The 205,831-nt window shown below is 41.6% G+C and overlaps 2 protein-coding genes and 1 pseudogene across 5 annotated transcripts; 2 read left to right on the top strand and 1 right to left on the bottom strand.

Annotated features, from left to right (window-relative positions):
* The first annotated feature begins 3,767 nt into the window (after nucleotides 1-3,767).
* LOC140847676 (leucine zipper transcription factor-like protein 1 pseudogene) lies at nucleotides 3,768-7,982 on the top strand (annotated as a pseudogene).
* A 125-nt stretch (nucleotides 7,983-8,107) lies between these two features.
* Nucleotides 8,108-202,493, bottom strand: MOB3B (MOB kinase activator 3B). Of its 4 annotated transcripts, none has more exons than XM_017663659.3 (4): nucleotides 201,855-202,477; nucleotides 130,776-131,398; nucleotides 38,562-38,764; nucleotides 8,108-12,750 (listed from the first exon to the last, which is right to left on the bottom strand). In XM_017663659.3, exons 2-4 carry the CDS (start codon nucleotides 131,191-131,193, stop codon nucleotides 12,721-12,723), a joined length of 651 nt encoding a protein of 216 aa, XP_017519148.1. In that variant the 5' UTR covers nucleotides 131,194-131,398; nucleotides 201,855-202,477; the 3' UTR covers nucleotides 8,108-12,720. The 4 variants fall into 4 exon arrangements, with proteins under 4 accessions (XP_017519148.1, XP_073084509.1, XP_036876557.1 ...); XM_037020662.2 differs by lacking the exon at nucleotides 8,108-12,750 and adding an exon at nucleotides 22,269-22,358 and having other exon boundaries at nucleotides 201,855-202,485; XM_073228407.1 differs by lacking the exon at nucleotides 8,108-12,750 and adding an exon at nucleotides 22,366-34,842 and having other exon boundaries at nucleotides 201,855-202,485.
* IFNK (interferon kappa) lies at nucleotides 195,845-201,848 on the top strand. The gene has a single exon (XM_073228409.1). The coding sequence runs from the start codon at nucleotides 196,532-196,534 to the stop codon at nucleotides 197,156-197,158; it is 627 nt and encodes a 208-aa protein (XP_073084510.1). The 5' UTR covers nucleotides 195,845-196,531; the 3' UTR covers nucleotides 197,159-201,848.
* Nucleotides 202,494-205,831: the final 3,338 nt, after the last annotated feature.

Genomic DNA, 205,831 nt, shown 5'->3' with positions numbered 1-205,831 from the left:
TAAGAATGTGGGCTCTGGAGCACACCTGTGTGGCTTTAAATCTTGGTTCCATCACTTTCTTGCTTATGACTTTAGGAATATTACTTAGGTAACGTTGACTATAAAATGGGGATGGCCATAGAAAACCAACCTCATGGGGTTGTGACTAGCATTAAATGAAAGTATCCATGTAAAATGCTTGGAGTATAATTAGTCTATAGTATGCACTCAATAAATGATAAATGTATACTTTTAGCATTAGTATTATCAACATTATATATTGCTTCTCACGAAACTCGATTGGACCCTAATCAGGCACCTATCAGTCATGAGAATTCATGCATTCATTCATCAAGGGTTTATTGAGTATCTACTATGTGCCAGACACTCTTCTAGGTGCCAGGGGTACATCAACAAACAAAAACAGAGATCCCTGATGTCATGGAATTCATATTCTTGTGGCAGAAGACATAAACCTAACCTAGGGGCAATAAATCTAACCAATAAATAAGTAATTTAATATAAATACTGTGGGAAGAAGAAGCACTGTTGAGTCCTGGTGGTGCATTGATCTGCAGAGGCCCCAGTGAGCTGGAGACATTTGAGCAAAGACCTGAAGAGGGAAGAGTTAGCCATGACGCTTTCTGGGAAAAGATCCCCTGGGCGGGGGAGCAGCTGTTGCCGAGGCCATAAGTGTGAATTTGCCCAGCATGTGTGAGGCCAATAAGGAAGCCAGGGGGGCTGGAATGGAAGGAGAAATGGGGAGCTGAGGCTTTTAATCTGAGTGTAAAGGGGAGGCTTGCAGGGTTTTGAGCAGAGAGGGACTATGTTCTCATCCATAGAAAGGACAGGGGAGGGCAGCCCAGTTCCTCATTTCCAGACAATTCTTCTCCCACTGACCTTCATCTGGGCTGAGGGCCTCAGCATCTTTACCAAGGTTTTGTCTTAACCACATGTCTCTAGGCTGAATGTCTCTGTTGCACCTTCACGTGATTATACTTCTGATTAAGATAAGTCCGAAGTGAAATAATCAGCCCTCAGACAAAAAAAAAACAAGTCATGATTTATGGATTTTTAAGTGCTGCTGCCTCTTGTGGATGTCAGCTTGAAATTTTTAGTAATACCAAATACATCATTATAGGTACATATATACACAGTCAAGAATAGTTATCCATAATATTGTTTCTGAGTTAATAAACATAAGATTCTATTAATACCTTTTTCTCTCTATGTTCTATGTGTTTCTCAAAAATGCTTAAACTCTTATCCTTTGCTGATTTGATAATATGTGAGCTTATGTCTCAGTTGCATATGATTTCCTCTGAAGCAGATAATCAACTTAATTTGGTGTACAGTAATATAGTTATAAATTCAATCATAGTTTAATTAGACAGAATTGGATTTCCTCATTTAGTTTTTAGTTTATTAAATACTGGAAATTTTTGCTTGTTTTTGGTCTTCATGAAAACTCAGTTAGATGGTGAATGCTGCATTAAAACAATGAGAAGTTTCCATTGAAATAATGTGCACTCCTAAAATCTACTTCATAGTGGAAAAGACAAAAATCAGATAAAATATACAATTGTTGTAAATGATACTACCATTGCTTTTCAATGGCATTTTTTATCATTGTGGTCAATGTAGCAATGAAGTTTGCTTGGAAGCAGGATCAGGTTTAAGATAATTGAAAAACTGGATAGATTAATGATGAGCTTAACTTCTACAAGAAGTAAACTTCTTATGGGAGTATCGATTTTTGTCACTGCTAGGTGAAGGGACTGAAGGCATCTGGTTTGAATTTGTTGTCTTTTAGGATGATTTTCCATTTATTATCATTAACAAAATGTAGGTTTTTAGAAAGAATAATATAGCAGATATTCTATGTGTATAGGGATAAATTTGAAAATTAAAATAATGGTTTCCTCAGTGGCCTCTCTAGACATGGGATAGCAGGGGCCAAAATCTGAAATGCCTTTAGAAGAGTGACAAGAAATGTAATTGACCCTATTTACATCAATGGACAGATCATCCAAACAGAAAATCAGTAGGAAAACAGTGGCTTTAAATGACACATTAGACCAAATGGACCTAATAGATAAATATAGACCAGCACATCCCCAAACAGCAGAATACTCATTCTTTTCAAGTGCACACAGAACATTCTCCATGATAAATCACATGATAGGCCACAAATCAAGTCTAATAAATTTAGGAAAACTGAAATCATAATAAGCATTTTTTTTTCCTGATCACAATAGTATGGAACTGGAAATCAATTACAGGAAAAAACTGGAAAAAACACAAACATGTGGGGCTAAACAGCATGCTATTAAACAACCAATGGATCAATAAAAAATTAAAGAAGAAATAAAAAAAACCTTGGAGGAAAATGAAAATAGAAACACAGCAATGAAAAATCTTTGGGATGCAGCAAAAGCAGTTCCAAGAGGGAATTTTATAGCATTATAGGCCTACATCATGAAACAAGAAAAATCTCAAATAAACAATGTACCCTAAACCTAAACTAACTAGAAAAATAACAAAGCCTAAAGTTAGTAGAAGGAAGGAAATAATGATAATAAAAGAAGAAATAAATGAAATAGGGACTAAAAAAAAAACCCCGACAATATAATCAATGAAATAAGAGCTTGTTCTTTGAAAAAATAAACAAAATTAATAAACCTTTAGCTAGACTCATCAAGAAAAAGAGAGGACTCAGATAAATAAAATCAGAAATGAAAGAGAAGTTACAACTGACACCACAGAAATCCAAACAATAATGAGATTACTATGAAAATTATATGTCAACAAATCGGACAACACAGAAGAAATGGATACATTGCTAGAAACATGCTATCTTTCAAGACTGAACTGTGAAGAGATAGAATCTGAACAGACCAATTACTAGTGATGAAATTGAAGCAGTAATCTAAAAACACCCAACAAGCAAAAATTTAGGACCAGATGACTTCACAGGAGAATTCTATGAAACATTTAAAGAAGAGTTGATAACTATTCTTCTCAAGCTATTCCAAAATAATTGAAAAGGAAGGAAAGCTTCCAAATTCATTTTATCAGGGCAGCATCACCCTGTTACCAAAATCAGACAAGGACACCACAAAAAAGAAAATTATAGACCAATATCCCTGATGAACTAGATGCAAAAATCCTCAACAAAATATTAGCAAACCAAATCCAAAAATACATCAAAAAGATCATCCATCATGACCAAGTGGGATTTATTCCAGGGATACAAGGATGGTACAATATTCAAAATCAATCAGTATCCTATACCATATTAATAAAAGACGGATAAAAACGACACAATCATCTCAATAGGTGCTTAAAAGGCATTTGACAAAATTCAACGTGCATTCATGATAAAAACTCTAAACAAAATAGGTATAGAGGGCAAGTGCTTCAACAGAATAAAGGCCATATATGACAAACCCATAGCTAACATCATACTCAATGGTGAAAAGCTAAAAGCTTTTCCTCTAAGATCAGAAACAAACAAGGATGTTCACTCTCATCTCTTTTATTCAGCATAGTGCTAGAGGTCCTAGCCATAGCAATCAGACAACACAGAGATAAAAGGTATCCAAATTGTTAAGGAAGAGGTAAAATTATTTGCAGATGACATGATACTATATATAGAAACCCTAAAGAGTCCACCAACAAAATATTGGAACTAATAACTGAATTCAGCAGTTGCAGGATACAAAATTAATACACAGAAATATGTTGTGTTCTGACATATTAACAAAGAATTAGCAGAATGAGAGATCAGGAAAAGAATTCTATTTACAATGCATCAAAAAAAAAAATACCTAGGAATCAACCTAACCAAGGAGGTGAAAGACCTGTACTCTGAAAAAGAATGTCTCTTATAAGACATTCATGAGAGAAATTAATGAAGACACAAACAAATGGAAATCTATCTCATGCTCATGTATAGGAAGAATTAATATTGTTAAGATGGCCATACTGTCTAAAGCAATCTGTAGATTCAATGCAATCACTATCAAAATACCAATGGCATTCTTTACTAAACTAGAACAAAAATCCTAAAATTTGTATGGAACCACAAAAAACCAACCAAACAAAAAAAACCCAAATAGACCAACCAATCTTGAGAAAGAAAAACCAAGCTAGGAGTATTATATGCCCTTATTTCAAACTATACTCCAAAGCTACAGTAATCAAAACAATATAGTACTGGCACAGAATTGATACATAGACCAATGGAACAGACTAGAGAACCCAGAAATAAACCCATGCCTATATGGCCAATTAATCTATGATAAAGGAAGCAAGAGTATACAGTGGAGGACAGACAGCCTCTTCAATAAATGGTGTTGAGAAAACTGGACAGATACATGCAAAATAATGGAATTGGATCAATGTCTCACACCATACACACACAAAAAACTCAAAATGGATTAAAGACCATATATATTGAAGACCTGAAACCATAAAACTCCTAGAAGAAAACATAGGCAGCATTAGTAACTTTTTTCTGGACATGTCTCCCTAGGTAATGGGAACAAAAGCAATAATAAATAGGTGGGACCACATTGAACTATGAAGTTTCTGCACAGCAAAAGAAACCATCAACAAAATGAAAAGGCAATCTACTGTGTGGGAGCATATATTTGCAAATGATAAATCCAATAAGGGGCTGATATCTCAAACACAAAGAAATCACATAACTTAACATCAAAGAAAAATCTGATTAAAAAATGAGCAGGGTAGTCACCCTTGTCTTTCCCCACTTGAGGAGGCTCCGCCAGACCTCTCCTGCTCCTCTAGACTGCTAACTCCCACCCACCGCCAGGGCAGAGTTGGGCCTAAATGAGCACCATCAAAATGAAATTATTAATTATATGCTTTTTGCTCATTCAAAAAGAGGCTTGAGACTCAAAACTGTAGATTCCTGCTTCCAAGACCTCAAGAAGAGCAGGCTGGTAGAGGAGACCTTCACCGTAGATGAAGTCTCTGAAGTCCTGACTGGGTTACAGACTGTGGTGCACAGTGAGGTGGAGACTGAGCTCATCAACATGGCCTACACTAATGTGCTACTCCTGCGGCAGCTTTTCTCACAAGCTGAGAAGTGGTACCTCAAACTACAAACAGATATCTCTGAACTCGAAAACAGAGAATTGTTATAACAAGTTGCAGAATACGAAAAAGCAGAATTCATATTTTCAAGTAAAAAGCCCATCATAGATACTGTAAAGCCAAAACTTGCTCCACTTAATGAAGGTAGAACAGCAGAACTCCTCAACAAGGAAATCTTAAGACTTTGAAGAGAATGAGAAATTGAAGTCAAGGCTGAAAACCACGGAAATACAGACAACAAAGGCTTTGGATGAGAAATCAAAACTAGAGAGAGCACTTCAGGATTTACAGCTTGATCAAGGAAATCAAAAGGATTTTGTAAGGCCCACGACTTGAGTGACATAGAAAACACAGTTGCTGCTTTAAAGAGTGAGTTTCAGAAGACACTTAACGACCAGACAGAAAACCAGAAGTCCCTGGAGGAAAGTCTAGTGACAGCCAAGCATGACCTACTCAGGGTTCAGGAGCAGCTGAGCATGGCTGAAAAGGAATTAGAGAAGAAATTCCAGCAAACAGCAGCTTATCGAAACATGAGAGATTCTTAGCAAGAAGAATGACCAAATCAAAGAACTGAGGAAAAGACTGGCCAACTATGAACTTGAAGATTAAAAAATGAAGAAGATTTCATTTGGAAGCTGCCACCACATGAAAGTACAAGCTTGCATGTATTTTGAAGCAATTTGTTACATTCTTTCTGTTTTTCTAATATTTAGACTTTGCTTCTAATACTTAGAACTAGAGTTCCTATTTCAGTTACTCAATTGAGAAAGAGAAAACTTACGAATTCTGGCCAGTCATCCCAAACTCCTCTCACCCAAATGCTCCAGCGTCCTAGCTCAAATGTAGAGAGAATTCTTTATGGTAAGAAAAGATTTTTTGAATAGGAAAAGAGTTTTGTCCTTTTGCATTAGTGTAATGACTGTATTTTTTAAATAAATGTGAAAGCTAGTATTGTCTATACTTGTGTATTCTCCAGGGTAAAAGTAAAGTTATTAAAATACTACAGATAAACCTTATTTAAAAAAAAAATGAGCAGGGACCTGAATAGGTATTTTTTCCAAAGAAGACATACAGATGGCCAACAGACACATGAAAAGATGCTCAATAGCACTAATCATTAGGGAAATGTAAATCAAAACCACAGTGAAATATCACCTCACACTAGTCATAATGGCTAATATCAACAAGATCAGAAATAACAAGTGTTGCAAAGATGTGGAGAAAAGGGAACCCTTGTACACTGCTGGTGGGATAGCAAACTGGTGCGGTCACCACGGAAAACAGTATGAAGGTTCCTTAAAAAACTAAAAACAGCAATACCATATGACCCAGCAATTCCACTCTGGGGATTTACCTGAAGAAAACAAAAGCACTAATCCAAAAAGATACATGCAATTCTATGTTTATCACAGCATTATTTACAATGGCCCAAATATGGAAATAACCTAAGTGTCCATTAGTAGATAAGTGGATAAATAGATGTGGTATGTATATACAATGGACTATTACTCAGCCATAAAAAGGAATGAAATCTTGAATTTGCAAAAACATGGATGGACCTATAGGGCATTATGCTAAATGAAATAAGTTAGACAGAGAAAGACAAACACCATATGATTTCACTTACATGTGGAATCAAAAAATACAAAACAAATGAACAAACAAAATTGAAATAGACTCATAAACGTAGAGAACAGATTGGTAGTTACCATAGAGGAAGGGAGTGGAGGGGATATGTCAAACAGGTGAAAAGAAAAAATTAGTGAGAATATTTATCATCTTGATCTGGGTGATGGTTAGATGAGTGTATACATGTCAAAATTCATCAGGCTATACATTTGATTTGTGTAGTTTATTATATGTACCTCAACATAAAAAATTTTTAAATGAAAAAAAGTAAATGAGTGAAGCATCCAGTATAAGGGAACAATGGTAACTGATAATCAGCCACATCTTGGAGGCAAAAGGGATTGGTGAGGACAGTGGTGTATTGCAGAGCACATACCCCATTTAAATGGGTCAGTCACTTCTCAGACAGTTCCTACCACATGGATACAAAAGCCTGCTACTGCTAGACCTGGTTTTCTAAGAGAAGCCAGAAATTCTAATTCTTGTATCATATTTCCCAATATGTAAATGTTAAAACTTTTTTGAAATAAAAAAAAAGTAGTTAAATAAACAAAACTGTGTCAGTCCAACAAAACATGCCTGTAAGCCAAATTCAGCCCACAGTTTGCCTCTTTGTCACATTTTGGTGTACACTTCAGACAATGGAACTGAGAAGCAGAGGGACCCTTTATATTTGTGGGTTCCAGGAGTCTCATTCCTCAATGTCCTGTGTCTAGGAATCGCCTTATCACAAATAGCTTTTGTCAGATATAGTACTGTATTATTGCTCTTAGCAACAGTGGCTGTTATTGGAGTCACAATTATTATACAGTGACTGTAAATGTACTAGTAATAAGTGAATATATAGCATGTATATATTTGTTTTTCCAAATATGTTAATATTCTTACTTTGTCTTTTTCCAAAAATAATTATAACTTACATAAGAACAAATCTACAAGTCTAGTTGCAGTCAGAAATCTGAGGCACAAGAACAATGAAATTTCCTACCCCCAGTCACACAGTAAGGTAGCAGCAAAGCTGAGATTAAAACTCAGTTGTATTTACTCTGGTTGATGAGCTTTTTCTATAATCTAGACTTATTAAATTGATATGCAAGATTCTTACCAAATTTAATATTGAATCCTACTGCAAGAAAAAGAATGTACAACATTAATCAGTTGAAGAACTAAACTATATGCATGATACTCTCCTGGGAAAATCTGTAATAGGATAAAGGAACTTCTGCTAAAACATAAATATATGCATGTGTGTTCTAAAATAAATTTGAATTATTTTTTGTAGAATTAATGATTTTTGTTTACATATTACAGGACCATCGTAAGATGAAGAATGTGTTTGTTGAAGAAATAAATTGAGCACAAAGAAAGGACAAAACAGTTGATAATTATGTGATTTTTATTTGTGACATTTGAATTCCTAAGCTCACAAAGAACTGATTCATAAATATCCTTTAGTTTTATCTTGCTTTTCTAATTGATTTGTGTTAGTTCTTCTTACAGCCAAACCCTTAATTTAATGACAAATGGAACTAAAAATATAGAACTTCTTTCTGATGCAATTAGAAAAGATACTGGAAAACTTTGAAATTAGAACAATAAAAGCTAGTAAAACAGCTTGTCAGATTAGAAATGGACTCTTCCTCTAAAAGTTACAAAAATTCTTATTCATTGAAAACTTACCCAGAATTAATCTGCCCAGAGGGAAACAGCCTGTTACAAAAGTGCTTTTGTTGATACATTTCTTTAACGCAAGAAAATAAGCACAGTATTTCCAAAACACATTGTTTGGCTAATTCTAGCAGACAATCACCTATTTTATCAAGGACCAAAATGATCAAAGGACAAATAACAGCAGTATTATCCAAGAGGCACATCTGGCTCCATTTAGTGATTCTGCCTTTGTACACATTTCTTGAAGATGTGGCCATGATATTTCTTCCCTATGATATTTCTTTTTCTCACAGTGTGATACCCATGGGTGTGGAAGTGATGAAAGGTCAGACACCATAGGAAGTGATATATTTCTATCAATGACCAGAATGATGGATTGGCATAAATCACTGCAAAAAGATGAGCAGAACTCTATCCAAGTCCCTTAATGCTTTGCCAATTAAAGAAGTGATTAAACAAAACAGTGTACATTTATGAGGAATGTTAAAAGGTGGGAAGGAAGGAAACTGGGGATAACAAACCAGAATGGTTGAATATAAATAGATAAGGATTTAGTGTGGGTAAATAAAGTAGAAAAGAAAACTTATAAACATATAAAAAGCAAGTCAGGACTAAGCAAAGTCACAAAATAGTTCAGAAAAATCATGAGATAATTTCTTACATGTTCACTGTTGGTTATATCCAGGTTGCACAGTGACAGGAAAAGCTTTGGGAAGGCCGAGCTGAGGTTTGGAAATGTTAGCAACTGAGCAATGAAACTTCCCCTGGGAGAATGCTAAGGATAGGCCTGAAGGCCATTTGGCAACAATTTTCAAATATTTACTGGATATACAGGGAAAGCTCTCATTTATTATTATTTTTAATGATCCTATATAGTCTTTGGATCTTTCTTTATGTGGGACACTAGAAAAGGTGTGCTGAAACACCAAGATAATAGTTGACTCAAGTTGAACGCAAGGGTTTCAGATGTTGTGACGTATTGAGGGGGTTATACCAAAGGATGCTGCAGAATTTCTGTGCCTTAAGATCTTTGAGAGGAGAATTGGGTTTTCACCTGTAATGTTGCTGTTATGGCCTGGGAGGTTAGAGGAAAGGATTAAGAAATCACTCAAAGTTGCTTCTACTCATCCTGGCCCTCAAAAATTAGAAAATACCACAGAAAGAGAAAATTAACAACTTAAGAAACATAAACTGGCTCTAAATGACTATTTCTTAACCTATTTTTTTCATTATCATCTTCCTAAGGAGCCTTTAGAGACATTTGATTCCTTACCTTCCTTATTAATTTTAATGCCACATACTTATATGCATTTATGTTATTTGTGTCTTTGAAAGACCACAACCCACTGTAATATCTAAAATTTCCTCCCGCTAAAAGAAAAAAAGATTTTTTGCACCATTGGACAATCACCTTCAATGAGAATACATAGTCTCTAAAATAAACCAGGGACCTGAATGGGAGGTCGCTGAGGATGGGAGCAAAAAACCCCCAAAAAGTTATATATGTTTCCACTCTGACTCACAGGGACTATACAAATTTTCATTAGCCAGCAATATGCATGTATTTTCCTCAGGGAATCTTCTTACTCCCCTTTCCCTTTGTTAAATGGGAATATATGAATCCTTGGTGATGACAGATCATCTAACAGCACTGGTTGTTATCTTTTCGAGATCTTGGATTTGAAAAAAAACAAGCCATAAACATTTTTGGGGCAACTAATAAAGTATTTCAAAGTTTTATGATATCTATCATATTTCAAAATGGTTCAACAATGAGAATGTATATTTACAGAGAGAAAGAAAATATGGAAAATGTTAATTAAAGAAATATTGACAACTGATAAACATAAATGAAGGGCATACATATGTTCAATGCAATCTTCCCTTTGTGAAGTTTCTTAAAAAAAAAAGTGGTTATATGTATTGCCAACTAAAAAAAGAAAATGAGGGCAAGCCAGCCAGACTAGGAGGAAGTTGCAGGGTGTTGGTCTCAGATCCAGAGAGCTAGAGATGCTTAGAAGGCTCCCAGGAGCTTAGATTCCCTTCTGTAAAGATATGTACTTAGAATGTGGTCAAGCCAAAGAGACAAAAACTGTAATGATTTTCTTCAGAATTTGCCAAAGTTCTGTGGGAATAGGAACACTGTGTAATTAAAAAATAACAGATAGGATAGGACAAGTTTGAAATAGGGTAAGTTTGCCAGAACTTATCTTAGAAGAGTTGATTAGTATGATTAGTAGTATAACCAGGAGGAAATTGTTCCAAGAAGTTTTAAAAATACTTTGATTTTTAAATTGAGTGGAAATTTCATAGGCACAAACAGTTAATAGACAATAGCCTTAAAAAGAATTAATAACAAATGTCTTCAGAGTCCAGCATCCTACTTGATTAGGCATTACCGAAATGCAGTAACATAGGCAACTGTCTAATGCAAAAGTCCTGTGGTTTTCCATGGTGCAGAGCTTCAGAGTTCCTCCTAGGGCACAGATTCCATGCCGTAATTTCTCTGCCCAATATGGTAGTTACTGCAGATTGTGTAGGGTGGGAATAGGGGCTCTTATTTCTCTGTTGTCTGGATCCTTAGGACAGTCAATATTCTTTCAGCTATAAGTGATGCTGAGAAGATAGATGTTTTGTCTATCTTGTCCTTGTCCCCTCAAAGTAACAGAAAAAAAAGTGGGGTACATTGTTGTTGACTACAGCACAACAACATGGAGAGAGGTAGCAATGTTTGGATTCTATGAGACAACTTGGAGCTGTGAAGCAAGGGTTGATTTGCTGGGTTAGTTAATGCAGAATACCACTGTGCCTGGACAGTCAGCCCTTTCTTAGTTTGTACAAAGAAAGATAACATGCTGTCTCGGCTCTTGCAGTGGCCACAGATGGCTTTAACACATTATTGTAGAATGAAATGAAATCAGAGTTGTTTATTCTCTAATTGGTATGACATTAAAATGCACAAATACATTCTTGTCTACTTCCCTCCACCAACTGCTATTTTGTCAAATTCAAGTAATCACTCTAAGTGTTATTACCCCCTAGTCACAGGCTCTCAGGACCATCAGAGTTTTGTGAATGAATGAGAGAAGGCAACATTTTTTCAACTAAAATTCATTTAGGTTTCAAAGGCAGGATGTAACACAGAATGAGTCACTCTGTCCACTGGAATAGAAAAAAATTGGGGAAGATAGAAGAAGGAAGTTCCAGCTCCACTGTTACCTTGGCAACTGTGGGACAATCACAGAGGCAGAAATTTTGTGCCATAATGTGATGTGGCATAGGAGAGGAAAGTGTGGAAGAAAAGGAAACATTGATTGGATTTAGAAGCTCAGAAGGCCTGTTCAGAAGGGCAGAAGTCAACGAGCCAGGCGTTTGAGCCACTTGCACCAAATAACCAACCGTACTTTGGGTTTGTTTTATTACTGAAATTTTAGTATTATGTAGAGACAGCCACTATTCCCTACCCTTTAATAAAGAACAAATACTGCACTACTCTGGCTCAGGGCATCTGCTGATCATTCTTGGTCATTTATAACTCCCTTTTATTCCCTCTTCTGGGAAACAGGAAGGAATATCTTGAATGGCAGAGACAAGGAATGGTGTAGTTACAAAAAACACATTCTGTTCAGGGTGAACTGGTAACTCTAGCTGTATGCTAGCTACCAGTCTCTTCCCTGCAAAGCGGGCAGACCCTGTCTGGGGCAGAGACAAGCCACGCCATGAAGTGATCCCTGATAAAACTGTCGATTAGGGAAATTGTGTCCATGCTGCAGGGCAGGCCTCAGGTCTCAGGGCTCCCTGGCACTGGTCCACATTACACCACAGGACCAGGGTGCAAGCTGTCAGAGACCTGAGAAGAAGGCTGGTTATAGAAGAGCTTGCTGCACATCCAGAATTCCAAGATTCTCTGGGTACTTAAAAACACGTTACAGAAAAGTTGGACAGCTGACAAGACAGGAAAAGTACAAGTAAGTATCGGTCTTTAAACCTGAATTCTAGTAAAGCTTAAGCGGCAGGTCACAGGCAGAACTGCGAGGAGCTCGTAAGTGCAGAGGCCTCCTCCAGAGCCCAGAGGGTTGAGGGCGTGGTCCTTCTCTCACGCTGTGGTTGGCCAGGTCCACAGGTCCAGCTAGCAGCACTCAGAGGGTTAAGAGCACACGGAGTGAGGGGGGAACGTCTCTTGGGAGTTGCGGCTTGTCTCCACTTTGCCTGCTCCCAGCAGTAGGTACGCTGTTTCAGCCAGGGAGGTCTCCTGCCTGCCCACTGGGGACTCCAGAAGGAAACAGTTTTCCTCTTCCTTCCAAAGGGTAAGATGAGGCGTTAGTGACACATCCTGCTCGTCATCTCTTTCTGGAAAGCAGAGGGAGAAGGATGGTTAGGAGTAACGATAAGCAGAGCAATGACTCGTTGAAGAATTCTGAAAATAGCCTTGCAACCTCTGGAGGTTTTAAACAAAAGACTGCAAGCTCTGCCCATGAATAAAATTTAGTGTGCACATGTGGCCCATTTGGTCTGCAGGTTTTGGATTTTTAAAAATCAAAACAATGTTTAAAAACTTGGCTAAATTGTCAAAAATCCAGTTTTCTCACTTTTTATGAAAAATTGCAAGATAGAGTGCCACTAGGCAGCTGGAGTTGAAGAATGGCTGCTCTTCAGATGGAGAATATGCTCTCAAGTTTGCCCTAGTCCTCACCACTCCCAGTTGTATCCCCAATAGGAGCTAAGTGTCACTTAGTGATTGATGTGGTGATTGGATTTAACAGCTGTTTTTCTTAGAGTAGAGAACAATTTCTCCTTAATTTCAATAAAAAATGAAAGAAGAATAGCTTATGTGGATATAAGTAAAGAAAAGTTGGAAAGAGGACATTTCTTAGGGGGAATGAAAAAAATACCAGTGTGTTTGACATGCAACCACTTGGACTTTCACCCATCTACATCACCCTTGCCTGCAGACTGCTCCTACCATATCCTGCCCTCCTTAGTTGGCTAATTGCCATCATTTTCCTAACTCAGACAAGGTGACTTTCACTCTTGCCCCAGCCGCTGTGGAGTCAGCCACTCACTCCACCTGTGCGCACCTGGAGTCTTGCATGTGAAGAGATGGCTTGTACACCTGTGTATGCATGGATGATGGCCATGTCTGTTGGCCCTCCTCCACTGTGAGCTATGAGTGTCAGGAAAAAGGAACACTCAGTGGATCACCACATGTGCTTTCACCTTGTATCCCCCACCCAGCCCAGTGCCTGGCACAGGGAAGCTGTTACACTTTCATCTCCACGAATGGCCTAGATAGCAAGCTGGTAACAAGCCCTGTGCCATGAAGCATTTGGAAGGACAGGTTTAGTGTCATTTTAGTTTCAGCATCCCAAATTGTTCTACAGATATTACATCAGGTAATCCTCACAATAACCCTGTGGTGATACTTGCCATCCCTGTTGTACTGATGAGCTAACGACTCAGGCAGAGAGTAACTTATCAAAGTCACACAGAAAGTGGCAGGGGTGGGATTCTAACTCGGGTCCATCTGAGTGCAAAAGCCAGCTCTTTCCACTACATGATGCAATTGTGGTTTGGAGCCTTTGAAACATTCTTATGAATGTGCATTCAGATGACACTGACTTCTATATTAATTGACATATATTAGTTACAGATGGTTACAGTCATTCCTGAATTTTTAAAATGCCAAAGAGATATTATTTCTTTACCTAAACCAATGTCACTTTGAATTACAGGTGCAATAGGTAAATACTAAAGTAGTTATGCTACTAAGATATTATGGACACTTGAAATATGGAAGTGTTGTAAAAAAAAACCAGAAAGGGGAACAATTTGAAAGAGGATATCAGACTTTTCCAAAACCATTGAGTTAGTCTGTGAAAAACCAAGACCTGTGCTTTCCTCACTATGCAGCCTCAAAATACAGAATAAAAACTGTTTATTGGGATGTCTCCTAACATTCTTACACAGAAGGAATGGTTGAAATAGCAGATGAGAAATCAGAGGAAGGACAGCTCAGTTGTAATCCCCCTTCAAATGCCTTCAAAGCAGTATTCTAGTGTTTACCCGCTGGGTGGTGCAAATGAGCTGGTTAAGAAACAACCGGTCTATGGAAAAAAAACCTAAACCCCCTAAACAGCCATTCCTGGGTTCCATAGCTTTCCTCATCAGAGCCCTCCCACAGGCACCCAGCAAGGCCAAACACATTCCTTCCTATTGTGGAGAGTGGCCTAAACAACCTCTACCCAGGTTGCTCTTTAAGGATGACTATGCCCTTGCCGGATTCATCTGACTGCAAAATGTTGTAAGGCAAACCACTCCAAGATCCCAAAAGGCTCTTAAAAGGCTTCTGTAGAGGTGATGGGAGTTTTCTGGGACATGTTCATAAAGACTGTATTTGGTTTGTATCTGAAGATATTTTTAAGCACCTGGATTTTTGAAAATCCATCCTTCATAAAAGAGCAAAGCTGGGTTTTGGTTATGCTCACTCAATATCACTTGCTTTAATGTAAGGCAGTAATTGATTCTGTGAAGTCCCTTGTTCCCCACTGGCAACAGAACAAATTCCATACTCCACAGCCTGGCAAACAAAGGTGTTCATAACCAGGACCCACACACTCTGCTCACTTCCTCTTGAACCCCCATGCATGCACCACACCTGCCAGGAAAACTAGGTGCCTCTCTGGTCTGCCATGGGCCATGGTCTATCAAAGGTTCTAGGAGTTTCTCTAAGTCTGTTTCTCCTGTCTGGGAAATGCTTTCTGCTCTTCGATGCCAGACAAATTTCAACATTCTTCAAGATCCAACCATCACCTCCCAGAGAGGGTTAATCAGCTTTCTTCTTAGGTTTATCTACTGCTTTGCACACACTCATATGTCACATCATTTCCTACCAGCATTGGAAGTCATTTCATTTTTGCCTGAATCTGAGAAGACCTTTAACATTTGCTGTAGGACCCTTAAGGTAATGTAGGATGAGGGATATTTTGGTCAATTCATTTAACAGTATATATGGTTTGATACAATTATTTTAGGGGAAAACGTGAACAAAATAGAAACAAAACAAAAATATGAGAAATATGAACAAAATATCATATTTGGGAGGATAATTCACCTCAATTATCTCTGGGTGAATGAAAGATGTTTTCTATTTCTGATATTTGTCCTTTGCTTATTCTCTAGATTTTCAGGTATTTTTAATATACCTGAAATATTTTAATAACTTTTTTCTAAGAAAATAAGCTTCAGTGACTTAAAAAAATAACAAAAATAGAAGTAGATTGAATATGCTCCCATATGCTCCAAATTAAAATCATACTTAGTTTTAGAAATAAATTAAAATGACAGTTGCTAGTTTTTGTGGGGAATGGTGGTGGTGGATGAAATCAGCCTACCTCTTGCATAAAATAACCTCTTTTGTTGTGATCTAGGTACTCTTAAATTGAAAAATTGATATTTTCTAGTCATTGCAAGATATTTTGATTTTCTAGTACAGAGAACAAAATTGCACGAATTCTAATAGTCAAATCTTACTCTTATCTCTCAGTTAGGCTATTTTTTGAATTGGTAATGGAGGGCAGGAAATACGTGGTTCAGCAACAAATGACTTATTCCAGGTCACACAACCTAGCCAAGACTACAAAGGGATCAGCTGACACTGAGCTTACCATACCATACCATCACACATTTTGGTAATCTAATTTTTACATGAGATTGATTTTTTTAAATTGATGTCTACTAGCATGATGTCTATCATCACACTCACATAGCAATTGTAGTAAGTTAACATTAGGAATTATAAAACGAGCTCCAAAAAACAGCGACATAATTGCAGATTCAGAGGTTACTACTGAAGCTGGAAGGACACTTGCATTAATTACCTAGTCCAAGACCTTCATTTCAGAAATCGAAAACTCAGATTGGGAGAGAGTAAGTGACTTGCCTGATGAGGCACAAATCGTTAGTGGCAGAACTAGGTCTCCTAGCCTGCGGACCCTCTGCACCTCAGGTTGATTCGAGAGACAATTTGTGTAAACAAGGATGTGAGCTGGCTCCGTGTGCTTCAGGTGAAATCCCTCATGTTATTGGCTCTCCTTAACCTAAACTCCTTTAATGGCTCCCCATAGTTTTCAAACTGAATCCCATCCCCAGCGTACAATGCTCTTCTCCATCTCAGCTCTTCTCAACCACTCAGCCTCATACCCCTTCATGGCTCACTCTTCTCCTGTCCTGGAGGACACACAGCAGTTCCCATAGGCCTGCTTCCATTTGTTTCTCTCTTCCCAGAGCACCTTTTCCCCAACTGCAGCATCCTTCATGGCTCCTGTTCAGTGTTACCTCTTCAGGGCCCCCTTCTCCTCAAGGACACCCTCTCCCCACCCTGTCCCCAAGAAGTCTTAGGTCTCCTCTTATGGTTTCCCTTACCACATTATTCTGTGCTAGTTTATTATTTTCCTGGTTCCAGCATGAGGTTGCTCTTGAAGAAATGAAATCTATTTGGTTTCTGTTTGGATCCTGGTGCACAAGAGCTGGCACATATAGGTACTTAAAAAAAATTGTTAATTAGACTAAAATCCAATGAAGAAGGACCATTAATTAGGTCTATAGACCCAGTAAAATGAGAGCTGGAAGGAAATACACAGTGCGTATACCTACTCTGGTGGAGGCACTTCCATTCATTTTGTGTACTTCTTTATCAAAACTCTGAAGTACGCATTGCTGTTCCTAATTTACAGATGAGGAAACATGCTCAGAGAATTGAACTAATGTGCCAGGTTCACATAGCTAGCAAATGGAAGAATTAGGATTTGCACCCAGATTTGGTTGCTTCAAGAACAAAAGCAAGTAAACAAAAAGCATACTGCTTCCATTACTCTGCAGGGGGAGGGAGGGAGGGAGGAAAAAGAGTGAGGCTTTTGTTTTTCTAGTGTTTTATCGCGTTATTATTAGGATGAGAGGAGCTACAACAACATTTTAAAACCGATTTCTCTTTTTAAATTCACCAGCATTCTGCTAATTCTGAGGACCAAGAAGGAGAAATGGGAGGAAGAAATATTGGATATAAATGATTGAGAAAGAATGGGAGCACAGAGACGAAAGGAGAGTGGGCATAGAGGCACAGCAACGTGGTCTGGCAAATGTGAACACTGCTGAAAACTTCGTGAAACTGACCTTGATATAAATGGACACCTCCCCCATGAGCTACCATCAAAACCCACATGCTGAAGACAAGTTGTCTGAAGTACACAACAGGATGTTAGATTTGGCTCCAAGAGGGCAGTAAATTGCCTCTCGGCTAACACAGCACCCATACACACATGCACACACAAGCACACACATGCTTGCCTGGATGATGGAGCTTCATCAACACATTTTAAAGGTGTGGATAAAATGAAAGCTCCTGTGGCCAGGATTCTCACTGGCCCTAGCTGGCTAGCTCACTACACACGTGGGCTATACGTTGCTACTGACTCTATATAAAGAGCTCTGCCAGTGCTCTGGGAGACACGGTGACACCGCTGCAAGGCTGCAGGAGAGCAGAGGCTGGAGTGGTGGCAGTGCTGAGGACAGAGGCCCAAAGGCCAGCTGTGTGGGATGACTGTGCAGGCAGAGAGGCCCAGAGGCAGAGACCAGCTTGCTACATGCAGACTTGCTCTGAGTGAACAAGATTTTAGTGATTGACCTGCCACCGTGGAAATAAAGTTGGGTATAACCCTTTCACCCCAAGAACGTTTTACTGTCATTTCCTTTGTCATTTCCTTTGGTCACATTGAACCCACAGCCAGCTTGCCCAGGGCTGAAACCCATTGGCAAGACAAAAGTTGAAATGTTAAGGTCATGGCTGCCAAAAAGACAGGAAAGAAAAATGGTGCACCCACCAGAAAAGGCTGTGAGGGGCTGGTGCTCGTGCTGTAGAGCTTCGTTGCCCACGATCAGCAGTGCCACCTCAGCGCTCCCCCGCCATCACGGACAGTCCCCCGTCAACTCTTACACAGACCTGGAGACATGGGTTTGCAATGCAGCATGAAGCACAGGGATAATATTTCCGGCTGGGCTGGAGGGTGAGGGTGTGGGTAACACTGAAGCCTTATAATCAGGAAGAATTTCATTGCCAGCAGCAAGTTTAGGCCACCTGGGGGTAGCAGCCAGGTCAGAAAAAATGCTTTCTGTAATGCTTTTCATCCTCTAAATCCCGTTTCTTAGAAACTTAAAAAGCTCCACGTTGTATCCATATCATCTATGTGTTCCTTCTGTTACTGGCTATTTTTGTTTTCCCTAAAAGTGTGTATTTTAAAATTTTAACCATCTTGAAAATGCCATTTCTCTCATGGGTTTTCCCACTACTCTCCCCCACTATAAACAACTGCGCTGGTGGTGTCTATGCAGGGTGTCCCCAGGACCACCCCCAACTCAGCTGCCCTGCCAGGATCTTCAGCTTCTGCCCGCAGGCATCTCCTTCAGGCCATGTTTCTCCACTGGAAGTCAAGTGGATATTTCCTCAGCTCGAGATTTGACCCACTGGTAGCAAAAGCAAGTCCCTTTGGAACCAGCGGTTTCCTGGAGGAAGCAAGGAGGGTGAAAACCAAAAGAAATGCAAGCTGTTCTCGGCCAGGGATGCTGGGATAGTCTGCGGAGCCACGTGGGTCAGGGCCAGGCAATTTCTGAGGACAGACGGGCAGGGACGGGGTGAGGCTTCCTCTAGCATCATGGCGGTGTGAGCCGCGTGGCATGCTGGCGTCAAAGACTCCAGGAATGGGCAGGTGCGGCCTTAGCATGGTAGATTCAGAAGAGGAAATGGTATTAGGCTAAGCCATTTGATATTACCAATAAAAAAAATCAGGTGTTGTCTCTGAGTCAGGCAGTTTGAAGGACTCAGAGTTCCCGGTGATACCACCCTGCCCTGGGATTCCATTGTGTGCCGAGGTCAGAGGTCAAGGTGCACACGCTCTAATCCTGCTGGCATCAAGGGCACTGCCAAAAATCCAGAGCATCAAACTTGTTCCCACTCATCTCCATCTCCTACCAGATAAAGTCCCAGCAAGTTAAAGTGACCCCAAGGATTTCAGGATCTCCCTCCCTCTCCTCTCCAGCCTTGCACACACCTTGCTTCTGTCTATATTCACACGCTAGTTTCTTCCGCAAGGAGAGCCCCACGTTTGCCTGCTCTGAACACTCCTGTCACCCTCTCATGCTCTGCTTACATGTCAGTGAGGATTACAGCTGCCTAGATGGGAGACAGAGCGACTCAGAGAGAGGGAACAGGGCTCGGCAGGGAGGAAAGGGGGAGACTATCCCAGTGGCCCCAGAGCTGGCTGCTCATAATGCGGCCTGGCCGCTGGCTCTTCCTCTGACCAGGGTGCAGTTCTGCTTGGAAGGGCAGGGTCTCACTTCAAGGGGACACCCAGGAAAAACAGCAGGCTGCCTGCAGCAGGGAAATCCCCAGATCAAGATAGAAGAAAAGAAACAGAAGCAAAAACAAAACATCCTATCTCCTCTCCAGCCCGTTCTCTGCGGGGAAGCTAGAAACACCAGGGGACCTCAGCTCTCAGGACCACAGCTGTTGGCCTGCCTTGGCCTCCCTCTGGGCACACGTTCCTGCCCTCAGGGCCTTTGAAGCCTGGAGGCTGGGCTCTGAGCCACAGCCCTGTGGGCAGGTCTCCGGGGCTGGGAGCTTCTTGGCAAATTGAAGAAAGAAGGGAGTAAGGAGCAGGTGCCTTGGGCAAGGATCAAGCCTGGGGGCCTAAACTTACTTTAAAAACTTCTTTCTTAATATAGTTATATATTTAATGAGAACTGGGAGAAAGAATTCTGGTGTGAGACCGACACCAGCCACCTTAAATTATTTTTGAAACACGGTTTTATTCATTTAAATAACTTGAGGAATACATGAAATAGTGTCAGTTTCTCAAAGACAGATGAACAAGGCGGAGCAGTGGCGGGAAGGGCCTTCATTAATCAGTAAGAGTGCACAGGGCTCCTAATGGAGTAGCAGCCATCGCTGATGCTCCTGCTGCATGCCGGGCGCTGTGCTCAATGCCTGACACGCACGATGTCATTCATTTCTTACTACAGTCCTGTATGGTGAGTGTGAGGAATGGGGGTAAGCACCTTGGTCAGAGTCACATAACTAGTAATCAGCGTAGCCAAGGCCAAAGCTTGAAAAGCTGTCTTCCCCACCAGTCCACTCTGCCCCAAGGCATTGTGCTGAATAGACCTGTGCTCCTATCTGCTTGTAGTTTGGGAGAAATCTGAGTCCGTAGCCCTACAAAGCTGACAGTGGCCATGGGAGCAGGGACACGGCCAGTAGAAACACTCATTAGAGCCCACTGTCAGTACTGCTTTTTCCTTGCTAGCCCCTCAAAAGTCTGAATTCTTGAAAGGCAGGCAGGCAACCAGACTACAGAATTTTTTAAATCCAACCAGCACACAGGAATTAAAAATGTTCCGTTCACTTTCTTTTAGGAATGTGGGTGGCAAATAAGCCAAAAGAAATAAAAATAGAAACATGGCAGGCCAGACCTCCCAAACAGGAAAGAATAATATTTATTTGATTAATTCTATTCCTAAACAGCAGCCTGCATTACTGACACAGGGGGCGTTCCCCGGTAGAGGGGTGTGTGCATGTGAATGTGTGCACACATATGCACTCTCCCGAGTACATGTATACATATATATGCACAGATAAACACAGACTTGCGACCCACAGAGAATATTTGTTCATATGATACAAGAATCAAACTGCTCTTTTTTTCCCAAATCCTGCAAACATTAAAAATAAGTCACTTTATATAAACATATTCATTTTCTTGATTTAGATTGGTCCTTACAAAGGCAAGGCTGCACATTTTTGAAATTCTATTTAATCCCAGGAGATGGGCTATGGATGCATGGCAGACTGCCTCCCATGCATCATGAAAGCAAGAGTATGGATCAAAATGTTCCATCATCACTGCGTTTCTCAAAATCTTACCAAACCCCATGCTTTTTTCACATCCTAACTTCCTCTGCAGCCCTCCTGCATCCTGCCCTTCTCATGAGTGCATTACTAGCTTCTGACTGGGCCAGTGTGGGGCTCCAACCTGATTTCTGCTCGAAGTGATCCTGTTTATAACCCAACAGGCACAGTCTCAGTCCTCTCTGGCTGGTCGGCTGCTCCTCCCTCATCCTTCAGACTCTGCCTGCCCACTTGCTCCACAGCTGGGCTTGAGGTCCACAAAGCTATTAGGGGTCTGACCTCCCAACACCTTGCATCTGTCAGCACAGCTGGGCTGGTTTCTGGCAGACGTTCCTTAGGATCCTTGTTTGGGGATGAGCAAAGGGTGGCTGAATGCACCCATCCCTTAGAGGGAGGTAACAGAATTCAATATGGTCCAGTGCCCGCCTGTCCTGTTGTCCAGCTCTTTAAAGACTGGATGGGGGAGGGCAGGGTAAGGAATTCCCCCATTTGCTCTGTCACTTGGCCCTTTCACCAGGAAGGGGAGGAAAAGCACTGGCTGGGCAAGCTGCACTCCAGGCCAGGCTGCGGGCACAGACTTCTATTTATTCTGAGAAGCTTGATGGGTACAACTCCTTATGACATTCAAGAAACCCTGAAGAAATATGGTTTGTCATTTTGGGTGTGTCCTGAACTTTCAGGGCATAGGTCCTAAGAGGAAGAATTTACCTCCCCCAGGGAAACAAAGATGTCATAGAAGCTGGTCAGCCTGGCTGAATTCACCACAGGACAGAGCTTGCCATCACTTAATAAGACCTCTATTGTGTGTCTGATGAACACATAGAGATTTTTCTTCCTCGGAGAGCCTGTAATTTAGGAAGTTTGTAGTTTCTCATTCCTTTAGTAGAAACACAGTATTATGTTAATAGAGTAAATAGACAGGAAACAAACTGAATTTTCATTTTAATAAAATAAGATTGTTTGCTAGGAGTATGACTATCACCAAATGAACCATCTTCTCAAGCTCCTGTAGAGAGAAAATTAGAAAAAAGCTGAAACATTGTTTTAAAAAAGCTTCTTGGAGCTTTAGGGGCTGATCACCATGTTGTGTCCTACTTCGTCACTGATGCTAACTCTAGGGGGTGGCCATCAGGCTTCCCTGGCAGAGAAACTGAAACTTGGAGAGGCTGGTGACTTGCCCAGGCTTATACAGTTAATACTTGGCAGAGAAAGAATTTGAACCAAGATCTGTCATTTAGATGTTGTCAGTGGGTCTTGGAATCCTGCTTTTACTCTATATTAGGGACCTGGAAATAGAGCCCGTGGGTCAAATCCAGTGCACACCTGTTTTGTATGGCCCATAAGCTAACAGTGGTTTTCACATTTTTAAATAGTTGAAAAAAAAAACAAAAGAAGAATAATATTTCATGACATGCAAACATTATATGAAATTCAAGTTTCAATGTCCATAAATAAAGTTGTATTCGAACACGGTCCTGCCCATTTGTTCACTCATTGTCTACGACTGCTTTCCCAGGGGAGTTTGAGTAGCTGTGACAGTGACTGTTTATGGCCCACAAGCCACAACATTTAGTATCTCGACCTTTTCAGAAAAAGTTTGCCAACCCTGCCCTGTACCCTGCAGATACCCTGACCAGAGTGACTCTAAAGTTTTAAAGCCCATGTAATCACAAAGGGGTCCCCAAGCTGCCTTTCCAAAGTCGACCTGATCATAAATAGTCCAATATTTTCCTATCTTGGGTGGCAATGCTGCTACAACAGTAACAAGACACATGTACAACAAGAAAGGAGAAAACTCTGTTTGTGCCTACAGACCCTTAGCACTAAGTTTCTAGGCTTTCAGAGTGTGAGAGGAAGCAAGCCCTTTCCTTTCCTTACTCTCAGATACCCAATAATGAACCACGAAAACACCAGGCACTCTACATACAGGGAATGTGCTTCAGAGGGCTAGAGCCACTTTCACCTTCCTCCCTTGTTCTTCTGATATTTGCTTATGAAGCTGCAGTTTTAGACTTCTAGCAGATAATAGAGGTCATTAGCTGCTATAGTCATAGTCTGCTTTGCTCTCAATGTGGGAGGAGCATTGTCTAATGCACTGAAAGTTGGTAGCAGCACTGCCTCATGAAGGGAAACAAAAGCAGGTATCCTTTCCCTTTGCCTATTTTTTGTTCCCCTTTCTGGCCTCAACTGCACATCCTGAAGACCTGGCTCATATGTGAAAATGAAATAAACTAAAAACCATACCTGTCAAGATGTAGAGCTCAGGAGACAAGGGGTGGTGATGGTTACACAATAGTGTGAGTGTAGGTAATGCCACCAAACTATCCATGAATAATAGTTAAGATGGTAAATTTCATGTTATGTTTATTTTACCAAAATTTAAAACAGAACAACAAAAGCCCATAGGTATCAACTTTAGAAAAAACAGTTTCAAAAGCTTCAAGGAAGATTTGTATATACAATTCCATTACAAAATGGAAAAAAAAAATCCCTAGAGAGGGGGATTTGAAAGCTCTGATGCTTTATCAGAAAAAAAGCATTAGTGTGTTTGTGTGTGTACTCATGGGCATGGTGTGTGCAAGCGTGTGCACATACTGTGCTTGTGCTTTTAAGAACTTTCAAGAATTAAATGCCCTCTGTTATTGTTGTTAATATTGGAAACAAAAATGTTGACAAGATTTCCTCCATGTAGAATAATCTCTATTAATGTGAAATGCCAAGCACCCTTACACCAGTAGCAGAAACCCAAATAAACAGAACTTTCTGGGAACTGCTTACAATGCTAGCATTTTACACTCATTAAACCAAAGGGAAAAACACACACCCTGTGAGCAGCTACTAAGATTTCTCTGTAGTATACGTGCAAAGGCTGCTGTTACCATCAAGGAAAGAGTGAGTTCCAAATACAGAAAACCACCATAGACACTTTCTATTAAAAATGGAATCCAGATATAAGCACAAGCACCAACCTTAATGACAAGTCTTCCTCTTCAATCATTAGGCCATAAAACTAAAACCAGCATATGCTGGAGGTGGCCACACATCTATTTGACTCCTGTCCATTTGCCAATGTTTGTCAAAGATGAGCAAGATACAATGCTGTGAGTGTGGACTGTGAGTACCCTGGTGCTTTCTGCCCGGAGAAGAGGTGGTGCGTGGCAGGGCTTCTGAAGGCTCTACTGTTTGGAGCAAGCATGCACAATAACAACAGCTGCTTACAGTGTGGGCCTGGCAGTGACGGGGTCAACGTTTTGAGTGCCAACTGGCGATGACACTGGTTGCGTCAACTGAAGCCAGACAAAGGCCCAGATGTGCTCTGTGTTGCTTGGTGCCTGCAGCAATACAGTCCTGCAGACCAGCCTCGGTGACAGAGCACTGAGCAGCGTGGTGTGACACTAACATTGACTCAATAAAATGACCACTGTGTCATCTGTGTCACCCAAACCCTGTGCACCCTCAACACGTACCAGCTTCCCTTTATATCCTTGGAAGTTCTGGGCTTTCAAGTCAAGGAGAGATTCTAAAAGCAAGAAGTAAATGTAGGCCCTGTGGATGTGATGCCAGGCTGTGAGCCAAACACTCCCCTGCCCACCACAGGCTCTGTACACGGCAGAAGTGCTGAACAGTGGCTCCAAGGCACACTGCGCTCCTGCAAAACATGTGTTAAGCCTGCACGTTTAAAAATGAAATAAAATAGAACACTAAAACTGCTCTAATCAGTTGCTACCATTTAAAATTTTACAGAGTTCATCTACAGTGTTGGAGCTCCAATTTCTTTTGATTTGGAAATTTTTGGTCCCAATTCCCCCAAAACCATTAGCTGGATGTGCATGGCTGCTTCCTATTCTCACTACCACTTGCTAACTATGTTTGCTGCCTGCCTGGCCTCTGTAAGCTTTGGGTTTGAGTCTTCTGATCTACAGACATTAAATTTCTTGAGGCATGGGGCATGTCTTTTCAGCTGTCCTAGCACTTAGCACCAGCTCTTGACATACTGTCATCTCAGTTGAGTCATTCAACAATGCACGTTCCATGGGCTCAGATAACTGACACGACTTAGCCATAGCCTCACAGCCAGGTGCTGTTGAGATAGAACCTTTGAAATCATCCAGAGGCTGCAAATCCTTAGAAACCGTCTGAGTGAGTGTGACCCTGAGCAAAAGTCCACCTCCGATGAGTTTCCTCAGCAGAGGCCATCTCTGGGTTTGGGAGTCAGGCTGCAAGTGCTCAGTCCTGGTTCCACGTGGCTGTGTGACATTGGAGAAGTTACTTTACCTCCTTGTCTGATTTCCTCCAGTCTAACATGGAGATGAAAACAGTATTTATCTCATGGAATTGTGTGCAGACTAAATAAGGTAATACATTTCCTATAGCACCTGGTCCATAGTTTTACTCACAAAATTTCCCTACTATTTTACCTTCAGAAGCTAAACATAACTTTTGAAAGTACAGAGTTATTACAGGGCATTTAAAGTTCTTCTATGCTGAAATACTTTAATTTTACATAGACATAAATTTATATCAGAAATGTCTGTTTTGAAATAATTATACTATTAGCAATAAATGGAGTAAAAGCACAGAAAGTGACAATCCATGTCATTCTAAATCCACAATGTGCCAGAACTAGAATGAAATCAAAACCTTCCCTAATCCAGTGGATTTACAACTTATACTAGTGGCAGAAACCATTTGTTCTAATGCAGTCTTACACGGAAGTCATTAATGAGAGAAATGTGGCAGCTCTGGCTGAAGAGGAGCTGATGGCCCATAACTGGGCTCTGGCTTCACCCAGCATAGTCACAAAACCTGTTGCTAAGGACCACTGATCTTGTGTATGCCCTCTCATTCTACCAGTGGGAAAATTAAGGCCATTCCTATTCCAATACAGATAAGAAGGCTCATGTCAAGGATCAAGACTGACCTGTCACTCTATCTCCAGCATCTAGCCATGTGCCTGGACCACGGGGCCCTAGTACCGCCAAGGTTTGTGGGCTGGGGACTCTAACACAGGTGGGTGCCATGCTGAAGAGTGAAGAGGTGAGGTCTGCCGGGGCACGCGGGGGCGGGGCCTGTTGTGGGGAAGGGGCATCTAGAATATAGTGATGATTGCTGCCAGCAGGGGGTGGCAAAAACAACGTTATAGTCTAGACAGGATATTGGGTATAGGGTTGATTCTGGGGGAAGGAGAAAGTAAGCCTCCTCTTGAGCCAATAAAAGTAGTGGGGCTGCATGCCATCTAAGAAAGCAAGATGAAGGGGCCACTCTTTGGCTCAGGCATCCTGTTGAACTCCAATTCTGTCCAGAAATTTGGGAATAGAGGAAGCAGTTTCAAAGTGTGTTGCCTTACATCAGAATTAACCAAGAAGTTATTAAAAATACAGATTCATGAGCCCCATCCCAGAACTATTGAGTCTGAATTCCCAGTAGTAGAATCCATGCATTTCTGTGTCTTCTGCAAGTTGCCCAGATGCTTTTGTGTGGGAGAAGGCTGAGAAGCACCACACTCAGATTCAGTGGGGCTCACCCGAGAACCGTCTGCAGAGCTTGGCTTGGCCTGAGCCCTCCCCTTGGGAACTCTGACGTAATAGGTCTGGGATGGGGATGGAGAACTGAGAACTTCCTGAAATCTCTGCAGGTGACACGCAACAGAATGGTTTAGAACCATTCATGACTGACTGCCAGAGAGAAGGGAGAGCCACCTGTCTCTGTGATATGAATTATTTTTATTATAACCAACCAAAAATGCATGTGTTTTAATTGGCCCTTAGGGATAGTTGCTACTTTTCCTTTCAGTTTGTCCTATTAACTACCAGGCAGTAGGAAGATAAGAGTTTTCAGCAAAGACCTGTCAAAACGTTGTTCTTAGGAATACTGAAATTGTTTTTAAAATATTTTGGATGCATTTACCGGGGATACTTAAAAATAATGCTTATTGAGATATATTTGGTCTTTGATAAAATGATTCTATCTAAATGTGCAGTTTGATGAGTTTTGATAGATATGTGCTCCTGGGTAACCACCACAATTAAGATATGGAACATCTCTATCACTTCCAAAAATTCCTTCTTGCTCCTTTGCAGTCAACCCCTTATGCCCACGCTGGGCCCCAGACAACCACTGATCTGCTTTCTGACACCGTGTATTAGTTTAGACTGTTCTAGAATTTGATATAAATGGGATCAAGCAGTATGTACTTTTCCATGTCTGGTTTCTGTTGCTCTGCACATTTTTAAGATTTATCCATAACATGAATTATTAGTGAATTACATTATTCATTGTTTATTCTCTGTTTTAAAAGTAAGGGTACAGGGCTCCCTGCAGGAGAAATAGCAGGTTTCTGAAATGACCGAGGGCAGATGACTGAATTGAAGGGGAAGTGGCAAAGTGGAGACAGTGGCTAGACTGCCTTCTTCAAGGAAACTGGCTGGGAAGGCGAAGAGGAAGCGGCCACACTGAGGTGACAGCAGTCCTCACTGGGGCAGGTGATTTCTGGAGGAAGAGCCCTTTAAGGAGGCGGCAGACTTAAGGCACAGGATGCAGGAAGTGAAAGAAGAAAGGGAAATGCAGGGGCCAAAGACAAACATCACCCATTAAAAAGTTTTGGTCTCTGGGGTAGTTTAAAAATATATTTAAAAATTCTTTGACATTCTTCTTTTCAAGAGACAGAACTAGTTCCCTACCCCTTAGTGGGCTGGACTTGGTGACTTACTCCTGGGAAATAGAAAATGGTGGAAGGGGTAGTTTATCACTTCTGACACTAGTCCTCAAAGATATTGTGCTTTCCATCTTGGTGCCATCAGGGAGCTCCAGGGGGAGTCAGCAGGGACTTAACATGGTGCAGAGTGAAGGGAGGGCATCTCTGAGGAAAGGACAGTTAAGCAAAGGCTTGCAGGATAAGCAAGATTTAGGAAGACATGGAAACTGCCCTATGGCCTGGAGGTGAGAGGACATGGCCTATTCCAGGCACTCTAGGAAGTTCCCTTTGGAGTTGTCTGAATTTATCCTTCTTCATCCAGATCTGCCTGCATGCATTTAGCTTTATTTATTGGTCCAGTTGTACTTAGATTCACACAACACAATAGGAATCTATTAGCACTATCATTGTGGGACTAATATTGTTAGTACTATGTTCCAGTGCTACGTTATGGCTTAAATAGCTTCACTGGTGACTCGTATATATGATCTTTATGCATAAAATTATTTCATGGAAAGAGGTATTCTTAAGACCACGTAAGTGTCCACACAAGTCCATATGATAGGGACTGCCTATAATCTTACCCTCATGCTTTTATTGTGGTGGGACAGATGGATGGTGAAAGAACAGATACTGTTATATTTTAGTAAGTAAAACTGTCTCACATTCAAATCCCAAATTAATACTCATTTGACATCTTTTGGAGCCAAAGAATCCACTCTTATCTGGCCAGGAAATTTGAACTAGTCAGACCACACATAATAGCCAAACGTTGGCAGGCTTATATATGGGCATCAAGCCATACTGACTATTCACATTTTCATATAAATGCTTATGAAGATGAATTAATTCCTGCTGAGATGACACTCTTAGTAGTTTCCAACACTGCAAACACAGTAAAGTGCAAATATAATTTGGTGCCCCAGAGACCAGCAGCGTTGCTGAGGTATCGAGCTGCTCCCTGACATAAAGATTCTGACATGAGACCTAAGGAGGAACGCTGGGCAGATGGTTTTAACTATTATCTGTTCTTCACCTGTATACTGGGAGAGAAGTGGCCTAGCACAGAGGAGCTTATAGAGCTAAATGCCAATGACTCACTGAGGCAGCATGGTGACAGTTTTGAACACATCTGGTAACCACTGGCGGTGGGTATTAGTAGTGTATCATAGAAAGTAACTCTTGAGGACAGACCCTCTAATTCAGAGGAGCCCAACAGAATGTTCCACGATGATGGAGATATTCACTATCTGTTCTATGCAATACAATAGCCCCAAGACACATGTGGCTTTTGAGCACTTGAAATGCAGCTAGTAAGATTAAGAAACTATTTATTTTTATGTATTTATCAATAATTCACATTTAAGTAGCACAGTGGCCAGCGGCTACAGCATTGGACAGCACATCTCTAAGTAATGGGTTGGAGGGTATGTTTTTTTAAAGTTGTGAGCTTTTTAAAGAATGGAGATGTACTTTGAATGTCACTCTGGCACTTAGCAGTGTCTAAGGTACAGTAGGTTTTCAATAAACGTTATTAATAGACACTCAGCAGCCAGAAACGGACTGACTTTATAATATAGAAGGTAGATTGCATAAGACCACGTTGTTAGTATTTCCCAAGTGTATTTCAAAGCCTTTAGACCCACAAAATGTTCGGTAGAGAAAGGATTCCCTGATCAAATCTGCACATTCTATGCCTTGTTTGGAGAATTAGGATGGGCTATAAAGAAAATGCAATACCACTGTTTCACATAGTTATTTGACTGTGGAACCCCCCTTTTTTACATAATGTTTTTGACATCCCTTAGAACTAGAAGACTTTTGGAAAAATACTTTGGGTGATGCTGCAGCAATGACAGGCAAGAGAAAAACTTCTAATGAATTCCTTGACAGTAGGGACCCTGAATGTCAGCACATGTTTGGCAAGAAATATGTTTACTGACTGTTCTAGAAAGCACTCTTTTCCAGTCAAATTCAGAAGCCATCTATAAACTATTCCCAGTCAGCAAAGCTAAAGAGAGGAGGCAGTGTGTGACTTGTAAGTCTAGGCACTCCTGGGCTGCTATAGTGAGCTTCCCTGCAGCACTAGATGATAACCTGACATGTAAGCATCAGACACAAGTATGCAATAGCAAACTGGAAAAGAAGTCATAAGAGTTATGGAAATATATTAATAGTTTTTTAAGACTCTGTACTTTAAAATTTGAACCACAACTGGAAATTCATTGTGATTAGAATATCAACCCCCATACAAATGAATGATCAATCCAGAAGTATTCAGTGGTGTGAAACAGGATAGGGCACGGGTTCTAAGGAACAGAAGAGAACAGGTCTGTCTGAGAAAAACAAAGTGATAAAACTGGAATCTGATTGAGACTAGGGTTCTTCATCTGTTACTGCTGGTTAGGGGTTTTGCTAATATCTTAGTAAGAAGGAATTGGAATCAACTCTAGACTCATGCTATAGTTTCAGATAAAAATTATTTGTAGTTATTGTGCAGATGGTTATGCTTAAAAACTTTATATATACTGTATATAAACCATTCCATGATATTGATTAATCTCTTTCAACAAATCCCTTTTGTTCTCTTTTAAAACTTGAAGTTAGAAAAAAAACCAAAAATCTTTTCAGATCTAATTAAGTAGAGGAATTTGGACAGAAAAACCTCCAACCAAGCCTTCAGTCAAGACCATGGTGCCCCTTTGCAGTGAGGTGCCGGGATGAAGCCTGAGCAGACAAAGCCTGTCCCTGCAGGGCTGGGCATGTTATGGGTAGGTAATCCGCACACCTCATGCTTTAGAACCACTGAGATCTGCCCAATTAAAATGGGCTTCAAAATGAAAACTGAATACATATTATAAAGATAATGTCACCTCAGTGTTTACAAAGATGCTTAACTCCCCATTCCAGGAGGGACCACCCCATATCCAGAGTAAGCCTACATGTTTAGTCCAAGATTGTGCATGTCTACCTTCAACGACAGTCACAAAGTCACCGGCTTGCTCCGAGGAGCATCTCTGTCACCTGCAGGTGGGCCCAGTCCTCTGTGCATCTCTGTCCCCTCAGCTCTGCGAAGGGTGGGAGCAGAGGGCGTGGCCAGAGAGAGGAGAGAGCACACTCGGAGCCTTTGGCCCTGGGCACACAGGCCGCTTATCAAGAGAAGCCTTGGTCTTTGTTGATAAGGCCATTTAAAACATACGGTTTGATTCTTCTGGTTATTATTAAAGTGATACACATTTGTGATAGAAAAGTTGGAAAGCCCAAATGGGCGTATATAGAAAGAAAATTGCCCATAATTCCACTGAGAGACCCATACTCAACACTTTTTGCCATATTTCCTTTCTCATCTATGATTAGATGATTCTAATAGAAATATTAATAGATAGACATATGAGTAGAGTGATTTTTCAGTACAGCCTGAAGCTTGTTTTTAATTACTTAATATTATGTGCTGACAATTTTCCCATGGGCATTGTCTTCAACTCTGATATTTTATTTTAGGCCCTGAAATAAACTAGACCACACTTCATGCTTGACCCAACTAAAAACACAAAACAACCCAACCACCTACCATCCTACAAACCAGAAGCAAAAACTCTTTGGACATCAGCAAAGGATGAAAAAACAGGACTGACAAAGGCTTGTGACTGATTCTGCCATATTCCCAGTAACTCAGCATAATGCAGTTCATTGAAAATAATCCCACATTTCTTTGCTATTTTTCAAATTGACACTTATAGAATGTTTGCCAAACCTCCTAAAATGGTCTCTGGAAAGTTCTCCCTCTCAGCTGTGGGCATTTGGGTTGCCCTGAACAACCACTACAAGCTGATGTCACAATGGATACACACACACACACACACACACTCTCTCTCTCTCTCACTCACTCACATACCATCTAAGCTGACAAAGTCCCATGAATGCAAACTCCAGCTACTCTCTCTCAGTATACTCCTCTGCTAGCATGGTATACCTTTAATTCATGAATGCTCTCTAAGCAAAAAGAGACGGTCAGCTTGGGTCAAAGATGACAAAGCTGGTAACACACCATGTCGAGGATCATGATCTCAATACATCAGGCTGGGGGGATTCTTGATATGATCTCTTTCACATATGGGAAAACTGATCAGATAATTAGTGTGGTAACATAATAGTGGGCACATCATTGTAAAGGCCAAACTGCCAGACTCACAGGCTGAAGTGCTTTCTTCCTCCACACTTGTGTCTGGCTGGAAGTCATGGAACCTGCCTAACAAGAAGCAGCCCAGGGGCCACTGCACAGATGATGTTTCAAAAGAAAAAGTCCTTTCAAAAGCCCGCAGTGACTCTTCATTGCTGGCTATTTAGGGGTGCGGCTCTGGCTCATGGGAGAGGTTCTGCCTCTTTTCACAGTCCTGAACTGATCCTGCCATTGCAGGCCAGTCATGGCTACTGCACTCACCCAAGCATCTCCAAGGGAAGTGCAGGTGTGACTGGGCCACCCCTTAGGGGAACACAAGGCAGGTACACACTTGGGCCTAGATAAGTGTGGCTTTCCAAATCTTTGGTCTTCAAACTGCTGTTCTTCCATCTGGTCCTCAAGTACCCATTAAAAGCAGTGGTTTTTGATGCTAAAGCCTAAAATAATTTGGTGCATGACCCTTAGCCAAGAGGCTCTGCCTACAAACTGGGGGAGAAGGGGAAGATTTGGTGTGACACAATGGCAGTAATGAGAGTGATGAGGGACCAGAAGGAATGGTTTGGATGTGGAGAAACTGCTCACCATACCTGTTTTAAGTAAATGTAACACAGGTGAGGAATGTAAGCAGTAATACATGTAAATCACTTAATGAAAAATCTGGAGCTCCAGAAATGGAGCTATTGTTTATTTCCTGAAAAGGCCTGTGTGCCATGCATATGGTAATAATAACACAGGGGTGGAATGTCATACATACTGTGGGGAAAATGGAAGTTCCTATGGCCAGGATCCTCACCTGACCCTGAACTACTTGATGGTGTAATTGGCCTACTGCTAGGCTACTGCTTCCACACCCTCGAGCAATAAGCTATTACTGACTGAATCACTATATAAAGAGCTACACCCAGTGCTCTGGGCAGAGGTAGAGATAGATGTGGATTACGGACTGGCAGGCTACAGGATGCAGACATGATTTCTAGTGCTCAGCCTACTGCAGTGAGAATAAAGCTGGGTATAAACCCTTTTACCCCAAGAAAGTTCCATTGTCATTTTGCATTCTCACTGAATCCATAGCGAACTTTTCTGGGGCTGAAACCCTCAGTCAAGGTCCACATCATCATGTGGGAGGACTGAACATTAAGGAAGAACAGGGCTGGGGTCTTCTTTTCTGTGAAACCCTCCCATAGGAAGGGTTTCCATTTCTGACCATCTTCCTCTGTTAGTCCCCTCTCCTTCCCTCCCATGCAAAAGGGGGTGGTGTGTGTGTGGCTGGGGCCTGGGTAGAAGCAGGGAGGGAAAACCCAAAATCAAGAGACACATCAGAAGGATTAACAGTGCTGCCCAAAGCGTGTCCCAGGGATCAGGATCTCTATGAGCTATTAATGAGTGATAACAAGAGATTATCAGTGATTCTGATTCGGTGGGTCTGTGGTGCGGCCCAGGTATGCACATCTTAAAGTACCACCTCCAGGGAATTCTGATGCAGCTGCTATGTGGACACTTTTGAGAAACACTTCTTTATTTAAAGATGTCTATGGCCCAAGGGTGCTCGATAAAGTAACAGGACAGCCCTGCACTAACATTTGGCTTCATAGCAACACCTCTACAAGGTAGGTAATGATATAATCATCTTCATAACCAGAAATAGGAAGTGGAACCCTGGAGAGAGAAGGTGAAGGCCCTGGGCCAAGGCCGCCCAGGGGTCAGTAGGTGCCTTAAATTCAACAAGCATCCTGTGGGTTTTCTTCCCCACCTCACAGACTTCTCTCCTCCTCCTCCCTAATCAGCTCTTTATTCACCAGCTTCTGAAGTGCTGACAGCTCTCTCTGATTCTCCCTTTGATTTTAGTGACAGGCCAACAAAACATTGCTGGCTATTTGTACTTGCTCCTGGTAATTCTGATTAGCTCAGTTCTGTCAGCTGAATCCTAAGTTGCCAACGGCCAAGAGAAGCCTGTTTATTCAATCAGGGTCTGGCTCATTTTCTAATTACCAGCTTCATTTGGGCTTGCTTCTTCCAATGGAGAACTTGCTTGAGTTCAAGTCATCCTCATCTGTTGCATTTACATGAGGAATGGATCCTTTGTCACATCTGTGTCTGTGCCAGTGCTCCAGCCTCTGCCTCCCTGGTGGGGACCAAATGGCATGTGTTTCCCTGTGTTCCCAGGCTGCTGCTGGCCAGCAGATCCCACCGGGATCCCCGGGGCTGGCCCAGTTGGGGGATGGACATGCTGGCTTTCCTCATAGGCTCGCCTGGGTGACCTCTTCCCAGCTTCTGAGTTCCAAATTGTACTCCCACTCAGAGGCCTGATAGGGTGACCAACTGTCCCAATTTTCCAGGGACCAGGAGTTTTCCCAGGACATGGGATTTTTAGTGCTGAATGTGAGAGGGTCAGTCACTGCCCCTGCCACGCCAGGACACAGAGTGAGGACATCCAGCATTCCCCGGGTGATCTAGCCGGAGTCTGCAACAGAGAACTGACTGGGGGGTGGGGGCCCCATCTTTCTCTGTCAGACCTCAGACTGATGCATCCCTTCACAGCTCTGGGCCTTCTTCTGCTTTAAATCTCTGAAGAAGCTTCATTCCCAACGTGGACAAGCGGAGGTGTGCAGGCATGTTCTGAGATGAGGGTGACACCAAGGAAGGAATGACTGGTGTGAGCCCTTTGAATGGGGGTGCAACCTCCTCAAGGTACTCTTACCGATTCAAAAACATATTAAGCATTTATTAAGTACTTGGCAACATGAGCAAGGCAAGCCTATGTCCTGTATATCCCAGGCCTCAAAGAGTTGGCAATGCTGTGGAGACCCTGACAGTGAACTGTACCTGCTATAAGGTTACTGAGGGGGCCACCAATGGCAGAAGGCCACGGGTGCTAGGGAAAAGAGAATCGGGGCACCTCTGTTACTATATGCCAGCTACTTTACCTTCATTTTCTCATTTAACAGCTGGCAGTTCTTAAGTACTTACCATGGGACCAGTCCATTTAATTTTTACAACAATTCTATTACTACACCCATTCTATGAATGAGGAAAATGAGACTTTGAAAAACCAACTATCTTGCTCAAGATTGTAAATTAGTAAAAGGAGAGTCTAGGGTTTGAACTGAGAGAGTCTGAACCTTATCTTAAATACTGTCTGAGACTGAATCTCCTACACTTGTGGGATGCTAAACCCTCAACATAGCCAGGGTACTGGACAGTCAACATCAGACAGCAGCAAGAAGGTGGGCTCTGGGAGAAGAGCAGTGTGGCTGTGCCTGGTGGAAGAATGGCACAGAGAAACATGAGGTGGGGTCTCTGAGTTCTACACCATGAAATCCCAAGGCATGAGACCAGGAATGTCCCACTGGAGGGTTGGGAATGCTGGGAATACTGATGTTCTAAGGGAAACTGGCTGGACAAATGCTGCCCTTCTGGCCCCTAGCTGCACTAGATTCTAAAGAATGTACAACTAGAATGTGAAGCCAAATGCCTGACTTCTTTATCATCCTTCATGGGCTAAAGATGAGTGAGTGACAGTTATTATTTTATATTTTTTTAATTGCATTTGTAAATTCTCAAAAGCATATTTTTCTTATGCTCTTAGAACATCTGAGCAACTTGCTTTGGATATATATATGGTATTTGATATATGAAATCAAATAAAAATGTGCTTATTTGATATGCTATGACTGACTTTAATATGTGCAATGTTACAGTCGACTTAGCAGTTAGGTATTCTAACATGACCAACTACTGAAAGTGCTCATTTCAGTAATAACAATCCATAGATACAGCATTCTTGTGGACACTGGACTATGCTAAATATCCAGAGCCTGACATTGTATAATTAATGTCCTTAGAAACATTCTCAATTATCTTTTTCTGTTACTTTATAGGTTTTCATTTGTGTAAAATGAATACATAACTTTAGACAATGAAGCATTAAAAACACTTGTTAGAGGTTCTTATACAGAATATTGGGTTGTCTGGGGCCTTCCCATGACTCTGAGACTGCAAGTCAGCTCCTGGCAATGTCAGGTGTTAGGATCCCTGGGGCTATAGAAAATAAGAGTTTTTTAATGGCGAAGAAAGGCTTTCTCTATTTGCTTACACTCAGCTTTGTCTTATAATGGCCTTTATGCTTTTGCACATAAAGAGAAGCTGACTTTGAGCTCTATCCATCTAAAATTTTTGCTCCTTTTGCTCAGTAAAACTAGAACAAGGAGTTGCTCAGGACAGCTGCTTCCTTCTGGTGGACACTTGGGGAAGGCATTTCCCCTCCTGAACATGTCAGCTGGAAAGGGCTGAAAACTCCCAAGAAGTAGACCCATGTTCTCTGTGAAACCAGAGTGGTTTCCCTACCCTCTTCATTTTCGTGGCTCCTCTTCACTCTTCCCTTCATTCTTAACATTGTCTGAAATTAGTTTTATCAACTCTTTCCAGTCTTTTAATTCCCTTGAGCAGTTCCTACAACTTTTTATTTTTGTAGTGGTTGTTTACACACAACAGGACAGTCCTTTATACAGAACAGTCTAGCAAAACTCAATCATGATGCATTTTAGCTTCTTTCCACTTTCTTCACTGTCCAACTGAATTCAGAGATCACTTAATTCCTGCCCACGAGAGCTTTCTAGAAAGCTGCTGTGAGTGAAATGAAGACAATGAGCACTCCTTTAGCCAATGACATATCTCAGTTGTACCCACAAAGTTTTGCTGTGTTTCAGAACTACTAAGTGATACCAAGAAAAATATTTTTTCCCATGTAATCTCATAGAGCAAAAATAGATTTCAAATTGAGAAACTCTGAAGGTGATATGTAAATTTCCCCAATATCTTCTCTGCCAGATTCAGGTTCTGTACTGTATTAACATCCTTTTTGTATTTGGATTCTTTAACATCTGGTGCCTTGCTGACCCTGGAAGGCACCCCTCCCAGGGCTAGCCAGTTCCTAGAGACCGTAAACAACTAACCCTTGAGCTGCTTCCTCACCAACCAGTCCAGAGTCCACACTCCCAACCATCTCCTCTATCACCTCTTACACTTAGCGCTACTTTCCCTGGCCCTTATCAGCCCTGGTCCAGGCACCAGAGGACTAGGGCAGCCCTTAAGCCCCATGGTATGCTGAAATTTTTCAAATTAATCAATCTTAAGCTTTTTTTTTTTTTTTTTTACCTTGTCTTGCCTGTTCCTTCTCAGAGAAACCACAATAAAGGCTCTTGCCATGTCTTCTCTCTTCCCTCTGACTCTCACCAAACCTGGCAGCCCCCATGTGGCCCCTCATGAGGAGGTGTGTGTACCCCCCTTCTCTTGGGGTCTGTGAGTATAATAAACTATCTTTTCAATGGCAGTTGTTGCCTGATCTGTTGGCCTCACCTTACATAAATAAGAGTATAAAACCTGTATTTAAAAACCATGTACATAAAGAGAAAGGAATATAAGGGTAGGAAAAAAACCATAACCTGGCCTCTGCACTCAAACCTGGCCTTTATTCAAATGGACTTGGATGAAATTTAGTTGTTCTGTCAGTTATACTTGGCAAAAATGCCACTTTAACTGTTTTAAGAAAAAAGCATGTATTATACTGGGTAAGAAAGTACTTATAGGGCCAACTTGAGACAGCGCATCCAGGTTAAGATGTGCTGTGCTACAAAAGAAGAGGGAGTTTCTGGGGAGACTAGACTGATAAAGCATGGATTGAGTCCAACTGTGAAAAGAGCTTATGAAGAAAATTGAAGGAGTCCCCATTCACCTGAACAATAACAGTTAAGTATTTTAATCAAATGTTCTGGATCTTAATATATCCCATTAAAACTGCATCACAGAGATTCAGTATGAAAAAACAAAGTCCCTGTGATACTATATTTTCATCTAGGACTTACTTCAGTCTCTACTGCTGGAGTAAAAGCTACTCAGAGGCAATTTTACTTGACTTCCTATGCCTACGAGCTGATACACAGGATGTGCTAAATATTTATTTACTGACTGAAGAAATGTTCCTCATCATCTTTGAATACGTGTAAGAGATGACATGAGAGATCAAAGATGCCCATTTAAATGATTAAGAAAATAGGGGACTGATTTTGGAGCTGAGAATTAAAGCTACTTCCTCTGGCCCAAACCATTACAATCCCACCACATTCTGCTCCTCCTCAGAGAGAAACTGAAGCCCTTACTTTGTGGCAGTGGACATCTTGGCATCTCCTGACCTTTAGCTGACCTCCGAATCCTGTCTAATCTAGCAATCCTCCGGCTAGCCATTAGTGAGCATTTTGCATGGATTTGGCAGTGAACAGTGACAAGTGGCTGAGCTCCTGGAGCTGGCTTGGGTGCCATTGCTGCATGGTGACACTTACCAAGGGCTCTAGCTCCTTGCGGTCTATGAGATTCATCTCTGTAACGAAGTAATAGAAGTGTTTGTAGCAGGTGTTGACGTGGGCCTCCGCACCCATCACAATGACCCTGTCAAAGTGGTGGATGTAGACGTGGACAAAAACTCGAAAAAGGCGGCACAGGATCTTCTTGCAGATCTGAAGGAAGTTCTTTGGGAAGGGAACACCTAGAGACAGGAAAAAAGGAACGAAACCATGATGGAAAAGCTTTGGCAAGTCCCAGAGCACAAGCCCCATGGAGAACAGTCCTGGACCTGAGCTTCTAGGCCAGCCTATAGATGCCCAGCTCTAGGGGGCCAGCTGAGTCACACACTGCCTGAAAGCATGGCTAAAATGGTGTTAAATTCAAATGCCATAAATGTCCAGGAAGAGACCAAGAAAGTGAGTGAAGAGGGCTTCGTGTCTTTGGTAGTAATATATAATAAATATATCACAATATATATTATATATGTGTATATATATATTATACATAAGCATGTATATATAATTTTGGTGTAGGTAAACATGCAGAAATATTTATTTGTACATAGAAATACACTCTCCTTTCTTCTCTTTTGTTTTTCCCCCTTTATAGAGCACAAGAAAGTTCATTTTCTGTTTACCTCTCATATAAGAAAACTGATAGAAGGAAAGCGATTCTACAGGGAGACTGGCACTCCCTGACCCAGAGTAATAGGGAAGCAGTAGGGACTGCAGCAAATGGAAAGCACTTTATCTTCAAAGAGAGAAACTGCCACATGGCTCCAACCAATGGTGGCCATATGAGGATGGAGGCTCAAGGCTGTCAGAACTTCTGATTTTTCAAGGCAATTCAGAAATCAGGAGTCCAACATCAATTTGCTATATTTAAAAAATGTTAGCAATTAATTTGAAGTTTTAGAATTACTATGGATCACAACAAAACAGCTTTCTAGGTTAATTCAGCCTGCAGGCTACAGGTATGCAAATTCTAATGCAAACTTTTCCTAGGATATGCTGTTTCTAAGGTGGGCAAATGCAAGAAACTTCATGCATGGAAGCTTCCCATTACACTGACTATCACTTCGTCTCCTCCATGAAGGTAGAGTTGTGGAGTCATGTTTTTCACAACACAGACAGGGCGAATGGTCAGAGGAAGCACCTAGATACCCTGCCTGATGATCACAGTCTCAGCTTGGTCAAAGAGACAAATAGTAGCATCACAAGCCCACTTCCTTTTTCCCTCTCAAGCACTGCTTAAAGTCTTGTTATTTAACTGTTTTTCAGTGGTCACATGTTATAAGGTAAACAGACTGAATTCCCTCCCACTCTGCTTCTTTGCCAGCTGTATGACCACGGGCAAGTTATTTTGCCTCTCTGAGCTTCAGTTTTTCCATATGTAGGATGCAGTCAAAATCCCAAAGGTCGTGAGGATTAGAAGTGGTATCCCTGCAACTTTGGTTTCTCATCTGTAAAAGAGGGATTGTAATAAAGGGCTTCCTTGCATGACGAGAAGACTGTTAACAAGAGTAAAATCCTCCTATGGTGCCTAGAACAGAAGAGCTTCTGAAACGACAATGACCTTCCTTCTCTCCACATCGTAAGGTCTGGAGCATCTAGCTGTAAGGAAAATAACTACCTTTACCAAGAAAAGGTAGACATGACCACCAGGCTTTCAACAGGTGTGCCCCTGGGTTCCTAGGAAGTCTGTATTTTTGCAGTCCCCACCTCTGCAGGGCCCCAGTGGCAGCTGTCTGGTCAGAGACACTGTTACAGGATCACCTGGGACCCCCAAAGTAGGACAAGTGAATTAGGACACTGGCTGCCAGTTGGCAGAGGCAGGATCTGCCTCCCCAGGGTCCGGCAATGATAATGACTTTTCTTCAAAAACAAAGTGGCAACATATCAAATGAACCCAGGGAGGGGCTTGGGCACAGCTTGGCAGCTGACTGTCTGGGCAACAGACATTGGGATTTGGAGTGGGGATGAGGCAAAGCAGAGGAGGAGGTGGAGGGCTGCCCCTCACAGAGCTTGTGTGTTTTTCTCTACTAATGGCATTGGAGGCCAGCAAAAACCACTGCTGCCAGGCTAGAAAATGGTCCAGAATCTTCAAAAAAGCTCAAGACCCAGAGATGCTGGAATCCCCTCTAAGAGAAATGTTACTATTAGAAGTGGAGTCCTGTAACCTACACAGCGGCAACGCCAGGGCCTGACATACTGTTCCTTCACAAGCTATCTATGAAGTCGGTTTGGCTATTCCTAACACAGAGGCTCTAAAGCATGGATTAACTTGCTCCAGGCTATTTAGCTAAAAAGTAGCAGGGCTGGGATTTGGACCAAGTCAGCCTGACTCTAACTCCAAAGGCTCTGCTTATGTGTAGTGTGACTCCCTCTTTGCCAAGGATGGAGACAGCTCCATTCCTGAGCACACTGAGGCATCTATAGGTTACTCTTTGGTGACACGAAATATAATTTAAAAAAAGAAAAGGGGTGGGGAGAGAGATGAAGAAAGTCCACACTCTTGGGAGCCACAGATCTGAGGTGCTAAGAGGTCAGCTGATAACTCTGCTGCCTTTCAGGAGAGAGATGTTTTCTCAGCTCAGACCTTAGGACCATAGATCTAGAACTTTAGTAAAAGCCAACATTTACTGAGCATTTACTATACCCTAGGGACTGTGCCAAGTGCTTTACATGGGTTAGCTGAGTGAGTCTCAGAACAAGACTTTAAGGTAGGTACTGTTATTGTTTCCATCTCAAAGATGAGGAAATAGACTTGGATGGATTAAGGAGCTTCCCAAGGTCACCCAGCTAGTAAAAGGTAGAGGAATGGCTTGAATGCAGGGCTGTCTAACTCCAAAGCCCAGGATCATCTTTTAGTTCTGAGATGCTGTTCTGGGGCTCTACACACACTTCCAGCTCCATGACCCTTCCTTTCTGGGTGGCCTGAGCCCCTCAGGAGCACTTACATTTCACATCCTCTGACTCCAGTTCCAGAGGAGGCTCACCAGCTGCTAGGGAACTTAGGGAGCCCCATCTGTGCTACTTCATCTGCTTGACCTTTTAAGCGAGCCCCATGCTCCAGGTAAGGCAAAGTCTTGGGCATACCGAAGATGTTCGGGGCCATTGTTGGTTCCCTCTAGATTGCCCCCAATTTAAATTCCCTGTCCCCACATCCTTGCCTCCACTCCACTCTGACTCTTGGTTTTGCCCTTCATTCCATAACTGGTCTCTGGCCTTGCCTTTGGCCTTAACCCTGGCTTGCCTCTTGCCTCTTACCTCTCCCTTTTGAGTTGTGACTGGTAATTACCTTTAGAGAAGCTGAGAGGAGTTGGTTTGAGAGTGTGGAAGACCTAGTTTAAATCCTAGACCTACAATTTACTAACTGTATTGGCAAGTTACTTCATCATTCTTTGTTATAAAATAGATAAAAACATTTACTTTGCTGTGTTCTTTTAATAGTATCTGTACTAACTGCACCTGGCACTTAGTGGGAACTCGGGGAGCAAGTCCTGCTTTTGCTCTTTCTCACCTGAACTCCTCTGATGAGTAAGACCAGAGGCTCAGAACCTCTTGGCTCTGGCTGCTGATTTAGACCTGACTCTTCCGGCATGCTTCAAAAGTGGATGGTGCAAACGGTCTGAGTCAGGACATGCTCAGCATGTTCTACAGTCACCCCAGACCAACTCAGGAAGCTTAAGTCCTAGGCTAGGAGTCTTAGGGAGCCCAGGAACCCCAGCAGCTTCTCTCCTAAGCCAGATATAAAATCCCAGCTCACAGACCATGGGGGTAAGAATAGGGAAGCTACATGGCATTTGGAAAATTTATTCAATATTATCAATGGTTTAGGGGCCACTTCTATAGTTTGTGTACCATTTTAGCCCTTTACCCCCTTTCTCTTCTGCCTTCCAGGTGTGTGTGTGTGTGTGTTTTAAATAAACCTTCGGAGGTGGGAAGTGGAAGAGATCACCCCTCTGGATATAGAGAACTGGATGTCCCCTCCTTTGTGGACTTGGGAAGTCCCTCATGGAAGCAAGACTCAGCCCTGATCCACTCCCTTCCTTGAAAGGCTCCAGAGAGGTCAGTTCCTGAAAACTGGTTGATCTGAGGGTTTTTATCTTTATAGTGCTGCTCAGACACACATCCAATCTCCATTAAATAGCCAAAGAAAAGGGAACCCTGGGTGATACCTGATGTATACATGTGTGATGTCATTTAGTCCCAGTGACACCTTGAGCAGTGGTACTATTGCATTTTTTTTTTTTTTTAAGTAACTGAGGCTTAGCTCCAGTTAAAGTATTTGCCCCAGGCTCCACAGCTAAATGGCGGTAGAGATTTGGCTCCAAAACTCAGGCTGTTTCTTCTGCATTCCATTTCTACAGGCTCCATGGTGGCAGAAAATGTGACTGCTGAGATCACCATTTTATAACTTGCACTGAGCTCGGTACCTGGCTTATAGGAGGATCTTGGAGAATGTTTGCTTCTTTTAAAGGAATACAGTCTAGCAGTAGGAAGCATGAAAGGCTAATGAATCATCTCAAATGGATGTGGACTTGTTATAGTGGCGGCCTCACCTGCTAGGCTATGCAATGACTGGGTCAGGGCAAAGCAGTCTGTGAGGACACATGGCAGCACAGAGCCAGCTCAGGACCACATCCAACCCCCTGCTTTTGTCCCTTCTGCTTCTCTTGAGTACATAAGATATTATGGACCTTTCACTTCAGTATTTCCCAAGGTATTTTTAAAAATTACTGACCCTGGGAGATCCTTGGTTAAAAAAAGAGGGCCACAAGATCAAATATAACTGCAAAAATGCTACTTTCATAGAGATTTACAAGATACATAAACATAGTAAAGGATCTGAGGTTTCCTGGAGCAAAAAAGTCCTATTTAACTCTGGAACCTACTTTTCCCCATAATATCTATTAGTTTAAAACACAGAGTCTGTAATTGGACTCCCAGGTGCCATTTCTGCCTTGCTCTACTACACATTAATAATGTAGTTACATGCAAATAGTCCCCCTAAACCTCAGTTTCCCCTTCTTGAAGAAACAGGGATGTTAACTATAGCTCATGAGGTTGTTGTGAGGATTATATGTATATGGCTTTGCTTAATGCCTTACAGATAGTAAGCACTCTCTTGTGAGCTGTTAGTTTTAGTATCCCATGGACAAAATGTTCTTCATAACATACCATGGGATTAAATTCTTCCTGCATATTTATTTTCAGGAGAGCAGTTTGGGTATTAATACATCAATCCTGAACTTGCAAAGAACTCAGAGTGGCAGATACTCAATTAAGCACTGGGTTAAATGCTGCCTTGGATTATTTCTACAAGTGTCTCATACTTAAGTCTTGTTACTTTAAGTCCCCTGAACAAAGGTGCCATTTTATATTTTGATTCTACCTTTAAAAGAATCTGGCACAGGGCTAGGTAGTGAATACTCATCAATCAAAATTGAATCATAGAAGAGCAGTGATCTCATTTAGTCAAGATGAATCCATCATCTCCTATTTGGGGGAGGAAAAAAGCCTACAAAAGAAATGATAGCATTTTACCAGTCTTGATAGAGTCCTGGCATGGAAGGCTGCACACTGCTTTTGGTGAGAAAGGAGAACTCTGTGATAAGAACATTCTGATCTAGCTTAGGGGTGGGAAGAACGAATCTGAAAATCTTTTTTTTTTTAATCATTGAACCCTCCCTTCTTTGCCTTTCAATGTAGTTTTTCAGGTTGTGACAGTTAATTTTCAGTTACTGTACTCAATTAGAAAGTTAATGCCAGACAATATTAACCCTCAGTCTTAACTTAAACAGACTGCATGTCTGAAGGATTTGGGTTAAAATTTGACTAGTCTTATAATAACCCAAGCAAACTATCCCACAATAATCCCAGACAGGTATGTCTTGGTGATATAGAAAACAACTTTTCCTGGGAAGGTCTCTAAATGATATGCAATCATGAACTGAGTCTCTACCCCACCCTAAGCCCCATTCCGTGACTCACAGATTCAAGCTGCAACATTTCAGACTCTCAGAAGTTGGTGCAAAATGAGAAAATGTGTTCAGATGAGTGCTCCACACATAGGTGACAGACACATACACACACACAAGGGCAACCCTGGACTTGGAGGTCCTTGGGCCACGTGGTGAGACTTGGTCTCTGTAGACTGGTTAGTTCTGAAATGCGGTTAGTGAACCTAAAACAGGACCAGGCTGAGCTCAGATTCCACAGTGAGTGGAGGCAAGATGCCTAGGCAGTGTTCAGAGTCCCAAACCAATTACTCATATGTGGTTCCAGCAGGAATTTTCTCAACAATTAGAACCAAAGCAACACAAGAGTTTACCAGGGCCAACGGGGTGCCTAAGCCCAGCTCAACCACAGAGGTTGAGGTGAGCCTGTGGGCCAGGAGTCTCTCTTGCAGGCCTGGCAAGGCAGCCCTACAGCTCTGCCTGTGCTGCCAGTGAAGACTTGGTGCTCGGCTCAGAACCAGCATCTCAAAGAACCCTGCAGAGTTTATGAATGTGTCTAACCACAACTTTCTGATCTCCAAGCCACATTCAGTGTGAAAGCTAAATCGAGCATGGAATATAATCATTTTTCTGAGACCCCATCTGCATTTGCCTTTTATCTTTGACTTAGCAAATCTCCTTTCTCCCACACAAAAATTTAATAAAAATTCCAACAATTTCTGAGCTTCAATCCATTTTCTTCCTTTCTCTTCCCCTCTTTTCCCCTCCCTTCCACTGAGCAGATGCCCCATTCCATCCTTCCTCTTCAGGCACCCCTGAAAGAAAGTAAGTTGCCTAAATGGCTTGTGTTTTATCTTTTATCCTATTTTGGAAACTTCAAAGGCAGAGAGCCCCTTAGAGAATGCAGAAGTGCTCTGGGTGACAGGCCACAGGCCGGAGCGAAGGTCTCAAAGTAAGCAAGACCCAGGGCGGGGGGTGGTTTCTGTGCTGGCCGCTGCTGCTCATTTCTGTCTTACCATTTTCTCTTTTCTTCTGAAGAGAATGCCAATGCTTCGAGATGAGACTCTGGTTGCTGATCACGCTGAGCTGACCCTGCTGTGGGGGCGTGGGCAGTAAGGGCTGAAGCCTGTCTCCAGGGACACCAGGGAATTGCCCCCAAACTTCCCAGGTTCCACAAGCAGCTGGCAGATGTTCCACCTGTTGTTTACCTGGTTTAATGCATTTCTTAAGAGCTCATCTTGGAGGCTTCCCTTATTCCCAGACTCAGGTTCCCTAGCATCTGCTGTCTGCTCCTGACACTTTCCTGAGAGGACCCAGAAGGTAACACACAGAGCGTCCGGCTCTGGCATCAGTCATACTTGGGGTCACATTCCAGCTGGGGAACTTCAATGCTGCTTGCTCCTGAAGTTTACTAATCTCTCACTTTTCTTATCTGAACAATGGGAATAACAAAACCTAGATCATCATGAAACTATGAAGATTAAACTCAACACACAGTACGAGCAGGCACTCAGGAGGCATTCAGTAAAAGGCCATTGTTACCATTCTAAATATGGCTCTTCCTCAGCAAAGCCAAGGGGGACGGGAAGGGCAAATGAAACAGGATGGGTAACGCTGCCTTTTCTCCAAATGGCAAACTCTTTCCTGAAAAGTGAATGTGGCACGAATGTCGTGTATCGGGACATCCCATGAGCTGTCCAAGCAGTTTCACAGGACAGAGGATGAAACCTAATGCCCTGTCCAATCATTTGGGAACACCTGGTGGCATGTCAACAACAACAACATCCACACTTCTCCTTAAAACTGTTACTCATGTCTGAGAGCATTTGAACTGACCTTTTTGCCTGAGTCCAATAATAGGAGTGCACATGTGAAAATCCCTCCACAAGTCATAAAATTCACTCATTCTCAATAGCTCATGAATAAAAACAACATCCCACACACATGGGAAAAGAAAACAGACCTCCTTTGGCAGCATGACTGAGAACATACCATTTCCAAAATACTTGCAAAACAAAACATGATTGGATCACAAGGAGAAAAACAAAACAAAACCTAGTAACACAGAACTGTCTCTTAAAAATACATATCCTCCTCCTCTTAGCTTACTCTCCTGCCCATTCTATGCACATTCTCCTGCTTCCGCCAAAATGTATACATATTCATCTAAAGAAGCCTCATGCTCTTACTGATGACATTCAGCTGCAGAGGGCTGATTCCTCCAAGCAGATGTTTTGTGTTATCTCGGTGCCTTCCTCAAGAAAGTGTCTGTTCATCATGCCAAGGAAAACAATCCCATGTAGCAAGACTTTGTTCCTCTGCCTAAAAATAAAAGGGGGCCCCAAACAAGTTGACAGCTGCAAATGGTTAGAAATAAACTGGCTACTACTCTATTCTTCAACCCTCTTGGCCCTTCCCAGCACCCCCTCTGTTACTTTCTGACCTATTATCACAGTGGTTGGACCAAAAGAAAGGAAAATAGACTAGCATGTGATTATATGTTCCAAACAGATTGTTGATTCTTTCAGACATGCCACTTGCTGAGCAAAGGAAGTGCTGTTTCAGCCACCCAGAGGAGCCAGTGTAAATATGGTGTGCCTGCTTGTCACACTTCCCTCCTGTCCCCCAGTGCCACTTCCTTTCTCCTTGAAGCTGGTCCTCATCCCCATTCCCATCTTCAGGATGGCTGCCTTCACCCTCTGCTGTCATGCGTGGAGATGCAACCAGATTAGGAAGGACCCAAGAAAAACTGAGAAATGTATTCATTCACTATGGATTGACAAAAAAGCCAGTCAATATGAACTCTAGCTAATTCCGACCTGCCAGGTTTGCTGAAAATCAGATGGGCCACATGAGACAAAGTGAGCTGCGAACAGGATGTTAATGAACTTCATCAGTGCTGGAAAATTAGGCAGAAGTACCAGTACTTGGATCATGAGCCCCAGTCAGAATTTGACAATAGATGATATATTGTGAGTCTCTTCGCAAATAAAACTTTTCTTTATTTATCAGAAGAATCTTTCTTCCATTATGTGAAGGGTAATTGATACCAAGTCTTTTCTGAATAGTTTCAAGTCCAACAACTTCTCTCTAACACCACTGGCAATTTCTTAGCTCAAGCCACCATCTCTGCTTGCCTGGTTTGCTGTGGCTCCCCTTTAACTAAGTTCCCTTCCTCTTCTGTTGGAATTCTCGAAACTTCGCCTGGTAGGTGGATGATATTCCTTAAATGCAAATCTAACTATGATGTCTGTCTTTCTTCATAAAACTCTACAGCGGCTTTCTATGTCTTCGAGGTTAAGTCAGAGCTATTTAACACAGCAGGGAAGACCCTCCACGGTTTCCTACATGCACCTCCCTCCTTCCTTACCTCTGGGTCCTCCCAGCTTGCATATAATACTCCAGCCCTCCAGAGCTAAGATCCTCTCACTTGCTCACTTCTGGGTGTTGCTACACACTGGAGAGTTGGCAGCTAGAAACCCTCTTCCTCAACTTCTCATTTTTGTCTGGCTAACTCCCACCTGTTATCTGAGCCTCGACTAAATTATCACTTCCTCTAGGATATCCTCCTCGCCTACCTCAATCCTAGTCTAGTTGGGCATATCATAGTACCCTGTACTTCACCCATGATGATACTTAGCACATTATTTTGTAATTGTCCATTTATATTTTTTTGTCTCCCATTAGACTGAAAATTTTGTAATATCAGGAACATACCTTTCTTGTTTACAGTTGTAGAACTGGAATCAAATGCATACCAGAACATGGTGGTTCTCAATAAGTATTTGTAGAGTGAATAAGTGAACAAAAGATCATGTACTGTGGTGGTGGTGAAGGGCTTCACCTGCTTGAATTTCCGTTACTTTTCCCTTCCCCAAGCAGTGGCCTTTAAGTGACAGTCTGAAAACTATTGCTCTGTGAAAAGATCCCCCGAGGAATTGCTATACGCCTATGTTTAGCCTTATCATGTCCAAGCCTATGAGGCTGCAGTGAACACTAATACACATCTACCTCTTCATACATGGTAGATCTCAGAGAGAAATGCATTTTTCTATCAGGTTTTCACTCATACTGGGAAAAAGTACCTCCTCAAATTGTACTGTATATTTGTACTGAAGTGCTTATTCTTATCTAAATAGAAAAGTGTCAGACAGGTAGTTTTCTAGAGTGAATAAAGTTTTAAATTAGCTGACAACCTTGACCGACAAATAATCCTGAGATAGATTATGGGGGCAGGCAGGGAAGAGAGAGAAGATAGCAAAAGTAATCAGTCCTCTTCAGGAAGGGTGTGTACATCCAGAAAGAATGATGGAGGGGTGCAGAGCCAAAAGGGACAACAATGTGGAAGAAATTAATCTGAGACAGGGGTGTAACCACTGGGGCCTCTTCTCCAGACAGAAAATGTCTAAGAAAGGGAAACTTGCCGAAGTTCAGGGCAGACTGCATGTAACCATCAAGCCTGAGAAGGAGACTGTAAGTAGACACAGGTCACTCTTTCTACCTGAGCTGGAGGGGTTAAGGCAGAGAATGAGTAAGAAACGGTGAATCATCGCATTTACATGTACAATCCAATGAAGGTAGTTGATGGGGTAGGTTGTTATGAAACCATAAATATAGATCTAAAATCTGATCTCTGGGTCAAGGTCCAGCTAACTATAGACTAAGTTGTGTATTTGTAAATAATCTACTTGAACACAGTCTGAACCAGGAATCACACATTCAAATGCCTTCAAACGTCAGAGTAAAGTAGGCTGGGTGTAATAACAATAGGAGTGGTGCAGACTGTGACAACCTGGAGAGTGCTTTACACAGGAAAAGTAAAGAACTATTCAGCCTTAACTGATTGCCGTTGAATAGGACTTTGGGTCCAGGATTGGACCTTCTGGTCTTTCAAGACAGTCCAGAAGTCTAGATTCTAATGTGAAATCTGTTCATGGTTAAACGTTGATAACTATTTCAAAAGCATTTAAATTTTTTAACATTTTGTTTATTATGTTATTTATTGTTAAATAGTTAATTCAGCCTGAAAAATTGGCTTTCTATAAGACAACAGCTTAATTTCCAAAATTTACATTAGAAATTTTTAAAAGAAAAAAAATAAAAATGAAAAAACACTCTGGTAGCAATGGGCACATTGAACACCCAGATCTTGGTATCTAATACCGTTCTTTAATAATGGGCTCCTTGGAGAAATGGCTGATTCTGTGGCTAGGGCAGGAAACATAAAAGATGGTCAGGAACACCTTACAGTATCAGAGAAAGGGAAGTCCTCAATAACACACAGCGATGGGGTTATGCCCCAGGGACACTGGAGCCGACCTGACAGAGCTCCTGAACAGCAAAGCTGAATTCTGAGTGACAGAATAAAGGGAACAGTACTGGATTATAAGCCACAGTATAAAGTACATATCCACTAGTCCAGAGTGATTGAATAAAGAAACAGGGAGTAGACAAATCCCCTATGGAGCAGAATTCCACGTAACTTATGTAGATACTTCCCCCTGAAAGAGGTGGAGCTCCTTCCTCTCTTGCTCTTGACTGTGGGGTATGCTAGGTGACTTGCTTCCAAATATTACAATATGGAAAAGGAGTTAGGAAGAATAACTTTACAATGGAGAGGCTGGTGGGTGCTACCTTTCTAGGTGGTCAAGGTTAACACCATCAATGATAAGTCATGTTCACGGCATACACATCCGATATGATGGGATGAAAAGGTCACTTGACTTCTGTGTCCTGTTGTAGTAAGTAGTGTTGCAATTGAGACAGGAGGAAAGATTAAAATAGAGAGGGTGAGAGGATAAACCTCAGAGGTGTCCTTACCTGGGGGAGATCCCAGGGCCAACTTTCAGTGCTCAAGTTCACTTGCATGACCTTAATGATTTATCTTAATGATTTATCCCCTAAGAACCCATAACCCCAGGATAATCATGGTAAAAATATTAGGCAAACTTAGACTGAGAGACATTCTACAAAATATCTGACAAATACTCTTCAAAATTGTCAAAGTCATCAAAAACAAGGGAAGTTTGAGAAAACATTACAGCCCAGAGAGCCTAAGGAGACGTGATGACTAATGTGGTAGCCTGCTTGGAATTCAGGAGCAGAAAAGGGGCATTAGGGAAAAACTCGTAACACCTGAATGCTGTATAGAATTGAGTTAATAGTAATGTACTGATGTTAGTTCCTTAGTGGTGACAAGTGTATTACAAATGTAAATATAAATGTAAGATGTTACCAACATGGGAAACTGGGTGAGGAATACATGGGAACTCTCTGTATTATCTGTGGGACTTTGGGTAAATCTGAAACTATTCTAAATAAAAGGTTTATTTATATTAAAAATAACCCCTCTGTGGGCCAAGATATTTGATTGGGTCCGGGGCCAGGAGTTTGTGCCCTTTGGTTTAGGCACGGATTATTTCTAAGTTCGCTGATGAAACTCTCTGATCAGGACTGACTACATAATTTGCAGAGCCCCTCATTCAAAAATTATTAAGAATTTTAAAATGGCAACAGCAGAGTATTAAACCAAGCACAGGGCTCTTCTGCAGGCAGGTCCTACGTGGCCGTTCAGGTCCCATGCCTGGGAAGCTGGCAGTCTGATACTCAGCAGGCTCTGAAGAATAGAGCTGTCCTGCTAGTAGGTATCCCTGCAGATAAAACTCCCACCATGCACTATTTGGTCATTAGCTAATTTAATTAACCAACAAACATTTATTTATTTGGAATTGTGCTCGATACTAGAGATTCAAAAAGCAAAAGAGCTCAACTGGACAGATAAATCATTAAGGTCATGCAAGTGAACTTGAGCACTGAAAGTTGGTCCTGGGATCTCCCCCAGGTAAGGACACCTCTGAGGTTCATCCTCTCACCGTCTCTATTTTAATCTTTCCTCCTGTTTCAATTGCAACACTACTTACTACAACAGGACTTCTGAAGAAAGTGGACTTTTAAAACTCTGGTATCAAATATGTAAAGGCTTTATGGGCTATTTTATACATTTGCAATTAGAAGTTTCAATTACATTGGCTGCTAAGAGAAACACACTTCCTGAACACCAAAGAGCACCAGATATTAAGATATGTTAATATCATCCATTGTTTTTAAACAAACCCACCAGCAAGCCCACCAGTCCTTTCCTCCACGTTGCAGATGAGGAAATGGGAAGCAAAGAGAAAGTTGAGTTATTTGATGAAGCAATACAAGTGATAGATGATGCAGCTGGAATTTCAACCCAGATACATCCTATTCCAAAACATACATTTGTCAAATAATGCACTCTTTGCCCCTCAAAATCCAAGGCAGTTCCTTTAAAATTATTTTAAAATTTAACTTCACCTTTAAGAAATTACCTTTTAATAGTTTTTAAAATTCTCCACTGAAATAAATGACTGTGAGGCCATTAACCAATTTTAAGGTCTTTAATGAAACATGAGCAGTCTGAGAGTTTAGAAATTTGTCTTTTGGAATTTGGCAGCAGTTGGGTGGGAAGAGGAATGAAAAGACACAGGTGACTAAAGAATTGCTTCTCCAGGATTTAAGCTCCTAAGCCAGAGGTGAGAGACTGTTGGCTGCAGGCCAATGTCAGCCAGCAAGCATGTTTTCGTTGGACTACACAGTGTTTTTGAAATGCTGCCAACATTTAGAAATTGGGAACTATAATATAAAGATCAAGAATTCTGCCTTCTCTTGGAAAAACTCAGAAGACCTGGCACAACTAGACTGAAATTCCCTCATGGCAACAGCTAAGTGGTGTCTGCTCCCCGGAAATGGGAGATGCTGTATTTGTCTGGTAGCCCCAGTTATTTCATTCATTTATTTTACCAACCTGGACCTTTAAAGAAAATGTTGCATGCAGCTGCAAATTTGATTGCAATAAATAGTGGACACTTCTGGCTAGGTGCCATTCCTTGGGACAGGCCTTCTGCCCTCTATAGAGAAGAGGCTTTTTCCACCAAGGGGCCACGCCAGAACAATGCCCACTCCTCTAGGCTGGGCCATCATTCCAGCTGTTGTAGGAGCAGATGGCTTTGTTTTGTTAGTCCAGGTGAAGTGTAGTTGCATAGAAAGTATCTATATTGGCTATACTGAAAAATCATTACCCTTGTAACACTGTCCCTGAGTATATAATACTTTAAGGTTCCTTCTTCCTTCCAATCCCCTCTGAGCACTGTAGTGGGGTGATCTGCTTTCTAGTTCTCCATTTGACACAAATATGCAGACCATACCCTTTGTTTTCTGACAGCAAATCAGGGGAAACCACAACAGACAGGCTCCTGGGGGTGATGAAGGCAAATGGGCTTGCTGTTTTGCACACAGAAGTTTGATCCCAGTGTTTCTTCTTTGTTAACATTCATAAATGGTCCTTGAGTTACATGGACTGAAAGTCCCACCACTACCCCACCCCATGCATCCTGAGAGGCCCCTATGAGCCCCAGGGTGCCCACCTTGCCCAGCACTACCTCTCCTAGGTAGTACCTAGGTTCCTACATTTCCTGATCCCAAAGGCATTAACACTCTTTGGGATGGTAATTAGCAATGTTTAAATGTTTTCTAGTTCTCTGAAAAAATTTCAAACTTATAAACCTATGGTTTGTATTTCAGACAGGTATTTGGGAACGTACATTGATAAAAGTTAGTGACTAAATTCTTTTGGTCTGATCATAAAAGTAACTGTTAAAAAACTAGAAAATGGCACCAAGTAGAAATATTATCACCTACAATTCCACCAAGAAATAACCACTGGCAAGATTCTGGTGTGTTACCTTCTAGTATCTTTTCTTTGTGCATATATGTATATTATATAGTTCTTTAAAAAAAAGATTAAGATCTTATTATGCATTGAGTTTGTATCCTCCTTTTTGCACTTCACATTATATCATGAGTATTAAATATTCTTTGAACAATGAACTGTCATATACCCATATTCAACAATTTTCAGGACAAAATAATGTTTGGATGACTCTCCTTGAGTACATCTTTGGCAGTTAGTCTCTGACAATTTTCCTTAGATTCTTAAGAGTGGTTTGAATCCCATTGTTTACACTAATAGTTCATGCACATTTTGGACTTTACTCCACAGCAGATCCGTTTGTTTTATAAAGAGTATTAACATTTCCCTACGTTTTGAAGTAAAGTTAATGGGCTCTATCCTCAAGTTCTGGTATGTGCTGGCCTGCTATTGAGTTCCCTGGCAGTGTGAACTTCTCATTTGGAGAAGTCCTGACATAGGACTAAAGAGCTAAAGCTGTAAACAGCAATTAGTAGTCTTCCTTTGGGTAGAGCAGTGGTTGCACATTAGAATTATCTGGGGAGCATAGTTAAAAAAGAAAAAGAAAAAGAATGGTAATGTCCCACACTAGAGCAATTGAATCTGAAATTCTCCAGATGATTCTAGTATGTAATCCTGGTTCAGAAACACTGGTCTGGAGTAGTGATTCTTAAAGTGTGGTTGCTGGACCAGCAATATCTGGGAACTTGTTAGAAATGCAAATTCCCAGAACCCAACCTAGAGGTACTGAATCTGAATCTTTGGGTTTTAGGGCCTAGCAATCTGTGTTTTAAGAGACCTCCAGATAATCCTGATCCACGCTAAAGTTTAAAGACCACTGGCATAGAATATTCCTTTGTACATATTCCTGGTTCAGGGATACAGCCTGCTTAACAAAGTGGGAAGGCTTATTTAAGATTCACAGAATCTGATGTCAGACAGACTTGAGTTCAAGTCTCCTGTCTGCCAGTACTAACTAGCTAACTGGTCTTGGGCAAGTGAATTAGCCTCTCTGAGGTTCAGTTTTATCATGTAGGACAGGGGGATGATATTCAAAGTATCTACCTCATTGGGTTATTGTGACGATTATATGGAAAAAAATAATAAAAAGTATTTACCAATGTAAGTCGAGCTTAATAAAAATATTTGCTATTATCATTACCCACCAGAGACACCATTACTAGTGCTCAGGAGATCAGGAAGGAAGCTTCAGGGGTGGAGCAAGCCAACTGATGTAGCAGTCCGACCATCCAAAAGAGATGTTCCCTGACTCTTCTCTAATACAGGCTTGGCTTTCGATTATTCCTGTTGTTGGCATGAACAGATGAGTCTTCTAGGATGAGACAATAAACCATTCTCTCATAAGCTGTCTGTCTTCAAAGTGAAAGTGCTGGAAACATAAGGCTAAGAGACCTGGGCTTGGTCATCTGGAACTGAAAACTTTCAGGGGAAGGGGAGGGGAAGAAGACAGCAGGACCCTGCTGGCACTAGACCAGTGTCCTCAAACGGGAGCCCCAAGAAGCACCTGGAGGACTCATTAAAACAGATTTCTGGGCTGCGCCTCACAGTTGCCTCATGTTTTTGCATGTCTAATAAGTGCCTAGCTGATGCTCATGCGGCTGACTAGACTATGCTTTCTGTGCTAAATTAAAACTTCATGCGACTGAAAGGCAACACTGAACTATGAACTATAGAAGTTTAAGAAAGAAATGTTCTCCAAGATATTCACATTTCCTCTGTAAGATTCAATTCCCCTTGATGTGATGTATAGATTTGCTTCAGAATAGGAATGGCCAACTCTGCAGATGTGCTGATGGCCATGTTTCCATTTGAACCCCGGAGGCCTGCTCAGAGGACTGGAGAAGTGAAGCTGTGGTGGCTGCAACCCTCAGGCTGCTCTCCCAGGGGCAGTGGTGGAGCAAGAAAGCAATCATTCCCAGATGCAGCTCCTCCTTCTGAGAAGCTGATATACACCAATCACTGAGTATGTACTGAGGGTTTGTGTACACTATGTCACCTAATCCTTCCCACAATCCTATGAGGTAGGTACTACCTGTATCCCCATTTCACAGATGAAGAAACTGAAGCTCAGAGAAGTGAAACAAATTTTCTTTAGACATGTACCTAGTAATAAGGATCTTCAGAAATCAGACCCCAGAACCTATGTATTTATCCTTCTGACCCACACGATGGGTAGAAGAGTCCTTGTTTCTAGACTGAAAAGACCATATGCGTGGCTGGAACAAATGAGGCATTGTTGATGTCAGGATGCTCTGAATCTGAGCTGGGGCAGGGCCAAGGGAACGGGATGGATTGAGCATCTAGGAATGGACAAAAAGGGTTCCTGCTCACCTGCCCTTCAGCAAGTGCTGGTCTCAAATCTGGACAATCTCAAATCTGGACAAACCGAACAGGAGGAAGAGATGGCCCTGACTCCATCCAGTTCTCTGCTCACTGCTCTCAAGGATGTGGCCAGGATGATGATGTCCACCCCGCAGTGCCAGCTCCAAAGGGACACAGCCAAGGTTTAGTTCCAGAAGCATCAGAGCAGAGGTCAGCTTGGCTGAATGACCTCGGGGGTGAGGGCTGGGGATCTGGCATGCCAGTCCATTCCCCTGTCAAGTCTCTGGCTCGCTTGGGCTTTCTGGTCCATTCTCCCAGCCCTTGCCAGCCCTGCTTCATTCACTGCCCCGAACCACGCCTGGGGAACCATATACATCTTTGAGTATATATGACTGGGCAAGGGCAGAGCCTCAGCATGAGACAGAAGTGATAAGGGAAACTGAAGTCTTATCATGTAGGGAGTTTAGGAGAAGACTGGAAAAATAGGGTTCAAATACTGAATGACTGTCATTTGGAAGATGAAAGGGAGAAGAAAATAGCAAGCCACTTGCCTAGGGCCACAAAGCTAACCAGCCCTGGAATTTAAGCCCATTTCTTTGTGGGATTTTCTTTGTTATCCTTCCACTACTCTATTTTGCCTCCTATGGCTGGAGGCAGTTTCTTCCTCCTTTAGGTCAACGAGGTGAGACAAACTTGTATTGCCCGGACTGTCTAAAAGTGGTATGCATTGCCTCGGGTAGTGGTGAGCTCCCCAAGCAAGGAGGTATGCAAACAGATGCCACTTGCTAGTGCTGTGGGAGAGGGGACCTAGGCAAGAGGAAGTGGTTTCCGATACTGCTGCACATGATAATCACCTGCGTTTGTTAACAGGACAGATTCCCAGCCTCCCTTTTGATTTTCTCTGGGAATAGGTAATTTTTAAAAGCATCTTTGGGCTTCTAATGCAGGCTTTGGGAACTGCTGGGGTCTCCTTCAACCCTGAGATCAGTTACTAAACTGACTCTGATGTAACAGAGGGCTGGCTGTTGGGTATCACTGCTGGTGTTAACAGAGATGCTACCAGCCAACTGTGGTGTTTACTCTGGGCCAGGACTGGTGGGTCACCTCACTAAGTCTTCACAACCACCCCTCCAGGCAGGCGGCACTGTCATTCCCATTTCATAGGTGAGGAGTCAGGCAGAGGAAGGCTAAGTCCCCTGCCCTGGGTCATACCACAAGGAATTGGAGGCAGACCATGAGCCCAAGCTGGCTGGCCCTACAGCTGTGCTCCTAACCACGGGAGAAGGCCGTAAATTTGACCTGATCCAAAACCATCCAATCCAAGCCACGTTCTGAATAAAAGCTACCAGCAGTTCATCCCCCACATAACAAACTACATAGTCCAGGAAGCACCAAGAGTAAAACAGACGCAGACTGAAATGACTGCAAGAACTGAGCTGCGAAGCTCTCAATATTAAAAATCTAGGCATTTCTTTGGTCTAAATATTTACTATATTTGGTGTTTAAAATTTGACCTTTTCAACATAGCACAAAGGGTACCCAGGTAAATTCCTCCTACCATTCCTTCATTTAAAATCAAAACAAAACTTGCTCCTTAAAATAATTTAATTCTGTTGTGGAATGTTCAAACAAAATGGCATTAAGTATATTGACACAATGGTTAAAACATTAACCCCAGTGAAACTCCTGATATGCTAATTCAACAGAACCTGCTAGTGCCTTTCCAGAAAAAGCTGGGTCACCCCTATACTGTATCTTGCAAGCTGTGTCCAAATCCTCAGCCACCAGGAGGCCTATAGGCCACCCACCAACAGGAGGCCAGCATTGGCTCACAGGCCTTCTCCACTAAATACTATATTATTTTCTCTTAATGGGCCAATCTCAAAGCCTTAGGAGGGCCAAGTGCAGAAACAGAGATAACACTCTCTATACTCTGACCTCACTGGGGACTTTCCATATTAAATGCTCTATTTAATTAACCCTCTCATTAAAGTTGACACTGGGCAGAATGGTAGAGGAGCAGAGGAGGTCCATCTTCTGCTGAGTGTCTTCCACCCGCCACCTGCCATTTCAGGTCACCCTTATTCTTGCTTCCAGCCAGGGTTCTTAAGCTATCTTGCTATTTAATGACCTTTTTTCTCAAAGTTGCTAATGTCTTATGAGACTGGTTAAAACTCACAGGAGAGAGTTGTAACAGACTAAACGGGATCAACTAGCCAGAAGTAATGTCTGGGGTTTTTCCTGCTTCCTAAGGAAGCTCAATTCAACCTGCGCGTGCAAAGGTAATGCCACCTATTTAGATCCAGAAGTCATCTGGGGGAAGCTACTTCACTACCTCTCACCAGGCTAACAGTACAGTAACTTTTGCAGGAACCTGATTAACCTCTCTAGGCTTCAGGCTCCTTAGCTGACAAACAAGAGGTTTGGCTGAGATCAGTGTGTTTCAAACGCTTCACGGCAGGCGCACAGGTGCTGCCGAAATGGCCACAGGTACAAGCGATCTCTTCTTCCACCCAACCTACCCATATCAATATTCAAGTTCTATCTAGGATTTCACTTGACTAAATTAAAGTTTGAAAACTCCTGGACTAGATGTTTCTAAGGTCCTCTCTAGACCTAACGTTCTATGGTTCTGAGACTCTATTTCCCAGAGAAATAGATGCTGTCTCCTCTTGGTGTTGCCTCCCCAACCCATGTCTATCTGAGAACCGCTGAAGAGTTAACACCTCTTCTCTGGAGTCCTCAGGACTGCAAGTCTGTCTCTGCCAAATGAATGAGAAGCAGCACATCCTGGTATCAGACGGGTCCCTCAGTGTCCCAGGAATTCTGCCAAGTGCCTATGCAAACCAAGCCAGATGCAGACAGCAGGGGTCTGGAAGGAATGGCCACTTCAGACATCACACCCTAGGCTGGGCCCCTCACGGCACTGCCTGATTTGTGATGGAATTAGTTTCTTTCAGGTCTTGAGGCAGAATTTCCAAGTCTGTAAGAAGGGAACGTTAAACTGGCGAGGAGTGGCAGGAATAGGTATTTTCTAGCCTTGAAGCCTTGAGGTCAGAAAGCCCTGGATTCATAATTCTGACTCCTCCTCATCCTAGCTATGTGGCTTTGAGCATGTTATTTCATCTTTCTAAGTTTTAATTGGGTGAAGTTGACACTGTGTGTGTTGACAGCTTGGCACAGGGTTTGACACTGTAAATGTTACTATTTGTTATTACTGCTGCCACTTTGCACTAGGTCAACACCTGGATTGACTTATAATGTGATGAATAATAAAAGGAGCCAAAAAGTAACAGGGCTCAAAGTTACCCAGCAGTGTGGATACCCACTGCTTCAGATATCAAATCAATTCTCTTTCTATGAGGGCTTCTCTGCCTAAAGTCCCAGGCTCCCCACAAGACACTAAGGAGATTCGAATGTTCCTAGTTATTCTCATGCCCTGACTCATTCTTTGCACTCAGAAGCTGGAAAGAAAGTGCATTGTTCAGAAGATCAAGGCCAACTGTCCTCAGCTCCCCCATGCCCACTTCCTGGCTTAGGGAGGAGAAAAACCACCTAATAAATCAAGGCTCATTGTGAGTTCCTTCATGCTGACTCACACAAATAGCTCCTTGGCTCCTACCTGGGCTAAGAAAAGACAAGACCAGGAATTCCCCGAACTGTGCCTTCCTGAGACATAGTAAAAACCTGATGGATGTAAACTGGTAGCGATGATGTGGTTCTCCAGTGGGCCTTGATAAATGAAGGGATACTCAGTGGCTACTCATGTTAATCACTACAGAGCAGAACTGGCAGAAATGGGGTGCTTCCTGCAGTTCCCCCAGGGATGTGAAATTACCAGTGCCCCCCCACTCCAATTCTATTCAAAGCCCCATAACATAACCGTGAACTTCAAGGTTTTGGTGCCATGTGGTCTTTATGTGTTGAACATATGAACAACTAAACAAGTAAAACTTTATTAAGCAAGAAGGTAGCAGGGGAAGAGAGAATAAACTGATCAATAATAAAGGACAGCAGTTGAACAGATGTAGGGAGAGAAAAAAATGTTCATCAATACACATTTGCTGTGTACCAGACACTATTCAGTTTTTTTATAAGAAAGGCTGGAAGGTGAAATAGTAAGAGCGTGGATCTGGAACCTAGCCTGCGCTCACATCCGGGCACAGGGTCACTTGGGTAAGTTACATAACCTCTCTGTGCCTTGGGGGTAATAAGAGAACCTCACTCACAGGACTTCATGGGGATGGAACAAATTCATATATGCTGGCACTCTCCCAACAGAGCCTGGTACACAGGAAGTGCTGCAGAAGACCTGGCTACTATTCGTAAGGTTTCCCATTTAATCACTCCATCTCATTTGGATCTTTATGAGGAAGGCAGGGTCCAAGTTTTATAGTTGGAGAAACTGGGGCACAAATAATTTATTTAGGGTCACATGGGTTGTAAGCGGAGATTTGAGAATTCAGCCTCAGCCTCAGATGATTCCACATCAGTTAGAAAAATAACACTGATTCATGAAGGTTACCTGAGAGACAGCCAGATACTCTGTCAAAGGAGTTGGCAGAATGGCTCCTGGGTTAAATCTACAAGGGTAAGCAGGTTGTTTATATGTAGATGTGGGTATAGAAGGATACCTGTCTCTGGAAGCAGAACATTTTCCTTTTAAACCAAGTTAGAGTAACTCTGCAAACCTAGCAAGCCAGTACCATTAAAGAGTGTCTGGGAAGCATGCTCAATATACACTTCTTGCTTTGGTCCAAGCAGACTACATTCTCAACTTGTTACTTACACTGCACTGCAGCCAAAGCTATCAGGCATCTAATAACTGGTTGTGATTACCCTTACTTATTACTATAAATTGTCATATGCTTAAGCCTTCCCCAAACTTGCTCTCATATGGCTAGACGTTCCTTTAAAAGTTTAAAGGGTACCAGAGTTAAATGAAATGTTTACTCTAGCCCTTTCCAGGAAATTTCTCAGTATACACAAGCATCAAAAAAACTCTGAGAAATTCTCCAATAAAGAAATCTGCTTATTTTTAAAGCAGAGTTTCCTAAACCAACCTGGCCCCAGAACCCTTCTCTACATAACAAAAACCTTGAGGAATATGGAAATTGCCTTGGTTAAATTTGACTTCCCAGTAAGTGAGGGAAAATCATTTCTACTTCCCTGGTAAGAAAAGAAAACATTCACCCAGCAGGTGGTAAGTCTCTGCCACCAAAATCAGAGCACTGGCATTTCCAAAACACTGCACGCTAAATGCCCAGGTAGTATGTCTTTTGCTTTTCAATTTTAAAATTTAGGGGTAAAATTAAATGCTAGCAGAATTAAGTGACTTAGCTAAAACCACAGAGCCAGTTAGGAGTGGAAATGGGAGTAGAACTAACTTTACAAAAAAACCTATAAACATAGAAACAAGCTACCATCATTTGAATGATTGCTTTGAGTGCACACCTGCCTGAGCTAAGAAATGGACCAGCAGCCGACCTCTGATGCCTAAAGATGGCATTTAGGGTTAGTTCCAGGAATGGAACTAGGGAGATCCTGTTATTTCCGAGCTCGATAGCTCAAACAATTTCAGTCCATTTATCTTAGCGATAAACTGGCACACATCTCCCTGGACTGATGAAAAAAAATCTGGTCACTTGGCAAGTAAAATCACCCTCATTAAAACAACTATTCCGCAGCGATGCTTATCTTTCCAAAGGAAACACGACTGGAGTCTTTAGGATCAAACACACGCATAGCAATGCTCTCTGCATCAACACCTTCCTCCAGCATTTCCCGGGCCCCACTGAGCTTTAGACAGCCGTATCCTCCTAGAGCAGCCCCTCTGGGCTGCTCGCCAGAAAGGAACACCTGAAATAGATGAGTCCTCCTGGCCACAGGGACCAGCCTGTACCTGAGAGGGGGAACTGGAGTGAGGGGCAGATGATGAGCTTGGTCCTCAGCCAGCCGACGCCAGCTGCCAGCCCCCTGCCAACAACTCAGGTCGTACCTCACGAGATACGAAGATTGGTGAGGTAATTGCTGTCAAGGGGAAGCGGATGAGCATCTGAACACTGCAGAGTGATGGAGACAGGCATCTTGCCCTAGAAATTACCATCAAGCCAAAACCATTTAATCGCTCGTGCACAGCCCTGCCACAGGGCAGGAAGCAGGACCCCAAGAGGAGGACAGGAAGCAAAAGGAAAGTCAGTAGAGTGTGTGTTTCCCCAAAGGTGTTTTCTAACTCAGTTTCTTCCATGGGGTTTAACACACTCCGTGAATTCTTATACGCACATAACCCTCTTTAAAGCAAAGTAGAACATACAAAAGAACAGTGACTAGTTTTTTTTCCCCAATTCATGTTAACTCAAGAAAAAAATGTATTCAGTACTTCAAGTATCAGGCCCTGTGGTAGGCACTGGGAGACAGTGACAATAAGACAAAGAAGGTGGGACAGGACTGACCAGTGGTTTTGAAACTGTGTTCTGAAGGCATGTCAAGGTGCCTAACAGACCACCATAAGGTGGGGGGTAATGGAGGCTGAGAACATGGGGCTCTGTCCTGCTCACTGGCCCTCTCTCTGATTCCCCTTCTCCCCAACTTACGCAGCTCCACTTTCATCTGTTTTCTATGTTTCTTTGCAGGAAAAGCTGTTGGGAGGCTTAATTTCTTGATGTTTACAAATCCCTTGGGAATAGCTGATGGAGCTTTCTGCAGAACTGGCCTGGGAACATGAGTGATATTAAGCATGCAAAGACAGATGCCAATATTGATTGTTCTAATGGGTTCTGGCAGAGAAAACACAGCTAATTGCTGAGAGCTTTGGAGTGAGGCCAGGCCTGGCATGGCCTCAAGCACCTACTTGCTCCTCTGACAGTCTGCTGGGGCAGCTGCTGGCATAAGCCCTGGAGCGCCGTAAGGTATGCATGCTTCTGGGGCCAACCATTATGGTGAACAGTGCCTCAGGGCCTCTGGTACAGGAGTGAAGAAGGTTCTCAGACACATTCCCTGCAGACATGTCTAGAGGGATTTTCCATCTTGTAAACTCTAGACACCTAGACTGCTGCATAGACGTGAGCAAGAAGCCCATGGACAGTCTGTTCTTAGGCATATGATGTTCATAGGTTGGAAGGCAGCATGTAGAAAACATTGAGTGTCCAAGAATGTGTGCAGTCAATTCTGGCCCCATTGCTGCCTCACTTTTGACCTGCTGACTCTTCCCTAAGCCTGTATTTCCTCATCTGTAAATCAGAGGCCACTGATTGTTCCATTTCATGGGGTTCAGGGGTTGAACTATTCATGTACAGTAATAAGTGTATTAGGTAAGTCCTGATATACCTTAGCCATTTTTAGTATTACTATCATTATTATCTGGCACATCTGAAAGGAACAACTGCACAAAGCCCAAGAGAATGTCCCATCACAGCAATAACCCATTTGATGGTCTGGATATGGAAGTCAGGCACGTCAAAATCAAATCTAAAGCAGACTGAAGGAACTTGCTGTGTTGATGGCAATTTTTTATCTTCTCAGAAACAGCATAAAAAATTTATTTTTTCAGATGCTAGAATGCATAAATGCAAGAAACTTCTCTCCTTAGAGAAATTCACCAGATGGAAGCTCTTTCCAAATGAATTTCAAAATCTACGAATGTTGCACAAACAGGATCAGGTGTAACCCTGTATCAGTTGTCATCACATTCTTGATGGCCCTTAAGGTCCAGTCAGCCTGAGTTCCACTGACATTCTATTAGCTACAGGAATTGTATTTCAGAGCATGTTTTGAAGAAAAATATCATGAGTTTATCTTTCCAGGGGCCAAGGCAGCAAACAAAGAATCAGCTCATGACTCCTGTTATATTCCTCATACAAGCACACGTCCCTCTGCAATCTACTTGCTCGTGGAGGAGTTTTAGGAAGAGTGTGAGTATTCATCCCTACTAAATCATGTAAATTCAGCACACCTATAATTTCACAGCTGCCTGCAGTAACGGAAATACTTGTATCAGCTTCTCTGTGCAATTTGGAAATAGCAGCAAAATGTGGTAGATTTGTTTCTGGATATCAAAAGTGAAGTTACAAGCCTATGAAAATGAATCCCTGTGGATTAATGAAATCTGTGGCCTAAATGTATGTTTGCTAAGAAAACTGAAGTTAGGTGCCTCCTTTAATCACAATGAAATAAGGGAATAGATGAATAAATAAATGTTTATTTAAAATATTTATCATCTGTGGGAACCACAATTTCTAAAATACTTTCAACTATGGGAATATTCTACTGAAGAGGCTTTGTAAATTTAAAAGTATGATTAAGGATTAAAGGTGATACATCTTAGCAGGCGGGTCATTTTATACTTACCTGTCCCTATAATCTCTGCCACCAGATATCCCTGCCTTCTTTGGAAACACAGTAAAGTTATGAAGATAGACTGGGGGGTAGCACAGATTGCCTGGGTCTGAGCCCAGCTGTTACTTAACTATCTTTGTGATCTTAGGTAAGTCTCTAAACCTCAGTTTCCTCATCTGTAAAATGGGGATGATAATAATACTGCCTTACAGTGCTGCTATGAGGACTAAATGAGTTGCTGTTTTTGAAATACTTATATCTGCAAATATGGTATATTTCTACATAAATGTTAGCAGATACTGCTATTATTATTATTATCCTTATCACGATTATTATCAGATTCTCCCATTCTTCTTCCTACAGGCTGCCCTAAAGTTCCAGACACCAGAACATTAACAGGAGTATTTTAATGCAACAGATGTCCTCTCCAGAAGATCATTATAGTGTCTCCCTAATCACTGACCTGTATTAACATTTCAGATGAATAGAAAGTCACCATGACCATGTGAATGAGGCAGGCATAGCGATTTGATCTCCACAGTCTTTCCCCCTATGCCTGGATATGGCCTCAGAATTTTTCATAGCACTCCACTCTAAGCATCCACTTAAAAAAAAAAAAAAGTTGTTAATTCGCAGTGGAAGTGCCAGACACCAGTTTGTCAATTTCCTAAGTGATATTTTAATAATTTAATTGCTAGTATTACTTATGTGCCAGACACTGAGCTAACATTTCACAAGCATTACTTCATGTAACATCCTATGAACCCAACGTGAATTCATATAGACGAAAACCCGGAACTGCAGGATAATGTCCTCTGCCCGCGTTCGCACGATGAGCAGCAAATGGGGGATGTAAACCCAGCATGGTCCAGTCGCCGCACCTGAACTCATTGCTGAATCTTTTCATTATGGCGAAAATAATATATGATACAGATCTTCAGGGACAGATGGATAGTGGACACTTCAACCGGGTTCACTGTCAGAGGGAGTCTGGAGAAGCTGTTGGCAACAGTGAGTCAAGGGCAGTGCAGCAGAGCTGTAACACCTTCGCTCACACCTGCTTCTTTCTCAGAGAGTCCTTGGGGACAGGGGAGCTGTGGTTCCATGTGCTCAGTCCACAGCTGAGCGTATTCAGTTCAGAGATGCTGCTACTGCCCGCTCTTCAGTGATGATCTTCTGTTGGAATATTGGCAGCATATCTGAACTCTCTAAAATTTATTTGTAAAAATGAAGGCTGGGAGGGGTGGAGCCAAGATGGTGGCATGGGTAGGGTACTGGATCTCCTCCAAAAAACATATATATTTTTGAAAATACAACAAATACAACTATTCTTAAAAGAGAGACCAGAAGATTCAGGACAACAGCTAGGCTACATCTGCATCTGCAAGAACCCAGTGCCTCATGAAGGAGATAAGATACAAGCCATGGCCCGGTGGGAACAAGCACACCCCCGACCCCAGCACCCTGGCAGGAGGAGAAGAGTTGGAGTGGGGAGGGAAAGGGAGCCCAGGATTGCTAAATACCCAGCCCTAGTCATCCGCACTGGAAGCGCAGACACACAGTGCATGGGGTGCTGGATACTAGGGAAATGGAACAGTAAAAGCTGTGAGTGGGTTCCCACAGCTGGTGCCCCTAAGACAAAACAAAAGTGAGTGCTTTTTGAAAGTCTTAAAGGGACAGAAGCCTCACAGCTGGACGGAAGCATCCCGGGACACTTAGTCCAGCAGCTGGGAATCCCAGGGAACTCCGGGGGCCCTAATTGCCTGGGCGGCAGCGCAGCTCTGAGACCCCTCACAGTGATAAACAGCCTCCAGCCAGTTCCTCCTCCGGCATGGACCCGCCATAGCAGAGCAGCAGCCTGAGACCAGCCATGCCAACAGCAGCTGCCCAGAACTTCCTCCACAGCAGGCCCAGGCAAGAATCAGACACCATCTGCACACAGCTGCCCAGCACAAGTTGCTAGGGGTCACCATTCTCCCAGGAGAGGAAGGCGAGGAGCAAGCAGGAAGCGACTTTCTTCTCTCAGCTGACACACGCGTCAACAGCCAACGACTACCCCCATCACCATGAAAAGGCAGAAGAATTTGATCTAGACCAGAATCACACAGACATCCTCCCCTGAGAGGGAACCTGGGAGGAAATATTTAACCAATCTTCCTGAAAAAGAATTCAAAATAAAGGTCATAACCATGCTGATGGACTTGCAGAGAAATATGCAAGAGCTAAGGAGGGAGAATACAGAAATAAAACAATCTCTGGAAGGACTTAAAGCAGAATGGACAAGGTGCAAGAGGCCATTAATGGAATAGAAATCAGAGAACAGGAACACAGAGAAGCTGATGCAGAGAGAGATAAAAGAATCTCCAGGAATGAAAGAATATTAAGAGAACTGTGTGACCAATCCAAATGGAACAATATTCGCATTATAGGGGTACCAGAAGAAGAAGAGAGAGAAAAAAGGATACAAAGTATATTTGAAGAAATAATGGCTGAAAACTTCTCCAAAATGGAGGAGGAAATAGTCGCTCAAACTGCAGAAACACACAGAACTCCCAACACAAAGGACCCAAGGAGGACAACGCCAAGACACATAATAATTAAAATGGCAAAGATCAAGGACAAGGATATAATATTAAAGGCAGCTATAAAGAGAAAAAAGGCCACCTACAAAGGAAAACCCATCAGCTATCATCAGACTTCTCAACAGAAACCTTACAGGCCAGAGGAGAATGGCATGATATATATAATGCAATAAAACAGGAGGGCCTTGAACCAAAAATATTGTATCTAGCATGATTATCATTTAAATATGAAGGAGGGATTAAAAATTTCCAAGACAAGCAAAAGTTCAGGGAATTTGCCTCCCACAAACCACCTCTACACGGTAATTTAGAGGGGCTGCTCTAGATGGAAGGTCACCTAAGGCCAAATAGATGTCACCAGAAAAAATAAAATCACAGCAAAGAAAGCAGAACAATCAAATACTAAATAAAGGCAAAAAATAAAATCAACTACCCACAAAAGCAGTCAAAGGAAACACAAAAGAACACAAAATAAAACACCTAACATGTAAAGAATGGAGGAGAAGGAATAAGAAGGGAGAGAAAAAAAGAATCATCAGACTGTATTTATCATAGCTCATTAAGTGAGTTAAGTTAGACAGTAAGATAGTAAAGAAGCTAACCTTGAACTTTTGGTAACCACGAACCTAAAGCCTGAAATGGCAATAAGTACATATCTTTCAATAATCACCCTAAATGTGAATGGACTTAATGCACCAAACAAAATACACAGAGTAATAGAATGGATAAAAAAAAGCAAGACCCATCTATATGCTGCTTACAAGAGACTCATCTCAAACCCAAAAACATGCACAGAACAAAAGTCAAGGGATGGAAAAAGATATTTCATGCAAACAATAGGGAGAAAAAAGGACATGTTGCAGTACTAGTATCAGACAAAATAGAATTCAAAACAAAGAAAGTAACAAGAGATAAAGAAGAACATTACACAATGATAAAGGGGTGAGTCCAACAGGAGGATATAACCATTATAAACATATATGCACCCAATACAGGAGCACCAACATACGTGAAACAAATACTAACAGAATTAAAAGAGGAAATAGAATGCAATGCATCTATTTTAGGAGACTTCAACACACCACTCACTCCAAAGGACAGATCCACCAGACAGAAAATAAGTAAGGACAAGGAGGCACTGAACAACACACTAGAACAGATGGACCTAATAGACACCTATAAACCTCTACACCCAAAACCAACAGGATACACATTTTTCTCAAGTACATATGGAACATTCTCCAAAATAGACCACATACTAGGCCACAAAAAGAGCCTCAGTAAATTCAAAAAGACTGAAATTCTACCAACCAACTTCTCAGACCACAAAGGTATAAAACTAGAACTAAATTGTACAAAGAAAGAAAAAAGGCCCACAAACACATGGAGGCTAAACAACGTGCTCCTAAATAATCAATGGATCAACGACCAAATTAAAATAGAGACCAAGCAATATATGGAAACAAATGAAAACAACACAAAGCCCCAATTTCGGTGGGATGCAGCGAAAGCAGTTTTAAGAGGAAAGTATATAGCAATCCAGGCATATTTAAAGAAGGAAGAACAATCCCAAATGAATAGTCTAACATCACAATTATTGATATTGAAAAAAGAAGAACAAATGAGGCCTAAAGTCAGCAGAAGGAGGGGCATAATAAAGATCAGAGAAGAAATAAATAAAATTGAGAAGAATAAAACAATAGAAAAAAATCAATGAAACCAAGAGCTGGTTCTTTGAGAAAATAAATGAAATAGATAAGCCCCTGGCCAGACTTACTAAGAGAAAAAGAGAATCTACACACATCAACAGAATCAGAAATGAGAAAGGAAAAATCATGACAGACCCCACAGAAATACAAAGAATTATTAGAGAACACTACAAAAAACTATATGCTAACAAGCTGGGAAATGTAGGAGAAATGGACAACTTTCTAGAAAAATATAACCTTCCAAGACTGACCAAGGAAGAAACAGAAAATCTAAATAGACCAATTACAAGCAAAGAAATTGAAGCGGTAATCAAAAAACTACCCAAGAGCAAAATTCCTGGGCCAGATGGATTTACTTAAGAGTTTTATCACACATACAGAGAAGACATAATATCCATTCTCCTTAAAGTTTTCCAAAAAACAGAAGAGGAGGGAATACTTCCAAACTCATTCTATGAAGCCAATATCACCCTAATACCAAAACCAGGCAAAGACTCCACCAAAAAAGAAAATTACAGACCTATATCCCTGATGAACATAGATGCAAAAATACTCAACAAATATCAGCAAACCAAATTCAAAAATACATCAAGAGGATCATACACCATGACCAAGTGGGATTCGTCTCAGGGATGCAAGGATGGTACAACATTCGAAAATCCATCAACACCATCCACCCCATAAACAAGAGAAGGACAAAAATCACATGATCATCTCCATAGATGCTGAAAAAGCATTAGACAAAATTCAACATCCATTCATGATAAAAACTCTCAGCAAAATGGGTATAGAGGGCAAGTACCTCAACATAATAAAGGCCATATATGAAAAACCACAGTCAACATCATACTGAGCAGCAAGAAGCTGAAAGCTTTTCTGCTAAGATCGGGAACAAGACAGGCATGCCCACTCTCCTCATTGTTATTCAACATAGTACTGGAGGTCCTAGCCATGGCAATTAGACAAGACAAACAAATACAAGGAATCCAGATCGGTAAAGAAGAACGCAAACTGTCACTATCTGCAGATGACATGATATTGTACATAAAAAAACCCTAAAGATTGCACTCCAAAACTACTAGAACTAATATCAGAATACAGTAAAGTTGCAGGATACAAAATTAATACACAGAAATCTGTTGCTTTCCTATACACTAATAATGAACGAATAGAAAGAGAAATCAGGAAAACAATTCCATTCACAATTGCATCAAAAAGAATAAAATACCAATACTGATCCCGGGATTAAAGATAGTGGTGTGAAAGGAGAGACAGAGGCTTCCTCCTAAAACTGGATACAATTAGAAAATTTAATTGGAGCAACTAATCCTGAGAGAGCAACAGGAAAGAGGACGGCATCAGACTGCACACACCTGGAGAAAAGAGCAGACCTCAGCGAAAGGGGTAACGTACCAGAGCTGTGGCTCTGTGAGACCCGAGCCCCTACCCCACCCCAGCTCACGGGCAGGAGGAAGACAAATGGAGCAGGGAGGGAGTGGAAAGCTCGGGACTGCTGAATACCTAGCTCCAGAGATTTGTGCTGGGAGCACAAACCTACATTTCATGGTGCTTTCATGAGACTTGCATGACTAGTGGGTTGGAAAGTTAATACAGGCAGAGTTCCTGGGGACACTGGGATTCCGGCTGCTTGTGGAAAGCAGGGATCCATATCTGGCTGCTCTGGGACAAAAACTTATACCTGTGTAACTGGCCCACTGGCTCAGGCAGTGGAGACAGGCACAGCAGCCGGGAGGCGGGGAACAGCTCTTTCCTACCCCAAGTACCCCACTCCTCTGAGATGCCCAACATTGCTTCAGGGGCTCAGCAGCTCCAGAATAGAGCTTCTGGACACTAGAAGGTGCCATAAACAAACATAAAATGCCAAAGGAACCTTGTCCAGAGTATAATTGTTAATACAACTCCCAAGAAAGATTTAAATGATATGGACCTCGTGACTCTTCCTGAAAGGGAGTTCAAAATAAAAATCATCAACATCCTAATGGAGGTATGGAAAGACATCCAAGAACTCAGGAATGAATTCAGGTCAGAGATCCAATCGTTAAAGAACACGATGGAGGGTATTAAAAGGAGGTTGGATACGGTGGAGGAATCAATAAATGAAATAGAAATAGAGAAGAGGAATACAAAGAAGCTGAGGCACAGAGAGAAAAAAGGATTTCTAAAAATGAAAGAATATTGAGAGAACTGTGTGACCAATCCAAGCAGAACAATATTCACATTATAGGGATACCAGAAGAAGAAGAGAGAGAGAAAAAGGGATAGAAAGTGTCTTTGAGGAAGTAGTTGCTGAAAACTTCCCCAATCTGGGGAAGGACATAGTCTGTCAGGCCGTGGAGATCCACAGATCTCCCAACACAAGGGACCCAAGGAAGACAAAAGCAAGACACATAGTAATTAAAATGGGAAAGATCAAGGATAAGGACACTGTTAAAAGCAGCCAGAGGCAGAAATAAGATCACATACAAAGGAAAGCCCATCAGACTAACATCAGACTTCTCAGCAGAAACCTTACAGGCCAGAAGGGAGTGGCATGATATATTAAATGCCATGAAGCAGAAGGGCATGGAACCAAGATTACTTTATCTGGAAAGATTATCATTTAAATTTGAAGGAGGGATTAAACAATTTCCAGATAAGCAAAAGCTGAGAGAGTTTACCTCCCACAAACCGCCTCTGCAGTCTATTTTGGAGAGACTGCTATAGATGGAAGTGTTCCTAGGGTTGGATAGCTGTCACCAGAGGTGGTAAAATCACAGTAGGGAGGGTGGAGCAGCTGATTGCAAGGCAAATGCAAAATTAAATTGACTATCCCCGAAGTCAATCAAGGGATAGACAAAAAGTACAGAATTAGATACCTAATATATAAAGAATGAAGGAGGAGGAAAAAGGAGGAGAAATAGAAAAGAACCTTTAGATTGTGTTTGTAACAGCATACTAAGTGAGTTAAGTTAGACTCTTAGATAGTAAGGAAACTAACCTGGAACCTTTGGTAACCACGAATCTAAAGCCTGAAATGGCAATAAATACATACCTATCGATAATCACTCTAAATGTAAATGGACTGAATGCACCAATCAAAAGACATAGAGTCACTGAATGGATAAAAACACAAGACTTATGTATATGCTGCTTACAAGAGACTTGCCTCAAACCCAAAGACCTGCACAGACTAAAAGTCAAGGGATGGAAAAAGATATTTCATGCAAACAATAGGGAGAAAAAAGCAGGTGTTACAGTACTAGTATCAGACAAAATAGACTTTAAAACAAAGAAAGTAACAAGAGATAAAGAAGGACATTACGTAATGATAAAGGGCTCAGTCCAACAAGAGGATATAACCATTATAAATATATATGTAGCCAACACAGGAGCACCAGCATATGTGAAACAAATACTAACAGAACTAAAGGAGGAAATAGACTGCAATGCATTCATTTTAGGAGACTTCAACACACCATTCACTCCAAAGGACAGATCTACCAGACAGAAAATATCTAAAGACACAGAGGCCCTGAACAACACACTAGAACAGATGGAGCTAATAGACATCTACAGAACTCTACATCCAAAAGCAACAGGATACACATTCTTCTCAAGTGCACATGGAACATTCTCCAGAATAGACCACATACTAGGCCACAAAAAGAGCCTCAGTAAATTCAAAAAGACTGAAATCCTACCAACCAACTTTTCAGACCACAAAGTTATAAAACTAGAAATAAATTGTACAAAGAAAGCAAAAAGGCTCACAAACACATGGAGGCTTAACAACACGCTTCTAAATAGTCAATGGATCAACAACCAAATTAAAATGGAGATCCAGCAATATATGGAAATAAATGACAACAACAACACAAAGCCCCAACTTCTGTGGGACGCAGCGAAAGCAGTCTTAAGAGGAAAGTATATAGCAATTCAGGCATATTTAAAGAAGGAAGAACAAACCCAAATGAATAGTCTAATGTCACAATTATCGAAATTGGAAAAAGAAGAACAAATGAGGCCTAAAGTCAGCAGAAGGAGGGACATAATAAAGATCAGAGAAGAAATAAACAAAATTGAGAAGAATAAAACAATAGAAAAAATCAATGAAACCAAGAGCTGGTTCTTCGAGAAAATAAACAAAATAGATAAGCCCCTAGCCAGACTTATAAAGAGGAAAAAGAGAATCAACACACATCAACAGAATCAGAAATGAGAAAGGAAACATCATGACAGACCCAACAGAAATACAAAGAATCATTAGAGACTACTATGAAAACCAATATATGCTAAGAAGCTGGAAAACCTAGAAGAAATGGACAACTTCCTAGAAAAATACAACCTTCCAAAACTGACCAAGGAAGAAAAACAAAATCTAAACAAACCAATTACCAGCAAAGAAATTGAAGCGGTAATCAAAAAACTACCCAAGAACAAAACACCCGGGCCAGATGGATTTATCTCGGAATTTTATCAGACATACAGAGAAGATATAATACCCATTCTCCTTAAATTTTTCCAAAAAATAGAAGAGAAGGGAATACTCCCAAACTCATTCTATGAAGCCAACATCACCCTAATACCAAAACCAGGCAAAGACCCCACCAAAAAAGGAAAATTACAGATCAATATCCCTGATGAACGTAATTGCAAAAATACTCAATAAAATATTAATGAACCAAATTCAAAAATATATCAAAAGGATCATACACCACGACCAAGTGGGATTCATCCCAGGGATGCAAGGATGGTACAACATTCGAAAATCCATCAACATCATCCACCACATCAACAAAAAGATAGACAAAAACCACATGATCATCTCCATAGATGCTGAAAAAGCATTCGACAAAATTCAACATCCATTCATGATAAAAACTCTCAGCTAAATGGGAATAGAGGGCAAGTACCTCAACATAATAAAGGCCATATACGATAAACCCACAGCCAACATCATACTGAACAGCGAGAAGCTGAAAGCTTTTCCTCTGCTATCGGGAACAAGACAGGGATGCCCACTCTCCCCACTGTTAATTAACATAGTACTGGAGTTCCTAGCCATGGCAATTAGACAAAACAAAGAAATACAAGGAATCCAGATTGGTAAAGAAGAAGTTAAACTGTCACTACTTGCAGATGACATGATATTGTACATAAAAAACCCTAAAGACTCCACTCCAAAACTACTAGAACTGATATCAGAATACAGTAAAGTTGCAGGATACAAAATTTACACACAGAAATCTGTGGCTTTCCTATATACTAACAATGAGCCAATAGAAAGAGAAATCAGGAAAAAAATTCCATTCCCAATTGCATCAAAAGGATAAAATACCTAGGAATAAACCTAACCAAAGAAGTAAAAGACCTATACCCTGAAAACTATTAGACACTCTTAAGAGAAATTAAAGAGGACACTAACAAATGGAAATTCATCCCATGCTCTTGGCTAGGAAGAATTAATATCGTCAAAATGGCCATCCTGCCCAAAGCAATATACAGATTTGATGCAATCCCTATCAAATTACCAACAACATTCTTCAACGAACTGGAAGAAATAGTTCAAAAATTCATATGGAAACACCAAACACCCCGAATAGCCAACGCAATCCTGAGAAAGAAGAATAAAGTGGGGGGGGGATCTCACTCCCCAACTTCAAGCTCTACTACAAAGCCACAGTAATCAAGATAATTTGGTACTGGCACAAGAACAAAGCCACAGACCAGTGGAACAGATTAGAGACTCCAGACATTAACCCAAACATATATGGTCAATTAATATTTGATAAAGGATCCATGGACATACAATGGCAAAGTGACAGTCTCGTCAACAGATGGTGCTGGCAAAACTGGACAGCTGCATGTAAGACAATGAAACTGGATCACTGTCTAACCCCATATACAAAAGTAAATTCAAAATGGATCAAAGACCTGAATGTAAGCCATGAAACCATAAAACTCTTAGAAAAAAACATAGACAAAAATCTCTTGGACATAAACATGAGCGACTTCTTCATGAATATATCTCCCTGGGCAAGGAAAACAAAAACAAAAATGAACAAGTGGGACTATATCATGCTGAAAAGCTTCTGTACAGCAAAGGACACCATCAATAGAACAAAAAGGTACCCTACAGTATGGGAGAATATATTTGTAAATGACAGATCCGATAAAGGCTTGACATCCAAAATATATAAACAGCTCATGCACCTCAACAAACAAAAAGCAAATAATCCAATTAAAAAATGGGCAGAGGAGCTGAACAACAGTTCTCCAATGAAGAAATTCAGATGGCCAACAGGCACATGAAAAGATGCTCCACATCGCTAGTTATCAGAGAAATGCAAATTAAAACCACATGAGGTATCACCTCACACCAGTAAGGATGGCTACCATCCAAAAGACAAACAACAACAAATGTTGGCGACGTTGTGGAGAAAGGGGAACCCTCCTACACTGTTGGTGGGAATGTAAATTAGTTCAACCATTGTGGAAAGCAGTATGGAGGTTCATCAAATGCTTAAAACAGACCTACCATTTGACCCAGGAATTCCACTCCTAGGAATTTACCCTAAGAACGCAGCAATGAAGTTTGAGAAAGACAGATGCACCCCTATGTTTATTGCAGCACTATTTATAATAGCAAAGAAATGGAAGCAACCTAAGTGTCCACCAGTAGATGAATGGATAAAGAAGACATGGTACATATACACAATGGAATATTATTCAGCCATAAGAAGAAAACAAATCCTACCATTTGCAACAACATGGATGGAGCTAGAGGGGACTATGCTCAGTGAAATAAGCCAAGCGGAGAAACACAAATACCAAATGATTTCACTCATCTGTGGAGTATAAGAACAAAAGAAAAACTGAAGGAACAAAACAGCAGCAGAATCACAGAACCCAAGAATGGACTAACAGTTACCAAAGGGAAAGAGACTGGGGAGAATGGGAGGGTAGGGAGGCATAAGGTCAGGGAAGAAGAAAGGGAATATTATGATTAGCATGTATAATGTGGGGGGTGGGGGAAAGGGGAGGGCTTTGCAACACAGAGAAGACAAGTAGTGATTCTACAACATCTTACTATGCTGATGGACAGTGACTGTAATGGGGTTTGTCGGGGGGACTTGGGGTAGGGGAGAGCCTAGTAAACATAATGTTCTTCATGTAATTGTAGATTAATGATAACAAAATTAAAAAAATCACAGGAAAAGTAAAAAAATAAAAAATAAAAAATAAATAAAAAGAATAAAATACCTAGGAATAAACCTAACCAAGGAAGTGAAAGACCTATTCCCCAAAAACTGCAAGACACTCTTAAGAGAAATTGAAGAGGACACTAACAAATGGAAACTCATCCCATGCTCTTGGCTAGGAAGAATTAATATCGTCAAAATGGCCATCCTGCCGAAAGCAATATACAGATTCAATGCAATCCCTATCAAATTACCAACAGAATTCTTCAACGAAGTGGAACAAATAGTTCTAAAATTTATCTGGAACCACAAAAGACCCTGAATAGCCAAAGCAATCCTGAGAAGGAAGAATAAAGCAGGGGGCATCTCGCTTCCTAACTTCAAGCTCTACTACAAAGCCACAGTAATGAAGACAATTTGGTTCTGGCACAAGAACAGACCCACAGACCAGTGGAACAGAATAGAGTCCAGATATTAACCCAAATATCTGGTCAATTAATATATAATAAAGGAGCAATGGACATACAATGTGGAAATGAAAGCCTCTTCAACAGCTGGTGTTGGCAAAACTGGACAGCTACATGTAACAGAATGAAACTGGATCACTGTCTAACCCCATATACAAAAGTAAATTCAAAATGGATCAAAGACCTGAATGTAAGCCATGAAACCATAAAACTCTTAGGAAAAAAACATAGACAAAAAATCTCTTGGACATAAACATCAGCGACTTCTTCATGAACATATCTCCCCGGGCAAGGTAAACAAAAGCAAAAATGAACAAGTGGGACTATAATAAGCTGAAAAACTTCGGTACAGCAAAGGACACCATCAATAGAACAAAAGGTATCCTACAGTATGGGAGAATATATTCATAAATGACAGATCCGATAAAGGGTTGACATCCAAAATATATAAAGAGCTCACACACCTCAACAAACAAAAAGCAAATAATCCAATTAAAAAATGGGCAGAGGAGCTGAACAGACAGTTCTCCAAAGAAGAAATTCAGATGGCCAACAGGCACATGAAAAGATGCTCCACATCACTAATCATCATAGAAATGCAAATTAAAACCACAGTGAGATATCACTTCACACCAGTTAGGATGGCTACCATCCAAAAGACAAACAACAACAAATGTTGGTGAGGATGTGGAGAAAGGAGAACCCTCCTACACTGTTGGTGGGAATGTAAATTAGTTCAACCATTGTGGAAAGCAATATGGAGGTTCCTCAAAAAACTCAAAATAGAAATACCATTTGACCCAGGAATTCCACTCCTAGGAATTTACCCTAAGAATGCAGGAGCCCAGTTTGAAAAAGAGAAATGCACCCCTATGTTTGTCACAGCACTATTTACAATAGCCAAGAAATGGAAGCAACCTAAGTGTCCAGCAGTAGATGAATGGATAAAGAAGATGTGGTACATATACACAATGGAATATTATTCAGCCATAAGGAGAAAACAAACCCTACCATTTGCAACAACATGGATGGAGCTAGAGGGTGTTATGCTCAGTGAAATAAGCCAGGCAGAGAAAGACAAGTACCCAATGATTTCACTCATATGTGGAATATAAGAACAAAGGAAAAACTGAAGGAACAAAACAGCAGCAGAATCACAGAACCCAAGAAGGGACTAACAGCTACCAAAGGGAAAGGGCCTGGGGAGGATGGGTGGGAAGGGAGGGAGAAGGTGGGGGAAGAAGAAAGGGGGCCTTATGATTAACATGCATAATGTGGGGGGGGTTGCATGGGGAGGGCTTTGCAACACAGAGGAGACAAGTAGTGATTTTACAGCATCTTACTATGCTGATGGACTGTGACTATGGGGTATGTGGGGGGGACTTGGTGAAGGGGGGAGTCTAGTAAACATAATGTTGCTCATGTAACTGTAGAATAACGATACCAAAATTTTTAAAAAATGAAGGCTGGGCTGTGGGGGGCTTCATTTAAAAGGTCTCCTGGTTAGGGTGGGCAGGGCTTTTCAAGTTATGCTTGTGGCCCAGCTCACCAATTCAATAATCCCAGGGCCAGTAAGCCCTTTAGGTAATGAGCTAAACCACTGCTGTTTGTGTGAAAATTGTGCTGCCAGAAATTGTTTGAAAACCATAAATTATTAAACTATTTTAATAAAAGGAACTGTTTACACCGCATATCCATTTTGAGTGCGATCCCCCCAAAAAGTGTTTCTCAGTTGATTTGCACTAATGGGAAATCTGCATGGAGGTAGAATTTATAGCACAACCTTCACTTCCTTGGCAACTGACTGATGTCACAGCTGGGTTGGAGACATTCCCGAGGGGCCTGGATTCAGTGAGGAGGTATCATATGTTAATTAAGCGTAGAAGTGATTTCAAATTTAGGAAATGAGGTTTTTTGAGATTAACTTTACTTAAATTGATTTTGGAAGGAAGTGCTTAAAGCAAATTAGATGGTTTTTATCCAATATTTTAACTAGAAATGGATGTAGAAATCTTGTAATTCACAAAACTGAGCTTGACATGATGCCATGCCTCCCTGGAAAGAACAGTGAATTCTTAACACAGAGAAGAGATCATTTCATATGAAATCCAATACCTTTAGATGAGAGTTCCTGAAAATATGATTCCCAGATGAAGAGCATAAGCATCCCCTCAGAGGGGTCCTAAAAGCTCAAATTTGGGTCCTGCCCAGAACAAATGAATTAACCTCTGAGGGTAGGACTCTGAAACCTGAAATTTTAGTGTTTCACAGAGAATTCTCAGTTGTAACCATTATTTGGTAGAATCTGAACAAAGCAATAAGAAAACATTTCTTATCTTATCTGGGAGCAGGTAATTCTTGAAACCATTACGTTTAATGAGAAACATAGGCCATAGTCACCTACTAGGTCCATAGGCTATGAGGAGTATGGCAGAAATGCAAACAGGGACATTTAAGACATTTGCATGTATTCTGAGGGAAGCAGAAACAGTGTAACAGAGGAAAATAAGACTTCTGGGTTTCAAAATTCAGCAAAAATTTTTAAAATTAGACAAGGGGATCAAGACAAATTGTCTCCTTTATTTTGCCAACAAGGGTAACTCTCATTATCATTTCATAAAATAAATGGCATTTTTAACACCAAAAAGAAGTTGACGCTTGAACGACATAACTTCGAGCTGCACAGATTCACTTACAAGTGGAATATTTTCAGTAAATATACTGGAAAAGTTTTTGGAGACTTGTGACAATCTGCAAAAACATTTTCTTTTCTCTGGCTTCCTGTTGTAAGAATACAGTATATGATACATACACAAAATATGCATTAGTCAACTGTTTATGTTATTGGTAAGGCTTCTGGTTAACAGTAGGCTATTAGAATATAAGTTTCTAGGGAGTCAGAAGTCATACATGGATTTTTGACTCTGCGGAGGTCAGACCTGCAATCCCTGTGTTGTTCAAGGGTCAGCTACAATCTCAGAATGACGTACAGTCCTTCACATGGAAAAACTTGAGGAACATGCATGAAGCTTTTGATATGCTCTCCTCATTTTCCTCACTCTCATTTTGTCATGGGCAGCCCTGGCTCCAACACCAACATTTGGGAAGCCTCAGGTGGTGGGACACCAGGGTTTCGTAAAGACAAAAGTCAGTTCTAAACTTTGTCCTTTGCTGGCATTAATGACCTAATGTGGGATGATTGACTATCACACAGAATTCACTCAAAAGATGCCCTCCTTCCCTGGTTTTCTCTTCCAATATACTAAGAATCTTGTTTGATGTGAGATAAAAAGACTTGTTTGAGGTAAAAAGGAGGAAAAAGGGCTGCTTATCTAAATGTTTCCAGATTTTTTTTTTACCTTCTTTTCCCTTGCTTCAGATTTTGATGGCATCTCACATTAGACAGATTGTTGGCATCTGATGTCACCAATTATCTGAAACAGCAATTCTCTGCCTAGTTTGCCATAAAATGCAAGTGGTACAGGTAAATCCCTGCCACACCTGTTTAAAATGCTGTCTAGGTCCTTTTATGCTTTTTTTGTTATGTGTTATTCATGAGTAAATTATTTTCCCAAAGTAAATATAGGCCAGGTGGTTATTTATGAAGAGTACAGGATGAGAAAGAAAGAGAAAGAGAGAGAGGAGGTTTGGCAAGAGTGAAGAGGCACAACTCCAGGGCACCACTGACACTGTACTCCATGTGAATGACATCCTGTTGCTCATCATGTCCCAAGGACTTGTGCAAAATGATGGACCTGCGTGGAGGGAGCACAGGGATATATTGCTCCATCGATAGAGCCTATACAAGGCTAAATCTTTCACATGTGTAGCCACGTTTTATTCATGATAATCCAACAATGATCATCCCAACTTTCTGTATGAGGAAATCAAGTCTTAAGTAGTCATTTGCCCAAGATCACCCACTGGTCAATGGCAGAGGCAGAATTCCAGTCTGTGGAGATCCAGATTCTAAACTTTATACCACTTTGCTGAACCTCCTCTCCAGTAAGAAAAAAGTAAAGTACAGAGATGTTGCTTAACAATTGTAAACTTTGAAGGAGGGTTGTTCTCTTCTTTCCTTCCTCTTAAAAGGCAGTTGACCAGCTCTAGTTTATGTTTTACCTTTCAAAGATACAAAACAAAAGCTTTTTGGAATAACTCATTTCTGAAACCCTAGAGTGAAGATGTCTCTGTTTTCCCAGGAGCAGGGGACTCTCATATTTGAGGCTCTCTCAGAATAAGTTGGCCATTGTGTTTCCTAAAGAAATGACCTCCCTTTCTTCAAGTAGCAATCCCTCACACCCTGCTGAACTGGACAGAAAGCAGTAGCCAAATATCCTTTCAGCAAGTCTCCTCCAAGGCAACTCTGGTGAGTGGTTATTTTGGAAGTGGCTCTAATCTGTCATGTTACGCAGCTTTGCTAAGACTCACTTTATTAGCTACCACCAAGAGCTAATAAAACATGTCAGGAAGTCTCTGTAAGCTGTAAAAACATTTCCAAAGGTCACTGTCGACACTCCGGACTTCAATGAATTTTTAAAGGAAAAGAAAACACAGGCAGAGGCCCAGAGTTCCAGAAAACAGAAAGACCAAAAGCAGTGGCCCCAGATGGGCTATAAAGGCCAACAACTTTATACTACACCAGCCACTGAGTAAACTCTGCCCAGAGCATGTCTCAAACGAAAGGTCCAATAGCCACAAAAGGGAGGTGGGGATGGTGGCAAGGAAGGAAAGAGGGACCTAGGCTTGATCTCATATGAGGACCCTTTATTTTTCTTGGTTATTTATATTCGTATGTGGGGCATCTAATAGTCACACTTAGAACAGACTCTTTCATACACAATGGTGTAGGTGGCAGAGAAATAATTACTTTTAGATTAACCATGGTACAACAGCTATTTTTCTTAATACATGACAATTTTCTATCACAAAAGTAAGCTTAGCTTTTAATAAATAGTAATAGAACATAAAAATGGGAAATAAGCATGTCACCTTAAAATCTGGGAGGAACACAGTTGCATGTTTTATATTTTCAGAGCCATGCTTGGACACTTAGGATGTCTCCAGACAAGTGACCAAGAGCCAGTGTGGTTCTACCAGATTGGAAATACCAATGATCACTGAGACTTCCATTTACCAATGATTGACAGGCCCAGGTCCAGAAGAGACACTAACATGTTTATCCTGGCTTAGGATAAAAATTTTAGACTTGAAATCTGAACTTTACAGGGAAATGTCATCTGTGGAGTAAGTCAGGATGTCATCTTGTAGAAACTCGGCGTGCAGAGACTTGCTGAGTTGGTATGCCCCAGACTGAGGGGGGCAAGTGTAGTCCTGCTCTGCAGCAGTTGTTGGCCTGCTCTAGCACACAGATTGTACATGGCTGTCCTTAGTGATTTATTGCAGGCTTCAAAAGGAAGCAATCGTGATTCAGTTCCTCAAACATGTCAGTGCTCAGTGATCTGATCTAGTCCATAATCAGAGACACCATAGGGCCAAGTTGTTCCTTTCTTTTTGTCTTACTCTGTTTTGTTTCTCTTCTGTTTGCTAAAACAGGTAACACAGAGCAGAAGCAAGAGCCTAGATCTTGCAGTCAAATTAAGAGGGGCTGAGTCCCTGCTCTGCCCTGCCTGCCTCCTAACCTATTATTCACCCAACTCCCCTGAGCAATATCTACACAATGGAGATAACAATAGGACTAGCCTCAAACAACACTTGGAGGATTATATGAGTACTCTTTTAAAGCTCTTGACAGGAAGCTTGGCTCTTAGTGCTACTGGATGAATGAGGAATTCACAATACTGTGTAGCCAAACTGGGAAGTTGTTGAGGATGGGGGTCAGGTCTCCCTTTTCAGATCCCAACCACAGGGTACCTGGGCACCCAAGGTGAGGGGTAGGGGGAGGGCTCTAAATCTGCTCAAGAATAAATTTATTTGGTTAGAGTTATTTCACTTACCTTTCCTGGTACATTTTCCCTTTTTTTTTTCTTTCTCCAAAATAGTAAGCCACATTTTCTCTTGCTTCCAACAGATTTACCATTGACAACAGGTAAGGCTGTTCATTCCCTTACTTTTTTTACTTGTTCTGGAAATATTTACCGTTCTTGTATTATTTTGATAGTCAGCAGTCTTTTCTCCCTTCTTATTTTCATCGCTTCCCTCCCTGAGACAACTCATTTACTGGGATTTTTTCCTCAAGTTACTGAGATTCTGGTGAGTTGGTCAATCTCTTATCACCCATGCTTCATCCCTACCCACCCCAATCACTTATACCCAGAATCCTCATTTGACTCTAAGGCTACCTACTTCCCAAAAAATCCTTTTTTCCACTCAGATTAGTCAGAGTCAGTGTCTGCTGCTTGCAACCAAAGGGCCCTAATTGATACCCATCGTGTTTTTAATTACTCTTTAGTCATTTCCTTTCTATTTCATGGATGGTGTCCGACACGTCTCCTTGAGTGTCGGCCGCCAAATTTAATATCCTTCCTCGCTGAACATGGCAGAATTTATTCCATTCTATGAATAAGTATGACATTACCCCTCTTCTAGTAAGTTCAGCCTTCTTCTTAGCACAGGGCTCTGTGAAATTCAGTTGACCTCTAGGCAACCTGATTTTTTGCTGAGCAAAATGTTAATGTTAGCATCCTACATGCCCTAGACTTAGAAAAACAATCTTAAAATGGTAATGCAGTAAAAGAAGTAGCTAGCATCTGCTTTAACTCTATTCATTTTATGGTACAGGAAAAGGAGAGACTTCAGTGCCTTGTGCCAGGCCAAACTGCCAGAGAAAACACAGATGAGAAATTGGTCTCCTGTACTTGGTAAGGTGCTCTCATCATCTTACCAAGCACCTTACGGAAATGCTATCTTTACCCAATCCAAGCACATTTTCTCTCTTTCTTTTTATTGATATACACTCTTATGAAGGTTTCACATGAAAAACAATGTGGTTCCTACATTCACCCATATTATCGAGTCCCCCTCTATAACCCATTGCAGTCACTGTCCATCAGCTAAGCACATTTCCCTTGTGTAGTAGAAGAACCTTTGTCATAAGCCAGTAACATCTGTAAGACAGTCTCATAGTAAAGATAGCTAAGAATTGTTCAAAATAAAAAGAAGGTAGGGAAGAAAGGAATGTAAAAAGAGGGAGAGAGGTACTCAGGAAAAATGCCTGATATTATTTCTCCTACCAGGAGGTGTAGGGATTCTGTAAACAGAATTATTCCAAGTCCTTCACCAGCCAACACATATTGAACTATTATGTGCAGTGAGCTGTTTCAAATTTGAGGGTTCTGCACAAAAAATAAGCATTGGATAATTGACCCAAAACAATAAATCAAAAAAGAGTTATTTTAAACTCATGTATAAAAATATTTAATTTTCTTTTATCCCCAAGGAACAAAAAACCATAGTCTCTTAAAACTCCCTGTGATGGATAAAGGAAATGGGCAGGGAGTTGTACAAGCTTTAGCAAGGCATTGCATAATACACGCAGAGTTCTCCAGAAATTTTTGTTAGATCACACTGTGGAAATGTCATTATCCGTTATCTCCAAGAATGAACAACAAAAAGCACAGGGTAATGATATATATCTTTAAAGTTCTCTGATATAAAAATCTGCTTTATTGCAGATATATTCAAGACAGAGGTGTTGGCTGTCATACCATCTAGTATATTGCATTAGCCTTAAAAAATGAATGGAAATAGATCTGCACACTTGACTTTAACCACATAATTAAATGTCTGTCTAAGGCAATTGCAACCGACAAAGGGTGGGGCAGGTATTGCTTTCTGATTTTTCTTTTACAGGATCAAATTCAGAGAACTTTCAAATTCAGGGCTGTGGGCACTAAAACTTAACTGTTAAATAAACCAGAGCTGTCAGATAATTGGCTTACATGTCACCATCCTCCTCACCACACTTCCAAAGTAGACGTCACCAATCCATCAAGGCACTCTTTTCAACTGAGGCCAGTCTCAGAATCTTCTCAACACAGTACAACACACAGCCATGGCCACAAAGAAACCCACCTACCATTCCTCTGTTAAACTGTGCTGGTACCCACTCCTGTTCATTCAGTGGCTGGAATTTTCCAAGCTCCAGTAAGTGCACTTTATAAAGTTACTTACGTAGTTACTTACTTAAGTTATGCATTTACTAAATTCATAATGAAGGACCTTCAATATCAGTAACAAATAGTTCTCAAACTGTGCAGAATGACTGTGCCATTCATTTCCCCTGGTTCTCAAGGATACATATATACATGTGCCCTGTGGATCTCCACAGAATTCAATTATGCACTTTTCATACCATTTGCCCAACTCCACTTCTCTAACTAAAGTAAAAATACCATTAACTTTGACAGTGACTGCAATGGGGTGTATGGGGGTGGGGACTTAATAATATGGGTGAGTGTAGTAACCACAATGTTGCTCATGTGAAACCTTCATAAGATTGTATATCAATGATACCTTAATTAAAAAAAATACCATCAAGTGAGAGAGTAATATTCTTACACATTTTCTAGCTCCAAAAAAATTTTTTTTCCTCCATTCAAGACATGGGCCCTGACCTCTTCAATTTCATATTCTCCACAAAATGGTAATAAAACCCATATGACAGACTTAGGATAAGACATCCTATGAGTCTTACAGAAGTGCCCCTCCCCACAAAAAAGGTCAAGATTGATATATTAACAATATTTAAATTAAAGCTTTTCCTCCATTGAACCACAGCATATTTTGCATTACCGCACACATTAATTAGAAGCAATATCCAAATAAATGCAAATCAATAGGGTCTCCACTGATTGTTATGTAAAGCAATACATTACAAGGAAATGAGTCAATCATGCATCAATATTTTGAAGTTTTCACTAATTCTAAGTAATTACCTCTGCTCTTTGCTCTGATGAGTACAGGTCTGTGAAATTTAACTATACCTCCTCCCTTATTAAAATATACTCTTTTAAAAAGTTCATAGAACTCTCAGAAGAATGCTAAAACACTACTATTACTACTACTACTACTACCACCACCACCACCATAAGGTCCCTCCTGAGAACTGCTTTCATGACCAGGTATTTTGTAATTTTTTATGTGCAAATAAGTGCTTCCAAAATACTTGATAGTCTATGAAATTAAGCTGCTCTTTTAAAGCAGCTGGAGTGTTTTCCCAGAAAGTATAATTTAGACCAGAGTTTCTAACCTCAGCACCATCATTTCTGGGGGCTGGAGAAGTGCAGTGAGAGGGTGTCCTGTGCACTGTAGGGTGTTTAGTGGTGTCTACCCGATAGATGCCAGGAGCATCCTCCCAGATGTGACAACCAAAAAAATGTTTCTAGACTTTGCTAAATGTCCCCTGGGGTGCAGAATCACTACCAGTTGAGAACTCCTTCTCTAGGCCATTCATCTAGTACTCACTAACCTCTCCCCTCTTTTGCTAGATGATCCAAAGATATGTTTTACAGCACACCTGCTCCCTTTCAAAAGATTACCCTTTTGGATTATCTAAGTAGAAATTAAAGCAGTTTTACCTCTAATCACACATCCCAAAGGAGAGCTCATGTGTTATCTTCAATTCATTGTTGAGAAACAGAATCCAGTGTCACACAGTGAGACAGGAATATGACACATGTCTCCTGAAATGTATTCCCTTCTCACTTCCCCTCAGTTTGGGCAGAGATCATTGCCATCTACCCTTGGGGAGGGAAACTTTGCATGGAGGATTTCATAGCTCAGATTAAGAACTAACCAGCAACAATCAGGTAATTTGGGGCGAGTTATCTAATCTCTTAGAATCTCAGTTTCCCTATTCATGAAAACAAATATAACAATTATTACCTCTTAAGGTGGTTGCTTGGAATTGAAGAAAATAGTGTATATAAAGAATTTAGCATAAAGTTCAAGATACAGAGTATAGTCTGGTAGGTGTGCATAATAAATGTTAGGTTTTTCATCCCCTCTTTGTGGGGAGTCTCAAACCAGGACCCCCACAAGATCTAATTCAGAAGTCATGCTGGGGACCCAGTAGACTAAAGATGAGCAAGCAGCATGTGTCTAACCCCCCCACAGATTTGGATGGATGGGGAAGCACCACACATCAAAGAGGCAGAAATCCTTGAGTCAGAAATATTTACTGTGTAATACTGCCAAGACTTTTTCCAAATAAATAATCACATATAATTAACTACTTAGCTGGTTTTTGAAGTCATATATGATCTGAATGAACAAAAAGACATCTGTGACTGTTGTAGCAACTCACTCAAACGGGATATAAAATGTCTTTTAGTTTGACCTCACCATCCCCAATCCCTTGCTGCTAATAGGCTGAACCACATCAAATTGCAGATGTCTGACTACTTTTTAGCGGCAAGTGACAATTTTTTAGGGGTCAAAGTTTTTTGGAGAAAACAGACTCTCAAATATCTAAAGTGTTAGGTTCTCAAGTGGAAGTTAAGCAAATTATTCTTAGTCTTCTGGAAAATTCTGAGGAAGCCAAGCCCACAGGAGATGTACTATTATTATGGGTGAAAATTGTATTTTTCCCCATCTTTCTTTCATAAACTCAAGTTGCAGATTTATGGAGCTCCCAAAACAGTCTCCAGCAAGAGAGGCAGGTGCTTAATCTCAACTCCCAGAAAGGTTCGGAATTAACAGTTGCAGGGAGAAGGGATAACTTGTCTGAAACTGCTAATAGGCAATCAAAAAAAAGAGAGACATATGCATGTCACACTGAAGTACAACAAAGGAAGAAGCCAAGCAGCACAAAATGGCAGATGGAAATGCAGTTCAGGCCATTGAGGATTTGGGGTCAGTGAGCATCCCACCCCCCAGCTCACCCCCACCTGGTTGCCTTGCTAGGGAGCAGAAAGCACTGAAGAGGAGTTAGAATTCAAGGGACTTGGCTGAGAGAGATTAGTCACTGGATGGCTGTTTTAGGGTATTTTATACACCAACTGTACTTAACTGATGTGGACACTCTTACATTAATCCAAATCTTGACAACTGTATTGTACACGTCTCTGAACACTTCTGCTAGTCAGAAGGACAGAGCGATAAAAACTCCCAAATCTGTATATGCAATCCTAATCCCTCCCAGGCCTCAGACTCACATGCCTGACTGCCAACAGATCTTCTCCATCTTGATCTCTTATTAGGATCTCACATTTAATAGGTCCCTCAATGAAATCACATCCTCCCACCTACTTCTGTTCCTGTATGATCTCTCTCAGTGCCATCACCATTGATGCCACCTCTAAATAGGAAATCCTTCAAATTTGGTTCAAGTTCTTTTCCATTTTCTCTGCACATTAAATAATTTTTCCTGAGAAGCATGTCTGAGGCCCAACTGCTGCTTTCAATCCTGTGCCAATGCTTTGGATCAGGTACTTACTCCTCCCCTGGACAACCACAGCTGCCCACTGCCTGCCCCCTCTGCTGTTATCTTTCCTCGTACTAGTTTCTCCTTCACATTGCCTCCAGAGTCCTCATCCTGAAAAGGTAGCTGTAAAACCTTTTCATTGTTTGGACATATTTCCTTAGCATTTAACTACATGAGAACAATATATGTAAATGACTTATTTTGTCTATAGAAAGTAATGAATAATACTTATTATAATTATTAATTGCATTGTTAATTGTATATACAGGTCTTCAAAATCTGGCCCAAACCTAACCTTAGTTCTACCACTCACCAAAAACACCCACTTTTCCAACCACACTGACTTTTTCCTAGTTCCACAAACTCAACAGGCCATTTTACAACTCCCTGCCTTTGCACATTCTGTTCCCTTTGCCTGGAATCCCTGCCTCCCTCCTTCCTTCCTGAACTGCCAGGTAGTTAGTTACTCACCTTTCAAGACTTGGCTCAGAAATCACCTCCTAGGTGAACCGTTATCCCATATCCTCAGGAGAAATAAGTTATTCCCTTCTCAGAGGAAGATTGTTGCATTTCTGTGATAGCAGCCCCCATGTTTTATGGTGGTTAATTTGTTTGCTCTTCTCCCCATGTTACACTATGAACATCTCAAGAACAGGTTCTATGTGGCTCATTTTCATCTACCCAGTATCAAGCATGGAGCCTGAGTCAGAGAAGGTCCATGTAATGGTGGGAGAAAGGGGTGGCCAATGGCCTGAGTGCAATGATGGCTTGTCTCGTGTTACATAGAATGTAGAAAGGTGATTACTTAAACAGCACCACAGTTTTTCTTATATGTTTCCTATCCCTTCTTTCAGTGTTTTGTTAAGGAGAATATAACAGGAAATATGTAGCTTAACTTTCTGTGGAGAAGGCATAAGTGCCTAAGACCTAGAAGAAGGACATTGTGGGGGCCTTGGTTCCCTTCAGCTGTGGCACAAATTACCTGCTTTGAGAACCTATGTTTTGTTCTGTTTATTACAAGGAACAGAAACCTATTCCAGCTATTTAAGTGAAGTGAGGGATTTATTGTGTTAGGACATGGCAGCAAGAGCAGGCAATGAAGCACAGCCATGGACGAGGGCCAGGGAATGCAGGTCTTCTGCTTCTCCAGGCCATGTGGTCTCACTCCTTGCCTCACTCTAGTCCCTGGAACCCTTCTCTTCTTTTTGGTCTCCTGGGAGACTTTGGTCTCTCTTCACTTGACAGGAACATGAGCCCCCAGGCAGCCTCAGCCTGGTCCCCATGGCTTTTCAACTCAAGGGCTCAAACACCTTCCCTCTTAGATTTACTACCATTAAAGTCATTAAACAAAGAGGCCTCGACTGTGGCAACTAACATTTAAACCTGTAAATACCCCAGGTTAAAAAATCAAAACCGAGGGATAGCCCATTGCAAAAAGCCAACTAGACTTTCCCAAATAAGGCAACTGATAGAGCTATAGCCAATCAAATAATTTCCTTGCTTTGCTTTCACCTCTTCTCTATCAAAGCCTTTCCTCTGGCACCACTTCCAGTTTGGTGCTGCCTGATTTGAATAGATTTTTTTGCTCAGATAAACTCTGAAAATGGTTAATATACCTCTGTTCTTCTTTTACTAGTACAAAGGTCCTAACAGAGGGGCTCTGGTTAGCCCAGATCCCTTTTTGGATGGCACACAAGTCACATGGCATTGGCCAACATACTGGTGGGCTTGGTCAGGTCAGGTGTCCACCCTGGAGCCATCCCCTGTGTCAGGAGGGATGGGGTCACATGGACAGATGCCCTTTCACCTAGGGCTGTGAGCAAGGTTGGACAGTCTGGGAAGGGTCACAGGCTACAGCCATCTCCAAAGGTATTTTTCCCTGCTTCCCCTGAAAGAAATTTGAGCTATACCTTCATGCCTCACCCCTCATTCCTGGCAGCTCTGTCAGCCTGCTGGCTGCACTAGAATCAACAGCACTGGACAGAGTATGTCCAGATGCCAAAAGCTAAATCCTCTTAATACAGTAATAAGGAATTAAAACCATTAAGGGAACATCAAAGCAAGGAAAGCAAAAGAAAAACACCTAAGCCAAAAGTTAAAAACATGGTGAATTTAGCAATCTGTCTCCTGTCTGACAGCAGATTTTGAAACACAGCGACCACAATTCTGGGAGCTAACGTTCATTTCACCCATTATTTTCCATAACAGGTGGGCATTATGCTCTACCAATCTCCAGTGGCTGGGCACACTAGGTGTAGATATTTCTGTACCATCCTAGAACACAGATGCTGGAGTCTGACAAATTTGAGTTCTTCCACTTAGTACTTGTGACCATGACAATGTCATTTAACCTGTTTATGTCAGTTTTTTCATCTATAAAATGGAAATAATAAAATCTACTTGTCAGGGTTCTTGTGAATGTTGATCAGGATACTTATAAAGCACATTGCCCTATATCTGGCATTTAGGAAACAGTCAATAAACAGTGTTAGGTTGAGTCATATGAAGTTGACATTTTGGTAGGTTAAACTAACATGCTTCCTCTATCAGTAGGACTGATCACTGTTTATTATAGTCTAATATTTGCCTGTTTCCACCATTAGACTATGAGCTCCATGAGAGTGTGAACTATATTTTGTTTATCACACAAGGCTTGACACAGTGCTTGAAAGACAGTAGATGTTTCAACCACCTTTTTTGAATGGATGGATGCTGATTATGGTGGTGATGGCTATGACAATGAAGGTGCCTCTCCTGGATTGCCTATATCTGGGATGACACAGTCCTTTCTTCTATTGCCTGGCATACAGTGGGGACACAATAAATGCCTATTAAAGAAAAAAATGAGTGAGCAAGTAAGTGAAGTTCAAGACTGTATATAGTAAGTACAAAGAGACTATCAAATCAGTAAAAGCTGCTATGACACTCGGTGTTGGTCGTCACTATCATAAAAGAGTGGCTTTCCTCCAGCTCCTCATTTCCAGAAGGCTCACTGGTGCTCACGGACACTATGAACATTCACTTGGCCCTGCGGGATCCCAAAAAATGAGTAAGTCAAGGTGCTGAACTGCAGCTGACAAGCCAGAACACTGAGGATTGCTGTACGCAGCCCCCAGAAGCCTGCTGGCTTTGGTCTGCTCAGTGACAGCCAGTAGCTTGCCACTGCACCACGCCTGTTTGGATAAAAGACCCTCCCAGGCACTGTGTGTGGCTCATGCAACTTAATGCATTAGTTGATTCCCTGTATCTCTCATCAAACATTCAATCTTTCCTGAAAGAAAATAGGTTAAAAAGGAGAATAATCATGGGAAAAAAAAAAGGATCCAGTATCTGGCCCTGGTGATCACAAGGAAGGCAGGAGAGGGCCTGGATTGATCAAGAAGATGGGGGGTTGGGGGTGGGGAAGCTATAGTGAAAAAGGAAGACTTCACCCAGCCAGCCATATGTCTTTGAAATTTTGAGTAGTGGCTAGTTTACGTCTGGACTTTAGAATGAAGTTACTTTTGGAGGAGGAGGATGTGCTTTCTGGTTTGGACAACAAATAAAGCAAAGGCCAATATGAAAGGTAGAATGCAGTTACATTGAGAGGAAAATCATCCACTTTCAATTATTTAAGGTTCAGGAAACCACAAATATGCACACATGGGGAGTAGGGAAGAAGGTAAAATGGCTGCAGTCCACAGAGACAAACACACCGATGTTACCTCTAGGGATCTCCAACACCACTACTGCCTGGCCACACATTTTGTGGTATCTGGCAGATCGGGGGAAGACTGAAGTGCCCTGCATTTCACCATCTGAGTTTAGAAAAAAGCTTAGAGCAGAACATCAGGGAACCATTCCCAGAGGAGGCTGAGAATTGCTGCCATTTCTCACGACTCAGAAGCTGGTCCTTTCAACTCAAGCTACTGTTTACAGAAGCGTTACCGCAGAATTATAATTATGGGTTTTATTTAGTTATAAAGAGGGTTTGAGTCCTCCATCAAAGGAAAAGGAAACAACTCACTCAGAGGTGTGGAGTGAATCTTTCACACCCACAGCTCCATGGAATTCTAGTGGTCTGCATGGCTTCAGGCCGGAGCACCAATCCTTGAGGTGTGGGGAGCTCTGAGTACCTGGAAAGCAGGCGAGCCAGTGTCCTGCCCTGCCTTTCCCTCTTCCTGGAGAAGCACTGGAGGTGGTGGGGCAAGGAGGTCCTGTGCTCCCACTGGCCAGCTCTCCCACCTCAGCAGACTTCCTGCTGCTGCTCCACAGAAGCTGGTCACTCTCTCCTGCAGAGCATGTAACCTGAAGTGCCCAGCTGCATGGGCAGACAGGGGTGGGAGCTGTCTTGGCAATGAGAATGTGGTGTAGGCCTCAGGGACTATCTCTGGCAAGATGGTGGGATCCTGGGAATGCCTACTGGTTCCCAATACTGCTTTCTCTCAGCTTCTTTCTGTCTTTTCTCCCATTTTTGGTCCTGTTTCTGAAACTTGAATTACATATTCTTTGATGACCCATCATAGCACTGGCTCCAGGGACCCAACCCCTGGTTCTGCCTGTGCTAGTCAGCACCGTCCCTGTGTCCTCACAGGCCTCTCCATCTCCAGGTGGAACACCGAGCCTGGAGCCTGGTACCCGAGCAGCTCATGTGCCCCAGGGCATCCGGCGGATCTTGGCCAGGGTTTACACAGCAAGCCTGAGCCTGAGCCTCTGAAAGAATGTGGTAGCACAGAGCAGGGCATGTTGACCTTCTACCACATGTAAGCTGTACAGATCAGAATATAGGTGAGTCAGTCACTGGAGTACCACTTTTGAAATGTCCCAGCAGGCTCCGTCAAGTTGTTAAGACAGACAAACCACAGTGGGGTGAAAGTAAAAATTATCCTCCTCCTTAGAAAAATCTTCTGGAAATTATCCAACATGCATTCACTGGACACAGAACAGAACAGACTAGGAGGTAGTCATCAGCTTGCCTGAACTTCTGAGAATCTACATTTCTGCACCCAGATGGGCGATACATTTTCTATCAACACTTAAGCGAAGGGGGAAATTCCCAGCTCTCCCCTCTTTAAGTCTACATCTTCCTGGACCTGGGACATTAGCATTTCATTAACATTTGGTTACATAAAGCTACATTTTCCCAGCATATTATTATGCATCTTGAAAGAATGTGGTAGCTGTAGCTACAAGACCCACCATCAATCACCGGTCATTAATGCTCACCGAGTGTCCCCTCCTGCAGCCTCACTCTGCCAGCTCTGGCTGAAGGTACTGTTGGCTGGGTCCACTGAGAGCATGCCTCCTGGCTGTCCTCCCTCTGCCTCAGGCCCCCTGGCTCCCAGCATCATTGCTGGGGACTGTGTTTGCTCTAGGGAGCTCTGGGCTTAGTGGATTTTGCAGCACTTCCCCTTCCTTTCTGCTATAGAGCTCTGGCTTAGCATGAGAGCCATCCAGATCCCTGAACCCATAGCACCCTGCCTCTCAAAACTCATTGCCATGCTGCAGACCACGTTTCAGCCCTGGTCCATGTAAGAAAGCCCGTGCTTTGTCATAACAAGCATACTAACGACCATTTACAGAGTGCCCACTATGTGCCAGGCAACGTGAAAGCATTCAATGGGCATTGTTGAATTTAATCCTCACACAACCCTGGTGGAGGACACTATCTTTCTTCCCATATTACAGCTGAAGAAACAGAGACTTAGCTTATTAACTTAGGTCACATAGCTATTAAGGGATGGTGCTATGACTCACCTACTCAAGCTCTTATTATGGGTCATTCAATGTTCTAGCAATTGGGGATACATTATAATGAACAGAATAGCCTCAAATTCCTTCCCTCCTGGAGCTGATTTCTTACTGGGGTTTAATCATTGCAAAGCTGTTTGATCCCAGAGATGGAGTTAAACAATGGTTAAATTACACAACACTAGTTCAGAGGTGGTCACTACCACACAAAATGTTTGATCATAACGATAGTGAGATTTCAACTATTGTGAGAGGACTATTACCAAAAAAGTGGAAAATGGCAAGTGTTGATAAGAATATGGAAAAACTGGATCTGTTCTGCATTGTTGGTGGAAATGTAAAATGCTACAGCCACTGTGGAAAAGTTTGGATGTTAGCTCAGAAAGTTAAACATAGAATTATCACATGACCCAGCAATTCCACTTCTAGGTATATACCCGAAAGAAATGAAAACAGGGACTCGAACAAATACTTACACGCAAATGTTCATAGCAGCAATATCTGCAGGAGCCAAAAGGTGGAAATAACCCAAATGTCCATCAACAGATGAATGGATAAATAAAATGTGGTTATATACATAAAATGGAATATTATTCAGCCTAAAAAAAGAATACAAGCCATGACATGGATAACCTTGAAAACATTATGCTGAGTGAAATAAGCCAGACACAAAGGAACAAATACGATGTAATTCCACTTACATAAAGTACATAGAATAGGCAAATTCATAGACACAGAAGTAGACTCCCATGGGCTGGGGAGAAGGAAGAATGGGGAATTAGTATTTAATAGCACAGAGTTTATGTTTGGGTAATATTCTGGAAATGGATAGTGTTGATAGTTGAACAATATTATAAATGCACAAAATAATGAATGCACTGAATTTTACACTTAAAAATAGTGAAAATAGCAAGTTTTACATTATGTGTATTTTACCACAATGAAAGAAATAGATTTTAGTTTTTATATTTTGATCATAAAGGAAATCAGTCCAAGAACATGAATTCAGCAGCCAATCACTGAGAGCCCTTGGGGTCAGGAGCACATACTTACTCATTCTGTCATTAGTTTCAAAGTAAACAAACATTTCTAGCCTGAGATATTAAAGCAAGAATGTCAACTTTCCATAAAGCCTTACTCAGCTCATCCTTCATCCAATGGAGTCAATTTATACTTACATGTACAGTCAGTATGGCTGAAGTGTAATGAATATGGTTTGGTGAACATGGCCAGGGGATATTGGAAACTGGCAAATCTGAGTCAGTTCAAAAGAGTTCTTAGATGCACCTGGCTAGGAAATTGCTTAGAAAAGAGGATTTTTGCTTTGAGTTTCTGGAAATTCTTTCCCCCTAAGAGCAGAGTTGCTCTTGTGATGTATGTCTATTTTGAACATCTTTCTGGAATTAAGCACAGGCAAGATGACTGCTCAAGAGGAAAGGCTCTGACCAGGGCTTTGCATCTCATTTACTTCCTGTGAGGTTTACTAACAAAAAGGCTGCTGATTGACCTTCAGGCCAGGCACATCTTGGAGAAATAAAACAGACCAGTATTGCTTTCATTAAAAATTAAGTTATTAGGATTTTTCCAGATTATAAATTAATGATGAAAATTTGGGTGATGTGGAAACATAAGAAAGGAAAATTGCTCATAATCACATCAGAAAGAGATAACCACTGTTAAATGTACTTGGTGATCTAATTTTCTCTCTCATAAATATAAATATAAACATATTTATATGTAATAGATGTGATATTATATATAAGTACATATAACATAGAATAGATATAATAGATATATAAATTGGAACCATACTACCTATAAGCTTGTATCCCATTTTTTTCTTTAATATTATACTACATAAGCATTCTTTGAAAACATGATTTTTCATAACTATGTGAAACTGTATCATATGAAAGTCTGGTTCAATATTATGAATGAGAATGCGGAAGCCTGATGGAAACTTGGTTTTGCTGTGAGTCTGTGGGCGAATGATCCTGTTGTTCCTATAGGCATGGAATTTCTGTTATACTGACATTATGCTTATAACAGGGTTTGATTAGTTATTATTAAGGGTATGTATCAGGGAGAGGGCCTCAGATCTAGCTGGTGGGTTCCTCCCTTACTGACAATGCCTTCTTTCTTGGTAGATGCATCTCTTCTAGGGAAAAGGCACATTGCTCTCTCAGTCTGAAATCTGAACCTGGGAAAGAAAATCCTGGAGCTGGAAGGAAGGACACTATCACAGTGGAGGAATCCAGATCTCTCTTGGTCCCAGAGAAGGTTCAACATTTCTAGGAAGTAGCATCTACATGGTGAATCAGTGCCCTCTAATTTTCAACTGAGTGCTTGCAGATCTTTACCAGTCTGTTGATTACTGTGTAGAGATCAGAAGCCAGTGTGAGGCCTTGAATGGGCAAGGCAGCCACCATTGGAGTATACACCGTGCCTATTTTCACACTTTTAAATTGTTGTGTATTTCCTTGTTGATCTCCCTCAGGCTTTGGCAGAGTCCTGAGAAAATTTGAAGCAGTGCCAGTTGTATTAAATGAAGCAACAGAAGGAGTCTTGCTCATACTTGAGGCATTAATACATAAATAAGTAAGTAAATAAAGGGAGAAAGGAATAGGTGGACCACAAGGGAGTTTTAGGGCACTGCAACTATTCTATATGTTACCGTAATAGCAGATACATGATATAATGCATTTGTCAAAGCTCAAAACCATAACACAAAGAGTAAACCCTAACGTAAACTATGGTCTTCAGCCAATAATGAATCAATTTTAGTTCATCAGTTGTAACAAATGTACCACGATAAGACAAGATGTTAGTAATAGGAGAAACTGGAGGGAGAGGCAGCATATGAGAACTCTTTGTATGCCTCCTTAATTTTCTGTGAACTCAAGATTGTCCTAAAAAGTAGTCTATTAAGAAAAAAAGGGGATGCTTGTTAGCCCTAGATCATTTATTATCAGTGGTGTTTTATGCATTCTAACAAAGTGAAATGGAACAATTCAGATAGTATGGAGCCAAGGTTATGGGGTGGGGGGGGACAAAGTCAGCTTTGTCTTGAAATCTGCCCTATGACAATAAAATGAAAGAAAAGTTAAAATGAATTAACAAAATAAAATAAAGAAGGAACAGCACACCCATACATGTCCAGTGCAATGGTGGTGGGGTAATTCAAAATTCCAGGAGCAAAGACAGGTACTTGGCCAGGTTCCGTTCCTCGCCTGATATTCTTTCCTAGAGCAACATCTTAAAAACGCCTACCTGACTAATATGGTAGGAATCAGATTCCCTGATGAACAAGCCCCCATCTTTTCAGATTCAAAAGTGTAATGGTCATACAACAACTCATTCTTGATGCTTATTTTTTTTCTATACTTCATTGCCCTAAGGAAATGCTCAGCATGAGGAGTCAGTTTTCTTTCTGTTTTGGTAGTTTTTAGAATTTTTTTCTTTTTCTTCTCTTCCCTTTCCTTCCTTCCTTTCTTCTAAATTAAAGTACTGAGTTCCACTTTCTCCAAAGCAAGATTTACAGCCATAAATCAAAAAAGAAGCTGACATTCTTATTTCTATCATAGGAAGAATGACAACTATCAGTGCTCTGGGTTTACACAGCATTGTCTCAGCATGAAGGGCCACAGCCAAACTGCTTTAAAAACAGTGATGGGTTAGCTTAGCTTATCACAGCCAGTCACTAAGTCATTAGCCTGCATCTGTGTATTTCTCAGTTAAATTCTGATGACCCATGCACATCCCCATGGCTGAACATACCTCACGGCAGCATGACCTACTGAGACATCACCCCTCCATGGTCACAGCTGGCTCGACCAAGTGGACCAAGCTGGCTGTCCATTGTGATGGATTCTTCTTTAAAAGGATCTCTTTGAAGAGTTTTAGCCATGTGTAGGACCAGAGACCACAAAGCCACCTTAACCAACCAACAAGAGCCCAAAACTACCTAACCTGAGCAGAGTCCGGAACGGCGGTCCGTAGGGAGAGAAGGAGGAGGTCATGCAACAGGAGAAGGGAATCCTGCCATATTCTATGGCTCTGCTCCTCTGAGGTGAACAGCCCAGTTGTAAGTGTTAAGCACAGTGGAGAGGGGCAGAATTAGGGGGTGGGGTTTTGTTTTTGAAATGTTATTATCTTGCATTGCAGCCATTCTTTACTGAATTGGGGGACTTTTATGTGATTTAAAGTGATATGAGATTGTTATTACTTGAGAGTGACTAGAAAAGCCTTGGCCTGAAAGAATTTTCTCTAGGAACAAGGGGAGGATCACCACACTGAATATGTTTTTTAAAGGGACAGTAGGAGACAAAGCATCAGGTTACATTTTGGTTGCAATACTAGTTACCCACTAATAGGCCAGTTGTGTACATGGCTGATTTGCTTTAAAAGTTTACTCCTGGCTATTCTGAAGAGAATGGACTGAAGAGTGGGCAAGAATAAAGTTGGGAGGCTTAATATTAGAGGGTGCTATCATATTCCAGTTAAGAGATAATTACAGAAATGACAATGAAGAGAAATGAAGAAATCCAGTATACATCAGAAGGTACAAGCAATAGGATCTGAGGATAGATTGAAAGTGAGAGAGAGGGAAATATCAAGGATTTTTCTAGGTTTCTTGCTTGAACAAGTGGGTAGAGATCTTGGCAGAACTGAGAGCTGGAGAACCATGCAGGGGAAGCAAATCTGGCATATGGAGGAGAGGTAGGGAGGGATGATAGGGAAGCAAATAAATCCAAGCCTCGGCCATTTGCTGAGGCTATTTTAAAAGTCTTCTAAAGAGCTTTGGTTTATTTGAGGTGTCTCAATGAACAGAAGGAAAATCCTAGAATCTGAGACATATTTTAAAAACTGACATTGTGCTGGCTAGAGTCAACCTTCCATTCAGCCTGGGAGGAGTAAAGTATATCATGACATCTCTGCACCATGCCCAGCTCTATAAATCTGGAGTGGGTTCTGAAGGAGAAATGCCTATGATCTCTCTTGCTGCTTCCCAAGGGAAGGACTCACTTTTCAAAGCACCAAATGTGTGCCTACTCTTGTCAACAGATCCCAACTTCTACAGGTACCAGTTAATGGCTTCAGAGGACCTTGGAGCATGACTGTGATAACCATTATCTCTGGCAACTGGCAGCAAAACTGCACATTTGTTTCCCAGTGTGCAGAGCAGAAACATCTGTCTAAAGACACAAGGCCTTGGTGGATGGAAGCAGCTGTGAACCCATGGGGCTCATGCATCTTAACACCAGATTGTTACAGATGTTTGCAGCTGCTGAGAATCTGTTCCAAATTTCATGCCTCCATGCATGAGGGCTGGGCTTTGGGATGACCCTGAGGATTCCCCACATAAGGCAAGACCCACCTCCTGCCTCAGCAAAGCTATTATGGGGATTAGCTTAAAATGTTAGAGTCTTGAATGAAAGGCAGTTTTTCTTGGCTCCTGCTACTGAGGTTATACTCCCTATGGCCCTGGATTTGGTGATAAAGAACCAGTTACACATGGTATAATTTTCGAAGTACTGCATCACTACTTAAATCAGCAACATAAACATGAGATGACTTGGTCACAGGTTTTTTCCTTCAATAAGTCAAATGCATGTAGGCCTTCCAAGCAGCTGTTTGTAAGAACTGCTGTTCAGATCTTCAAAATTTCTAACCAAAATGAGGAAGAAATCCTGCAAGAGAGCTTGGCTGACCTAGACTCTCAAGTATGGTTTAAAGGCCTTTGGAGTGAAGGAATTTTCTGTAAGAAGGTTTTACATGTGTGCACAATCTGTAAAGACAAAATACCAACTGTTGCTCAAACATAGGCTAAAAGTGAAATTTTACCATTTACTTTCAGAAAAAAATTATTACTAAATCAGCACCAATTTTCTGGATTTGAAAATTGCTCCAAGGTTATATAATAGTTAACATTAGGAGAAGCCAGGTGAGTGGTATATGGGAACTCCATGTTATACTTTAGCGACTTATCTTTTAGTCTAAAATTATTTCAAATTATAAACTAAAATAGTTTTAAATTAGTACTTGGTTCTACAGTCTCTGACGTTTTCCATCCATGCTTTGTCTCTCCAAAAGTGTTCTTTTGTAAAACTTATGAAAAAAAAATTATCTGACTAATTTTGGTTGGTACCATGAAAAAATACATGAGATGGACATTGACATTTTTTATCAGTCTAAACTTTGCAGTAATTGACCCAACATACTAGCAGAGCACCCACCGCTAGCTGTGTGAGAAAGATCTTCATTATTCACTTCTAAATGGAAAAGGTTCTGGCTGATTCAGATGAATCTGGATTTAGATCTGAAAACCACAGCATCATCTGGAGAAAGCCAGACGGATGTGTGTCTGATTTACCGAAGCGCTGCCTTGCTGAGAAAGAGACAACTCTATCAGGTCTGGTTCTAAACTACAGAATGAGTGGATTCTATCACTCACACAGATTTTAATGTGGGGTTTTATGTACTTCATATTTAGCTAAGTCATAGAACATGGGATTAGATTTGCCTTTCCTAGGCTGTCACCTCTGAGTTGCCTGTATTTAAAGTTTGTCCATATTTGTATTTGCAATATGTCTATATCCTCTTATTTTGTGATAAAAATGTATTTTGGGTTAATATACCATTCTGGTTGGTAAAACTATTATACAGCCTATACCAGTACTATTGAATTTTGAATACTTAGAACTGAACAAACTACACTCATGGGAAAAAGTCAAGAATTTCTATTAAGCATTTTGATTTATCTTCATGATCTTGAAGGATCTCAAGACTTTATTATAGGCATGCTTAAGGATCAGTTACTAAGAGAAATCTAAGTGACATATCAGGGAAAAAAGCTTTTCTTGGATTTGAATAAGAGCAAATTTGGTAAAATGGCAATAGTAGAGGGACCTCAGAGAACATCTGGTCTAATCCTCATGTTTGGGGGTTTTAGGAAGTTTAAAATGACTAGTGTTTAATTTGGGGTTGGGGGAGTACTAGCCTACTTTGACAATCTGATAAAGCAAAAGATACTTAATTAGAAAATGCTTTCTTAAGGACTTTAGATAAACTTTGGAGGGTCTTGTAGAATCCCTGGAGTCTTTTTTATTTTTGCAAAACAAAACAAAAGACACCACCATAAATCTGTAAACATGTTTATGTCTGAATAGGAAAGGGAAAACTAAAGAATGATGCACACTGAGTTGTTATCTTTAGTTATATCTAGAGGTTGGAATTGGGGTGGGTTGAGAGGTGAAGGAAACTTAATTTTGTTGTGACTTGAGACACTTGGTATCATTTATATTATTAATACCAGGACATGTAGCTTTTGAAACACAAAAGCCTAGAATGAATAAGAAAGGGAGAAAGGCACAGAAATAGACAAAGAAATGAGACACAGAGACAGACACAGAGAGAGAAGGGAAACTCTCCTTTAAATGAAATCACAAAGTTTGGTTTGAATGATCTGCTTGCAGCTCCTCAGCTTGTACCTCCCTGCCCAAGTTCCAGGGATCATTAGTTGTCTTCCTGGGATTATATAAAACATCCTCTAAAGCTCTAAACTTCTGCTCAGTGTCCACAGCAGAAAAGAAAGAAGTCAGTACTTTGGATTCGAATAGTAGAGGAATGATGAAGGGAGCCAGTGTTCTGTGAGCTCCTGCGAGGCAGGTGCTTGCATATATGATCTCATGTGAACCCTCTGGGGTGAGAAAATAGGAAAGTCAACAACACACCTCACTGAGCCAGCGCTTGACAACCATGATCTTATCTGTGCTATAAGGTCTTTACCATACATGAGGGGTATCCTTGCACCCACTTTCCCCCACAGGGCACATAGCTATTCTCACCTCTGTTTTACAGATGAGGAGTTGAGGCTTTCAGTCAAGGAGCTAGCTGAGAGTAGCAGAAATCTATGCAAACTTTTTGCATCACATTCATTGGTCCCTTCAAACCACATTGTTTCTCTACACTGAAGCTGGAGTGGCTCTTTTAAAAATCAAAGGAGATTACTTCACATCTCTGTCAAAACCCTTCATGGCTCCCCATCTCCCTTAGAATAAAATCCAAAAATGGCCTTACATAATTTGACTTCCTTAATGGTCCCCATTTCCACACCCCAGTCGCAATGTTGTGCCTTGAACATTCGGAACCCAGTCCCCCAGGGAGTGACTTGGCTATTCCCCCTGCGGGGAGCCTGCTTCCCCAGAGTCCAGGGGCTCTCTCCCTCAGGCAACTCTGGTGTTCTTACCATGTTCCCTTCTCAGAATGGCCTTTCTGCCCTCACTGTATAAAACAGCTCTCCATCATGCTCTTGTTGCTTTTCTTCATAGCACTCATCACCATCTGACATATTATACATTTGATTACAATCCGCCTCCCCACTCGACTCAGATACAAGTTCAATGAGATTGAGAACTTAGTCTTTATTATTCTCTGTTGTGTCCCCTGGTAAATTCAAAACAGTGCCTGAACCAGATAGGTCTCAATTTTTGCTGAGTGAATGAGTGAGTAAGTGCATGAATAGGTGAATGAATGCTACCTTTCCTCAGGACAGCAAGTTACAAATGGAAAATGGTGAGGCCTCAATATTCAGCTCAGCTTACAAATCTAGGATTGATTCTGCTTTCCAAAATGGTGACTGGCTGAGCGATTTACAGTTGCGCTTTCACTTCCCAGGATTTCCTAAGTTCATTCAATTAACCTTCTCTGCATTAAAATAAATCAATACCCACCTTTTCATTCAGACCAATTTTACTACTTACTTTCAGAGGAGACTTTAATAACAGAATTTGGTGAATATGAAATATGCTGAACACCTACCTCAGTGTTATTTTTCTAATTCTGCTGATTTTCTCCTACCTAGGTTAAAACTAGGCACCCTGTAGAAGTTACTGATATTCGTGAATATAGCCAAGGCATCATATTTAATGAAGACAGCTAAAGACAGATTTTATCTTTCTGTTTTCACCCATTTGCAATATGTAGGTTTGTATCTTGCCAAAAATTTCAGGGAGTGATATAGTTTGTAAGCTTTTTATATGACAATCTTTGTGAAATCAGCTTTTGATGAATATTAATAGCTTTGAAAAGATTGTACCTGGAAGAGATAATCCTAGGACTGGTTGAAGCATGTATACCACTAATTCTACTTTGCCTGTAAATTGCAGTTCCAGAAACAATTTGTCAGGAAACATTGTACTGTGATTTTTTTTAAATTATGAAATGTACTTATTAAACTTTAAAGGCTGTGCCTTGAACATTAGTTTTCTATAGAAAAAAGATATATGCTGTTGGGTTTTGATAGGGCCAGGAAGAAAAAAAGTGGTATTTAATTGTTATCTGTCAAGAAGTAAAAGTCATTCTAATAATACTAAATAAGCATGAAATCTAAAAATACCAGAGTTGAGGTTTTGCTTGTGTTCTGCACAGAGAACCAGAAAGAACATTACAGGAGGAGACAGGGTGCCCTGTGCCACTCAATCCAACAAACATCACTGGTGCTGATTTGTGTTGGGCACTGACCCTGCCTATGACTTAAGGTCAATCAGTTTACTACCTGGGGCTTCAGTTTCCTCATGTGTAAACTGGGTGTAAATCGTGCCCTGTGACTTTACATCATAGTTACGACAATCAAGGGTGAAGAATGAACTACTAAGCATTACAAACCTTCTGGTTATTATTGTTACTGCAAGTAAATACAACAGATTTGCCTGTTTTGTAGGTATGCTTGGCACCACATATAAGACAGTAAGGACAGTAACTTTTTTTAAAAAAACTTATCCAAGATTTCAATTAACTTCTTGTTCCAAGCAAGCCACTACTGATATGATTGTTTTTCTAAGACACTCATACCTCTGCTTATACCCTGATCCTTGGAGAACATATGAGGTATTTATAGGGAAAAGACAATAAAGTTGGATTTATTATTATCTGATTCCGTCAATCTCTTTAGAAAGCATAATTCTTGGGTCACAGCACTCACCATTTAATAACTTACTTAACATATGTCTTCACCGTGAGACTACAAGACACGTGAATTGTTCACACATCCAAACACAGTGCCTTCACATGGTAGACACAAAATGTGTGCAATAAATACTTGTTTAATGAATGAGTAAGACTCTAACTAAGGCTCTGCTTATAAGAGGAAGGTATCAGATTTATCTATATAATTATCTAGAATATTTATCCAGAACTTGTTAAATACCAGGTACTTTCTAAGTGCTTTTACATATATTAACTTACTTAACCCTCACAAGAATTTACAAAGTAGGTACCAATATTCCCACTTTTCAGGTGAAGAAATGTGGACACAGAGATGTTAAGTAACTTTCCAAAGGCTAAAAACTAGTGAGCAGTAGAACTAGGACACATATCTAGAAGGCTGGTTGCACAGTCTACATCCTTACTACACTAGCACAGGGAGAATGTCTATGCACACTGCATACATGTCTCAAAGTTCCAGCTTCCTGACGGTTGATCATTACTCAGATTGACTTAACCTCTTGATATCTCCTATGCCTATGTACGACACTGTTAGATACAAGAAGGAAAACAGAAAAAGGATACTGAGAAAGGTTTCTGTGGCTTCTTAAAGACACTGAGACTAAAGACAATATACTTCGAAGAAAAATGATTTAGAGGTTGATCTAGAGGCTCCTCGGAAATATCCCCAGCGGTCAGGACTGAACAAAGCCAGCCCCAGGATGGCCTGACCAGAGAAACAGAGCTAAGGTGGGTGGGACTCAAACTAAAGGTCCAAAGAGACTGAGGGATAGGGTAGGTCATCTCATTTCAAATCAATTGCTTTTGCTATCCTTCTCCCATTTTACTTCACTTCTTATATATTCTTATGCAACTCAAACCCCACAACTGTGCGGAAGATCAACTCAGAGTGATTCCTGCTGTTGCCAAACCCAGGAGGGAACCCTGGGGGCCAGTCACAAACTGCATGAGGACCCACAACTGCTCTGTCAGCAGCACGGCTGCTCTAAACCTGGGAGCTGAGTCTCAGAAGACCACCATAAAGGGACTCTATGAAAGGCAAATTCTGATGATGGGCTTAATAGGAAAGTACAATTTGTATTGGCCACCAGGCAAGGAGTATATCAGACTGGAAAGCCAAACTGTCAATTGACACAGACATACCATGTTCCTACCACTTACCATAGATTAGGCCTCTGGGGTTCTAACTGGTGCAGCAATCATAGCCATCCATTTTGCACCAGAAAGTAGAATTGAAACTCCTGAGATGGTGTCTGAGATTACCCAGGCTTGCTTCCACCTCCTTCTCAAGGCAGCTGCATTTCTGCCTTAGGTTTCTGTGACATATGCCTAATAATCCTTGAAATAAATTTCTCCCCCACCACCTTCAATTTATTGCTTGTTTGCTTAAACTATTTCAAGTTAGTTTTTGTAACAGAAAAATACTATTCAAAGTCATTGGGGGCTGATCTGATTCTAGAATTCAGAAAGGTAGTATGGTACATGTATTATCTATGACTTTGGGGGCTGATCTGATTCTAGAATTCAGAAAGGTAGTATGGTACATGTATTATCTATTACATACCATCCCCAGCAGGACCTGGGGCAGCACCTTGGAGTCAAACACTTAATATCTTTGCCGTGAACCATAAGAATGAATGTTTATATGAAATTAAATAAGAAAGAATATAAATAGTGTCACACCAGAGGAAAACACTTGTGGCTTTCAGATCTTTTCTGGACTTTAGACTGGCTGATAATGGATTATAGACCCATATTTATAACCTAAAGTCCAATACAGTGGGCTTTACAAACCTGGACGTGGTCCAGGTGGGTGGAGGGCTTTGGTGAGTCCCTCAGAAAACCTGCAGCCCTTCACCAGCCTTCACTCCCTTCATTTCTCTTTTCCTAGCATCCCCTGCCAAAGGTATTTCCAAACTTAATGTATTTCAAGGATATATTTTACCATCTTTTCATCAGTCAAATCACAGAGAGCTCAAACTGTGGGACTAGAAAAGGCTTGGAAGAAGTAAGGAAGACTGACTGGTAACTGACTCGTCCATGAGACAACACAGCACTGATTCATCTAGCAAAGGAAGGGCATTATCTGTTCCTTCAAGAAAAATTTTAAAAGTCCAATATTTACTCATTGCTTACCATAACAAAGGACTGTGCTAAGCCTTTAAATATAAGGTCTTATTTCATCCTCTCAGTAAATTTTAGGGGGTTGGTCCTATTATTAGCCCCATTTTATTTAAGAGGACACAGAAATGCAGTAAGGTTAAGTAACTTTCCAGCAAGTGGCAGGACTGGGATTCCACCCTAGGTTGTGTTGGTATCAGAGCCACACTCTTAATCTCTTTAACTTGGTGTAAAGAAAGTCATTTACACTGAGTGGTGCTCAACTCTGTTTCCTCACTTACAAGCATCACTTAGAAAGAAAAAGACCATCTGTTTTGTTCCTGTTGTTTTGTTTTCATGCTCGGTATGAACAGGACTGGAAGGTGTATGTGTTGAGGGGTAGGGAGGAGTCCTGGGGAGGAACACAGGTTTTCAAGCCCTTATTGGTTGAGATAACACATATGTTGGCACAGCTTGTGCACAGAGAAGTCCAGGTAGATGACCAGGCTGCTGCAAAGTGAATCTCTCCTTTGGGCACAGAATTCCACTCCTGTGGGGATTTATGAAGCTGACTGGAGAATGTCAATGTTGCGGCCTGTTTCAGAGCTCTAGTGCATGTCTAGGCAGCAGCTACTGCTGCTTCAAAAAAAATGTCCAGGTTCAGCTGAATTCTGATCTCAATAATACATGACCCTCTCTCCACTCCCAATTCAGTACTCAAGAGGAAAAAGAGCTGCTCCGGGTTCCCCAGGACTCATTTTCCCAGCTTGCATGATTTCCTTTTCTGCAGCCTCCTCCTGCCTATACAGGAAGGCCTGGCTTCAATCAGAGTATTTCCCCATCCCCCAGGAGTGCTTTGGAATCAAGCTCTTTGAGTTCATTAACAAGCACAGAGAGGTGAAAGGGAGTGGAATGGGCAAGGACAATTGATTTTGCTTGCAGAACCCTGTGCTTGTGTAGGCAAGATGGAATTTGCAAGCACACAGTGGATTATCCTAGGTGCCAACTTCAGCAGAGGGCAGCCAGGTTTGCCACAAGCAAAGGCAGAGTGAGTGCTACCTGCTCCCTTAAAAGCAGATCTGGGCATTCCAGGGCAGGGAGTGCAGGAAGCCTCTGAGGCTTGACTCCTTGCCCATCTGCAGTGGGGGCTGGGGCCCATTGATGTAGCCCTAAGTTGTGGCTGCCCCCAGTTTTTTTCCTTACCCTAGGTCCAGTGCTAAGCCTCCTTGATATAATCCACAGAGTTTGTGCTCTACAAAAAGGAGAAATTTCAGTAACTGATATGGCACCAATGTGCAGGCATCCCAAAGGACTATTTGGTTATCTCCCAGGGAAAAGGAAATGCCAGTAAGAACGAACCACTTCACCTGCCAGATAATTCCCATTTGGCTGATGTCAAACATTCCTTCATCGTGACTAGTTTGAAGAGAAATGTCTGCACAGACAAGCACAATCTTTTCATAGCCAGCTGCCTTGCTGCCCTAGTTACACTAATGGTGCCTTAATGTCAGTCCAGTTGGCCATGACTTTGCAATAAGTAGGTGTGCAAAAGCTGCTGCTAAAATCTTAGATTTCCTAACTCACTTGAAAGATGGACTTAATCCATTTTTTGGCCCTTCTCTCCCCACCTTCAAGTTCAAATGCATAAAAGGAATGCACAGAACAATAAAGAATCTGTTTATGATTTTTTGCCTTGTCTTTGATCTAGTTGAAATCTCTGTTTCAGTATTGGGTGGGAAGTGAATGCCACTGGAGTCTCAGTCTACTAAGATCCCTGAAATTGTAGGAAAGGAGAATAAGGGGGAAAATCTCTCCTATGTACAAACTTACTTCCCACATGGCCTCTAGGGACACTCACACAGGTCGCCCCTTCCACTCTTCTGTGGTTCAATCTTTGCTCCCCTTCCTCCTGGGTCAGGCCCTCCAGCAGCTCTCCAACCAAACCCACCTGGCCCCACCTGGCCTATTCAGTTGGTTTTTCTTCCTGTGGGCCTGGCTACCTAGCCTGGGCCCAGCCCACCATTTCTGGCTCCACCAAGTGGGGCCTCCATCTCCAACTTGACTCAGCTTAGTAGCCCCCAGCTCATACTTTCGGTACAATCCCTTCTCTAACAGCCACTGCAAACTGGACATTTGGTCTTACATATGTTTGGTCAGTATTACAGGCTATCCATGCATTCAGCATCTATTTATTGCGGGGACACCAATGAGTAGGCACTGTGAAAGGGGAGGTGGTAGTGAAAAAACGACATCCTTGTGATCAAGGAACTCACGATCTAGCAGGTGAGTGTGTCTCACACTTTGACATGCATGTGGGTCCTCTTCCAGCCATCTAATCTTAGGTAGGGTCTGAGATTCTACAATTTCAAGAATTTCCCATGTGATCCCAATGCCAGTCATACTTGGAGCAAGGGAGTGGATGAGCAGGTAGACGGGGTGCCCACATGGGTACCTCTATCTTGCTCACTGATATTGCAGCTGAGTCCCAGAGGAGGAATAAGAGTTGGCCAGAAATAGAGAGGTTTGGTCTGTGTATGGGAATAAGGGGTGGCAGAAGCAAAAAGTAAAATAGAGTAAAAATTTTGATATATCCTTTCACTAAAGTCCTGAACTGAAGGAAGTGTTTCAAGATAATTTATTGGTGACTTATTGCCAGGGGAAATGGCATCTCATTAAAGGTGATGGCTTCAGGGTATATCTAAAATAGCTGGATGGCAGGCACCAGGACTCCCAGCTCTGCCAAAAACTCCTGTGACTCAAAATTGACACAAATGCAGCACACTCAAGGGGACCACGTGGGCTGGGACAATGAGCATCTCATTGGTAACCAGTGTAGATAAAGGACCAGCTGGGCTGGCTTTGGCACTGAATCAAGTCCTGGGAGCTTTGCCAAATCCTGAGGAAGGATAGAAAGCCTCAACAATGTCTGAGGCTGGATTTCCCACCGCCTGATGGAAAGGGAACTGTACTCAGATATAAGCTAAATTAATGAAACAAAACATGATGGTCCATTCACACTCGTTTGTGTTCTTGATTCATCTACATTTCAGAAGCTTAAGGAACTCAAAATGGCTAACCCATATGTTGACACCCATAAGGAGACATCCTGGCTCTAGGTCCACTCTGTGGATGCCAGGGCACAGAGCAAAAGGCCCACAGTAACACCTGAGGGCTTCTCACCAACCCTAGGAACACCCTTGTTGCACTCACTTCAACTAATAGGCCTTGGTTGTGTTCACAACTTCAGAATAATGCTGTAGAATGAACCACGTGGGAAGCCCAATTAAACACAGTAGTAAAGAGACCAACAAACTGCACAGGCCCACAGTGAAACGTGCCATCTTTGGAAATACTACCCCCCCCAACCTTAGGAGATGGTATATGCAGAATGAGCAACAGTGTCTCACAGTGGAGGACAGCTGAAACCTGATCCCTGAAATTGTAGGAAAGGAGAATGAGAGGGAAAACCTCTCCTAAAAATATTCTAATACCACTCAGAGCAATTTCTCAAAGAGTGAAAAACAGAGAAAAATATATCTTAAAACCATTAAAATGAAAATGAAATACTTTTGGGGACTAGAAGCTGACCCATTTTCTTAGTCTGCTGTGGCAGTCTGTTAATGGCAGAAAGAGGAAGCTGGGCTGAGCACTGGAGAGTTAGGAATATGGGATCAGGGCTACACAGAGGGATGCTGGGGCTGGTGTATGGGTGGGAAGCTTGCGCCAGCCCAGCAATGGTGGAAGGCTACCCAGTTTCAAGGTTACCATTCAACGTCATGAGTCTGAAGTTTCATAACCATGAGTTTCAAAGTTATCACTCAAGGAATAAGCATTATGGCCAGGTAAAAGCACGGATGATGTCCCTAAGGGTCGCTGTGAAACCAGGTACAAGGGAGGAACAAGGGCCAGTCGAGGATTAAAGGATGTCAGATAGTCTGAAGCAGTAAGATCAGTGCTTACAGCTTAGAAGTGAACGCCACAAAGCTCTCTGGAGCCCCTTTGCCTCAACAGGGTTCCCTGATGGGCCCTGAGGGTGTCAACTGCCTTGTAGGAGCTTCCCAGAGCAGTTCCTTAAATGATTCTGACCTTTCTGGATCTGAGATATCACTACTCCCTGACAAGGAACTTTTATCATCCACATCTTTGGCCAGGTACACCTTCTCAGGGTAAATGGCAAAGCTCGGAGGAATTGCTGGGACCATGAGGGGCTGGCACCTGGGTTCCCAGCTCTTCCTTCTTATGCAGCCTCTGTTAGTCTTTGACTCCTGACTCCCCACAAGAAGGAAAGCAGGCCCCCAAGAGGAATTATAAGTGACAAATGCTATATATACAGCGATGGTTTTCAAACCAGGATCTTGGAAGCTTTAGGGATTCACTTCATGAGTGAGGGAAGTACCTCACCTTGGAGGAGCTGGGTGGGACACTGAGCCTCTCTCCTACCACTTCAGCCAACTCAGACCCACTCTTACGCATTTTTTTTGAGGTCATATGCCTTTATTTCCTTGTTTTTCTGAAAAATATACAAAGGTTTGACACCAATAAAATAGTGTGTCTGTATTAATAGCATCACATCATTGTTTTTTAATAGTTAAAACAACTGAAGGGTTGAAGCCATGATAAAAGTAAAGTATATCCAGGTGGGATTCAGAGGAGGTGGGGAATTCCTAAACAGGTCATCACGAAACACAAAAGCTCATCGGGCCAGTTATTTTGCCCATTATGTGAGGGTTCTGTGGTAGTTGTGTTTTAGTTATTTTCTGTGGAAGTGAGCACAGTTCCTGGTTCTTACCACCACAGTGTTGACCTGCTGGCCCCGCCCTTCAGAACACTAACCACAGGGATTCCATTCCACATTTGTTAAACTGCCCATCCAGCCTGCCAGAGAAAAGATTTCCCAGTGAAGGATCAGATTTCACCTGAGACTCTTAAACCCCAAGAATTTGGCCACTGCTAATTTAGCCATTCCTTAAACAGGTTCCACCACCTGGATTGGGATTTTGTGCATATCTAGAAAAACTGACTCCCATGACTAGAGGAAAATTCAACTTTATTTTTTTAAGAGAAGTTTTCATTTTAAAAATGGTTTTCCACCCTTGAAAGGACATTCTCCACATTCTCAAAGGAAGAGATGCTCAATCGCCCTACAACTAAAGAAACAAACAAATCCCAAAAATCACAACAAAAGACTCAGAGGTTAAACAAACAACAGTGTTTTCCTCACTTACCTAGAAATGTGTGGTTTTATCTGTTGTTGAATCTAACTCCTGAGCTCCTTCCAAACAGGCCTAGGGACTCAATACCTACTTGAGAGGAGATTTAAGAAAGAAAATTGAGGCAGGGAAGGTGACAGATGCATCTTCTCGGCTGTTTCTTCCCCATCGTCACAGAATTCAGAGGGCACCCAACCTCATGAAGAGCCTGGAGCTCTCCTAGAAAGATAGGGCTTCCCTTGGGAGGGAAGCTTGAGCTCACGTGGCAACAGGGACTAACTGCTACGGGAGACACGAGGGCTACGGATGTAAACCTCCCCCGCCAGCCAAAGTGGGACACGGATAACTGACAGCCACATGGCACCCGTCAGCTTTCAGGGCCCTTTCTGCTCTGTTTTTAAAGTTGAGGAGTCCAGGTCGACTGCGGAGGTGTGAAGCTGGGAATGCAGTCATTCCGAAATGCAAAGCTCTTTGAGGCAGCCCTAGAGGAAGAGGAAGAACATTCTTCTCTCAATGACACCAACCAGCCTCAAGTAAATTTATTTGTTCAGAAAAGGTCAGTAAAGTCATGCTTTTCCCATTAAAAGCTGTACACAACCCATTAACATGAGGGATAAACACAGCTCCATGTACCAAGGGACCATAAATATGCTAAAAATTCCCTCAAACTCTAGAGCACCAGGCTGATGTATCACACACAGAACAGATGAGCTGAGTTTTGGGGCATCACAGTGCAGAAGTTCAGAGCTGAGCTAAATAAACTTTTTAGGGCTGGAATGAATGAGCAACAGCCTGGAAAAGGCAACATTAGAAGCAGTCCAACATCCATTAGGTAATGTGCCTCACAAACGATATCAGGCAATCAGCTACCATTTTCAGAAAAATAACCCAGGGACTTGCACAATTAAGAGAGAAATTAATTAAGGGAGAAAGACAGCCTGTTACTACAATGGTCACAGAAAAGAGCAGTGGATCCAAGGTTTTACTCCCAGTCATTTCTATAAAACCTATTTTGATCACCCAACCAGATAGAAGCTCTTTCTTTCAGTATTCCATAACATTTCTTTCCTCCTTTGAGAAGAATTTCTTTTCCTACCTATAGTAGAGACAGTAATAACTCCATCAGAGGATTATTGCCATTATCATATGTCAAGTATTCCTTTCAGGAATTTTTTTTCTAAGTCAGATTTGCTGATTTTCAACCAGGTATCTCTCAAATGTTAAATCAGAAATAACTCCAGTCCCTATCTCCCCTCTTTTCAAAGTTCTGAACTCGTTTTCCACCATGTCTGTCCTAAGTCACAGCTGTTTACCTTCACCCATCCTGAGCAGCAAGATGAATCTCAACTGAGAGGCAGCCATGAATGAAGCCACACAGAAGTCGAATGGCTGCCAGATGCTCAGTGGAAACAGGGATGCAAACCTCATTTACAGTCACAGAAATCAAAGGCACAAAATGTCTCCTAGGTAAATCAGCTCATGCCTTCTGCCTTAAAAAGAGAAGAATTTCTCGCGCTTCTTTATACAACCAAGGACACCAAAAGCGAGCCTGCAATGACCCATCTCCACCCTTCCAGCTAATGCAATCTGAAAAAATTCCTGGAAGCAGAACAACTAAGGGAGGTTGTGCTAAGGATTGTCAAGGCCTTTAGAATTCCTGTGATTTATAGATGAGAATGAAGCCTTTCTGTGAACGATGAAGGTGCACGGGATTCTTAATTTATGGTTTAGGAGTTGCCGGCTATAGCAGTAAACTTGCTAAGCTACTGAATCACTGCCAAGGGAGACAGCTGACAGAGCCCACAGAGGTCAAACAGCCTTTTCCCTGCAAATCAAAAAGAGTTCTTGGCTTATCCGAGGTGCTTTTGGTTGAACAAAGAGAAAAGCACTTGAGGGAGCATAAGCTAACACAGACAATTTGGTAAGAGGAGAGAAGAACAAGCGACGTAGTCCAGCATTAGGAGGAAACGGCAATGGAACTGGGAAGCTGAGACCCCCAGCATTCATTCACCTTCTCAGGAGGGTGTTGTTGCTTCCCGTCTTCCCAGTCCTCCTCTGTGCACTGAAGGTCTCTGCTTTGGAAGTAGGAGGTCTCTGCTTTGGAAGTGGAATCAGAGGAGCTGGGGGGGCTTTGGGAGGCACTGGTGTGTATCAGTATCTGTGGGAAGGCGATGAGCCTTAAGCGCAGCTGCTCCCTGCTCCTCCTGCTTTGCTGTGCAGGTCTTACCTGTGTTCACCTTGCCTAACCCTTCAACCCCTACCACTTTGTGATGCTCTCTTCCCTCTGCCTCAGAACATGGCTCCCTCCTAGCAGACTTCTCCTCAAACTCTTTTACCAACATACCCCTACTCTGCCCTACCATTTAATGTGGTGTCTCCCAGAGCTCGGTCCCAGGCCTTTTCTCTTTTTACTTAAGTAAAAAGATCACTCCCTCCTGGAGAGAGTTCAGCCACACCTATGGCTTCAATGCCTTTTATAGGGTCCATCTCTTTTCTGAGTCCCTATATATCTATTTGCCTGATGATAAGCCTACTTGGTTATCTCAGAGGCACCTCAAAATCAAATCATCCAAATTCCAAAACCCCCAAAACTGCTCCTCCAAAGTTCTTGTTCTCTGCAAATGGTTCTACCTAGGTGCTCAAGCGTTTCCTCCCCTGGTCCCTGCTATACCCCCAATGTGGCCCCAACCGATTCTCCCTCCTGAAGCTCTCTAATCCACCTAATTCTCTCCACCCTTGAGGGTAAGATCTCTCCATCTCTTCTCTGGACCACTGCAATGGGCTCCAAGCTAGCCTCAATGCATCCATCCTCACCCCTCCCCAATCTGTGGCCAGGGTAATCTTTTTAACATTCAAGTCTTACCACATCACTCACCTGCCCCCAGGGATTTATGACTGTAGAATAAAGTCCCGAGTTATTCTCAGGACCTCCGTGTTCTCTTGCATGGTCTACAAGGCCCCATTTCCTCATCATGTGTCTCTCCTTCCTTAGCGTGCAGCACTCACATTCGACCTGTTGGTCCCTCAAACACGCCACCCTTGACTCACTGCAGAGCTGGTGCACAGGCTGCTCTCCCCTTCTGCCCAGACCGCCTCTTTATGTTACCTTTTTCACCTTGCTGAATCTCACTCACCCTTCTGGTCTCACCTTAAATATCCCCTCGGAAACCCCCCTACTAGAAGCTGTGTGTATGTGTTAGGGAGCACTTGTGCATGTGTTTGTGCTTTGCATCTTTGGCACACAGTATTTGTATTTCCCTCTGCTATACTTTTCACACTTGTAATGATTTATTTCACTTGTTTATTCATTAGCTTGCATAGAGCACCTGCTCGGGCCAGACACTGCTTTAGGCACTGGGGTTGCAGCATTGATGGGAGAGAATGCTGTCAGTAGGGAGCTTTTATCCTTTGTAACGTCTGACGCCACTATATGATTTTAAGTTCTGTGAGAAGAAGATCGTGCTTGTTTGTTTGCCACCGTATACCAGTATTTAGCACACAGGCACACTCCCAGGCACATGTGAAATATTCAGCAAATATTTGCCCACTGTCTGATTGACCTCCGGAGGTTACTATGTACTGGCCCCATAGAAAGTAAAGGCAGGTTGTATTAAATAACTTCTTTCAGGCAATCATGACCATAGAAAAAGGTAGTATTTCAGATTTATGATGATGATTTTCATTTTATTATTTTATTTTTAGTAAGGAATTACTGGTTCTCTGTTAACTAACATAAATGAATAAGAAAACAAGACAATTTTAGGATGAAAATACTACTAAGAAAATTGGACAGAATGGTCTGATAGAGATGAACAGAAGAAATCTATGTCACATTTTATCAAATCGTTAGAAAAGTCCTTTCTGAGGAAGGAGCTGAGACCTGAATATCAAGGAGCCAGCTATGCACAAGCCTAGGTGGAAGGTTCCAGACAAAAGGAACAGGAAATTCAAAGGCTGGGAGATGGGGAGCAAGAGGAAGAACTGTTGGGGTGGGGGTTGTTTGAGAAGCATAAGAAAGGTCAGGGTAGCTAGAATCCCGTGGGCAGAGGGAAATGGTGCAAAGAGGAGGTTGGAGGAGCAGCCAGGCCCTACATGAAGGGTGAGGCAGGCCAGCGGAAAGATGTAGGACTTTTCCTAGTTGCACAGGGAAGATGCTGGGGTTTTTAAGCAAAGAATGAACATGACCTATGTTTAAGAAAATGACTATCTACTCTGTGAAGAATGGGTTTAAGAGTTGTGCCCCTCTTGGCATTAAACACATAGGAAAAAATACGATGTTTTGATGTTCAAAAATCTGACTTCATTTGGGGCTATTCCATAATTATAAAGGTATTTGTTGACTTTAACCCTTTTTGCTGAGTTTCAAGTTCTCATTGACAGCAATGAGATAAGTTTCCCTTCTATTGGGCAGTAGCCAGTTAACAGGCTGTGGCTCTGTTATCAGGTTTGTTTATTTATTTACCTGAGATCTACCTATTTATTGATTATTGGTAAATATGGTCCATTTGATGACATTTAAAAAAAACCCAGCAGAGTCATTTCTGATAAATATCTTTTCTCAGCTTCTACAAAGTACATACATTGTCACCAGAGCTTTTCTTTCTGAAATTCAATGACGCATTTTACATTTGTCAAATTCATTATTTACGAGCAGTGAGCTACGTGATAAAAGTAAGAGTCATCAATAGAGACATATCTGCCTGTCTCATTTCTACAACTGCTTATTCCCCAAGGAAAAAAACTTCAGTTTTTTACAGTGTCATTTAAAAAAAATTGTTGAGGTATTTTTAGTTGGAGCCTTCTTCTTAAATCATGGGGTAATGACTTTGCTAAATCCTACTGAAAACAGAAACACATCCTGAAGCTTTGGAAGAACAGAAGCCCCACATAAATGGGGCCTCCCATGCCACATGCTAGGTGTATTTTTCCTTTCCTTATTTAGTTGCAACACCTCTACAATACTGTGTTGCAAGCCAGTTTACCTTTCAGAGGCTATATTCACAAACAGCAGTAGTAGTAACTGCGAAGAGCCCTGAGAATTCTTTTAAAATGGGGCTGCACCACTATCTTAGTCACTCAGCCTTTACAACGGCTTCACAACAAAGCAGAGCATTAACTTCAGAAAAAGCCTGAATAGGAAATTCAGGGCTTTGAATAAATAATAGTTTCCTGAGTACGGAATTCAGGGTTCACGTTGATAACACAACCAGCAGCTACAAGGGAACCTGACTCAGTGCCCCCTTCTTGCCTGAGTCTGGGAGCCCTCACGTGCTCCTTGCGGAGTGTTGGTCCCAGTCTGATGTTATGGCCAGCTTTAAAGTTTCTGCTGTCGAGTTGGTGACAGGCAGGCCTCATCAGTGGCAGGAGGTTTAGGATCCCAGATACACCACTGAGGATGAGGCAGGAGCTTGGGACAAACTCAGTAGCAGGCCATGATAGAGCCCTGGGAGATGGCAGAGTGCTGAGGTAAGAAGATGGGGGACTGGTGGGGGAGATAGGGACTGGCATTAAATAGTGGGGACCCCGCCATCAGTCTGGACACCAGAAGTATGACTCCAATATGGCACAACTGGGAAGACAAGGAGGGACACCAGTCTTAAGTGACTCTAGTCTTAAGTGACGGGTACTAGCCTTTGGCTAGACTCTACTTCCTAGTCTTGGAATTCAGGGTATGCAGTTAGCACAATAAACAACACTAGGAGAATCCATCCTGCCATTAAAAACTGGGAAGAAAGTGAGAGCTTCTGGTGGGTTTGAGCTTATAGGCAAGTTAAATGTTCCACCTGTGGGAACAGAGGGCTCTCAGGAGGTGGAGGAGACCCCAAGGGGCAGGCACAAGGACCAGGCAGTCCAGTGTTTGTATCTCATTGCCTAATACAGTGACTGGAATTTGTAGGTGCTTAATAAAGTCATTGAATTAATAACCCTGAACTTGGTTCTGAAACTTAGCTTTTTCAAGAAACCTATTCCTTTGTGTCATTTCATTTATTTCATTTCATGTACTATGTAATTGAAAAGGTTCACTTTGATGACATGTCCTTTGCAAATTGTCCTGGAAAAGGCTACACTATTTTACTGAAAAACTTGAGCCCCACTTCTGTGGTACTTCTTGTGAGCCGACAGAATGCCCCCAGAACCTTCATCAAAGGCTTGCTGCTGACAGCACTGCAGGGAGGCCAGGGGGCCACTGGGGTGAAGCGCATGCCTGGGGCACCTGAAGCAACATCGAGCCCAGCTGGGCCTGTGAGTCCTCATGGACTGACAAGGACAGGCAGACCCCGTGGCTGCTGTAAGAGTCGACATGTTTTAGCACTAAAAAGAATGTCATGGGCCCCAAAGTGTCAACTGTCTGAGGAGTGACTGAGAAACCATGGCCAAAAGTCCACCTCTACAGAACTCCAGAAACCTGCCGGTGACTCTGCCTGTCAAGGGGCTTAAAGCCTCCAGTCTTTATTTCAGGGAGCCTCAGTCATGTAGCGGTATGTGCAGCTTCTCTTATGGGAGAAAAATATAACAAATGTTTCTACTTTGGAATCAGTATTGGCCAATAGGAATACAGTATTGGCAATATTATTAGTAATCATATCAGCTGCTATTTATTGAACATTTTCTACATGCCAAGCCTCATATATTATCTAAAGAAGACCTCACAGAGACCTTATTCTCTAGATTTCCTGGTGTTACAGCAGATGAAATGGGGAAAAGAGACTAAGGAGTGAAAAGGGAAGGTAGACAGTCACAGGGACTGTGCACACGACTGGCTAAAAGGTGAAGACTCTGAATTATTTTGTTCTGCTCATTAGTTCAATGTGAACCCACAGGGCGTTAAATGTAGCGAGTTGGTATACCCTCATATTATTTTATTTTTTTCTGCCTTTTCTTCTTAACCAGTGAAATTTTTATCTTCACCCCCACACACACACATTCAACTCTCACCACACACATGAAAATCATTGAACCTCTGTTTCACCTTATTAATTAATGGGACATTTGTCCCACTGGCATTAATCTTCCTAGTTTCAGTAGACCATGAGTCAAAATCCAAGTATTCAAGGCACAATGAGAAAGTAACAAAGCCATGCCTTGAAATATCCTATTTCATCCAAGCAGGATTCCTTCTCCAAAGACCTCATACTTTGGTGTGATGAAGAAGCCAAACTTTTTGCTTTTTCAAATTATCCTTTTGCTTTTGCCTCTCTCACTCAGTCTTTGAACATATGAATATATTTATGTATGTGTGTTTGTACAAAGGCATGCATGCTCAGGCCTAGAATGCCCATACCACAGAGGTCCCTGGCATAGTGAGAAAACACGAGAGTCAGGAAGACCTGCTACAGGCCTTTACAAGCTATGTGACCTGTGCCTCTCTGAGACGCAGTTTCCATATTTTGAAAGATGCAAAAAACCACCATTCTAGGAAGGTTGTGAAAAGTAAGTAAGCTTTGTAAACACCTAGCTGATTGTAGATGCTCAATAAATGGTAGACATCATTACATCAACTGCATAAAATCAAAGGTAGATGTGACATGATTTGCTCAGAAAGACAGGTATGAGATTTGCTTCTGACGCCACTAATAAAAACACATTTCATTTGACATTTGATGTTTTATAAACCCCATTTAAAAACTAGTCTGTCCACAGAAGGTAACTCATACCTGCCCATTTACAGGTTGAAATAATGTGGCTGTGTTCACCTAAGGCAGAATGACCATAATTTCTATCACAGTGTCCTTTGTCATGGGGCTCATTTCAATTATCCAATAGAAATTATCTTTTAGAAAGAGCAGGGTCACAGATGATTTAAAAGAGCAAATATTTTCTAAATCATTCATTCCATTTCTTTCCCATAATAGCTATCTTACAATATTACTTAGATCCTGGCTAATGTTGGCATTCTATAAGAACATGTATCAGTTGATGGTGAGAAGAAATTCATTACGTCTTGAATTCACACAGAATGCTATCCTGAACTTGAATAGCTGTTGCCTAAAATTCACAAGGTGAACAACCAGTAGTGGTCTACCACTCTCCATTGTATGATGCAGTAATTATGACACACCACATTTTAAAACACTTCCTTTGTGCACGTAAGTACCACCAGTTAACTAATCTGAACTAGCTAATTCGTTTAGTGTGAGCACAGCGCAAAGGAAATCAGAGGGTTTATTTTTTTTTCAGAGACTAGCAGCTTTTTTTCTGTGGTCCTACAAAAGTCTGTGACTAGGAGACTGCAAGACCCAGACTCCTGGAGTGAAAAGCCATTAGTACTGCTGGGTAGATACCTCAACGCCTATCTCCTACTGATTAATGGGGCCCTAAGAACAGTGCTGTCTAACTGGCTTATACCTTCACAATGTCACCAATGTCACCAGTACCACAAGGGACGCTGTGAAACCTTCCATGCAGTCTTAATTTGAATTCATTCAGCCAGAATTGTCAAGTGCCTAGTAGGTGCACAGGATTGACTTGCCATTCATTGCTTTATCTATAGCAGCGATTCTCAAAGTATTGTTTGGAATCCTGGGGATCCTTTCACAGGTACACCAAGTTCACAAAGAAACCCAGACTTGAACTTGAAAAAACATATCACAATAGATTGAAATGCAGAAGCAGGTAAGAGAGTCCAATTGTCTTCTATTAAACCAGACATTAAAGAGATCTGCAAAAAGTAAGACAATACCACTCTTCTCACTCCTTTGTTTTGGGAAATTTTCATTAAAAATCTTATGTTATGTTAATCTGTGATGGGCTTACTATTTTTTTTCAAAGAATAATTAAACAAATAAATATTTTTAAATTTCCCTAGTTTTAATTTCTAATATGGTAACTGTCAGTAGATATAACCCATGTAAATAAAAGATCTTGGGATTTTTCAATAATTTTTAAGAATATGAAAGAGTTCTGAGACAAAAAACATTGAGAACCACATTCTCTATCTCATTTAAATCTTACAGCATCCCAATTTTGTTTTCCAACTTTGTCTTCACAGAACTTATCGCAATGCATATATATTTATTTGTTATCCATCTATTTTCTCCATACGCCAGTCATTTGCCTATTTGCTCTCAGATGCACTCCCTATCCTTTGACTCAACATACATTCCCCAGGCTCCTTTGTCAAAGACAGTAGGAAGCTCTGGCAGGAGCCTGGAATTGCCGAGCAGCTGCCTAGGCCCTCCTCCGTAGCCTCTCTCCTTTTGACTCCATAAGTGCGGTATCTTCATGGCTCCAGTTCTTGGACATGGGGGTGTTCTCTGTGCTCTCAGCTCCTGCTAAGAAGCCCTGGCTCCCAGGTACTAGGAATCCCCTCTCCTCCCTTTGTCCAGCCCTAGGGTGGTGGTGGCTTGCAGCTCCTGTTATTATCTGGTGGTTTGACCATCCCAGTTTGAATTCTCAGCTCTTCCCTTGATCTGGGGGAAGAAAACATACTTATGGGAGAACAGGGATCATAACAATGATCAAAAAGAGCTGCTGTAAGAATTAGAAAAAAAGTATACATAAAGGACTTAGCACATGGCTTGGTCCAGAGTAGGTAATAAATATTAATTAACATATCATTACCATTATTTTAAACTTTGGAATTACTGCCTTACATAAAAAATGGAATCTACTTAAAACTCTTAGAAGAAAACACAGGCAAAAATCTCTTGAATATAAGCATGAGCAACTTTTTCCTGAACGCATCCACTCGGGCAAGGGAAACAAAAGCAAAAATGAACAAATGGGACTACATCAAGCTAAAAAGCTTCTGTATAGCAAAGGACACAATCAGCAGAACAAAAAGGCATCCTACAGTATGGGAGAGTATATATTTTTGTAAATGAAATATCCAACAAGGGGTTAACATCCAAAATATATAAAGAACTCACACATCTCAACACCCAAAAGGCAAATAACCCTATTAAAAAATGGGTGGAGGATATGAACAGATAATTCTCCAAAGAAATTCAGATGGCCAACAGGCACATGAAAAGATGCTCCATATTCCTAATTATCAGGGAAATGCAAATTAAAACCACAATGAGATATCACCTCACACCAATTAGGATGGCCAACATCGAAAAGCCTAGAACAACAAATGCTGGCAAGGATGCAGAGAAAGGGGAACCCTCCTACACTGCTGGTGGGAATGTAAATTAGTTCAACCTGTGTGTAAAGCAATATGGAGGTTCCTCAAAAAACTAAAAATAGAAATACCATTTGACCCGGGAATTCCACTCCTAGGAATTCACCCTAAGAAAACAAGTTCTCAGATTCAGAAGGACATACACACCCCTATGTTTAAGGCAAAACTATTTACAATAGCCAAGATATGGAAGCAACCCAAGTGTTCATCAGTAGATGAAAGGATAAAGAAGATGTGGTACATGTATGCAATGGAATACTATTCAGCCATAAGAAAGAAACAAATCCTACCATTTGCAACAACATGGATGAAGCTAGAGGATATTATGCTCAGTGAAATAAGTCAGGGAGAGACAGACAAATACCAAATGATTTCCCTCATTTGTGGAGTATAACAACGAAGCAAAACTGAAGGAACAAAACAGCAGCAGACTCACAGACTCCAAGAAGGGACTAGCAGTTACTAAAGGGGAGGGTATGGAAGGGCAGGTGGAGAGGGAGGGAAAAGAGGATTGAGGGGTATCATGATTAGTGCACATTGTGTGTGGGGGGTTGCAGGGAGGACAGTGTGGCAAAGAGAGGACTAGTAGGGACTCTGTGGCATCTTACTACACTGACGGACGGTGACTGCAATGGGGTATGGGGGGGACTCGATAATGAGGGTGAATGTAGTAATCACATTGTTTTTCCTATGAAATCTTCATAAGATTGTATATCAATGGTATCTTAATAAAAAAAAAGAAAAAAAGAAAAAAATGGAATCTACTGCTTTCAGCTGATGTTCACATTTTGATTATTACTTGAGATTATAATAGACATGAATATTACTTTTTTCCAAGATCACTACTGTAATTATGACATGATCAATAGCTTTTCTCAATTTTTATTTCAGTTGGAAGAAATGTGCACAGAATACTGCAGGGAGAATTTTATGTAATCAAGCATTACAAACTGCAATAAATCAGCAGTTTTCCTTTTTTATCTCTGTGAAAAGGAAAAAAATCTCAAATTTATTCAGCACTTACCTCTCTACCAGGAACTCATTAAGACCTTTGTATGCATTATGACACTTAATTCTCATAACCTTAGAAAGTGGATATTATTACTTTTACCCCCCATTTTGTAGACGAGGAGGCAGGCTCACAGTGGTCCAGAGCTTGCCAAGTTCATTTAGCCAGTAAGGAAAAGAAACAGACCTGAGCCTGGAGTAATGTTGAGCCCTTACCTCTATACTATTTTTGGAAAACAGAAATAAAGCCATCAAAACCTCTCCCTTGTGTTTTGACAGTCACTGCCTGCAGATGTTTTCTAGGGGCCTTGGTACACATCATTAACATATTTGCTTATATTTCTCTTCAAAGACACAGGAAGACAGATGTCTTCAGCTGTAGGTTTGTTCTTCCCCACTTTGGGTTGGTGAAATAACAATCAGGTATCTGAGGGCCATAGCAGGTATATCGCCAATTTCAGCTTTCTTCTCTCTGCTCCTGGTGGCCATGGTAGCATTCTGTAGCTGGGCCAGGCAACCTCCGTGATGTGGAAGGAAGTCCTCCATGAGGAATGCTCGGTGGTGCCCAGATGCTGAGCCCACCAGGCAGCAGGGTCCCTCACCAGCCTGCCATCGCGAGCATGTTCCCAGAAGATACGACACAGGGCACAGACTGTTGGCCAGAGCTTCTCCCTCAAATCATCTGCTGCTCTCCAGCCTTGGGGTTCTGGGATGCAGAAACACGGACAACCTATTGCTTCTCTTGAAGAATGATTTTTCCTTTTCCTGAGAGAAAACTAGTAATTCCAGTTTGTCTCTCTACAAAGACAAACATTCTAACTACTAAAGGCATGCATGAAGGATCAATTGGACACATCAGTAGGGAGGTATTCACATAATAAAAGGATTCTTTGCCAAGCTTTCTTTCCATATTGAACTCTCTGAGAAATGAAAGTTATTAGCCAAGTGACAAAATTTTTAACTGCCTAGCAGTTTTTCAGGAATACATCTCTTATGCAACATGAACTATGTGGCATCAGCCAGTCACTTCGCACTTGCATGGTAGTAATTAGTTCACCAGTGGTCCACTTAGTGCAGTGTTCTGCGGACTGCTGCGTCCCAGAGCACAGACAAGATGGTGGAAGTGGCTGCGCAGGCCACACACTCGATGCACATAAAACATCTTCTGAAGTTTCATCGTGGACCTTTCTTGCTTCTGGCTGTCAAGACCAAGAAAAGTTAATCTCATCCCATCCATGTTTACCTTTTCTTCCACTGGTTCTATAAGCTATAGCAAAACATGAAGGGAACATGGATGATCACCCCCACAACTGAATGCCTGATGTAATAAGTAGGGATTTTCATCCTAGCTTCTTTCCTTTCTCACCTCCACTGACCTGACAAGCCCATTTCATCACACCTATTTTGTGTGATACTGAGGGAACTAACATTTAAAGCATCCCTAACATTATGCTGCTTCAAATGTAGCACACTGTTTAATATTCTCAACCCCACAAAGCAGTTACTTCTACATGCATTTTATAGATGAGAAAAAACAGATATAGAGAGACTGAAAATTTGCTAGTAAAAAGTTGATAACTGGGATTCAAACACAGGTCTGACAGAGACTAATGCTTCTGTTCCCTTTTGCTACTACCCTTTGCCCTTTCCCAAACTGGCTCCTCTTCCCAGAGCAGCCATTTTACTCGAAGAAGACTTCAGGGAAAAAATGATTATGTGAAGGAAAACACTGACAGGATTATCATTTAGAATATGAATTTAGCATGAGTTTCTAAAAACTGGAGACCAGAGAGGTCCCACCAGCAGAGGCCTTACAGACAACACATGTCTCTAGACCTACAAAGGTATTTTAAAGGAAAAGCTTGTGAATCACTCTCAAATCCAGGGGATCTAGGGCAGGCCACTAATTTGGCCTCACCTCAAAATAACATTACCTAAGTATCTACACCCTCTCTGTCTAGAGGAGAGGCAGAGCACTGGTCAGGAGTGCCGAGAGAGGCCGCTGGTGCCAGGGCCCTGCTGAAAAGCCCTGCTCAGATATGCAAAAACTTGTCTCTCTTTAGAAGTCAGCTGACCTGAGGCTGCAATGATAATTCTTGTATGCTTGGGAGGCTCTCATCCTCATTTCAAATGGCTTATACAACTGTTCCTTTCAGCTCCATGCTCTGCTCTGGGCAAGAGTTCCAGCTAAGTCATTTTTCTCCATTCCATTGCACTTTCAGATACATTTCCGCATACCTTATGGCTTGGCCCTGAGCTGGCCTGCCTCTCCATGCAGCGCTGACCTCCGCAATGCTGCCTTCACTAGACAGGATGCCCTGCGTAAAACCACCAACCGAGAAAAAGCCCTAGCTGTCCCACCCACCCCCTCACAGCCTGTGCTTTTCATCTCCATTTTCTCCTGAGTATCTTATATTCCGTTTCCTTCCCAGCTGATGCTGAGATCTAACAACCTGTCACCTGAGACAGAGCCCATTAAAATTACATAGCCCAGGTAATGGAGAACTCTGTGCAGGCTGGGGCAGCGGGGGATAGTCGCCTTACCTCACAGGGCAATCTCTAGGCCCCCTGGGCTCCCTGTTTTACCCTCCTTCCTCTCTGCTTCTCAGTATATGGAGGCCCTCACCATGTTTCAGAGATATGTCTTGGGATTTGCTGAGTGAGGGTGATTATTTAACACTGTCCTCATTAACTCAGCCACCAAGTCACCGCAGTATTGGGTTAACAAGGCGGGGAAGCGTGACCACCCACAATAGACCATGGAATCTCTAACAGCCAGTGGGGGTGGGGAAGGATGGATTCAGCTGTCTCTGCAGTTCAGGTGTTCAGACAACTGAACAAACTTGAGTAGCATCAGAATATACAGGCAACTTGTTAAGGAGCAGGACCTTGGAGTTCTCATCAGTAAGAACTCCATATATTTGCAGCAGATGCAGGGACCTGTTTTTATATCCCCTCGCTGTGACTGAGTGAGGGTGGTTAAAACACTGTCCCCAGAGGTCTGTCTTAGAACTTTCCCCAGAGGACATTTACCATTTGAATGCAGCAGGCGTTAGTAAATCAGGAGTGACACTGATTCTGGGGCAAGAGCATCACAGAGAGGAGGTGCTGAGGTTGACAGCATGGGCTGCGGAGGCAGGCCACCGTGGGTCTGAATCTTAGCTCTGCCGGTGTGACCCTAGGCAAGTTACTTCATCTTTTCATCCATAAAATGGAAAGCATACTATATGCCTTAGTGGGGTGGTTTTATAAATTAAACAACATAATGCAGTTAAAGTGTTTAGGGCAGTACATGCTCAGAAAATGGCAGCTTGGTTATTATGGCTTCCCAACTAGTAAATTCTTAGAGAGCTGGACAGTTTATTAGATCTCAGTCATGGCAAGCCATGTTTCCAGAGCCTTGGTAAAACTTGACAGTTCACAAGGTTATCTCGGGAGCTCCACTCTGGGCACTGAGTAGTCAGAGAACACTCCTCTCACCCCCTGAGTGATCAGATCCAGGTAACCTCACCCAACACTGATTTGGTTGAGAAGCTTGTTCCCAATGTGACCGGCAGGCTGTCTTCCTCCAGGCAACCCACACCTACTTCTGCTGAGATCAGAGGTTTGACACTGGACACAGGCAGACTTAGTACTCAGTCTTCTGAAAACCAAGTGAGGACATCCATCCAAGGGGCTCTCTCCAAAGAGTTAGGTGCTCCCCTAACCAGGCTTTGGTCTAGCTCCTAAACAAAAACTGAAATTTCCTAAAGTCTTTGAGAGATGCCAAAGTGAAATATTTACAACCTCCATCAAAGAGTGGTTCAGCAATGAAGATGGCTAATTTTTTAAAATCTTGTTGAGTCTCTTACAGTGCATTTTATTTTTCTGGGGATACCGCTCAGAAACTGTCTAAGGGTCTCCATGAGTTTTGGTTGATAGTCACACACAGAAACAACTAACACATATGAGTTTTTCAGCGCCTCTCCTAGGTGATTATAGCTCTGGTTTTTTACTCGGACGGCACCCCTGAATCCTTGCAAGAGCTCCCTGAGATGGAATTATCATCTTTCATTTACAAAAACAGAGACGTAAGCTCAGAGGCTGTATGTTTACCCACAACATCACATAGCACCTGTAATGGCAGGGCTAGTTGAATAAATCCAAGCCTCTGCCTACAAGTCCAGTGCTAGTTCCACCACAGTGTAAACAGCGTTTGCTGACACACATTCTGTGTTACCAATGTTATGTAGATTTGTATCAAAATAAAAAAACATGAGGAGGGAGACATACAATAGAAAATAAAAAGTTAAAATTTAAAGGCTAATTATTAACTCAGTTACCTGACACCCTGTAGAGAAAATGAAAGTTCCTATGGCCAGGATTCTCACCCAACCCTGGTCGACCTGCCCACTGCCCACATGTGGGCAGTACATTGTTACTGACTCTATATAAACAGCTTGCTCAGAGCTCTGGGCTGCATGGCTGCAGGAGAGCAGAGACTGGAGAGGGGTAAGTGCTGAGGACAGAGACTGAGATAGCTGCGGAGGTGCAGAGAGGCCGGGAGACAGAGACCTGCTTGCTGCCTGCAGACTTGCTCTGAGGCAGACGGAATTCTAGCACTTGACATGCCACCATAAGAATAAAGCTGGGTCCAAACCCTTTGATCCCAAGAACTTTCTATTGTCATTTTTCCTTCTCACTGAATCAAAACGAACTTGCCTGGGATGGAAACCCATTAGTGAGACACACCCCATGTCCAAAAAACTCATCCCTGTGGACATTATTATAGTCTCATGTTTCCTGCCACAGTATTTTAAGAGAGGATGAAACTCACTGTAGTCTCATGAGGAAGGTTGCCAAGGCAATGCACCTATTTTCACAGTGCACTTGACCGCTGAACAGACTATTCATTTGAGAAAAATGTGCAAAGCAATATGGAACAACTAGACATTCTGAACATTATGGAAACTGCTCAAGGGCATGAACTCTGTCTGCTTTGCTCTCTCTTGGTGCCTAAAATAGGGCCTTGAAGTACTTCACAAAACATGTATTAAATGAATGAATGACTGAATGAATGGCAGTAGCAGATAGTAACAGCAATTTCATGAGGCTAAGTTATCCTCTTCCCAATTTTGGATCAGAACATGGGAGCAGTTACATGCCTGTACACACTCCTCAGGCATTTCAGAAATATTTTAAACAGGAGCAAGCAAAAATAAAAAGAACAATTTCTTTAAAAGTTATAGCAAAATTCAGATTTTCAGAAATTTTTTCCATCTTAGACAGCCTCCTAAAACCACTGATTAAGAAGTCCTTGGCCATGTGAAGGAAATTTTGCAAAATAAGGTTGCATGCTATGGATGGAGTGGGCATAGATTTTTGGCCAGACACTCTTGAACTCAAATCCTGACTTCTAAATGATTTATTAGCTGTACCACCTTGAGAAAATCCTGCTAGCTTGTTTAAATGTCAGCTTCCTCACTGGTAAAATGGAATACCTAATGCACTGAGTTATGGTAACAACTAAGAAAGATTAATAGTGACAAGTACAGTGACTGGCACTTAGTAGGCTAAACAGATATGAATATCCTCCCCTACTTCTCTCCCTTCCTTTCCCTATTCTTTCCTTCCCTGATACCCAATGATTCGCAAACCATAGGGGTAGATGAGATCATGTAATTATTTTTAAAATGTTCTTATTCCTCCTGTTGAAAGGCTTTTTAAAAACATGAGTTGGAGGAACTCTAAGCTTTCTACTAATTTTTTTTCTGAGTGTCAGATCTGATACATTAAATCCTATTACATAACAAACAGGGAAGCTGGGAGTTAGAACATAAAAATTCTTGTAATTAGGCATTCGAAAAAAAGAAGACTGTGGCTTTCTATTCTACTGTCGTTACCTCTGAAAATGGTTAAAGAGATACAATCGAAGAGGAGGTGACCCTTGCTTCTGAAGTTACTGTTGCCTTAGGAGCTTTAACAGGAACATCTGTTGGCTTTTTAACAAAGGAAGCTGGAGGGGATCAAGGGAGAATGGAAGAGACTATGGTGCACAAGGTAGCTACATCTGTTTGGTATTCTCCCAACTGAGAAAGCTTGATTTCTTAAATAGCATGGGTATTCTAGTTAAACTAGAATCTAGGAACAGATGAAAGCTTTTCTTTCCTCCATGTTTCAATGGTAGAGATCAACAGCTGTTTATATCCTTTAATATCTAACTAAGGGTGAAGCCTTCACATCTGTCAGCATTTTCCGGTTCTATTTCCTTGGATCACAGTGGGGAGGAGGTGAAGTTTGAACCCTCCCACTTCCCAGAGAAGAACACAGAAATATGCCTACGACTCAGAGCCGTAATGCTAAGCAGAGCTCCCCATTTCTCATCTACCCAGGGTCTGCTGTTTGCTGAGAATTCTTTTACTTTATCCTGACAGACATCTTGATCATTTCCATGATAATGACTCATGGCAGCACAAAGATCAAGAAGAAGAAAAGTAGGCTGGACTCAGAGGAGAGGAAGAAGAGGAGGAAATTAATTCTAATTGAGAAAGTGGCTCCTAATGATAAGTTCTTAAAAAGATTGCTACAGTATTGTCCAAGGCAAATAACAGAGGTGAGCAGGATACTCTTCAAGACACTCAAGGTGGTGGTAGATGGTGGTGGTTTCATTGATCCCTAACATTTCACCTTGGAACAGTGAAACAAAAAAATAAGCTGTGGAGGCAAGGTATAGGAAATACCCAGCATGGTGAGAAAGTGATTCAGAGACATTTGTTTAACTTTACTCTGATCACTAGCACCACATACATGTTGACACTTCAAATTCATCTATCTATCCATCCATCCATCCATCCATCCATCCATCCATCCATCCATTCAATGACTTGCACGGCATGAAGATTGGACTTTGAGCTGGGATATTCAAGTGAAAAAGACATATTCCAAAATTTTAAGGGGCTTACATTCTAATAGGAGAAATCTTTCACAGAAGACATAGTATAAAGGATGCATGAAAATTCACTAGATAGAGAAGGTGGATGATTCCAGAAGGAGAGCACAACAAGGATAAAAACCAGAGAGGTAAGAAACAGGGGAATGAAAAGCATTCTTGGTGGTTACAAGAAAATGCAGAAGTGGTGGGTACTTATTAAAAGTACAGATTCTTAGGACTACCTATGAGATTATGATTGAGTTGTTAAGGGAAAGGGCCAAGGAATTTGCGTTTTGAACAGAAGGCCCACGTAATTCTGATACATACAGAAGTTTGACAATTCTAACTTATATAGATGAACATTTCCCAAAAGATGCTAATGGTGTTTCATTTAAAAATGAGGTTCAAATTAGGAAACACCACACACTAAAATATTTCTTTCTTATAGATTTATAATGCACATTAACATATAAAAAGTCCTGCAGTAAAGAAATCAACTTCATTCACCATTTTCCAAACTTATTCTTCCAAGGGGGAAAAAAAATCACAGTACACCTATTAAGATCTCTCAGAATACTAGTGTACCATGGAGCATACATTGGGAAGAACTGAAATAGAGGATTCTGATCAGGTGAGTTTGTTTCCCAAGCCCACTGAATGGTAAGGAAATCTCTAGAAAAAGACAGCAAAGTCAATTACTCTGGGGGATATGGCGGCATCCACTGATTTCCTCCAAGCAAAGTCTAAAATCACCTATGGTGTCCTATTTTCCAAGCAGACTGCCAGAAGCTTCCTCACATTCAAGTAACAAACCATGGCTCTGTGATGTTATTTCTGGTCACCAACTCCATGCGGTAACCACCACTGCCAGAGAGAACAGAAGTGTCCGAAGTTCAAAGCATCAAGGAGCAGAAACAGAAGAAGAAGGACAAAAAGGATTTTATTTATCTCTACTGCAATCACATGTTCTACACAGAGCAATGGAAGTTGCTTGTAATCCTTTTGGGGAAAAAATATTCCTCCCAGAAACAAAAGAAGCCTCTGACAGTCAATGGAAGTACAAGCCAGACGTGAAACTAAGAAACTCCCACCTCTCTCCAAAGTGCCTGTTACATGGCAGGGGAGGTTTTGAAAACTGTTCTCTTCCTCTTCTGCTGGTTCTCCAAGGGGGTTTGCACTACTACCCACCCACCTCCCTCCCGAACAAGGGACAGCAGAGAGAAAGAGCATTAAGGAACTGGACAAGTCAAAGCAACACAAGGATTCTGAGCAAATTGGTTTTTGCACTGAATATTTCAAGATGTATATACTGCCCTAATCAATTTATACACTTTCCCCCTCATCCCTGGTATTAACTTAATTATTCCCATACATTCCACCTCTACTTTCCATATGCCAGAGGAGGACACACACACCCCATCTAGAGATGATTTCAACAATATGTTTCAAATACTTCTTTCCTACCCCAAGCATCTCAGAGCTTTTTAATAATAGCACTTTCCAATAGCACAAGTATTTTTTCAGTCATTCCACAAATACTTTCTGAGTGCCTACAAACATTCCAGGGCACCATGTTAGACTCTGGAGATAGAACAATGGAAGTAGGAGACTGCTCATTCCTATTGAATCTAGGGCCTAACAAACCTGAATTTTAAATATAGTCTGTCACTGCATGGAAAATCCAGTTACCAGCAGCATAAAAAAATAGAGAGACAGAGAAAAGGTTTGGTCCTTTCCCTTGAAGAATTTTATGGCTCAGAGGACAAAGCAAATAAATGCATTTGCATTTCATGTGTTCTGGTGGGTGTAGCAGCTATTACAAGGGTCCCAAGTTAACAATACTGCATCGAATTAATGACCTGTGATCAGGAAAGGAAAGAACAGAATGCCAGTATCTTTATTTCCCCAGAATGTCGACACCACGTTCTCTTGATCCTCAAACAGATCCATGGATTCTCACACTGGGATTTCTTAACCTAAGAGATGAATACCAATAAATGCACCAGACTTAATGTAACTTTAACTAGTGAATTAGCCAAAAAATAAAAACCTTAGCCAGGATAACTGGGTGAGTTTAGTCCTAAGAAAGCCAACAAGATCAAACGTAACATTCACTAAGTCAATGTTCCCTAGCATGTGGTATATATATACTGAGGACACACAAAATAATTTTAAATAGTTAACAGTTTTAATTTCCATGAGATTCTTAGATGGAAAAAGAAACTGCAGGATTTGGGTGATGGAATTTAGGGAAACATTGATACGGGTGCCACCCAGCATTCAAACGCAGTCCTGTAAGAAGCCTCTGCCAGCTTCCCAAGCTCCAGTGGGATGTGCCAAAATGACCAAGAAGCTGGTTGCAGACTTACCCACACACGTTGGAAATATGTCCTCGTTGTTGATCTGGACCTCGATCCAATCCATAAGAAGGTTCATGTACTGGGGAGCGGGCAGGGCAGTTGGCTTCTTGTATTTGAGGTCATCCTGCCACCGATACTCGTATTTGGGGCCCCCTGACATCACGGGGCAGGTCTGCTCGGTGCAGAACTCACAGATGGTGCCATAGATGAGGTTGATGCGATTGAAGAAGTCTACCACGTGCACTGCCACCCAGTCGTTCTGGTCCTCCCCGCTGGGCAGCTGCACAGCCGCCTTCAGATCCACGCCTGAGTTCAGGGACGCCTGAGCCCGTTTGTGGAGCTCAAACCTCTGTGTGCCGGGTTCAAATTTCCTCTTGGGCCGAAAGGTCTTGTCCTTATTGAACACCTGCTTCAAGGCTATGGACATGGTCTCCTTTTCTTCCTTTCCTTTGCAGGAAGTAAAAAGGCACCTGGGACTTTTCAATGAGAGGTCACAACCCAACAGGGTTTTCCACTGCCAGCCCTGTGGCCCCAGTCTGGCAATCTGCAGCTTTTCAACCCTTTTAAATGGCCCCGTCCATTTTCCTCTTGAATAATTTCCAGGGAGACCTCATGTTTCTTCTTCCTGAAAGCTGAAGAGAAAAGGTTCTTATTAGTACCCAGTTTGCATGTAAGAAATGACAAAGGCTTAGACCTGATTTCCACCTTGCTTCTTGCCATGCCCACTTCCATCCAGGTATAAGGAGGTTAGGCTAAGGCAAACTCCTGGGGATCTGTCCTGGTGATTCAAACCATGCAAATAACCAAAGAAGAGAAGGCATCCCACTTTTCCTTCATGGCCTTGGTCAAATCTCTGGCCACTCTTCCCTGTGTGGTCATAGGCTCACCAGACCTCTCCAAGGTGTTAAGGATGAACATGTGTTTGCCCTTAACCCCTTTTTCAAGCATCAGGCTCACCCCCAACGCCCTTATTGAGTAAGCATGGGTACCACTACACCCAACCTCCTGGATACAGATAATTAGAGCAGGTATACACCAAGCTGATTAATAAGAATACCTCCCCTGGGAGTTTGGAATCAGGACCCAGCCTTTACTAAGCATTGTCACTGAGAAGTGATGAGAACTGGGTCTGATTGAACCCTACTTGTACCATGTGTAGTGCAGCTGAGAAAGGTGGTCTTCAGAGATGAAAGGGAGGAGAAAAGGAGGAGGAAGAAGATGGGGAAGGAAGAAGTCACTGACAGAGAAACAGACAAAAGCACAGTGACCACAGGGAAAGAAGACAAAAGGAAAACACAGGGACAAGGAGAGAGTGGCTCCCTTAGAAGGCTCCTGATAATCTTCTAGGAATTGGTTCTGATTGCCTTTGAAGCCTAGCTGTGATTCCAGCCATTAGGATCTGTATGTTATTCCTGAATTAGTCACATAAACCCCTTGTTTTACTTCTGTTTCTTTCCAAGAATCCTTAACTGTGCCAGCCTTTACATCTTCAATGTCACACCCTAGATAGTGCTTTGAGGCAGAGCTGTCCAATAAAACTTTCTGTGATAATGCAAATATTCTGTATCTTTGTTGTCCAATATGATACCCACTAGCCACATGTAGCTACTGAGCACTTGAAATAGAGTAACTGAGGAATTGAACTTGTCATTGTAATTAATTTAAATTCAAAGCCACATGCAGCTAAGGGCTACCATATTGGATATGCAGCTTTGAAGTTTTCAATGTTCTCTTCTCCATTATCTTGTTTGATTCCTACAAAATTCTGGTGAGGTTTATAGTAAATATAGATTTGTAGTAGGCATCATTATCATTATGTCTGGGTCTCCAAGAAATAAAATTACTTGCCTAACAAGGTCTCATAGCTAGTAGGGGCATGGTTAGTACTGAAATCCAGTTTCTTGACTCCTAGCAAATGCTTTTTCCACGTTGCTTTTTAATATTCCACTTTTTTATATTCCAAAAAGTGATGCCCTTCAAACAGTCTTTCCTGCTGATTCATGAAGCCCCTTATCCAGAGTTTCCATCCACAGATTCTCCAAAGACCACAGTATAGACTGGCTGGAGGTGAAGACAGTGTCCTGTGGCCGAGAAACAAAGAGGAGACGCCTGCTCCCTTCGTGGGTCAAGCCCCAGCAAAATGAGCCAAGAGCTGTGACCGGAGTCAGAAGAGCCTATCGTGGGATCTGTTAAAATGGCCTTGGAGCACAGTCTGTTCTTTCCCTACCTAGAAGGGGTTTTGCTATTTCACACTCAGTGGCTTGGTGATACATTCAACTTTAAATTATTCAGGGAAAAAGAAATGCACCTGATATATCCCAGTCCCCTCTCACAGATTCTGCCCTTTGCTCAGAACCGCTGCTCATTCGGCGGAATGTATCCTTTGACCACTCCCTACAGCCTCTGGCTGCTCATTTCCTCCCTCTTAACTCCACCCTCTTCTTACTAGGTTTTCATTAGAATGTCACACTGGTGAGGTGTTTTTTCCTTCTCACACGGCACTGGGCATACACACGCCCACAAAGACAGCCGTGCGAAAAGCAGGTCCAGTGAAACTGCATAGACAGTGAAATCCTGTTCCTGGGATGCAGAGCACCCCTAGGACACCTATCACCACACAACCTGTGCAAACTCTAGAGGAAGGAAGGAGCAATGTCTTCTTCAAAAGAATACTTCCCAAAGGCTTAGTCTGCCTGGAAATAGGCTTAGAAAATTGAGGGCCTTGAAAGGGCATTTCCCTAAAAAATATGAGCCAGAGGTTAGGAAGATGGAGAAAGGATCATGAGGACCTGATTTGTGTTTTTTCTTTAAAAACAGACGATGATCCCTCTGTATTGAAAATGCTGAACTGTGGATATCAAAGCGCCAACAACCCAATAGGTGCCCCATCACGTCTCCAACAGGTAAGACTTGCTGCCCTCTCACTCTAACAATGAGGCTGCACCCCACTGCGCCCCAATTCCCATGGTCCTTAGGGAGTCTGCTTCTGTCGCCTTACGTGGCCTGGGAATCCCTAGTTCTGCTGTTGCCCAGCGGCCCGCAGAGTCTGCTTGCACAGACACCGATGGGGGACCTTCCTCCACACCAGCGCCAGACTCTTCTGGATGCCATCAGGAGACCCTCTTGCACCTCTGATGAGAGCGTATGAATAAAACAGAATAATCAGAGCAAATCCTCCTCATCACAAAGCCCTGAGGTGATGGTAGTCACAAATGTTTAATAAGTATTAAAACCCTGTTTGAAGTGTGGGGCTTTTTCTTCCAGAGATACTTAGATAATAAACTTTAAGATATCAGTCTCTTGAACCAGATGTGTTTTTATCCAAAACATTAACCAGCTTTAAAATCACTCTCTTTTTGCCCCAGTGTATCAGGATTACTTGAGGGAAAAATCACCTTTTGGAGGATTATTTCTCAAAGAAGTCTTGGTCTAATGTGCCACTCTTGGCTACCATTTACTAAATCTCTACTATGCACCAGATCCTTCATATGTATCATTAACATTTTAATCCTCATACAACCATTTTAAGACGTTCTCTGGAGAGGGGATAGGCTGGTTGGTGGGCTCCCCTATTTAAAGACAATGGCAATCCAGGATGTATAAAACAAATTCATCATACCACTGAATGTCTGAACAAAGAAGCATCTGTCTGTGTCTTTATTTAAGTGTCAGCTGCTCTGCTGGAGCAGGTACCCAAGAGTTCTGAAATGAAAGAGAAGAGGAAATCCACCTGGAGGTACTTTCCAACCTAGAGTCCCTCTGGGACGCCTGCCCATAATTTATACTGTAGGCGTATTAGATGGTCAGAGCAGTGCTTCTCAAATGTTAGTGTGGGATCTTGTTAAATTCAGGTCTGGATCCAGTAGGTCTGGGGCACCACCCCCTCAGGCCTCAGCACAGTCATAGTAGATCTAAGTCTGCACTGCAACAAAATCTCAGGAGAAGTATATCCTTTGAGGAGCACTGGCTTGCAGGGCAGCCTGATGGGCTGGGTAAAAGTAAACTTCCATTTGTTGTTTCATCAATGGCTTGCTTCATAAACATAGTCTTTAGTTGTGTGTGTGTGTGTGTGTGTGTGTGTTTGAGAGAAAGAATGAGGAGAGGCTCCCTGTTTGAACATAACTGCCATAACAGATGGTGGCAATGACTGGGTCTTCTGGTCTAGACTGATTTGGACAGCACAGTACCCAGACCCTAAGAGGTCCTGAGTGAATGCCTTTTCCTAAGTAACAGGTGGAATGTGGCTCCTGCTACTGCTCCAGCAGCCTCATGTAGAAAAGCTTCTTAGGCTAAATAAAATATAGCATTAGCAAGAACACAGTTATCATTCTTTGTCCTTGTCCAGTCTCCAGAAAGGAAAGAACAAGTATTAAGTTTGCCCCCTGGGTAGAAACTATGATCAAATTCTGTGTTATGAACAGCACCCACTACAATGCTGGTTCTCAATAAACATTTGAAACCAAATGCTCATTCAATCAATAAACATTTATGAAAGGCCTTTAAGTGCCAGCCTCAGGGCTAGGCACCAAGGACACAGAGGTAATTCAAACTTGGACTCTGCCTTTGAAAAGTCCACAATTTGCTGTCTCCTTTTGAGGTAAGTTTATTTCATGATTTTTTAGGCTACAAAGTTAAATGCACCACCATGGAGAGTGACGGGATACTTTCATATTATCCCAGTCAGGAATGAAAAGGACAAAGAAGAGTGATGTCTTACGGAAAGAAAAAATGGAAAACCAAATAAACAGCATAGAATTGACAGGAGCTCCATGTGCTCTCCATATTTTCTGCTTAATACATCAATTATAGCAATAAAACATGACTATAAAAACATGCAGAGAGAATTCAGCTGGGCTGCAAGGGAATGTTGACAATGTAGCTAAGCAACACTGGCAAGGGAAGTTCTTGTTTTTTCTTTTCCTATTGATGTCTTCTGCTTTATTAGTTGAAAAATGAGGGCCCTTGCCACGGAAAAGGAAGAAATGAAACAACTCTCCCATCCACTCCTGGAGATCCATCTTTTCTGGGTGACTACCTCTAAAGAGACCATAATACTGAACAGAGAGAAGAGACACCAAAGCTGATACTAGTTGGAGTAAAGAAGTTCAGTATCTCATCTGTGGGGTGGATGAGTCCTCCTGGTGGGACCAGCTGGCAGGGAGAATCCCTACAGGAAGGCCAAGGAGAAACAGCCCAGGAGTACCCCCACATGAGGGACGTGCTCTGCCATCTTCATTGCTGGTGTCCCAGGAGCCAGGAGGGTGGCTGGCACAGAGCCAGCGACACTGAATGTTTGCTGAATGAATGGATAAATGTGAGTGAATGAAGAAGTCTTGGCATCAGAAGCCACAAAAGTGAAGCTAAATTGGATCTCCTATAGTCTCCCAAATGGGCTGTTCTTTTCCCCTGTGTTACCTAAAATTCCAGCTTTTCAGAATTGAAGAATGACTAGTCTGATTTCTTACCTTCCCATTATATTTTTCTCTTTATAGCTGGAATAGTGGAATAGTCCATAAAGTCCTCCTCTCACACCCTATGTACTGAATAAAGGTACAATTAGGGATTAGGTTTATATTTGAGAGAGAATGTATGTATCAATAAAATGAATATATTTCTGGCCTTCCCAGGCTCCAATAAAGGATGTGCCTACAAATGTGATTCCATCAACCTTTCTGTATGTACTTCTGCCTACTCATTAGGTGCTATCTTTGCTCACAAGGCAACCCCCCAATTGGAGAGGCTCCTCCCTGAGAAGGAGCCTTACTATTTTTTTTCTTTTGTCCAACATATCTATCTTCTCAATGTTGAACTGCCATATCATTGCATTTTAGATGGCAGAAACATTGCTGCCTCACTTTAATCCTCAAAGACATGCATGATTTCAGAGCTTTAAGAAGCCCATGTTATTTCTGAACATGGAGGAAGTCAGTACAATCAGGTGCAGCCCTACAGAGGTGTGTCACATGACCATCACTCCCCATCATTCTCTAGCTCTTCAATGTCCATTCAAGTTGCATTCTCAGCTGCATTTGCTTATTTATTTAGTTAGCAGTATAAACATTCTAGCATTTAAAAATATGAGCAAATATTCCAAAGATGCGAACATCACAAGCAATCCTATACATTACAGCAGCAGAACCATCAGAGATCAACTGATGCAACAGGCATTTACAGCAAAGACCCCAAAACAATTCGCCATTTCACAGACTCAGAAACATCACCATTCAGAAGAGGACATCCAGTGATGAGAAAGAGTGAATGGGTAGAAGGATAGCGAAGGGTGGGATTTGTTTGGTGTTGCTTAATTTACCATATACTCACATTCTGCTGAAGACAAGACAGACTTTAAAAAACACATTTTCTTAAAGGGAATAATGCTCCTTAAATAAAGGTCTTCCACAGACCAGTAGAGAGTGGCCTGGATTCCCAGTAGGGAGGAAGATGGTAAATATTGGTCCAGCTTTGGACAGGGTTAATCCAATACTGCCAGTTTTAAAAATAGTGAAGGCAAAATTATAAGATAAATGCTTAGCTGACCCATTTAATATTTATGAAAGACACCTAATTATTTTATTACCTTTTAAAGGGCAAAACATTTTCTCCAATCAGTAACCACCTGCACTATTATTGCCAGCTCTTTGGACTAGCTAGAAAATATTTCTGTGGTTAAAAAAAAAAGACATAGGGTTAGAGAACAGAATACCTAAGGCAGGTAAGGGCAGGGGACTGGAGGCTAGGGAGGGAACTATAGGTAGAGATAATACAATAGCTGAAATTTAAAATTAAGGCTAGATAAAAACTTATTTTTACTTTTTCAAGTACAGGTGTATACCAGCTGGCATGATGTCAGAATCTCCATCAGAATCTCCATCAGATACTGGGATAAAGGTCATTGTCAATTACCATTTCCTTCTTTCTCTTTCACACAGGGCATGCCAATTCTTTCTTGGAAAAGTCTTGCTTTAGAGGAAACATGTTCAAATTCAAGGAAATTGGTTCCTGTAACTGTCAACAGACTTCCTCACTGTTAGCCATCCTAAGTGAATTTGAGTCCCAGGGTCCGGAAAATTTTTATGTATGGCATCTGGAACCACGGCAAGAGCTCTTTAAAGGAGAGCAGAGGGCACAAAATGGGCTAGAAGACTAGATATAGGAAAATACAGTTCTAAGTTTTAAAAGAGTACTATTTAAGCTCAGGAGGATGGGTGAAATAGACACCAATCACAAGCAAGATTTAGCACAATATAGCCCAGAAGCTAAGAGCATAATAGCCTCTGCAGGTTGCTGTGATAATTCAAGAGGGTGTATGTCAAATGTTTGGAACATGGCAGGCCCTGAGTCATGCGGGTGCTGCTCTCATTGTTATCATCCCTGGAATCACATCATAACGCAAGTTTTAATAGAGAGTCAGATTCTTGAGAGAGTTATCGGCCACCTAGAGTCTCAGAATGCTTAAAATTCTATATTCAATCTAATAATATAACAGCAACAATAACTAATATTTATTTATTTTGCTACTTATTTTAATTTTCATTATTATAATATTAATGCTATTAATATTCATAATTATTATTTATATTAAATAAATATATACTTAATTTCATCATTATTATTATCATCCCCATTTTCCACTTAGGGAAACTTGAGACACGGTGAACTTAAAACTTTATCCCAGGTCATAGATCCAGTCAGTAGCCAAGCTGACTCCAAATCTCTTAACCCAAATAAGACTGCCTCTTTAGACAGTTGGGTAGTTCACAAAAAAAGACCAGAGGATCTCTTTAGGGCATATCTAAGGGGGTTATGGAAGGGAATGGGAGAAACACAGACCTAGCCTAGTTATGTACCACTCCCAAAGACATAGATCTCTTGAACCTTTGTAGTCTAAAGTCAGAAGATCTGCAATCAGTTTCTCACAATGACGAAACAGGCTATGTCTTTGGACAAGACACCCTTCATGAGCCTCAGTATTGTCTTCTTTAAAGATGATTACCTGTCAAGGTTGTTGTGAAAAATTACAAGAGATATTGCCTGTGAAAGCACTTCCTAAGTGGAAAACCATCATACTGTTATTGACGCAGTGAGTGATAATAAAAGGAACTACAACTTTTGACATAATATGAAGACATGATATGAGTAATGGAAAACGATTCTGTCAATGCAAATGTGTGTCTGGGCAGAGGGGGAGGGGGATAATGGGAGCCTTGCATTGGAGGAAAGAAAAAAATCAGACACTTCCTTTTGCTTAATTTGGATGGATTTTTAATTCTTGTGCAAAATGTAATAATTTAATCTAAGTGATTTGATAATGAATCAATATTCCCCAACATTTATGACCCACTTAGCTTAATATTGTGAGGGAATTCCAGCACTTCTGCATAAAATAAAATCTAGTAAAATATCATTCCATGTACTTGGACATATCAGGGGCAAATTATATCCCTCATGCCCTCCCATTAATCCCTCAAACACTTTTTAGAATGGAATATAAATGTTTCTCATTTGAAATTTAAAATTTTTACATTTAATATAACACATTGGGTTGTAATTCAGCTATGAGCTCTGCTAGAAGATTAAAACTGTATCCCCAGTAGCTCTCAAGAGAGAAAAGACAACCATTTACTGGGAGTGCTTCAGTTTGCCTGGGTGAAACAGATGGAGAAAGACGATAACACTGAGATAAAATTGAGGCAAATAATTAATGATGCTATCCTCTCTACACTAATTAACTGGAAAATTAATTGGGAGACTAATTAATTTAATTGACAAATTTGAGAAGAATCAACTGGGCATGCTCAGCTGGCTCTACCTTACTTCCAAGAAGCTGCCTACCTTCAAGTGAGCCATTTGCTGTTTCCCCAACTTTCTGAATGGAGAAAGCTTGCTCTCTCCAGAGGTACATGGGAAAAGGTGGGTAAATCTGGGGTATAGATTTAGCAGACCTGTTTTGCTAACAGATGTGAACTATGTCTTCCAGTTTGGCTTCCATAAGCAATAAAACTGTATCTGTTTCTGTTATGGTTGTTTCAGTCAAATTCTTCAGTATACATGTAGAGAAGAGTGGCTTTATTTGTTTATTGGGGGCCCTCTTGGAGACCCCAACATCAGGTTGTGCAGACTGGTTTGCTTATACAAAGGTAGCTGTTTTTCATTGGAGACTCATTGTGACACTAATCCAAGGAACACTGTTTAAGACATAACTTAAAATTTATCTGCAGAAAGTCTGTGTCCATACCAGAGATGCATAGTCTTCTCACAAGTTTCTCAGACAAGAGAAACAATCCCATCCCAGGGAGCATCTGTCCCAGTTACCGCCCAGCTGCAGGTACCTAATGTAAGACTACTCAGAAAGAGTACCCCTTATTGTGAGGTGTTTCTAAACACTCTGTAATCGTCAGTGAGCACTAGGCTTCACAGCCCCCACGCCGTAGGCAGCTGCCGCTCTGGAACATGGTATTGCCAGTATTCTCCATGGGGAATCCAAAAACCTTCACCTTTCCCTTGCCAGCCTCATTTCCTCAGACTTCTCTTGGGTTAACTTCAATGTAAAGGAAGGGAAAGAGGTGGAGAAAGAGGAGAGGAAGAAGGAGGAGGCAGCTGACCATCCCTGCCCTGTGATGTCTGCGTCTTGCACCCCCCTCTTCCTTGTGTCCCCGCAACGTCACACTATACTGTACTGCTGTGCTCACAGGGCTGGCCCCTTCATCGGTCTGTCACGGCTGGATCACAGACTAGACGTCACTGCAGTACAAGTGCCTAACCAGGGACCCAACACAAATAGCAACTCATATGTTCTGTGGTTAGACTGTGCATCTAAATTATTGTTAATCAAATACTGCATTAATAGTTTCTTCTCCAGGTGAGAAGCCCATGCTCCCAGAATCATGGTGAGATATGATTGACAAAAGAGACCTTTTCAGAAAACAGAGATGCTTCATGCAAAGACTTCAGGCAAAAATGGACAGCAGTCACTGGACACACAGTTCCCCAGGCCAATCTAAACAGCTACATGTTTTCATTTTCCAGCACTCACTGAAAAGTCAGCTCCTTTGGAAGCAGGCCCAGCCTTAACAGAATGTTTAATCATGGTAGATCTTTGTGAAGATCTGTGTGTGGTGTTGCAAAAAATATCTACCTGTGTACTTTGTTTAAAAAGTAAGTTTTTAAAATATACGTCAATGAAGAAGAGAGGTCAAATGGCTTGGGGGATTTTTCTACTATAAGAAAATGTTCCCATATCACCTCCTTAGTGCAATGTCTACTGCCATGACTCTGGTGCCTGTCCTCAAGCTTGTCTCTGCTCCATCTACTCTGTCCCCTTTGTACCTCTTCACACCGAGACGTAGCAGATGTTATGGCCCCAAACCTGTCTCCCTCCATCATCCTGCACAATACCACCATTGCTGATAGGATTTTGTAAAAGGAAGACCCCTGAAAACCACTTAATTCAATTCAACCTCTTAATGTACCACATACAAAAACAGAAACGGTCACACCTGACACTCAAGCAAGCGAGGTGGGGCCTGCAGGCAGGGCAGACAGGCTGAGAGCAGAGCCTCAGCCTCAGCGCCAGTGCTCTTCCACTCACCCTACATCTCTTCGGTGGTCAAGCAAAGCTGACACTGGGCAGCAGTTCAGAATGCCCCCGCTTAGCCATCTCTTCCAGGGCTTCAATGCAAACTGTAATCCCCCTAGTGACTTTTTAAGCTTTCTTTTTTTTTAGAAACATAGTCCTTTTTCTCCCAAATGAAGTCTTAGGGAGGAACCCAATTACATAAAAATAAAAATTCTCTCTTTTGTAGTTGAAGGAGGGAGAAGGATCCTCACTCTTCATCTGCTCCCTCCCAACAGCCACTGAAACCCCTGAGGACCTCCAGGGTTGGCTCTATTAGTCAGACTCACAAGACCCCTAATGCCCGCTGCACCTGCCAGTGACTGGATCTCTGCTCTGGCCCTTTCCTTGGCCCGCCTGCCTGCCATCATCCTTCAGTCTTCAAGGTCTGGCCAGTTGCCACCACCTCCAAGCAGCCTCTCCTGACTACACTATTAGGGAGTGACTCTTGTCTCTCTTTTGCTCCAAAACTCTGAATCTGTAACCCTTCCTCTGTACCAAAGCAGCATGAATCATTCACCATTCTTGTGCCTCACCCTACCTTCTGGCCTGTCTATGATCAGGGCTGACCCCCACCCTCCCTCCTGGCAGCCCCTGTGGCTCCATCAAAGCAGGCTTGAAACACAGGCTGACACTTGAATGAAGGCTCAGCCCACCTCTTCCCTTCTGACCCTTCTGTACTGTGGCTTTGTTTCTGCTCATTCTTATTGTGCTCATTTTGAACTTGTGCTTTTCAACAAATATTACTGGGTTTGACCTGCTCTTGCTGAATTCTACACTCTTCCCCCAGCAATTCCTCCCATTCACTCTTTTTTCTTTCACTCTTCTTCTCTTAGTTCTGGGGACTCTGATCCAAGGTGGGTGGCTGTTGAAGAAAAAAAATACAACGCTTTGTCACCCTGCACCATCTATCTGTGGACAAACCATCGAGCTCTCACTGGACCTCCTGGGGACTCTCAGAAGTGATGGAAGACCAAGATCACCTGGGTGCATGCTCAAAATGCAGACCCTAGGGTCTCACCCCTCACCTTCGGGGTATATTGGTTCTGATGCATTCCAATGTTTAAGAACTCCCTGAGCTGGGGAATTTGACACAACAGGCCTGGCATATCCAGGGGTCCCTGGAGTAACAGTCATTTACCAAGGAGGATGGGCAGGATAGAAATGTAATCATCTCAAGAGATAAATGTCTGGCAGTAAGAATGACAGATAGTCCTTAGGGAGAAGGAGGATTAACCTGAATCACACTAGGGATTGAGAGTATGACCCTTCTGCTGACTGATCCACCAGCTAAACCACAGATGGAAAGCCTGGTTCAATTAACGACCCACTGCATGCTGTCTGTTGGTCCCTGTATTGTACAGACTGCTGGTTCAGTAACAGTCTGAGATCAGACTGCATGGGCCTATCATTTTCAGAGCTGTGGGTTACTGAGCTTCCGTTACACCACTAGGTCTTCCTCTAATGTAAGACAGAGATATTAAAATGATCTACCTTGTAGTGTCATGAGGTTATCCAAATAAAGCATTTGACACAGCACCAGGCACCGGGTAGGGTTGTAATAAGCATTAGCTTTTAATTCTTATCATTAACATAACACTTCCGTGAACTTAGTTGTATGAGAGTCCTCGCTTCTGGATCGGAAACTCCGAGGCTTTCTACTTTCCCTCTCTCATAAAAACACTCTAAGTGGACTACACCTTGCAGGATTGTGACAGTGATGGAATAAGACAGTAAGTGAAAAGAGGTTAGTAGTGGGTCTGGCACACTGAAGGCACTCAATAATCAGCCATAACTTAAAAAGGCAGCCCCACCATGCCCACGTTCTGGTAGCCAGGAACCACAGGAGCTTCCCCTCAGCAGATCAAATGCTGGGGCGCCTCCCTCCAGCCACCAGGCAGAGCAACCTTTCACAAGGGCAGGAGCTTAGTCTAGGAAGCTTCTCCAGGGACCAAAAGGGAAGCTGGCCAGAAAGCTTGTGTTGATTAGACATTTATGCCCATTATTTTGTGACAGAAATTCAAGCTCTCTCATGGCAGTGCCAGAAAAACTCATCCTGAGTCAAGGGATGCTTTTTTAATGCCAAGTATCTGAATTCTGATTTTCTTACGTAACCACAATGTGGACTTGCCAAAAATGTTAAAAATAGAAGACAACCAAAAAAACAAAAAGAATAATTTCTCATAGTTTTCTAAACAGACTTGCATGGAAACAGTTACCCCACATAAACTTGCTGGGTGTAAATTTTTTCATTCATTTAGGGGAGTGGTTTTTTTTTTTCCTGTTTTATTCTTTGGGTAGTTTTATTTATTTTCTGCACATCATTCTTTAATGACAAGGGAGTGTGACACCATTCTTCCTAAAAACAATAAAAGCTAAAGGAAAAAAAAAAGCCCTTAAAAGCCTCCAGAGGCATGGTGAACTTTTGCCTGGAGAAGTGTGCTACTCAAGCCAAGTGGTGAAAAACAACTGCCCCACCAAACCCTGGGCGGAGCTAGACCCCTGCGGTGAGGACTTGCTTTATTTTGGGTCCAAGCACAGAGTCCAGGAAGCCACACTCACTGACTTCTTTTTCACTTAAGATTCTACATTCATCCGTATGTCTTGCTGAGAAAGCCTCCATTAGAGATGTCCTCTTTGTTCTAAGAAAGAGGAAAACCAGAAACAGTCACCATTCCTAGGAAAATAGTACCCACCAGCAAGAGACCAAAACAGGTGTTTGCTACTATATCCTGCTCTTTCTTTAAACTGCACTTTATTCTTAAAAAACAAACAAACAAACAAAGTACAAGCAGCTCCCTGAGCTTAGACAATGTTTGATTTTATGTAAGTGCCAGACGACTCAAATTTCTTTTGGAAGAAGATGGTGTAGGAATCTATAAAAACTCTGATAAACATAACCACAAACATTTCTTCCACCAACTTTAGCCACCTAAAAAATTTAAAGTAGAAGACTGAAAAAAACGTTCCACAAAGACAAAGCTGTCATTGATAAAAAAAAAAAAACATCTAAGAGCCACTTTAGCACCACCTCAAATGCAGATCCTTACCTAACTGATCAAGACACAACCATTTGCAAATATTTATGTTTTATATCACAAGATAGCTGTGTCCAGACTCTAGAAATGGTGAGTGACTACACCGAAAGCTGGTCTTCAGTTGGTTTTCCCTTATTTGCTCTAACCCAGCATGGCTTCTAGAAGACAAAACCTGGCAGCCTAGGGCAGTATGGCCAAGAAGCCCTGATTTATTTCAGTTTGGAAAGGCCCCTACACTCGAGTTCTCATTTCTGCAGGGAATGCAATCTGCCCGACTGGGCTTGCTGTCCTGGACAACGTGCACATTTTTCTCATCTAATGGAGCAATCTGCTGAAATGGGAGCACAACCTGCACAGGCATTGGGAGAGAGAGGGGAGGATGGGGTCATGCTGGGACACGGAGTTACTCCACATTCTTGCTCACATGGCACCAGGCTTGCAGGAGGGCCCAGACAGGAAGGAGGCAGGGCCTTGACCTTCAAGATGTCCAGTAAGAGAAGCTTTCCAATCTGGCATCACAAGTTGAGATGGAACCACTGTCCTGGGAGCCAGAGGCTAAACTGATCCACAGCAGAGTACCCTGTGGTTTCTGGGGCAACACAGGGACATGAGGGTGGGAAGCACAGGGCAATTCCAGCCCCTTCTCCACCCAAGGGACTAGCCCCAAACAGGGAAAATCAATGATTGTCTCCATCAAAATGTTTCCTCAACATCATCGGAGTTGATGAGCTCTCCCCAGCCCCGCGCCCCACCCCACCCTGTGCGCCAGAGGCAGGGGGAAGAAAGCACCTTGGCATTCAGGAAGAAGCTGCTGCTGAGATAGGAGTTTTTCCCAGGGCACCTGACCTGAGAGCAGTCACTGATACTTGAAACTCTGACTGCTTTATTTTTATAATAGTCTAGGTTTAGGATGTATTTAATATTATAAAGCCACATCTAATTGTGTGGGAAGGAGATAAAGAAATTCTGATCATTTGTATTTCCTCCAACCATATTCTAATAAACCTAAGAGGGTCCTTTCAAGTAGGGGTGCTTTCTGACTAATGAAGAAATAAATGTACACCTCATTAGTCCATTGGCCTACCAGAAACCCCTGAGAACTGAGGATTTAAAAGAAATGATTCAAGTGGAGTTTCGCTAAACCCTCACCCGCCCAACCTACCTCTCCCCACTATTTTTTTTTTTCAATCCCTTTCACCAAGGCTGGCTGGAAACATCTCACCCCAGCCAGCAAACAAGGGAAGGCAAAGACATGTTTTAATAGCACAACTCAGGTCAGCCTACCCCTGACTAGCTGCTGTGACGACAGGGACAGCATGTACCTGCTGGTTAGAGCCTTCCCACCCCACTGTTACAAGACTCACAGCTACTCCCTGCTCTGGGAAATTCTGGAGGGGCCAGAAAAAGGATGACAGAAAGGGAAGAGAGATTCATGACAAATTTTGCAAGGGCTTATTGAGGATCTACCACCTCTCCCTCTCAGGAAATAGTCTCACTAAAATGAACTTTGAAATATCGAGTGAAGTTTTGAAAAGAAATTTAGTCTTATACTTGAAAATTTTAAAATATATATACCCTTTCCCTCAGCAAACCCACTTTCAACAGTCTATCAAAAGACAAATACAGAGGACTCCAGCAGCAGATGGACTTCTAAGACAGTACCCAAAGATGTGCCTCCAGGTATCTGTGACCCTTGAATAATCCTCCCTGCTTGAGTGAGGGCTGGACCTAAGTGCTTTCTTCCAAAGAATAGAGTACAGCAAAAGGGATGGGAAATACTTCTGAGGTTAGGTTTTAAAAGACTGTTACTTTTGTCTTGCTTGCACATTCTTCATTCTCTCTTGGTCACTTTGATGAAGCCAGCTGCCATGTTGTAAGCTCTTCTTCCAAGAGGCCCATGTAGCAAGGGACTGAAGGTGGCTTCCAGACAATGAATGAATAATACTCTCAAGGCCAGGAGTCCACTAGGAGCTGAATCTGTGTATGCTCGGAAGTTGTGGTGACCAGGTGATCCTTGTGGTGACTACAGCCCCAGCCTGTACTTTGGTTACAGCCTTGTGAGACATCCTGAACTGGAGAACCCAGCTAAGGTGGGCTCTGATTCTTGACCCAAAGAAATTGTGAAATAATACATGTTGCTTTTAAGCTACTAAGTTGTGGGGTATTTTGTTATACAGCAAGACATAAATAACACAGCTTAGAAGCATCATTGTTCATAATCACACACACAAAAAGGAAAAAAAAAGTCCATTTAGAGAGAGCTAGTTCAATCAAGAGTGGCACACGCATACAAGAAATATTGGGCAGCCCTCAAAATACAGTGAGGTTGACATATCTATACTGAAATGGAAAGAAGTTTACAGAAATGAAAAGCAGGTTGCAAAACAACAGAGGACTTCAAAAACATGTCAGATAAGCAAATTTTCATTCCCGGAATCTCCCAACAAGCTCCTTACCCAGTGTTCCCATCTCAGAAAATAACAACTGTAGTTATCTAGTTGCTATAGGCAAACAAGCAAAAACAAAAACAAAAGAATTAAAAGAGAGAAGAGAGATCATTCACGATTCTCCTCTTTCACTCTAACTGCTCATCCAGTCCATCAGTAAATTATACAGTTTACCTTCAAATTGCCACCACGTCCCACACTTCTCACCGCCTCCAGAGTCACTCCTCTTGTCCGAGCCAGGACCCCCCCTTTCTTGGGCAGCTGCAGTGGTCCCGACCTGTTGCCCTGCTTCTGCTTGTGCTTCCCTACAATCTATTTCCAGACAATTGCCAGAGTGGTACATAAAAAATAAAAATAAAATCAGGCCACTACCCCATCTAACCCCAGTAAAGATTTTCCATTATAGTCAGAATAAAAACCAAAGCTGATATGTTGATTCACAAAGCCATGATCTACAGATCTGGCCCTTGGATACTTCTCCTTCCTCCACAGTTCTCCCTCTTTTATCTGCTCTAGCCACACTGGCCTTCTAGATGATTCCATAACCCCTCAAGTTCACTGTCATTTCAGGGCTGTAGTAGTTTCTTAGGGCTGCCCTAACAAAGTACCACAAACTGGATGGCTTACATAACAGAAATTTGTCATATCAGGGTATGGGGAACTAAAAGGCTAAAATCCAGCTGTTGGCAGGGCAGTGCTCATTCTGAAAGAGATGCAGAAGGATGTGTTCCACGCCTCTTTGCTAGCTTCTGGAGGTTTGCTGGCAATCTTCAGTGTTCCTTGGTTTGCAGATGCATCATCTGGGTCTCTGCCTTCATCTTTGCATGGGGTTCTCACCATGTGCAAGGCTGTCTCCAAACTTCCCTTTTTTATGAGGACACCAATCTTAATGGATTTGGGGCCCATCATACTCCAGTATGACTCCATCTTAACTAATTAAACTTCAGTGACCCTATTTACAAACTGCTGCTACATTCTGAGGCACTGGGGTTTAGGACTTTTACATATAAATTTCAGGGCAGATATAATTCAACCCATAACAAGTCTCATTGCAAGCATTGTTATCTCCTCCTGGAAAGTTCTTTACCCAGTGTGGTTTTCATGAGTATGTTCCTCACAGCCATCCAACTTACACAGAGCATAACTGACCAGGAATCATAGCTGCTGTGCTCTGAAATCTATCTGCATCTGTGTCAAAGCCATGCTCCCCACAAGATACTCCTATTCAGTGACTGAACTCAGCACAAATACCAAGGCAAACCTGTTCCTGGGAGATGAAAAATTCACCTGACAGGTGTCTTTGGCTCAAGGACTCTCTAACAGACATGCCAAACTCTCTTAGAACAGCACAACACTCCAGGATGCTTCCACTCAACCTTCCTTCCTCTACTTTCTTCACCCCGGGTCAGACCCACATCACAGGCTGATGGCTCTCCCAGGCTCCCACCAGCATCCTCCCCATTTTTCATGCAGCTAGAGCAAAGCACTCAGAAGGGCCTGCACTTGGTTGCTGTAGCTAACTTGAAATTCTCAATATGCTTGTTTTGAAAAAAAATACTAGACATTTCATTTTTATTTTTTACTGGACACTGGTCTTGTTTACAGAGGGTCCCTTAATAAATTTCATGCATAATTAATCCTGTCTTGGTGTATGCTTCTTGGAGAACCTAGACTGATATCCCAAATATCAGCATGATTCCTACCACTCCAGGTAAGCCTCTGGTCAAATGTTATTTCATCAGAGAAACTTTCCTTGCCACCCTAAATAAAGCATACTGCACCCAACTGTCTCTCTCTCCCTACCTTTATCCTGCTTTAACTTCATAGCTCCATGACTTTACTGCATATTTTTATTTATTGCTTTGTTTTCCCCTTGAGAATGTAAACTATACAGGGACAAAGACTGTTATTACTGTATCCCAACACCTATAACAAAACCAGGCATGTGATAGGTAGTCAATATATTTGTGAATAAATTTATGTAAAAAATTGTCATAGTGAACTCACCCAGATCCTCCTTCAATTACAAACATATATAAAAGATAACCCAGTGGGACTGTGGCCCTCTTGAGAATGTATTTCACAGACCTATACCACATAACTGTTTTCTTACTAAGGGCCAGAAATGAAGAGATAACCCAAAGCCCAAGCAGTAGGCTTGAGAGCAAATGGTACAGTTGCTCAAAGGTGTGTTGAATCTGGATACAGCTGCTTAAGGGTCTAGGGCTTGGTTTTCAATACCCAGAGGACAGTTGATGTGACCAAGCCCATGCAAATTAGGAGACTGGAACTGAGATAATGTCATAAAGTCAGAATTGTTGAAAACCTCCCTTTATATGAAAACAGGACTAGAAAACTACCACTGAAGCAATTAAGTCTGTATTCTGCTCCAGTCTGAGTGAAAAAAATAGTAATAACAACAAAAAAAACACAACACACCAAGTCTGTGCCATGTACAAGTATGTTTATATTGTTTAGATTGTGCAAGAGTCCTGAGCTGATAAATCAACCTAAAAATGTTCCTAGGACCAGACAAATATCTGTACAAGCAAATTCAAATTGCTCTGTAGAAATATTTTCATAACTCAGGATTCATAAGACTCCCTCAGAATAAACTCCCTCCTGCAGAAAAAATCAGACAAAAAAACAAACCAGTCTGTGGAGAGGCTACATATACATGTAAGTGGAAGAATTAGCATGCCAAGAAATGATGGTAAAAGAATTATCTGACAGATCTATAAACTAATTATGTTTAAAGTATTTTTTAAGTAAAAGAAGGAATAAAAACTATAAGGAAGAAAGTAGCCACTACAAGAAAAGAAAAGCCAGAATTGAAGAAAAAAAGAACTAAATAGAATTTTAAAAATGAAAACCACAATGTTAAGCTCCATATTAGATACAGCTGAAAAGAGAATTGGTCTCACAGAAGAAGGGTCTGAGGAGATTAACTGTAATGTAGCAAAGAGAAAAAAAGAGAAAATGTGTAAGAGAGGTTATAAGACAGGTAAAGTAAACTGAGAAAATTAAATATACATTTAATTGGAGTTTCAGGAGGAAGGAAAAGGAGATTGTGAGAGAAGCAATATTGAAATGATAATAGCTGAGGATTTAACAGAATTAAAGTAACACCTGTATTCTTCATTTGAAACATCACAAGTCCCAAGCAGGATTCAAGACAGGCGTGTGCACACACACACACACACACACACACACATACATTGTGGTAAACTGTAGAATACCAGAGTCTAAGAGAAAGTTGTGAAAGCAACCAGAGAGAAAAAGATAGGTTACCAACCTAATAACAGCCATCAGATTAGCAGCAGATTTTTCATCAATGACATAGCTGCCAGAAGATAATAGAATAACATATTCAAAGTGGTAAAAGTAAATAACTGTCAAACTAATATTCTATATCTAACAAATTACAGCTCAAAAATGGGGATGAGATAAAGACATATTCATACAAAAAAGAAAAGAATATCCAATTCACAGGCCCACCCTGAAGAAAATATTAAAGAACAACATATTTTAATATGAAGTAAAACTGAGAAAAAAAATAACAGGAATGAGCAAAGAAGATAAAAAATACGATAATTTATAAAATCCCTAATGTTTAAAAAATGTTGTAAAAAATGAGGGTAAGAGTTACAAACAAATTGGAACTAAAATATTAGGTAGCAATAATATGGAAGGCTGATTATCTTAAGGTATTCTCAGGTGCTTAAAATGTTTGGTAGGAGACTAGCAATTGTTAATAATTGAAAAAAAATTTAAAGCTAAGCATGTATATTATAATTTTAGGAGAAATGAAGTTGGAAGTGGGGGAGAAGAAATGGAATGTATAACTTCCAAAGCAGAAGAGAGGATGAAAAGGGAAAAAGAAACACTCGAATGAGACATGTACACACAAATAAAACTGGAAAGAATTCACTACCAGCGTATTCGCATGAAAGGAAATATAACCACTGTAGTCCAGGCAAAAGGAAATTGATCACAGACGTAACACATATAAAAGGAGATAGAAGAAGGGATTGCAAAGATATAAGGAGATATAAGATTCTAGGATATAAGAAAGAATTAAGAGGACAAAGTGTTAAATCTAGAGGTAAATCAATACAAGCAGAATACAAATCTACAAAAGAATAGAAGAAAATGCCTCTTAGGATTAAAAAAAGAACCCAGCCTTAAAATATACCAGAAGACCAGATTAGGAGTTGGCAGGGAGGAGTGCATAAAAGGGAAGGGTATTGTTCTAAGGAAGGTAAATACTGATCACTTTAGAATTTGGTCAGGTAAAGATACATGCTCTAATTTCTAAATTAACCACTAAAATAATAAAAACAGACAATATAACTTCCAGAGTGGTAAAAAAGAAAAAGTGGAGTGAAACAACACAGTCGACCCAAAAGAAGACAAGACAGGACAGAAGAAACAGAGATTCTGGGACAAATAGAAAACACGAAAGACTCCAGCTGATGTGAATTAAAATATATCAGGAATGATAACAAATCTAGCTAAAAGATGGTAACAAACTCAAATGCCTCCTGGGGAGGTTAGGTCACATAAACTAGTAAACAGCAGATACACGAAGGCAGCAGCTCAAATGGAATGGTAACTGATGTCTCCTCAGGCTCAGGGAGGAGTAAACAAACTGGTGAGTATATCTATAAAGAAGGCAGCTTTCACAGATTGTTGCCATGTAGGAATATATATCCAGTGTCATTCATGTCAGCTTTCAAACAAACATGGAAATTCAGAGTCTTGTGGGAAATCTGATTTTTAAACATAGGGTACTTAATAATTTTTTAAAAAGCAAACACTAAAAACAGAAACAAAAATAAAAAATGCTGTCAATCTGGTGGACAGAAAGAAAGGAAATAAAATGAAACAAACAAGCAAAATCATGGTAAATAGAATTCAAAAACAAAAACAAACAAGAGAAAAAACCACCTTTGCAAACCCTTGCAACATGAATGGAAGTAATGGCTTACACTAAAACTCCTCTGTGATCCACACCCTGTAATTTCTATCCTGTTCAACCTTATCATTTGACTGAAGAGGCCTACCATTAAAGGATAAGCAAAACACTGAATAATCCAAACATAAAGTTCGTAGAGCCCAGTGGTCACTCAAAACTCGTAATAACGTCTGGATGTTTGTTTCATCAGTTCTGCTTACACCAAGTCCCCTCTGGGACTTAATGGATACCTAGGCTTATCTAGTTACTAATAAAAATAGTGATGTTAAAAGATGACTGCAAGGATGGAAGGATGGAGAGGAGGAAGCAGAAAAGAGTCAATGATATTCACCTCGTTACTCTGAGTGTGTTATTTGAGCCAATTCCTGGGATGTCAGTTCTTTCCCAAGGCCCTCTGAGGTAAAGTCCCACAAGTTCGGTGTGGTAAGGGGCCTCCCAGAGCTGGCCCATCACAGGCGCTGCCTCCACACTTCCGTCCTGGTTCATGTCCCTACCAGGATGCCTTCATCTTCCCATCTGTGATTCAAACCAAATCCATTCCCAAGGGGAATGCTCTCTCTAAAGGTTGTTTGAGGTCCCTGATGAAATCCCTATATGAATGAGGAATGCATCACATGGATATTTTTAAAGTTAGTTGGGGTCTACAAAAATATGTGTGATGAGACAAAGAAAATTGTGTTCATGATAATTAACAGAAGCACGAGGGGTAAATGGGTTGGCCTGATGGGGTGGTCCCTAGTGGGACACTGGACTTATGGTGGGAAGAAGACTCTTTTCTCCTGGTGGGTCTTGCCTTACGGACAGGCCTTCCACAGAAGCTGTTTGATCTGAAGTGTAGCTATAGTGCTATGGTCTGATCTTTTTATGGGGTGTAACATAAATATTTGAAGGCTTATAAGAGATTTATTATCTCCAGAATATGTTTTCCAAAAAGAAAAAATAAAAATTAACAAATGTTTAAGTAAATGTCTTTTTCTTTCATTTCTTTCATTATTTTTTTTTTATTTCTTTCATTATGTTTATTTCTTTCATTATTAAATCTAATAATCAAAGACATTTTATTCTTTATGAAAACATTAGTAGAGTTAAATTTTCTCATTGTTTAAGAACACATGACTGCATAACTCTTGAGAAATCAGAGCCAATCAACACTGAATGAGTTACTTATAGTCAATTTCAAAAGACAAATTATAACAATGCTATTCATTTCTTGCAGCAAAAACTACATTTAACATAGGGTGTGGGTGCACACTGATATGTCTGGTATGTGTGTGGGCAGCAGAGGATCTAGGGCCTCAGAAAGTCACAGAGATCTGGTTCCCGGTACAGCTGGAAGGGCCTGAGATCGCTGGCCGGACACGACACAGTGCACGGGCACATGGCAGAGGGCTGTTCACGGCTAGAAGGCCCCTCCTTTGTTCTCCACCTCTCAGGAAATCGTTAATAAAACTACAGACCCAGGAAAATGCTGATTCTCACTGGATTCCTTATAGAAATAGAAAAAGATAAGGCTTGGAGTCCAGGTCGGATTGAGTGGAAGAAAGGAGGCGGCATGTTCAGGAGCAGGGGTAGGGGGAAAAAAGGAGGGTTAGAATAGGGGTGATGGGGGCACAGAAGCAAAAGGAGGGCTAGAACAGGAGTGAAGGGCAAACTGAACTCACAGTGATGGGGAATGGGGCTCAGACCAAGTTCTACCTAAGTATCTGAGGGGCAGGGGTGCTCTAAGTGAGAGATGCTATCTGAGTTTCATAACATATGCTCTTCTGAAAGGGCATGACCTATCCAGACTGGGCCTAAGGATGGGTTGAAAATAGAAGTGATGAGAAGTCCTTGCAAGGGCTCCCCTTCAGAGATCTTAGCTAGGAGAGAAGGGGCAAGAGCCAGTCAAGTGCTGAACAGAAGACCTGGAGCCAACAAGGTCTCCCCAGGTCTCTGTGGCAGCCTGCTGCCTGCTGGGTCAGGGCAGGCAAGACAGTCTCTGTGCTTCCAGTTACAATGGACCAATACTGAAACAAAACAAGACAAAACAAAAACCCAGTGGGGCAGGAAACCACAGGAAGTGCACATTTCTCCCTGTGCAAAGTTGATGGGTGGGAAGCAGAGAACAGACTGAAGTCCATTATTTCTACTTTAAATAAAAAACATAAAAAAACTGAAAAATATTTGCTGTTCACTTCCAACTTCAGAGTCACTCTAACCCATCACCTTAGTGGGTCGCCATGAAAACTCCCGGGTGGTAGTCCCAGGGGAATTGCCTTCTGTTTGCTCCAGATGTTGTTCCTGCTACATTCCAGGTCTGCTCACATACTGAGCCTCACAACGGCCCTGTGGGCTGGGAGTTTACACAATCAACCCTTCTGCCCCCACCTATCTCTATCTTTCCCCACCCCTTATCTCAGACCTCAGGATCCCATGCACCCATGGGCCCTTCTGTAGGCACTCATATGCAGGCATCAGGCCCAGCTAGGTACCAGCTGGTAAACTACCTCAATGCAGCCAAGTCCCAGCTCCCACCTTGGAGTGGCTAGCCCAGGACTCTGAGACATACAGTGACACTGACCATTACTCCTCAGTAAATGAACTTGACTCCTAGCCTTTAATTCTGACGATAATGAACCACCCTGGAAACCTGGCCTTGCCATTATTTCTGAACAGTCTGTTCATCTAAGCTCCTAACCAGCGTTGTCCATTGCCAGGTGGACAGTGTCAGCAGGATGTCTCTTTGACATCCAATCCACACATTGGTAACATATTTATAACAATAAGGGTCATAGAAATTCTGTATATGACTTACAATATTACTAAGTGTTGCTAAACATGTAAATATAAACTGACTGAGCTGATAGTCAAGTCTTTTTACAATAAAAGGGTCAAAAAAAACCTACATTTTGCTTGTCTAATCAATATTTCTTTAGCACCTGCTACATCAGGCTGGGTTTGCTGTGGTGAAGAAAACAGATATGATTTTTATCTCAATGGAGCTAAGAGTCTGGTGGGGAAAAGCCATTAAGCACACACATATACACAACACACAATATACAGTTACAAATTGAGCTGTGTGAGCAAGTGCTGCAAAAGCAATGGGGTGAGAGCTAGTTGGACAATGGGCTGAGGACTCTGGTTCAAATTCAATGCTCCACTGAGCATCATGAAGGCAATGAATAGAAATCCCTGTATCTGGGGCAGTCACATCCCAAATGAACAGAAGCATAACTGGATTAATCATAATTGATGCTAGCCCTGTGGCACCCCAGTGTTAGAGTTTCATATTTGATTATAACTTCCACCTGACATGCAAGGCCCCACATTTTGACTACAACCTCACTACGACAGCTTTATGCTACTCCTGACCTTCTACAGACAAGAAACAGAAACCCACCCAGGATAGTGTACGGGGTGCAGTGGTGCTTCTATGAATGTAAGGAAAACATGTTTCATGTGGATCTAAAAGGAGATAAAATAGGACTTGGTCTTGTATAAACTGAAATGAGATCAAAGGCAGCTTAAAGGTCCTTGGTGTTGGGAGGCAATTCTCCATGATGTTTCTACAATACAAGACTATATTTTCTGGGACATTTGCCTTATTAGATAGCCTAGGAAGCTAGAGATACTGTCCGGCCCCTGATAAGAGGGCACATTTGTTTCCTGATCAGAATAGTAAAGATAGGGAGCATCTAACCCAGAAAACTGATTACATTAGAGGGTAATAAACATAAAGGCACTGTCTGTGGAGGGGAGGATGGACAAGTCCCCCTATAAAATTGGGGGTTTCCTAAGCTCAGTGTTGCTTAGCTGTGAAACAGACTCCTATGTGCACAGTACTCTCCTGGGACCATGTCCACATAACCCCCATGGGAATTGGGGCAAAGGAAGAACTGATGTGCACATGAAGTTCATACCACCTGCTGTACCACAAATCATAAACTGTCTAGATGCATTTGAGCTCACTCTTTCCTTACTGGTCAATCTACAGCTTCCCACTCTAAGATGCTACTCAGGGACTGCTTGATCACTTGACCCTTAGAAGCAGGAGTTTGAAGACCTATGCTATTAGTCTGTCATTAAAATGACTCAATTATTTCCACAGGTTTTCCATGTATATCTTTCTCACTATGATGCGATGCATCTGTTCTGTGCCTTGTATCATAGTTTCTGCCTTCTCATCACTTGGTTTGCTCATGGCCTCTAAGTTCATCCTTTTAGCTTTCACTGCTATCTGGTCATCTTTACTTCTGAAGTCATATTTCTAAAAGAAATGACCTATTGAGCCAGCTTGTCTCTGAATGGACAGAGATTTTTTTGTCCAGGTCTGTAAATATGCAGACAGGCTCCCCTTGAGTCAAGTGAGGCTTATTTGTCCTCTGTCTCTCAGCCTCACATCTGCCCTCCCACATTCTGCTCTGTATTGCCGCTGGGGCGGAAGTCTGCAAATGATTTTCCAAAGCTCCTTTACCAATTGGTTTCCTATTATATCATGGGAGGCGTAGGAGGCATAGGAGGGGGCACATCAAGTGGAACAAAGACAAAATCTTCCTGCATTTAGCTGCACAGTCTGGCAGCTGCTGGAGTAGCAGCAAGAGTGGGATGATTCAGAACTCTAATCATACCACCTAACTCAGCTCAACATTCAGCTCAGCAGATACCGTGGTACACTGTGAACAATTTTTACACAGAGATGCAGGATTGGCACCAGATCCACAGAGGGTTTGTTATACGCCTGTTGAGGGCATGGACTGAATCGCACAGGATACTCCTTTGCATACCCAGCAGAACACCATGCCACTGTGGCTGGCATATAGGGAAGAGGAGCTGATAATGAACATGTCAAGGCTCCCTACGCCTGAGAAAAGGACTGGGATAGAGTTAAAACTACCCCATGTCAGGGCTCACAATTGTGTCCTACTTCTTCTGGGCCATAATGTTTCAAATGAAAAGGTCCGGTGGGGTCTTCAGATGATAATTTTGGTTCCTGCCCGTGTTATGGAAAATTTGGATATTGCCACTAGGTTTTCTTTCCAGACATTTTGGGCTTTTCAGCTTTTCTCTGCTGTTTCATATTCACACTTATATTTTGCCCTAGCACAGCCTTTGTCAACAGAATCCCCTTATGCTTCTCTTGGTCTGTCCCTCTCTTCCATTTGAGGTTTTCTTCCCTTTCATTTAAGCTTTCTCAGCTATGCACAGAAATCCAACAGAAGCCTTTGTGTGCAGGGTTCCCTGTCTGTCTCTCACACAGTTTTGAAAGCAGCGGGTGCCTCACAAAAGCCTCTGCTGGACCTGAGACTTACACCCAGCAGCTGCTTATCCTCAGCTCTCACTCTTAAAAGCAGCAGAACAGGCTGAAGTGAAAAACAAGCTTGGTGGGGGTTAACTCTCATCTTGAACTCAAGCCATTCATGCCTTGAAATGTTCCAAAAATAGTAAGCTCATTTCTTTCACCTATGGAAAGAGAGAAAGACTATCTTGCTGGCTTGGAATGTGGCTTATGTTGGAGATGGCGAAGAATGGATTTCCCTAACCAGCAGATAAATGCAAACCATATACATATGGGTGGGGTAGGGGCTGGAGGGTGGCTTGCGAGGTGCCAGAGCTGCAAGTAAAAGCACAAATTTCCCTAGCTGGGAATAGGCCACTCGAAAGAAAACCATACCAGATAAGGAAGGAATGCATTTCCTTATTATCCAGTAAGGCATTCCGGCTGTTACCATACAAGAAAGTCTACCTGTAAAAGAATATACAAACTAGATTTTCCACACCATCAACACAGATTATCTCTAAAACAGTCATTTAGTTCAAAAACCCCCATAAAACTTCATTTTATGATGTTTATATACTCACTCAACTTTTTTTTTAATGCAAGGGATCAGTGCTTCCCAACTACAAGATAGTTCATCCTCTGGAGATGAAAGGAGTGTAAAGAATCTAAAGCTCAAGGTGTATAGCTTTAGCTGTATCTGTAATGTGTTTTCTTTCTTTAATAAAAAAGAGATGAAAGCTTTGCAGCAAACTATTTACCCCTGCTAAATCCAGGTAGTGTATAATTAGGTATGTGTCATATTATTTCTGTATATTTGTTTGAAATATTTCATGATATAAATAATTTAAACATGAGAAATGGGGATTACAAAAGGGATTCCCCAAGTTATATTCCTCCCTTTGAGCCCTAAAGACAAGATTGATACAGTTACAAAATCACATTCATTGAAATGTATTAGAGAACAGAAGACAGAAATGACACACATCTGTTTAAAAAATGATTTAGGAATGACCTCACCCATTCTCCACACAGAGCACCCAGAGTGATCTTCCTAAAGCACAGATCTGGTCAAAGCCCTGTGCTCAGAGTCCTCAAAGGCTCCCCACTGCCCTCATAACACAGTTAAAGCACCTCACTGCAGCCTACGGGACCCCTCCTGATCTGGACCCTGTTCATCCCGCCTTGAGCTCAACGCCACCACATCCATTGCTTTGAACCCCAGTAGGAATACACTTTGTCGGTATCCCAAAGCACCATTCTCTGACTCTTGGGCCTCTTCACATGCTGCACCCTCTGTCGCCTTCGGCCCTCCCTGAGCACACTGCCCTTGGCTCCTTCCTACTCATCCTTTGGAGCTAAGATTAGACCCACTTCTGGGAAATGATCCCTGCCTCCCCCAATCCACGTTAGGTATCATCATTCTTACTCCCCACATCATTACTTTTGTCACAGTGGAAGCCAACTGCCTGGACATCTTTCCCTAGCAGAGAGAGCTCCGTACCAGCAGGGACTGTATTTTGTGTGTCTTCTGTATGCTTAGAACATGGCATAATGCCTGGCACCTAAGAACCTTCAGTAAATATTTATTCATGAGAGGGATAGGGGATGAATAAACGGATCTAGAAACAGAACTAATTATCTCCCTAAGTCACTTCTAATCCAATGTCAAGGAGCCAAATAATCAATTATTTTCTGACAAACATAAAATCTTGGTGAAAATCTTTCAACCAGTTCTTGATTGCTCAAATGGTCACTTTTTAGTTAATTAATCAAATCTAGCAGGACAGATTAAAAACTATCACAGGATCACTTAAGGCAAGGATTATTCAAAACTGATAGAGATTAGTATGGAGAATAAAATAACATTTTACAAATTATTTTAATAATAACCTCCCAGTGATTACTCTATTGATTTCTTAAGGTGGTTGTAAAAGGACAACAGATGAACGGCATCACTAAAGCTTAAAAGAGGTAACATGTCTCTGTTGCTCACCATCGTAAAATGGCAATGTGGCCAAACTTCTCATCCCTTTGGTATAATTCCCCTCTGTGCTGGACAAAGAATCATTTGACTGGGCCTCCACAGACCTGGGTCTCTTTGTTTAAGGTCTCTATCCAAACACAGAATTCCATGGCATTGCTTTAATACCACCTGGTCTAATGCCCTTACTGCACATGGAAACAAGGCCCATGCTTTCAAGGAACAAACAGGGAAAGAAGACCTACTATGCATCAGGGGAAGTTCTAGGCCCTGGGGAGACAAACATGAATGAGACACAGTTCGTGCCCTGAGATACTCATGGTTTAGTGAGGGAGGTTTAGACACACACACACAAACACACATACACACACCATCATCATCATCATCATCATCATCATCATCATCATCATCATCATCATGACATATTAAGGGTATTACTGTGAGTGTTTACAGAATTCTGAGTTAGGCCCACCTGACCAGGTTTCTTGACTCTCCTCCCAGTGCTCTATTCACTGGACTTGATGCCTTTATTTCCACTGAAATGTAGTCATGTGAAATTAGAATCATTCTTAATAAATGACATCAGATGCTGTGGACAGAATGGGAAGCTCAAGGGGAAGTCAGATAGAAGCAAGGAAAGAAGGTGGACTGATAGGTATGTACTTAGCGTCATTTTGTTAATTGTTTTCTAGCTGTTTTTTAGTTTCTCTCTGTTCCTTTCTTCTCTTGTTCTCTTCCCTTGTGGTTTGGTGACTTTAGTGTTATGCTTACATTCCTTTCATATTATATTTTCTATATCCACTGCTGTTGCTTTGTGGTTACCATGAGGCTTGCATATAACAGCCTATACATATGTGAAACAATCTGTGTAAGTTGATAACTTCTGTTTGAATGTATTCTAAAACTGTACATTTTTACTCCCCCTTACATGTTTTATGTTTTTGATGTCACATTTTACATCTTTTTATTTTATGTATCCCTTAATTGATTATTGTAGTTAGTTTCTTTTTTTTTTTACCACTTTTGCCTTTTAGCCTTCATCTTAGCTTTCTAAGTGATTAACACACTACCTTTACTATATATTTACCTTTACTGATGAGATTTCTACTTTCATGTTTTCTTGGTACTAATTAGTGACTTTTCTTTTCAATTTAAAGAACTCCCTTTAACATTTCTTGAAAGGTCAGCTTAGTGGTGATGAACTCTTTTATCTTTTGTCTTGAAAACTCTTTATCTCTCCTCCAAATCTGAATAACTGTGCTGGGTAGAGTATTCTTGGGTGGAAGTTTTTGCCTTTCAGTACTTTGAACATATGATGTTAACCCCTCTTGTCTGCAAAGATTCTGTTGAAAAAAAATCTGCTGATTGTCTTAAGGGGGTTCCCTTGCATATAACAAGTTATTCCTGATTTAAGATTCTCTGTCTTTAACTTTTGATGTTTTAATTGTAATGGTCTTGGCATGGATCTTTCTAATGTTTCATTTTATTTGGAACTCTCTGGGTTTTCTGGATATGGATGTCTGTTTCCTTTCCCAGGGTAGGGAAGTTTTCAGACATTATTTCTTCAAATAATTCTGTCCCTTACTCTCTCTCTTCTCCTTCTGGGGCCTCTATAATGTAACTGTTATTCTCCTTGATTCTGCCCCATTGGTCCCTTCAGCTATATCCACTTTAAAAAAAAATTTTTTTTTGATGCTCCATTTGTATGAGTTCCACTTGCCTGTCTTCTGCATCACTAATCAAGAATGTGGATTATAACAGCAGTGAAAGAACCAGAACAAACAGATTACTTATCAATGCCCCAAACAGAGTACCATAGAGCCATTTTTTTTAAATTTAGAAAAGAAGGTATACCAGCACAGAGGAAGATGATAATAATGGTGATAATAATTTCAAAAAATGTTCCTACTACTTTACACTTTAAAATCCTCTTTTAAATATATTATTTCATCACAAGAATAAAATTATTATATAGTATGGACAAAATTAGTATGTAATCCATAACTAAAAGAAACAGACTATATTATTTAGAACTGCTAATTTGAGGCTATCATTGCTGTCAAAATACAAAACAGCTAAGGGATTTGACACCAATTCCACATAAACCAGAATCACAGAAACACAGAAGATACAAGTGTATTTATGTTGTTTATTAGGGAAGAGAATGTTTTCCTCTCAAATGATGGGGAGCTTTAAAGTTGTGCAAGAGGGCACAGCACATAGACATGTAGAAATGAGTGCAGTATACTTTTAGAACATTTAAGGCTCCACAATAATTTTGCCAGAATAAGGCATATTTTCTTTCCAAAAATGTCAATCAAACTGCTTAGTTTTGGAGAGTAGAGAAAAAGATATACATCAGGACCAACTATTCTTTTTCTATATCCTAGATTAGAAAGATAACTCCTTAAAGATAAAGATAGGTATTTTCATAGTTTATTAGCACCTCTTATCTAGTATCACCACCTTTATGGACAGATCTCCTTAAACTCTAATCTGAGATAACTAAACTAAAAATAGTCTTCTCATTTCCCCCTCACACAAATTAAGAATCCTTGTAATAAAATTCTCAGTCATAATATAAGTTGGTCATGGGGATAGTAGTACAGCATAGAGAATATAGCCAATGATTCTGTAACATCTTTCTATGTTGACAGATGATAACTGCACTACCTGGGGTTAGGATTTAACTTGGGTAAATACCAACCACTGCATTATATACTTGAAACTAATATAAGATTGTATATTAACTATACTTCAATTCAAAAAAAGAAAAGAATCCCTGTAGTGAAGAAAAATTAATTTTTCAAAAGAGTTTTGAAAGAGAAGTCCATGACGTATTAAAAGCAAACTGCAGTATTTTTTGTAAAACTGATAACCCTGTATATGCACATATCTGCATGAGGAAGGAGAAAGGTCTGAAACGACACAAGCCAGTCTGTGGAGAAAATGGGAAGGAAAAGGGAAGGAAAATTAGGGGAGAGATTAACTTTTTCTTCATTTATACTCATGGTTTTCACATTTGTTACAATGGTCACAAAATGTCACACTTTTCCTTTAACTGAATAGAAAAAATTGAACAGAAAAAATCTTGGAAAGAAAACAGATTCCATGCATTAATAAGAAAAAAAACTCTTTAAAAAATTGATTCAATAAGTATTCCCTGAATAAAACATATCCCACAGCAAAGCACTGGTCTGCTAAGGCCCAGGTAGCTGACAGGGTGTCTGCCAGGAACATGCTGCCCAGTGATGGCCAAAGGGAGGACTTCCTGCAGCTTCCAGAGAAGTAGTCCATCTAACATCTAACACCGTACATAGGCAGACTGCTGGGATCCCACCACTGACCAAAACTGCATTTGGATACTGGCAGCTGCCAGGCATCATGATTGCAAGTTTAGAGCAAATATAAATTGTACCTACAACAGAAGATAATTAACTCAAGTTTTAGAGCTGTTTGAGTCCAATATATTAAATTCTTATCCTGAAACTAAGATGCACAGAAACTAAGTGTAAAGCAAGCTTTCAGGGATATGTCTCCAGTGTGGGGCAGTCTATACGGGTACTTCAGAGGAAGGCGCAAGGCTTTGGAACCAAGCAGTCTTGGGTGCACATTCTGGCTCAGCTATTACTTGTGGTGTAGCCTTGGTCACATCTCTTAACTTCTGTGAGATTCTGTTTCCTAATGTGTAAAATGTATTCCTTTCTTTCAGGTTGTAGAAAGAAATGAGTAAGACCATGTATTTAGGTCACTTAGAAGCCACAATGGCAAGCAACCGATACACAAGAAAGGGAGTTATCATTACTAAATAATTCCAACACACATACATCAGGAGTAGGTTCTCTCTGCTCACTCATTTGTAATAGTGCCCCTTGCCATCCACATATGATGAGTTTTCATCAGGTGACAAAATTTGGATCCTGAAGTTTTTGCTAAAATGCAAACCATGACTCGATAGGTCTCGACGGGGTCTACAATGCTGCATTTCTAACAAACTGCTGGGAACGAAGACACTTCTGGTTTGTGAGCCACAATCAGAGTAATAGGGCTCTAGGGTAAAACATTTACAAATGAAATATACATTTATTTACAAATTAAAATAAGTGAATGAAGCTGAGGGAGGCAGGATGGACTGGAAAGCAGGGTTACCTGCTCCATGCCTGGGCCTGCACACATGAACGTCCCTCCATCACAGTACTCACCACACTGCTGGAATTCTCTTGTCTGCACGTGGCTGTGATCTGCTTGAGGGCAAGAAGCCCACCCTTACAAGCCCAAGTGTCTGCTGCATTCAATTCTGACATTCAACTCAGTTATGTGAATGAAGGAATAAGTGAATTCAGACACTCAATAAGTGAATGAAGGAATGGATCCCTGAATGTGGTGAATGAATGAAATTCAGGGAAATTGCTGTTGGTTAATGTATAAAAGCCTAAATGAATTCAAATTTCATTACATCTTAATTACTGGGCCAACTTCACATATTATTACTGTTGTTGCTATTAAGTATGTTTTTGAGCTTGATATTCAAGAAAAGGACTATCAGGAAAGATTAATCCTGGACATTCACTCACGAAATGTAAATTGTCGAGGGCTTTCTTTACTGCAACATAAAGGAGAAAGATCCAGAACTCCTTCCTCTACTCAAGGGAAGTCCCTAGTCCTCAGGGAATGGTAACTACAGTTCCCAGTACCTCAAGGAAGTAACTTATCTTATAAAACAATCATGCTGGCAACATATTATTACAATAGCATGGATTGTCTTCTAAGGCATGTAAGAGTTTTATCCTTTTATGCTCCTCCAATTCACAGATTTTCTAAGTAATTAAGGATCATCAAAAACCTTCACTGCTTTTTATGACAAAATATAGCAAGTTTTGCAACTGGGGCTTCTCATCAGCATCGTTTTGTATGATTCTGTCAGGTGGGCTTTACATGGTTAGCCTTACTGCATGGACAACTGGAAATTACATTTGCCAAGCAAACTCCCATAGCAAAATCCAGTTTTACTGCTAGGAATTAGAAAACTCTTAAAGCTCTGAAGGCCCCTTCAAAATTTAGGTTTCAGTAGACAACACTAGGAAGCATTTGTCCAAGTTTGATCTATTTACATGACATGATTCTTTTGATCAGAGCCAGTTCTAATTCAATTGGTCAGTTTAGGGCTTGTCTTCCTAGGGCTGTTTTGTTGCAAATTGGGACACTGTGCAAACTGGCAGTAAAACATCTACTTCTAAACCTCTCCAGATATGTTTAAAATTTTAGTTCTGCAGACTAAATATTCAAAAATATGGGTGTGGTTAGCTGTGGTTCACCTTCTCAATAGAATAAGACTAATAGATATGGTAATTACATTTATCAAAGGGGAAACTGTAGGGCATGTTCTGAAATTTAGCTCTGTTTTAATCAAGTCACCCGAAGTAGCTGAGCAAACTAGTCTTTGTCAGTAGAGGAATCTCGGCTACTGTGAACTGAACCTTTCTCCCAGGAGCCTGCAGCACAGGCTCTCCCGGGGCTCCTGGAGAACTGTAACACCATTCTTTAATTGACACTCCATGGCCTCATTATGCTGTGGTTACTAAGCATTTTATTTTCTTGGTCCCAGGAGTTCAGAACTCAAATACGAGTTCCCCAGCAGACATCTATGTTTTCTTACAGAAGAGGTAGACTTCCATTCATGAAGTAAAACAAACGTTAATTAGGATGGTGGTTGAGATGGCTCAGACTTTTTCCAAACATTTTCATAGTTGGTAACACTCCACTTTCCTCTTCTTAAAAGCCAAAAAAGTTAGTTAGTCCTCTCCATGGAGTAATAATAACCGAGGTAAAAGCAGTTGAAGAATATTCAGATCAGCTTTCCAAAAAAGACATTCTTAGAAAAGTTCCCTATTAGGGCTCTCATAAATGCCATTGGGAGGTTCAGTTCCTACAATCTTTCTGGAAGTCACCATAAAGCCCAAGTATACTCTCTGACGCAGAAGTCACTTCTGGGAATTTTTCCAAAGGAGAAATCACAGATGTGCAGAAAACTTGGATGTGAAAACTTACAAATGTCTTTATTGCTCAAGTTTGGAAAAAAATATCTTTCCAAAAAACAGATCGGTCATGGAGTATCATATAATGTAATTCTATAGAGACATTTTGAAAGTTTTGGTACAAAATTTAAAGATATGGAAATATTTATGATTTACTATTACACATAAACAAGTACACAATGAAATAGCATGTCTAAAATAATCTCAAATTCCTAAAAAGTATATATACATATTTGAAAAGAAATAAGCTCAAAAGTCAACAATAATTAGATGGTAGGACAGGGTGGTTTTAAATTTCTTGGTATTTTCCTTAATTTTTGTAGTTCTACATTTTCTACACTAAATAAGTATCACTTTAGTGATTTGGATATAAAATGTTTTTCTCATTTTTTTCTCTTATCAGCATGAATGCAGCCTTGACATATGTGAAACTAATTAAACACTAGATTAGCATAAAAATAGAAATAGATAAGATTAGTGAACATAAAGTTAACTTACTATATGGATTTGGCATTAACTTATATTTAATATTTAAATAAATTTCTCCCAGTAGATTCCCTACCAACTAGCTCCAATTTCTATTAGCTGATCCTTTTTCTGAAGCAGTTCAATGATTCTTAGTAAATCCAAATGAAAATCCAAGATAGGAGAGGAAATAAAATGTGCAAAGAAGGCTGGCCTTGGTAGTATGCAGAGAGATGGAAACCATGGATATGAATGGATGGAGCTTTTGGACGACAGCATAATGGAAGCGGGAAATGCTATTCAGATGACAGCTGCCAGCTCCCTCTCCTGGACTATCAGTCCCCTGCTGTCCGCCCCTGCCCCTGGCCTTGAGTCCCAGCCCACAGGAACGCTTTGGTGCCTGTAGCCTTCGTACTGTTCTCACACACTCCAAAAGCACAGAGGATAAAAGGCCACTGTGTGGAAAGCTTGTGCTTCATGGAGTAACGGCAGTTTAGAAAGTGCTTAAGAATACATTGTTACTTTTCATATCAATCAGAGCTTATGCCAAGCTACTCCCCCCAATCTACAGGGTGCTCTGGGCACGAGCACTGTTCACGTGGCCTTGAGTATCTCATGAGCTGTGTGGGGCCATTCATTAGAGGAGCTGGTGGAGTAAGTGTGAGATGTGTGTGCTGGTGAGGGGAGGGCTGGTGATGCACCATTTTGCTGAACCATTTGCACACTCACCTTTGGAAAACTTGCAAGAAAGCAAGAAATGGCTTCTTACTAAGAAAAGGTAAAGGCAGCAATACCCTAAGCTTTTGTTCAAGTACCTAATCTCTTTGAGTACAAATACCCCTGAATACTTAAATTATTAACTATCAATGCCAGAACATTCTCATGTAGGCCAACAGAGAAAACTGATTTGTAGTATCAGGGTCTCATTAAACATGTTTTTAGCTGTCAGGAAGAGAGAAATAGTGCTGGAGCACAGGCACTCCTGCAGGGGGGCAGTTTCTCAGCACTGGCAGCAGTTGCTAATGTGGGCAGAAAGACCCAGTGTTGCTGCTGAACCTTCTGGTTTTTCAAGAGTAACTGGAAATCCAAATCTTTCTGTTAAATGTGTGTTTTTACAAGTTGACATTGAAAAGCAAAAAATCAATGCTATGAAGAAACAAAACATCCCTGTGGACTGCCACTTGCAAACTCTGATTCAAAAGAACAAGATCCTACCATAGAATCTTTAAAGTGCATGCTACTAAATGTATCTGTATATGTATAAATTACCATCCAGTGAATGGACTAGTAAAGAATAATGAATTTAAAGTCTCAAATGCCTGACCAATTTACCCTAATCAAGTTACTAAGTTCATTTTAGGCCTGTTTTCCTCCTTTTATTAAAATATGAATAATGTACTAGGGTTTTACAATTTAAAGATTTTGCCTGAGGACTTAGAAGTACAAATGCATTTATTTTTACACCTCAGAGCTGCTACTGCCAATGGTTTATTTCTTTTATGTATGAAAAGACTAAGGAACAAAGAAAAATCACATATAAGCCAGTGGATGAGGCTGGAACTTAAGAGTTTGGCCTCCTTATGATTCAATAATCAAATAAGAAGCTGCTCTATAGGATGATAAGAAAGCAAGCCTATTAACGCTTCCGGCTTACAGTGCAAGTAACCGTGTAAGCAAATTACTGTTCTAATAGTCCCAGCAAGAAAAACTCAGGTCTTCATTTAAAACATATGGAAAGAAAATGTGTCAGGTTAAAACATCTTCATTTCTCTTTAGTAACTGAAATATTAATCACATCTAATCCAAAGTACACTTTAAGATGAGTAACTCAATCATTCACAGGGCTGTCCAATTTAATTTAGGTATGTTTTCTAGGACAGGAACTTTAATATTTACTAATTTGCTTCCCACACATGCCATTTCTCATTAGAATGGCAACATCCCATTTGTGAGAGAAATGAGTCACACTATGCCACTAGCTCACCTTCTGTGGGACAGGTTAAAGCAGGACATGAATGGCTTTTTGTGTGTGTGCATGTGTCAGTACAGGAAAACATTGTACTCTAATAAGGAATGACCACACTTAGGGAATACATTTCTTCTACATAATTGTTTACAACTTCCAGAATCATCTTATATTGGATAGGACTATAATTTTGCCATTAAGCTTTATGTTGAACTGATTTATAATATATAGATATCACCAAATGTTCATGAATTTTTCATTTAAAATCAACCTTTCAATTAGTTTTATACAAAGACAGTCTCAAGTTAGATTTCTGTTTTTAACACCTAACTTAACTGCATCTTGTTCTTAAATGCTGTGACATACTTTACCAGACCTCAAAACAACTCAGAACTTCCAAATAATGACTGAAAAATCACCATCAAAATGAGTATACCTGAAACCTGAAACCCAGAACTGAGGGGCCAAATTCACTCTGAGTCTGGTTCACCTTCTTCAGTTTCTTTCTTTCTGTGTCTCAAATTCCCTGTAGTGGGACCAAAACTGTAGCTTTGTATCTATACGGTATTTTATAAGGTATCTTATAAAGTAACTTGTGAATGCAAAGTTCCTTTGCAAAGCTGCTTTATTATGCAATCCAAATTAAAGAAAGCACAAACAGGTGCCCTTATGTACAAATGAAAAGATCCTCATTTAAAACTCCAATTAAAGCAACAGAATTAAAAAAAAACACTATTGATGAGATGAGGACTCCACATTGAGTAAAGTAATGTACTTCCAGCAAGAGAAAGTGTCAGAGAATTTATATATATATATATATATATATATATATATATATATATATATTATCATTAATCTACAATTAGATGATGAACATTATGTTTACTAGGCTTCCCCCTTGACCAAGTCCCCCCTACACACCCCATTACAATCACTGTCCATCAGCGTAGTAAGATGCTGTAGAATCACTACTTGTCTTCACTGTGTTGCACAGCCCTCCCCATGCCCCCCCACATGCTAATTATACATGCTAATCATAATAACCTCTTTCTTTTTCCCCCGCCCTTATCCCTTCCCACCCATCCTCCCTAGCCCCTTTCCCTTTGGTAACTGTTAGTCCATTCTTGAGTCCTGTGATTCTGCTGCTGTTTTGTTCTTTCAGTTTTTCTTTACTCTTATACTCCACATATGAGTGAAATCATTTGATACTTGTCTTTCTCTGCCTGGCTTATTTCACTGAACATAATACCGTCTAGCTCCATCCATGTTGTTGCAAATGGTAGGATTTGTTTTCTTCTTATGGCTGAATAATATTCCATTGTGTATATGTACCATATCTTCTTTATCCATTCATCTACTGATGGACATTTAGGTTGCTTCCATTTCTTGGCTATTGTAAATAGTGCTGCGATAAACATAGGGGTGCATCTGTCTTTTCCAAACTAGGCTGCTGCATTCTTAGGGTAAATTCCTAGAAGTGGAATTCCTGGATCAAATGGTATGTCTATTTTGAGCTTTTTGAGGAACCTCTGTACGAGAATTAATATTTTAAGGCAGCCTTTTGTTTTTTGCTTGACGAAAATAGATGTTGTTGGGCAAAAGGAAATTTTTAAATTACAGTTCAAGTGTTACCTATAGTCCTCAATGCTCTTTTCAGCACACCTTTAACAAAAAACAAAGACAGAAATTGAACCCTGTTTGTCCGTCACTCTTCTGCCACCAGTTCAGCTCTCTTCATTTTTTCCAAACACACATGCTCCTTCTCCCTACAAATTTGGTGGATCTCCAGTCTCCAGTCATAATTTGCTAAGTATAGTGCTGAAAACTCTACTTTCATGCTTCCACTAGCAGGATCAAGCAAGATGAGAGACTATTCCATCTTGAGCCTAAAACAACCTTTACATCAGCAGGTCCAGCCACATATGGCCTAGAACTATCTTGGTGGAGTCATTGATCTGTGTCTCTCAGACAATATCAAAACCAAATAATATTTACACATTCAAATTCCATTATCTCTTCCCCAGTCAAATATTTCACCTTTTCCCTAAAGTCAAGGGACTAGACAATTAACTCTTTAACTTAGCATCCTATATTCAGCTTGTTATCTCTGAATAACTAAAAAACTACAGTATACCCCATCCTGGATTAAAGTTAAGCATTGGATGTCATTTTAAAAAAGCAAAAACACTCTTCAGCCAGCTGAGGACTGTTGGTGGAAACTCTAGTCCAGAGATGGCAAGATACACAGCTGGTGTCCCCTTCCTCCCCAGAGGCACAGCCAGAGCAGCCATCAGCCACAGAGGCTCTTCTGCCATCAGAATCTGTCCTAACTTGGCCTTTCCTTGCAGCCACTCCTAATGGGTCAGACTTGGCTCTCCAGATGAAAGCTTGTGTCAGGTGGCCTCCAAACCCATGGTCCACCAGGAAGTCAAAACTACATTCTTAAAGGGAGGAGCATCTTCAGTCTTTCTAAAAAAGAATATTACAAGGAAATGTGCACTAATCTTTTTTTTAATCTAGCATTTAGCCTAAGCATGGAGATCAGCAATTCTACAACATGTTGTCAGCTCTTTGTGACCAACTCCTCTATTATCCTGATCATCTCCCTGCTGATTTCTTAGCTACCTTCCTCAGAGATCTGCTAACTCTTTTTGGGATGGGGTGAGGAGAGGGGTGTTCTCAAAATTGTAAGTGTGAGCTGATCAGTTGCTTCAGAGAATGAGAGGTGCTGACCCCGTTGTTTCCTAATTCAGGGAAGTGGAAGCCAGATTCCAGGCATCTAGTTCTTCATGAATAAAGAGTTTGGGGTGACTAAACAGGAGAGAGCAGCGGATGTACACGTGGGGTCTACAACAGACCAAAAGGAAAAAGGTGGGTGGGGCGAGGGCAGGGAGTTGAGAAAATGTATTCTTTTCAAGAAGCCTCTATTTTACTAGAGGAAAAATTGACCACAAGTGTTAAACTGAACAAATTTTTGTTTCAAGTTTTTGTCATTTTCTCCATCTGCTCCAATTCAGAGCCCAAATACCCCGAAGGCCAAAATAAGACCAAGTAACAAGACCTTTAACTTCTATCAAACTAACAAGTTATCACAGTGAAAATGAAAGTGGAGGAGATTCGGGCAGAGCAGGTTTTTACTTGGCTCTCGAATCTGGGAAGGGGCACTCTGGCCTGCAAGATGGCTCTGCCTTCTCCCTCCAGCAGTCCTGACCCAGGCTCAGCAGCCTGTCAGCCCTCCTGTGCTTCTGACTTTCCTTCCTGCCAACTTTGACCCAGATTCTGACTTAAGCCTTGCCAGAAATAGTGATCAGGCCCCTCTTAAGTTTGGGGGCCCAGTAGCACCAGAATCATAGAATGACTGATGTAGTGGACCCTGTAATGTGCTGCCCAGGTCCTCTTAGGACTGGAGCATTTGTTCCCCAGTTGCTGGCTATGTTGGAGGCTGCCAGCTCTCAGCTGAATGCCTCTCCAGGAATTAGATTTAGCCAAAGAGAGCAATGTCTCTGCAGGGAGTTTCTGTGCTGCCCTTTGGACAGCCCACGCCCAGCGACTGGCTGACAGAGGACATACAGGCCCAGCCCCCTTGCCTTAGGGCCATCCCTGTTCCAGAACCCCCCATGTGCTCTTGTTTCCTTGGCAGGCATTGTTGCCATAAGCAGTCCCCTATAAACTTCCGACATGCAACTCTCAGTGTCTCCGGAGAGCAGAACTTTTATTATCAGAAAATAGACACAAATAGTGCTCCACTCTTTTGCTCAGCTTTAAATACATACACAGATTACTGACACTCCTAACCTTTTCATTTAGACTTTGCTATTCAATGGATGCATGAGGGCATCGCCAGGCTGCCCACCAATCCAGGTATAACAGCTCTGCTGCAAGAATTGTGCCATAATTTTAATACATGCAGTCCTCATTTTCGCATGGTTCAGATATGCATGCATTTCGATGGCCATGGCTTAATACCACAACCACAACAACCTGGTTCAGATTTCGCAGTATGTTATATTAGTACTTGCACGAGGTACAAACTTGGCAGGTAGCTCTTCAGTCCACAAATCACTATATAAATAACAGGTGCTCATCACAACCACTGACCAGCTGCATCGCTTCTTTCAAAGCTTGTTGGTGACTGGCCACTACACATCATGTTTGGACTCTGGGCTGGGAGGTGGAGGAGAGGCATCCAGAAAGCAGAATCTACTTGGCCAGTAGGTGGTTACTGGCAGGCCTCCCTTTTGAGTGTCAATGTCCTGAAAGGCACAGAGTCTTCTAGGTTAGTGGCATGTGCTAATCCATCCACCTTCAGGCACAGGAAAGGTAGGATATTTCAATTATCAAGTCCCATGTTCATTTCCTATGGCTGCTAAACAAATTACATAAGCACAAACTTAGTGGCTTAAACAACACAAACATCTTGCAGTTTGCAGGTTGGAAGTCTGCTCTGAGTGGCAGGGCCCTGTTCCTTCCGGAGGCTCTGGGGGTGAGCCCCCATCCATGCCCTTTTCAGCTTCTCAGGGCTGCCCACATTCCCTGCCCACATCATTTCGGCCTCTGCTCCTGTCCTTGCATCTCCTCAGACCCTTACCCACCTGCCTCCCTTTTATAAAACCCCCTGTGATCACACTGAGTCTCCCCTGATAATCCAGGATAATGGCCCATCTCAGTATCTTTAACCTAACTACATGTGTAAAATCCCTTTGACATGTAAGGTAACATAGTTACAGGTTCTAGGCATTAGAATGTGGACATCTTTGGTGGAAGAGCATTATTTTGCCTTCTGTACTCCATCAGGTTTTCCCAAATGACTGCTCTCCTGGATAGGGACCCCCACTTGGCTGCTGGAAAAGCAAAGCATCTTTACCTGTCTCTAGACCCCGGGGGAGAGGGCAACAAAGAAACAATTTAGCCTGGTGTCCCTAATCCTGAATAGGTTTTGATTTAGAGGGCTGCTCAAGCCTCCAGTCCCTAGCTACACTGTCCATCAGAAAGTACCAGTTTCCAGTAAGTTTGGGAAATATTGCATTCACATTCACCCTCCTGGGACATTCACGTCCTCCTGGCTTATCAAAGGTCTTGAGAAGTCCTGCATGGAAGAAATGTCTTTAACTTGTTTAACCATGAGTTTTCTCAATTTTTTTTCACCTAACATTTCATGGAACACTTTGAGAATGAAACACTGACTTGTCCTCTGACTCTGGTCAGTGCCATGGAAATAGCTCCCTAGGGAGACCCCACACCTCCAGCTTCTCTTGAGAGCCTAACACGTAAGCCCTCCTGACTCCAGGAAGTGGTTCTTCTCTCGCACCAGCCCTAAGGTGCACTTAGGTAAACCCAGAACCTGCCTACTGACTCATATGCAACAAGTATGCAAAGGGACAGATTCTTCAGAGGTCTCGGGTTGGCCTAGAAACTCATTTCCTGGAGAGCTGGGGCTTTTTCTCTTTTCTCTCTTTGACACTGACTCTCAACACGAAAGGGGAAAAAAATTACCAGGAAATAACATGTCACTAAATACACTCAGGGGCTTTGCTTCCTTCTCTTTCTTGTCAAATCAAATATTTGGGCAGACTGCCACATGAAAACTAAAACATTTTCTTTTTTCAGCAAATGGGTTGCTATGGTCAAAACTGAAAAGTGTGCACTCCTTGCCTTATTATTGGTGTGTTCCAGGTGGGAGCTGGAGCTCTATTGCATGGATTGTTTGGTTCACTATACTCTTTCTTAGGAATCAGTGGAAGTTTTGGAGGAAACATAGAATCAGTGGAAATTCTGGAGGAAACTCAGAGATCGTGCATTTGATTTTCTTCTGGAATCTTGGAATTTTCCTTCAATATCCCTAATTAAGAGGCTCTTCATTTATGCTCCACACATGTTACAGCCATCATTTACCTGTCAGGTACTACTCAGCTGAACAGATCTCATCGTCCAGGAGGACTGGGTAACATGCCAAGCCCAGACCAGGCTCTTTGCCTCTTCCTTGTGTCTGAGCTGCCTTCTCTCATCTATCTACATGTTCCATCATAATAACAGTAAATATTTATAGCATGCCTACCACATGGTAGGCACTATCCTGGCTGGGCCTTTTAACTATGTCATCTTATTTCAGCTTGACCAAAATCCTATGATGTAGTATTGCTTCTTACAGACAAACACAAAGAACAATTTACTGTTTCATTGTGTTTACTGATATTATACTATTTCTCACATTTCAGATGCTAAAGTGCTTAAAAGTGCTTTACATTTTTATCATCATGTCCATGGGTAGAAGTTATGGTTCCTCCCTTGCAGATAAAGAAACTGAAGCTTCCACATGTAATAAATTCACCCATGATCACACAGCTAGGAAGAGGCAGGGGTGAGATCCAAATTCCTGAGTATCACCTACTCATCCTTCCATCCCTCTTCTCCTGTCTTTCCCTCTAGAGGAATCCCATGTGTGTCTGAATTCACCGAGCACTTACTCCTCATTGCACTCTTGTTCCTTGTCATATTCTGCACAGCACTTCATTTTTCCTCACTGGGCATCACTTACACCACTTTGTATCCCTTAGCTTGCTGGTCATACCACAGGTTCTCTAAGTGTAAACTGGTTTGGAATAAGTCTTCCTGTAGCAACTAGGACTGGCAAAATGACCTCTTTTTAGTTAAGGGTTTCCAGGTCCCAGGTGATTTCTTGGTTCTTTAAAGAAACAGCTACACAATGGCATTCAGAACAGGTAATTAAGCTAAATAGTTTGTTCCTGATCCTTATTTTAGCAGCCATGATGGGAGCAGAGGACTGTTAGACACAGTCCCGTCAGATCTGCAGACAAGGACAAGGCTGAGAGAATCTCCACAAGACAGAACTGCAGCTCCAACATCTAGGAGAGTTCCTGGCACGCAGCGAGCACTCAACACATATCTTTTGAATAGTGACCAGTTACAAAGTCATGTCCTACTATCTCGATTGAGCATTTAGAAATGATCTTCTTCTTTCACTCCTGGAGTGATTCTTAGACATCATTTGTCTAGAGGAAGCTCTTAAGTTCTTCAAGCAGTCATAGGTAGTAATGATAAACAATGATACTTTTTTCTTTGTGGATGCATTTGGCACTCTGAGGAGTTTTGTTTTTTGTTTTTTTCTGGAATTTTTATTAAGAGTCCTTTTTATTAAGAATTTGAAGTTACCTGTTAGGAGGTTAAGAAGATGGTGCCAATCGAGAACCGTAAAGTAGCTCCAATCAAGAGCCCTGCACCACTGGGGGAGAACACAGGAGTACGCTTGGGGAACATGACTCTGAGATATGCACCCAGGACATTCACCTCCTGTGAACAGTTCCTGAAGAAATGATTTCACTGATACCATAATAATCTCCTTTTGGCTAAAGCATACCATCTTTTGACTGAGTCTCTTGAACTCCCTCTCAGTACCAAATGTTGATGTACTAAGAAAAAATCATAACCAGATCTGAACTGGAAAGATTTTTTTAAAATATCACATTAAAAAAACACAAGTCTGATTCAAAATCTTTTCATCTATGAAGCCACAAGGGGCTTCTCCAGGGGCAGAGGACTCCAAGGGTAGGGACTGCCCAAGTAGCCTGGCACCATCAGGGGGAGACTGAAGCAAGTGGTGGGTGCCCTGCAAAGAGGGGTTAGGCACATCTAGAAAAATAAGCTCACAGGGAGAGCTGCATCCATCACTAAGTGTAGGAAATCATATGGAAGTCCATTTTCTAAAACTAAAAAAAAAAAGAAAAACACAAAGGTACAGAAAACAATGTGAGAGAAAAGGCATTAGATACTCCTAATAAATGTAAAGAGGAAATTAAATGGAGTCTCAGATAGGCAGGCTGAAAACTGTGCTGTTTCAATTAAATTTGCCACCAAGACAGTTCTTTGTAGACAGAGGAACAATATTAAGGTGGATGCTAAAACAATATAGTAAATCACTGAGTCGAAATATATGAGGAAATTGAAAAATGGGGCCCACCAACACTGTTTTCCAAGGTCAAACAACTCATTAGAACACAACCAAGGGTTCTTAAAACTCGAATCCTTCCACTATTCCAGGAAAGCAAACAGCTCCAGTTCTAGTTGTTCTTTAGTGGCTGTCACTCTGTTACAGGAAAAAAGTCAGGTCTGGGCTTAGCAAGAATAAGTGCTGTGATCGGTTAGTGATGTCTGTCATGGCTTTATTATAAGAGTGGTGGTACATGTGCTCCTTATCTGCATCTCCCCTGTATACCATGCCACATAATCAAAATTGTCAAGACTACTACAAATGTGTTTAATTTGCTTAATGTTGATTATTCACATAACAGATATATTTATTCATCCAGTAAAAAATATACACACACATTAAGTGCACACACACATTAAGAGATATTGAGTTTTATAATTCTAATGCCAAGCCTGAGTATCAACATATATTTGCTACAGGAAGGAAGGCAAGTAGAAAGGACTGAAGGAAGGAACTTCAAGTTCCCCAAATCTAAAGAAACATCAAACAAAATTACCTACCCAATAAAGTTATAAAACAATTTTCAGTGAAAATATATACTTTAAAACCTGTCTTTTCTCTTCAATGGTATTTTAACATATCTTCTGAAAAGAACAGACATTACAATTTCAAGTGATGTATTTGATGACAGCAAGAAGTTTATGTGGTGATATAAAAAGGAAGGGGTAAACTTTACATTTCCCTGTATGGCCCCGGAAGATGACTGGTTAGCCAGAGATGGGTAAGATTCCTCAAGGGAGGAACAACCTAAGACAGGCACAGTCGCAGGGGGGCCATCAGGTGAGAATTTGGGGATCAACAGAGGTGAGGCTCAGAACCTCACCCCCCCTGCTTTGAGAGAAATCTTCTGCATCCGTGGATGTTTTGCTGCCCTTGTCTAGCCTGGATTAATACTTAGTCCATAGGCACACACCTGATCATCTGATCATCTACATTTGCCCTCTTACAGCACTAAACTATGTTTTCTACCTTTATCTTGCATCTACCTACTACTTCAGCATTTTATTAAAAATAAAAATAATAATAATATTAAATGGAGAAATGTGGGATCAACATATAAATCAAGTACAAAAATCAAACGAATATTCATATTTGACCTGATTGTTTATAGGTCATAATGCGTGATCAAAACGGAAAGTTTCTGTGATGAATGCCCTTGTACTGTTCACCATGTAAGAATTTATTCACTATGTAAGAATTCGTTCACCATGTAAGAACTTGTTCGTTATGCTTCAGAAGATTGGAGACTGACGAGAATTAGGCTTGAGATGGATTAATGATTGTACATTGAGCATTGACCCCCTATACTGAATTTTATTGTCGTTAACAACCATTTGATCAATAAATATGAGAGATGCCCTCTCAAAAAAAAAAAAAAAAAAGGAAGGGGTAAGAAAACAAAAAGAAGCAGAGCAAAAGACATTTTACAATATAAAAGATATGAGTTTTTCATACTTCTCTTTTCTTTAAAAACCAAAGAAATTACTAGGATGTTGTTGCAATCATTGTTGCTACTTAAGTTGCCTAACAAAAGAGTATTTTTGTAACCATCCATAGACATAACGTTCCACTGGTATTTGGAACATTCAATTATTTTCTAACATTACCTTCTTTGTATACTCTACTTGAGATCATTGTTTCACAAAGTATGTTCCTCTGGATATTAATAAGCGTGATTATTTTTTAAAGTACATAGCCCAATATATTTGTTATATCATGGGGTTAAACAAGTTTAACAAGTTTAAAATCTTGTAGCAAGATTTTAGAAACTTTTAATATGCTAATGTACACTGTGAGCCTACATCAAACCTAAACTTTTCTAAATTTCTTTAACCAGAAAAAGCTGCTTTTTTAGAGCTTCTTGCAGAATTAGTGTTTCATGGAGCCCACAGTGGGGCTACTGATTTTAGTACTTCACCTGAAGATGCGGTGTTGAAATTGCTCTATGCCCTCTTCGAATGTCCTACCCACAGCCCGTCTCTGCAGCAGGATCCCCCAAGTTGATGGAAACTAGGAGCCACGCCCATTAGGTGCAGCCCCTGAGCTGCTCTTCAGGGCCTGCCGCTGTGCAGAGAGCTCCGCAGGCCCCGGCTCTCACCCCTTCTCACGGCAGTAGGAGCATCTTTTCCTCTATCTAGCACAGAAGCCAGAAAGGAATTCCAGTCACACGATGGAATCGTATCTGCCTGGTCCTCTCTGTCCAGTCAAGGCGCAGAGACTCAAAACATCTCCAGCATCTGAACCGGCCACAGGGACAAGGAAAGGCTCTCACTCTCCACAGGCAGCAAAAGGGCCCCAAGTGTGTTCAACTTATTTTGTCAGAAGTCATAAGTTTTTTAAAGTCTTTGTCAAGAAAGACTTTGAGAGGTTAACATTGTACTGTTACCAGGGGACAACTTTTCTTCTCTATTTAAAAATAAAAGAAAAATACAGTATACTCAAGACACTTATTTTCACTGAAATAACAGTTTAACAGAAAATCAGGCAGACTTCAATTATGGAAGGACTTTTCCAAGTTACATAACCTTTTGCTGCCTTGCTTTCTTGAAACTGTAAAAGCGGACCTTGCAGGATTCTTTTGGTGAAATAATATATGCAAACTTTGTGACACTATGCTTGATGCATGGTTCATGTCCAGTATGGTATTAGCTGTGGCTGGTACTAAAGGATCTTCTTCTACATGTTAGTCCCTATGGGAAGTAAGTTCCATGGGTTCTGATTTTTAAAGAAAGCTAATGACAGTATCTTTCTACCAAAACAAATTTCATATAAGGAAAGAATGCTATTTTTAAAGATGACAAAATAACAATTTACCTTATTTGTATAGCCTTGAAAAAGCTCAGTCTTTTATTTCAACAGTACCTCTTCTTCTACTCTTCAAAGAAGAAAATAACCCCACTAGAAAGCTGTCTATGGGCTGACAATTTCAACTTCAAATGGATTTTAGAAAATATCGTATGTATGTACAATGTGTCCCATCATACCACCCCAACTCCCGAGCTAACTCATACTAGTGCCAACATATTTTGATGGTTAGACTGTTTTTCTAATTGGATCAGGAGCATGGAAGAAATGGGTGAGTGGTTCATCAAACTATTCCCTCTTCTTCCTATGCACATGGCTGAACTAAATTTCCTGGTATCCTTCGCACTTAGCTGTGACTAAGGAACTATCCATGAATGGGAAGTGACTGGAAGGGAGATGTGCCCCTCCAAGCTTAGCCCATATAATGCTCCCATGCATACCCCTCCAGCTCTTGCCATTTTGCCCCAGTCTGAGGAAGATGAGCCCTGCAAACTTGGAAGCCACATGGAAGATGGCCACAACATAGACACCTTCTATCTTTCTAACCTCTGCTTGGAAGAAAGCCAATAGCACCTCGAGTACCTCTGTTCCAAACTTTACATGAGTAAGAAACGCTTCTGTCACGTTTGAGCTGCTCTACTCTTTGGGATGTGTTTGTTAAAGAGCTGGCATCTACAGCATCTGTAAGTCCTAGGATTTTTGTGAAATTGTGAAATACTGATAGATACTTGTACAATAGTGAATCTAATCATTGTGAGCCAAATCAGACACTAGGTCATAAAATAACTAATAAACTAGAGCTAAGACACCATTGTAGACTAGGTCCTATTCTAGGTAAACCATCAGAGGTGTCATAAGTTTAAGAAAAATGTTGGTGAAAACCTTGAAATATAGATTATTCATTTCATTCAAAAAAAGTTTGCTATTGCTTGACTTCAGTGACAAGAACTTCTTGATCCAGCCTATTAAACACCAGTGTTTCAAAAGAGTATAGCTTGTGACAGAGTATTTGTGCAAACAGACATTTCTCAAAGTGAGACATTCATGAGACTTTAAAAAAAAAACTGGAGAGAATTGAAATTGTGAGCTATAGGCTCTCATCTACATTTAGTGAATAACAAATTAGGATCAGTTTCTTCAGAACTGTGTATCTTCCATCATGATTTGATTAAAGATAGCAATGCATGGTTTAAATTGATCATAAACCACATTTTATTTAAATGCTAAAATGTACAGGAGTATGTATTTACTTTGTGCACACACAGGATATACATGAGGGGATATGCTCAGAAATTTAAGTCTCAGGCTAACCTTGGGAAATTCAAGCCTCAACTCCAACCTAAGTCCAATTAAGTAAATTATTTATTTTCTTGTCCAAAGTATAAGGAATCTAACTTACCTTAAGGCCATTCAGTTAAAGATGTAATACCAAATGAGATTACTTACTGGTTATCAAAAAACTATCTTGTTAATTCAGTAAAGACCCTCAAATCAAATGGACTATCAATGGGACTTCCAGAAAACTTTATTTGGTGATCACAGATGTTAGCTTGGACCCAAATACATCTTATAAATTACTAAAAATATCCCTCGAATCAGTCTTGTTCTCTCTCTCTCCGCTGCTCCTACTTTCATCTAGGCTACCACAACTCTTCACCCTGGCATACCACAACATTCACTCTCAACCTGAGATCCTTGCTTATACCCTAGCCCTTTCTCCAAACTGTCACTCTCCCAGGTGTCCCCAGAGGGATCTATTTAAAGCATATGTCATATTACACCATTTTCTTGCTTAAAATTCTTTCATGTGTCTTCACTGGTCTTAGGGTAAAATTGCAACTCCATCATGGCCTGCCATGCCCTGTCCAATCCAAACCTATCCTAGTACCATTCTCTTCACTCCAATTAATTTCCTTTTGCTCCAATATCCCAAGTTCTCTTACATCCAATATCCCAAGTTCTCTTACATCAGGGCTTTAGAACTTCCAGTTCTCTCTGCTTGAAATACTTCTTCTGGCTCTTTACATGGCTGACTTTTCTTCATCTTTCAAATCTCAACTGAGCCGTCACCTCTCCCAATTTCCCTCTTGCTCTGTTTATGTCTTTCATAGCACTCATAATATCCTGTAATTTTATTCTTTATTGTCTGAAAATAAAGAAACTCTATGAGGACATGAATCTTTTTTCTTTTTTACTACCTTGTTTCAGGCATCATACCCTCAGAAATGGATGGATGGATGGACTGAATTGGTAGTAGATAATTTCAGAATTCTTTTTCCCATGGAACATCCACAAGAAACCATATTACCATGTTTGGCAATGAGTGCTACTATCCTGTCCCAGAGGGTATGATTATAGGACAATCCCAATTTCTGCTCACTTAATTGCATCTCTCCCGGGAATATAAAGAGATTTTGGCTCTAGAACCACCCAGATGGCCCTATTCACACACTCATAAGGGAAAATACCCAAGTTTGCAAAATTGATAATCCCATAACAGTCTTACTGTTTCATTATCTGTAATATTTGTGGACACGAAACTATCCTGGCTTTGAGTTTTAAGCTATCCAACTTATGAAGAAGCTCAGGAGAAAAAAAAAAGGTACTTCAATGTAGAGAAAAAGCACAGCACTCTTCCTTAGACTCCCTAGGAGCCTAGCAGGTCAAATCTCTGACTGTGGAAATCCAGTGCATACTTCACTTTTGTTCATGGCACTGGGTCATTCTGACAGAATAGCTTGTTTTCCCATTTCTGACTAAATGGAGAAGAGTTGTGCTGAACAAGTAGTTTTCCCAAAAGTTCCTCTGCATGTATAATAGGAAATGCAGGATTGGATCTGGGCAGGGGCTGTGGAAATGTCAGGGCAGTTTCTCCACACCGAATGTCCCTGAGAATGCCCACATGTGTGACCACATTTTTCCCCACTTTGAGCCATGATGAGAAATGCTATCCAGATCCAGCTTAAGTGATGAATTCCACTCTGAAGCTCAACATGAGAAAACTCAACAAGCGCCTGCAGAATACCTGCCAAGGAACTTCACGTTAGCAATGTGCCATCCGCCTCCACGGAGGGAGGTTACATGAAGCAGGCCTGCAGCACATGTGGTGGTGGTAGAGCAGTTCAAACATGATATAAGCATTTCTTACTCATGTAAAGTTTGGAACAGAGGTACTCTTGCAAGGAAGATGCTGGGATGTTTGCCCAGGAAACCCCACAGTGCTCTCTTCTGTAAGGCCCTCCCGAAAGATTCCTCCCAGGACTCAGTACCAAGAAAAGCTTTGCTTCTACTGAGGATTTAGCTTTGTTGATGTTTTATTTCATCTTTTGGATACTCTGATTACTTTAACAGATCATATTTCCTCTTTGCTTCTAGAAAGCCCATGGACAGATGTGCAAACCCTGCAATAAAATGACACTGGACATCATGACACACAGTCTTAGGTTCTACCTGTACCTCTGCCTTCATCTTGTTTTTGTTGCACTTCTGTTCCCTCAACTCTGATTTAACAACTTTTTTTCCTTTTGTATATATTTCATAAGCGACTTCAAATCCTTCAAACATAGGCTACTAATGCTAGATACACACAGGAGCTTTTACACTAAACCTTTTACATCCTAGATCCTGTAAAAATACAATGTAGCCTCAGAGACCTGGGTTTGAATCCTGATTCTGTAGATTTCTAGCTACATGACCTTAGGAAAGTCACTTAATATTTCCAAGTTTCTGTTTCCTCCTCTTTAAATTAAGGATAATAACACCTACATTGTACAGTGACTATGAAAGTTAATTTATATAAAGACTTGGTACTTACCACTTGCTTATAGTTTGTAAAAAAAAAGAGTCTAAAATCAAATTGAAAACGATTGCTTTGTGTCTGTATGGGAGTAATGATGGTTTTTCTGAATGTCTATTTTTCAGGGGAGCTATTTAATCTGTGGTTACATTTAAAAAAAATAAATTATATGAACTGCCAAAAAAGAGTTATAACTTAGTAATTGCTAAATAAATGGTATCCTTTATTATTAATAATAACTAGACATATTGTTACTAAAAAATACCTAAAGGCAATACCTGCAGTATACAGGGACACAGACATAAGGAGCATGTCATGTGACTATGAAGGCAAAGATCAGAGTGATGCATCTACAAGGCAAGGAACACCAAGAATTGCCACAATCACCAGAAGCTAGAAAAGGCAAAGAAAGATTATTCTCCAGAATGTTTGAAGGGAACATGACACTTTGATTTGGGACTTCTGGTCTCCAGAACTATGAAAGAATAAATCTGTTTTGGGCCATGCCGTTTGTGCAAATTTGTTATGGCAATCTCAGAAAATGAATACATCCCCCACCTCCTGTGCCCTAAATGGTACAAGTGAAATAACCAAGCCAACTTTCAATCCAGCTGACATCTGCCAAGAACTCACATTCATATCTGGCAACAAGATGTATTTTAGGGGGGCATATGCCAGAAGAGCACAAAACTTTCACCTTAGGCTTAAATGAATTAATTCCCCTCTCTGAGCTTCAAATAAATCTGTAAAGTGGTATTAGGTCCAGATTAACAATGGCAAATACTGTTTAATTGGGAATGGTTGCTTTAGAGTGCTGTGTTGAGAAAGATTATGAGGAGTCATCTGGGCAGAGGCAGAGACAGAAAAAGAGTTAAAATATTCTATCCTCATTTTCCTCGTGTCTCTGTGACCATCCTCTTTGGTTTCTTCTTCAACTGCCCACTCTTTAAAAAGAGATTCATACAGTTCTAACACCAGCTCATGCTTCTTTTTTGCACCCTACATGTTCTCTTTAGACAGACTCACTAATTTTTGTGGTCTTACTGATCACCTACACTATCTGCTAATACTTTCAATTCTCTCTCTCCCACCGGGATCAGTCTCCTGTCCTCATCTAGACCCATTCATTCAACTGCCAGATGGATATCTCCACTTGGCTGTCCCATAGGTAACTCAAAGCAACTCATGTATAACAGAGCTCACCAGCTGCTCCCCTAAGCCCACTCTTCCTCCCAAGGGCTGTCTGTTAGTTGGCGTGAAACAATATACCCAGGCAGAAAACTGGCTTCTCCCTGGTCTGTTTCCTTTTTCTCATCCTCCCATTCCAAATCAATCACCAGACCTGCCAATCTTACGCCACAGACAATTCCCTTCCATACCTGCTATCACTCCCCTAATTCAAACTCCTAGTTCTTGCCTTTCAAAACTCAGCTGAGGTATCATTGTTTCCAGGAACCTCTGAAAAGACAAGGACTGGACCTGTCTTTTCTGCCCTTGTATTCCTGGAGTTTTGCATCTTGTCTAACACTGTAGGCAAAAGATGATGGTGATGATTATGGAGATGATTGTGACAACAATGATGATAACAGCTATCATTTATTGACCACTTACTATGTCCCAGCCACTATTCTTGGCAATTTATATCTTCACAGCTACCCTTTGGGGTAGGTATTTATTATCCTGATTTAAAGACTTGCTCAGTCACTCAGTTCTACCCAGAGATTGTTGAACTGGTCTAAAATTTAACTTTAACTAAAATATATTCACAAGGTAAAATGGTGAAATACATACCTCTTTGTTCAATAAGTATTTATTGAGCATATGCTATACACTAAGCACTGAAGATACATGGAGAATAAAAGAAATAGACAAGTAAATGAATACATAAATTAATTTCAGGCATGGGAGAAATTGCTCAGGAAACCCATTCTAAGCCAATTCCCTAGGGAAGCCACATTAGGCCTGAACGGACCCAGGAAACCAGTGTTTGCCTGTAGAATTCTAAGTAACTTTGTAGAAATTTAGGAGTGGCAGACTAAACTCAGAGTTTTCTCCTTTGCTAAAGCTTCCCCCACAGCAGAGATGCCCCTGTGAAGCACCAGAAACATCTTGAGTTAGGGCCTCCCTGCCTGGCAGCCTCCAGAACCCCCTTTCCTTTGGCTACAGGAGCACTGCTCCTCTCAGCAGAGGCAGGGGGAAGGGAGTTTTTTTGAAAACTGGTGAAGACTTACTTTGATGGCACTGAGGTCAGAGGACCTGGGTTTCAGCCCAACTCTGCCCCCAAGCAGCACTGTGACCTTGGGCAAGTCTTTTCACCCCTTCTGATCCTAACAGTCTAAGTATTTTCCAACCCTGCACTCTATGATTTAGACTCTGCACTTCACAGGCAACCAAGGGGCAGGGCTGTTGGCAGGAAAAAAAGAGGTCCCTCCTCACTCCCCTGGCACCAACAGATTATTCCTGGATACCAGCCCCAAACCCCAGCACTGCTCAGGCACAGAGGAAATCCTAAAATTGGGGTATGTAAGTCTTCAGTCAGTCTAAGAAAAGCCCACTTAAATTTTTCCATAATGCCTTTCTTTGTTTTTCATAAATGGCAGGAAACCTATAACACATGCCACCTGATAGTAATTAAAAGAAGAAACTGTCCTCATCTCTGCAATGGCAACTTCTTTTAAAATATTTATCTAAGAGAAGAGGACACCTCTGTCCATCACTCACTCCACTTGTCAGACTACAGACACTCTCAGATGTGGACTGGAAAGAAATTCACACATTGTACTCAGTGTGTACAGAAGAGGCAGGTGACATCTCTCTATCTGAAATGCTTACTACCATCTCAGAAGTGAAAATCTCATTAGGATTCAAACAGACCAAGAGAAACAGCAGTGGAACAAGGATATGGATGGAAGCTGTTCTGAAAATGCCCAGACTAAGGGAAGATTTTACTGATGGTGCATATTTATTTACCTTATTCCACTGTGTTAAATCTATTTTTATCAGTGATCATTTTCCTAAGAGCTCAAATTATTCCTGTGTAGGACATTACTACATGCATAACCTGACACTGGGCTATAAAAGAGAGCCATGGGTAAATTTGCCCAAGGAGCCTCCCTGAGGGTAACACTATAACACAACAGCTACCAGAAATATCTAACACACAGACATGGCAATACTGGGGGAAGAAAGGGGAAGGGATGGTCTTGGAAACTTGTAGCAGTTTTGCTTACACAGCAAACGTGAGAACCATGAGAAATCACATGGCAGTTTTTAGTCAACAAATATTTAGTGTCTTTATGTAAGAGATGCCCCAGATAGAAAACTAAGTAAGACACATTTCTTGTCTGGAGAAGATCCATGAGTTAACCAAACAATACAAAAGTATGTGATACCACTAGAGTAGAAGTATGACAGCGCCTATGATCAACCCAGCCTTGAGAAATCCCGAAGAGAAAGCAGTGGGGATAGGAGACACTAAACGGACACTTGAGCTGCCATCTACTCTTCTCTGGACTTCTCTCCTGACTCTATTCTCCCCAGATCCCTGCCCTGAGAGAACTAACCCATCAAATAACCCAACAAATAATTATTGAGCACCTACTATGTACCAGGTGCTATGAAAGGTGCCTGAATCTGTCTGATTCAAGTTCAGTGGGCCACTTATCCTAGGCCTCATATTCATAAAAGTGTTTGTAATGTACATTTTTTAGATTATCCAAATTATATATACCACAGAGATACACTTAAAAGATTAAACTTGAAAGCATATCATGATTTTTATAATCCTGTTTTGGGAACTTTAAAATAATATATACAAGTTCCCATACTCCTATGTTGTATATCACCCATGGAGGTGATTCAGGTCTCTGGATCTCTGTGGGTCCTGCTGGGTATTCAAGAGACAGCAGCAAACAAGCCTTACACAGGAGTGTAAGTTGTTGCATTTACACTCACAGAACTCAGTGTTAAGTGGAGAGACAGATTATCAAATAAGGGCATATACCAAAACTAGTAACTGTAGTTATAACAGGGGAGGAGAGTGGCATGACATGAGGCTGAACTGGCAAGCAAAGTTTTCACTTTATCTGCAATGTTTGAACTTTCACAATATGGATTTATACATGTATTACTTGTACAGTCATTATAAATTTCCACATCAGATTATTAAGAGAAGAAGACCCAGAACAGGACTGGAGGACCATGGGAGAAACTGATCCCAATATGGGAGGCAGTGAAAATGAGTGAAGCACCAAATTGGAGCTTCAGGGTCTGTTCTGGGCTAAAATAAGTGCAAACGACTTTGTGGTGACTGTTGTCTGCATGCCCTGGGGGCAGCACTGCCAGGCATGGATGCAAAGGCTTCCCATCTCTGAACTCTCTACAGGGCTCAACCAAATTCTGATTCCACAAATGGAATGACTTACTTTCTATACTGAGTAACATGGATGATCAACATGTTATTCTCACCCTAGTTCTTAACTTGCCTTTTCATGGAGAGTAATAAATCTTACCAGAAGATGTCAAATACGCCTGAGGTGAATCATAGCTATCTTGTCTAGACTGAAATGTCTCGTTTCCATTTTGTTAAACAAATTGTGTCCTGTCCATTACTGTCAACCTTATAATCCACATGAACTTCACACAGTTCAGTTGACCATAGGGCAGCCTCTGCTAATCAGCTTTCTCTCTGAAGAAAGCCTGACCACATATAAATGATCTCAACATGTACTATATAAATAAGAGCAAATATCCATGGAAACAACATTAGCTATGCCAACACATAGCCTGTTAATGACAGACAGGGCAGTTGCAGCAGGCAATTGAGGAACAAAAACATTTCCTTAAATTGTCATTCTTTTCAATTTTCTGATTATATTTTGAGACATAGTCAGACAGCATGGCTTTCACAGAACAGAGGGATGACCAAAGATTGATCATCCAATAATGCTTCCGATCAGAGTACTTATGCAGGAGTGTGCACGTGTGTGTGTGCATGCGTGTATGTGTGTGTGTGTGTGTGTGTGTGTACTATTTTGTTTGAGTGCAGCAGATGCCTCTTTGGAATGTGCACAGGTTTTAGGGACATGTACACAAATAAAGTCAGCATGGAGCACTGCAGCCGAATGCACCTCTGCACGTGGAGTCAAGCTAGCAGAGGAAAAGTCTGGGGAAGTGGGCTCTGTGTCTGACTTACTGCTGTAAGAGGTCAATGGGAGTTGGCAATGGTGGAGAGGGTTACCAGATTAAATATGCAATTAAATTTGCAGTTAAATTTGAATTTCAGATAAACAATAAAGGATTTTTTAGTGTAGGAACATCCCAGATATTGCATGGGAGTCCTGTATTTTTGTTTGTGAAATCAGACAACTCTAATGGTGGAAGAGAGGAAGACATGCATGTCAATGATCTTTCCTTCTTTGTCATGAATACTGTCAACATCAAAATCAATAAACATTTACTGCACAACAGGAATAAGGTCCAATAAGGAAAGACCTGTGTATTAATTTTGCTACCTAAAACATTCAGAACATGTCTGTTTTCTTCACTGTGGGCTCCTTGAGATCATGGATTCTACCTTATTTCTCCATCTTCCAGACCTAGCATGTGGTAGATGTTAACAATACACTTTTGAATAAATTTGGATATGGTATGGAATGGAATGACTATAAAGGGAAGATATTTGGGGTTGGGGGATACAGTGACAAAGCTATACATGGCAGAAAATATGCGGAATTCAAGATGGTTGACAGCGGCCAAATCTCCAGCCACCTCCATCACCTATGAGTGGACCCTTAGCATAGTGCTTCAATTGGACCATCTCTTTGCATGGTTAGTAAGGTTGAACTATCTCAAACAAGAGCAAAGTAGTATAAGCAAACTGGGTGGGTAGGGAGGAGGGAGAATGAAAAATCGGGAGATCAACACTTACACAATTACCCATTTTAAAAAGCCGTAATTAAGGAGGACAAAGCATTGTAAAAGCCCAAAAGAGGAACAAGCAATTCTGACTAGGACAACTCAGAAAGATTTAGGTAAAAGAAGTTATGACTTATATAAGAGGGTACATCCCACAAAGGTCTTTATAGACTCTGTGTGCGTGTGTGTGTGTGTGTGTGTGTGTGTGTAGTAATAAATAAATGTATATACATAAACCTACTGTTTTAATGGAAATTTTTAAGAATAGCATACTAACTCCCACACACTCTGTTATTCATATCAATTGAATTGGAAGTGAGTCTTAGGGTTAATTCACATTTCCTTTGGAAGTACCCTAGAACAGAAATGTTTAAGTAGTTAAAGTTGTATTGATCCCATTACAGATGTACAATATTATTTTTAATGTATCTCATTTTAAAGAGTTTTGCCTTAGTAAATAAATACTTCATGACTACAGAAAACTTTAAGAATCAAGGTAAATAAAAATACAAAAATAAAAATCACCCACTGCCTTTTCAGTCAGAGATAATGACTCAATATATACCTCTTGATTTTTTTCTGCATATATATGCGTATTTTAGTATTTAGCAAATATGGTATTAGACTCTAGATACCACCACAAAAGCTTGTTTTTAAGCTACAAAGTCAATCTATCTAAGTGACCAAATATATTCCCACAACACAATTTGTAATGCTTGTACAGAAGTTTCCTACTGATGAATTATTTAACCAGGTACCTACTGCTGAACATTTAAATTATTTTTCAGTTTTTTGCTGTGATAAACTTCCTGATGGTAGAGTCTTTAAAGACACCCATCTTTATTTCTTGGGGATAAATTCCTAGAAGGATAACTGCTGAGACAAAGATTATGTACATTTTTTAAAGTTTTTAACACATATCATATTTTGCTTTCTAGGAAGGTTGCATCAACATACAATCCTTTATAAAAGGGCCCATTTTCCTAATTAATATTCCAACTTAGTTACCCCACAAAATCTGTGAAATCAGAATATAAAGACAGAGAGCATACAAAATAATATATGTACTAAGTTTTCTTTTAATAGGAAACCAGTCCCAAAAGCCAAGATTGTTAAGAAATCTTATATGTCCACAATTAGCCTTTGATGCAGTCAACTGATTTAAGACAAGAACTTTTTAAGCCAAATTTCCAAAGTCTGCCACATTTGAGGAATGACAGTTGCTTATCATTCTAAAATGATTTTATTGGAAATTAACATATTTATTTTTTTGAGATGATAATTAAGTTAGCCTTGTTTAAAGACACTCCATTTCATGTTGCTGGAGAAAGGAGTCCATTTGCCTTGACCACAAAGGTTTTTTGGTCAAACAAAGTGAAAACCACAAATGGTGGGTAGCCATCATCACTACAAGTACTATTGGTCCAGTAGCTTGGCTAAAATGGGTGATCATCTTCTCATATACCTCTTTGGTGAAAAACAAACAGGAGCAAACAAAACCCTTTACAGTATCCAGAACCTCCAGACTTTTCTTCCACAGAAGGAAAGATTGTCAAGCAAAAGTTTTAATATGCTGTTTAAACCATATCTGAAAGTAAAGAAAATGCATGATACTACAAGAGGGACGTCAATGAAGTAGAAAACTGTTCTCCAGTATACAACCCCCTGGAAGACATCTATAAAAGATATCAGAGGTGTTTGAAATGCTAGGCAGGAATGGGAAGCCCTGTTTTGGGTCTAACCAGGGAAAGGATAGAGAGAGAGTTTCAACATTTTCTAATGGCAACAGAAATCCAAGTCAGCTAGGACTTCCATTTGGTAAGTGCCACGCTCAATTGACCAAATCTTTTTCATTTTTTTTGAGACCCAGTGTGATATAATTAGTCATAAGAAATACATTTCTTATGGTATATTCTGTCTTCCCAGGTATATTCTGTCTTCATTTACACTTCCTGAAAACAGTGCAGTCTTAAAGGTGAAATGGGTGCTCTGTCATGTTAATGAGAGAGTTTTGGACCCCACCAAAGGGCAGGGGCTGGAGGCCGAATCAGCCAGTAGCCAATAATTTAGTCAATTACAATTATGCAATGAAGCCCTCACAAAAACCCCTGAGAAAAGCGTATTGCTCTTTCAGATCCTGCTTTTCTGTTGGAGAGAGCTTCTATACTTGGGGAACCAGAACACTCCCCTGTACCACTGAGCCAGGCCCCCAGCTCCACGAGGATAGAAACTCCTTTAGTTGGAACCTTGCCCTGTGTCTCTCTTCATCTGGCTGTAAACTTGCATCCTTTATTAACCTGGTAAATGTAAGTGTTCCCTTGAGTTTTTTGAGCCTCTCTAACAAATTAATCAAACCTCAGGGGGAGGTCGTGGGAGCCTCCAATCTGTAGTAGGGAGGTCAGAAACACAGGTAACAAACAGCCTGGGGCTTGTGACTGGCACCTGGAGTAGGGGAGTGGAGGGCAGTCCTGTAGGACGGAGCCCTTAACCCAGGAACTGGTGCTGTCTCCAAGCAGATAGCATCAGAATTGAGTTGAGTTTTCCAATACCCTGATGGTGTTTGAGAATTGCTACCACATACATATAGACATTGGAATCTGGTCTGGGAACCCAAAAGGAGTTATACTACTGTATAATACCATTATTGCTGTTGTATATGAAAAAACGTATCGCATTTGGCGTCAGAGGAGTGGGATTTGTTAGACCCACCAGTGACCCACAGACTCACTGAAATATGTGGTTTTTGAAGAGGAAGAATGAAGAGGGGGTGAGGTACCTTTGATGTCTGGATATCTACCAGGTCACCCAAGGTCTGTAACAGTGGCTGCACTGCAGTTACTAAAGGCTACCAGTGGAATTTAGAAATGGTAGTGGACCCACCCGCTAAGGAGCTGGCTCACTGGATATGAAAGGAAGTGCAAACCAGTAAGAATCAGGCTATATGTATCACTCCCTCACTCTTGTTACCTGTAACAGCCAAACTGAAAATAAAGGAAAGCACTTGGCCAGGGCTTGATGCTGAACAAGCTTGGTTTTGGGTCAATCTGAGCTTTGGCCATTACCTCAAAGCCTAGAAGGGGAAAATCACATCTGAGCAACAGGACGTACCTCTAAGACCTCTGGTCACCAAGAAGATAGTTAGTGTAGGGGGAGGTGAGAACCAGGAAATAACTGAGACTCGGGGACAGTGTGAAGGAACAGGCTCAGTCTGTGGATCTGTATCACCAGCTTCCCAAAGAACCTTTCTGAAGTGGTTTGTGAGAGTAACCAGTTGGGGCTGTCTCTGGATTTGAATGCTGCAGAGCTGGAGAGCATGTTTGGGTTGATGCAGGACCCACAGCTCACTACTGTGATCCAGACACACAGGAGGTTATTCCCAGGGGAACAGTCGGCCGGTGGACTGGATAAAAGCCACTATGAGGTCTGTTTATCCTGAGAAGGGGGACTGCCTGACTCCCCCTATAAATGCCAAATGGAACACCCCAGATGAAACAGCTGATTTGCTTCATATGCAAGCCATAGTATTGGCTTTATGATGACCGAGATATGCACCCACTGAATATTCCTGTTACACAGGCTATGGTAAATGCTGTGATTAAGAGGACCCTGTTATGTGGCACCCCATGTAACTACTACTACAAATTGGACAACAGTTGGAGAAGCCCTATCAGATTTGTTATCTTAGCTTCCCCACTTGGGTCTTACTGATACCAAGAGCATTAAAGTAATTAAGAAAATGGGAGAGACAAAGGGGAGAATCAAGGGTTTCCACCCAACAGAGTGGAAGTCTTCAGATGGTTATGGGAAAATGGGATGAATAAAGCAGATATTGATGGGGTTGAAACAAAGGTGTTACTGCAGCACTACCAGAGATTGGGTGGGCCAGTGGGACCCCATGTTGCTCCCCCAACATTACAGAGGCCCAAACAAGTCTGCTCTATTTACCCAGTTTGGAGAAATTTAAAAAGCTTGAAGGCCAAAATTATAAGAAACCTAATCAGGAATCCCCTGGGGTGGTGGTCAGGTGGACGAAGCAAGTTGAAGATTGACAAAAAGGCCAGGGTCTTCTGGCTACACTCTAGCTGCAGAACTGAGGCCATTTTTCACATTTATAGGTAAAATGGTCAGGGGGAGGGGAAGAAACTTTTCTGAGACTCCTTGATGTGTGAGTTCAATGCACTGTGATTCCGAAAACTGTTGAGGTCTGACCAGAGCTAAGGTTAGGTTGGGAGGCTCTGGAGACATAATGGTTGATTGGATTAAGGTGAAAGTTTACATGAAAATTGCGGATATGAGATTTTGTGTGAGGTGGTTGCAACCCCTTTACCTGAACGTATTATTGCAATGGATTATGTCTGACTGGGGATTGCTTCCCCTGCCTAATACTGTAAAACAGAAGGCATGTAAGCCCGCCCTCAGGCCAGTTTTAACTGGGAATGCTAAATGAGAAATGCTAGAACTTCCCAAGCCCACACAGGTGGTTAACTTAAAGCAGTATAGAATACCTGGTGGACAAAAAGAGATCACCACTTTAATGAGTGACATGCTAGAAGCTGGAGTGGTGGTACCCACAAATTCGCTGTATGATAGTCCTGTGTGGCCTGTGAAAAAGGCAGATGGCTCATGCAGACTAACAGACTATCGACGCTTAAATAAAGGTGCACTGCCCATAGCCTCAGCAGTTCCAGACATTGTCTCAACCACATAGAAAATACAACAGGCTAAAGGAAACTGGTCTTCAGTGATTAACCTTGGAAATACTTTACCCATAATGTCTTGGGTGATGTCAGAGAAACACTCTAGTAAGGAAGGTAGTGCCCGGAAGAGTTCCATAATAAAATGGAAATGGTTCATACAGGAGCAGGCTGCCACTGGAAGGTAAGGAGGCCCACACTGTATCCATGAGCAGGTAGCCTCTTTTTCTCTAGGACCAATGATGGAGCCACCTGGTGAGCTTCCAGAACTGGCTGCCATGTGCGCTGTGACCTGTGAACAGCTCTCAGCTGAACGGCAAAGAGCTGCTTGGTTTATAGGTGGCAGTTCCGAGATGGACAATATCCTTTTCAGAAAGCTGCTGTTGTAAGACCAAAGGATGGCAAGACTCTAGTGAAGGAAGGTAAGAACAAATCAGCTCAGTGGGCTGAACTGCCTGCTGTTTTCCTGGCAGTGGTGGAAGAACGGAACCATGATTAAAGCCCGTATGTTTGGATTTTTATGGACTCCTGGGATGTAGCCAATGGTCTGGCTGTATGGTCAGGTCAGTGGGCAATGGAAAACTAGACTATTAAAGGAATGCCTGTGTGGAGTGCAGCCCTATGGAAATCACTATGGGAATTTAGGGGGCGCCTTAAAGTAGGACATGTTGATGCCCATCAGAAGAATACCCTTCCAGGATCAGAAGGTGACTGGAACCACCAAGTGGACCTGTTGATGTGTTCCCTTGAGGCAGGCACTGGGTCCATGATATGAGTCGACATGGGGGAGCTGCAGCAGTGCAGACACAGGCTGAATCTAGACATATTCCTGTTGCACCCTGTGAGGCACAGAATGCCAACAGGAACTGTTCTGTCAACAAGAGAGACAAAGACTGCAGCTGGTTATGGGGAAAACTCCCCAGAGGGAAGGCCCCACACACAGCTGGCAAGTGGATTACATTGGACCAATGCCAGTAGCCCCTAGGGGCTATAAATAAGTGTCTATTCTATAACTAGAATAGACACTTATTCTGGACTGGGCTTTGCATACCTGGTGGTAGATGCAAATGTTCAAAATACCATTAAAGGATTGGAACAGAAGATACTGTACCAATTTGGACCACCAAGTTACATCTTTTCAGACCAAGGGACACACTTCATTGCCCATGGTGTCCAACAGTGGGCCAGGAGACATCACATCAGACGGACATACTGTGTTGCATATCATCCTCAGAGCAATGGTTTAATGGAAAATTGGAATGGGCAGTTGAAACATTTGCTGTCTCAAACAAGGGAAGATAAAGGTATGGGGGGCTGTCTTACATACCTTAAAGAGTGTGCTCACATTTAACATGAGGGGGGCTAAGGGAGGGTCCCCACTGGATTGATTCCTTCACTTTTCCAGGGGGTCTGGGGAAGAGAAGTTTGGGGAGGATGCTGGTGCGACTATACAGTTCTTCCCCACATCACCACAACTTTCTTTTTTTCCTACTGGGTGCAGTGTTTCCAGACCAGGGCTGCAACTGCAGGTGCCACAAGCAGGGAGTTACCAAACAAGAAACTGAAACTCTAAGCTTATCCTTAAACCTTTATGTCAGAATTCCTAAGGGACCAATGGAGTGGATTGTGACTTCACCCCACCTGGCACAGCCGTGCTACCTTGTAGCTAGGACAGCCTGTTAGCTCTGCACCTGTGTGACCCTACCCTACATGAGTGGGAGTGGACTTCGGGGGAGCCACTTGCTAGACTAGTATTGCTTCCAGCAATCTGGACCAGCACAGTAACCAGGCCTGATGTCCCCTCCACAGAAAAGTCTGGTTAAAGATAAATGACAAATGGAAGAGAAAGAGAAATTATGGCTGAGGGTAAAGGGATGAATAAGTGGGTTATGCAACAAAGGAAATCCAACATTTTATTAATGCCTTGAGAGAGGCTCAGAGCAAGAGAATAATCTCTCTTAGCAAAAGCAGACCAGATGCCGAGAAGGGTGACACTATTTTTTGCCAAAACCACTTCCGCTTTTGGAACCTGACAAGATTGAATGATAGCCTGTGAACCGGAGTTACATTGCACTGGGAGAAACTCTGGTCATGAGATATGTTTACAAAATGGACCAACATAAAAACATTTGTGATGATTTTACAGGACAACTGAGTTGTTTCTTTAAATCTGTCCCCACCTGACACTGGCTTTTCCAAATGTTAGGCCTATTTGCATTGGTACTATTGTTCTATCTGTTGTATAAATACTGTACCAGATGTAAGTGCTGTGACACATATGGTCATTTTGCTGTAAGGAGTCTGTGTTTGAATACCAGGGTGTGGATTGAGATAATAATGAGTTGTAAGAAGTACATACTTGGTCATTCATATGACCAAATATATACATTTCCCAGGTATATTTGGTCTTCACAGTTCCTGAAAACACTGCAGAGTCTTAAAGGTGAAATGGGGGTCTTGTCATGTTAATGAGACTTGGACCCCCACCCAAGGGCAGGGGCTGGAGGTTGAATCAGCCAATAGCCAATAATTTTGTCAATCATGACTAGGCAATGAAGCCCTCGCAAAAATCCCTGAAAAGAGTTTATTGCTCTCTTGGACCCTGCTTTGCTGTTGGAGAGAGCTTCTGTGCTTGAGGAACCAGAATGCTTCCATGTGCCATCTAGCCAGGCCCCAAGCTCCCTAAGGATAGAAGCTCCTTTATTTGGGACCTTGCCCTCTGTATCTCTTCATCTGGCTGTTAACTTAAATCCTTTATTAAACTGTTAAGTATGTTTTCCTGAGTTCTGTGAGACACTCTGGCAAATTAATCGAACCTACAGGGGAGGTGGTGGGAACCTCCAATCTATATCCAGTTGGTCAGAAGCACAGGGAACTGCTTGGGCCTTGCGACCATCCTCTGGAGTAGGGGTGGGGGGCAGTCTTGTAGAATGGAGCTCTTAGCCTGGGGTATCTGGTGCTGTCTGCAGGCAGCTATCATCAGAATTGAGTTGAGTTCTCCAACACCCTGCTGGTGTTCAGGAATTGCTTGGTGTTATGTGTGGGAAGACCCCCTCTCACACACATACATGCACATACTGGAATTGGGTCCAGGAACCTGAATGGAGTTATACTACTATTATTGCTGTGTATAATACTCTTGTTGTATATATGAAAAAACAACACATTTCCCAGAAAAATCAAATAGAAAGAGAAAATATCCTAATGTACAAGCTTAATTTAACAAGATAGAAAAAACTTAAACTGTTATGTTCTTGTGGCCTGGCATCACATAATCATAGTTATTTGGTCAATATATATGATTAATTCAGTGAGAGAAGATGTTTGGCTATAAGGCCAGGTACAAAAAAAGTATTTTCTTGGAAGATTGCTGTCCCTTATGTAATACCACTAGGTGAGTGAGTGAGCGTACAGAGTCACAACTTCCAAGTTCTTTCTGAAACACTCTGCATCAGTCTTAATGGTGATTTACAGCACTAGGGTGGATCTTCCAGGCATCTAAGGTAACACAATCATAATGTTCTGCTCATTTTTATCAAAAGAAAAAAATATGTATGGTCATTTCAAAGACAGCATAGTCACCAAAAGCCAAAAAAAGCCTCAGAGGCAAAGGGAAGGGGCTGACACCCTGAGAACTAAAGAATGACGAATGAGAAAACTCCTCCCTGCTGAAGATACTCAGGTGTATAAAGGGCACATGAAGGAACACTTAAGACCTAAAACATCATTGTCAATCTTGAGTCTTGCAGATTTCTTAGCTCAGAAGAAAAATGAGCACCAAAAGTGATATGATTCGGAAGTGCTGGTGGTTTGTATGCTTTGTGGGTCTGTTCATCACTGGCAACCTCTGTCTGGATTGTAACTTGCTGAATGTTCACCTGAGTAGAGTCACCTGGCAAAATCTCAGACTTCTGAGCAGTATGAGCAATAGATTTCCTGCAGAATGTCTAAGAGAAAAGAAAGCTTTTGAGTTGCCCCAAGAGATCCTATCACACAACCGGCCTGTGAAAAGGGACATCATGGAGGTCTTCTATGAAATATACATACAAGCCTTCAACATCTTCAATCAATACAACTTCACATCCACTTGGGAAGAGAAACATGTGAAACAAATCCAAATCGGACTTGATGAGCAGTTGCAGTACCTGGAACAATGCTTGGAAGAAGAGGAGAAGGAAAATGAAGACATGCATGAGATGGGAGAGAATAAGATGAAATACTCAGGAGCTATGGTTCCCCAGCTGAGCAACCTAGAACTGAGGAGATACTTTCACAGGATAGATAATTTTCTGAAAGATAAGAAATACAGTCACTGTGCCTGGGAGATCGTTCGAGTGGAAATCAGAAGATGTTTCTACTACTTTGTGAAATTCACAGAACTACTCGGGAGGAAATAAGGTATATTTTTAGAATTAAAATTCCATGTCTCTCCCAAATCTCCTTCTCCCCTTTCATCTTTTTAAGAACTATTCTATTGTCCTATAAGCCTGCCCTAGCTTGGCTTGGTGTGGGTTTATGTAATGTTTACTGTCCCTAAAGTTTGGCCTTGTGACATCAGCCACAGTCGCCTAAGAGAGGTGATGCCAGCCATCCCCTGGATGACCAAGAGTCTTGCAAAGTCCTGAAGACAGTTTTAAAGGAATAAGATTCCATCTCAATCTTCTACTATCTCCTTCTCTTTCCTTTGGCTATTTTGTATTTGCTTTGCTCTATTACCTTTGAACTTCACCAAGCCAATACCTAAAGGACATGGATCAGAGGATATTGCAGAATGTAACACCTCAATGACTTAGCCCTTTTGCTGCCAAAGTTGTTTATTCTATGAATGTTTGGCATGTTAAAAGCTTATATAAACTTCCACAGAGTTAAAACCCTTCTTTTTTGGGAAATCCTACCCTCAAAAAAATAAAGGTTGAAATGTCTGGCCCATTTGCTTCTCAGCTTGATTTGTTCGAAATGATACAAAGTTTGTTAGATGGTATTTTATTAGTTTAAGAGAGTGAAGCTCCATACCATACTCTTGTATTACTGGATGATTGAATTAGAGGACCACCAAGCACTCTTTCAAACTTTCAGAGCATATGATTCTAATGCAGACAGCAATGTTTATTCCTAGTGCATATTATTTGATGTCTATATCTAAAGGCATGGAAAATGCTGCAGAAAAGTATAGTATCTGACTTACACTGTTGTTTGGTGGATGTGTGTGCCTGAAATGAAATGCCTATAATCATACTACGAAAGAATTTCACATTGGATTTTCCCAACTAGAAGATCACTTTCTTTCTGTTAAGCAAACTAGTCAACCTAATAACATATGACACTTTGATATACTTTATCTTTTTAAAAAGTTATTTTGTACCTGATTTACCTAGATGATTTATTTAAATTTGCTTGTGTGGTCCTCCATCCAAATTAATTCATCATCTAGGTGAAATAAATTTTCTTTTCCTCTCTCTCTCCACCCCATTTCAGAATCATCTACCTTCAAGCAAGAATATAGAGATGGGGGTACAGAAATGCACAGAAGAGTGTGACATATACCTGGCTCAGCCCTTGAAGACCTCTCCTGCTATTGTTTTAACATCATGCTGCTAAATCATTTAGATTCAGGATTCATCCAAGTACAGGGCTCATGTGATATAGCCAAACAGAAAACCTTACGATAAAACTGAGGCTAACTTCAGACAAAAGTTAAAAAAAATGTTTAAAAGAACAAGAACAACTTGTGGATCATGGTGTACTAGTTATCAGCAGAAGGAGCACAAATAAATTTAGTATAATCCATTTTCTAAAAACAACTCACCAACAGACCTATTCAAAATTCTAAAAAAAAGTACTATAAACTATAAAGAAGTTGGTGTATGCAGGCTACTAAGTATAAAGTATACACTTGGTCTTTTCCATGAATTTCTCTAATAATGCCTTTGTGAGGCACAAGTTTCCTACAGGACAATGTGGGAATCTTAAGTATCCTTAAGAAGTGCATTTTTAACCAATGACTATTAACTAAATAACTACTGGGATTATGTCAGTTACTTCAATAATTTATTATTTCAGTCTTGCCAAACGTTTGCTATATAAGAGGAAGAGAACTGGCACTCCAAGTCAATAAAGACTGTCTGATTATACAGGTGGTGGGGAAGGGGGTGAGAAGACATAACAGCTTTTACTAAGAGTACCTAGTCAGAAAAAGAACACCCCCACTGAAAAATAGGTAAGGGCACAAACTGGTATCACAGAAAGGAAAAAATACTAACAGACAAATGAAAAATGTCTAATCTCATTTGTAATTAAAAAAATGCAAGAGAGGACAAGATATTCCCCTCCCATCAGTCTGGCAGAGATGAAAAAGAATGATAATACAAAATGTGAGTTTGGGGTAGAGTATAAGAAAAAAAAAATCCTCTTGTGTATTGTTGGGAGAGAGGGTAACCAGCCACGAGTTTCTGATAGGGCAATACAGCAATCATAAATGTCCTAAAAATGCATTAACTCCTTCGACCTGTCTATCTGGTGTCCAGAAATGTATTCCAAGGAAATCATTGGATCAAACTGTCGCTGGAGGCTCGTTTTCATTTTCATCTCTCTGTATCCTCCATTTCTTCTAGAGTGATTTTTTGGGGGGGATTTTTTTTTTTTTAGTTCTAAAGTTAGAGAAACTGTGCAAGCTTATCTTCCAGTACAGTTCCCGTTTTCCCTACTGGGGTAGACTGGGACCAGTACTCTTTCTCTTTCTCTTTGTTAAAGATGCCATGGGTGCCTCTGGAGCACCCCAGGCCCTTCTCACTTCTCTCCTGCTGCTGCTACAGCTAAATTTCAAAGGAATCCTTCCTTGGGGATCATTTTCATAATGAAATGTTTGTGAAGTGTTTTCCTGTACTTAAAAAATTTTTTTTTCTTTTGTCCCACTGGTAACATCCAGAAAACCCTGGAGAAAGAACTCTGTGTCCACAATCCTGACTTAGCAGTCTCCTTTGTTTTTCTTCTTTATTAAAAAAAAAAAAAAGCTCAAAAGTTAAGTCCAGTAAAGGGAAACCTTAGAACTGTGCAGAACCAAGTGCAGATTTCCACTTAAATGCCTGAGTGGGTACACAGGTCAGAGTTGTTCAAGTGGAAGCTTCCTCCCTCTCCTGGCTTGGGGGAGGGATCAACAGGTGGGGAATAAAGAGTCATAAGGGAGTCTCCTTGGAGGAGGGACTGAGTGGGCCTCCCACAGAAAAAGCTGGCAACTCAGGTATTCATAAAGCTATGAGCATTATAGGTTCCAAAAGGTGCACAGACTAGGCCTCCCCTCGCAGGCAAAGTGACTCTCCCAATACCACCTGGGGCCCTGCCTTCTCAGAGTGGCTACTTTGCTTCTGCCCAAGTTCTTTAATAATCCACACTAAGAATAGCACAATGTGTTAATAATCTAGTGAGGGAAAGCAGGTACGCATGACCACCTGTAATCTAACAGGCGCCTCCACAGGGGAACCCCAGGCCAATGCCAAGTCACCACTGCTCAGCAACTTGGAAGCTTTAACACTATCCTGGCAGCGTCTGCACTGAGTCCCCTGGGTCTGCTTCTCTTAAATGTTGAGAGGGGACCTGGGATTTAAACTTGGAGCCCTATGCAAAGTCAGAACTCCACATCCATTCTGGAGGGAACCACCTCACCACTATTTCTGGGCAAAGTCTTGAGCCTTCCTAGGTTATTTCCAGCTCCATTCTCAGGAAAGAGCCTGGCCTGCCCTCCAGCCCTGGGAAACTCGCAGACCTCAGAACCTGGGCTTTCTGCCTACCACAAGTGCCCTGATCCTATCCCACTGCCTTGGCAGCGGCCCAGCCACACGCCTTGGGCGGAGATCGGAATCCCCTGGAATCCACCAAAAGGCACCCTGCAATCGGGTGGAACCTCGCTTCCACTCTCGACAGCTTCCCCCCTGTGGTATCTGGGACCTTTGTGGTGCGTCTGGGATAAGATCTGAGAAATGAGCCCTCGGCCACCGACAGTCGAGGAGGCGGGGAAGGAACAACTTTTCCTCCGCCCTCTAACCACAAGGCCCGGGAGGGGCGGCCCAGCCGGGGACCGGCTCCGCTCTAACCCGGGTCAGTATCCCAGGCAGGAGCTGACCCGGTGACTGGAGTAGGGGGGCAGCGGGGGTGGACAGCGACGTGGACGAGAAAGGCTTCCTTCTCTCCCCAGGTTCTGCCAGATGTTGGAAAGGCAAACAATAGGGGAAATGCGGAAAAACAAAAGGCCATTCGCCACGATCTCAATGGGCCCTGTCGCGTGGTCCCTCCCGGGAGGCGGGGGGTCGGGGTGGGAAGGACGGGGGGTTCAGGAAGGTGGGGGAAAGGGGCTCCTAAGGAGTTTGGAGCCTCTAGTACTTCCTCGCCAGGCTCCGGGTATCGGCCCTTCACTCTTCCGAGGGGTCCAGAGGCAGAAAGCAAAAATCAAAGGATAGTTGGGGGGCTTTCACCTAACTCAGTGCGGGGCATGGGAGGGGCTGCGATGCCAGATGTTTGACAGTTGTTGGCTCAACGGTTCAGCTGGATCTTGTATGTCCTTCACACATCTCCTCCTCCACGAAGCACCCACAGCCCCGGGGCGCCCCGGCCGAGGAGCGGAGTTTCCCTCCGCAGCCCCCAAGCCGAGCCTCCTCCTTCCAGATCAAGCCTCCCTAACGCTGTCCCCCTGCCCGGGCGCACTTTTGCGAAAGTTTGTCTTCCCGCCGCCCAGAGCCCAACACGCACCCTGCAGTCATCGCGTTTCGGGATGGGCTCGGTAACCCGAAGGAAGATGAGTTATTGATTTATCTTTTTAAAATCAAGGCCGTGGGGCGGGCGGCGGGGCTGCCTCTGGTTCCTGACTGGGAAGGGCGCGCGAGGGGCCGGCCAGCAGCCGAGACGCGGGCAGGGGTCTGAGGCGGATTCCAGCCCCGGAAGCCGGCGGATGGCGGGCTGGGAAACGGGGTCCTCCCCCTCCCGCCCCCCTTGTGCACCGGCCCCCCAGGTGCGCCCCGCACCTTTGGCCCCCTGGGCGCGACGCGGGGCGAGCAGCTGCCCGGCTGCGCCACCTCCCCTCGCTTGGAGCGGGTTCTCACTCACCGGAGCGTTCCGCCCTTAGCCCGGGCCCTGCGGGTCCCCGCGCCGGGTCAGCCGCAGCGGCGCGAGAGGACGAGGGTGATCTGGGAGCGGGAGAGGAGCCGCCTGCAGGTCCCCACGAGGGGCTCCGGAACAGAGCGCGCGGTCTCAGAGAGCGCCGACGAGCGGGCGCGGGCCTCCGGCGGCAGACGCGGCTCGCGAGCAGCCCCCGCACGCGCCCAGCGGGGCTCCTGCGCGGGGCGCCGAGGGAGGGACCTCTGGCGGCCGCTCGCAGAATAGCAGCTCGGTGGGGGAACGAAGTCAGGCGGCCTTTAGGGTCATCTTTCCTCCTGAAGGAGGTGGAAAATGGGCAGTTAACGGGGCTCCCAGCCTTTCCAAAAAATATTGACCCTCCCGCCAGGGAGCAGCAAGAAAGATATCGGAAAGGATGCGTTCTGGGTCCACCGTGGCCACATTCAAGACACCTGGAGAGGGGAAAAACGCTTACCTTCTTCAGATTTCCTGACTTGGTGAAAAATGCCATCAACTGCCTGACAAGGGGAGCATTAATCATTGGAAAATACTGTGGGATTCTGGCGGATTTACTAGAACAAGCTTGGAATAATGGAATAAACATGGCCTCTGGAGCCCAGCCACAACCTGCCACTTCTACTTGTGTGATCGTGTTCTATGAGTTCTAAGCCTCAGTATTCTCCTATGTAGACTGGGGAGAGCAAAAGCCACCCTGCAGAGTGGTTTTAAGGGGCAAAGTAAACATAGAAACTATTCTTAGTAGGAGTCATTAAATATATGCTTCCTGAAGAAAACAATATTTTCCATATCTTTTTATTACCCATATAATAGCATCTTAATATTGATTGAGGAGTACCAAATGACTTAAGGATTACATTTTACAATTTTTACTACACATTTTCAAGAGGTATGGAAATATATAAAGTAGAAGTCAGGACATACGGAGAAAACATCTCTCCCCAAAAAGTGGTTCCACGACTATTACATGAGGACTTAAAAACTACACACATCTTTTGCAATATCAAGTCATTTCTGATTTTGCAGGAAATACTTAATAGTCATGGTCTAATGATATGATTCCTGAACTAAAGGATTCCATTCAATTGTGTGTCACTTGAGCAATGCAAAGATATTGGAGATTAAGAATATAAAACTTATACCTGAGAGTGAAAAAAAAATGGTCAGATACAAAATCTAGCCACTAAGCAATGGTTCTGCTCATCACTGAGTAGTGTAATCTTATTTTCAAACTGCCTCAAACCCTAGTCACTGCTTTTAAAGCTCCTTTTGTCCCTGTAGCCTTGTGGCAACCAGACAGCATTTCATCACCTAGAACAATTAGGATGGGTGTGTCTCTTATTAAATTCCATGGTTTAGTGCTTGTCTGTCACTCACTAGTCCCTAATTGGGAAGAGGCTGTTGCCTGCCTAAGAATTCTAATTACATGGTCTTTTCTATCCTGTCAAGAAGAGAGGAAAAATAAGGTTTCTTAGCTCAGAAACTAAAGCAGAACACTGAGATCCAACTTCTGCTGTTGGAAATAGGGATCACACTCCAGGCACAGATGAGCAGGGCATGTGCAGGGCAAAGGGGGCATATTCCAATCAATAAACATTAATGGAACTGTCTCTGCCTCTCCCCTTGGGTTGCAGCCTCCCCTATAGGGAAAAGAGGACTTTCCTCCTACTTCCACCTCTTAGTGGTTCCTTCCCTGGGGAGGAAGGGCAAATCTGCTGACTGGGAGGAAGCCTTCTGTATTTCCTAGACAACCTTCACCAGTGAGTGGGGGCAGTGTGATGAATGGCACCCTGCCTACTCTCTGATCCTTCTTCTCTGCCTGTGACCTAGTGGCTGGGGGAGGCTGGCTCAACTTTTAGAATCTGCCCTGAAGGACTAGCTCTTAGATTCAAGCCTTCCTTGGTCCTCCTGTGTCTTTGAGTTCTCAGGCTACTATAGCAAAATACCATAGACTGGGGACTTATATAAACACCAGAAACTTGTTTCTCACAGTCTGGAGGCTGAGAAGTTCCAGATGTAGGCACCAGCAGAGTTGGTGTTTGACAATGGCCTGTTTTCTCACAGACCTCTTCTCCCAGGGTCTTCACCTGGCAGGAGGGGCAAGGAAACTTTCTCAGGGTTCTTTTGTCAAAACACTATCCCATTCATAAGGGCTCCACTCTTAGGACCTAATTACCTCCCAAAGGGCCCATCTCCCAGTACCATTACCTTGGGGGCTGGGATTCAACAAATGGATTTTAGGAGGACACAGACATCCATCTGTAGCATCCTCCAATCAGCCTTCATCAGAGCCCTGAATGGCTGTTGTATAGCGAACCGGCTGCACCAGGATCTGTGCTGTTTCCTACTGGCTATTACTCCCTGTGTGTATGCTTCTCTGCTTCTATGCAAGAGCAATCTGAAGGGAAAGGACGGAGGAAGGGGAGGATTCAGGGACCCAAAGTTCACTCACACTGAGCTCATGCTTTCCCTCAAACTCCTCCCTCGGCTGTCTTCCCCATTGTAGGGAATAGGCCACCTCAACCTTTCAGTTGCTTAAGGCCCCAAAACATGGACTCATCTTTGACTTTTCTCCTTTTTCTATTCCACTGCTAATCTATCGGCATAGCTTGCTGGTTTTACCTTCAAAAGATGTCCAAAAGGCAGACAGACTTCTTACCAGCCCCTCCATAGTTACCACCTCAGTTCATGCCACAAATACCTGTAGCCTGGATTACTGCAAGCATCTCCTAACTGGTCCCCCCGCTTCCACTTTGCCCCTTTGTATTCTGTTCTCAATGCAACAGCCAGTGTAATTCCATTAAAATGGATGTTGTATTTTGTCAGTCTGCTACAAAAAATCCTCTTCAGTCTTCCTGTCTTACTCAGAATAAAACCAATACACATAAATGCCCCTGTATCTCTAACCCCATCTCCTACTCCCTTCACTATCACACATTCCACTCCATTCACACTGCTTTCTTTGATTCCTAGAAATGCCAGGCAAATGCCTACCACAGGGGCTTCATCCTTGCTGTGCCTTCTGCCAGGAATATGCTTTACTCACATACTGCATGGCCTACTACCTCACCTCCTTCAGCTCTTTGTTAAAAAATCACCGGAGGCCTCCCCTTTCATCTCTGTTTAAACTTAAAAGTGCCTCCCACAACAATCCCTATCTATATTCCTTGCTCAATTTTCTCCATAGAATTTATTGTCACCTGATATACAATATATATACTGCCTGTATTATTTTCTATTTTACTGCCTGTGTTAGTTTTCTATGACTGCTGTAACAAATTACCACCAACTTAGTGGCTTAAATAATACAGATTTGTTATCTGATTGTTCTGGGGGTTAGAAGTCCAACACAGGTCTCACAGGGCTAAAATCAAGGCATCAGCAAGATTGCATTCCTTTTTGAAGTCTACAGGGGAGAATTAGTTTGCTTACATTTACCAGTCCCTGGAGGGCACCCACATACCTTGGCTTGAGGTTCCCATTCTCCATCTTCAAAACCAGTAGCAACAGGCTGAGTCCTCACATTATACCTCTGGCTTTTCTGTTTCCCTCTTTCACTTATAAGGGCCTGTTTGATTACATTGAGCCCATGTGAGTAATCCAGGATTATTTCTCTATGGGAAAGCTAGCTGATTACCAATGTTAATTCCATCTGCAGCCCAATTCCCCTTTGCCGTGTAATGTAACACATTCACAGGTTATGGAGATGAGGATATGGATGTCTTTGGGCGCCATTATTCTGTCTACCTTACTACCTTAACTCTTCCCACTAGAATGTAAGTTCCATGAGACTGAGATTTTTATCTATTTAGTTTTATTTTCTATCCCTGTTCTAGCTCAAAGGCACTTGCTATGGACTGAAAAGAGAGAAATTGTTCTCTCTGTGTCATGTGAGGATGCAGTGGGAAGGTGGCCAACCACGAGCCACAAAGATTCTCACCAAAAACCAA

Source organism: Manis javanica, chromosome 2, assembly GCF_040802235.1.
Source record: "Manis javanica isolate MJ-LG chromosome 2, MJ_LKY, whole genome shotgun sequence".
Taxonomy (NCBI): Eukaryota; Metazoa; Chordata; class Mammalia; order Pholidota; family Manidae; genus Manis; species Manis javanica.
The sequence above is the reverse complement of the archived record's forward strand: the minus strand, read 5'-3'. Positions and strand labels throughout refer to the sequence as shown.

Bases quoted from the DNA above. Each gene is read 5' to 3' on its own strand.
- MOB3B (XM_073228407.1), bottom strand. From the start codon at position 131,193: ATGTCCATAGCCTTGAAGCAGGTGTTCAATAAGGACAAGACCTTTCGG. The intron at 38,765-130,775 runs GTAAGTCTGCAA...TCCTGTCTCTAG, and splicing joins CATATTTCCAACGTGTGTGG to GTGTTCCCTTCCCAAAGAAC. The intron at 34,843-38,561 runs GTAAGTGTCACC...CCCTCATCTCAG, and splicing joins GCAAGGAGCTAGAGCCCTTG to AACATGCCTGCACACCTCCG.
- IFNK (XM_073228409.1), top strand. From the start codon at position 196,532: ATGAGCACCAAAAGTGATATGATTCGGAAGTGCTGGTGGTTTGTATGC.